The sequence below is a fragment of the Podarcis tiliguerta genome (genome assembly GCF_965153285.1).
Source record: "Podarcis tiliguerta genome assembly, chromosome: Z".
NCBI classification, from domain to species: domain Eukaryota; kingdom Metazoa; phylum Chordata; class Lepidosauria; order Squamata; family Lacertidae; genus Podarcis; species Podarcis tiliguerta.
Genome location: NC_139553.1, coordinates 47003580 through 47248503, shown reverse-complemented (window position 1 = coordinate 47248503; position 244924 = coordinate 47003580). Strand labels below are relative to the sequence as shown.

Below are 244924 nucleotides of genomic sequence, written 5' to 3'. Positions count from 1 at the left end.
CTTTGTACTGAAATTGATGGGGTGGAATATGAACAGCCTGCAGTATCAGGTCAATGGCCCGTCAAGCCTAGTAACCTGCTCTCAAGGTGGCCCACCAGATGCCTGTGGGAAACCAGGGTGCACAACATGAGCACAACAGCACTCTCCCCTTCTGTGGCTTCCAGCCAACCCAGTACTCGTAAGCATTACTTTCTGTGACTGTGGAGGTAGTGCATAGCTGTAACACGGATTTCTCTAATCCTCTTTTAAAGCCTCCCAATGTAATACATAATGTAACGACAACTACATAAATTGTGTAGGTTACCACTTTGCCACAGCAGACAGTGTGAGACAAATAATAGAGTTTTCAGTGGAAGACAGACTTCATGTGATGAATACAGGACGGAATGGATAATGATAATCAATGGATAATGATGTCTTCTTACATTCCTAGGAGTGCTCCAGCAACATCTGGTGTGCCACAGAAGTTCCCTACACCTGATCTATATTATACAAAGAAACATGTTTCTATAGAGATGTTTTGCGCTGTTTATTTGGTTGTTGCTCATTGAGAAACAGCACCAGATACCAAGGCACAGAAGACTGAACTTCTCAGAATCTCACACTGACCCTAAATCATCAACATACCTACAAGCCTTTGCAGGCACATGACATTTAGCAACTAGCTATTTTTTAAAAATCTGGAGGTTGTTTAGATACTTAAATTTGCCCTCCTACCAAGTTATGTGTTTTTAATGTGCACACTCAGAATCTATGCCACTCCAATACAACAAGAAGCTGCCATTCTGTTGTACTTGTGCTGGTAAAAGCTTTTTGTGAACAAAAGAAAAATATCCCTTTGTCTCCTTTGAGTAATAAGTTGTGGTGCTTTGCTGAATGATGTTACCTTGTCTGTTATACACAGCAGTCCACTTACATGCAACTTCTTTCCTTTAGGTAGCTTCTCTTAGTACACTGGGGCAAAATGGGGGATTGCTTCAAGCACCATAATGTTTTGATCAACTAACTACATCTTTTCAAGAGACCTGAACTCCATGTTCCTGCAAACCCGGCCTAGCCCAAGAAAATTGGTTGGGGAAACTCATTCAAAGCAGTACCTTTCACCAGAAATCTCCAGAGGGTGAGGTTTACCTACAGTATTGTGGGAGAAATGATTCTAAGCAAGTTAGCTACATGGAAAAAAATTAATGTACAGAGGAGCACCAAGCCATTGGTGCGAGTCATCAGCAAAAGTTTCAATGGAATCCCAAAATTTCATTGGACTTACAACAAGAACAATCCTCGGGTCTGGTTCTCTTGAAGGTCACAGAGGATGAGGATACGGTTTCCTTCCTGCACCAGATTTGTTACAGAAGGCACCTAGGGGTGGGAATTCCTTTTTCCATTTGCACTCCATAGGTAGACTATAGTTCACCGGTTGGGTGAAAGTACAATGGCTTCCATTCCAGCAACTCAAGTTTCCTTTTTAACACTTTTCTCCATATTTGATCTTGTGCATCTCCCTATGGACAAGGTGTAAGGTAGAAATGGAGAACCTTTTCCTATGAAGGGCTGCTGGGTTATAGAAAGTCAACTAGGCAGAGCCATGGACCAAAGTGAGTGAAGTCTGCAGGACTATGCAGTTCTCTCACTCTCTGCCATCTTGTCTGTCTCACTCTCTGTTCCACCACAGTTCTGGGGGATGCATGAATTACAGTCAACCTGCAAGTCCACCATCCCAGGTATGGTGCCAGCCTGAATTTTTGCTTCCTGGTGCAAGATCTATTTTGGAGAACAATGGGGAACAGGAAGAGCAAGCTAATTGTGCATTCTCTCTCCTTCCCCTTCCTCACACCTGATGAGACTTTTAAAAGCATTGCCTTCTAGGATGTTGGGAAAGGGCTAGAGAGAATGTTCAAACAAAATAGCACTTTGGAGGGAGCACTTTGGTCACTTCCCTTCCTACTTAAGAGGAGGCACATTTCTTTAGGAAATGTCATGCACCAAAACTGCAACACAAACATCCAGCCCTGTTGATAGGTTCTCACTGGCAGGCTTTTAAAAATCTTGCCCGGTTAGAGCATTTTATTCTGCTCCTCATAACAAAGGAACATAGGAAGAGCCCTGCTTCCTAGTCCAACATCCAGTTGCCCACGATGGCTTACCAGATGTCTATGGGAAGCCCACAAGGAAGAGACAAGCCCTCTCATACCATGGTTCCTAAGGAAGTGGGATTCAGAAGCCTGATATCTCTGATCCTGGAGATAAAATCCAGCCACCCTAACAAGTAGCCGTTGCAGAATGTGTCTAATCCAATCTAAATTGGTACACCGCGTGGTACAATTCTCCTTTTTATCTCTCCTGAATCTTCAATTGCATGGCCCCATTAGGTTCTAGTATTTTGAGAGGGGGGATGTGGGGGAAACCCTTTGTCCACTTTCTCAACACCATGCAATATCATATACACCACTAACATGCCACCTTTATTCAACTTCTTTTTCAAATTAAAAAGTTGCAAATATAATGTAGCTTTTATTCACAGGGGAGTTGTCCCAGGCCTTTGATCCCTATGGTTACTTTTTTCTGCACCATTTCCAGTTCTACAAAGATCCTTTAAAAAATAAAAGGAAGACGTGGAAACATGATTTCTTTAAAGGCATGGTGGTATTGACAGGTTTGTTTTGATCCCTTTTCTAATGATTCCTTAGCCTGGGATTAATCTTTTCCCACAGCTGTCATTCATCCAGGTAGTCATTTTCATCAACTCATCCACCACAACCAAGCACAACATGCATTTATCCAGGGTTTGCTATCAATGCTAGCACAAGAAACGTTGAACTATCCAAGCCCATATCCCTTTATTTGATTTGTGACTACTCATAATGGACCATTGAGGACTCAAAAAAATACCACCTGAGATTAATAGTCAGCACTTTTGTTCATGCAGCAAGGGGAGAAAAATCAACATTTCAGAAGCAAAATAACAAATGCCACTTTGGGTCTGGTACCCACTGTTCCTATAGAGGCTCTGCCTCCTCTGCTTTCAACAGTAAGTACAGATTCTGTTTTAGGAATGATGGAAAGCAATGAGTTACAAATGTGAAAGTTCAAATTTAAAAAAAGGAGAGACTGCTTTGTTCAGAATGCATTATTTACATCATTCTTTGATTAACACATACATTGTCTGTAGCTGAGCCACAACGAAATCCGGAGCATAGGTGTGTCCTTGAACAATCTTACACACTACTCGTTTTCTTGCCACTGCAGTTGTTTATTGAGAGCTCTGAGGTTCCTACGTGCATTTCCAAAGCATCCTCCGTCTCGTCCATCTCCATGCTGTTGAGTTCATTCCCATTGCGGTAACTGTTCAAATTGAGGTCTTTCCCGTATAAAGCTGTTGTCGAGACGTTTGGACACTGGTTGTGCCGCTGCGCTGACTTTTTGCCATTGTTGTAACGGCAGCGGATGTAGTTAGAGAAAGCCCTGCGGTAGATTTTGTTGAAGAGTGTGTATACCAGGGGGTTGACCCCAGAGCAGATGTAGCCCACCCAAACGAAGACGTCCAGGAGCTCCCCCAGCAGAGCCTCATCACAGGCTTCCTTGCAGAGGACAGACATGATGTTGGTGATGAAAAAGGGGCACCACATGATGAGGAACAGAAAGAAGACAATCCCCAGGACCTTGGATGCCCTCCGCTCATTGTTGATGGACTGCATGGTGCCTTTCCGGAACAGCACCCCTTCCTTGTTGACAGGAGAGTTCAAGTGGGATGCGGCCTCATGGTTCTGGAGCATGGAGAGGTTCTCCGTGTTGTTCTCCTTCTTCAGACAGCTCATGCTGCTCCTCCTCTGCTTGGGCGCCTCCCCGTACAGGAACACAGATGCTTGTTTCTGCAGCACTTGGATGGTCAGGCAGTAGGCAAACACCATGATGATGAGCGGGATGAAGAACGCCACAAAGGAACCAATGAGGACAAAGCTCTCATCATTGAGGACGCAGCTTCCATTCACAAACACCCGGGAATCGTCTTGCAGGCCGATGACTGGGATGGGCAGCGAGATCCCTGAAGAGATCCATTTGGAAAGGGAAGGCCAAAAACAACAGCAGGAGCAGCAAAATATGTTATTTCAGTTTAGATTTATAACCCATTTTATAACCCCACTTATATGCTTGGAATGGATAATGATAATTTCATTTAACAACAGGGATGAGCAACTCTCCCTGCGTCAGTTTCTCTCATTCCTAGCGGATATTAGACATCAGTTTGCATTTTAAAAGTTGCCAGCATTTTAGTGGACATTTCTCCCAATATACTAATATACTAATACTAAATTTCCCTTATTTATACACATTCTTGCAAGCACTGGCTAAACAGACAGAGCTCTGGGAGAAACAAGGTTATCCCACTTGCCCACCAGATGGCTCCACAAGTATAGGGAGAGGATGGCCAGCCATCTTGAACTGACTGCCCACCCAAAACATTCCATACCCACCAACTTAAATTGTTATTTTAATCAGCTACAAAAGAAACAGAGGAAAGGATCACATATCTCATCCACAACCTTCAAAAACTTGCTCCAGGCAACCCTCCCCTGAAAAGCTTTCCCACCACCCAAGATTGCATTAAGCAGTGGCTGAAGCTATTGCATCATCCGGCTTAATTCCTGGCTCCTTTGTGAGCAGAGTATATGGCATCAAATTATGGGTGGAGGTGGAGAAGGATGCTAACTTGGCAGGGCTAACCTTTGGATATCTGTGTTACATCTACACTGACTAAAACATCAGTGACACTTCCCTGGCTTTTAAAGAGCAAGGCTGGTATGGCACATACTAAGATTTTGCCCTAAAAAAAAATGGGGGGGGGGGAGCACAGCATAGACCACGTGACTCACCAGGGAGCACATCCAGGAAGAAGGACACCCCAGTTTTTGATCTGCAGAAGTTCGATAGTGTGACTTTCTAGGAAACAACTCATGCCTAATGTTCTACAAATGTCAGATACCCCTGCATCTCAGGTGACAAAATCACTTACCAGTCTTGGGTTCTACCCAATGTCAGTTCTACTCAAAGTAGACTAATTGAATTTACTGAGTTTGTCATGTCCTTTGGTTCCAGTGGTTCTACACTGAGTAGGACTAACATTAAAGACAACCCTTTGACTTGGGTGGGGGGCACACCATTTGCTGCTCTGTTTCAGCTAGTAAAATGTACTGGGCTCATCCTAGAAACCTGACCTGGGTTAGAGCTAGGGATGTCAGAGAATTCCACCAAAAACAGGAAAGGAAGCAAAAATTGCTGCCATTCATGTGTTTGTCTTTGGTAAGCAATGGAAAACCGGTCAAGTGAATATGATCACTATTTGTCCACATTGTTTTTAAGTCTGCAAACAATAAGCAGTTAATGTGTCACCACCACATTGCTTTGTCATTTCCTTTACATTGAATGTAAGCTTCATAAAGAGTTATGCAAGTTAGGTAACTCACATCACTTGCAATAAATAGCGGGCTGCAGGGTGAACAACTGAGTACTTGGTGGGAACCAAAGTGCAGTGGAATGGAAGCAGCACTGGTGGTGATGAATGCAGGTTGGAATGGATATTTCTGCTTTCTTAACATCCCTAGGAAGCCACCCACCAAGTGGGCCAAGACCTTCTCAACATCTACCGCTTTCCATGCTACTCTCTCACTTACAAAGTGTGCAGTGGTTTGGTGGGAGATGCAGGATGTGAAAGGCATGAAGGAGAAGCAACGTTTCCGTAGGCAGAATGCTGAGGAGGTTCAGTGGATGGCACTGCTTCAGGCTTCAGGGGGAACTGATTACTTAGAAATAAAACCCAGAGGGGTTGCTGGCATCTTAAAGCTAACACGTTTAAGTGTTTGTGCAGAGTATTACACACCTGCACATGCCCAACAACTCTTTGCTGCAGATGTATCTATGCTGTTCACACAACCATTGTCCAATAGGCTGGGTTTTGGCCAACTTCAGATATTGATTGGCTTGCCCATATGGGTATCATAATTGATATTGGAAGGTGAAGTATAATGCTTAATAAACCCTGCCAGCCAATTAAAAAGAAAGCTTTATTGTTCGCAGCAACAGTCCATTATCATCAGTCATTGCAACCCATATTAACTGAAATTTATGGAAGTTTTTTCAAAGTAAATAGAGGCTGGAAAAAGAAAACCATGCCAGTATTTACAAGGTTATAGCTGCAACAAGGGAGGGTGACTTACCTATAGAGATGGTCCAAACAGCAGCAATTTTCATTATTGCCTTGGTGCGAGAATTAAACCGGCTGTGCTCGATGGGGTTACGGATCGCAACATAGCGGTCAAGAGAGATGGCGCAGAGGTGCATGATAGAGGCAGTAGAAAAGAGGACATCTAAGGAAATCCAGATTGGACACAATTGTTTAGGTAAGGGCCAAGCATAATCTGAAACACAGAAAGAGAGAGAGGAAGAGAAGCAAGGGGGGAGAAGACAAATTAGTTGGGGGAGGGTTTCACACGAGTACTTAGCAACCTAGTTGAGGCTCAGAATTGCACTGGGTGGCACATGAGAACTGCAGGAGAAATTCATCCCTTTGCATCCGGATGAAAAATGGCCTAATTCACATTTCTTGAACCAATACGGGAACGAAAACACAATTAGCTGAAATTCACACTTCTCTGAATTTTGGTGCTGCAGCTCTCTAGCCAAACTATGGATACTAAAATGTGCGTAAGAATATCGGGGAGAGGGCTTTGCAAAATAAAAATGGCACGTTAGTCAAAACTGCATACAAAATACGTATATGAAGAGAAATTTGCTCTAAAATTGCTGGTGAATTTTCACAGGGATTTTAAAAAGAAACCGCAAATTATTGTGAAAAATTAAGATTGGAATAAAATGGGAAACTGGGAGAAACTTAAACTGGTGGATTCACTCACCCCTAGGAAGCCCCTAGGTTTGTAGTTCCCAAACCGGGTGCTACGAGAAATCTGCTGAAGTGCCAAGAGAAAGGAAATAAAGAAATCAAAGCTGCAGTGGGGGAGGAGTCCCCATGGCTGAGCAGGAGAGCACAGGCTCTGCATGCAGTAAGTCCCTGGTTCAATTCCCAGCTAGAACAATTTTAAAGTATCAGGTAGCAGGGAAGGGTAGGGACCTGAGACCCTTGACACCCACACAGAGACCTAGTCTGGTCTAGGTGGGCAAGGACTATAGCCTGGGGGCACCCAAACGTGGTTCCCAAGGATCAGTCAGCACAGAACCCACTGAGATCCACTTCCATGTAATCATGCATGCAACTATGCTATGAACACTCCTAGATGCCCATCCACATTTTAAATATTGAATATGCTGGCTGCCCTTCCTACTGCCTGCCTTTCCAAGGGGACAGGTCAGGCCATGCTGCTGCACCTCGTTATTGAATGTGTTTGGATCATTTTATTGGTCTTGGAGCACGCAAAGCCCTTGCTCTAAGACTGAGCTATGACCTTCTACTCAAATGGGAGTACAGGAAACTGCCTTAACCTGAGTCAGACCATTGGTCCATCTAGCTCAATACTGTCCACCAGGGCTGGGTGATACGGTATATCAATATATTGTCCAAATCTAGTTTGAAGTCCATACTGTGATATTGGTTTCATAATTTTTGACCTGGCAATATATCATGAATCATTCTGTGTGTGTGCGTGTGTGTGTGCGCACGTGCTGCACAAAAATCACAATGCGGGAAAAACCGTGAAGCCAGCCATTGCCTCCTCACAGCTCAATCCTTATTTCAGACATTGTGATATATTGGCATACCACAATGTTTAGCTGGTGATGCATCACAATGTTTAAAACCAGATACTGCCCAGCCCTATGTCCACCCTGACTGGTAGTGGGCTCTTCGGGGCTCCAGGCAGGACTCCGTTCCAGCTCTGTCTAGAGATGCCAGGGACTGAACCTGGAGGCTTCTATTTGCACAGCACCCCCCCCCCCCACTGTGCTATGACCCTTTCCCCAAGGAAAATCAGGCCAGCTACCAGGGGCTGTGCAAATCATGGAGTCTCTCCCTTTTAGATAAGCAGAGAGAAGTTGCTAATTAGTTTTAAGGAAGGCAGGGCACTCATCCAAGATGAGAAACAAGTCATCCTCAGAGCCACCTTTAAATAAATAAGACACGTGGGGCTTAATGAAAGTGAGCTCAATTCAACCTGTAACTTAATTTGCCATTTGAGAGGTGATGACCTTCTGAATGAGGCACAAGCAAACATTACATTTCTTTCCAGAATGTTATGCAGCTGTTTTGCTTCCCAGATAATTTGTATTCATTCAGCTAAAAAAATTAATCCGGGGCGACCCTAGTACATCATGAGATGAAGTTTTACTTGCATACTTGTCTGAGGCTGGTTCTTAGGGTGCATAAGATTATTTGTCCCATGGAGATCAGTTACCCACTTTGCACCCTTAAATTGCCTTGCTGGGCTCACAACCAGAATGGCTAAGAGATGGGCATGGGAGGGGCTCCCCACTGTCGTGGCCCTGATTGGGAGGCAAGAAGTGGTTACTACTTTTTACATGGGCAGATGAAAATGCTGGGAGGGAATTGAACTATCTGTTCCAGCTTCCCCAACCTGGGTCCTCTAGTTCCCACCAACCCCACCCAGCGCATGATCTCGGCAGTACTACCTGGGATGGATGGGAATGGAACTCCAAAATATCTAGAGGGCACCAGGTTGAGGAAGCTTGCAATATTCTGACTTGCACTGGCTGTCCAGGGTTTCAGGCAGAGAGGGGTGGGGTGGGTCTTTTGCAACTCTTCTGCTTGGTTGAACTTCCCACCCCCAAATGCTACTATGTCATTTATCTCATTTACTTAACTTACACTATTGACATAATCAATTACATTGTCATCTCCTTCCACCCAGCTCATTTCAATGCAAAGGAAACACAGTGCAAATGTGATGGCAGGGTGGGGTGGGGCAGGGCCATGATATAAATAATAAGGTATCCTTTGCAAACCAAAAGCAACAAAAACAGTGAGCACTGATTGCATTCCCTAAATTGATTTCCATTCCAGACTTGGGAAAAATAAGCAAACACCCACATCTTCTGCTTCTGTTTCTGTCAGAATTCTTTGACATCCCTACCTCCCACTTAGGTTTTTTATTTTTATATGATGATGATGATGCTAATCAACTAAGAACAAGATCTAATTTAGGGCTGCTGGGGATTGAACCCAAGGCTTTCCCACATACAGATTATGTGCTCTGCTGATGATGTGGGCTGCCTGTTGTCAAGGTGAGGTCCTTTCGTTTGTGGCTGTTCAAGAGCCTATTACTGTGGCAATGACTGTTTAGATTAGGGATGGGGAGCTTGCAGCCCTCCGGATGCTGCTGTTTTGATAATATTAGACCATTAGTCTTGGTGACCTGGATGGAGTCCACAACGTTGGCTCCCTATCTGTGACTTATGACCTACAGATCAGGGCATGCAAGACTCCACACACCCTCTGTTTCATTGAGCAAACTGGCAACCGTGACCCTGTTTGCCAAATTCCCTTACAATTTCCTTAGAGTGGCCATTTCTCTTAGGAGTTTAGGGGCTGGAAATGGAACTTGTGGCCCGTTCACATCAGAATGCACAGACCATGGTGATGTGATGGAAGCATTTTCATACTAATTCCATTTCCTTTCATCCGCTTCCCATATCCACACACACACACACACACACACACACACTTCAACAGCCACAGATTTTACAGAAACAGTGAGCAATTACATGGAGTTTAAACTTTTCTTGCACTTCATTACTCGTATATCCCCTGCCCGCCCACCCCCACATCAGAAGTGAAGACTTTCTCACACTGAAAAGCAGCGTATGGCAACAGAAGTAGAAGCGATGCTTTCTCGTCTCTGCTCCATTCCCAGACAAGTGACTCGCAAAATTACCCCATCTTGATGAGGTGCATTGCTAATGGCCCTCATCATGCCACCTTCCTTTCCCTGAGCCGAGAGAGATGGGACAATTAGTCTAATCAGGCAACTTTGTCACTGGTGATTTTTGAAAACAAGCAAATCCTTCCTGGTGGGTGCAGGAGGAAGAGTCAAGGGCATCACTGACTGTTGCTCTCCAGGCATTATTTAGGTCTCTGAAAACACGACTCCTCTTTAGCTTTCATGTGCTGACATCAATGTGCTCCGGGTGGCAATCACTCTAATATGCTTTCAAGAAATGTCTCTTGACCTTGTTCCAACAGAGGTGGTAAACCTGTCTGTTTGGACAGCTTCAGACTCCAGGTGGGGGCTCACATGGTTGACTCAAACTTCAGACCAGAAAAAATAACTTTTAAAAACCTTGGCACTTAGGGCTTACCTACACTTCTGTTTGCTTCACCTCTTCCACCCGGGGAAAACTCATGGTTTAGCACTGAATCAGAGCAAACAGCAACTGAGTTTTCAGCAGATTCCCATTTGTTCCGATTTATCACAAAAAAGCAGGTTTTCTGAGGAAAAGCGACAGGGCAAAGGGAAAACTGCTCAGACCCAAGTCTGAGGGTCTGCACAGGGCAAGCGGAAAACCTCTTGGACATTTCTGAGCGTGCATGCCCTCCAACATGACTCCAATGAATATAGGGACAACAACAGCAACAACATCAATAACTTTCTTATTTTACCCCATCCAACTGGGTAGCCCATCTAACTGGGTAGCCAGTTAGTGGGTGGTCTCTTATTTTTATTTATTTTTACATGGTTTTTTTTTTAAAAAATAATATTTCATGTCGTATGGTTGTTGTAAACCTCTTTGGGTTTTGTTTTTGAGAAATAATGCTATATTTTAAATAAATAAATTGGATTAAATGGGTGGGGACTACAGACTGCCATTTTGATGCCATTGATGTGATGATGTGGATGCTGCAAAAAAGAGGCACATTGTAAACATCCCACAGTTTCCCCCTCAAAGCTATGTTGCCTATTTCTTTAAAGGATTCTTCAAGATCTCAAATGCTGCTGAGTTCATTTACTGAGGCCACGTGAGGCCGCATAGCCTGATTTAGAGATGTTGAGACAAAGGGGGCAGACTGGAGAAATAGCTTAAGGAAAACTGGAAAGGAACAGAAAAGATGGAACAAACAAAGAAAAACTGAGCCCCAAACCCCTTTTCCTAAGGCGCAAGAATGACACTAAAAATTGTCAAATGATCTGGGGACGTGGGAGCTTCATCAGCTGGGTTCCACACAACAGTTCCCACTTTTAATTAAGAGGTCTCCACTCCTGCCCCCGCTTAATTAATTTAAAATATAATAATAACAGCAAATGTATCTACTTTATTTCCACAGCTTACAACCTGCTTCATTGTTGGCATGTCTTAAATGGGATCCTTCCCCATTTGTATATCTTAATGGAACTAGTTTTCTTGATAAGATTCAAAATGCAGCCCCAGTAACCTCAACCAGTTTACTTGGCTCATAAGATGGCGTCATGTGGGCAAGGCTGAGAATTCATTAGCCAAAGGAAAGCTTCTGCCGATGGCTAGAGGTAAGTGCTGAACTAGGGATTTATGACATGGATCTTCCACACATGGTGCACTCATGCACACACACGCACACACAGTCTCTATTCCCCAGGAGAAAGCTACAAAGGACCACGAGTGGTGAAATGATGGGATGTCGTTCCCCTTGCAGAATTATTATAATAAGCATTTGGTTGGTAGCTGTGAGAACAGCATGTTGGGTTAGATGGGTCTTTGACCCAATCCAGCAGCCATATACAGAATTATCAGCCACCTTTCAAAAGCCACTGTACTCAAGCCCCTTTCACAATTTTAATTCCCTGAGCTATGGATGCCCACCTGAACAATGGCAAAGACAAAAGAGACATAATCATTGACTGCTGGCAGCTCAAAATCATCAGTCAAAGCACCCAAGCAATGAAAATGTTTAAGTCAATAGAAAATTAAGTATCTCCTTAAGCCCTTCCCCTGCTGAAGACTGGCACAGCAAGTTTCCTCCAAGCTTTCCGACATTCAAAGTGCCCTCCACTGAACCCTTCAGAGGCTCTTACAGATGATGGATTAATTTTCTGCCTTTGTAAAGTTAATGGCATTTCACTTGCCTGCTGGGGTTAAAAAGCCAACAGGCTGCCTTTAGAAAAAGGTCAGGGAGATGGACTGATGGGTCCCCTGACAGCAGCAGAGAGTCACACTCCGAAGAGAGCAAGCCATGTCCTGTTCAAAATGAACCATGGCTCCTCTCCCTGACAGCTCAAGGAAATGATCTTCACCCCTCATTTGAATTTCTGCATGCAACAGGACAGAGTCAGGCAGAGATGGCAAGTTGCTCAGAGGAGTTGAAGCTTAAGACTTCAAGCCACACAACTTTGCCTCCAAGATGCTTCCAGCTTAGATAAGGAGAGGTAGAATTTGAGTAGTTATTGGCCTACTTTAGGCACATTAGGTCTACATTCTAACTCTTGTTGGAGCAATGTGTGAGCTCTCTTGGAGCTCTCCCAGATTCTGAAAATCCTACCTGCCTCCTTCATGCCTGCTATTAACAATAATCTCCATGCTGAACCTCACCTACCACCTCCATGGGCCTCTGGCAGCAGACAGAGGACAGCAATCTGGCTGCCGAATTCTGCACTAGCTGAAGTTTCTGAACCATCTTCAGAGGCAGCCCAATATATAATGTGCTGCAGGAATCAAACCTAGAGGTTACCAGAGCATAGACAATAGTAGTTAGGCTGTCCCTGTCCAGATAGAGACACAGGTCTATCCAAAGCTGATGGAAGGCACTCTGCACCACTGAGGTCACTAGGCAAGCATGATCAGAGTTCAAGGACAGATTGCTGTCAGGCAAACGCAACTGGGGTGGAAAGCAGAGACAGTGAGAAGTATGACTGGGCAGAGGGGTCCAGATACCGAGGACTGGAGGACCACATTTCCCCCCAGGCCTGATGTAGCTCACAATCACTTAGTCCTTGTTGTGGCTGAACAATGTTTTAAAATTGTCTTCTCCACCCCAACACTCTGCTCCCTGCACTACACTAAAGACAGACACAAATTTCTCCATCACTCTGGCTAACAGGACCCCCCTGACCCACCCAGTGTTCTTCATCCCAAGAAACAGGACAGTGGACACCACCTCCGTTATATCACCCTGGCATTTAATTACTGAGGAAGGTCATTACCAACTACATTTCTCTTATCGTGGGGAAATTCCTTTGAACTCCTATTTCAGCTCCCTGACTGTAGCTAAATTGAAAACACTGCTACTGCCTCCTTGGACTAGAGTCACTTCTTATTAAAAAGCAAAGTGGTCTTTTAAGAGAGGGGTGTTATTTCCAAAAGGGGTTTTGTTATCAATTAATTAATCAATTAAAACAAGGGTTTTAAACAGACATCTTTGGAAGTGGCGAGATCTTATCAGCAAGCTCTTTTGCAAGGTAACCTGATTCAGATTATCAGGGGCATGATCCAGCACTGTGGTTGGTAAGCATGGAGCCCAGCACCTGGCAGCACTAGAGCCAATGACAGGCAGAGCCAGCTGAGTCTAGCTTTGCCTCCTCCCTCCTCCCTGCTGAATGAGGGAGGCAACACTGAGACCAAGGAGGAGGATGCTGACAGGCAGGGCCCTCCTGTCTGGATGCAGTCTGGATGCAGGTGAGAAAGCAGACAGGTGGGGGCTGACTGAGAGCAGGCTGAGGTTGGTGAGGTACTGCCCCATTCATCCAAATGAGCCAGCTTCTACTGATCCATTGAAATGAGCTGTGCGCATTGCTATCCCAATGCTTGCTTACTGTGGAGAGGTTTTATTCATTTATTTCATAGAATTTATATCCTGCTTGATTGCTGCTGTTGTTTTACAAAAAAACTTTCCAAGTAGTTTGCAAAATGGATAAAACAATAAAATTATCAATAAAAGCTGTAAGCTGTTAAAAACAAGTATTTAAAATGTTTGAGAAAAATAAAAGTCAGTGATAAACTCAAATTGTTTTTTTAAAAAACAAACAAACAAACAAACACAACATTCTGCATATTTGGGTAGGCTTGCTGAAACAAAAAATTTTCTAGCAGGCACTAGAAAGAATACAGTTAAGTCACCTGCCTGATGTCACTAGGCAGGGAGTTCCAAAGTGCAGATGCTACCACACTACACGATTGATTGCTTACAAGCGCTGAATGGGTATCGTGCAGCACCTACAATGGAACCAGTTCTGCAGAACAAAGTGGTCATGGGGGCATATCTGGCCAAAGGTGATCTTGCACTTAAGCTGATCACAAGTTATATACTGGAAGTGTAAAAGAAATAAGAAAAAAAAAGGTAAAGGACCCCTGAATGGTTAAGTTCAGTCAAAGGTGACTATGGGGTTGTGGCACTCATCTCACTTTTCAGGCCGGGGGAGCCAGCATTTGTCCACGGACAGCTTTCCGGGTCATGTGGCCACCTGTTTTTCTTTTCATAAAAGAAAATACTGCATTGCTGTGAACCATGCAGCTAGCAGTGATCTTATTTGCTATTGATGTCGGCTTTCTTTGCAACCTGAAAAAGACATTGCAAATAGCTCGTTGGGAGGCCTTGTCTTCCTATTTTGACAGCTGGCACTTTTCCTTCTGCCTTGGCAAGGCAGAGAGCAGAAGCAAGGAGGAGGTTGTTGGTTGAATCAATCTCAGCGGCTGTGAGTGGCACATGAGTTTTCAAGATCTGTTTGCCAGGCAGAGACAGAGGATGTGAGCAAAGACAAGTGTGGCCAGCACAGCATAGCAGTTAAGAGTGTGGGGCTGAAATCAAGGGAAATGGGGCTCAAATCCCCACTCAACCATGAAGCTCGTAGGCAGCATCCGCTCAGCCATTATCTCTCAGCCTGACTGACCACACAGGGCTTTTGCGAGGATAATCAGATGGGTAGAGGAGGGTGTGTTCTACTCTGGCATGAACTCCGTGGCCCAAACATCCCTTAGAAGGGAAATGAAAATGCAATGAGGAAATAAAAGTTTTAAGTGTCTTTTGAAGTTCCACAAAAAGAGTTGCCATCTTTGGTTTGTGCCTGGGCTCCTGAGACTTTAACAAACTCACAACTGGCAAAGGAATTAGCTGGTCACATTTTCCCTGCCAGTGAGATATCTTTGTGGTCAGAAAAGCTTAAAGTCTCTGATATCGGAGGTAATAAGCCACCACAACTAGCCATCACTGATAGCCTTGTCCTGCGTGAATTTATCCTTTTGTCCCAACATTTAAATGCCTGTTGAAAACTGTTCTATTCCACCAGGCCTATGCAGGAAAGTATGAGTTTTTTTGTTTTGAACTTTTAAAGCTTTTACTGCACACTTTTATGCTCTTTATGCTTTTATAATTGCTGTAAACTGCTTTAATAATTTTAAGTGGCATAGTGGTATACAAATATTGTTATGAATAAACAAATAAAATGCAATCCGTCTAGTTCCCTTTTAAAAGCTGTGCAAATTGGTGGCCATTTATGGTAGCAAATTCCATAGTTTACCTCTGTGCTTCCTAAATATGTACTTTCTTTTACCTGCCCTGGATCTTCTAACGGTCAGCTTCCAGCTCAGGTTCCAAGGTTATGTGACAGGGAGAAAAGCTCCATATTCACCTTTTTTGACAACATGGATAATCTTGTACACCTCTACAGGTACCCTCTTACTGACTTCCCCCTCACCCCCCCCCACTAAATCACAGAGCCCCAAATATTTTAACCTTTCCTCCTGAGGGAGTTTTCAGGACACTTTGCAAACTCTACAATATCCTGTGTGCAAACAAATCCCTGCTCACCCTTGAAGCTCACTGGGTTGATTTAGACCAACCATCCCTTTGTCGGCCTGACCCTCCTCACGGAGTTGCTATGAAGATATAATGGGTGGGTGGATGAGAGCAAAATATGACACCCAGAGCCCCATGGAGAAGGGGCAAGATAAAAAATAAAGGGGGGGGGAATAAATACCACCCTCACCTTCTCATAGGAATATGCTGCTTTATATCAAGTCAGACCACTGGTCTATTTTACTCAGCATTGTATACACTGATTGGCAGCAAGTTTCCAGATGTGGGAGAGCAACAACCCTAAACGACCTTGGAGGTCCTCTCCAACACTATGAGATCATGATTCCGCATCAATCCCTCATGTGCTAATTTTCTAGGTGCCGGAAAGTGTGTCATTGTAGTGAAGCATTCCACCTGTGTTGTAACTGAAGCCAAGGGCAGCTCCACGTGAAAGTGACCATGTGGGCTGGAAGGCCTAAGCCTATCTGACCCCAGTTGCTCTGAGTTTGATGTATTGTTTGGGGAGGCCAGCACAGGGTGAAGGCCCCCTTTGTGGAAGGATGCCGATATCAAATATGTGTGTCGGGGGGTGGGAGGGAATCCTCTGCCTAGTCATCACTCCCACTCACGGGGCCTTCTCCAGTATCAACTATTTTGGACCCTATAATCACCAGATGAGGCCTTGCTGCTGCTGCCACCAGGGCTGCCTGACCGGTGCTGACACATGGCAGGCCCTTTTCAGTGGTGGCTCCCCCACTGTGGAATGCCCTCCCGAGTAAGATCCCTGCCATTAGTAACTTTCAGGCGGAATTTGAAAACATTCCTGTATAATCAGGCATTTGGTGGATGAAGGACACTGCTCCTGGAAATCTTGAGGTCATTGGATACAAGTATGTTTTTAACTGTGATAGCTTTTAGAATATTTTAAACAGAAACTGCTTTTAGACATTTTAATTCTGATTGTTTTTAGAATGCTTTAATTTGTTTTAGAATTAATTGGTTTTCTTTTTGTTCTTAAATTGTGTGTTTGCTTGCTACCTTGGGCTCCTTGGGGAGGAGGGGCAGGGGATAGAAATGCAATAAATAAATGAAAAAAATTTTTTAAGCTCTGTTCAAAAACAGGAGCTTGAAATTTTCAACTGCCTGTTAGTCCCTCATTATGGCAGATTGCCGAGCAAGGTTGGGATGCAGGAGTAAAAATAGCCCAGGAAGCACACACATTTTAATTAGCATTTTGACAAACATATGGCAGTTAACACAACACACACAATTCATTCTTTTTAACATACTGACTAAATACTTTGGAGATAATTATTTTCGTTTTGTGTTATTCAGAACATGAGCAATGCTGCTCTTTAAAAACCCAAATCCAAACAGAACTTGCTTTTCAAGCCAAAATCACAAGAGTGTGATTGTGCTTAAGAAGCAAGTGGCTCCACGGGGAGGCTGATGGGCAGAAGAGCAGCTCCCTGTGCTCAGAAGGAGGAATCAACTCATCAGGCAGACATGGCAGAGTTGTGATCTATCAGCCAGGGTCAGCAGTTGGCAGCCTGCCTGGGCATTGGGGATGGAGCAGATTTGTCAGTTTCAGTTTTTCTTCTTCTTTCTCATTCTTAAGCTCAGCTCTTAACATTTCATTCATTCATTCATTCATTCATTCCCTTCTTTTTCCTTCTATGGAGCTCAAATTGGCTTCCATAGTTCCTCTTCCTCTCCATTTTCTGGTCACAACAACCCTGTGAGGGAGGTTAGACTGAGAGGCAGTGAATGGCCCAAGATCACCTAAGCGAGTTTCATGGCTGAGTGTGGATTCGAACCCTGGTTCCCAGAACTTAGCCCAACACTCTAGCCAATACACACCACATTGTCTTCTAAAGGCTACATTACCCTGTACCATACCCTCCGAAAGTCCTCTGTTGAAAACAGGGACATTCTATTCCACATCACTATCACTGCTGGGGGGGAAGGGGCATTTTTTTTCTTTTTGCATGTTAAGATTTTTATTAAAGTTTTCCATTTTGCAAACAACCAGAGCCCAGCTAATTCCAGCACCCACCCTCAACCACCACAACATCCTTGCCCCCACCCCTCAAACTCCAGCCCCCCATAGGCTTGCCTGCACCCCACCAGCAACACCCATCTCCATTGCACCCCCCCCCCCCCTGAGCCTGCTCCTTCCTAGGGTCTCCTCCAGCTGCTGCCTTCTCTTCAGGCCTGACCTGGCTCACTTTCTCCTTCTCATTTTTATTCAGCATGGCCAGCTGGATGAGTGGCTGGGGGCCTGCCAGGCTGGAGCGCCATGACCTGCCATAGCAGGGATGGAGGCATGGGCATCCCTGTTGCCTTGCTCTCCCATCTTCTTCCTTTCCCTGCTGCTGCTGCTGCTCCACCACCAGCTGGACAGCCTGCCTGGCTCCCTCCCTATGAGGACCTGGTGCAAGACTGTTTCCTCTTTCCCCACCCCTCCTTCTCCAACTCCAAAGAGCGGTGACAAAGGAGGAGGAGGAAGACGAGGAAGAGGAGAAGAGGAGGTTAAGGGGGGATATGATAGCCATGTTCAAATATATAAAAGGATGTCACATAGAGGAGGGAGAAAGGTTGTTTTCTGCTGCTCCAGAGAAGCGGACACGGAGCAATGGATCCAAACTACAAGAAAGAAGATTCCACCTAAACATTAGGAAGAACTTCCTGACAGTAAGAGCTGTTCGACAGTGGAATTTGCTGCCAAGGAGTGTGGTGGAGTCTCCTTCTTTGGAGGTCTTTAAGCAGAGGCTTGACAACCATATGTCAGGAGTGCTCTGATGGTGTTTCCTGCTTGGCAGGGGGTTGGACTCGATGGCCCTTGTGGTCTCTTCCAACTCTATGATTCTATGATTCTATTCTATGATTCTAGGAGAAGGAGGAGAAGGCCGCCTCAGTCACCAACTCACTTTCCCCCCAATATGAAGCCATTTCCAGTTAGCGTACCTCAACAAAGATGGGAATTTGGGACTCTGTGTGACAAAATAAGATACCTTGGTGGCTTAAAGGTTTTCATGACAGTCCCAGCATTTTGGGGGCAGTTGGAGACTTTACAGTGGTACCTCGGTTTTTGAACAGTCAAACGTTTTGGTTTTTGAACGCCGTAAAGCCGGATGTAAATGCTTGTTTTTGAACACTGTTTGGAAGTTGAACATGCCACGCGGCTTCTGCTGAGTGCAAGATCCTGAATGCTAGCTGTCGGCTATTGAGGTTTCGGCTTTTGAAAGTTTCAGAACTCAAATGGTCTTCCGGAACAGATTATATTTGAAAACCGAGGTACCACTGAACCTGTAGTCCCAAGTGGCCTCCCAACCATGTACCCTTCAGGCTTGACCCTGCTTAGTTTCTGAGATCAGATGAAATCAGGGTCATGTGGCCATAAAATTTCTGCTTCAGTTGTGATATTTAGTTGTTGCTGTTAGAAAAAGGCCTCACAAAAACCGGCAGCCTTTTAGTATGCATTACTCCTGATAGGTACAGTTTGCACATGCAATTTTGCCTGATACAGTGGTACCTCAGTTGTCAAACATAATCCATTCTAGAAGACCATTCAACTTCTGAAACGTTCGACAACCGAGGAGCAATGGGTGGTCAGTAAAGTCAATGGAGAAAATGGGGGGGGGGGGCGGAGATGCAGTGGAAGCCATTCAACTTCCGAGGTATGTTTGAAAACGGAAGCATTTACTTCCAGGTTTTTGGTGTTTGAAAACCAAAATGTTTGGCTTCTGAGATGCTCAAAAACTGAGGTAGCACTGTATGAACATTTTTGCAAGATTTTTTACTGATACAAATTACTTTTGTACATTATTTTCAGCAATATGTGCATTTTTAATGGCGAATACTCCCAATATATGCATTTCTGTACGCTTTATTTTTTTAGCTAGAGAACTGCATTGCAAAATTTTGAGAGGTGCAAGTTTCGAAGGACAGCTGTGTTTCATACTTTGGGGAAACATGAGTTAGGCATACTCAAATTAACACGCTATTTTGCTTCCCAGTATTTTAAAACCCAACTGCTGCAAATCACAGCTGCATATCACTCATGCCCCTCACTCCTTCCATGGCTGCAATAAATCCAGCAGAAAGCATGAACTATTGGAAAGTCAAAATCCAAAGAGGCAAATGGGTATCACAGCTGAGGAAGCCACAAAAAGCAAGCAACAAGGAAAAAACACAAGCTGTGTGTCATGCTGATTGTCGGCAAAACACTTGGAAGTGGAAATCTGGAGCTTTGAAGCCTTGCATCTGTCACTGAAGAGAAAATGAGGGGTTGGAAGTGCCTTGATGGAGATGAAGTGCAACAGGGGCAAACACAGGCAAATGGCAAGTAAGTGTGAAAATGGACCATAGCTCTTCACCAACACTTCTAAGTCCTCTGGGTAGAGGCTGCAGCTCAGTGATAGAGCATCTGCTTTGCATGCAGAAGATCCCAGGTTCGATCCCTGGCATCTCCAGGTAACGATGGGAGTATCACCTGCCAGACACTCTGAAGAGCTACCATACCTTGCCCCTGAAGCAAAATCAGAAACCACTGCTTAGGGGAAGTGTTCCGTGGTAGAACATCTACTTTGCATGTGGAAGGTCCCAGATTTAATCCTTGATGGCATCCCCAGGTTGGACTGGGAAATACCGCTTGCCTGAAACCCTGGAGAGCCACTGCCACTGTGTATTGTTTCTCAAACTTGGGCCCCCAGCTGTTGTCCCCATCACCCATGACCAATTGTCTCATTAGCTATGGATAATGGGAGTTGTAGTCCAACAACAACTGGAGACCCAAGTTTGAGAAACACTGCTAGGCAATACTGAGCCAGATGGGCCAATGGTCTGAGTTAGTATGAGGCAGCTTCCTCTGTGCTTATGAGACCCATCTTTGAGTCTTTCTGCTGTAATGACCACACCACAAACCACCACAGGCCACTAGAGGGTGTGCTAAAATCCTTTTTTTTAACCAAAGTAGATGTTGTGGACTGGTTGGCCCAGAGAAATGGTGGGAGGCACCAGTTGGGGAACCACCAAGGGAAGAAAGGCTCAGAGCCTGGGGAGTGGTGGTGGGACAACAGTGAGAAGCCTGGGAGGAGGAGGTGTTGGAAGCTGAAGAGGCAACAGGGTTTAGTAAGCTGGGAGACTCTGTGGCAGAGGAAGAAGCTGAAGTAGGGTAGGAGGAAGGTCGAGAGGCAGAGATGAGTCAGGCTGGTGAAGAGACAATGGTGCCTCACCCTCCTGCTGCAACAAACTCCCCTCCCCCCTGGTTTTCCAGAACCAGAAGAGGCATGAAAAGGGCAGAGGAGAGGTTGGCTGCACACAGCCACTGTCTCTGATTGCTTGGGGAAAGCCCTGGAAAGGAGCGGACTTAGATGGCTGTGAGGAGGTGGGGACTTTCAGTCTCAGCAACTGATTTTGAAGGAGTAAGGCTACTGGGGATGAGCTGCTCTGTTCATTGGGCCTGCTACTCAACCAAATCTGTGGAGATCATGTTTTGCTAATAATTCGTTAACTCCAACTCTGAACTGTGTTATTACTGATTAGCACACTCCTGTGACAGCAGCCTTCCTCAACCTCCTGGCCTCTAGATGTTTGTTGGACTCTTACTCCTGTCAGCCCAAGCCAGTTTTAGTAGGGATGATGTTAGTTCAGAGTCCCCAGTTTGGAAAAGGATGCTCTAAGATAAAGCACTTGCTTTCCTACCAGCCAGTGCTTCACATCCAGCCAGCATGACCAAGGGTAAGGTATGATGCTTGCTGGTGTCTAAAGCATCTGGTGGGTATCAGGCTGGGGAAGGCTGGGTGTTAAATACATGGCCAATTGTACCACACTGATGTTTGACTTCAAGTCACTGAATAGTAAGCCATGGTTTGTTCAGTCTATAGTTTGCTTAACAAACCACGAATTGTCCCAACCCCCACGAGTTTTGCAAAGTTTGCTTTGTTTTCCAGATGCTCTTGCCTTGTGCCTTTGCATCTTTGTCAGCCACTGGGGTGGGGTGGCCTAATGGCTAAGGAAGGGCACTGTGCTCACAAGTACAGTGTTTCCTGCTTGGCAGGGGGTTGGACTCGATGGCCCTTGTGGTCTCTTCCAACTCTATGATTCTATGATTCTAATACCACCCCATAGTTAAAGCCACCCAAGGTTTGTAAGCCATGATCAAGCTAGGCTTCACATTGTGGTTTGTTGGCACTAAATAAGCCACAGTTAAGCAGCTGCGGAAGGTTTGGATGATCAAACAAATCACAGATTAATAAGCCGTGGCTCAGTGTACTTTGTGAACCAGACTGTTTTCCCTCTTGATTTATTTGCTCTCTCTCTCTCTCTCTCTCTCTCTCTCTCTCTCTCTCTCTCACACACACACACACACCAAGCTTTAACTCAGTTGTGTTTGACACTCACTGAGTCATTGATTTCAATTTCAAGAGGCCTGAGGGTAAACATTATTAACACGTTTGTACTGCGTTGTAATATCATAAAACTCGTCCTTAAGGGACAGTTAATATAGTTGCATTTCCTCCCTTTAAAAAATCAATTTAAGGCGAAGCAATCCCCCTTTTAACTTTTTTTTCTAATCAAGCAAAAGCAGCACCCAAAGAGGCATGATATGGTGTAGGACTACAATTCTCATCATCCCCAACGGTAGGCCATCTTGGCTAGAGCTGATGGGAGTTGCAGTCCAACAAAATCGGGGGCAGACACAGGTGTTCCTCATTCCTCAAATTACTGGATGCAGCCAAACCTGGGAAATTTCATAGAGAGCCGGTGGGGTGTAGTGGTTAGAGTGTCAAACTAAGGACTGGGAGACTAGGGTTCAAATCCCCACTCGGCCATGAAGCTCACTGGGTGACCCTGGGCCAATCACTGCCCTCAGCCTAGCCTACCTCGCAGGGCAGTTGCAGGGATTAATTGAAGAAGAGGAGAACCATGTGCGCCACCTTGAGCTCCTTTGAGAAAAAGGTGAGATAGAAATGCAAGAAACAAGTAATGGATAAAAATTTTTTTGCTGCCTGAGGCAATGGAAATGATGGTGTTTCCCCATTCAGTATACTGAAACCAACTGAACTGGCAGCTGAATTGTAATTTGACACTGATCATGGAAGGCTTGCTTGGAGGGTACAGGACACAGAGCTCTGTCCTCCAACAGAGGGGAACAACCAAAAGTCTCAGGAGGAACGGTGGGAAGGAGTTGAATCCATCTGTGCTCCCTTCCTTACCAATCAGCCCACTCTGCCTAACTGTACAACTAACTCTGGACACAGCTTTGTGTGGATATTGGTGGAACTGAAGACGAACACTATTCCATTCCAGGTAGGAAATACATGACACACCAAGAAGTGAATCAAGGTTGAAGCAGAGCTATAAAACCCACTTGGCTGCACCCACTTCTGTCAAATAAAAAACAAACAAACCTGGATGTCTGCACATTCCCCATGTGTTGAAAATGGGGAATCACCTACCAGCATGCAAATCCCATCACCCCTGACTACTGGTCATGATGGGTGGGGCTGTTGGGAGTTGGAGTCCAAGAACATCTGTGTGGAAAACAAAGGTCCTCTCACTCCTGCTTAAGTGCCTCTTTGCACCTAATATTTATCACTGCCCGCCTTAAGCTGCTTAAAATTGTATCAGCTGAATGTGCCAAACAGCTGAATGCTCCTCAGGGGAATGAGGATTGACTGATGGTTGGCAACCTGAGTTTGCCCTCTGCAACATGTGAAAATGGTGAAAGGCTGACTTTGGCAATGATGCCCAAGATACCCCTTCCTAACAAGAGTGCTGAATCCACAACCCGCTCAAGAGATTCCCTGTTCAGTTCTTGCCGTGGTTCAGTTCCTAATACAATTGTCAAACGTGACTCCAACCATGTAAGCCAACAGTTAGCTTTTATCTGCTGCTCTCTGTACCTCGCCATCTATTAATTAACATACTTATTTAATTAGTCCTTCAGGAATTGCGTGCTACAGAAAACATTAAAGGATGTCAAATGCAAGTTGTCCATTAGTGCAAGACATTACCCCCCCCCCAAAAAAAAGAAGAAGAAGAAGAAGAAGGAAAAAAGAAGAAGAAGAGAAGGTTAACTGATAAACGTTGCGGAGGGCAGTGACTTAATTGACTTGGGCCGCTGATGTAATGGGCTCATGGCACTGACTGACACAATTTATGTTAACATATTAGAAAAGGGGAGGGAGATGCTTTTGAGAAGAACAGGGTGTCCGAGCAAATGCTTGATGTGAAAAATGCTTAATTGACTTCATTAGACTCAACAGAAGAGAACTAGACTGCCTTGTGCAAAGTGGAGCATCACTAGCAGCAAAATACGTTCTCCAGGATAATGGTTTTCAAGTGGGGAAGCAAGCCCCCCACCCCCTTGCATAAAGGAATATGTTCAGAGATGCACGCTTTTAGGTCAGGGAGGGGGGAAACTCTCTCTCTCTCTCTCTCTCTCTCTCTCTCTCTCTCTCTCTCTTAAGCATTCTTGCTTATTAATAGTTTTGTAGCAAAGTAATTTTAGACCCTGGACCACAGAGGGTGTGGAATATGCATTACTTCATTTCTGAAGCACACAATTGGCATATCTCTCCTTTCATCCAGCCTGTCCCAACTTCTACATTCCAGGTACGTCACAGCAAAAGGATCAAGAAAAAAGAAAAGAAAAACAGCTTGCCAATCCAGATTTTTGTTTTTTAAAAGAAAGGTATGTGCACTTTTGCATTTTAATCTCATACAAATCAAAGCACCATCATGACTAAAGGAAGAAAACCAGGTTTGCTTCAGATGCTAAGCACATTTATTGGGGAATCCCATTGTAGAAAAGGCTAATAAGTTATTAAAGTAAGAATAACGAAACCAGCATCTGCAACCATGTATGTGCCCAGCCTCCGGCTACAATCTTTTTTAAAGGGAGGGAGGGAGGATGTTGTGCCAACCAGAGCTAGTCCAAGTGAGCATTGCCATGCCCAGGCCAGCTCTGGTGCTAAGGCTGGCTAGTTTGCCACTGCCACATCATCAGCTGCTCTCTAGTTGGTCACCTGAGACCTCCCGAGCCCAAGGGATCCTGGACTTCTCTCCAAAGTCCAGCAATCAGTGCACCACTTTTGCAATTAGGATCTCAAGCCATTCACAGCTATCCTAGGAGACACATCACTTTCATATAGTCAGCGCTAGCTGTTGCTTGTGTGATTGATCACTAAGCATACTGAGCATAGCTAATGTTCTTCAAGCTTAGGTCCTGAGACATTGTTGTTGTTGGATCCCAACTTCCATAATTCCTACCCAGGTTAGCTGATGATTGGGGCTGTCAAAGTGAAGGGACAGTGGTAGCTAGGGATGGGTGAATACATATGTTTATGTTACTTTTTGTTTTTTTCCAACTTTTCTTCTCCATATTTCTGCATCAGATTGCATTTTTTTTGTTTTTAACTCATCATGAATACCCAGTAGCATTTAGGGGCAAATTTCTGTCATACACATTTTTATATGCAATCTGCCTAATACAGTGGTACCTCAGGTTACAGACGCTTCAGGTTACAGACGCTTCAGGTTACGGACTCCGTTAACCCAGAAATAGTACCTCAGGTTAAGAACTTTGCTTCAGGATGAGAACGGAAATCACGCAGCGGTGGCACGTCAGGCCCCATTAGCTAAAGTGGTACATCAGGTTAAGAACAGTTTCAGGTTAAGAACGGACCTCCAGAATGAATTACGTTCTTAACCCGAGGTACCACTGTAAACACATTTTTCCAAAGCAATTTCCCCTAGTTATAATGCATCCTTGCATGCTATTTTTACTAACACATGCATTTATATGCCCACTTTGTTCTTGTATATGCATTTTTGTACACATTGTTTGACTGGAGAACTCAATGCAAAATTCAGAGAAGTGTGGCTTTCAAAGGATAGTTGTGTTTTGCTTTGCATTTGGAAAATGCAAATTTTCAAAGTTAGTCTTTAAATGTGAATTGAACTGAACTTTCTCCTCATTCCCTAGTGGTAGAGCACCTGCTTTGCATGCAGAAGGTTCCACGCTGGGAAATCCCTGGTTTTCCCAGATATAGCTGGAAAAGACATGGCTCTGGAACTCTGGAAGTCACTGCCAGTCGGTGTCAGTGAGCCTTCCTCAACATGCTGCCCTCCAGAGGTTCCTGACTACAAGTCCCATTTGGCAACAGCCAGCACAGGAAATGGTCAGGGAAGATGTGGGGACCAGAAACAAACTGGAGGCTGGCTTGGACCCTGACAGACACTGGAAGAATTTAATCTTAACAAAAGCTAAAACATGGAGTTGAAAGGAAGAGGCTGTTTTTAATATTCTTTTTCCTATTCTCTTTCAGATGGCTTTCTTGTAAAAGATGCTGCAGTCCTATAAGGTTTTAACTGCCTGTAATGTTTTTCAAATCTTAGGCAGTTTTATTGAACGATCTTTGCTGGTTCAATTTACTCTTTTATTATTCCAGCCAGTTATTTGGCTTTACATTTTTTTGGGTGCAGTATGATGATTTTGTAAGATGTTTACTTTTATTTGATGTGAGTTTTGTAGATTTATTTGCACTTAGATATTGTATAGAAGGCACTTTGAGAGGAATACACACACACACACACACACACACACACATACACACCAAACTCCCAAGTGGTGAGAGATTTCAGAGGTACCAGGCACTTACCAAGGATTTGATGATTTCCCAGAAATGCAGATTAATGGAGACTGTGGTGTCTTTAGGGCATATTATTTTATTTATACCTATCTACAAGCTAAGCTTAGGATGGAGTGTCTCATAGAACTAACATAGAACAGATCTTGTCTCCCTCATTAGGTTCCCAGGGATATCCCCAGGTCATAGCTTTTTGGGTCCAGCACAGAGAATGACAAGCCTCTATGTATCCAGATCCCAATAGCCAAAACCTACATGCACACAGACCCCTTTGGCCTGTGGCTCTCCATCTTAGGACAATGTGGCATCCAGCCAGGTGAGGTGTGAAAAGGCCCACTCATTTGTCCCTATGGCAGAAGAACAACATCTTTAAGATGCTGATGGTGGGTACTTAGCTGAGTGGCTAAGACCAAAGGAACTGGTTTGACTGGTTCAGCAGGATGCCTCTTCTGGATTCTAACTTCAGAGGTTTAGGGTCATGGGCAACTGTGAATGGTGCATACACAGCTGTCAGTTCATCCAGGCTCCAGCACAGTGTCATCTACACTGACTGGTAGTGGGCCCCAGGGTTTCAGGCTGGAATCTCTTAGCCTTTTCTTCTCCCAAAGATATCCCACAAGGCAGTGGATGTTTAGGACCAGAGTTTTCCTTCTTCCCAGGTGGAGCCTTTTCTTCTCCCAAAGATATCCCTCAAAGCAGTGGATGTTTAGGACCAGAGTTTTCCTTCTTCCCAGGTGGACGAGCCCCATCTGCCCCTCACCTCCCTGCTTTCTTAACTATTGGGACCACTATAGGTATCAGCCACTCAATCTGCTGGAGCCTGTTTTGCATGCAGGGGAAGTTCCTAGCTCACCAGGGTCTGAGACCCATCAGCTCCCCATACCTGGTTTACCCAGCCACTAAAAGCCATTTTCCAGGGTGTGGCCGCTGTCTTATGCTGACACCTTCTGGGAGCCCCAGCTGAGAGCTGGGGGGGGGGGACCAAAGGTGACAAACTCCCCCAGAAGGAGCATGATGTGTCCCCCACCAGAGGAACTACCCCTCTCCTAACACCCCATACACAACATGGCAGCATTTAAAATGTCACAACGCAGAGAGCTGAAATGTTATGGTCATTCTCCTTCATCAGCTGCAGCATTGCTGCTTGAGGGCTTGTGCTGGAGGAGGAGGAGAAGGGGGCAGTTTGGAGAAACGAGGCCACTGCAATCCCCACCCCATTCCTTTCAGCACCCTCCTGTTTCAAAGCCTAGCAGCATGACCCAAAAATTCCAGCAGGAGTCTTTCATTTTGTTTCAGCTCTGAACATTTCCTCCAGCTGTTCCCAACAGAAATACCATGGCCTTCACCTTCAAAAGCCTGCTCACAGGGCGTGAGGGGTTTCTATGTGAAATGATGTCTTCTGGTTTTTATATACTTTGATAGAGAGAGAAAAGTGCCGGAGGCGGGGGTGGTGGTGGTGAGGAGGACATGTGGGGAAACGGTGAAGAAAATATGTGTGCAGGGGGGCATTTGATAAAATGAAAAGCAGCTTTTGAAAGGTGAGATTCATCTCTGAAAGACAAGCTGCTTCCCAGGAAAAGTTTCAGGGGCCAAAATCCTTGTAATATGCAACTGTTGGACAAGGGTTCACCCTGACTGCTAAAGCTCTGTGGCAGAGCATCCATTTTGCAAGCAGAAGGTCCCAAGTTCAGTCTCTGGAGCCTGGGGAAACTTTTTGAGCCTGGTGGCCATGTTCCCTTCTCAGCAACCATCAGAGGCTGCAGGCCAGTGGTGTGCAGGGCCAGAGGCCAAAGGGGCTGGATGAATGAATGCAAATTTTACACTTCTACAATAGGCTAGCTTCTGCACAGACATCTTTCTATCCTCTGCCCAGGGGAGCAAGAGGCATGATCAAAGCTCAAAGACACATCCCAGTCAGGCAAAACCACTCAAGGAAGGTGCAAGGCTGGACAGAGTGTATGCAGCCTGCTTGAAAGAGCCACATTCACGAGTCTTTTGCACCCCAGTATTTATCCAGGTTCATAATCGTTCTCCAGGGCTTAAAGCAGAGAAAAGCCTTTCTAATCACCTGTGACTTGAGACCCTTTTAGCTAGAGAAGCAACTCAGAGACGCAATTTCCAATGTTCATTCTTCCACACAAACGGAGACGCGCCATCAGCCAGCCACACAAGCCCAGGTGCATGAATACTTCAAGGCACAATGGGCATGAAGGGGCCTCTTAATGCTTCCATCGGAATTAAGAGGCTGCTATTCAAAGTGGGAGGTCGGGTGGCAATTTCCTTTAGAGCAGATGTTGGACCAAATGCATTTTGGTTCAGAGAGAGTCTGATTTACAGGTATCAAAGGGCTGGCTTGGGATTTATTACTGCTGCTGTTGTTTTACAGGTCTCCACTTCTAATGGGTTTGTCCCTGGCCACCATACTGGACTGGGAAAGTTTATCCACCATAGTTCCTGTGCTGGTTCCTTTAAGACTGGATTACTGCAGTACCCTCTATGTGGGGCTTCCCTCATAGCTGCAGTTAGTGCAGAAAGCTGCAGCACGATAACTGACAGGAGGAAGGCCCTGTTAATACCTGTGCTCAGATATCTGCACTGGTTGCTGCTTTGCTACTGGGCCCCATTCCAGATGCTTCTATTAGCATATGCAGCCGTTAACACCTTGGGACCAGTTCACCTATGAGATCTCCTTATCCCTACATGTGCCCAATTGGCTGCTTCACTTAGTGGAATTGGCACCACTGCAGGTGTCACATAATATCCATTTCATATCTGTAAGAAATTGACCTCTTAGTGTGACAGCACCTATACTTTGGAACTCCCTGTCTATTAACATCAGGAAGAAACCTTCACTGTACTCTTTTTGGCACATTTTTGTTTAGACGAGCCTACATCTAGAATACTAATGTGTCTTTAGTTTATTCCTAGTTTTAATTTACTGAACATTTTAATTGCTTTTACTAATGATTTTTGTTGTTTTTGTAAAGCATTTTGAGATTGTTGGTTTTTTTTAATAAGTGGTATATAAATTTTATGAAATAAATAAACAATAGCCTGTCTCATTTTGAACACGCAAAATGAAAGTGACACTCTTGAGCATGTGCAAAGTGTTTTCCCTTGCTGCAGTGGATGTCCAGATAGCCACTAAGCATATGATTAGGAGGGGGCTTGCACTGAAAGCAGGACTGAACTCTCCACACAACAGCTGACGGATGAAAATTTCAGCCCTGCTTTCTGCAGGGATTAGCTGTGTGACATATGATGTCAGGTGGAGGGCAGGTGAGTACAGCCTGGGGGAAATGGCCTTGCGGGCCAAAGGAGGAGGCCTGTTAAGCCTGCATGGTGGAGGTGCCCCGCCCCTGCACCTAAGACAAAGCCTGTGACCTCCAATGAGACCCCTCCCTCCTTGGAGAATCTATGGTGCCATGTCACAATTCTGTATTTGAATGAGGAAATGGCACTGGGAATGAGGACAGTGAGCTTAGTAGGTGAATGGGGCAGCAAGGGAAAAGTTAATATTGAGGGAACAGCAGTTGGGTTTGTGAGCAGCATCAGCAATGGCACAGGCCCATATTCTTCCATTGCATATAACACCTATGCCTGCAGAACACTCCAAAGGTTCCAAAAGTTATTTTTTCTTTTAAGGGTGAATTATAGTTTTGCACCGGAACGCGGGTGGCACTGTGGGTAAAACCTCAGTGCCTAGGACTTGCTGATCGCATGGTCGGCAGTTCGAATCCCCGCGGTGGGGTGAGCTCCTGTCGTTCGGTCCCAGCTCCTGCCCACCTAGCAGTTCGAAAGCACCCTTAAGTGCAAGTAGATAAATAGGTACCGCTTTATAGCGGGAAGGTAAACGGCGTTTCCATGTGCTGCGCTGGTGCTGGTTCGCCGGAGCAGCGTCATCACGCTGGCCACGTGACCCGGAAGTGTCTCCGGACAGCGCTGGCCCCCGGCCTCTAGAGTGAGATGGGCGCACAACCCTAGAGTCGGACACGACTGGCCCATACGGGCAGGGGTGCCTTTACCTTTATAGTTTTGCCCTGGATAAAGATTGGGGGGGGGGCACATCTGTGTAATTTTCTGTATGTGGTTCATGCTTTGGAGCTGTGGGTTTTATAGTCCTCATGTGGGCAGGAGCGTTGGTCTTCCTTCTTGGGGTGGCATTCTTGGGAACAATAGGGATCATAAAGCAGTATCCAGGCTCCTTAAGCCTGCTGTGCTCTCCCTAGGGAGAAGCGTGGGTTGTTCCAGCAGCTGCTGGGATCCTAAGAGCCACAGTAGGCAAGTACATCTCCCACCCCTTGCAAAGCGGTAGCCTGGGGTTTTTGGGGTGGGGGGTGGAGGACTTATTTCATTGGAACAGTAAATGTCCAGACCATGTCAAAAGCTGACTTTTTAAACATCACCACCTCCCCAAATTTCAAAGCACAGCACCAGGGTGCATTGGTGGGTGGGTGGGGTGGGGTGCTTATAGAAATGCATGCTCAGTGTTCTGCAGGGTGGGTGGGAACCACGTTTGTGTGGTGCTTTGGATGCTGGCCAAAAGGGGTTGGGAGGCTGCATTCCACCAAGAGCTTGGCAATGTGCAGATCAGAGTGAGATCGCTCCATGTGGCACCCTGCCAAATGACGTTAGCTAAGGAGGGAAAGAATTTCACAATGAGTCCTGGAGTGCGAGAGTTCATGGCCAGAGCAAAACAGGCTCATTAATTGGACTGTGCTGGTGTTGTGACCCATGGTCCAGGAACTTTGCACTGCACAGCAGGGAGGTTCAGATGAGGTTCAGCTATTTCCTCAGAGAGATGACCACCATAATTGTACTCAAACCCTGGAGAACACAGCCCTACCACCATGCTCTGGCTCAGAAGATGTGTCAATCTTAGTAAAGAAGGCAAAAGCAATGAATCAAGGCCAGGGCCAGCCAACTCTTCCATCCAGCCTACCCAAGGCTTTGGTTGGCTACAATAGCAGGGCTCCTTGGCGCTGTCCAAGGTCCTGGGCACTTTCTCTGGGAGCTGTCCAAGTTGCATGCTCTCTCTGACTCAATATTGCCTGCCTTCCCTAGGAACCTCTAGCACCCACTTGACCCTAGGTTGTAGAGAGCTCCTAAACACAATGCCCTCAGTAGGAGGCCCTCCTCAGTGAGCCCATCTCCTCCCTGCTGGCACCCCATGGCCTGTTTCCTGAGATGAATCTGCAGAATTGGGCAGAAGGAGAGTGCAAAATAAGTGAAGGCTGCTGCTCTCTCCTCACCCATGTTCCTGCTTGCTTGCTTAGAAGAGGGCACGTGAACAGGCAGTGATGGCACAGCTAGGAGGCTTGGGGGGGGGTTGATGGTGGTCTCCTTGGACGACACTGTGGGCTTTGGCAAGTGCTCAGGGATGCCTATCTTGAATAGAACCCTCATCATCCTTTGTGAATGATGAGGTTTTTTTATTGAAGTCTTCATAATACAATAAAATAGCTGCTACAAAAAATGCAAGTAGGATACAGAGTCCTCTCTTAAAAATAATTCTTAGCCCTCCCCACCTACAGAAGATAGTAACTCCTCCCAGCTCTCACTTGGAGACCGACATTTCCATATCTCTTACTCAGGGTCCTTCATCAACCTTTTACCATCCCCATGAATATATACTCTGGACCTTGATAAAGCCCACAGACATGGACTTCAGAGAAAGAAAACAAACAAACAAACAAACAAACAAAAAAGAATGAAAGGGACAATGAGAAAAGAGAAGAGAAGAGAAAGAAAGAAAATAAAAAGACAAAAGAAACATTAGAGAAAGCTACCAAAAAGGCCTTCCAATTTTCCATTTGCTAGTTATATTAAACAAAAAAGGATTATGTAAGACATCCAGTCCATGCTAACACCCATCTTCTCCACTTTCTATTAAGCAATATTTCTTTTAAGTCAAGGTGTTTTAGAATCATTCATTTCTTTTTCCCATTAAAAGTCCAAGACGGGTTCCCAAATTGTTGTTATTATTAGTAAATGTCAACCATATTTTCCCTTTAATATTAATTTTACCTCCATTAATTCCCACCACTGTAACTCCACACTGAATGATAGTAAATTCTTCCCTCCATGTCCATCTCTCCGCTGTGATCACATACTGGGATAATATTCCATAATTATTTTCTTCTTATATATCCTTTAGTTCATGTCCAGTTCTGTATATTCACATTCCATTTCCTGTTGTATTTCCATGCCTATCTTGATGCCAACCCTGTGACCAGGGCCAACTGAACTACCCGAAGGCATCAATGCACAGATACAAAGCTTCCTTATATTTAACCAAACCCTTGGCCCATCTCCTCCAGTAACGTCCACTCTACTTGAGAACCTGTAGAGCTGTGCCCAGAAAAGGCGGGGAACTTTCTATGGTTCTGCTGTTGAAGAGCCTTTATGCTGGGAGTGCTGGGTGGGAATTGAATCAGGGACCAGACACACATAAAGCAGTGTATTCTGCCAGGAAGCTATTGCCGGCCCCCCTGAGGGACAGCACACCTTCCAGGATTCTAAGACCACAGCAGTGACATCAACAGTCTGCTGTAATTCTGAGGAATGCTAGAGGGCAGCACCAATCAGCAGAAATGCTAAAGAAAGCAAAGTGTGATTTATAGCAGAAATACTCCCCCTACCCACAAATCCTGACATAACTCAGTTAAAGACAGAATGTCTCAAGACATTCTATGTCTCTAGGGACATTCAAACCACTCTCCTCCCCACCCTGCTTCCTTGTGCACTTTCCATTTGGTTCATAGCAAGATGTCAAGGCCCTCCTATATTGGAGGCTGCTCCTTTAAGGCAAAGGGGGTACTGCCCCACCCATCTTAGCCTGCCCCACCTGCCTCTTTACTTACAGCTGGTCAGTGGGTGGCTCTTGCCTGTCATTTTGCTCTGGCTTCACTTGCAGTTGGTCTCATTGTCTTCCACCCTCCTAGCCCCAATAGTCGCCAGCCAATAGTCAGTCGGCCTCAGAGGTATTGGGCCAGGATGCTACCCAAGAGGTGTGGGCTGAGTTGACACATGCAGAGGAAAGGGGCATGCAGAGGAAAGTCCTGGAGTGGCAGAGTGCACTTCAGACTCTAGCTCTGATGGCTGTTTTACCCCGCTGCCAGAGGCATTATACTTGGAATCACAAGAGGGGAGAGTGCTGTTGCACTCAAGTCATGCTCATGGGCTTCTGGTTGGCCACTGTGAGAAAAGGATGCTGGACTAGATGGGGCATTGGCCTGATCCAGCAGTGATCACATTCAGGAATGTCACGTAGGTTAAGAAAACCAGCCCAAGCTACCTTTCCTTGCAAGTAAAATAACTAGTTAAAGGCTTTCTCTTTGATGGGCTGGCTTCCTAGCTACAGGGAGCTTCCACACTGAGGAGCAACTTTTACCTGCAGCCCAGCGTCACATGTAATTAACACCTCCTGCAGCCCACCTAGAGAAGAAATGAAGGAGTGACTCCCCCTTAACCCTTGAGATGCTGCTGTACTGCAACTCCCATTATCCCCAGCAAGAAGGACAATGGTCAAGGATGTACTCCAACATCACTTTAAGGGAACCACATTGGCTTGTTAGCATCCATTTGTCTCAAGAAACAATGGAGTGCACCTCCAGGGGTGAAGTCAAACTATTGTGTCAGCAGCACCAAAGTGACCTCCCCAGGGTGCAAGCCTGGACAGTGTGTGTGAAGATCCTGGGCTGCCCAGACGACAAGACCCCTCTCTCGCTCTCGCTGAGGTGGTCCAAAGAAAAGCAGAGCAATACCTTTGGCACCAGCTTGGCTGCAGGAGTTCCCAGAAGGAGGCGTACAAGGTGCCACCCAACCATCTTAGGGACTCCACTCTGGATTTGTGTAGGGTTTACTCTTGAGCCCTTGCTTCTCCTGAAGATATCCCACAAGCCAGTGGAAATTTAGGATCAGAGTTCTCCTTCTCCTAGATGAGGTACCTTTCCAGGTTGATGAGCCCCATCTGCCCCTCACTTCCCTCTACAGTACATGCAGAAACCGCTTTCTTGATTGTTGGACCCATTAGTGGTCTCATCCACTCAATCTTCCAGAGCCTGTCTTGGCATGCAAGGGAATTCCTTAACTCACAGAGGGTTTGAGACCCATTGGCTCCCCTCAACTGGTTTAGCAAGCAATCAAAGCCCTTCCTGGGGTGTAGCTGCTGTCACATGCTCATAGCTTCTGGGAGCCCCAGGTGAGAGCAGGGTGGGACAAAAGGTGGACAAACTAGCCCAGAAGGAGCACAATGGGTCCCCCACCAAAGGCACTACCCCTCCCCTAACACCTCACACTCCCAAATTGGCTACTCCTGTTCTAATTTATTAGGCTCAATGTGCTTCAGTTAAGAACTTCGTCAGGGCTTCTGTGAAGGAGGAATAACCATCGCTGCCTGCACAGAGCAGGTCTTTACCTGCAGAAATCAGATGAGTCAGAAAAGGCTTTAAAAACCCACCTGCTGTCCAGTTAAGGGCTATGTCCTCCCACTCCATCTGGCTTCAACTTGAACAAAGGCAGTGACTTACCGTAAAGAATGGTGATGAGGGAAACTGGCATGACAAGGATGCCCACCAACATGTCCGCCACTGCCAAGGACATCAGGAAGTAGTTGGTGGCATTTTGGAGCTTCTTCTCCAAGGAGACTGCCATGATGACCAGAATGTTCCCTCCAATAGTCAGTAGGATAATGATCAGGATGAGGAGGGCAGGCCAGTTCTTGTCCCCGATGGACTTCCGAGGGGCTGCTGCCCCCTCAGAGACATTCAGAGGATCGGACGTTGGTGAAGTCTGATTCAGAGTCAAATTGTGGCTCAGTGGCCCAGACATCAGGCCACTGTGTGGGCTAAAGTCTAGTGGGACTGACACTGTTGTAATGCCAACAAGAACCCCAGCCCCATTAGTGGCACTCATCATTCATGCCAGTAATTGCCCCCTCTCCTTAAGAGCCCCTCAGTGTTAATCCCTTTTTCATTGGAAATAAGGTCCAAGGCAATAACTGGATCTCATGGCACCAGGGCCTCCAAGGTACTTGGCCTTCCATAGTGGATGAAAGCTTGTAGAAGCCACAGCGGAGTTCTTCCGGGATACCGTGAAGGCAGGACTCCGTGGCTTGAGAGGACCAATGGGCAAGAGGCAACGGGATCTTTGAAAGAACATCCAACTCATACTCAAGGTCAGCATTCTGCAAAGGAAAGACAGAGGCACCCTCATTTTTGCAGCAATCAGAGCAGAGCCAGGGCTGGATCACACATGAGCATTCCATCCTACCAAGCCGGATGCAGCCCGCAAGCCACATCTCCCAGTTGATACTCAACGATCCCACCTCCTCCTTTTTGCAGTCCTAGGAAGGCAGTGATCAAAAGGTCTATCTTGCTTCTGATGGGTCTCCATCCTTGGCTGAGGAGCTATGATCAGCACACAACTTCTGCAGGTTAGCCGAGGAGCCATGCGTAATTTGAAGAGGACCTCTCTGGTTTTACTCATGTCAAGAGCTCTATCTGGCCCAGGAAACCTTCCACCAAAATGAACCCACTGGTCTTCCAAGACCTTCTGCTGTTTCTACAGCAGCAGACTGAACATGCCTGCCACCCCTCTGGAATTCTACCTATGGCAGGCAGATCTCCCAAGCCAATTTTGAAAAGGAAGGCCAAAAATAGGCCACTGACCTAAATGGAACTGTTCAGGGCCATTAAACACATCTTGGCATGAAGCAGGAGAACTATAAATAAAAGCAAGGGGTCCAGACACATGCTGTCCTGGGGACTGAATTTTGGCTAATATACTTCAACTGTAAGTCTAATTTGAGAGAGCTGTGTTGGAAGTCATGCAAAATAAGCAAACCAAGAAAAGAAAGAAAAACTAGACTGGGTGTATTGCATGTTATTTCCTTAAAAGAGACAACAACCATTACCCCCCTAAACTAAAAGGTTTTCCCCCTCTAAAGATGGGTCAGAGGGACACATGATTGGATTATATGCTATATAAATTATACATGGTATGGTGAAAGAGGGTATGGGGGGGGGGGATCTCCTTCTGTCATATGGCTCATCTAGCCAAGCAGCATGTTTTCAGAGTGGCCAACCAGATGCCTCAGGAAAGGCCCCAGACAGGACCAGAGCACTAGAGCATTCTCCTTTCCTGTGGTTTCCAGCAACTGGTATTCAGAAGCATTACTGCCTCCAGCTGTGGACATTGTAGCCAGAGAGGCTTTAGTTGCAGACACAGGTGACACAATTTAATTCATCCTGCTTTTGGCCATTGCTGTGTTCAAAAGGAAGAGTTCAGCTGTAGTGCTGTGTTTAAAAAAGAGCTCAGCCCTTCCAGAGATGGGCAAGGAAGTTGCTTTCAAAGCACTTGCTGCAACCTGTGTATGTGTAACTGGCCCAGGTAGCCCACAATGCTACACAAAAGATGCCCATTCAGTTCTCTCCCAATCCATCACCCTCTCTATGTCGTTTCACTTGTCCGTAGTCAGAAGCAAACACATAATTACACCCAGAGGGGTGGCCTGGCTGCAGAAAGCCAGAGCCCTAATCAATGGCAGCATCTGAGCAGCAACCATAAACAATTAACCCCACCCCCCTATTTCCAGGTATGCAGTGGAAGGAAAGAATAATAATTCTTCCCAAACCTGGCACAGCCAGACACTTACTAAGAAGGAGGAAGCCAGGTAGAGAAGTCATTATTAGCTCCAGCTGAAAGTTGCAGGACAATGCCGTCAGAGCAGAAGGGGATCTATTGAAGTAGTAAAAACTCCAAGGGAACTGAAATACATTGATGAGGGTTTATTAAGGCTCAATTACAGAGCTGCTGCTCAGACCTGCCAGATATATTCTTGTGAGGGCTGTGAAAGTGAAACAGCCACGTTTACTGGAGAAAGAGAGTAAAAAGACGGGAGGGGGAGCAGATAAATGAAAGAGCTTTTTGAAGACAAAACAGGAATGGAAACATTTCCCATTAACGGGGGGGGGGGGGGGGGGAGAAACCCACACAGCAGTGTTTCCCCTGTTCAAAATCCAGCACGCTAAATAGCTTTCAGAGCATTTTATGTGGGTGACAGCTCGCTCTCTTCACATACCAGGTACCGGGATGCTGAATGTTCGTGATCTCCCACACAGTTTGTTCCTGTCGCCTTCTGTATTGCTTGCAGTCCATGTGAAAGATGGAACGAGAATTAAGATTCAAGGTGGTGATTGCTGAGGGGTTTTTTTCTTTGTAAAAACAACAACAAAGCACTTCCCATCACCTATTCTGCACTAAGAAAATTCACAAAGAGTGCATTTTAAGAAATATAGAAAATGCATATATTCCGCACGTGTCGACTAAGTTCACATGCATAGTGCACAATCTACATTCGAACCTTATGAAATTCATCTTTCTGAACAGCAATTCTTCACCTTGTGGTATATTATTTATTATTTATTCATTCATTGTGTTTATATCCCAGCATTTTTCCCTTCCAAGGAGCTCAAGGTAGTGCACGTGGTTCTCCTGCTTCTGATTTAATCCCCACAACAACCCTGTGAGGTAGGTTAGGCAGAGAGGTCACCTAGTGAGCTTCATGTCTGTGTGGGGATTCAAACCCTGGTTTCCCAGGTTCTAGTCAGACACTCACCACTACACCACACTGAACAAAATTGTACATTGCTATCTGCCACACCAATCTCTGAGTAGTGTGAGATTCCAAGGGCCCATGCACCTATAAGGGGTTCATGTTTCCTTTGGAAATGAGGCACAGCAGAGATTGTGTCTTTATTATATACGATTTACCGATACATGTATAAACAACCAGAGCCTATGATGGCGGAGTTCACAACATTCACACCCCAAGAGGGTCTTGCTTCTCACATAAACACAGCAGCCAATGTATGCAAAAACACACTAGCCATGGCTCGGCCTCCCTTCAGCTTGCTGTGTTTTACAGACAGCAACTATTTTCTCTAGCTCACATTATCCCACAACTGCTATCCCAAATGCAACTCTGCTTGCAACTCACAACTCATAACAATATTTTTTGTACTCGGGGCCACCACCCCTGCTTGCTCTGCTCATCAATCATGTTTATCCCTTTGCCCTTCTCCCACACCTAACCAAACACCCTCCCTTTATCCCTCACTCCCCACCCACTCACAAGAGGAAGCCAGCAGTAAATCACACCTTGTAAGTTGGAGTTAACTCTTTATTAGCAAAACCACAATCAACACAGGAGGGTTGCATCTAATGAGCACAGCAATCATCACCAAGAGGTCTTGTCCCCATGAAGCAGTTGCTAAGGTCCCCTCCATCTCACAGCTGTCTCTAAGTCCTCTCCTCTCCAGGGCCTTTTTCAAGCAATCAGAGATCAAGCCTGCATGCCGCCAACCTCTCCTCCGCCCTTTTCATGCCTCTTCTGGTTTTGGGAGACAAGTGGGGAGGGGATCTTTTTGCAGCAGGAGGGGGAGATACCCATGACTCTGTACCAGCCTGACTCATCCCTGCCTTTGGACCTCCTGCTCTCCTGCTTCAGCTTCTGCCTCTGATTCTGGACTTCACTCTGCCCCAGACTCTCCCTGCTCACCAAACCCTGTTACCTCTTTGGCTTCTAACACCTCCTCCTCCCAGTCTTCTCCCTCTTCTCCTGTTGACCACTTACCAACACCCCGCTACAAATCCCTTGGTTCTGAGCCTTCTTCCCTTGGGGGTTTCTCAACTGGTGCCTCCCACAATTCCTCTGCATCCAACCAGTCCTTTGCACCCAGTCACTCACTCACTTACCTGTCTCTCAAAACCCCTCCTCTCCTTCCTCAACCCCCTTGTCTAATACCCCAACCACCCCATTTTGAAAGAGGGTGAAGAACTTCTAAGAGCAGTTTGCTAAACAGCTGTGGAAAGGGCCTCCCCCTTGCATTAAACTTCACTGAAGGTGTGCTTAATGGGAAGGGGAAGGTGCTTCACAGCGCTTCCCCTTCCCTTCATTAAACAATCTGCTTGGGCCATTTGGCTATTGCTCATGCTACAGTTGGCATGGCTGTCTATTGGGGGCCACACAAACTGCAGAGCATGATGACACCTTTTTATGCATATAGGAAGATAGGCTGAACACTGCCTGGATCAGACTTCCCAACCCACTCCCTAAACTCAGGACTTTCAATCTTTGCTATCATGTCAGCCTTGAAGCCCCCTTTGTCATTTGCAAGAGACAGATATCAGGGTGTGGCCATGGGGAAGCTAACTTCCCAGACTCAATATGCTCCAAAAAAACCACCCTCGGTACAATAGTGGAAGAGAAGTTTTAATGCCAGGGTATCAAATGCCAGCATCTCACTTGACCTTCAGTACAATGCCCTGTACTTAACTCAGTAGAACAGGCTGAACTCAGTAAATTAAAGGAACAAATATTAACGTCTCTTGTAATAAAAGCATGAATTATGCATACATTGCCTCTGCTAGCTGTGAATTCTTAGCTTCTGTTTCATCCTCCCTGGACCGTAAGCCTCCCCTTCCTTTCACTAATATCCAGCCTAATGACTTTTCAATTCATTTTGGGTGTAATATGTGGCAGAACTCTGGCAATTAGTTCAGAGCAAGCAGGGCCCCTGCAACAAAATGTTGTGATGTATCCCTGGTGTGTAGGTGTTACCTGAGGTTGCGGCTGAGAGTGAATCACAAAAGATAGCATCAGAGATGGGAGTTGCTGCTCTAACTTGGGTCTTCCCTTCTTTGCAAAACCTTATTTAAGTATTCTTGATTTTTGAACATTTAAAAGTGCAGCCAGGCTGCAGGCAGGTCAGTGGAGCACCAGGCTTTTGCTTGTAACTGTTTGGTCCCTGTTTTGTTCCACTAGTTCTATATTTTCTATGAAGGGGTCCAATGGGCTTTTCATTTGACATCCCTACCCCCACTTTTTCCAGGAAATCCCACTTTTTACAGTTGAATCAGAACAAATGTCAGTCCACAGTAAACTCAGTTGATGTTCGTTATGATTCCGAGGTAAACAGTGGACTCATGCCTAGAAAACATGGTACAAGCAGAAGTGTGGATGAGGCCCAAGTGCTGGATTTGGCTAGTGAGGAGTGATTTAAATGTTGCCAATACTGAGGCAGATGCACCAGTGGTATAAGTCAGCTCTCCTGTGCCCTGAGAAAGTGGGGGTCTACAAGTCCCTCCCTCGTACCTGCCATGCCATGCCCATAATACCTTTCTTTCATTCCACCCACACGAACTCCTCCAATATGCCATGATAGCTAAAAGGACCCTCCATGTTCAGTCAGAGTATACCTCTAAGTACAAGATTATGGAATCCATACTGGCAGAAAGTCTCTGTGTTGAATGTTAGACCGATATGGTTTGCAACCACCCCTGCAGTTCACTGTTATAGTTGCAAGCTGGCAGGCTATACTGAGAGAGAGAGAGAGAGAGAGAGAGAGAGAGAGAGAGAGAGAGAGCGCTTATAGGAACCCTGCTATATGGTCCACTGTGGGATGAGCTGGTTGGGATCCCTGGTCAAAAATTCCCCATATGTCTCAGGATTGCAGCAAATACCAGTCTACTAAACTTGCCACCCTCAGACCTCCTCCCAAATCAAATCAAGCACTCAAGCCCCTACAGGCTGCCTTGCTTTGGAAGAAAACTGAATCCCGAAGGACTGTTTTGAATAAACAGCCCAAACACTCCCATACAGGGGTGCCAACTTGAATAAAATATGGGGGGGGGGGCAGGTAAGCCCTGCTAATCAATCACATGGTGTGGTCTACACATCCCATTTGAATGGCAATGCCTATTCACTTTGGGGTCCCTGGCCTCTCAGATATTGTACGGGGGGGGGGGGGGGCAGAGTGACCACGGCTACTAGGAGTTGGCACCTATGTTCCCATATGGGCAGTTTGAGAATCTTTAGTTTGGGGTTTGTGTGTGTGGTGGGGGGACACTTATCCACAAAAGGCAAAGGTGATAAACTATTTAGGAAATGAGAGGAGCTCTTGCAAGCTGCAGGAATTGGCTGTTTTGTCACATGGCAAGGCAATTGTTCTGAGGGCGTTGATCACACTGACTGCAACAAGACACAAAGGCACGGCAGGTCAACATTCACCAAAGTGACACTCCATGAACCAGAATGGCAGAAAAAAATAAAACAAGCAAGGAGGTTTCTAGACTGTCCAAGCTGAGCATGCCTGTCCACTAGGCATTTCCCCCCCTACCATTTTTTTTTTTTTTGCCTAAAGTGACTCACATTTTGTCAGGGAGGTGGTGGTAATGCGGACAGCTGAAAGTTAGCAGACAGGATAAAAAAGAAAGGCGTGGATTCTTATTGCCAGACTTAAAGATATACTATGAAGTGTCCTGCCTGACCTGGCTAAGGGATTGGATGGAATTAGAAAATACAGATGTATTGGATTTAGAAGGTTGTGGCAACAGATTTGGGTGGCATGCATATCTACAGGATGACAAAGTTAAAGTTCATAGAGGTTTTTTGAACTACGCTATAAGAAAACCACTTTATGAGGTATGGACAAGATACAAAGATCTATTAGAGTGGAAAACACCACGTTGGATATCACCAGTAGAAGCAATATCACTTAAAAGATTAAACATAAAAGGTAATTGGCCTACATATGGGGAGTTGCTAACAGAAATGGATAATGAGTTAAAAATGAAGCCATATGATGAAACGAGTGATAAGTTAACAGGTTGGTTGCAATATCATCAAATAAATGATATATTTAAAAAAGATAAAAGTAAGAATGGCTCTGAGACTTTAGATTGAAGCTAAAAACCGATCTGTTGGAAGGTAAAACAAAAATATTATCAAAAATGTATGATTTACTTTTGGAATGGTATACAAAAGAGGAAGAGGTTAAGGAAGTAATGATAAAATAGGCAAAAGATATTGGGCACAGTATTCAATTTGAAAACTGGTCAAAATTATGGAATGTCGGAATGAAATTCAGCGCATGTATGGCATTGAAAGAAAATATAATGAAAATGATGTATAGATGGTACTTGACACCAACTAAATTAGCAAAAATGAGAAATAAGAATTGTTGGAAATGTAATGTTAAAGAAGGAGATTTTTATCACATGTGGTGGACCTGTGATAAAGTTAAAGTATTTTGGGAAAGTATTTACAATGAATTAAAAAAAATGTTTAGGTACACCTTCCCCCCAAAAAACAGAAGCTTTCTTGCTGGGAATGATAGGAGTGGAAATATCAAAAGTAGATCAAAAACTGTTTGTATATGCCACAATGGCAGCTAGAACCTTAACAGGCCAAAAATGAAAACAGCAGGAGTTACCAACGGTTGAAGAATGGCAGATGAAGATGATGGACTATGCGGAACTGGCAAAGCTGACCGGGAAAATTCAAAACCAGAGCGACCAAGCGTTCCAGAGACAGTGGGGTAAATTTATACAACACATTGATAATCATTGTACACTTATAGAGACACTAGCAGGACTGAGATAAAAGCCATAACGTTTAAAAGAAGAAAGATTCTATTTGTGATTAAGGTTGGTTAATAAGTTAAGATATATATAGAACTGAGATGTTATAAATGTGTGGAGATAATAATGTGTTATAAGAAAACCAGAAGATGGGTGGAGGGAAGTTGAGAGCTCGGCAGAGCAAAAGATTTTATAAAAAGTGTTATGATGTTATAAAATTGTTAAAAATGGAAAATCAATAAAAATATTGGGGTTTTTTTAAAAAAGCGAAAGTTAGTAGACAGTGCATTGTCATTTTGATGGTGAAGAAACACAGTGTGGGGTTATTGTTTGTGAAGCAAATGAGAATTATTTCTGCAGCAGGAGAGGGGAAAATATTTCAGCACAAGCCAGAGATGCATCCCATGTATGACTCAATAATGAAACACACACACACACACACACACACACACATATCCCAGGCAGAGACAGGAATGGGGAAGAGTTAGCCTAGTGAGTGAAATGCCTAGTATGCTCAATGGTGTGGTAGAAATTGAGATTGTGAAGTCCATATGCTTATCAAGACAATGCCAGCTTCTTCTGTTAAGCAAGAAGTCCAGAAACAGTTAGAATATTGCTGTGAGTTTGGAAGGTTAGCTTGCATGATGCCTGAGTCCCTTGTAATTCCTGTGTTCCTGAATCCAGCAAAGGTTAAAAATCTAACTGAGGATTCATTTGTTGAATTAGTCAGACAACGGTCATTGTTACCACTTAAGCATGGTCATTAGTCTGACAAAGGAAGCTGCTCTGTACCAGAAGACACTTGGGTGTGGGTGGGCGGGCTCCCTCCCCTCACCTGGATGGCAGTGAGAAAGACAATAGCCAGAGCTGTGTGTGAGAGAGAGCAGGAAGTTAAAAGCAGGCAGAAGCCAGAGAGGGAGAGCCATGCTTGATTCCTGCTTATGCCTATGGGAAAAGCAAGACCTTCTGGGCTGCTATCCACCATAAACTCAGATTATATATAGGGGTATATAAGCAATTGGGACATGGGTGGCGCTGTGGGTTAAACCACAGAGCCTAGGACTTGCCAATCAGAAGGTCGGCGGTTCGAATCCCTGTGACGGGGTGAGCTCCCGTTGTTCAGTCCCTGCTCCTGCCAACCTAGCAGTTCAAAAGCATGTCAAAGTGCAAGTAGATAAACGGGTACCGCTCCGGCAGGAAGGTAAACGGTGTTTCCGTGCGCTGCTCTGGTGTGCCAGAAGCGGCTTAGTCATGCTGGCCACATGACCCGGAAGCTGTATGCCGGCTCCCTCGGCCAATAAAGCGAGATGAGCGCCGCAACCCCAGAGTCGGTCAGGGGGTTGGACTTGATGGCCCTTGTGGTCTCTTCCAGCTCTATGATTCTATGACCTAATGGTCAGGGGTCCCTTTACCTTTTTATATAAGCAATATATCCTAAAGGCACTACAGTCTCTGCTGAGCCTCATTCACAAAGGAAACACAAACCTGTGTAAGCACCCAGAACACCTGGAATCTTGCACTGCTGGAGATTGGTGTGGCATGCAACAATACTATTTACCCTACTCTGCCCAAGGGCAACATTCCCTTATAGGCAACTTTCTGAGAGTCCCATGACAGTGGTGGGCATAGCCATAGGCAGACATGGGCACAGCAATGTGTGTAATTTTTACAATTATGTACTGGGCTGCTTTATACACACACTCACATGCCCTTCTCTATTCTTATATACAGGCAAGCAAGAGAAATGATCAGTGTTCAAGGGTACATTCCAGCCATGAAAAAAAAAAACAAAAACAAATGGGGGCAGGGAGGGGCATGGCCTTGAGACAGTTCCCAGGGCCAAAGGGAGAAATGTTGAGGGCCACATCCACCCCTTAGAATACATCATCTGGGTGTAAGTGCACTATGGTTTGCAATGCTAGTGCTACTTGAAGTAGACCTGTTGGAATGAATGAACCCAAGTTACCCACCTGTGTTAACTATAGTAGGTCTCTTCAGAGCAGGACTAACATTGGAAAGAACACTGAAAGTTTATAAGCAAAGCTGAACCACTCGCAGTAACCCTCTGAAAAATTACCAGAATCCGTGCAGGGGTGCAATGAAGTTAGAAAATGTCTTAGCTCCAGATTTTCCTCCTTTCTCTTACAAGCTATGTTCATAAATTGAACTGTGCATCAAAATAAGATAGAAAAATGTATTTTATTATTATTTTGCTTTTGGCAGGGCAAAGAAATGAGGCATTTATCTGCAGATTGGCTAGGTCTTTTTAAGCTTTTCCCTAGGCTGGTCTGTGCTTTGGCTCTTGCCAGCTCTTTGGAGTGCAGTTAATCAGCTGAAATTAAAAATAATTACCCTTGGAGATGTGTATCTCCCTTATTTTACCTGAAATTCTAAGCTGCTTTAGAAGACATTGCCATTTAGGGAATGCTCCAAGGCTCTTTCAGCACAACTTGTTTGCAAGCTACCCTTGCTTTCCTGATCTCAGCCAAGGAGAATTCCCAGTTGCTGCACCAGACACCTAACCACCCCGTCCACCAAGGACTCATTTGCCAGGCTGGTTCCTAAGTACAGAGCCTGGTTGCAACCCAGTTGTTCGTCCCTTCCACCAGGAACGTCTGCTATGTCACTGAAATAAATAAATAAATAAACAGGCTTTGCTAGAAGATAAGACACTGTCCTACTCCAAAGCCCAGCTTCATACCGTTACTTTGAAGCACTATGATACCACTTTAAACAGCCAAAGAATTCTGGGAGCTCTAGTTTGCTAAGGGTGTGGTGAGTTGTTAGGAGACCCTGTTACCCTCCCAGTGCTACAGTTTCTAGATAAGTTTAACAATCAATCCCTTTCCCCAGGGCACTGTGTGAATGAACCCTGGGAAGGGGACAAGGGAGAATAGCCACCTAACAACTCTAAGCAAACGACAGCTCCTTAATTATTTTGGGGGGAGCCACAGCTTTTTGAAGTGGTATTACATTGGTTTAAATGCACAGAGTGGATGTGACCTTAGTCACTGTCCAAAGGAAACACATATACAAAGGTGTAGTTGCTTTTATAATGAAAAGAAGAACAGCAAGTGTAAATCAGTGAATTCTGCTCCTGATTTCATTTCTGCCAGAACACCTGCATCATCCAGTATCCCCGGCCTGACACCAACGCTCCCTCTTCTCCCACCAAATGAAGCCCGCTTCCCAATGAAGCTCCTGCCAGGTGCAGTTTGAGAAAGTGCTGGATGCCTCCTAGATTTGGAGACTGCTTGTCTCTCCTTCCGTGCCATCAGTGGAAGCTGTGGGTGCCCAGCATGAGACTACTGGCTGCCAAACGTCATCTCTTCTTCTCTTCTTTTCTATTTTCCCCAGCAGAAGAGGTGGTTGTCCCAGTTACGGGATGAATCAGCCCTCCAAGTTAACAATGACTCAGGAGCGGGAGGTTTATTTTATTTCATTCTCTCTCCCCCCCCCCCCGTGGTTCCAGCAGGCATTGTCTCAACAGGGCGCTGCCGATGAAATCACAGTGATTCCCCCCAAAACGCCTCTCCTTAATGCCAAAAGTACAGCCCTTTATCCAGTCCCCAGCAATGAAGCTAACGATGGGGAGAAGAAACAGCCGCGATCAGAAAACCTCAGCCAGCTTGTGATGCTTTGTGAATCCTCAATGAAGTTGCAGGCTCCATAGGGGTGCTCCCCCCCCCATGCATTCTGTGCTTGAACAATGCCCCTCCTCCCACATGGCCTCTCCAGAGGAATGACAGCCTGATAACATTCATATTTCCCTCAGGGCTCTTGTACAGAAAAACCTTTTTACCTGCTGCTCTGTGGAAGGACCCTGGGGGCAGGCTGGGGGCCTCCCTTTGTCCAATCCATAGCCCATCCTAGATAGCTGCCAGAAGTGCAGAAGTCCTAAGAATGCAAGAAGAGCCATGCAAGCAGATCAGACCAAAGGTGCTCCTTTGTCAGTAAAATTCCTGACATGTCCTGGTCTTCAGGTGTAAAAATGATGTAGGGGGGAATTTGGCTGAATCAGCAAAATGTCAGGGAAAACCCAGATGTATGGCAATGTGATGGAAAAAGTAGTGGAAACAGCTGCAGAAGCTTAAAATCACTATTTTGGAGGGAGGCTTTCCTCCCCAAAACTCAACAATTTTGGGGTCTTCCTAAAAAAAAAAAAAGTGCAACAACTTTGCAGGTGCCAGGAATTTGAAATATGGCAACCCTAGGGCCTGATCTAGCAAGGCTCTTTTTGTGCAACACTAGCATTCTGTTGAAGGTCTGAGGAGTGCTCTGGAGACAGAACAGGGCTATGAATGGATACTAGTCACCATGGGTGCCATCTTGAATAAAATATTGGGGGGGGGGGATTTCCAAGTAAGCCCTGCCCTGCATAATCGATCACATGATGTGGTGCACGGACGCCATTTGAATGGCAATGCCCATCAAGTCTAGGGTGGTGCCCACATCAAATATTTTATATCAAAGACCTCTTGACCCCTAGGAATTGGCTCCTATGCTAGTCACAATAGCTGTAAATGGCCTCCATTGTTAAAGGCAGTGTGCTCTCTGAATGCTGGTTGCTAGGAACTGCAAGTGAGGAGAGCGGTTGTTGCGCCTGGATCCTGCATTTGGGCTTCCCTTAATAGGCATCTGGTTGACCCCTGAGAGAACAGGATGCTGGATTAGGTGTTCTCTCAGGGGCCAACCAGATGCTCATTACGGGAAGCCTGAATGCAGGACCTGAGCACAACAACAGCTCTCCCCACTTGAAATTCCCAGCAAAGAGAGTGCACACTGCCTTCAACAACGGAGGCAAGATACACCTCTGCCCATAGCCTAACTAGTCCAGCATCCTTTTCTCTCTGTGGCCAACCAGATGCCCATCATAGGAAGCCCCCCCCCCCAGCAGGATCTGAATGCAACAGCACTCTCTCCACCTGTGATTCCCAGCAACTGACCTCCTGAATCCAACATTAACTTCAACAGGTTCCAAATGCAGCAGCCTGGTTACTGGTCTGGCTTGCGCTTAGTTCTCCATTTTAAAACAGCTGCATTGCTTGCCAAGGCCCAACTGAAGATGCTCACATTTGTGCTTAAAGCCTTACATGGCTTTGGCCCCAAAGACCACCTCCTTCCCTAAAGACCTCCTTGGATGTGAAGATCAGACAATGGTAGTTCTATTGATAGTTCTGCTGCCTCCAGAATTGTGGAGATCCTCCCCTAGAGAGGTGTGCTTGGCACTTTCTCTATACAATATTCATCAAGTTTTAAATGTGGTATTTTAAGTTGTTGTGACTTGCCCTGGGACGTCAGGGCAGGCAAACAGCAGCAGCAGCAGCAGCAGCAGCAGCAGCAACAACAACAACAACAACACACAGCCATTTGGGCTAGTAGTTATTGACAGCCTTGTCCTCTGAATGGTAGTAATTCTCCAAGCTCTCAGGATGATGCTGTATAATGTAATCGGCTGGTAAGCAAATTAGGTGTGCTAAATTGGCAGTACAGGACCCACCTCCCCCAAAGCAATTCATGCAAATATGCCTTTATAGAATCCAAATGGAGGCCTATGCAAATACCCAGAGACTTTGGGGTATGAAACCCTTGAATTTCGCTTCACTCCAACAGTTTTAATCACTCGCCAAAGTCATTTGTTGTCCTCCCTGTATATGCTGCTGCTTAAAACATATTTACAGTAAATGTATCCACTTTGACCTGACAATGTTGTTGAAGCCCTGCAGGGTGCTAATTCTGCATACCTGGATTGTCCACATTTTGTTAGATTCATCCAGGAATTAAGAAAACCTTTATTACTGCCATCATAATGTAACGAGGAGGGAGGCCAGAAACCAAAGTGCCAACTCTTCATTTCTTAAGCATCCTCAAATTCTAGAGGATCGAACTCATGACCTTGGCATCATCAGCACCACGCTCTAGCCAACTGTGCTAACTGCCAAACCCTTTGCCAACCTGATGCCCTCCAGATGTTTCAGACTACAACCCCCATTAATTCCATCTCTGCTGAGGCTGATGGGAGTTGTCATCGAAAGGATGTGGAGGGCACAAGGTTGGCAAAGGCTACAGCAGCTACTGTTCCTCCTACTGTAAAGTCTGGGATGAAAAATACATAGGAATCAAATTTTCTCTCTCAAAGCAAGTTATCTTGGAGCCAGGTTACTTTGTTTCAAAAGTCCTTTTATTTATTTATAACCAATCTTTCCTCCAAAGAACTAAACACAGTGCACAAGGTTTTATCCTCGCAGCAACCTTGCGGGGTCAGTTAGGCTGAGAGTTGGTGACTGGCCCAAGGTCACCCTGCGAGCTTCCTGGCCAAGTGGGGATTTGAATCTGGTCGCTTCAATCAAAGTATCCCTATATATAAGTGGAGTCTGGTGGAACCTAGATTTGGTGTGATGCGTAGGAGGCCACGTGGGTAGTGCCCAGGTCCCGATCCTCCCTTTTGATTTAATCTTGTTGCAATAATTAGTCAACCACTCTGTGGCTTTCCCCCTGTCCATTTAAGGGGGAGCTCAATGCAGCTTACTCTTCTGCAAGTGGACAGAGAACTGCAGGCCACATACATCATTCACCAAAGTAAAACCATAGCAATTTTTCCACTGACATATAGTGAGCTTCATGGCTGAGTGAAGTTTGGTTTTGAACCCAGGTCTCCCAAGGCCCTTTGTTGTTGACATCTGTCTGTCCCGAGAAACAATGGAGTATGAAGTCAAATCTCTGTGCCTGGGCAGTGTGCATGAAGCTCCTGGTCTGCCCAGACAACAAGACCCCCTCCCTCTCAGGCTTGCTGATGAGGTCCAAAGTAAAGCAGAGCATACATTTGGTACCAGCTTGGCTGCAGAGGTTGTTGGAAGGATGTGTACAAGTCACCATCCAACCATCTCAGGGATTTATGTAGGATTCACTCTATGGCCTTTTCTTCTCCTGAATATATCTTGCAAGGCAACAGAGGTTTAGGATCAGAGTTTACCTTCTCCTAGATGGGCTTCCTTCCCAGGTGGACGAGCCCCACCTGCCCCTCACTTCCCTCTCCAGCATGTGCAGAAACCGCCTTCTTAACCGTTGGACCCACTATTGGTCTCATCCACTCCATCTGCTGGAGCCTGTCACTGCATGCTGGGGAAGTCCTTAACTCAACAAGGGTTTGAGACCCATTGGCTTCCCTCACCTGGTTTAGCCAGCCAGTCAAAGCTGTTTCCTGGGCTGTGGCTGCAGTCGCCTGCTGACACCTTCTAGGAGCCCCAGGTTGTTGCAGAAATGCCTCAAGGTGAGAGCTGAGTGCAGGTGGACAAATCACCCCAGAAGGAGCACCATGTGCACCACACCAGAGGTACAACCCCTCCCCTAACACCCCATACACCCTCCCAGGTCCTATCCAGCAGTCTTTAGCTGCAATTCCTGCACAGCAGGGGATTAGCGCAGGGCACTGCGCAGTCCACAATACAAAAAACAGCCGAGAAATAGCAACAAAACAAATCTTAACTGAACAAAGCTGTAGTAAATAAAAATGGAAATCAACAGCAATTTTAAAGGTCAAAATGCAGCAATAAAATAAAATAAAATTGACAAATTCTTTTCATAAAATGCCGACTGAAATTTTATAGATTTATTCTGATATTTATCAAAGGAACCTTCAGAATTTTGTGGGAGGGATTCAAGCGAATACAATAGGCATTTAGATTTGTGCAATTAAAATAAATTAAAATGCTCTATTGCCTGAGCACATCAAATCCACTTTAAAAAAGGAAACAGGCTTTTTGCAGTTCAGCTATTGACAGGAAAATCCATTTAAAAGTGTGAAATGAATAGATGATTAATGGGAAGATGCATGTGTAAACACTCTGAAAACAAACAAGAATGAAGGCCCAATAAAGACGGGACACAATCTAACATCTATGCCAACTCCTTGCAAGCGTATCAGGATGAATGCTCAATAAACAAAAACCTGCCTTAAGCTAAATTTATATTCATGTCTTAACCTAAATTTTCTCTTTTATGAGGTGCCTTGGGAGGGCTTGGGTTCAAAAGGTGTGTGTGTGGGGGGGGGGGAAAATAACTTAACAATATACTAACCACCCAGAGTGGTTGGGGAGGCCTGGCCAGATGGGTGGGGTATAAGTAATAAATAATAATTACTACTACTACTACTACTACTACTACTACTATGTATTTTGGGAAACTGTCTGTTTGGAGACCTCTTAAGATATCCTAACTAAACTGTTCATGATGGTTCCTGAGCTCAAGGAATAGGTTTTCATGTCGAACCAAGATGGCGGACTGAATCTTTCTAAACTGCTTTTTTGGTTTCTGAGACTTCATGTCCACCTTTGGTACGAGACCTGTTGCAATAAATTAGATGGAAAGTCCTTCATTTTGCAGGGTAGTGAAATGCCAATGAGGATGGGGCTACATTGAGTTGCTGAACCACCTGAATAGTTTCATCCTTCTGGCAATGGGGAGGAAAAGTATTCTGATAGTCAACAGTTGTTGGGAGGTTTTTTACCCCCAGTGAGTAACAAACCTATTGCTGAAACTTCTAAAACACCCATCAGATCAGCTTGTCACAATCATTTGTGTTTGCTGAGTTCTCTGCACAGCAATTCTTGCATAGTTCTCTGTCTTCAGCAGATGTGAATGACATCTTCTCAATCCTGTGCCTTTCATTACATATGTGATTGGCATTCCTCTGGGGGATGGTGCAGCTAAACGAACATAGTTATTGTTCACTTTTAATTATGACCTGCCCCCCAAGATGGATATGCTTTGCTGCGGTTCCCAGGCACCCTCCACCTGTGAGGCTGTTCAGTCCAAGCCCATTTTAAAGATTAAAGACCCCCAAGGAAGGTGCCTCAAAGCTGAGTGCCAACTGCCTTCCCCATTATGGATAAATATATTGCATTTCCATCTCAATTGCAGTAATCATTTCTAAATTTGCCTGCAGACACACAAGAGCTGCAGTTCAGCAGTGGAGCACCTGCTTTGCATGCAGAAGGTCCCAGGTTCAATGCCCAGCATCTCCAGGAAGGGCTGGGAATTGTCTCCTGTTTCCAAGCCTTCAGATCCCTGCTGCCTTTCAGTGTAGACAAAGCTGAGCTGCATGGGATAGCTTAGGACATTACGTACTTGTGAAAGAGGCACCCCCTCCCCCCGTGTGTCCACTCAACCATTTTGAACTGTGGAAATGATGCTGTTATAAATGCCACGATTAGCACTTGAAAGAAATTGTTTTCAGTGTGGCAGCACCCACACTTTGGAACTCCCTGCCTGTTGACATAAGTTGCTGGCAATTTTAATAAATCGATAAAAATAAATAAACATTTTAATCTCTTTTTACTGGCAATTTAAATTTTTTAAAAATGTTTTGAACAGTTTTTAAAACTGATAATTTTAATATTTCCTGCAAACTGCTTGGAGGATTTTCTACAATCATGAGGTGCATACATTTTGTTAAACAAACAAACAAACAAACAAACAAGATGAACCAATGGAGTGAGTCGGTACAAGGCAGCATTCTATGTTCCTATAAATCTGCATATTGAAATTTTATGTAAATCTGCAGACTTTTTGGGGGTGGGGGGGTGATGCATTTCTTCTTTTTGGTCATGTGCAGATGGGGCCAGCTGCCTCTCCTGCCCTCCCACTCCCAGGCCAGCAATCCTGTCCCTCCTGCGGGAAGGGAGACGGGGGCCACTGTCAAGGGCATTGTCACCGAGAGGCAGGCCAGAAATAAGTTCTGTGGGCCCATTCGGTGAGCTGGGACTCCTGACTTTGTTCCTTGACTTTCTATCACCACAGGAAACATGACCACATCACTCTCCTTTCCACATGTCCACACCTCTCCTCCTACTAAAGATTTGCTCCTGAGAGACTGCAGCAGAAGCCAGACACCAAATCATCTCCTTCACTTCATTCCACACACACTGCAAAGTCCCTGGGATCTCAGCGGTTCTGGCATCAGATCAGCCCATAAGAAGGGCTTCTCACTGACAAGCTAAAACTCACTTGAAGGTTCACAGCTGGCATCTTGGCATGTTTCAGGAGATGTCCTTGCTAGATTAGGGAAAATAAAAAAGTGCCAGGATGGCTGATCTTCAAGGAGACCCCCATGTGTGACTGACTTTGAAGCCATACAAGTTTTGATGAAGGTTTTAACGATAATCCAACAAGGACTCCCAATGTGTGCCAGAAACGCTCCCAGATGCAATGAACTTCCTTCCAACAAAACCTTTTTGATACCTTCAGTCGTGTCTGGGATGTTGATAAAGCCACTGGTTGCATCCACATAGAGTGTGGAGGACAGGAAGCATAACTGGAGAGTCTGTTTGCATGACCTTCCACCCTCCCTGCTGCACATGAGACCAAGGGGTGAAACATGCACAACCATATCAAACAAGGCAGTGGTTCAAAATCTCCCCTGCCCCCACCCTTGTGAACCACTTGAAAATTGCTGGGGGTTTTGGAGGACGACTTAATGCTTTTTCCTGGTCTGTTCTAGCCATCATGATGCACTGTGCTAGATGCTGTAAGGTTTTTAAATGAATCAAGATAATACCTTAATTCTAGCTTACCAGTAACTTTGCTGCTAACTCTCTCCACTCCTTTCAGGTGCCTCCTCTCCCTGACCATCACTTCTGGTCCATCCTGCTCACCTTCTGGTTGGACCACCAGGTTCTAAAAATAATAGAGCAGCTGCTGCACCCACCATTCACAGTTGATGCTTCTGCTGTTCTTCACAGATATGCCACAGACCATCTAAATAGGCTGTAACAAATTAAGCATCACTCACTCATCAACTTGCCCCAGAAACAAACCCTATCCAATTAACTTCTATAACCTGTTCTTAGCTCACTCCATGCTTGCTCTCAGCTCACTCTATCCATTAGTTAGAGAAGGGGTGGGAAACCCTCCCAGATATTGTAAGACTACAGTTTCCAGTAACTCTGACCACTGGCCATGCTGGCTGAGGATGATGGGAATTGGAGTCCAACAACACCCAGAGGGCTATAGGTGTTACTGCCCCTGGACATGACTATCATGATCTGGTTCCATTCATGTACTCAACCAAGGAGAACAAGCAGAATCAATCAATCCTACTAGTCATAGAGAAGGTCCAAAACAACAACAAGAACAACAATTAAATCACTGACTCACAGCCTAACATCTTGATTTCTTAATCAAGACCGGAAATAATGAACATCCTTTCAGATGAAAGGCAGGGGCCTAATGCGGCTGATGTTTTCTGGTGTGTAACAAGGGGTGGGGAACCATTCTTAGCCTGATGACCTCATTCCCTTCTAGCAACCTTCTGAGGACCACATGCCAGTGGTGGGTAGTGCCAGAGGCACCAGTGGGTAGAGCGATGAATGTAAAAATGTTCCTTTGTACAGTAGGCTATTTTCTACACACAATTCCCCCACCCCTCTCCATCCTCCACCCAGGGAAGTTAGAGGCATTATTGGAGTTTGAGGTCACATTCCAGCAAGGCAAAATTTGATGCAAAACCAGTGAAGGGTGTTGCCTAGACAGCATCTCAAGGGCCAAACAGAGAGGATGGTGTGTGTGTGTGTGTGTGTGTGTGTCCAACCTCTGGATATGAGGTACCCTACTCTTGCCACAGAGTGACAATGAACAACTGAGCACCTCAGTATTAAAATGGGCTGAATCCAATCCTGGTGCTTTGGGTGCAATAGCTTGGAGGCAATTTTGAGGGCACCTGAATCCATGGCCATGCTTGTTTCAAGGATTTGCTATGTAATTCTGCAAAGCTCAACCACGTCTTTTTGCAGCTGCCACATTGTTCAGTGTGCCAGTCTGAAAGCTGGCCACTTGGTTTAATTTTATGAAAAATCTGTCCCATGCACCTATTGTCTCTCCCTTGTTTAGAATGTATGGGATGCTTCTGAAAAATCATTTCCAAGCTTGGAATGACTGGGTACATTCTGAATAGACCCATTATGTCTCATTGTAGTGCCACTGAAACTTACAAGTTTTGAATGTTTCAGCAGAAGCAAATAGGACAGGTATGGCACTACACAGTTGCTTAGGAAATGCTCAATATAAATATCTGCCCTTATCATGGCCTGACCTTATTCAAGATGACCTTGAGAATGGAATAGGCAGCACAGCTAAGAAATTTCAGCACAAAGCAGGTGGACAGCGTTGGCCTTCCAAGTAAGAAAATCCATTGCTGCAGAAATGTCTGGTGGATAATGATGTGAACCAGGGCTGGCTCAAGACATTTTGCCTACCTGAGGCAAATAAGAAAACGGTGCTGCTCCCCCTGGGAATCATAGTTGGTTAAGGGTGCTTCAGTGAGCGGTGGCAGGAGCAGCATTAGTGGCAGCTTGCAGCTCTCGGTGGGGACAAGGCTGGGAACTGGCATGGCTTGAGGGTGGCAGGCCCATGCACCCCACTTCTGCTCCCACCTCCTCTTCCTCTGCCATTGCCCCATGGCGCTGTCTGGGGAAAAGCTGCAGCTCGAGGTGACGGGTTGGCAGTGGCAAGGTCCTCATGGCACTCCATCCACAGTCGAAGGGAGTGCATGAGGATGCTCCTCTCCATCCTGACTTGCTGTCCCTTTCAGCTGTCTGCAGCCCGTTGTTGGAGGGAACTGCCTCAGTGAGGTTAGTGAGTAGGCTGGCCCTTCTGTGAAACTTCCCTCTCATGTTCTACATCTATGTTTGTGTTAGAGATAGGTGGCAGCCACCGGAGTCAGTGGGCTGTGTTCAAACCGATGTGCTGCCTATTGCACAGGTCCTTTTGTAGCTTGTCCTGGTGCGGCTCATTCCCCTCCGCCCGTAAGCAGGGCACCCTGAGCACCTATTTCTTCCATTATTGCATCCTGCCTGCCCTCTGAATTAGCTCTCATTTGCCACTCCAAACAGTTGCCCTGCGGCAAGTCTGATCCCCGGGATCAGCCTCATTCTGCTCCTCCTCTCTCTATTCAGCAAGCAGGAATCTGTTCAACGGGACTCATTCTGCCTCCCCCTCACTTTCCCCACCACACCGACCAACCACTGATGGAAACAAGCAAATCAGGTTTGTTTAGAACAATATGCCCAATTACAAAAACAAATCCCCCTCTTCATTAAATCATTAGGCAAGTTAAGTCGGTGACTAATTCCCCGAAATTCTAATATGCTCAAGAAATGACATATTATTAGCAAGGGAAACACAAGCTGGCAAGAAAATGCATTTATGTAGATGTAACCCTTTTAATTTAAACAAAGTGTCATTATTATTATTATTATTTTAAAAAATAGCAGATTGTATGATTGGGGAGGGGGGCACCCTGACAGGGGAAATTAAATTCAAACACTCGAACCTCCTCCTGACGATGGTGGCACATTTGTGCCATTTAATATTTTTTGCAGATGACCAACAACGCAGATGCTGGTTCGAAATTGGCAAGATAAGCCAATATTGGAGATAATATATGCTGCCTCAGAGAAAAGCAGAGGGGCTGGCGGTGATCCAATGCACAGCTATGCACACTTAAGCGCCACTGAAATCAATGAGATTTAAACAAGCATAATGGCACCATGGGATGGCTGGAGTTCAACGCTCTGTCATAAAATCCCTGCCTACTCTCTTACCCCATTAGGTTCTCCAAGATGAATCGAACAGCTTGAAATAGGCGCAGGGGACAAAAAGGTTTCTCTCCAAATGGGTTTATGGCATCCACCCATCATTTCAGGCCATATGGGAAGGAAAGGGGCCATCTGCTTCAAAGTCACAGGTTCGATCCTGGGCCCCTCTCCAGAATGAGCCAAGTGTGGTGTAGAGGTTAGAGTGTTGTTTTCAGACCTGGGAGGCCAGGGTTCAAATCCTCCTCTCAGCCATGAAGCTCACTGGGTGATGTTGGACCAGTTGCAGAGCCTCTTAGCCTAACTCACCTCACAGGTCTGTGGTGAGAATAAAATTGGGGAGGGGGAGCCACTTTAAGCTCTCTGGAGGAAAGTGGGTTAGAAATGAAATAAGTAAATAAATAAATAAAAACCTCCAGTTAAATTTCTAGGTGACAGGTACTGGAAAGGGCCATTTCCTGCCAGGAGCTCTAGAGAGTAGCTACCAGTCAGGGTGGAATTTGTGGCTGGTCTATTAGGGTGATTGGGGCAGTCTCAGCCAGCCCCCACCTGCCTGCCTTTTTACTTACAACCTCTAGGGGTCTCAGTAGTTCACATGCTTAACATGAGTCAACAGTGTGATGCAGCTGCAAAAAAGGCTAATGTTATTCTAGGCTGCATCAATAGACATCTAGTGTCCGGATCAAGGGAAATAATAGTACCACTCTATTTTGTCTTGGTCAGGCCACACCTTGAATACTGTGTCCAATTCTGGGTGCCACAATTTCAGAAGGATGATGACAAACTGGAATGTGTGCAGAGGAGGGCAACCAAGATGATCAGGGGTCTGGAAACTAAGCCGGTTGGAGGAGCTGGGTATGTTTAGCCTGAAAGAGAGGAGACTGAGAGGAGATATTATGTCCATCTTCAAATATCTCAAGGGCTGTCACACGGAAGTGGGAGCAAACGTGTTTTCTCCTGCTCTGGAGGATAGGACTTGAACCAATGGCTTCAAGGTACAAGAAAGGAGATTCCAACTAAACATTTGGAAAAACCTTCTGACAGCAAGAGTTGTTTGGCAGTGGAACACATTCTCTCAAGAGGTGATGGACTCTCCTTCCTTGGAGGTTTATAAAGAGAGGTTGGGTGGCTATCTGTCATGGTTGCTTTAGCTGATATTACTGCATTGCAGGGGGCTGGACTAGATGACCCTTGGGTCCCTTCCAACTCTACAATTCTATGATTCCTATGTGAAACCCACAAGCAGAACCCAAGCACAAAAGCCTTCTCCCTCCTTGTGGTTTCCAGGAACTGCTACTCAAAAGCATTTAGTGCCTCCCATGGAGGCAGAGCATAGCTATTGATAGCCCTCTTCTCCTCCATGAATCTCTCTAACGCTCTTTGAAAGCCATCTATGTTGGTGGCCATCATGGCCTCCTTGTGGAAGTGAGACCCGTAGCTTGACTATCCATTTCCTGGAGAAATACTTCATTTATACTTCTGATTCCTGCAGCATTCAGCTTCATTGGCTAGCCATGAGTTCTAGAGCAATGAGAGAGGGCGAAAAACCTTTATATCTATCTACTTTCTCTCTGCCATGCATCTTTCTCTAAACTTCCGTCAGGTCACCTCTTACTGGCATTCTCTCTAAACTAAAAAGTCCCAAACACTGCAACCTCTCTTCATCCTCTTGATCATTTTGCTTGCCCTTTTCTGAACCTTTTCCAACTCTACAATACCCTTACAAGGTCCATTCATCTTCAAAGCAGTCATGAGCTGCCCACCTTCAAACGGAGGACTGCAAAGCAGGCCACATGGAATTGTTCCGGCCAAACTCCCTCGACAATGGCATGACATTCTTAACATCATTAGTATTGCTCTCTTGCATGCCTCAGTTGTTCCTGCAAATGTCCAAGTCTAACACAACATGTCACCCCTCTTTGCCAGAGACCAGAAGCTGAATTGCCACAACAGCTTTATCTATACCCACAGGTAAGGAAGCTGGCCAGCATCTTGGCTTAAAAACCAACTCCTGCACCCAGTAGCTGTGATTCCTGCATTGCAGCAGCAGGTTGGACTAGATGGTCCTTTGGGTCCCTTCCAACTCTACAGTTCAATGATTCTGTGATTCTACAGGGCTTTGGCTGAGCTGGCTTGAGAAAGTGATGCTTTGCAGAGAAGATCAGGTGGTGAATAAAGCACTTGTCATTTGAGCTGGCTCAAAATCCCTCAATACATCTAAAAAAATGATTCCTGGAAAAGCAGAGATAAGCAGAATGGAGATTTAAGCTCTGCTGAACCAGTTGCTGTGGATGGACTTGGAGGCAGAATTATTTGACAAAATGCTGGCAGGGCAGCCTCTAATATATAGAGGCCCATGTGCACCCAGGAGGCCATGGCTATAGCCAGATGACAGACAAATCTGAGAATACAGTTGGTCTGGATGACATAAAATAGCGGGAACAATAAATGCATAGTTTGGGGGTAACTCACTGTGATGCCCTGCAAGTGGAGCTGGAAATCAATCCCCATCATCCCTGACCATTAACTATGCTGCCCAGGGATATAGTCAAACAACATAATGAGAGCACCCCATTGGCTAACGCTTCCATGGTTCAATGCACTTCAGCTTTCTGCAGTGGACAGTAGTACTGCTCCTCACTCCAACATCTGGCTAAGGAAAACAAATTGAACTAAGGTCACATACACACCATATATTTAAAGCACTCTTATACCCCTTTAACAGTCAAAGGGAATCCTGGGAGCTGCAGTTTGTTGAGAATGCTGGGAAAAGTAGTCCTGTGGGGTCAGCAGCTTTAGCAAACTACAACTCGCAGGATGCATTGGCTTATAAACCAAGGCTAATAAAGTGGTAGGAGAGTGCCTTAAATGTATGTTGTGGATGTGACCTAAATATACAATGTGTTTATAGTATAGGAGATATCATACTGCTTACTATATCCTTGAGGTCTCATCACAGGTCTAATTCTTTTGGAAATGTTGACTTCCAAAACATATATATTCCCTGCATGAACACACCAGCAGAGCCAACCCAGTGCTCTTGTTAGTGCAACTGTTCAGTTTCAACCCTGCCACTGGCCTGCCCCATCCATGTGAGCTACTGTGACACTGGTGACAGGAGGGTGGCTCAGCCCCATCACAATGGCTGCAAGTGCTACAACTCCCGTCAGCACTGCCATGCTGGCTGGGCTGATGGGAGTTGTTCTTCAAAACATCAGGTTGGTGAAGGCTCTAGTGGACATGTGTCTGTGTTTACATGTAGTGCACAGATGGGCAACAGCAAACCTTGGACTTATATCCATTCCTCCTATCCTCTTCTGGAATAGCCACGAGGAGGAGTTTGGGAGCTCCAACCTTTTAAAATTAACCACAGTTTGTTGTGACATCCAATCTGAACCAGATGGACAAGTCTTAACTATGATTAACTTCAAACTTCAACCTTTAATGTGGACCGACATTCAGATAGTGTCAGGTGGCAGAGGAACCAACCCCCACAGCAGGTTGCCAGGAACGGATAAGACAAGGAAAAGTCCTTACCAACTGCTTTTTATTCAATATTTACAGAGAGGAGCTTGGGAATACAGCCTCTTGGAATAATGGCCTTGTCCTGAGTAAATCTCCACCTCTCTTCTCACCCACTTCCTCATTCGTCAGTAGCACCACCTTTTCTATGGCTGTCACTTAGGGCCAACTGTCTTCAAGCTCTTTGCTTTCCTACTTTTAAGGCTCACTGGGTTCTGGGAGATGGTGGGCCTGGGATGCTTTCTAGTGATAATGTGTCAGCCAGCTGCTTCTGTTCTGCCTCCTTCTCCTCTCCCATTATTTCCCAACTTCTCCCCTCATCTTCCTCTGAGCTGTAATCTCCCTCAAACCCCCGTTGTAATTCTGAACTGTCGTCTTCTTCTCTGGAAGGGTCAGGCTGGGGAGGCGGTCTCCACCATTCCTCCTCTGCCCAGTCCCTGACAGATAGCAGCTGAAGGCAGACAGAAAACATGGCCTGTTTTCACAAACCATAGTTGAAATCAACCACAGTTTAGGGGTTGGATGGCACACTAAACCGTGGTTAATCTACAATGGAAGAAGCTTCTGATCTCTTCCTTATAGGCATGCTGGTGGAGGGGAGGGGAGGGAGCAGCATCTGACCCCAGGCTTGCTGTGGCTTCTCTTCATCCTTTATTTTGGTTACTGAGGAATCCAAGTCGTTCCTGCAACACAGTTGTGAAAGCCACAGCTCAGCATTGAAAAAGGATGTGAGCAATCCAAGCAACCCATAGAGCTGGGTTGTAGAGAGCAGAAATTTTGCATGAGCCACACACTGAATGTAAACAAGTCTTGCAGTGGATATCTTCTGATAAACATGCCAGTGGAACTAGTGCCAAGGTGGCTTCCACCCAAATCTCATTTCTAGGCATTCACCTCCTCCCCAAATAAACTGAAATTAAATTTCAAGAAAATGCACCATAAAATTAGATTTCAGTAAGCTTTCCATCTTTGCTCCCAAGATGCCCATTTCTCTGACTGCACAACTGTGTGTGTGTGTGTGTGTGTGTGTGTGTACCTGTCTCATTTGAGGTCGAGGGTGCGGTATGGAGGCTGTCCGTCAAAGCTGTAGGGGGGCCAAGCAGGGAGTCAGGTGAGGTCAGAAACTCTGGCAGAAGAGCAGGACAGGGTGCAGGCAGGAACAGGCTAGCAACAACATTGCTCCCGCACCCTGGGACTGGGGCTGACTGGCTTTTATCTGCCCCGAGGCATAGGGCGGCCCTGGTCTCACCTCTCCTGGCCTGGAGGCGAGCACTCACCTCTCCTGGCCTGGAGGCGAGCACTCCTCCTGCAGGAACTTAGTTCCCTCTGCCTCTCTGCCCTAAGCCTCTGCAGCTCAGGAGAGGCTGGAGAGTTACCGGACCCAGAGGCAACCTCCTCTTCCCTTGACGGGGCTGAGAGTGGAGCACCTGCAGGCAATGGGTCCTCCATCACCTCAGGGGCCAGAGCAGACTCAGCTGGTGCCTGCACCTGAGGATCCAGCACAAGTGAGGACCCTTCAGGCTCAGGCCCCAGCCCCAGCTCAGCTGGTTCTGGAGGTGGGGACTGCTGTGCAGGCTGGGATTCCTCAGGTTCAGCCTCTTAGTCCGAATCCCAGGCCATCACAATTACATTCATTTTTGACCTTTTTTCCAAACAAGCATTGTGAAGCAGAAAGCCCACAAGAGAAGACGATGTATTTTTTGCAGAGCAATGGTGATGCTAATAACAATAATACCAAAAATTCACAGGGACATAGCACAAGCCAACTATAAATCATTAGAGTCAGGAAGACAAGGAGGTTAATTAAAAGTTGCAAGGAGTCAAAAGCAATAAAGGCCAACGAAGTATTTAATTGGGTTAAGATTGCAGCAAACGCTACTTAGCAGAAATCCTATTTGAGGAAATTGGCTGAAAAAGATACTAGAAAATGTGGAGGACTCATCCTTCCTAACACAGGCCAAGAGAGACTCACTGCAGTAAGTAGATCCATTTTTGTTGTAGGAGAAAGTGCATATTTATCTGGTTCAGATTATGAATTTCTCCACTTCATGGTGCTTGAATTCAACACCATTCCCCCAGTGTTATCTGGATCAGGGAGTCAGCTGAGCTTCTGCATATGCAGATGTCAGCACTGAGCCCTGAGAAATGCAGTTTTCTTGAACACCTGAGTACTCAAGTGGGGGGGGGGTAGGTGCAATGGGAACTTCAGACCCCCAGGACCTCTTGGACTTGGAGTGCTGTCTTGAGCCTGATCACCACTGCTGCAAGTGTAATGACCCCTGGGACATGGAGATACCAGGGCAATTGACATCCCTACTGAGCACACAAGGGTTCTGGTAAACTGCATTTCCCAAAACTGGAATGCTCCAGTTCAATTCCCTCATCCAGACTACTCTATTCCATCCCTCTCCCACCTGTTTCCATATTTCTCCCCCCCCCCAATGGGCAATTAGCATTCTGTGGCCACTAAGCATGCCTGGTCCACACTGGTCTGCTTTTGGAAATTTCCCCTTCAATAGAGATTTTCCCCAAAGATTTTTCTGCTTCTGCAAACTCTCCTAATCCTAATGACACCTTCCCCTGAGGTGTGAGTGATTCTGTTTGGTGACATACTGTAAGCAGTGGACCTCATGCCCAAGCACCAATGATAAAGCACAGCTGCTTGGGGAGCTTTGACTACCAGGTTACACCTTTTTTCACTAGGAACTAAAGACCCACGAGTCATGATCCCAGCAGGCTTGCAATGCTTCTTGGAAGTCCAGTTGCAAGAAACTCTTCCATGCACCTGCCTTGCATATTACAATTCTCCTACGGAGATATCTATGCTTGGTTATTTATTGGTTCTGAATGGTTATTGAACTGAATTATATTATGAACTGTTGGGATGCTGTTAGTCTGGTTTTATGTATCACTCTATTGTAGCTGATTTAGCTTTTGTTGAAATGTGTTTGTTGAATGAATGATTATTGTATTGAACAGTAGTTATGAAATAAAAGATTGCTGAATTGGTTGGAAACACAAGTGCTGTATCCATTATAGGTGGCTGCCTGATAGTTGCTACTGTTTAGCCTGCAGTAAACTACCTCGAGCAACTACCTCATGGCCACTGGTCCCATCACCTCCTGGCAAATAAAAGGGGAAGAAATGGAGGCAGTGAGAGATTTTACTTTCTTGGGCTCCATGATCATTGCAGATGGTGACAGCAGCCACGAAATTAAAAGATGCCTGTTTCTTGGGAGAAAAGCAATGACAAACCTAGACAGCATCTTAAAAAGCAGAGACATCACCTTGCCAACAAAGGTCCATATAGTTAAAGCTATGGTTTTCCCAGTAGTGATGTATGGAAGTGAGAGCTGGACCATAAAGAAGGCTGATCGCCAAAGAATTGATGCTTTTGAATTATGGTGCTGGAGACTCTTGAGAGTCCTATGGACTGCAAGAAGATCAAACCTATCCATTCTTAAGGAAATCAGCCCTGAGTGCTCACTGGAAGGACAGATTGTGAAGCTGAGACTCCAATACTTTGGCCACCTTATGAGAAGAGAAGACTCCCTGGAAAAGACCCTGATGTTGGGAAAGATAGAGGGCACAAGGAGAAGGGGACGACAGAGGACAAGATGGTTGGACAGTGTGCTTGAAGCTACCAGCATGAGTCTGACCAAACTGCGGGAGGCAGTGGAAGACAGGAGTGCCTGGTGTGCTCTGGTCCAGGGGGTCACAAGGAGTCGGACACGACTAAATGACTAAACAACAACAACAAACTACCTCGAGCACAATGTTATTGTGGAAAGATGGTGCATGAACGAATTGACAGATTGATCTTGCATGACTCTAGTAACAGTTTAGGAACTAGAACAAATCAAGAGGTTGGGTGATGATGATGATGATGCGTTTCATATACATTATCCCAGTAATCCTTAGCAACTACCCTGTAAAATAGGCCAGTATTGTTATTTACATATTGAAGGGAGGAAACTTGAGATACAGCTTACCTAAGCTTGGAATGGAAAATCTGGTGTCCCCCATCTCCTAAGTCCTGTCAGCCCCAGCTAGCAAGACCAGTGATCAAGGGCAATGGAGTTCAAGAAAGGTTTCCCATCCAATGAAGCTGAGTGTTGGAAGATTCAGGACAGACAAAATTAAGCACTTCTTCATGGAGCACATAGTAAAACTTTGCTCCCACAGGGGACAGTGATGGCCACCAGCTTGGATGGCTTTGAAAGGGGACTTGACAGATTCACAGAAAAGTCATCTATTAATGACTACTAGCTATGATGGCTTTAAGAAGTGGAGGCAGTAACACTTCTGAATACCAGTTGCTGGAAACCACAGGGAGGGGAGAGCGCTTGTGTGCCTGGGGTGCTTGACAGATGTCTAAGGGCTTGATCATGGAACAGATCATCCCTTCCCCTGCAGGGAGACAAATCCCATCCACCTAGAGTTGCCAACACTGCACACAACCCAAAGCTTTCTTCCTCCAGGGGCGTAACTCTCACGCTAATTCCTGATTGGTCTCTTAATTGCACTCAACAGGAAAAGCGATAAGGCTGGCAATATTGGCCTCCTCAAACTAATCCATTTTTGAAAAGCTTAAGCAAACACCATAAATATTTAAATTAAATATAAGCTGCATCTGTGCTGTGATCATAATTAAGAATTAAGATGACATTCTAAAAGAAAAAAATGTGTGGACATTCCAAGCACACTTGATATCAAGGGTAATGCTGCAGTGTCTAAGATGAGGAGCCATTGATTGCAATAAGGATTTTAATCTACTGTCTTGGGCAGAGTTAAGCCTTCTGTTTGATCTTTGAGTCTCAAGAGAACTTTCATGCATAGATATATAATCAAGATGTAGAGTTTGGTGGGTGAAGAAAGAGCTGTGAAAACAGAAAACTTGGGTTGGGCTTTGGCACTGGGAGAGAATTCCAATTCAGTTCATATTTACAGATTACTTCTTCGTCACTTTTGGAAACAATACATAAACCAAAACTCAGCCATCCTTCAAAATTCTGCAATGCAGATATCCAGCCAAGTAATGTGTACAAAAATTCCCATGCCAGGTAGGTAACATCTACATAACAATGCACATATTAGTGACAATAACATACAAATATGCATTATATAAGGGGAAATTGCTTGCAAAGAAGTGTATATTAGGCTAAAGAGCATACAGTCATGTGCATATTGGGAGGAAATTGCACCATAATGCTGAAGAATTTCAACTGAGGACTTTAAAAAAGAATTTGCAAGCTGATGTGGAATTATCAGGAAATGAACTTGAGCTTGTTAAAATACATACATCCACCCCTTCTTCAAAGGTTTACTGTTGCAACTTCTTACCCATTTTGTTTAGATTCCCACCCAACCCCAACCCCAAAAAATCTTGCATTAATGAATTTGCCATTTGCTTGAGAGATTTGCAAAAAGTGCCAGACACTGTTTTTTGGGGGGAAGGGGGAGAGAACCTGTGGGTGGGAACCAAACCACTGCATACCCACTGGTGGTCAGCTAGTGAGGTATAGATGCTGGAGTGTCTGATGTGGTGTGGGGAGACCTCAGTTCAAATTTTACTCAGTCCTGAAGCTCACTGACTTCAGGCCAGGTATGTTATGGAGACACAAACACGGAGTCTGCATTTTATGCCTCTTTTGGAAACACTCCAGCAGATTTCCCCAACCTGGTGCCTCCAAATATTTTGGACTGGAATTCCCATCAGTCAAAGGCTATGCTGATTGGGGCTGCTGGGTGTTGTAGTCTGAATCATCTGGAAGACACCAGAGGGGGGGGGGGAGATTGCACTACAGATTTTGCCCCCTAAAATCACCATGAAAGAGATTCTATGGAATAGATTTAAGTTTAATGGTGCTGCAAGCAGGAAAACATTAGATAATGACAAATTGGATACCCTCTAGCCCAAGAGAGGGAACTGGAACAATATACATGCCTTAATTAGTGCAACTTCTGTTAGGGCAGATTGCAGCTCTTTGATGCAAGGCTTAATAGGCTAATGTTATTAATGGCTGTATATTAGGAAGGATAATATAGAATAGATAAAGATCTCACAAAAAGGCTAAACTAGGGGAGAAATGGTTCAGTGATGGCCCTGGAAATAAAGCAGTGCTGCAAATAATCACATCTTGTTCCACATGAATTAAAAAGGCATCACTTGCTACATTGGTCCCAGGAAATGAAGGGGGGGGGGTGCTACTCTAATCTGCTCAAAGAAGATCTCGCAGGGTGCTATTATTCCAGGCAGAAAACTGGCTTTGCATTTGAGAAGTCCCAGGTTCAATCCCAAGGAGTGCTAGGTTAATCTGGGAGACACCCCAGAGAGTTATTGCCATCCATGTAGGTAATACTGAGCTGGTAATACTGAACTCGGTACCATCTTCCTCTGGCTACCAGGGAGAAGAGAGGAAGTTGTCTCATATCATGGTTTCTATAGCTCAATACTGTCCGTTCTGATTGGCAGCAGCTGCCCAGAATCTCAGGCAGAGAAGGGTCTTTCCCCCATCACCTCCTCCCTGATCATTGTTCCCATGCACCTATGCCTTTCATTGGAAAGGATAGATTTTGTATGACATCAAATCCCCGTTTTCTCGCATGGCATCACGTGCATTGCCAGGTGCAAGCTTCAATCCAATGCATCTTTGCAGGTTGTTTTCAGCAATGCATGCATTTTTTATGTACACTTCCCTCTAATATATGCATTCTTGTACACTCTCTCCACCCCAATTTGGTTGGAGGACTGCATCACAAGATTTGTTTGTTTGCTTGCTTGCTTGCTTTTACTTTTTAAATTAGTTTTCAAATAATTGTGGAACTACAAACAAAAGTAAACAATAACAAAATTCAATAATATATCAAACTAAAGGCAGGGCATACAAAATCTAAACATATACGGTAATAACACCCAGTCTGAAGTCATAATAACCACATTTCTCCATGGGGAGAAATTCCAGAAAATCGGGCACTAAGCTGTATGAAATAAAATCTCACCATACTAAATAGAAATTAACAAGATCTTCCTGTCCCTTAGAGACTATATTCCAGATATTTTTGTACCTTGAAAACACAGTCAGTTTTCTTAGCAATTTCCACTGTTGTGCTGGAAGAGTGAGAAGTGTGAATTCTGAAGGAATTCACTCTTTGGTTCAAGGAGTGAGAATGAGGTAGATCCTCATTAAAATGCAATTAACACCCCCCATCTCTAATTTGGTGGCACTAGTCCCCAGACTTTCTGTTTCATGGAGCAAAACTAAAACAGTAGAATATTGTTACAGAGGTTGAGCACCACCCCCAACCTCTAATGAGAGGTAACAAAATCCCAGGGTTTCCAGACGCTCACTCAGGCATATGCTTCCACTGGGAAAAATCAAAGCACAGTGGAGGCTAGTGAGATATGCTTTATTGTGCACTTATGGAGGGGCTCATCAGCAGCACCCCAGAATGCACCAGTTTATTTTATTGCAGCATCACCAATATCCTTTTTGCTGGTGTGCATACATGTCTAGTTGTCCTTCTCCCGGCCTCCCTGATTGCATCCCTCCACCCCTAACTCCATAGCTTCTCCTCCAGCCCAAGTTCTGGTCTCAAGGGGAAGGTCCCTCCTTTGACGTGCTAAATGGCTCTTTACCTCAAAAGGGGATTAGCTTTCCACACCTATTAACACTTATCCATTTAGCTGCTTTGAGCTTCAAATGGTCTATCCCTCTCAGTTGGACACCTCACAAGGAAGCCTGCTTGACTTCATTAAAGCTTGAGCCCATGCTGACCTGGCTAGGATTACAATGTTCAGTCCATAACCCAGGAAGTATACCTACTAGGTAAAAAGATAAAGGTAAAGGACCCCGGGTGGTTAAGTTCAAAGGTGACTATGGGGTTGTGGCACTCATCTCCTGTTTCAGGTAGAGGAAGCTGGTGTTTGTCCACAGACAGCTTTCCAGGTCATGTGGCCAGCAGGACTAAACTGCTTCTGGTGCAACGGACTGTGACGGAAACCAGAGTGCATGGAAATGCTGTTTACTTCCTGCCAGACCTTCCCACCTTTTTATCTACTTGCACTGGTATGCTTTCAAACTGCTAGGTTGGCAAAAGCTGGGACAGAGCAATGGGAGCTTACCACCATCACATAGTTTCAAACTGCTGACCTTCTGATTGGCAAGCCCAAGAGGCTCAATGGTTTAGACCACAGCGCCACCTGCGTCCCTTGTGGTGTTGTGCCTACTTAACTAATTTTGCATGTGTTAATTGCAGAGGCTGACCAGTGAGTGCACCATATCTCTAATACACATTGGGAATGGCCATTTCCTAGTTGTAACATACCTGTTTTAATTAAATCCTAATATTTACCAAGAGGGATGCGGGTGGCGCTGTGGGTTAAACCACAGAGCCTAGGACTTGCCGATTGGAAGGTCGGAGGTTTGAATCCCCGCGACGGGGTGAGCTCCCGTTGCTCGGTCCCTGCTCCTGCCAACCTAGCAGTTCAAAAGCACATCAAAGTGCAAGTAGATAAATAGGTACCGCTCTGGCGGGAAGGTAAACGGCGTTTCGGTGTGCTGCTCTGGTTCGCCAGAAGCGGCTTCGTCATGCTGGCCACATGACCCGGACGCTGTACGCCGGCTCCCTCGGCCAATAAAGCGAGATGAATGCCGCAACCCCAGAGTCGGCCATGACTGGACCTAATGGTCAGGGGTCCCTTTACCTTTAATATTTACCAAACCTTAGCAAGTACTACAGATCTATTACAATATTGTAATTGGGTTTTTTTTGGGGGGGGGGTCTGGAGGAGGGGTGTGTTCAGTCTTTATGATACGCATGTGTCCCTTCCAAACCTCTGATCCTGTGTATGTAAGGTTACAAGTGGAAGTATGGTGAATTTGTCAAAACAGTTCCTTTGTTAAGGTAATGGTCTTAGCTCCCCAGTTTTGCCATTTACATGTCTAAAGAGGTTGCCCTCTTGCTATAGAGACAAATGGGTGGGCCTTTTTCCCACCTCACCTGGCTGGATGCCACCTCATCCTAGGAGGAAAAACAGTAAGCCAAGAGAATTTCTATTGCTGTATGAGTTTTTGGCTGATGCTAGAAGCTGGAGACACAGAGGCATGTCTTGCTCTGCGCTGGACCCAAGGCTGTGAACTTGGGGATCCCCTAGAAACCTAATGGGGAGGCAAGATCTGCTGGAGTCTTAATGCTGTGTGTCCCTTCCATTCTATGCTCAGTTTCTATATAGGTGTAAATAAAAGCATGCATCCAAAAAACACCACAGTCTCCTCTGAACTTCATTCCAAGGAAAATGAACCTTGGATAAGTGCAGACATGCCTGGAGCCTCTCACTGCTCAGAGAGTGGGGTGCATGCAACAATATAACATATTTCCATGCTAAGCTTGATATTCATATTCTGTCTAAAGCAACACTTCCTGAGTGGGAGCTAATTTTGTGTGTTTTCTCCCACATAGCCCAGCCTTCCCAGCTGACCCTGAAGTTGTTACTTGCCTTCCCAAATCAGTGCTCTGCTTCCTCCCTTCTGCCTTCTGGGACGCTTAGACCTTTCCTCTGCAGAGCAAACAGGGCGGTTGAAAAGCAGTCCCTGCACCTCGGGGGAGGCATCTCCCTCTGACACTCACTTTGCTCTAATTAGCATTCTGGTCCACATCACCCCCAGTAATTTTTAGCACTGCCATCCACTTCTCACTCTAATGAGAGGGAAGGTTAATGAAGGATTCTTTTGCTTTAACTCTGCAATGCCCAAACATGATGCAAGGCATGGGTTTGTGAAACGTGGGGTTAGACACGAGTGGGACCAGAAGGGCACTGAAGGGTATCATTAGGAACAGCCACCACACAGAGCCTGGATGGATCAGACCAATGACCCACCCAGCCCAGCATCCTGTTTTCACAGTGGCCAACCAGGTGCCCCAATAGGAAGCTTGCAAGCAGGACCTGAGGGCAACATCATTCTCCCCATTTGAGATTCCCAACAACTGGTATTCAGAGCAACACAATGTGTGGGCCAACCATAGAGGAACAGCATGGACCCCATTACCAGTAGCCACTGATAGCCCTCTCTTCCATGAATTCATCATATCCTTTTTAGAAACCATCTGTGTTGGTGGCCATCACCTCATCCTGCAGAAGTGAATCCCAGAGTTTAACTACGCACTATGTGAATAAGTTCTTTCTTCCTTTTCTGTTCTGAATCTTCCAGTGTTCTGCTCCATTGGATGACCCTCTTTGGGTTCTTGTATTGTGAGAGAGGGAGAAAAACATATCATGACCCACTTGCTTCAAAGTTTGTATGGTCTTCTATACCTCTATCATTTCCCAAACCTCCACAAGGGGAAATACAGCGGTACCTCAGGTTAAGTACTTAATTCATCCCAGAGGTCCGTTCTTAACCTGAAACTGTTCTTAACCTGAGGAACCACTTTAGCTAATGAGGCCTCCTGCTGCCACCGCGCCACCAGAGCATGATTTCTGTTCTCATCCTGAAGCAAAGTTCTTAACCCGAGGTAATATTTCTGGGTTAGCGGAGTCTGTAACCTGAAACATATGTAACCTGAAACGTATGTAACCCGAGGTACCACTGTATGTAGCAGGGTTGTATCAGCGTCTTCTCAGGAGTTAGTCCTACCAGACTAGAGAGCCTGTGCAAGTCCCACCAAGGTGAATGAAAGCTGTATAACAGCATTATTATTATACTGACTCCCATTCATTCTAAAGGAACAGGCCCAGCCAGAATTCCCAGCTGACCGTGCGGATCTCCATCTCATTATAAACAAAACGAGAAATCTACATGGGATGGTGGGAGAGGTGCAAAAATCTTCTGAGGAACTTTACTGCTTATAGGATCACTCTTTTAAGTCCCCCCCATATGCCAGCCCAAGTGAGTTAATCTTAAACTGATATTGCACACACGCGTGCACACACACACACACGCATATATATATATATATATATATATATATATATATATATATATAAAATTTTCCATGGAGGTTTCCATAGAAAGGCACCTAACAATTAAATAACAAAGCAATGTAAATTTGGTCTAATGGGATCAAGCTGCCTTGCCCCCCACAGGGATATTGGTGGCTCAGTTTTGTATCAACAGACATTTCCAGACCAATTTTATAGAGAGCCCTACACAGACAGCATCACAGTAAGATAGTTGATGCAGAGGAGGCAGCGGAGTCCAGAGCCATTATTGCCCAGCCACACACCCAAACATCTTGATATGTAGAGAGGCCAGTCCACTTACTGTGCTCTGGCCCTTTCCCAAATTGTAATGGTACTCCATAGCTCAGAGTAAGACCCAAAAGAGAGAACTGGTTTATTTTTATTTCCCTTAGAAAGGTGGCCTAAATTTCCATGTGTACATATAAATTAGTATGTATCTGCAAATATTATGCACATTTGTGCCAAGTACCTAGGACCCAAGTCTTCCCTCCCACTTTGAAAGTTGGCCAAAATGTGCATCTACACTGAAAGTTAGCATATGCAACCATTCTGCAAATATGTGCTATGACAAGCTTCTGTTCCAGGTCTTTTAAGTCCCTAGAAATGCCCCCCTTTTCACCCCTATCACAGGGAAAATGACAATGTGCAATTGTCAAACGCTAAGGAACTGAACAGTTAGAAGTAGGGAACTACCGTCAAGTTTGATGCAGAGCCTTTCCTCAATGCTGTCAATTAGTTAATGTTTATAATGTGGAAACTGAAAAGCACAAATACACGCACACCAACTTCTAGGCATATTTCTTGTTTTCATAATGTCCCTAGCCCTCTGTGCTCTCTCTCTCTCCCTCTGAATTGAGAATTATTCTTGGAAAGTCAAAATTTGCCTCCTAACATGACAAACTGTGATGTCCCACAATAACTCCCCATTCTTTGCCTGCTGGATTCTTTGCACAGATCAAAGCTGAGCTGAGAAATGTTCCTGCTGTAGAGGGTGTGTGTGTGTGTGTGTGTGTGTGTGTGTGTGAGAGAGAGAGAGAGAGAGAGAGAGAGAGAGAGAGAGAGAGAGAGAAATCAAGCCTCCAATGGGCTCAAAGATGGCATTAGTTTGGCTCAGAATAACTCAGATGTTCAGCAGGGGGAAAATGCTTGCTGAAATATGCACACACAAACAGCACTGACCTCAGGGGGTATACAGACTGAAACAAACCCTTCCCAACCTGCACACAGCAAAGCATTGAAAAGGAGTCATACTCTCCCCATCTTCAACCAGGGAAGCCCTTTTGTATGAATGTCCCCACAAAAGATGGGAAATTTTCCTGCCTCAGTGGGAGGGCTGTCCCCTGTTCTAAGGGAGTACTGGCCTCTTGTCTTCCAATAGCTGCACAACAGGGAGCCCCCCTCACGCAGGAGCAGGGAGCCCTTTCTTCAGTCTATGGGCTGAATTTACTTTGGGACATCCTGCCTGGAGCTGCCAACCACAGACAGAAGATCAGTGGGCAGAGCAACAAATGATTTAACTTTTCTGCACGCATGTTTCTATGTACACCCAGAACACCCCCTCTCTATCCTTAATCCAGCCAAGCAGGAAGCATTATCGGTTTCCACATCAGTTTACATATAAAAAAAAAATCATTGTGAAAATTCATCAGCATTTAAATGCGATTTTCTCCTAATTTTACATGTCTTTTTTTTTTTTTGCAAAGCATATTGTTCCTAACATTTATATACCCCCTAACACAATTCATTGTGTGTGTGATATATTCACTAATATATGCATTAGTATGCACATTTTATCTTCTTAGTATGTGCAATTTTGGTGCACGATACTCGGCTGGAGATTTTGGCATGGCAAAATTCATAGAAGTGTAAATAAAAGCGGCAGACTCAGGCACCCACTTGGCTATATGAAGGAACCCAGGCCAGAGAGCAAATTCCACCAGTTTCTGGAGGAACCTTTTATTGCCTGAGGTAAAGGTTGGGGCAGCTCCTCGGCCATGTTCTGGGGTCAGGGGTACTTTAGAAGGACCTGTGTGCCCCAAAAGAAGGCAGAAATGAGGAAGGCCAGGCCAGGGAGCTTGCTCATGACATTCGCTCCTGAAATTGACCTGAGAATATTCTGTTGCATTGGCTGTGAGAGGGTGTGCCCCCATCTCTCAGCCTGGACACTGAGGTCCTCCTCCAAGGGTCTTCTGCTGATTTCTGTTCTCATCCTGAAGCAAAGTTCTTAACCTGAAGCACTATTTCTGGGTTAGCGGAGTCTGTAACCTGAAGCGTATGTAACCCGAGGTACCACTGTATAACATAGGGCAGTGACCTCAAAATGAATATTTTTCTGCTGTCATCCCTGTTTCAAGGAACGCCCTTCCTTTTGCCAGAGTCAAAGCAGACACCATCAGTTACTTCCACTATCTTGCAAAGACGTATCACTTTGCCTGCTCTCCCTGACCCTTAGGATTGTGCCCTGTTTTATGTGTTGAATCTTCAGAATCTGCTTAAATTATTTTTAGATGCTTTCATACAGTTTTGTTTATTTCAGACTGTATTTTTAATGGATGTTGTTTTCATATTGCAGATAGTGTACAACGCCTAGAGATTTAAAAATATTACCCTAAGTAGTTTAGAAATGCTTCTAAGTCAAACAAAATAAGGTGATGGTGATGACTAAGGCAGAAGGTGATGGTTGTTTTAACCCCCTGGTTTGTTAACATCTCTCATTTCCCACAGGTCAGTCCTGAATCCAAGCTGATTCATCATGTCAGCACTCATGCCTTTAACTTAAACCATCTATTAATCGATTTGGACATTGTTGGGTGCCATATCTGTAGTGCTGCATCACGTTGGAGAAATGCCCAGCATCTGTTGGCGTGATGAGTAGCCTGAACACAGCAACACAAAAATTACTTTTAAAAGAACAATGTGCTGCATTAACAATTATCCCAGGGCTCTTTAGTACTGGGTTGTGTGGTGGATTTTGTGTGGTTTTTTTGGTATTGTCTGAGATCTGTATGCTGTTTGATTGTCTCCCATTTGCTATAACCCGCTCCATTGTTTTAAGATAGAAATGCGGGGGTAGGAATAAAACAATAATAGTAATAATAATCCCTTCAACATCTCAGAGAGGAAAACAATCCACCCTCCCCATTTAAATAACATTTAAGAGGGCTTACTTGGAAGGTTTAAACTCAGCTAAAATAAACAAATACACAGCATGGATGCCACCTGTATAAGCACATGCAATTTAGAATTGGGGAGGTATATTTGGATGAACACTGACCCCCCTCTCTTCTAAATAAAAGGACAGTTATTTTTCTGTTGATTGCCATTGGGAGAAATGATGATGATGATGATGATGATGATGATGCAAAATAACCCCTGAAGATATCTACCCCAAAATCCTGTAGATTTTAAGGAAACTGCATTGCAGGGATATTGGACTAGATGACCCTTAGGGATCCCTTCCAACTCTATGTTTCTTTTATTCTATGATACTATGGTTCTACATGTCTGGACAGGCTTGCCTAAACAAAAGTGTTTTAAGCTGCTGCCAAAAGAACACAGCAAAACACTTGCCTGATTCCAGGGAGTTACAACGTCTAGGAGCTGCCACACTAAAATATCATTTTCTCACAAGTGCAGAACAAGTGCCCGTTCCACAGACCCAAGCAGCCAAGTGGGCAGGTAAACTGGTCCCAAGCTGTTAAGGGCTTTATATAGAGGAACACCTTGAAGGCCCTATGAAAACCTTGCTTTGCTTCCTTTCTAGGGGCTTGAAAGCTCTGCTCATGGAAGGTAAGCTCTGTTTATCAGAATCCGCCTTCACGCATTTTAGCATGTGTCCATGTGGAGTATTGAAGAAGCAGGATCTGCCCCCAGCTGCCATATATTTATTAGAACACCCGTAGAGAAGAAAAAGGAATGAATTCCTATGCACACTGCACACACTGTATTTGCTGGCACCAATCAAAGCCACCCCCCTTCCTCTCGGCTCTAGGCAGGGTGGGGGGAAGTCAGGAGGAGGGAGGGGGAGACGCCGCCGTGTGAGGGAGAGGGAAAGAATTGCGCACTGGTGCAGCCCGAATGATCAGATCCATGCCAATTCCTGGACCATCCGCGGGCTGGATTTAGAAGGCTATTGGGCCAGATCTGGCCCCCGGGCCTTAGTTTGCTGACTCATGGTGCAGGCAATATTGAGTTAGATATACCAAAGTTCTTACTCAGTATAAGGCAGCACTCTACGTTCCTATGCTGAGGATTCATCCTAATTTGTTTGTGTACAATTGGCACGGAGGCTGGTCAATTTCAGCTATTTATTGAAAATTCATCCTAATATGTTAGAATCAGGCTATAGGATATTGCCTCAAGCATTAAGCCCAGAGCGTTCCCCCATCACTATCCTCATTGCAAGAAGTCCAATCTTTTTTAGAGTATGGGGAGGGGGAGGAGCTTGTTTTTCTCATTTTCTCAAACCTATTGGAATTTAGACAGGATTCCAGGAAGGTTCAGTACAATAAAATCACTGAGCAAAATCTGCATCCAGCAATTAAAATCATGTTATGTAACATTCATGAATCCTCAAAGGGTGTGGCAGAAACCTGACCACTATCTCCATCTTATCCCCATCCTGAAAATGGGGGCGGGGGGACTGGTTTGCTGAGGAAGAACGGCAGATCATCTTTAATTTCATAATCTGAGTTTGAATCCCACCCAAAATTACCTAGAGTCCGGAAGCTTCCACAGTTAATTCACATTGCAAGAATGGTGCATTTGCCTAGCAATATTTGTAACCTCCAAATTAACTCAAAGTGGAAAGCTAAGCATGCGCTAATGGCAAGCAGCAGGAGCTGCACGGTGGCAAAGGAGTTTAGTACTCTGCAAGGAACATTCTGGAAGTAACTGAAGTGGAGAGAAGGAGGAGTTCCACCCACTCAGAATCATCACTGTGCAGAGTTCATTCACTCATTTCAAATGGGGCTTGCATAGAATTCCCAATGTATTTCTACAATTTATCTCCAAGACGGCAGCCTGATTGATCACACACACTTCCCTTTGACAGCTCTTAAAGAATTGCCAATATAGGCTCTCTGCACAGTATATAACACTCCCTCAAGTTTTCAGTGCAATATTGCTTTTGCAACCCTCCCTTTTGATAATTAATCTCCATTTATGTCCCCTGCCATGCGCACTCAGGGTTGTGGTCTGCATGCTAATTCTCCCAAGGCAGCGAGGTCTGAACCCCCTTGGGGGAATGCAATGGCTGGTGGAAAATGTAAAGCTTGATCTCCTTAATTCACAAAGGTCTCATTTGAGTTCCGTCTTGTGAAATTCACTGCTGTCTGACTGGTGCTCCTTGCCTCGTTGTTCTAGACCGTCCTCACTGCAAAGTCAGGGTTTTTTTTGGGGGGGAAGGATTGCTTTAATTGCTAATCCCACCATGGCGTGCCTTTGTGAGAGAGAAAAAGATACTTCTTGATGCATCATTATTTGAAAAACCAGGTACTTAAGTCTTAAACGACACCAGGGACGTGGATAGCTGTAGGGATGAGCAAGTCAATCTGTTTCTGATCCTCTGCACTTTTTCACAGCCTATAAACCCATTCTGTCCTGATTCTGCATTAGTCTGGTGTTTCCTTTTTTTTTTTTTAAATCATCATATGAAAATGTGTATTTAAATGCACATATTGGGAGACAGGGTTTGGCCTGGGGCAGAAGCACTGAGCAAGGTAGAAACTCAACAGCACAAGAGTCTTACAAGTGGATCAGGCAGTGGCCAACCTAGTCCAGCATCCTGTTATCACAGCAGCCACCAGATGCCCACTACGGGAACCTCACAATCAGGGCCTGAGGACAACAGTGGCAGCAGCAACCCCCATTTGTGATTCCCAGTAGCTGCTATTCAGAGAGCATATTGGCATCAATGACAGAGGTAGAATGTAGTCATCATGGCTAGTATCCTCCATAGCCTTAACCTCCTGTCTCCTGAGCGTTCCTCGGACCCTTGGCAGAGTCCTAATATTTAAGAACACAAGAAAAGCTTTGCTGGATCAGACCAATGGAGTTCAGCATCCTGATCTCACAGGGACCAACCGGATGCCCATTATGGGAAGCCCACAAGCAGGAGTGCAACAACCCTGTCTTCATATGTGATCCCCAGCAACTGATACTTAGAGGTGTGCTGTCTTCAACAGCACAAGAAAAACACAGCCACTGTGGCCTAATAACCATATAGGTAAGGAACAAGGGAAGGTGGGGTAGAGGGGATTATAGTACATTTGGAGTTGAGTGCCTTTCTCTGCGTGTCCGATGAGGGGTAATGGAGTTGATGAATTGCAGGAGTGCCTACAAATTCCCTCCCTGTGCTCTACTCATTATTTGTAAGCACCCCCAATCTGATGGGGGGAAAGCAACTCTATTTGGCTAAAGAAAGCCAGACCTGGATAGTACTGCTCTTGAGAATTTTTTCACTGCTTGGGGAAATGACAAAAATACAGCTCCTGCCAGCCTCCAAAGCAGGAAATTTTCTTTTGTGCAGAATAAATCTCTGGGCAAAGTGGCTGCCCCAAACCTCTCTCAGCAGAAGTCTTCCAATCCTTGTACTGGACTGGGACTGGGGAGCCTATGCCCCTCCCCAGGTGCTCCTGGACTACAACTTCCATCATACTGCTGTACTAAAATTCTCAGCATGCAGCTGGACTACAACTGACCATTGCCCACGCTGGCTGGGACTCATTGGAGTTGACTCCAATCACACATGGAGGGCCACAGGCCCCAACTTCACCCTTTGCAGACCCACAGGCTTGTGGAACACCTGGAGACACTATTGGGGTTTGCAGTCTAAAGATTCACCTTCGTATAAAAGCACTTAGGTACCAGTATTTTTCTTCCTGTTACAGGTGAAACACAGAGCTAGGTAAGGAATCATCAAATCTATCCAACCACTCAAAGAAATAATACCCCTCTGCCTTTCTGGCTTGTGTACACAAGTGGTGACCTGCTGAGCTAATTCTAAGGAGTAGTTAAGCTGGAGGACACTTTCTTCACATCTCTATTCCTACTATGATGTGCAGGCGTTTGCCTGAGAAAGGAGCCTTCTCTTCTCAAAGGCAGGGCCAGCCCTCCCATTAGGCAGAGTGAGGTAGCTGCCTCAGGTGGCAGATGCAGCAAGAATGTGTTGGGAGGACAGAGCTGTCTGTGCAGTGCAGCTCTAGGAGGGTGGAGGGGGTGGTCCTGACACCAGTGCTGGAGCAAGATCCAGCTGCCTGGCCAGCTGCCTTCTGTATGTGAAATGTGTGGGGGGGGGAGGGGTGCCATCTTGCCCCTTTGCAGCAGCCTGTTTTGGGCTGCCATAGTCAAAGGAGGTCCAGCCAGTTTGGGGCAGCAGAACCAAGATACCATGCTAATTTTGTTTCCCTCACTGCAAGCTAACATTTTGAGTCATTATTCCTCTGAAGCCAGGCTAAAAAGATTCTCCAGCTGTGTTTCCTCCCAAGATTAGAGTCTAGACTTCCAGAGTTTATTCCTTCAAAAGGCGATTAAGATAAGGGAAGGGTAAGTGTTTGGGGCCAGGGATGGTTATTTTGCATTGGACTGGCATCTCAAGCAAATAATTTGCACACAAAAGGACGTTTGGCAATTACTTTGAAATCAGTTGTTCCTGGAAGTGAATGAATGAATTTATTAATTTCAGTCACAGACTAGTTCCAGCTCACATACAATATCATAAAACACGATAGGGATACATTTGAATTTGCAATTGGGTATAAAACCTCAGCGCCTAGGGCTTGCCGATCGCATGGTCGGCAGTTCGAATCCCCGCAGCGGGGTGAGCTCCTGTCTTCGGTCCCAGCTTCTGCCCACCTAGCAGTTCGAAAGCACCCCTAAGTGCAAGTAGATAAATAGGTACCGCTTTATAGCGGGAAGGTAAACGGCGTTTCCGTGTGCTGCGCTGGTGCAGGCTCGCCAGAGCAGCTTCGTCACACTGGCCACGTGACCCGGAAGTGTCTCCGGACAGCGCTGGCCCCCGGCCTCTTAAGTGAGATGGGCGCACAACCCTAGAGTCGGACACGACTGGCCCGTACGGGCGGGGGTACCTTTACCTTTATAACAGGGACAATACAGATATAAAAGGTAAAGGTAAAGGGATCCCTGACCATTAGGTCCAGTTGCGGACAACTCTGGGGTTGTGGTGCTCATTTTGCTTTACTGGCTGAGGGAGCCGACATACAGCTTCCGGGTCTTGTGGCCAGCATGACTAAGCCACTTCTGGTGAACCAGAGCAGCGCACGGAAACGCTGTTTACCTTCCCACCGGAGCAGTACCTATTTATCTACTTGCACTTTGATGTGCTTTCGAACTGCTAGGTTGGCAGGAGCAGGGACCGAGCAACGGGAGCTCACCCCATCGTGGGGATTCGAACTGTCAACCTTCCGATCAGCAAGCCCGAGGCTCAGTGGTTTAATCCACAGCGCCACCTGCTACCTAATACAGATCTAGCAGCAGTTAAAAATATATGTTAAATCTTCATCACTAAAATATAACCTAAAATTGTCATTTAAGGCCTTAGTCATTATGGTAGCACAGCTTGTTCCCTAAATTTTATGGCAGTTGCACAGAATTTGGCCACCCTGAGCGTGACCTCTGGATCCTTGTCCTCTACCAGGGACCTAAGACATTGACATTTGGACCCATTTGGAGATTTTTGTATAGAAGGATGATAAATGCCGAGTGTATATCCCCGTAGAAACGACAGCATAACAAGGCATGAGAGACAGTTTCTACCTCCATCAAGCCCTTTCCTGGAAGTAGCGCTGCTGTGCTCCACAAAGCTCTCGCCTTCTCCACATGGCCTGCACTGTGCAGACAGAGTGAGGATTTGCAAAGGGCTCTGCGGGGGGCAGGGAAAGAAAATGGCACAATAAAGGCCTCTTTCCACCATCAGGAAAACCAGCAACACACTGTAACTGCACTGGCTCTTTGTTCAAGTCTAATTTCAGGAGGACAAGGGTTGGAGGTGGCGGGGAACAGCCTGTGGGCACAAGGGAAGGCCTTTCTGGGTACATGCATGCCATGTGGATGACCCGTGTCCTTGGGAGATGCTCCAAACTGTAGCCCTCTAGCAGTCATGCACAGAGTCAAGGGGCTCCTGGAGCACTTTTCTTAAATCCTAACCAGGAATGGGAGTTTTCCAGTCCAATGCTATCTGTTCCAAGGTGAGCTGCTGGAAGATAAGTATGGACTTATGGAAGATAAGTAAGCTCAGTGCTTATAATATCTGTTTTATCTGCCCAGAGCCCCAAATTCAATCCCTGGCATCTCCAGGTAAAGTTGGGAGATGCTGCCACCTGAAATCCCTGAGAGCCACTACCAGTCATTGTAGACTAGTGTAGAGCTAGATCTGCCTCAGGATGAAGCCGCTTCGTGTGCTCTCATGGACCCTAGAGCTTAGGAGTTCCTGCTTGGTCAATATTTATGCCAGGCGTAGTTTCAGAAACTTCATTTTGCCCTGCTTTCACAGGGACCAATGTCACAAAATCCCTGCTTCCTAAGTGCCCCAGGTATCAGACAGCAAACTAGTGTTAGTTCCTAGTCTGCAGTCACAAAGCAGGAATGCTCTATAAGTGTACATGCTCCTCCATGCCCAAAGAGTAAACTCAGACCCTCCAAATGTTCCTATTTTTCAGGGACATTCCCAGATTTATAGAAGCCGTCCGACCTTCTGATTTGATCCCTTAATGTCCTGCTTTTCCTTAGGACATCCCTATTTTCTCTGAAGAAATGTTGGAGGGTATGGAGTTATCTGACCCGCCGAGCCAAGGAGATAAGCTTTATAAGACACCTGAAGGTAGCCCTGCATAGGGAAGTTTTCTAATGTTTAATGTTTTGTTATGTTTTGATATATGTTGGAAGCTGGCCAGAGTAGCTGGCTCAACCCTGTCAGATAAATATGATTATGATTATGATTACTGAATAGGACACCCCTATTTTCAATAGAGAAATGTTGGAGGGTATGTAAACTCCCAAATGGTTATTATAACACAGAGGTGGGGGGATTTTTAATTCTTTAGGGCCACATTCTCCCATGGGGGGAATGGCAGGTGTTAATAGTGGGTGGAGCCAGAGGGGAAAGTGGGTGGGGCAGCACATGTGACTTGTCCCTCCTTACAGGAGGTTACATTCCAGCCACATAAACATGGGAATTTTCTGCAGCCACATCCTCCAGACAGACTTCACTGAGGCATACAGTTCAAGGACACAGTACATCCTAGTATAAAAGCATTCAAGGATGACACAGATCAGGGTGTGGTCGGGGGGGGGGGAGAGAAAAAGGCTGGGCTGAAAGTTTAACACCACCAACCCTGGCAATATTGGCTACAGCTATTAGAAGGGATTCGATCTGCCGCCTAGAAATTTATTGCAACTTCCTCAAATAAACTGGTCCTTTGGCAGATCTCTCCTGCTCAGTTTGAATCAAGCCCACCTCATTTAATTTTGGAAACGGCACTAGAATAACTCAGTCAACCTTTGCAGTGTGAAAGTGAATCACAAACAGAAAAATTTAACAACTGTTACTAAATATATACGTGCAGCAGAACTCCCTCACCGCCCTCCTTCCCCAAGCCAGAAATCTCTTTGCCTCCAATATCACATGGTCACAATCAGCCTTTGCTGATTGTTCTTTGAAACAGGCCTTCACCAGTGTTGGTTTTTGTCACCAGATTCTCCTGTGCATGTGATCCCTCAGCTAGCATACCCTCCAACATTTCTCTATTGAAAACAGAGATGTTCCATTCAATAATAATAATAATAATAATAATAATATTCATACCCTGTCTTTGGGTGCCTTCCAACACACATTTAACATTAACAATGTAACAATACTTTCCTATACAGGGCTGCCTTCAGATGTCTTCTAAGGGTTGTAAAGTCACTTATCTCCCTGGCTCGGGGGGGGGGGGGGAGGTCACATAACTGAGCCATGCTCTCCTACATTTCTCTGATGAAAATAGAGATGCCCTAAGGAAAAGTGGAACATTCTGGGATCAAATAAGAAACTAGGACAGCTTCTGTAAATCCAGGACTGTCCCTGGAAAATAGGGACAGCTGGAGGGTCTGAGCTTGGGACGTGGGGGAAATTCAGTTCAGGTTGAATTTTAAGACGAATCTACCTAATCTACTTCCTAAAACATTACTTGAAGCAAAACACAACCATCCTTAGAAATTCATGCATCCCAAATTTTACACTGCCATTCTGCAGCCAAGTAATGTGTGTATCAAGAATGCATATACATATATTCTGCAATACATATAGAAATGTATATATCAAGGTGAAGCGTCTGTAAAAATGCATCTATTAGTGAAAATAACACCAAAAAAGGCATCAGGGAAAATTGCATATCAAAACGTGCCTATTAGGAGAATTTTGCACTAAGATCCTGATGAATTTTCACGGGGACTTAAAGAAAGAACTGATATGGAAATGGTGAGAACCAAATGTAAGAATGGAAAACATGAGAATCTGAAATTGATATATTCATCCATCTCTACCCACTTCCCCCCACCATCAGCAAAAGCGACAAGAAAGTGACAGAAATATGTACTGGGAAATATGGGATTGCAATAGCTTGATGCAACATCATCTCAGCTCCCCACAAACAAATCAGAATAAATAGCTGACCTTGTCTAACCTCCCCACATACTTTGTGTAAACAAATCAGAATGAACAGTTGATGTGCAGGTCACTGGAAGCAACCTTAGAAACAAATCTGAAGGCTGGATGGAGAACAATATACTTCTAAGTATTCCATTCTCTCTGTCTCTCTACAATGGTCAGAATTTTAGGCTGGTACCTCTATTCCTTATAATAGGGGGAAAGGAAAAAGAGCAGCTCTGCTTCCCCAGAGGATGTCCTATGCCTTCTTCTCTTCATACGATCTTGTAAGTTGGAAAACGTTGAGAAAAGGGCAACCGAAATTACCAAGGAGATGACGCGACTCCCCTAAGAGGAAAGGTTGCAACATGTGGGGCGCTTTAGTTTAGATAACAGGTCAGTAAGGGGTGACATGATAGCAGTATCTAAAACTACATGAGTTGCTGGAAACCACGGGGGGGGGGGAGTGCTCCTGTGCTTTGGTCCTGCTTGCAGGCTTCTCATTGGGGCATCTGGCTGACCACAGCTGGAACAGGATGCTGAACTAGGTGGACCATTGCCCTGATCCAGCAGGCTCTTCTTACATTCCCTGAATTTGCAAACCCAGAAGAATTTATGGCTCCCTTCAGTGAGTCTGCCGGCCTGGCTCTCTCCGTCTGCTCACTTTCTTAATAAATTGCAACCACGATGGCATCCTGCTGCTAAAAATTAACTTCTCTGGTCTCAAGTGTGTTTCTATGTGGGTGTAGAAAGGGAGGGGGGATTTGTGGGGGAGGGGACTAGACATCTTCTGCTTCTAATCATTAATCATGAATTAAAAAGATCCTCAAGTACTGGAATCATGAAGGAATAAGCAGGTTGAGGTGGAGGAGGGGGGAAATCATGCTGACTCAGCTCCTGAAGCTGCTTTCTATAAAGCCAGACTCCTGTATAGAATCATAGAATTGTAGAGCTGGAAGGGACCCTGAGGATCATCTAGTCCAGAGCTTTCCAAACTTTTCAAGCTGATGACACCCTTTTTAGACATGCATCCTTTTGTGACACAGTAATTAATTTTGCCAGCAAAACAGAGGTTAAACTAACCCCTTTCCAGCCCCGAGAGGAGCATGGGGAATGTTTGCATGACACACCTACACACTAACATGTTGCAACATCCTGTTTGGAAAGCTCTGATCTAGTCCAACCCCCTTGCAATGCAGGAATATGCAGCTGTCCCATGTGGGGATTGAACCAGCAAGCTTGGCTGTATCAGCACCACACTCTAACCAACTGAGCTAAGGCTGACATGGCTACTAGCCATTATGCTGGAGGCAGAAAGCCTTTGAATACTGCTCGGGAAAGGTCTGTTGTTCTCTCAGCTTGCTTGTGTGCTTCCCAGAGGCACCTGGCTTTTAAAATGTTAAAAGTAGTTTAAAACAAATTGCAGTCACAAGAAGAGGGCAAGTCCTGAAACATACACCTCCGATATCAAAGGCCAAGGTAAACAGGTGTGTCTTCAGCACACATTGAACCCAGAATAGCCTACCTTAGAAGGCACTGGCTACTTCATCGTCTAAAGCAGCACCTCCTACTCAGCTCTGCTGCTGGAGAACCTGCCAGGAACTGGCCCCACGGCATCCTGCATGCAAAGTGTGTGCTCAAAGCATTCCTAGCTTACCCCACAGCTCCAGATGGCTCTCCCACTTCCCAGCCTGGAGCACTTCCACGAGGCTGCCACTCGACTGCGAAGTGAAATCAAGAGGAACACCTTGGTGCAAGGTGTGTGAACTACCTGTTAGCTCTGTTGATAAAAGTGTTTGAAAGAATTCAGCAAACCATGTCAAGGTCCCCTTGACACTCAATGAATACACAGGAGGCTGCCAGTGACCCATCTACTAGTGTGGCTCAGAAAAAGAATCTCCGTGGAGACTGAGGAGGAAAGCCTGATATTGAGAGCTGACATGATAAGATGTCCCATAGTGTGGCTCCCTTAGAGTCTGGTGCACATGCAAGGGGCTGTAGCTCAGTGGTAGAACACCTGCGTTGCACGCAGAAGGTCCCAGCTTCGATCCCCGATTGCATTTCCAGATGGGGCTGTGAGGGACTCCTGCCAGAAACCCTAGAGGGCCACTGCCACTCGATCAGTGTACAGTATTAAGTGATATGGACCCAAGGCCTGGCCCAGCCTAAGGCGGCTTCATATGTCCTTATGCTCCTATAAGATCACTTTCCTATGGCTGTTCCTTCAGTGAAGAGCAGGTGGGGGATGCAGAGAGCATCACAATTCCTTACATGATGATTGTAACTTTGTGCATCGTAAGATTCAAACTAAATGTTCTTCATTGGAAGCAATACACCACTTGATATAACCATTTCTATTAAGACTGTCTTTTTCTTTTATTTATCTTCTTATTTTGCTTTCCTGTGATCTGTAATTCTTGTTTTCTTTCTATTAATTCTATCCATATATATGCTTTGCCTTTTGAAGTTCCCTATCTTGGATTACTGAAGATACACACAGGAAGGTGATGGACAGAGGATGAGGGGCAGGGGAGAGAGGATCTGCCAGGGTGGGAGGCTGGGGGGAAGAGGGCGAAGTTCCCAGGTGAGAAGCCCCTGGGACGGTTCACTCTCCTGCGTGTGAAATAAGGCTTAAGATATAATTACAACACAGCATCTGATGCTCTTCTTCTTCTTCTTCTTCTTCTTCTTCTTCCCTATTTATTTTCTTTAGATTGGTTTGGCTTTTATTGTATTTCATGTTGAAAGCTCTTAATAAAAATTGTTTTTTATATATCTATAAATTGTGATAGATGATAGATAGATGATAGATATCCTTTTAAGCTGCCAGAATATCTCTTTAAAGGGGTGGGGTGTGCTTTTTCAGTCTGAGGCCCATATCTTTTAATAAGAATAATTTGTTTTTTGTACCCCACCCATCTGACTGGGTTGCCCCAGCCACTCCGGGGGGCTTCCTACAGAATATACAAAAGCACAACAAAAGGAAACCTAGGCCACATACCTGGTTGGTGTGGCGAAAGTGGGTGGTTTCAGGAAAAGGTATTATCAGAGTTCAATATCACTGGAGGAGGGGAGGAGGGGTGTGGTCTATGTCATGTGACAAAGACACAGCAAAGACAAAACAGGCTGGGAGGTGCTGGGACTGCGCAATCATTTGGGGCTGCTAAAGTTATTCAGGCCTGACTGCTAACTGTGGAGTCACTCTGGCATGTGACTTAGCAACCAGTTTCTCTCTGTGTTCTCTGTAAGTTTTCAGTCAGAGTCAGTCTGCCTCAGCTGTGAGCAGCGTCAGTATGGAATCTCAGTCAAACTGTTTGGAACCATGTTGTTTATGAATAAGTTTATTTTAACTCAGTAAAGCTCTTATTCTTTCACTTAAAAACTCTGCATTATTAATTTACGCTGCGCATCAGTCTACACAGGTCCCAAGAGCATAGCTGTCAAGGTTTCCCCTTTTTTAAGGGAAATTCCCTTATTCCGAATAGGACTCCTTGCAAGAAAAGGGAAAAGTTGATAGCTATGCAAGTGGCAGAAAGAGTGGTCTAGATGCCCACAGGCTGCTCTCTACATAGCTTGGTGACTAAAAAGCTGTGTGCAAGACACAGGCAGGCAGTGGAAGCAAGCATTTTGAGGGCAGTGGAAGCTGAGGGTCCTGCTCCATTTGCTTTTTATCTGTTTGGCTGCTGCAAATTAGAGAACAGACATCTGAAAGCAAGAAGCAAAATATTCTCCGGATCAATATCTTCGTCTTAAATGTGTCAACAACTCTGGGTAGAAAAGTGTCAAGTTTTCACTTGCAGTTGTAGTGTACTGCGGACTTTGATCTAGCCTCCGGGAGTGTGGAGGGGCATTTTAAATATACCCAGCAGATAATGCTAACTCTTGCATGAGACAGACCTTAGCAGGAACACTCAGGATGGAACAAAATCTGTCAAGTTGACCACATGTGTTACACACACATCTTAAGCAAAAAAGAGGAGGAAACATAAACTGGAGGTTGCCAATTTAACTGGAAAGAGGCAGGGTGGTCTAGTGGTTGTAGTGCAGGTCCTGGTCATCGGGCTTGCCTAGTGCTGTGCACAGAATGCTGAAGAATGCCTGATTGCTGATTGCTAGAGCTTCTGTGCACAGCACTATGCAAAAGCAGTCACCTGACACCAGGGAGTTGCCGCATGATTGACAGGTGGGCCCACCTGTCATACCTGTCTCAATGGGGAATAATAGAATCATAGTTGGAAGGGACCACGAGGGAGATAAGGATCCAGCCCAAGTTTGATCCAGCCCCCCCCCCCCCAGAACAGGGTGCAAATTCCAGCCATTAAGTTAAATTATAGAACTTGGACGGCTTTAATAGAGGACTGAACAAATTCACAGTGGCCTTGCCTCCATAGTCAGAAGCAGCAATGCTTCTGAATACCAGCTGCAGGAAACCACAGGACAGGAGAGTTTTTGAGTTCGGATTCTGATTGCTGGCGTCCCAGAGGTGTCTGGGTAGCAACTGCCGTTACAAGATGCTGGACTAGATGTCTATGGGCCTGATCTATCAGGCCTCGTATGCTCTTATGGGTGTCTCTTTCAACCTTACCTAATTCACAGAATTGTTGTTAAGATGAAATGCAGGAGCAGGAGAAGCATTCATGCCACTTTTGAGTTTCATGGAGGAAAGATAGGATAGAAATGTAACAAATGAAATAAAGACAGGACAAGGGCCAGCCAAAGGGCAACATACATGTCCGCTTGGTTGGGGATGTGAAGTAGGTATAGAAGCAGACTGGGCCAACCTTCCTTCGCTTCCTGCTGCATGGGTTCTCACCCCCCCTCCAGACTCCAGCACAGGTGAAAACCACAATGAATTATTCAGATCAAAGAGACAAGCTGGTGGGGCAGACCATGTGCCACAAAGCTGGTACAGTAGATGAATTTCTTGCCTGTAAGTCATCAACGGCATCATGGTATCTTCTGCCATTTCTACAACAGGACGCAGAAACTTCTTTCCCTATCGTGCATGTGCTTTCTCTCTCACACTCTCAACAGAAAATGAGGGACGAAGTGGGAGAATGCAAAGCAATGTCAATACCCAGATGGCTATGGGATGCGTCAGCGCTGTCATGAGGTTGACAAACAAGCCAGAGATGACAGTTTGCTAGAAGGCAGAGGCTGCATACGAATGCTCCATCCATGATGCCAGAACACAGTGAAGGAAAAAGAGACTCCTGGTATCAGAACTGCTGTGCAGGAATCCCACCAAGGGGACAGAATCGAGCTGAGGCTGTCTTGGTCTGTTGACTCAACTGTTAAAACTATAATGGAACTTGGTTAGCAATGCTTGCTGCTCAGGGAACAGCTAACACAATAACATTAGAAGAGGCTGCTGGAACCAGGCCAGTGACCCATCTAGTCCAGCATCCTGTTCTCACAATGGCCAACCAGATGCTCCCCTGGGAAACCTGCAAGCAGGACTCAAGTGCAATAGCCCTCTCCCTTCCTGTGGTTTCTAGCAACTGTATTCAGAAGCATTACTGCCTCCGAGCGTGGAAGTAGAGCAAAGCGATTGTGGCTGGTAGCCACTGATAGCCCTCTCCTTCATGAGTTGGTCAAATATTTTTTTCAAAGCCATCTAGGCTAGTGGCCACCACTGCCTCCTGTGGGAGCAATTTCTGGACTGCCCAAACCAAGTGTCACATGAGTGACAGAAGAAAATAAAAACCAAAAATCATGTTGTGGCACTTACAGATTGAACAGAATTTATTAGGGCACAAACTTTCATGGGCTATACCTCTCCTTCATCCGATGGAAGGAAATAAGAATATCCTTGCTAGATGAGACCAAGGACAAGAGCATTCTGTTCCAAACACAGAACAGATAGATGACTCTCTGGAAGCCCATAAGCATGACAGCATAAGAAGAGCCCTGCAACTGGATGAGGCCAAAGGCCCATCTAGTCCAGCATCCCATTCTGAAAGTGGGCAGCCCACAACAAGCAGGACCTGAGTGCAACAGCACTCTCCCCACTTGCCATTCCCAACAACTGGGGTTCAGGGGCATAGTTCCTCTTAAAACAAATGAAAGCTGGGAATCTAGGAATTATGGTTCATCCAGATGGAGGGGGCAACTTCCCCCTTTGCCTGTTCTCCCAGTGGATGCCTACGCAACCTGATGATTAAGCCTCTTTAAGCCCCAGTTTTAGTGCAGTACTTGGGTTAGACCCTTGGGCAACCCCGGAGAGCACTATTCCCATTTTACATATTGCAAGCTGAGTCTGAGAGACAGTGACATGTTGTTGTTGTTGTTGTTTAGTCGTTCAGTCGTGTTCGACTCTTGGTGACCCCCTGGACCAGAGCACGCCAGGCACTCCTGTCTTCCACTGCCACCCGCAGTTTGGTCAGACTCATGTTTGTAGCTTCGAGAACACTGTCTAACCATCTCGTCCTCTGTCTTCCCCTTCTCCTTGTGCCCTCCATCTTTCCCAGCATCAGGGACAGTGACATGATTATGGACATTCTACATAGAAACACATCCATGGAGTTTAAGGCAAGGATTTTGCAGGGGAGGCCTGGAACGGTTGCTCTGCAGGGCTGCAGTTGGGGGTGGTAATCTTTGTGAGCCAAGATTTATTTTCTTTAATCAACCACATAGACAGGGATCTCCTCTGGACAGCTATCTCATTTCCCTATGAAAAATGGTGCTTATGGCTAAAAACATGCACATTTCTCTGATATCCTTCCAATGAAATTGTATTCATCCTGCACTGCAAAAGTCAATTTATCTGATGATGCAGCAGCAGCAGCAAATAATGGGTGGAGCTGACAAACAGGTAGGCTTGGAAAATTAATTTTTCTCTGCTCTCCAAATAAGCATATTACTTTGATGCCAAGTTGCATCAATATTGCAGTCTTTTCCTTTTTTTTTTTTTTGCTTCTTTCACATATCACCGGTTCCTTTGGTTTCTGCAGTTACAGCTTGATGGGCAACAGATGAATCAACCGACCTGTTTTCAGCACTAATTGATCATGGTTTGCCATTCCACTTGCTCCTTCCACTCCATTTGCCTGTTTAATACCCACTTCAGGCATGAGAAATATTCCCCTAGTCGCTGAGGCTTGCTGACAAAAGGACCATCAGCTATACATGGCTGAGGCTTTTCAACTTTCCCATTAAACCTCTGTGCAGAACCAAAAAGGTTGCAGACCTGCAAAAGGCTAGAGCACTCAGAGGGATGACGAGAGGCAGAAACAAAAACCCCGCTCCTCTTTTTTCTGGGAATGTCCCCCCACACACACACATTGGCTCAATGTAAGTTCTTAGGAATTAAGGGGGTGGAGAGAGGAGGTTGGCAACGAGTGGGCGCCCGCTTTGGTGCATATGGCATGCTCTGGGACCGGTAGATCATTCTTGCGTTGATGGCAAAGCCTATTTTTACTGGGGGGTTTTGCCTTCTGTGCTCAAATCAAGCAGCCTCCCACACCAGGAGGACTGACTGCAGCACAAGCTTCTGGAAAAGAACAGTCACCAAGGTGCACTCTCTCTCTTTAGCCTTCTTGGTGGGGAAGGATGTCACAGCATTCAAAGGGGGAGCTCAGCCTCCACCATGGCAAGACTAATGGAAAGAGTTTGTTTACCCAATCTGTCATGACCCTGGAGTAGAGTGAAGACTCCTTAGAAAGGGAAGAGCATGCAAGGTCGGCCCCAGAAGCACTCTGAGATGAACCTGAGAGGCCAGTGTGCACTCCTTCTGGCCCAAGGATGTTGGACTGCCATCCTCTAATACAAAGGTCTGCACTACAGAAGACCTAAGTGCCTCCCTTCTCCATCTCAGTATGAGATTACCGGAGAAGGCTGAGCTCCTTTAAGCAGAGCAGTCTTGCAAGCATGGGTGGGCTTAGCAATTAGGTTGCAGCTGCTGCTGAGGCTGGTCTCAACTTCAGCTTGTTCCCTGCTGTGATACCCCACTGGACAGGCTCAAGCCCCCTTCCCATGGGACAGCTGCAAGCTCCTGTCCTCTTTGATTTGGCTTGGCAGTAGGTGATGTAGAAATACTCCTGCTGGCCCTTTTGGTTAGCTTGCTAATGTCCAGAGAAGCTAGCAACTGTTGGATCTCAAATAAGGAGACAGCAGTCCCCCTGTAAACTCTGTATGAACATGTGGCTAAGAAGTTGCCCTTATCACTTGCTGGGTCCAGAGTTTTGAAGCCCCCCCCCAAAAAAAAAACCCCTCATAACAATAGAATCATGAAATTGTAGAGTTGGAAGGGATCCCCATGACAAACGGCCATCCAACCTCTGCTTACAAACCTCCAATGAAGGTGAGTCCACAATCTCCCACAGTGGACTGCTCCACTGTTGAACAGCTCTTACTGTCAGAAGGTTCTTCCTGATGTTTGGTCAGTATCTCCTTTCTTGTAACTTGAAGCCATTGGTTCAAGTCCTACCCTCCACAGCAGCAGCAAACAAGCTTCTCCATCTTCTATGTGACAACCCTTCAGTTATTTGGAGATGGCTATCGTATCTCCTCTCTGTCTCCTTTTTTCTAGGCTAAACATACGCAACTCCTGCAACCGTTCTTCATAAGGCTTGGTTCCCGGATCATCTTTTGCACACACTCCAGCTTGTCAACATCCTCCTTAAAATGTGCCCAGAACTGGACACAAGACTCCAGGTGTGATCTGGCCAAGGCAGAATAAAGCAGTACTATTACTTCCCTTGGCCAGGACACTATACTTCTGTGGATGCAGGCAGAATAACACTGGGGAGGGGGAGGGGCGGTGTTTGCTGCTGCATCACATTGTTACCTCATGTTAATTTTGCGGTCTACTAAGAACCCTAGATCCTTTTCACATGTATTGCTGTCAAGCCAGGTTCTCCCCATCCAGCTTAGGGTAAGCAAATAAGTGTGAGCTGTAGAGAGAGGATTCTGATTGGGTGTGAGGGAAGGGCAATTAGGCAGGGTTGTTAGTCCCTAGTACATACATCTATAAATACATGCACACACATATAACCTCCCTGCACACCAGGGTGGTCCAACCTCTCAGACCAAGTGGGCTGAACACTGAATTAAGTTTCCATATCATAAATCAAGATAGTTAATATTATTTAATATACACTACTAATAAATTAATATTAAATCCTACAGAAGCAGAAAAGGCAACTCACCCTTCCTTCCTTCCTCCCCTTGTTCTTTCCCCGTGTTGAATCTGGGGTCAGAACTACAAATCGTAACATCAGATTGGAATTCCAGATGGTGTGTTCAGGACTTGGAGCAAGTCTCAGTTCATCAATTCCATGTGCTGAGTACGGTATCTGTTCTGACTGCAGCCCTGACTCCATTCCCAACACAGCATTAATGCAGAACAAATTGAGACATATCCTCTCAATAATTAATTCCAAGATTGCCCAAGATTTGTGGGCGAAGAGGGGCCAGGGCCCCAACACCAGTCAACAATATAGGAGCAAAACCATCAGCAGTGTATGAAGCTAGGAAGGAACTCAGAACAAGAGAGAGCCATATATTTATAAGTGGAATGAGGAGGGGGGCAGGATACATAGCACAGCACAACATTTGCACCCCTACTTAAGCAGGAGCCTCATTTAAGTCTATGGGGCTTGCTTCTGAGTAAATACACAAAACAAGCTCAGGTCTTAAGCACTGTCACCACTTCAGCTAAGAGTCTCCCACCCCACCTGACTTCCAAACACACACATAGCCTTTGAGTTCAACTGTAAAGGGGATTCTCCTCAGCCAACTGCCTCCCAGAAAAGTCAGGAAGATCCTAATAATTCTGGCATCACAGGACACCCCCCAAGCCCACCTCAAAAAGGGACAGCCCTGTTTAACCCTCCCTCAAATTCCGCGAGGGGACTCTATTTACCACAGGCAATCCTCCCCCCATAAAGTCACTCTGCCCTTCTAGGTCCCCCCCAGTGACACCCTGCATTTCCTCCTCGCTCACCCCATCCCATATCTGCCACCTGCTCGACTTTGGTCTCCTCAGTGGCTGGCTTCTTTTTGTGTGTGGGCAGCAGCAGCAGCAACCGCATTCCCTCAAGGCCACAGCCACGCTCCTTGGTCACCATGCTGCATGAGGCAGGAGTCTGACCTGGCCAGCAAACTCCTCCCAGCAGTCAGCAGAGGGACACGGCAGAGCTAAAGGTGGCAGTCGCCATAAGACATGTGCAAGTCCCTGCCTGGGCGCCGGCAGCCGCTAGGAAAGTGTGCCTTCTCTTTAGCAAGGGAAGAAGAGACGGCAGACGGGAGCTGCAGCTAGCTTTTACCTATCATGCATTGTTGCCGAGGGCTGCCAAAAAAAGGTGACCCTTGAGCCACATGTTGGACCACCCTGCTTCTCACAATAAAGTAATACATTAGCACGACCACCAAGCTAGAATCCTTCTTCTTAACATGCCGTGTTTTCTATATACAGGGAGCATTTTACATGGAGGAGCATTCAGGGCTTATCCACACTTATCTTTTGTCTACATTTTCTAGGCATGTTCTGTGCTTTAAAGCTTCACGTCGAAGCATCCCTTTTTTGCTCCAGGGCTTCCTCCATGAAAACTCACTCTTTACTGCTAAATTGGAGCAAACAGCAATCCATGGAAAACCTGTGCAATTGGTTGAACTTTAGCTTTAAAGACCAGGCTTTTGCAGGGAAAGCTCTTGGTTTCCAAAAAGAAAAAGAAAAAAAGAGCCCTCTGTCACAGAGCTTTCAAGCTAGCAGACCTTTGCCTGGAAAGCGCTACATGTGGCTAAGCCCACAGACAAGCAAACCCATTTCCTTCCCCAGTGATTCAGCCCAATAGGAGTTGAGTCACATGATTCCCTTAGTTCCTTCCATACAGAACAACCAGTTCTATCAGAACTCCAGTCCTGTGGATCATATTCACCATGAGTGCATTGCAGAGAGCACTCCCATGCAATCCCCCCCCCCCCCCCGTTTAATTAAAAGCAGCCGCAGAGGCATGAATAAAGCAATCCCATTAACAAATTCCAAAGCGGGGGCTGTGCAAATAAGGAGACTCTGCGAAGTTAAAATGTAAGCAACATAAGAAAAATGTCAGGAAAAAACCAACAATTTTTCATTTCTGCAGCCGGGTCATTTATTGGAAATGTTAAGTATGGCTTGCAGATGATAACTAAGTTGACTGCCCTTTGCGGCATTTCCTCCTTTGCCCCTTAGTGCCCAGAATTTGCATTTTAGTATAGTTTAAGAAAATCACTTGAACATGACTCTCATTTGACTTCGGAAGAAGAAACGCGAATAGGCACGGCCTCATTTGCTGAAGCCTCCATTGCAATAAAGCTGCGAAGAGGGGCCGTTCTGGAAGGATCATGTGGAGCTGAAGATCAAAGGTGCCAGAGAGGTTGAGTGGCGCCTTTATGACAAAGTTTTAAGACTGTCAACAGGCAACTCTGCCAGATCACTGCCCCACTGCCCTCTACTTTAGCACAAGCAACCCCTCCAAACCTCCACTGTTAATATTAGGAAAATATGAGCTCAGCTAATACAACACTGCCTTCAACGGAGTCAGGCTACTGGGTCCATCTTGCCAAGATGGGCTACTCCAGCCTTCACCAACCTGGAGCCTGCAAGTGTGGTGTCATCATTAGAGTGCTGGACCAGAACCTAGAAGACCCGGGTTCCAAGTCTTCACTCAGCCCACAAAGCTCACTGGGTGACCTTGGGGATAAAATGTAGACAAGAAGAAGTTTCATGCGACCTTGAGCTCCTTGTGGGAAAGGTGCAATATAAATGCAATAAGTTATAATAAATAAACAGTTTTTGGATTACAGCTTCCACCACCCTCACTGGCCGTTGTGCTGACTAGAGCTGGTGGGAACTGCAGTCCAAAGCACCTGGTGAGCACCAGGTTGGGGAAGGCTGCTCTTAATACAATAACAGCCCCTGACAGTTTGGCGACACAGAAACTATTTTACAGTCTTTTGCAAATACCTTTGATTCTCTGCGGCAGAACATCCAGCCACAATAGAAGCCAGCCGAGTGCAGAGAGGCAAGCCTAGTAGAAGGAAAAGCTACGTAGGAAAAAAAGGCCTTCTGATGTTATTATTTCTATGATTATCATATATATTGGTATTTGTGTCACAGAGTAGCATAAGAAAGAAGCAGGTTGCTGCCCCGATGAATGTACAACCTAAATTTAGAACATGTTTGTGTGCATCTACAATCAAAAAGGGAGAGAAGGGAGAACCAAGGGTAAGAAGAGATGAATTAATGAAAGTCGATGCAGTTTCATGTATTTAAAAGAACACAAATCATTTTTCTTTTCCAGTTGTAGATTAGGACTAAGGGAGTCTTCGCCAGCCTGGTGCCTTCTAGACATTGTATACTTTTTTATTTGTCCATTTCTATCCCACTTTTCCTCCAAGGAGCTCAAGATGGTGTACGTGGTACTCCCCCCTCCCCGTTTTATTTGCCCTACAGCCCTGCAAGGCAGGCTGGGCTGAAGACAGTGAGCTTTCTATAAGCACCGCATCACACAGGATCTCAGTGCTGGCTATGGCAGAAGGGAGCTGTAGTCCAAACCCCCAGAAGGCACCTGGTTGGCGAGGGCTCAACTAAGGGATGAAGCTAAAATCCATGGAAGGATGTGGGATTTGAGGAAGGATGTGAAGAAGAGGAAATATCTGGCCCTTAGAGTTGGTCTTGGAAGGATTTCCAAACAGAAGGATCTAGGAGGGCTATTGCGTGGAAGAGACACCCACTCCCATACCCTCTAACACGCCACCAAGTGAAATCAGGACGTGTGTCTTCTGGGGCCACGGTCCTGCATGAGTCACGGGACTCATGCAAGAAGAGCATAGACCCCCCCATATGTATCTCTATGGGCCATGCTCTCATGGGAGCCAAGTGACTCATGCTAGAGCATGATCCCCTAAAATGGGCATCTTTGGAGTCCATGCTCGCATGCAAGCCAAACAAGACATCCCAGGAGCTAATCAGAAGCCAACATGGCTCCTGTCAATCTGGATGTCCTACTTAAAGCAGTATGCAGTCCCATGGCTTTCACCCTGGTAAGCATGCCAAGACCCTTGGCTCATCTAAATCCCAGTTGGGCCTGCTTCAAACATCTGGGCTTGAGGATTACCTTGCCTTGATCTAGGTCCCACGAAGGTCACTCACACCCCAGTCTGTTGAATGCAGAGGTGCCTGCCAAAAAGGCAAACTAGGCACTAGCATCTGGCTCCAGGATGAGATGAAAGTTCCACCTGCAGGAAGGAAAGAGGAAGACCTCTCAGTAAGTTCAGAAAACTCTTTGTAGGGCACAAAGTTTGGGGAAAGAAAGGGAGAGATTTGCCCTCCATGCTGCCCCCTGTTCATTTTTTGACTGGATTCTCATGCATGCCCCACACATTTCAGAACCACCATAAATTCTCTCCCCATTATCTGGCAAAAAAGCCACATGAAAGCCACAAAATAAAGACCAGTTGCAGTCACCACTTATCTATTTTGCTTCTTAACCAAGCCAGGTAAATGAAATGCTCACTTTTCAAAGATGGTGTTGTGCACAAAGGGAGAGGGGCTTTAGCTCACTTCCCTCTGCAGCACATGCAGAAACTGCAGAACCCACTATTAGTCTTGAGAGCTCAATCTGTCAGAGCCTGTCTTTGCATGCAGGGGAAGTCCATAACTCAGCCCATGGGTTGAGACCCACTGGCTCCCCTCACCTGGTTTAGCTGACCGGTGGAAGCCATTCTAAGGGTGTGACCACTGTCACATGCTGACAGCTTCTAGGAGTCCCAAGTGAGAGCTGAGTGGAGGCTGGGGACCAAAAGTGGGCAAACCACCCCAGAAGGAGCACCACGTGTCCTCCACCAGAGGAACTACACTTTCTCTAACACTTCTTAAACCCCAAATAATAACACTAATAATCAATTATTTTCTAAAACAAATATTCTGGCCTTTGAGCCTGCCCGTTCATTGTACTCTTTAATCTGGATGTCATCATGCCGCCTTAAGGGACCAGTTTGCACATTTTAGTGATTTTAGGAAGTTTGTTCAAGGTGGTGTCTAATAAGAAAATAAAGTATGAATAAATCATCCAACCTCATTAACAATGTATGAATTAACATGAAAGAATGCTACAGCACAAAGATCTATCCACCCAAAGGCGAATGTGTAAATACTGAGTTTAAAGTACGCATTCCAGAAAGAAAGGAAGATGTGGAACACTTGTTTGCAAAGAAAACCTTTAACTTGTGCCTGGAATCTTACATGGTAAGGCTCTTCCAGCATGCCCCCATGCTGGATGCAGCCGCCGGAGCTGGGAGATCCTGTGTGTTCAGATAACATAATTATAAGAGCCTCTTCAGGATTTCTGATACCACGTACTATAATCACACAAGGGAGGGGGCTGTCGAGACAAGAGCATAAGCTGTGTCTACACACACATACACACACACACACAAGTGTAGAGTGGGTTGCCAATGCTGCTGCTGAAGCGCCCCCCCCCCCGCCCCACTGAAGCTAAGCAGGGCCATGCTGTGCCACCTGCTCCAGGGCCCAGAGACCATCAGCAGCTGGCAGGGAGGGAAGGACAGGGAGCCAGGGATGAGGCCTGCCAGGATGTGCCCTCTCTCCAGTGTCCTAGAACCACTCAATCAGCATGAAAAGGGAGCTTTTTCAGCCACTGAGAAGAGGTCTTCTCACCCTGTATGCTGATGGGAGCCAATCAAGGTGGAAGGAGGTGAGTCAGTCACTAAGGATGGGCTTCCAGGGTCACTCTGGAGAAGGTGCACAGAAAGACCACTGTTCTCTGTGCTCCAAAGCTGAGCATTTAGGTACACTGAAAACATAAGGTTCTTTCAGTTTCAAGAGAGTGGTGTGCAAGTTATGTTATGTACAAAGAGCTTCAAGGAAAACACAACTTGGCTTACCACTCTGAAAGATATTAGAGCACTCAAAATCATTTTCCCATGTACATGCACAGAAAATAGATCTAGCTGAAAGGCAACACATGGAGATCTGCACTGATCATTGCAATGCATCTATTATTATTATTATTATTATTATTATTATTATTATTATTATACTGCATAATCTTAGACGGTTGTATATCTTAGAAGGAGCATGCCTGCCAATAATCACACAGGTCAAAGATGGAGTTAACTCTTTACTAGCAAAAAACATGAACTCTACAGTCTTGGTTAAGTGTCAGGCCTAATGAGCAGAGGAGCTCATTCCCAGTGGTCTTCCTCCATGTAAATCACTTGCCAACACTGAAAGTCCCTGCCTCCTTACCACGGCTTTCCTCAAGCAACTGGAGACTCCACCTGCAAGCAACTAACCTCTCTTCTGCCCTTTTCATGCCTCTTCTGGTTCTGGGAGACAAGGGGGCAGGGGAGCTCATCACAGCAGGAGGGGGAGACACTTGTGACCACCAGCCAGACTCATCTCTGACTCTTGGCCTCCCTCCTCCCACTCTCCTGCTTCAGCTTCTGCCTCCGATTCTGGACTTCTCTCTGCCACAGACTCTCCCAGTTCTCTAAGCCCTGTTACCACTTCAGCTTCTGGCACCTCCCCTTCCCAGTCTTCCCTCTCATCTCCCTCTGACCACTCAGCATTGTGCAGCTACCACTCCCCAGGCTCAGAGCCTTCTCCCCTTGAGGGTTCCCCAAATGGTTCTTCCTACCATTCTTCTGCATCCAACTAGTTCGTGACAGGGACATGGCTGTGAGGGGGAGTGGGTGGAGTATCATGAAGAGATCCTGCACTTCTGAATTTGCCAGTACACCAATGTCCCACACCTGAAGGTGAACCCTCCCTTTTTTTGCACCCAATTTACAAAATAGCCACACAGATGTGTAAAATTCTGCATGCTCCTTTAAAACCCACAGAAGCAGAAACTGGGAAAGGACTGTGCCCTTTCCATGCCACACATTTCATCTGTGCTTGCTCTTTCAACCTGATAGCATTCATGTGCGGGGTTTTTTATGTTCAGGAAGACAGAAACATAAAGAAGGAGAGCCTTCGCCCTTCACCCGAGGGCACAGATTGATATTTGCTTGCAAGGGAGTGAATCTCTGAACTGGTAAAAGCAAAGGTTTAATTAATTAATGAGAAAAGCTGGCAGAGATATTTAAGAAGAGGCAATTATAAGAGTGGGAGCAATATTGTGGGAGAAAGTATACAGAAGAGAATTTGCACAAAACTTCTCTCTCTCTGTCTTTATAAGCATCATCTTGGAAATGAGCCCACTGAATGATAACTCCTTTGTGGGCACTTTCACGGGAAGCAGAGCCGTTTCATGGGGTATTGATACCTCTGGGCTTGGAAGCACCTTACATATGCATTTTTTAAAAAGAAAAAATCAGTGATGGCCTGGATGTTTGCTTTACTCCAACCATGCACCCCCCATCCATTTTCTAGACAAGTCATAATAAGGCTGGTATTTCAAGAAGCCATACTACAGTGGTACCTCCGGTTAAGTACTTAATTCGTTCCGGAGGTCCGTACTTAACCTGAAACTGTTCTTAACCTGAAGCGCCACTTTAGCTAATGGGGCCTCCTGCTGCTGCTGCGCCGTCGGAGCACGATTTCTGTTCTCATCCTGAAGCAAAGTTCTTAACCTGAAGCACTATTTCTGGGTTAGCGGAGTCTGTAACCTGAAGCGTATGTAACCTGAAGCATATGTAACCTGAGGTACTAGGCATTTAAGATGAGCACCATCAGCCAGCTAGGACAGAATAGCAAAGAGAATGCATTTCATGACCAGAAAGGGGGTGGATTGGACGACCCTTGTGACCCCTCCCAACTCTACAATTCTATGGTTCTATGATTTGCAGCGTGACATAGAATCGGCCCCAGACATATTTTTAACTTGGATTCCGAACTTCACCTACAGAGTGGCAGTGTAGGCATCTTGACCCAAGCTCTTGGCACAGCAGCCATGTTTCAATGCCTTCCCCTCAGTTTCCCCCAAAAATCTAGCAGACAGAGCTCAGTGTTTAGAGGGAAACACCTAGGCTATTCCATCAGCTGACCCTCAAGGGCCACCCAGATGCCCCTGGCCCCTCCAAAGCAGCGGCTGCCCTCTTTGCTGCTGCTGCTGCTGCTGCTGCTGCTGCTGCTGCTCAGGTGATTCCTGTTCAGCTGAAATGGGGAGGGGAAGATGAGAGGGAGGGCAATCTTAGTCCTGAAGGAGCCAGCCAAAGAACCATCAAATCCAGGGCCAACAAGATGCCTATGGGAACCCTGCAAGCAGTACCTAAGCACAAGAGCCTTCTCCCCACTTGTGATCCCCAGCAGCTGGCATTCAGAAGGCACAATGCAGTCAGCAATAACCTTATCCTCCAGGAATTTGTCTTTTAAAACCACCCAAGCCGGCAACCCCCATTACCTGTTGTGGGAGTGAGTTCCACATGTGATATGCAAAGAAGTACTTTCTTTTCTCTGTCCTCCTGAATCTTCTCACCTCCTGCTTCACTGGATGGCCCCAAGTTCTAGTGCTATGAGGGAGGGAGGAAAACTTTTCTCTATCCACTTTCTCCACACAGTGCCTAATTTTTTTTTTACACCTCTATCATTTCCCCTCTTACTTGTCTTTTCTCTAAACGAAAAAAAGCCCCAAATCTTATAACCTTTCCTCTGAGGGAAGCTTTGAAGCTGTACAATATCCTTTTTTTGCACTGAGGTGACTAGAGCTGTACACAGTACTTTCAAGTGCTGTCACACCACAGACTTGTATAACAGCATTATGATATTATAACATTCCCCTGGGTGATCTTCTCCCCCTCCACCAGCAGATCAGGAATCATTTGAGCAGCACAGAATAGGGAGCTCTCTCTCTCTCTCTCTCTCTCTCTCTCTCTCTCTCTCTCTCTCTCATTGCAGGGGGGGAAACCCTCAAATCGATTGTGAAAAAATTGTGAAGATGGTGGGTGGGTGAGCAACCTCACACACCTTGGGGTATGCTGCTTCTGACCACTTTCCCCCAAAGGGAATGCAGAACTTGAGAAGAGTGGGAAGGATTCCCAATCTGGCATATAGGAGGACATTGTTACAGGTCTTTGGTCTCCACAGTAGAAACTATTGCAAATGGAGTTCTCCACCCATCCAATAATTCATCTCTACCTGCTTGGTCCCCAGTAAGTAATGTTGTGCATGCCCCAATCACTGAGCAGCGAGAGGCTTCAGGGGTGCCCACACTTTACTCAGGAATTGGTTTCCTTGAACTGAAGGCAAATTGAGACTGTGGTGCCTTTAGAATATATGGTTTTATTTGAGCATAAGATGGAAGGGCTCACAGCACTAACACCCCAAGAAATCTTGCCTCCCTAGTAGATTTCCAAAGAAGTTCCAAGCTCAGCTTTGGGTCCAGCACAAAGCCAGACACGCCTCTGCATTCAGCTTCCCACACAAGCCAAAACCTCATGATCACACAAAAAATTCCCTTGACCTATTGCTTTCCATCCTAGGATGATGTGGCATCCAGCCAAGTGAGGTGGAAAAAGGCCATGCCCATTTGTCTCTATGGCAACTTCTTTGGCCATGTAAATACCGGTAGTAGCATTTAACTGGATAACCAAGGCTGGTTCAGCAGCCTCTTCTACTGGATTCTAAACTATATTAGATACAGGATCACAAGCCTGGAAGGAACCCACAGATATCATCCACACTGACCCTCAAACCTATAACAATGATATGAAGAGAGACAGTGAGCAACATCCCATATTATAGTCTGCTATAGTATCTTTGAACACCAGAGCTGATTAGGGTTCAGAGTCCCTCCCATCCCTATATCACACCAATTTCCTTTTGTTTCAAAACCCTTGCTGGTCTCAGAAATGGTGCTTGGAGTTGAAAGTCACTTTCCCATAGCCAAACCTACCACACAAAGTTATCATGGTGAAGAAGCTCTACATTCCACAACTACCACCCTGAGGTATTTTGCAGGAAGGCTGGGGAGGCACACAAATCTTTAAATACAACATCTATGCCTGGGGTAACCAAATGAATAGCTCCACAAAGAGTGCTAATATTCAGGTCAGGGCAATACAAAATTGAAGAAAACTAATCACAATGGATTTAATCCAGATTATATCAGTTGAACTCAGATGCCATTGAAATCAGTTAGACAAGTTGGTCATCATCATGACTTAACTCTCTTTGATGGAGACACAGTTTGGCTGATTTAGTCTGGATTCAACCTACTGTATTCTGAAGCCTCTCTCTAAAAGCAAAGCCCATCATTTTATGTTTCTCCCCCCCCCCCTAAAAAAAATCAGGACAAAGCAAAGGGATGATGGGTGGCACAATATGTAGGAAAATGCAATGTGTTTACAAGAGAATAAGTCAACTTTTAGATGAATACAGATGAACTCCCATGATGGATGGGAGAAATATTACGTCAGGAGAGCTTTTACATGGAAAGAGTAACAGATAGGTTTATCAGGTCCTCTAGCTGATTTAGCAGAATATTTTAATACCTAAAACTGAGTAATATTTCATTCTTTCTTCTAATATGAACACAGTCCTTTGACTCCAAAGTAGCCCTGCTAAGCAAAACAGACATGCTCTGTAGTTAAGTGGGTATATTTGATTGTAGCTTTTCTTTCTATCCAAGAGCCTATGATTTAGGTCCATGTTGCCTGCTAGCATCATTCAGAGCACAGTGCCAACAAAACAAAGCTATAAACTTCAAATATTGTCAGCAGCATTGGGGTTGATCTGAAAGGGAGGAATCCCCCAACCCCAAGACTTTAAACAGCTGGAATTATTTTTTGGGGAGTGTATAAAAGCATTCGCCCATTCAGAGTGAGGAGAGATAAGTTGCTGTCACTCTGAACTGGTTTTCATGACCAAATATGAATTCAATCTGTAGCATTATCTTAGCATTGCTCCAGAATCACTTCCAAGGAAGAAGCACTCCCAGTTACTGATCAGGCTGTGAATGTAGCGCAGTGCAGACAGCAGTAATGTTGATGGTGGGCGAGTGGGAAAACATGTTTCCCTCTCACAAAAAGCCTTATTTGCCCAGCCAGGGCAGAAGGATTGTTGCAAGAAAGACACAGCAGGATGGAATTGCTTAACCCCTTTCCCACTAGGGGTGGGCAAATTTCAGTTCAGTGCAAATTTGGCCCCATAAACACACTTTTGTGAAACCATTTCCCTTTACTGTATATTGTACAGTTCTGCATTTTATATGGACACTTTCCCTTAATATATATATATATTTCCACAGACTTCACTAGGCTGGAGGGCTGCATTGCAAAATTCAGAAGCACTTCAGTTCACATCTTGTTTTGGGATGTGTGAATTAGGTAAATGCAACCTGAATCAAATCTATCCTGTGCCCATATCTCCCTCCAACCCATTGGTTCTCCACTACAGATTCCTCCAAACACATATACCAGGCAATTTTAATCATGTTGCCCCACCTCAACCAGACTCAAAAACTGGAAATAAACACAACTTCAGCAGGGAGTGGGGTTAACTGCCTCAGCAGAGGACGTTTGCAATGGAGAAAGGTGCAATAGGGATGATGCTAATTTAGCCTTCTCCCCGCTTCCACCCCAGATACGTTCATCTCACAGCAGACTGCAGCACATTTCAAGAGAGAGAAGCAAAAGAGGATGGGAGAAATCTTAAGATATTGCAGTCCATGCCAGACTTTGCAACTGCAAAAGTGGTGGGTAGCCTGCTTCCTCCCACCAAAGGAGTCAAATAATTTGTATACTTAGGGTTGGTGTACAAGCCTACAGTTTCTTGTTTTTTATTTAAAACATCAAGAACATTATGCACAGCCACCTGCCCTTCACACCAAGCCCATTTTTCGAGAGAAGGATTTGCACCTCGCAGGCGTTATATTTGGCAGTAATCAAAATGCAAGCCACGGACAGCCAGCCACAGGCAAAGAAAGAATAGAAAATATGCCAGATGTATTAGAGACAGGGAAAACGTAACTGACAAGGCAGAGGGATATGGGTGGTGGTGGTGGGAAAGAACTGACAGCATGGATGAAGGAAATGCCAATGAGACTGGAGGATGGTTGTCAATCAGCCAAAAAGTCCTACTTAAGCCAGCCTCAGTTCACACAAATGTCAGCCTTTAAATAAAGTTAGTCTTCCACTCTCACTTCACAAACTAGGAAGAGCATAGTTACTGCTGACCTTTAAAGCCCTAAACGGCCTTGACCCTGAAGGAGCATATCCATTTTCATTGTTCAGCCCGGACACTGAGGTCCAGCTCTAAGGGCCTTCTGGCCGTTCCCCATTGTGAGGTTATAGGGAACCAGCCAGAAGGCCTTTGCAGTAGTGGCGCCCACCCTGTGGAATGACCTCCCATCAGTTGTCAAGGTGATAACAACCATATGACTTTCTGAAGACATCCCTGTATAGGGAAGTTTTTAATGTTTGCTGTGTCTTTATATTATGCTGGAAGCCACCTAGAATGGCTGGGGCAACCCAGTCAGATGGACAGGCTGCCATTATTATTATTATTATTATTATTATTATTATTATTATTATTCCAGTTCTGTCGAGTGCTAGGAGCCTGGATTTTAGCTGAGCAAAAATGGAGATGTTTAACCTGCACATCTGGTGGAGCTTGTTAGATTTGATGGAGCTCAGTTGATGTCTTATGCCTCAATACCTTGTGCTCCCTACACACATCTACTCAGACCCAACATTCATCACCTGAGGCCCTTCTTCATGTGCCCTTTTGGGGAAAGTGAAGAGGATGGTTACTGAGTTCAATAGCATCCATATTTATATAAAGCAATTAAGCCTGCAACTGAGGGGGTATTCCTAGCCAGAAGAAGAAAGGGCATGATTCTTACTCTGGGTGTAGGGAAATTGCACTAAAGGGTCGCCAATGACTGCTAAGGCAATGAACAGTGAAAAACATGGTTCCTTGGGATTGTTTGAGAAATTTTGCACATGGAGAGAGAAAGCCACCAACATTTGGGAATGGAAAAGTTCTGAAAGAACTTTAGCCTTAGCTCAATTTTAAAACAGGCCTTGATAGCAAATTGTGGGAGACTATAAAAGTGCAACAAGCTGACAGTTATTTAGCCTATTATTATATTTTGACAACCATGGAAAGGATTGTATGGATTTATTTGGATTTATTAATGTACATATTTCCTCGAACAATGGGTTTTGTTCTTAAGGAGAGCCTCCTATGCATTTGTTCACAGCAAATCAGGGTACATAATGTAAAGTGAGAATTGGTCCTTGCTTGCCAAGCAAAACAATAAATTCTAGATCTTTAGTGTCGGCCCAAGACATTTCTGATAGCTGAGGGACATTCAACAAAACTCTGAAGCTGTGGGGCATCCTTGGCTAAATTTTTATCTATTGCCCAAAGAACCACAAATCAGCAGATTAGACTCGTTTGGATTTCATAATAAATAATAACTGTTTGTGCTCATAAATAGATTCTGGGAGATGAACGTATATGAACAATCCTGCCCTCTGTGCTTAGTATCAAATTCTGCCTCTGGAATGTGCATCCAGTAACTACTAGGACAAGACGAGGACCTCTGCATGACAGTCACGTACCCCACAGGCAGCAGACATTCTGATAATTGCAAAATTCTGGTTGTAAGCTTCCTTTGAGGTCCTGTTGCAGTTTTAGCTCCTTGTCCAAAGAAGAGGCCGAGGAGCAACCCTATACAAATCCAGAGTGGAGCCTCTGAGTCATTTAGGACTATGCTAACTTGTTGTTCATGAGTTGGGTGTGTGTGGAAATATTGTGGAGAAAACATGGTCACCTGACAGTAATTGTGTTGAAAGGGTGCTCCTAGCAAAACAGAAAGCACACAAAATTGCCCAAAGGTGCCAAAAGCCTGCAGTGAACATGGCAATATTTTCCTAAGAACAAGGATAGCTGTCAGAACCATAAAACGGATAGGATCTCTTAAGGCATCTCTAGAGAATTACGGATTTCAAAACGAACACTAAAGAAAATCACAGGGTATACTATTAAAATTATGAATGCAGTCAAGGTGATAAACTGGGGCAGTAAGTACAGAGATGGCTAATGGAATTCACAGGAGTGAGAGGAATAATGTTGAATTATTACACCCATTTTCACTCTTTCTGGTTTCCTGCTCTGGACAAGCCAGAGCTCTGAGGAAAGCATAAACAACAACCTTGACATGCAAGGTAATCAGACTTAAAGTATTTTAGTGACACCTAATGAACTGTAAACATGGATGCACCAAATTAGGGATGGATAGTTTGACCTGACCGTGGCACAATTTAACAATCAGCAAATGCTGAATTTCTCCTGTTGTGGCAAAATCCTCAGTCCCCAACATGTCATCAGGCTGCAACTTTGAATCCTCAAAGGTTTTGTTAAATGAATTCTCCAGCCCTTATTTATGACTGAAAGGCCCATTGGCGCCATTGATGTCTGGGCATGTAGCACATATTACACAGGGGATGCAAAACCTCAAGCCCAGGGGTCAACTGTGGCCCTCCAGGTCTCTCTGTCTAGCCCTCAGAATGCTCACCAGGCCACACCCCTCACGGGTGCTGCTTCACACCAAAGTGTTGGTTGGAATTTATTCTTAATTCTGATAATGCCTCGTCTCAGGATGGGGGATAAAGAGTGGTGTGTGTGTGTGTGTGTGTGTGTGTGTGTGTGGAAACTAGCCTATGGCACAATGATTAAAACTGCATTTGTTGTTCCACCAACTTTTCCTTCTGGCCCCAAGCACCACTGCCAAGCAGAAAAAGTTCTCCCCACTGTTGTGTTACACTTTGCTGACCACAAGTCTCAGAAAGATAGAGCACATGCTTCATGTGCAGAAAGATACATGTTCCAATCCATGGCATCTCCAGGGATGGGGAGCAGATCTTAGGCATCAGGTCTGGAAGAAGACATTCTACCTCTGCCTCTGTGTTCAGGACCTTGGAGAGCAGCTCCAACCTGTCTTGATATGGCTGATATGGTGTGATTTCACATAAGGTATATTCTTGCATTTGGGGAAGAAGTATAGCTCAGGAACAGTGCCTGTTTGGCATGTAGGAGAACCTGGAGTTCAATCCCTGGTTTCTCCAGTTTAAAAGGCATTTCAGGGAAGTTGTGGGGCGGAGCGGCGGCAAGGAACATTCACCACAATACATTTTAAAAGGTGCTCCCAAGAGACGACCAGAGTGAGATCATGGAAGCATAAAGAACCATTCCAAGACATCTGTGAAGTAATTAATGACGCCTGTTAGTGGGTGTTTAGCAATTGCCTCTGTGCCCACCAGGAGCAAAGAGTTTATCTTACCCTTCCAAAACAGCCTTTTATATTTTTTTAAAAAAAATACAGTACTGTAAAGGCATTCATTGCTACCAATTCACTGTATAAATTTAAAATGATAAAAAGAGAATGGACGGTATATTTCCATTTCCTATAGATACAGCGCTTCCTATCAGATCAAATACTCTCAATAAAGTACTGAAATCTTTGGCATTCAGCTGGGATTTGGCACCGAGCGTCTATTAATTAACCAGAGAGATGATAACAAGGTTTACATAATGGGTTCTCTCAGTCTTGGAGGCTGGCAGGGAGGCCCCCACAAAAGCTGAGCAGATTTCAGCCCCCAGGTGTTTGGCAAGCGAGATTCTCAGCTTCACTCTTCACAGATTCACAGGCACTTACTGTGTCTGGCTTAGTAACAGACCCTCTAAATCTTCCAAGGTTGACATACTGATAACAAATTCCCGTAATCGCATCAAAAATGTTCTGAGCTGTTTTTACAAAGAGGAAATTCTAGTCACACACACACGCACACACACACACTTAGCTTTCAGGTAACTATGGCTATGTCAAGTCATCTTCCATTCCCTTACTAATTCCTGTCAGTAGCTGCCATTTGCTCAGCTGCGTGGTGGAATCCCAGGGTATGGTAACCATGGAAATTGGACTTCAGGAAAACCAAGCGGGATTGGCCAGCCTCACTCCTTACAACTCCATCACCAATGGACACTTTCTGGGATTCTCAAAGACACTGAACATATCTCTGCTTTCACCTATGTGCCCACAGCCAATTTTCCACACCCCTAAAAGTAGCTCTAGTCATGTGTCACAAGGGCAAAGCACATCTGATTCAAGGAAGAGGGCTGTCGCTCAGTGGCAGAGTACCTGCCTTGCATGCAGGTTCATTCTCCACCATCTCCAGGTCAGCCTGGGAGAGACCCCTGAGTGAAAACTTGGAGAGCCAGCAACAGTCAGTGTAAATGAAGATGGACCAATGTTCTGATTGAGTGTAAGCCTGCTTCCTATATTCTCAGAACGTCCCCTTAAAGAACCTCTAATTACAAGGCTAGGAAAAAGCTTGGCCTGAGACCATGAAGAGTTGCTGGCAGCCAGAATGTTGAGGGAGATGGAGCAAGGGTGCAACTCACTGGAAGGCAGCTTATGCTATACATAAATATCCAAGAAGGACCCAGAGCTCAGTGGCAGAGCAGATGTTTTGCATGCAGCTGTGCTAATCTTCTGTCCCTTTCATCTAGGGCTGGTGGAAAGATAATTCTTTATCAGAGACAGGACTGGCTAACCATTTGTTCTCCAGTTGTTGCTGGACTAAAATTCCCAATTTCCCTAGCCACTGTCTGCAATGGCTAGGATTGATGGGAGTTGGAGTCCAACAACATCTGGAGTACCACAAGTTCCATAACTTAAAGTTCCAGCCTTAGACCTTGGAAAGTAAACACTTATTAGTGCCTGAAGAGGTGGTTCATGAAAACATCAGGCTAATCACTAAGTATAATGGCCAACCAGGTGGGAAGCTCACAAGCAGGACCTAAGCCCTATAAAAACATAGGAAGCTATGTTATGCAAAGTCAGATAATGAGAAGACGCTTACAATAAAGCAGACAAAATATCATTACAATCGCAAAGTGTACATTTCAGCAAGGCTTACAAAGAACCATAAAGCATAAAAATAGTTTTTATTGTATTGAAGGATACTAGAAGCAGCTGACAATAGGCAGGCTTCCAGATAAGGTCCTGTTTTGAATATCTTCCTCAGGTGATAACACATCAAAAGCCCTAACTGCGTTCATCTCTCCCAATAAGTTCATTGATTCCATGAGGATAACACCAGTGGAAGGGTTCAAAATTATAGGCTGGTGTCAGTATTAACTAATTTGACTGTCAGTGGCTCTCCAGAATTCAGCCCTACCTGCAGGTGCTGGAGATGTTCTGCATGCAAAGAAGATGGTCTGCCACTGAGTCATGACTCTTCCTCAAGTGGCATAATCCAATCAACCCAACAAAGTAGCAGGCACTTTCAGGCACTGAAGCTCAGGGGAAGGTGTATAACAATGGCAAGTAGTCACATGCAAATAATCTGACGCCAGGTGAAATAAAGTTGTCTGTTGCTATCCCAGGACTGAAACCCAAGCTCTTGAAGCCAGGCCTGCAAGAATGTTCTGCCTTAACCGTCAAAGATAGCATGCCTGTGATTACCAGTTCCTAGGGATCACACACAGGGAGCACTAGGGCATTTGTTTGGAAACTATAAACAGAGTGCTGGGTTATATGTGCCTTTGGCCTGATCCAGCAGCCAGGCTCTTATCATGTTCTTAGAACCTGGAGGATGCAGGGGCCTTCATCCAATTCAACTGAATGGCAGAAGATGTTTGAAGTCATGCCCCTTCCAGAATGGTTTTTTAGCCTGTCCTTTGGCTTCTGGGTTGCCCCTTGAAGGCTATGGGTTCACAGTGTCCAGTCACAGCCACAAACAGGGAAAGCAAGAACTGGCTCAAGACTTTCTCTAACTATTGTAATGAGAGGGAGTTTGGAATGCCAGTGTGCTAAAAAGTCTGTCCCAGAGAGATTGGAAATCCGTTTGCTAGTTCAAAGTGGTTGGTGCTCCACACAACCTTTTATACCTTGCCAAACAGAAAGTGTTCCTTGTCTGCCCTGCTTGCATTGGGATGGTTTGCCTGCCCTGAAAGCAGGACTTAAAAGAAGCTTGCTACATAGATCTTCTTCATGCAAGATGCTACATGCAAGATGCTGATGTTGCAACTCCCCATGACAGGAGAATCAAGGTAATCTGCAGATGAGCCTTGACATTTTCAGGACCACATTAGCAACATGGCCCGTATTTTAATGGGTCATGGTCAGTTTTCTCTCTCTTCTGAGCTTTCTTTTATACCAGCAGTGGGAGAACCTCAGGCCTGGGTGCCAAATGTGACCCTCTAGTCCTTTCTATTTGGCAACCAGAACCCGGCTTCTGGGCCTGCCCACCAGAGGCATTCCCACGTGGGAATGAAACTCCACCCAGATATAATTATACCAGTAGGCGCTTTGCAGTTTTTCTAGTTTCTGTTTTTCTGTTTTGTTTCAGTACCAAATTCTTGCCATGTGTTCTTGAAAATTTGCATGATGAGGCGAAGAACACTTGCAAATGAATTAAGGCAAGAGTGACAGCCCTAAATAGTAAATGAGCATCATAACAGTCATGGTGGCCCAGAACAGAGGTCCATCTAATGCTAGTATCCACTGTCCCCACAAGCAAGACTAGCCATGATGGCTATGTCTCCATGGTCAGAGGCAGAAAGGCTTCTGAATACCATTTGCTGGAAACCGCAGGAGAGAAGTGCTCTTGTGCTCAGGTCCTGCTTTCAGACTTTCCACTGAGGAATCTGAGCAGCCACTAGGAGAACAGGATTCTGGGCTAGATGGACCAATGGGGGCTCTTCTTATGTTCAAAAGATGTGAAGGCAATAGCTTTCCCCATTCCTTAGCTCCAGAGCCTGCAATATAGGAAGAGTCCAAGTGGTCCGCTTCCACTGCGTGTCAGTTTCACTTGTGTTTACTCAAAAGCCTTTCTGCATTAATCTGCTATTATTATTCTTTTAAAAATCCACCCTTTTTAAGAACAAGCAATCAGAAGTACACAAAAATGACTCCAAAACTGGCCTCACCATGGTTTTGCATTAACAGCATCCTATATGTTGGCTTACAGGTCCCATGAGGTATGAAGTCATTACACGGCCGCAGCAGCAGACTGTGAGGAAACATATATTTTGAGCGTCATTCACAAGCCAATCTGCACCAGGAACCAATAACTGAATTAGTAGCTGCCCTTTCCCCACCAAAGCAGCCACCTCAGCACATCAAGGCTAGGTCAGCTATCCCAAGTCATCACAGGCTGCCTAACTCCTACTTGCAAGGAGTGGGGGTGGGATCTAAAGTTAGATGATGAAATTAATGGGCAAGAATAACTTAGACCCATTAATTTCAACAGGTCTACACTGTATACAACCTTTAATATCCCACATACCAGGGTGTTTGCTAAGGTTAACTGACAAGACTAAATGCGAATATGAAATACAAAACCTCTGCTGCTAAAATCCAGAGTAAGAACTAGCATTCATTCACATAGTTTGCCACCTGCTCACTAAAGCAATTGATTGGTCCCCTCTGGGAAGATGCTCAGTGAAGAGTCTTTAAAGATTAAGCAGGAAACTGTCTCATAAGATGATATGTATTCTTTTAAGCCCTTGAATTTTCTTAAACAAAACAAAACAAAACAAAACAAAACAAAACAAAAAACTACAGTAAAAGAACACACGAAAGCCCTTTTTGACCTCTGAGTGATCATACAGACAGCAACTAGCTTTAAAGAGAACTGTAGCAATCCTGCATGCTCAGATCTTTGAAACTAAAACAGCAAAATTCTTGAAGTGCATTACGTTCTTGCTATCATTGAGACTTTAGGCTCCTTTAGTTTATGCTTTACATAGCAAGGAATTGTCTGTATGTTTTAATCTTGAGGGAAATCTATTCCAGATAGAGAAGTTGGATATACATTTTGAAAATAAATAAATAACCCTGGAGCTGTGCTGCATTGAATTACTTAGTGGGATAGCTGAAAGATGGGGGGGGGGGGGGAGTTCCACAGGAGCAACCAATCGAATGCAATCATTCTGTGAATTGCCTTTCTAACAAGACTAATTCCTTTGCTCCAGTTTGATGGATTTCAACCATTACGAGATCCGTTGAAGACCAGAGGAGCATGCGGAAGCAGGAGAGGAGGTGGGGAGAGCTTGATAACACCATTCACTGCTTGCCATTCTGAGAGAGTCTTTGCTTCTTCGTGTTAAGCAGATTATTGCAGAAAGAAAGCCTAATGGCTCTGGTGCCTCGTCTTAACTCATCATGCCACAGTGGATTTAGCTTTCCCAGTGCCTGGGAAGTGTGAAATGAAAGCATTAGGCAGTGAGTTTATTTATATTGCTTTGTCTTGAGTCAAGACAGCTAGGCCTCCAGCAGCCCACCTGAAGGCTATTGTAATATTACAAGCAGAGCAAAAAAAGTTGCAAAACTATCTTGAGCAGAAATACATCTTTAATATATGCCAGTGGAAATTTCTCCCCAGCTCCAATATCACTTCCAAAGCCCAGAGCTTCTTCAAAATGGAACTCCTTAAAGTTGACAAATGAGCTGGATGGAACTTGTCATACTGGAAATCATGCACAATGCACTAGGATAAGCAAGATTTTGCATACAGTGGTACCTCGGGTTACATACGCTTCAGGTTACGTATGCTTCAGGTTACACACTCCGCTAACCTAGAAACAGTGCTTCAGGTTAAGAACTTTGCTTCAGGATGAGAACAGAAATCGTGCTCTGGCGGCACAGCGGCAGCAGGAGGCCCCATTGGCTAAAGTGGTGCTTCAGGTTAAGAACAGTTTCAGGTTAAGAATGGACCTCCGGAACAAATTAAGTACTTAACCCAAGGTGCCACTGTACTTGCAAATCACCTATGAACTTCTGAAAGTTCTGAATAAAAAGTGAGGGGTGGCAGTAGAACATTTCTATTCAGCAGAATTTGAAGAAGTTCTGGCATTCATATGCCACAAATAAAATATAGATGAAAAAGCAAAGGAAGGAGAAGGCTGCCAAGGCAACTTGCTCTACAAAATGGGAGAGTGCAAAATGTAGCTAAGGGAGGTGAAATGTGGATTCAATTGGGTGATGAAAAAAATACATATAAGAATGCAGTATCAGGGGCATGAGTAATAGTTCTAGAATGGGTTGGGTCTTAAACCAGGCTCCCAGACATCAAACTCTAGATGCCTTATCTCCTGAGCCACCAATGTTCTGTACCTCCAGGGCACCACCTAGGCTGAAGTACCTGTCTGTCAGAACATTCCATCAGCTGACATACACACTCAGGGCCAATCCCTTTCTCCCAGGCTCTGAGCTTGCTCCTCCAACTTATTTTTGATATGAGGAATCTTGACCTCTGCGTGGTATTGACTATGTACCTGCCTTTGGCCCCTTGATCCACATTTGTTGCCTGAAATGCCTGGACCATACTTCTTCCTGTACTCTGCTTGGTCAATAGCTAGCTTCTCTGGGTCATGGAGCCTAACACCCTGAAACCTGACCTTTGCCAAAGTCTGGTTGTCCCTTGAGTCTGTACAAGGGTGTTTCTTGTTCCTCTATCTTCTTCCTATACCTGGGAGCAGAATGGCTTGTGGGCTTCCTATTGGAACATCTGGTTGGCCACTGTGAGAACAGAATATTCTCCCACCAGGGCATTATATGAAGTGGTCACCATGGCTGTCAGTCACCCTACCTCACACCAATGGCTGATGAGGAGACACACAGTACAGTAAGGACATAAGAGCCCTGGTTGATCATGCCAGTGGCCCATCTAGTCTACCATCCTTCTCTCACAGTGGCCAACCAGATGCTTATGGGAAGTCCGCAACCAGGATCACGATTCCCAGTATCATTTAACAACCAACCCCTCTTCACAGGGAACTCTGGGTATCATGGCTCTGAGATGGGACTAGGGGTTTCCAAACAACTTTCAGGACCTTTAACGAACTACTTGCTTCCAGAATTATTTGGGGGAAGCCATGATTGTTTGATGTGTGCCAGATGTACCTCTGTGGGGGAGAAAATCCACAGGAAATCTACAGCTTAGGGGTTGCCACTGATAAGGTCCATGGAACTACCAGCATGGCATTTAAAGGGAAATCACACTGGGTTTAGCATCTTCAACCTGACTCCTGCTGTGCAATATCCACAACAGATGTAAATACTAGCATGGTGGATAACAGGTAACTGTTCCATTTTACCTCAGGACCACTCATCAGTTCTTGCTTTTTTAATGATCAGCATCACTATTGACATGTACATTCTATTCATTGATACCTTCTCTCTTTTTTTAATAGTAAGTGTAACGTTAATTGTTACAAAACTGGGTTCAGGAGAAAGTGGTGAGCACTATACCTCAGAAGCAGAGCCTCCCCCAGTCTAAGTGCACCTTCCAAATGTTGCGAGCTACAACTCCCATCATCCCCAACCAGCATAGCCAATGGTTAGGGATGGTGGGACTCAAAGGTGAAAATATCTGGCTACTCTTATATCTAATCAACCAGTGGATCCTTCTGCCAGCTAGGAGCGATAGCACTCCATTTGCCTCATGTGTACAATGAGAAGGGGACCTGGTTTCCAACCTTCCCTGTGCATTCTCACTATAAAGCTATTTTAAAAGTATTTAGTTGGCTATTTATGTCCTGTTTGGCAGTTCTACCGCTAGAAGCAGCCAACACCAATGAAAAGGAAAGTACATCGACTAGAACTCTATAAAAACATCAGCCATTAAACCAACACCACATTAAGAAGTCTCTAAAACCGACATGTACCAGGTAAATTGCAGCACTCAATAATCGTCTATAATCAGAACCTCATCTAAAGGTTATTCTGGGATTCCTACCAGACCTTCAAGAGATATTCAAGACTCATAGTTGTACCCCAGCTTTCCTTCAAGCAGCCCAGAGTGACATTTTATCATCCCACTGCAAACGTCCCAGGTTGTCATAGGCCAGGAGTCAGCTTCACTTGCTGAGCAGCAGCCTGAAGTAGCAGAAGATGAAGTGACTACCTGCTGCTGATCAGCCTTCTTGCTACTGATGAGAACCAGCTGGCTCCAGCATTCTTAAGCATGGTTTTCAGCCTCAGTCAATTGCTGGAAACAACATTAGTTGTTCCTGGCTGGACCTGCTACTTCTTGCTTCTTGTGACCTTGGACCCTAGCCTTTCTTGACCCCCAGATCATCTATGTGAACTGCTGTTGCCCTGCTTCTGCGCTTCCCACTGGAGGCTCCTGTTGACCATGCTGTACTAGAGGGACCTTTGGCCTAAGCCTTGCATACACCAGCACAGATAACATCCCACACATTTCCCAGGACATTCTGCTGGCCATGCTCTCCTCACAAAAGATCACTTTTGAACAACTGTTGCTGAGAAAACTGATCAATGCAAGATAGACATCGCAGAGAGAAGAAGCTAAAATAGGAATAAGGCAGGAGATGCCTGATGGGAAAGCCTGCTACTTGTTCTTAACTCTCTGCTTCCCTTCCAACCCAGGCTCCCAAGTCTGCAGGCTGTTATTTGAAGATAACTACACTGCTTACCAGGGACTCTCCAGTTGGCACAACTATTAAGTATGTTCCAGCTTTGAAAACTGAGCACGTGCCAACCACCTCCTCAATTCAAAGTCAGCCTCTCAACACTCACTGTCTCATTCCTGGCCCACCAATAACTGGGAACAACCCAGAAAAGCCATTAATTTAAATTAAGTTTTGAAGGTTTTTTTTTACCCTTTGAGGGTGTGTGTTTTTCAATCATTTCTGACTTTTTGATTTGCAATTGAGAGGCAAAATGTTAAACTGGAACATGCTAGAAAATTGTTCTCGTGAAAACTCTTAAAAAACAAACAAACCTGTAATACTAACAGTGAAACCCTGTATATACACCCATACGTATCAGACAAGTGCCATCTCTATTGTCTATTAAAGACCTTTTTTCAAAAAGCCTTTAAAGGAGAAATTTTGTTTTTTATCCTAGTTGGTATCTACACTGAATTTGGAACTGGATTATATAGCTGATTTTTTTAAAGATCATTAATCACTTTGACATGTTGCCTTGGGAAGCAATTCATTTTTTAAAAAAATGCCTACACAGAAGTAAGCACAACTGAGCTAAATTGGACTTACTCCCAGGTAAGTTTGTATAGTAGGGATGGAGAACCTCAGGTCCTCCAGACATTGCTGAATCCCAGCCAGGCCAAAGGTCAGGATTAGGGATGCCAGATAATTCTGTGAAAAATAGAAAAGAAGCATAAATTGTTACAGTTCTTGTTTTTGTCTGTGATTAGGAATGGAAATCAGTCAAGTGATGTATTCTTTCACATCACTGTGTTGTTGTTGTTGTTTTTTAAGTTTGCAAGCATTACATAGCTACAGTAATTACTTTTCCTTTCTCTGAAATGAATGTTAGGTCAAATAAATAGTTACATAGCTTACATAACGTACATTAAGTACAGTGGTGCCTCGCAAGACGAAAAGAATCCGTTCCGTGAGTCTCTTCGTATAGCGGTTTTTTCGTCTTGCGAAGCAAGCCCATTAGCGGATTAGCGCTATTAGCGGTTTAGCGGCTATTAGCGGCTATTAAAGGCTTAAGGGATTAGCGGATTAGCTGCTAAAAGGCTATTAGCAGCTTAGTGCCTTAGAAAAAGGGGGTGGGGAGCGGAAAAAAACCCCCAGGAATCGCAAGACATTTTCGTCTTGCGAAGAAAGCCCATAGCAAATTCGTCCTGCGAAGCACCTCCAAAACGGAAAACCCTTTCGTCTAGCGGGTTTTCCGTCTTGCGAGGCATTCATCTTGCGGGGCACCACTGTAGAAGACAGTTGGGTAACTATTGTAGCATTTGGTGGAAGCTGAACTGCAGAGGAACAGAAACAGCATTGATCGTGAGCAATACATGTTGGAATGGAAATTGCTGACTTCATACATCCCTAATCAGAGGTGAAGGGAGCTGTAGTCCATCAACTTTGGGAGGCCAACAGATGCCTCACCTGTGCTGTGTAGGGTTAGGGAGCATGTGAATATGTTGGGGGAGGGGGGAGATAAAAAGGGAACTACATACTATTATTGTCTCTTCACATTCCAGAGCTGGGTTTCATAATAACACATTTGCTGATGTAAGTCTAGCTGCCCTTTTAATCAGTGATAAAATATGCCAGGAATTCTCCATGAATTTATGGTCTTCTGTTACCTTTGCCTTTTTCATAGTTACAGGCTTCTCACAGGAAAAAAAGAGGAACCTTTTTAAAAAAGAAGAATTTCAAACGCATGCCAGTTTTAAGTTTCTTTTCACTTGCTGCACGGCAGAATTTGGCCGCTTGATGGCCAAAACTGAACAGCCAAAGAAAAATCTACCTTTGAAGATAATTAAAGAAATTCAACTGTGAAATGAAGCTACCAGCGTGGTATCTTTTGACTGGAGCCAATAAAGCTGTCTCTCCCTCCCTGCTGAATTTCAGCCTCAGATAGAAAAGCTCCAGACAAATATGACTGTCAGAAGGTTCTTTAAAAATCCCATGTAGATTTGGAATATTTGGGGATTTGCATAATTTCTAAGTTTGGTAAAAACAGCATTACTTATAAAAGCCAATTAAGGAAATGTTTCTGTTTCTTTAAAAATTGTGAAGTGCCTTTCAGTGATTATGTTCACCTCTGCAAACAGCAACCCAGTGCTGTTGTCCTCGTTTTACATATAGGCAAAGATGACGGAGACTAATGAGTCCAGGGTGAAGTAGAGGATTGAACCCTAGTGTCACAGATGCAACTATCCATCCTAGCTTTGCTCAGTTTTGCAGTCAGTCAGCTTCCCGACACGCTGCCTTGCTTAGTATTACCCTGCATGTCGACTACAGGAGATGCCTGGCTATGCCCGAAGGGGTTAACTTGGGTCAGCAAGATGCTGGACTAGACGAGCTTTTTGTATACAAACATGTTAAACTGGGAGAAATTCACACTGAGATGCTGAAGAACAGTCATGGGGAAGCTTTTTTTTAAAAAAAAGGAAACTGATGTGGAAATGTGGAAAACAGGAAAGTGGAAAAATGAAAAGCCATGGGTGTCTGAGATTTCTTTTGATATTGAAAGATGGGGACCTCTAAACCTCTCCCTTTGGGGAAAGGTTAATGTCCTAAAATGAATGTTGTTCCAAAGCTTTTATACATTCTTAGAGGATTACCAATATATATCCCCAAATTATACTTCCAAAATATAAATCAACCATTTAGATAGTGCCCGTGGGGTATAAAGCCACCAAAAATATCACTACATAAAATGCAACTTCAAACTAAGGAAGGTGGCCTTGGGCTCCCAAATCACCAGGCTTACCTGCTGAGTAAGACTAATTGTTGGAGAGCAAACAGGGCTACTCTTGAACATAGTTTCTTTGAACCTCTTGTAGGACTATACTACACAGCTCCAATTTTATGAAATATTCTATTATCCTTGAGACTATTAAAGCACCTATAAAAATTTGGATGAATATAAACAAAATAATAAGGATCACCCCTATCAGCATGAGAAATTAACAATATGGGCCAACCCAAAATTAAAAACTGGAAATCAAGTAATAATTTGGCAAAATTGGATAAAAAAGTTATTTTGACAGTGAATCAATTAATTGATGAAAATTACAAATTTGTGGAATATAAGACTTTGCATGTAAAGTATGGATTAACCAGTGAAACACAATGGCAATATATCCAATTGAAACATATGTTGGAAAGGCAGTTTGGCCCAGACGCTATAGCAGCATCGGAAACACCCATGCTGCTACAAGGTTTAATCTCTGCAACAAAAAACTCTACACTTGCACTATATAAAACCCTACTCAACAGGACGAAATAGGATTTAGAATATGATAGGAAAAAATGGAGTGAAGAGTTAGGGGTATAGATAACAAATGATATATGGGAGTCAAGTATAAAATCAACAGAAATAGCCTCTATGGATCTAAGACTAAGACTTATTCAACAGAAAATAATATTCAGAGTCCACTGGACTCCAGCAAAACTATACCAGAAGATGATAATAATAATAATAATAATAATAATAATAATAATAATAATAATAATAATTTATTTATACCCCGCCTTCCCCAGCCAAGGTCGGGCTAAGGGCGGCTAACAACAACAATAAAAACAAGTTGAATGAATATAACTTAAAAACAAGATTAAAATACAATTAAAATATTGAAACATTAAAACATTAAGATGCAGCCTCTTCACAGGAGGAGAAAGGAAAAAAGAAAGAGGGGGAGGGAATCAAGTTGATTCCAGGCAAGGCGGAACAACTCTGTCTTACAGGCCCTGCGGAAAGAAATCAGATCCTGCCGAGCGTTCCACCAGGCCGGAGCCAGAGTTGAAAAGGCCCTGGCTCTGGTTGAAGCCAATCTAACTTCCTTAGGGCCTGGGACCTCTAGGGTATTGCTATTTATGGACCTTGAGGCTTTCCATGGGACATACTGGGAGACGCAGTCCCGTAGGTATTAGGGTCCTAGGCCATGAAGGGCTTTAAAGGTCAAAAGCAGCACCTTAAATCTGACCCTGTACTCCACCGGGAGCCAGTGCAGCTTGAAAAGCACTGGGTGAATATGCTCCCGTGGCAGAGACCCCGTGAGGAGCCTCGCTGCAGCATTCTGTACCCGCTGGAGTTTCTGGGACAACTTCAAGGGCAGCCCCGCGTAGAGCGAATTACAGTAGTCAAGCCTGGAGATGACCGTCGCATGGATCACTGTGGCCAGATCGGGGCGGGAAAGGTAAGGGACCAACTGCTTGATGCGGCAAAGGTGGAAAAATGTCGCCTTGGCTGTTGTTGTAACCTGCGCCTCCATGGAAAGGGAGGCGTCAAGGATTACACCCAAACTCTTAACGGAAGGCAATGGCACTAATTGGGCCCCCGCAAGAGAAGGGAGTTGGTCCCTCATCCCCATGCCATCCCGACCCAGCCAGAGGACCTCTGTCTTCGAAGGATTTAGTTTCAATCGGCTCCCACAAAACCATCCAGCCACAGCTTCCAAGCATCTGGTCAGTGTGTCCGGGGCCGAGTCGGTGTGGCCATCCATCAGCAGATAGAGCTGAAAATAACAAGTGCAGACAACGGCTGGAGATGTGGGAGTAAAAATGAGAACTTAGTACATATGTTGATTAACCGCCCAATGATAAGATTGTTTTGGTGTGAGGTGAGGATATTTATAGCAAGAGTAATAAAAAGAAATTGTTATTTAGGGGAATTGAATTTAATTCTAAATTATATTCCAAAAATGTGGGAGATTTCAAGCGGTCAAAAAAATGGATGTACCGTGCTGTACTAGAAGCAAAAAAAACCCCCTTGTTTTGATGAATTGGAAGAGACGCAAAAAGATTCCATTGATCACATGGATTAACAATATGGACAGATTAGCTACATACAAACGAATTGCATGTTGATGCAAAATAAGAATGTATAAATACAGTGGTACCTCGGGTTACAGACGCTTCAGGTTACAGACTCCGCTAACCCAGAAATAGTACCTCGGGTTAAGAACTTTGCTTCAGGATGAGAACAGAAATTGCACAGCGGTGGCAGCGGGAGGCCCTATTAGCTAAAGTAGTGCATCAGGTTAAGAACAATTTCAGGTTAAGAACGGACCTTCAGAACGAATTAAGTTCTTAACCCGAGGCACCACTGTACAAAGAAATTTGGAACAAATATTTAAGCGATAGTTGTGGGAAGTAGGGGGAGGAGAGAGAGGTGGGAAAATGTTGTTTAAAAAGGTGTAGTCATAGGTATATCAGTGTATTCAAATCTGAATTGTCAAATTGTGTTATTATTGTTATTATGGTTTTTGTTGTATGTATCTTTTGTGGTTGTTGTTTGTATCGAAAAAATGATTAAATATTTTTTTTTAAAAAAAAGCCATGGGAAGTTGAAATTGACAGATTTGTTTGTCCTTAGGGTCACACACTTCTCCTGCTTCACAGTGGACATGGTGTTGTGGGGATTCAACTGTGTGTATCACACACTGACGCAACTGGGAACACTTGAGAGCCAATTGTGGAACTCCTCTCATGTCTGGGGAACCCGAACTGTTAACTTTCAAAACTTCTGTTCTACACATGTCAGTTAACAGAGACAATCTTAAAAACCTGCAAGGTGACAGCTGCCTTCGAAACAAAGAGAATCTTTTCATGAGCAATTCATATTTTACCCTCCTCTAAACCTACAAGGAGAGAGAGAGACTAATACACTATTTCACCAAATGCAGGCTTGGGAACTCTTAAAAGTGTGAGAAACAATTAAAAGCTCTTTTTATTGCTTACTATAAAATAATCTGAGTGCTTCGTCTCCTTGGTTACCTCAGCACAAAAATAAGGATGGAGAGATTTGGATGTTAGCAAGACTGAATCTAAGTTGCTCCTGCAAAGATGAGTGTTTTGAAGACACTAGGGGGCTGGGAGAATTAAAGATTTAGTTTCCTGCTCAATTTATAGATGGGCAAGCTGCCTGTGATTCAGACTCTGGTCTTTAAAAAAACCAAAAAACTTCAATGCTGGGGTTATTCACATTCTCCAACAAGAAATGCTGGAATCTGCAACTTGAATACATTTAGAACATCAAGCTAATTTGCATACATTTGGTCATTTTGCATAATCCAAGTCTGATGCTGAGAAGGAGGGGATTTCTAGAAAAACAGCACTGGCCAAAACATTGGGCAAACCACAGAGGGTTGCCCTCCCCAACCAAGCAAGAAGGGGTGAATGAAGATCTACATCAGGAACAAGGGTGGGAAGAGATGTGCTGCACCTTCTATTCGCCAAACGGCCTTCCTTGGAAGCCAGATCTGCTGCCCCTGTGTATTCTCCTCTCCTTGCCTCATGAGTAGGCTGGCCATGATGGCAAAAGTCATAGTTAGGCATAGGAGAAAAATCTGCTGAAGTTCACATTTGGAGGTAAATTCTCAAAACTCTGAAGCAATATGCAAACCAAAACTTGGTCAGCCTTCTAAAGTTAAACTTCTCTGAATTTTGCAGCCAAGCAATGGGCAGGGGGGGGGGGGGGATATTTCATGCTAGGTAAAGTGTGCATAAGGGTGCATATATTTGTGAAAATAACATGCAGATATGCATTATTTTGTGAAAAATGGGTTGCAAATATGTGTGGTGAAGAATGAACATTTTCAAAAAAGAATTCACAAACTGTTTTGGAAAGGGCAATTCAGTAGGTGAGCTCCCCATTAAATGGGGAACACAATCAGACTCCCCCCCCCCATCTCTAGTCTGGATGGCTACAGGTTTCCCACCCCCAAAATACAGCCATCATGACTAACACCCATTGAAAGTTTTTTTAATTATTGATAATGATGATGATAGATATTATTTACATTTATATCCCACCTTTCCCCCCCAAGGAGCTCAAATATCTTTATATATTTTTATCCTGCCTTTTGCCCAAGGAGCTGAAGGCAGCATACTGTTCATAATTTCCCCCACCCTCTCCATTTTATCCTCACATCAATCCTGTGAGGTAGGTTAGTCTGAGAGATATGACCGGCCTAAGGTCATCCAGTGAACTTCATGGTCAAGTAGGCATTTGAACCCAGATCTCCCCTGGCCTTAGTCCAATACATCACTGTTAACACTAGACACCAGCCCACTGCTTACAAACAAACAAAAAATAGTTTGCCTTAGGAAGAGACACAGGAAGCTGCATTATACTGAGTTCAACCACTGGACTATCTAGCGAGTATTGTCTACACTGACTTGAAGTGGCTCTTTTCAAACTCTGCCTGGAGATTCCAGAGACTGAACCTGAGACTCTTGGCTTGCAAGGCAGGTGCTCTACCAGTGATCTTTTGTGAGGAGAGCATGGCCAGCAGAATGTCCATTGAGTTCCAGCTCTCCCCTCTATAAAGACTTTGTAAGCTCACAGCCCCTTCATAGCAGTCACCCTTTCTGCATTTTTCTGGTTCCAGCAAGGACAGCAACTAGTTTTATCCAATTTTCCTCATGCAGATAGTTACGTTAACGGCCTTGGAGCAAAACCAAAACACACATGGGCTGACTTCACCTGCAGGCAATGGCTCATCAGGACGTGAGCTTGGGCCAGTCAGAAGGTGGCAACAGACCAGGCAATTAATGACAAACACTTAAGCAGACTTTCTGATAATGAACAGCATTTCTTGCATTAATGCTTCCAAGTTGCTTCTGCTCCAAGCAGTGGGCCTCTTTAATTATACTCAGCATATCACCGACTGAGCCAGATTATCTCTCCATGGTGGAAGTGACCCAGCCCTGGAAGCAGGATGTGGATGGGAAGGAGTCCCACTGTACTGCCGAGCTCCACTTTCTCCACTAAACAAATTTACCAGGCCAGGCTCAGCACTAAGTCTTGGCTCTTGTTCAAGGAATGACTCTGCCTTCACGTCTGTCATGTTGAATCCAGACGAAATGCATAGCACTTAAGAACTTTATAGGATCCTGTTGGATCAGGCCAAAGCCCTGTCTAGCCCAGCATCCTGTCCTCACAGTGCCCAACCAGATGTCTCTTCTGGGAAGCCCAAAAGCAGGACCAGCGCTCTCCCCACCTGTAACTCCCAGCGCCAGGTATTCAGAGGCAATCCTTAACTAGATGAACAGATGGTCTGACTCAGGTTAATCTTGTTCCCTATGTCTTAAACCAGCCTTCTGCATGGGGGTATAGCAGCCCATAAGACAATCCCTGGTGGGTCAGGCAGCCCAACATCCTGTTCTCACAGTGGCCAATCAGATGCCTGTGGGAAACCTACAAGCAGGACCTGAGTGCAACAGCAATTCCGCCAGCTTGCAATTCACAGCTACTGGTTTTCAGAGGCACACAGCCCCCAACAGTGGAGGAAGAACAAAGCTGCATCCCTTCTCTTACTGCCATTGTATTCCAAAGCCAGTGCATCAGAAGAGCCTGCTGGACCAGGCCAATGGCCCATTTAGACCACCATCCTGCTCTCACAGTTCTCATGACTAGTAGCTATTTATAGCCTTTTCCTCCATCAATTTGTTTAATATTCTTTTAAAGCCATGCAAGTTGGGGTCCGCCACGGCTTCTCATGAGAGAGAATTCTATAGTTTAACTAGGTGCTGTGTGTGTAACACTTGAGAACTCCAGCTCCAATCTAGATTAGGACTCAGAATTAACCCAGTGGTTTTTGAACTCCAGCGCCCCAAGGACTGCTTATGGCAAACACCATCCTTAGGACCAAATAGCAGCTAAGTAAGATGGTGGGGGGAGAGGGCAATCTTTAGCAGAAAACCCACAAAGGACCCCAGTCGACATTCCAGGTCAGTGGGTGTGTCCATGGCTGCTTTCTCTCCAATGAAAGCAGTCAGGTTCAGCTGGCTTGTTTGAAACATGACAGGTGTTACATGTCATTTGACCTCTGAGACCCAGAGCCAACAGAGAGAAATCTGAAGACATGCCAAAACAGCATGTCTAGTTCTGAGGCACAGAGTGGTGGCACTTTATCTGATGAAAAATACAAATAATTCTCAAATGACATGCATTCAACTCGCGTGATTTCAGCTTTACGCACTTGGCAACCAGCCAGCTGAAATCACACAGACTAATTGCATGGAAGGCAGAGAGTTTAAAAACTCTTTTGTGCATTATTTTCCTGGCATGGAAAGAGCTTTTAAGTTCTCAGACCCGCTTAAAAGACTTTGGGAAGCTCTTGTGACAAAGACTTTGGGAAGCTCTTGTCCCAAAACTCCATTGAAAGGTCCTTACAAACCTCTTTAAAGGTCTCTGCCTTGCATAGGGGACGGGGGCAAGACCTGCTTGGCATGCCAACTACAGGCTTCAGAAAGGTAGGGATAGTTTCAGCAGGGTAGTTCCAGGGTTGTTCTCCAGGTTGACTTGGGCTTTACATGCAATCCTCAGAATGTAACCCCCATGCAAGTTGCAAGTTACCTGTGAAGACTTGGTGCAAAATTCCAGCAAACTAGAGTGAATCACACACAGAGTATTGGCTCCTGTCAATCCCTTTCATTTCAGCACTCGTCAATGGAAGCATTTTTATCTCCCCAGCCAAGGCTTTGCACCACCACCCCCGGCTGCCCCCCCCATCCAGCTTGACTCAGGATGCATGAAAGATTCAAAACGCTCCTTTATAAATATCATCTCATAATCCAGCAAAGGAAATCTTCACAGAGCTACCAAGAGCAGTTGCTTCCAGGGACAAGTACGGATATCACTCTCCAAGTGGGACATGATGCAGTGAGACAAGACCTCCCCTGTGTAGGCAGGGTGTCTGTGATTCAGCACTCAGAAAAGGAGGGGGGGACAGACAGAGAGACAGGAAGGATCTTTGCCAATCTGGCATGAATTCTGCTCCCAAGCAAACTGTTTCACGGTGCCAACCCATCACCCAAAGCTTTGTGGGGGTTTTTTAGTGGAAAACTGATGCCCTAAAGAGAGGTGCTGGTTACCTTGTTCTCAACAACTTTTGCCTCTTGCCATCCAAGTTCTAGAACATCCTCTCTGCCATGGAAGTCAAAACAAACTGAGAAACTTCCCTAAACAAGCAGAGCCCAGAACTCTGCCCATTGGAATTATGGGGACAGTAGGGGTGGTCTATACTGGAACTGTCTGACACCACCAGGGGAAGTAAAGCAGTCTACAGGCAGATCTCTAGATCATATAATCATAGAACTGTAGAGTTGGAAGGGTGTAAATAATAAAATATTTGTTGTTGTTATTGAATAGGATAGCCCTATTCTCACCGGAGAAATGTTGGAGAGTATGGGGTAACCTTTCTGCAACAGAAATCAACTGGAAGAAGATTCAAGACTGTCAGAAGAAAAGACTTCTTCACAAAATGCATGGTTAAAACTGTGGAACTCACCGCCATAGGACAAGGTGCTGGCCATGAACTCAGGTGGCTCTATCTTTCTCTGTCCCTGTTCCCCCCCCCCCAACTGCATGACATCTAGCATGATACAGAATGTATATGAACTGTGAAAAAGACTCTACGAATAAAAAATGGAGATGCTATATAAATGTACTTTCCCCGGTTTATTTGTTTGCTTTATAACACACACAAAAACTTTAACAAAAACTATTTTTTTTTAAAGAAGAGTAGAACTTCAGCCTTGGAGGAGGAGGAGAGATGTGAGCAGCTATTAGTCACAAAAAATTAAATTAAGCCTCATTCAGTTTGCGTCTGAAGATCAGGTGATGGGAACTAGCAGTGGGGAAGGTGTTGTTGCTTTCATCGCTCTGCTTATGGGCTTTCCAATGATGCATCTTCAGAAGCACAATGACAAGCTGGCAGTAATACTTTGGAATGCCAATTGCTGGAGACGATAGAAAGAGAGAGTGTTCTTGTGCTTGGATCCTGCTTGTGGGTTTCCCAGAAACACATGGTTGGCCACGGTGAAAACAGGACTAGATGGGCCATTGGCCTGATCCAGCAGCATCGTCTTAAGTTTCAGTGCTAGCAAGCATGATCCTTGATCTGATCCAATAGTTTGGGGGGGGGGGTTGTTTTCCTAAGCCCTTCCTTCTGAGCAAACTCCTCCAGAAATAGCTCTTCCATCAAACCCCTCCAAATTTGCTCTTCTGCCAAGAAGATTTCAGCTTGCCTTGCATTTCTTACAGATTCAAAGGATATGCCCTTGTGTGCTATATTGACGTGCCATCTGCTCAGAAGCTGCTCCTGCAGCCCACACTGTGTAGGAGATTTACAGTACTCCGAGCTCCCCCCCAACCCCCCCACACACTCAACTTCTTCACAAAGTCAACAAGCCATGCCCATAGACCAAAGGTGAAGGCAGCAAGAAGTTCAGAAGTACATGCCAGAAACGCCCATATCAATTATGGTCAACCATATGCCACTCGCAGCTGCCAATCACAAGAAAGGAGGCCACATCAACAGAGAATCTTTTGCCTTCTTGAGACGGTAAAGATCCCTGCATGGTCTCTCTGGTACTGTGTGGCTCCTGTGTGGCCCCACAAGGTGAAAGACATATCCCGAGGTTTGTTCTGGGCATTCAATTCCACCACTCCTAGGAACATGAAGGTCATGACACCTGGTGCCCATTGGGGCTGGTAAAGCAGAAGACAGGGTGACCAACAGCAGATGGAATTGCAGCCATAGAGGCATAGTCAATGATACACACTCATTCTGCTTTTGTCCCATAAGAACCTGAGAAGAGCCTTGCTCATTTAGGCCAGTACCTTGTTTCTCACACTGGCCAGCCAGATGTCCGTGGAAACCCAGAAGCAGGACCCAAGCACAGGAGTGAAATTTGTGCTGTAGGTTGTTGTTGCTGCTTCTTCATAAGGGTATGTATTTAAAGAAGATGAATAAATGAGTAAATTAAGATAATTTGGATATGAAGAAGATATTAAAAGTAAATTTAAGGAACCACAGAAAGAGGGGGAAGGAAGTCAAGCTATGAAATGCCAAAATGATTGTAAAATTAGTAAGATGTATAAACTTGAAAAGCATAAATAATATTTATCATTTGCCCGACAATAAATGCTGGAAATGTAAAGAAACGGAAGGTACCTTTTTTCACCTTTGGTGGACGTGCCCAAGGATTAAGACCTTCTGGGAAATGATATATAATGAAATGAAAAAGGTATTTAAATATACCTTTCTGAAGAAACCAGAGGCCTTTCTCCTGGGCATGGTCGGCCAATTGGTGTTAAAGAAAGATAGAACCTTTTTTATGTACGCTACAACAGCAGCAAGGATACTCATAGCAAAGTATTGGAAGACACAAGAGCTACCCACCCGGGAAGAATGGCAGATGAAGCTGATGGACTATATGGAAATGGCGGAAATGACTGGCAGAATCTGAGACCAGGGAGAAGAGTTGATGGACGAAGATTGGAAAAAATTTAAAGTATATTTACAGAAATACAGTGGTGCCCCGCAAGACAAATGCCTCGCAAGACGGAAAACCCGCTAGACGAAAGGGTTTTCCATTTTGGAGATGCTTCGCAGGACGAATTTCTCTATGGGCTTGCTTCGCAAGACGAAAATGTATTGCGATTCCTGGGGGTTTTTTTCCGCTCCCCACCCCCTTTTTCTAAGGCACTAAGATGCTAATAGCCTTTTAGCAGCTAATCCGCTAATCCCTTAAGCCTTTAACAGCCGCTAATAGCCGCTAAACCGCTAATAGCGCTAATCCGCTAATGGGCTTGCTTCGCAAGACGACAAAACCGCTAGACGAAGAGACTCACGGAACGGATTCTTTTCGTCTTGCGAGGCACCACTGTATTGCAAAATTAATGAATGTTAGAAGAATATTGGAATGAAGTTACATGGTTTTAGCAGAAGGGTTATGAAGAACTATATGAATATTAATTGTTAATATGTTAAAGTGGGAAATTTAAAGCTAAACTGTGTTAGGATAAATTATAGAACAAAAATTGAAGAAGAGGGAAAGGATTTGTTGAATTAGTAAATTTGAACTAGAATACAAAAAAGGGAGGTGTGAGGAAGTCGAGGAAATAAGTAAATGAAAGATATAGATATGAAATTTGGATGTGTGTTTAAATGTTTTTGTTTTGTTTTTGTTGTATTCCTGTATTGTATCTTTTTATTGCCAATATATTGTTTGTTGAATTTATGTATTGTTTTTCTTTATTGTCTTTTTTCCTATAACTATAAAATATTTAATAAATATCATTTTTAAAAAATGAAAAGCATAAATAATAAAAAGAGTGAATTTTATGATGCAATTTTCCAACCAAGCATGCTTTCATGGGGCATGGGGTGGAATATTCATAAAAATGAATGCATTGGTGAAAACAACATACAAAAATGCATTGCATTAGGAATAAATTGCTTGGAAAATGTATGTATCTTATATGAAACAGCAGGCAAAAATTCTCACGGAAAAGGATGAAGAATTGAGAATTAAAACAGAAAGATAGAAAGCATACGTTGCTGAAGAAACTTGAATTTAAGATTGGAAATATGTGAAACAGAGAGAACCGAAACTGACAGCACCTTCCAACCCTGGCTGTAACCCACCCAGCTTCACCTCAGCATGGGAGGCAGTTTGGAGTGGCAGAGGATGTTGCAGGGTGTGGTGAGGGGGGGGTAGAGAATTGGCACAGCAACACCCCAGGCTTGGTACAAGGCAACCCCTGTGCACCACAACCCAATCTGCACCATCTGTTCACATTTTTCCAACCTGCTTGGGGAAATGCGGCAAAGACATTCAGCCAGGGGAGGAATATTTAAGTTGTTTGCGTTCCAGCACTTTTGAGTACAGGCTCCCGCTGTCAGGAACAATTTGTGCATACAGTGAAGTTCCCCTAGGCACAGGGAAGGGGGGGGTGCCATCCTTTCACTCATGTTCCTCCCCAACTCTCTTGCACATATGTTTAATAAATATAAAGTAGATAAAGAAATAAAGAGGGTGGTTTTCTCCCTCTATGTACACAATGAAAGCAGAACAGCCTGCTGTGTGTCAGAGAAGTCTCTCTCTCTCTCTCTCTCTCTCTCTCTCTCTCACACACACACACACACACACACACACATCCCTCCACAAAGCAGCTTCTTCCCTAGCAATAACTTTCTTAGAAACAAACACCAAATAACCAAGAACTTAGCTTGGCGGCTTCTCCATTGGCCAGAAATAGGAAACACTCCCCCCCTCCCAAGTTTGCACAGTTTTCATCACATGCACCTGTGTGGTTGCCATTAATTTGATTCTGAATTGATTTTAGAATGAATTGATTTTAGAATGCTGTGTTGCTTTTATTGTTGTCAGCCGCTCTGAGCCCGGCTTCGGCTGGGGAGGGCAGGATATAAATAAATTATTATTATTATTATTATTATTATTATTATTATTATTATTATTGATAGATGCATTTTTAGAAAGAGAGAAAATACTCTGTTTAAACTGATATTTCTATATATACATCTGTACCTATATATTTGCAGGAAAGGAAAATAGAGAGAAAATTAAATTAAAGAAGAGGGAAAGTATGGAATGGGTGGGAGAATAATAGTGTTCAAATAATACTAGCAGAAGACACATGATGAGGATGATTACCTACCCTTCACTAGGAGGCTCTCAGGGCAAATTACAATGCTTTACAATTCAGAATCAAATAAAGCTAAAACAGATCACAGGAAGCCACAGGAATAGGATGGGCTCTAGAAACACACATCCCAGGTGTCAAAGAGCAGGATAAGGAGCTTCTTCAGCAGTTCAAATTGTGGCTTCGGTGAACATCAGCACACACATCTTAAAATTAAATGCATAAATTAATCTGAGCCTTCCAGATGTGAATTTCTCTAATTTAACTAGAAATCCCATCCATCTCATCACACCGGGGGCCACAGTGTGTGTGTGTGTGTGTGTGTGTGTGTGTGTGTGTGTGTGTGTGTGTGACCAAGCTGCTTATGCGCCTGCTCTGTTTCTTGCCCAGGTGCTAAGTTTCAATAGGCAGCTCTAAGGCTCTCCCTGCTCATATGGTTCTTTATCTTTGAAAGAAGACTTGTGCAAAAAAAAAATTAAAAATGGTGTATCAAAGGGAAAGGAGCACAGCAATTGGGGAGAACCCACAAGTATTTGGCACACTTCTTCCCCAGCCCAGCTGCTCTTGTTCCAAGAGACTAGGGAGTGTGGGGCAAATGTATCTTCCCCTCAAGGCTTTCCTATACCTCTTGAATTCAGTACAGTGGTACCTTGGTTTATGAACTTAATCCGTTCCGAAAGTCTGTTCTTAAACTGAAACTGTTCTTAAACCGAGGCACACTTTCCCTAATGAGGCCTCCTGCTGCCAGTGCCCTTCCACCATTCGGCTTCCGTTCTTAGACCGAGGTAAAGTTCACAAACCGGGACACTACTTTGTGTGTCAGGGCTGTTCTTAAACTGAGGTACCACTGTATTGCCTATTGCAGCCTTTTTGCAACCAGCGCCCTTCAGATGTTTTGGACTACAGCTTGCACCAGCCCATGAGGCTTCTCTAGACCTGCCTCAGAAGCCACATTGGAAGCTTCCTGGCACAGAATTTGAAGTTTCTACAAAAACAAAAAAGCCACCCTAGCAATTGCATGGAAGGCACACCCAATTTTCAATTCCTGGCTCAAACGTTGAAAGCATTTCCCGAGAGTCACCTCCTGGCTAGCTGACAGGGAGATGGCAACTGGCCACTGGGGAGGACTGATAACGTTCATAGGCCTTCCAACCATGACAAACACACAACTCTGGATCCAGGCCAGGCAGCTGCACAGGAAGCCCAGTGGTTTCCTGCTCTCCAATATTCACACCATTAGCCTGCTACTTGTAAAACCCCTCTGCCTTTCAGGCAGGCAGATATGTAAGAAGAGCTTTACTCATTGATACATCTCCACAAGAATGAAAAGAAGCAATTGGTGAACATTTCTCTGCTGGGCAGCTGTTAAAAGAACAGAAGACCTACCCTGGGTGAATGGATATTACTATTACCACTGCTACATTTTTATCCCACCCCTTCCTCAGCAACTTAAAGACTAATGAGAACTGTAAGACTTGGGCCAAACTGGTGTTCTCCACCACTCTCAAATTGGAGTCCCAGATCCACAAGATCATAAGAACATCAGAAGGGCCCTGCAGCTGGATCACGCCAGTGGCACATCTGTAATAATAACAAAATAGTAATTTATATGCCACTCATCTGAGTGGGTTGCACCAGCCACTCTGGGCAGCTCCCAACAACAAAAAAAGCAAAATTACAATACCACACATTTAAAACTCCCCTGAAAAATTCCTGGGAGTTTAAATTCCTGGGAGTTTACCTTAGTGAAGACCTCACTTGGAAAGTCAATACAACCCAGATGGTTAGGAAGGCCCAACCGAGACTCCATTTCCTCAGGGTGTTGCAAAAGAACAATGTCAAACAAAAATTGATGATCTCCTTCTACCAGTCCACAACAGAAAGTGTCCTTTCATACTGTATTACAGTGTGGTACGGTGGTTTGACAGCCACGGACAGGAAGTCCCTACAGAGGGTGGCGAATACAGCACATGACATCATGGGCTGTCTTCTGAGTTCGCTAGATGACATCACATGAGACCGCTGCCTCAGGAGAGCAAGGAAAATTCATAGGGATGACTCACATCCTGGCCGGCACCTCTTCAATCTCCTACCTTCAGGCAGGAGATACAGAAGTATAGTTAGTTGCACCAATAGGTTAAAGAACAGTTTTTATCCGTGGGCTTTTGGGCTGCTGAATGGAAAAAAAATAGTGGTGCAATTGACTCCTGACAAGCACACAGAGCGCGAACAAGACTGAGTGTATTGGGAGGGGGGGGGCTTGTTTAATTTCACTGCACACAGGTGGTGTAGTGACAATAAAGGTTTATTATTTATTAATTATTATTATCCTGTTCTTATAGAGACCAACCAGATGCTGGTGGAAACCTCATAATCAGCATCCAAGCACAGGAGCACTCTCCCTTCCTGTAGCATCTAGCAAAGGGTATTCAGAAGCATGCAGCCTCCAGCTGTGCAGAGAGCACAGAAGCTCAAGGGTGTGTATACCAAGATCAACAAAGGTGCCACTGGCACCAAAAAGATGCCAGGGTCAAATTAGAGGCTATCAGTGTTGTTCTATCTAGAAAGGTGAGAAACTGAACATGGGGTCTTTTGCATTCACACACCAAGCTGTACCACTGAGCTGAGGCAGCACTGCAAACTCTTTCTAGAGCAAGCCTTCACAGGGAAAATCAGGGAAAGGAAGAAGAAGAAGAAGAATTGAATTTCCAAGCAAAATTTGGAGAGGGAATTGATGCATCACATATGGAGGATGTTGCCAGGTCAGCCTATTCTTATTGCATTCCTTGCACAAAGCGCTCTCTCGCTCTCGCTCTCTCTCTTCTTGGGACTAAATTCTTGGATCATTGCAGCCATCAACCACCCCTTGTCAAGCAACGCATTGCAACAGAATATCTGAGAGGCACAATTGCAGGGATGTAAGCCTCAACTTAATAGTTGTTCATCTGAGATATAACAAGCCAGACTGAACACCAGAAATTAAAACCCTTTGGCTAAGGCCCCATCTGCACTACACATTTTAAACAGTATAAAAAACACTTTAAACAGTCATGGCTTCCCTGAAAAGAATTCTGGGAACTATAGTTTGTTAAGAGTGCTGAGACGCCTACTGCTTTCATAGATCTACAATTTCCAGATGATATAAAAGCCAATCCCTCTTCCCAAGGAGCTCTGAGAACTGTAGCTTTGGTAGGGAATAGGTGCCTCCTAACCACTTAAACCACAGAGCCTAGGACTTGCCGATCAGAAGGTCAGCACTTCAAATCCCCACGACGGGGTGAGCTCCCATTGCTCAGTCCCTGCTCCTGCCCACCTAGCAGTTTGAAAGCACATCAAAGTGCAAGTAGATAAATAGGTAAATCCAGCGGGAAGGTAAAAGGCGTTTCCGTACACTGCTCTGGTTTGCCAGAAGCGGCTTAGTCATGCTGGCCACATGACCCGGAAGCTGTACGCCGGCTCCCTCGGCCAATAAAGCGAGATGAGCGCCGCAACCCCAGAATTGTTCGCGACTGGACTTAACAGTCAGGGGTCCCTTTACCTTTTAAACCACTTCATAACAGACTACATTTCCCAGGAATCTATGAGGGAAGCCATGGCTGTTAAAAGTGGTATAAAGCCAGTATCTTAAATAATGCAGATGAGGCAGATGGAGGAAGGGAAGCTGTGATAACCAAAAAAGAGGGTGATATATACCTTCCAATTAACACATTGAGTGACTAGGATATTCAATTTGGTAAGTGAGCAATTTGTATATAGCCCAGTATTTGTTAACTTTCCATTGTTGCTATCATTCCCAGAGCACCTTTTAATTGTAAAGAAACTTTGTGACCTAGCTAAAGCAAGGGGTTTGTCCTGTGCCCCCTGTTACTTAATGGGTGCTGTAGAAAACAGGAATCCAAAACTGAACATTTTCCCAATTGAAATGCAAAACATGATACCCTCCAGATATTTTGGGCTACAACTCTCATCAGCCCCATCTAATAGTCACTTTGCATTCTTTCAGGACTTAAGGACATAGGAAGAGCCTGCTGAATTCGACCAATGGCCCATCTAACCAAGCATCCTGTTCTTGCAGATGCCTTCCCCTCCAGTTGCTTCCAACAACTGGTATTCAGAAGCATTACTTGCCTCTACATGTGGAGGCAGAGCATAGCCTTCAATAGCTCTCTCCTCCATGAATTTGTCTGATCCCCTTTCAAAGACATCCGAGTTGGTGCCCATTACTGTCTCCCATGGTAGAGAGTGTGCCTGTATTCAGTTTTAACTCTCTTACATAAACTAGCAAAGATTAACTTCTGGATGCAAAAAAAGACGACTCCAAATTGGACTTTCTCCTACCTCCAGATCTGAAGAGAAATGACAGATCACCATTTTTTAAAAGAAGTGTTTGATACCACCTTCATCGAACTGGGAAGATCATTGCTGGGAACCCAATCTGTTGCAGAATAAAATCCATAAACAGCACACTTGGGTTAGCTGAGCACTCTCCCCATTAAGCCCAAAGTCTCACCAGGCTCAGCATAGCCATCAAGCCTCACTGGTTGTCACAGATAAGCAAGAGTCTGCCTCCTCCTTTTTGTGATGCATTTGCCCCCTCCACAGTGCCACACAGGCAAGGCTATGCAAAAGGATGTCAGGTCAGCAGAGCTACTACCAAAGACAGCTGGCGGGTAAATGAGTTTGCATTTCCTCCTCAAGTCCTGGTCTGAACAGATGGGTCTCTGAAAGGCTCTAAAGAAAGCCAGTTGTTGATTGATGACATTCCTATCCTGCCTTTCCTCCAAGGGATTAAAATGTGGTATACCTGGCTTTTCTCCTTACCTTATTTATCCCTCACGACAATCCTGTGAGGTAGGTATATATTGTAATACTTGCCACCACACAGTGACATGGTAGAGTTTCATGAGTGCATATTTCATTTATACATTGGTCTTCCATCAGAAAAAATTGCAGAACATTTCATACAATGCAAACCATTAAATGCAACAATTCCAAAACCATGTAAACAGATACATCAAAACACAAAATCAATGCGATGTGAACCTCCTGTTTTAATTGCTGTATTGCTTTATCGTGCATTTTAATTATGAATGTTTGGTGTTTTAATGGGAGTGCTTTATTGTGCATTTTAACTATGAATATTTACATTTTAATTTCTGGGTAACTGGTTTTTATATTTTGTAAACCGTGTAAAAGCCTATTATGGCATTAAGTGAAGAAGAAGAAGAAGAAGAAACACAAAAACAGCTACGATTAAATTGCATTCAATACTTACTCTACAACAGCAGCCCAACTAAACGGGCTGCTCAACAATCCTCAAGTGGCCCCAAATGTGGGGAAACATGCAGTCAAAAATGACAATTATGTTTGCTAAGAAAAAGGCACATGAAGGGGTTAAGGCTCACAGAAGACAGGTCTGTGTGATGTCATATCCCCTACTTTCTGTGGCAGGAAACAGGACACAGGATCTTAATCTATTTTCCTTCCTCCTTCCCTTAGTCTCTCTTTTTCTTTCAAGCCAGTGATGTGAGCAGATGTACTTGTCTGTAAAAGAAAACAGCAGCAATAAGCCCCCTACCCAAGTGGGATTAAACACCCTTCTTGGTGAAATAGACTACACCACAATTGTTCGTGTGTGCAAAGGGGTTTCCAAGTTTCAGAATTATTGACTGAAAAAGTTATAAAAGTTATATGTCTATAATGTCATCCTAGTCCTGAGTGCCATTCACAGCTTTCATTTTTTTATTGCAGTTTTGAAAATTACAGAGAGAAAAAACAAATTAAAAATTACACCCAAATACACAAAAAGAAAAGAAAAAAAGAGAAAAATAAAATACAAAAAAGAATTTTTTTAAAAAGATACAATTGTTCAAAGGATACAAGCCATAATTTGCATATTCTATACAAAAGGCTCCCAGAAAGAAATTACATTAATATTTCTTCTTTTCTTTCTTTCCTTACAATCACTTTCTTTCTGTTCCACTAAACTTGTTTGAATCCTTGATATGTTAATTGACTTCCCTCTATCTCTTTGTGGCTTCAACACTTCTCATTAGTTACCAATAATCTGTATTCCTTTATTTAAATCAATTTTTCCCCATTATATCTGTGAAATTAATCTAAGCACAACCAAGTATTATTTTTGGAACCATATTTAGTCATATAGTTTTTGAAGAAAACCCACTCCTTTTTTACCTTGTTTCAGTGGTTTCTTATTAGTTCTGCCATTTTGGCTAAGATACTCTCACAACTACAATTGCAACTCATCTTTTGTTGGTATTAGCTCACATTCCCAGTATTTTGCTATTAATATTCTAGCCGTTGTTGTCGTGTAAAGAAACACTTTTATATTCATTTGGGATGCTTATCATTAAAATGCCTAATAGGAAAACTTCAGGTTTCTTTAAAAATGTATGTTTTAGCATTTTCTTTAGTTCTTCATAAATCATGTCCCAATTTTTTTTTATTTGGGGACATGACCACCACATGTGGAATAAGGTTCCTTCATTTTGTTTACATCTCCAGCACTTATTACTGTTATTTTTATTTAATTTGGCTAATTTGCTTGAGGACAGGTACCATCTGTAGGTCATTTTTATAAAGTTTTCTTTATCAGATAGCACACAGGGTATTTTAAATCTGTTTTCCATAGTTTCCCCCCATTTTTCGATCTGAATTGGATAACCAAAATTGTGTGCCCATTTCACCATCACTTCCTTCACCTCCTTGTCATTAAGATTCCAAACCAATAGTAATCTATATGTTTCTAGTAATATCCTTTTATTAGTTAATAAAAGTTCTTTTTCTAAATCTGATATCTTTATGTCAAATCCATTTTTTTTGTCTGACTTGAAAATTTCATTTAACTGGTGATGTTGTAGCCAGTTCACACCTACCTGCTTGAGTTCCTCATATTTTTTAATTTTCAATTGATTATTTTCTTCTTCTAATATTTCCTTATAAGTTGGCCAATTAACGCCCATGTTTTAATTTTTCACTGCTATTGCTTCTACCAGTGACAACCATCAAGGGGTTTTGGGTTCCAGTAATTTTTTATTTCTTTCCCATACAGTGGTACATCATGTTGCGGACATGATCTGTTCCAGGGTGCCGAGTGCACCCCGAAAAGTCTACAACTAGAGCGATATTTCTGTGCATGTGTGATGTGCGAAGAACGCTTCTGTGCATGCACAAAGCGTGCAGAACGCTTCTGCGCACATGGGGAAACCTGGACATATACACTTCCAGGTTTGCCGTGTTCGTAAGCTGAAAAGACGCAACATGAACCTAACGCAACAGGTAACGCACGAGCTATGACTGTACTGTGAATAAAGATTTCCTAATTATGTGATTGAGGAATCCTCTATGGACTTTAACTTTATTATATCCCAGATAACTGTGCCAGCCAAAACTGTTGTCCCAGCCTTTGATGTCTAATATATTTGCGTTTTTTAAAATCACCCACTCCTTAATCCATACTAGGCATGCTGCCTCGTAATATAATTTGAGGTCTGGTAGTGCAAACCCTCCTCTGTCCTTTATTTCCATTAGAAGTTTGTACTTTACCCTTGGTTTTTTGCCCTGCCATTCGCCCTGCCATTTGCCCTGCCATTTCATAGGCTTAATGAGCTTTTCCATTAACACTGCTGTCCATACTTTTCACTTGCACAGGGAAAGTTGCAGATTTTCTAAGGATTTATTTATTTATTTAGAACAGAGATTCATCCATTTTTCTCAAATCATTCTACACACTACACATTTCTTTACGGTGGGTGTCATCAGCATTTTTCAGCCAATGGGCGTTTCTGGAATTTTGATCAAGTGCCGTGGGCACCAGTCACAAAATGGCTGTCATGGGGCCATGCAGGAGAGGCTACAGCAGTGCAGACAGCAAGCTGTCCCTCATGCATTGTGTATATTTACTGAAACTTTTCACAGGCATCAGCTGAGATACTGGTGCTCGCAGGCACTGTGTTGGTGACCCCTGATATAGGGCATGTTTTAATACTGATTGCTGCTTATTATTATTACAATTTAATTGCCATTTTCCCAAAGAAAACAGGTGTTGGCAAAGTGCACAGCCTGAATCAGGAGCTGCGAGGGCAGCTGACAGGGCTGCTCCCTCCTAGCAGCTGTCTAGAGCTGCACTACGATGTCACAATGAGCTTGCTACAGTGGTTCGCATGAAAGCTCTTGATTTTAATTCATGCTCTGGGATCCCACCTGCACACAGCTCTAATTGATATTCCTCCCAAATCAGGCAACAGAACATCGTTCAAATTAAAACCAGACCGGCTGGGAATTTCATCCGTTCAGTCATTCAAGGATTTTATTTTACAAGGCAGTGTCCCACCTCCCTTCTTCCTCTCTGTAAATCCAAGAGAAAAATAATTTGGTGCCTCGGGCTTGCTCCAAGATTTTCAGTCATCTTGTTTGTTTTTCGTTATGAATTGAGGAAAGGCCTCTGCCTAGCTACCCTGTCCATCAAATTAGGGGGTTAGCAGCACTGTTTTAACCTACTGAAAGAGGAGACCTGCACTCCTCTCTTGAACTCCACCAAAATCGTTGGAAGGGAAACGTTTCTGAATAGAGCAGTACATCAGAAATGAATCCCATTTCCCCATGCCTTTGGATAAAGCTTTCAATCCCCTGACATATTGGTTCAAATCCTGAGCAGCTGTGCTATCATTTGAGCAGGAGAATTATTCAGCTGGGGGTGGGGGATATTCCAGAATCACTTCTGTCTTCAGATCGAGCCCTGGAATGGAAAAGCTTCTGATAGCATGTTCTAGACAAGCAGGAACAGCATTTGTTTTCTCCATTTGCATTACAACAATCAGCACAGAATGGGGATCGGCCACCCACCCCTCCAAAACAGCACTCCACATTGGAGGATTGTTACCTAGGTGCCCAATCTGGCTGGCACCCTGAGCATACCTTTCAGCTCATTGGTTAGCTACAGGTGACTGTGTGCAAACCACACAATGTTTGCAGGTTCAGCAGAGAAGCAAAAACATCACTGGGCTTGTTTGCATGATATGGCAGGCCAAACTTACTGTAAGGTTTGTTCTGGCTACAGTTTGTGGTCGATGAGGAGAGAGCTTAACTGTGAGTAATGAATTGGATGGCACACTAAGCCAAGCCTTGATGTAGCTCAGTTGGGCACTGGAGTGAAGTCAAAGTGGCTGTGAGCAACTGCCCATGAACCTGCGTATCCGCCTGGTCTTGCTAAGCTATTGTTTGGTTCACCGACATGAGAATGAGGCTGCTTTGCAGAACTGCTATAGACCAGCAGCTAAGAGACGGACGCTGTGTACACACACACAAATACATTTAAAGCACAGTTACAATACATGGCTTCCTCAAAGAATCCTGGGAACTGCAGTTTGCCTTTCAGGGAGCCACAATTCCCAGCACCCTTAACAAGCTAAATGATTTATATCCCGCCCATCAGGCTGGGTTTCCTCAGTCACTCTGGGCAGCTTACAACATACATAAAACACAACAAAACATCAAGCATTAAAAAACAGAATATCCTGTACAACAAACAAACCAATAAATCAATAGAAACCAATAACAACAATAACAATAAAAAGCTACCGTTCCCATGATTATTTGGGAGAGGTCAACGGCTTGAATGGGATATGAATCCTCACAGTCATGCTCATTTCTGAAGTCAGTGACCAAATCATCTCTAGAAAATAAGAAGGATTGTGCCTGGTAAATGGGGACATGGCTGAAGTTTATGCAACAACACTCACTTGCTGCTTATTGTATCCTATTTGTATATTTATATGTAAATGAATTAGCCTCCCCCTGCCACCGCCAAATGCTTTGTATCTTGCTAAGTGCTTGTTCGTAACGATTATGGAGGTGATGAAGCAGTATATAAATGGTTGAAACAAAATATATAAACACACACATTATTTTGCATGCAATTTTCTCTAATATCGATCTCTATCTATCTGGTACTTCTTCTTCTTGTTGTTGTGAAGCTGCATTGCAAAATTCAAAGATGTCAGAATTCCAGAGGATAGCCATGTTTCAATTTACATATCATTTCAAAGAGTGGATTTGGCACATTTCCATTAACATGTGAGGGGATTTCTCCCGCATCAAGAGGAGAAAAACCATTCTTTAAGGAAACCAGATTATTTATTTATTTTTTCCGTCCCCAGCACTATTGACGGTAAAGGGGCTCCATTAACATGGCACTCAGCCAGAGAACTAATTCCTGGCATGTATGAATGTATTTGAACCTACCCATTGAAACAGCAGGAGTTTCTTTCTGCAGTCAATTCTGCCCCCCCCCCCCCCGTACTTTCCAGGCTCTGCCTGCACAGTGGGGAGCAAACAATTCACTGCTCATTTCGGTGCACCTGCAGTTACCAGGCATGAAGAACTTCAATGACTTTTAGAAGATTGGGGGGGGGGGGGGAGCTGTAACAGGTCAGTGAAATTGCCATGAAATGCAACATCCTTGGGGCAAAATTCAGTGCAAGTGGGACCTAGTTCCAGCAACTAGAGAGAAACAAGGCTCATCTTTTTCTCTCTTTCTAATATCCATTCCTCATCATGTTATTGAATCCAACACCTTGTAGCCCATTAGAGAATCACACTCTATTCTGAACAGAAAGCGGGGGGGGGGGGATGGGAGGGGGAGAAAAATCAATCGTCCCTGTAGGAGGATTCAGCTCAGCATACCGTTTTGGCATTAAAAGACTCAGAGAGGAGAAAAATTGTCCGCATGGAGGCAAATCTTTCAGTGTTCCTGCGTGGACTGTCTTTTGGCACTCAATGGGGAAAGCACCAGGGCTCCCTTCTTACCTATAAAGGGGGCTATAAGCTGAAAGATACAGAGCATGCTGTACTGTACATCTGATCCAGTTTTGGGGGTCTGCATCCTCCAGCTCATTTCTAACACTGCTGTCCCAGGCTCACCGCAATCCGCATGTTATGGAGAAAGGAGGAAGCAGGGAATTCTCCAACATCTCTAATCTAGGTTTCCTGCACTGCCACATGTCAAACAATCTTCATGGGAGGGGGTAATTAGATTCAGCTCCCATTTAAAAGTGAACCTGCCTATTTTGCACTTTCCAAAGCACTGCAGGAACTGAAACACAGCTATTCTTCAGAATTCATGCTCCCCTGCATTTTTCAGTGTAGTTCTCCAGTTCAAGTTATGTTCATTCAGTTGCAGGAAATTGCTTTGTAAAAATGTGTATAATAGACAAAGCTGAGTTCAAACTTTCATATATCAGGGGAAATTCACAGTGAAGTGCTGATGGGTTTTCATCAGGCTCCGTATTCCTTTTTCTTTCAAGTGCAAGTTGATGTGGAAATGTGGACAACTGAACTTGGAAAAATTAGAAACTGAGAGAAGCCAAAGTTAACAGATTTGTCCTTCCCAACTTCAGACCTCCCCATCCCAACAAATAATATGTGAGTGGGGGATGGGCAGAATCAGCTGACCGGTAAAAGTGCCCCCCTCTCTTCTCACAGTTCATGTGAGCCAAGAACGTCTGCCTTGGGCTACTGAGTTGTGTCATCTTATTCCTCACTTATCTCCCCAACATTAACATGCAGAGACCCAACATGTTACAAATAGGCAGCAGAGAGCAAAATAAAATGTGCCCCTCAGTTGCAGAGCTTGTAGCTTTTCGGTTGCACCATCTGTAGTGACACCAGAAAAGTGAAAGCAGCAAAGCTCTTTCCATAGAACACCAATCAGAACCCACCTCTCAAAACTACCCATCAGAACCAAAGTCACTTTCTGAGACCCGCTTAAAACCATCCCTGCCATTGCATAGCTTAAGGAAGGACTGGCTAGATGTGGAAGAAAGTGAATGGAACTCTTGAGGTGATTTTCTTTGCCTAAAAGCAGCAGCCAGGTTTCCTAACCTTGGGTCTCCAGCTGTTTTTAACTCCCATCATCCCTAGCTAGTAGGACCAGTGATCAAGGATTATGGAAATTGTAGTCCAAAAACCATTACAGACCCAAGTTTGGGAAACTCTGCCTAGGTGAAGGGGAGCTGGGGGCAATTTTGATCTGAAAAAGAGCACAGGAAATACTGTGGAACATCCCCTCCCCCTGCTCCATCCACTTCACACATATGCAATCAGTCTGGCTGATTCCAAGGAAATGGTTTTTAAGAATGTTGATCACAGGGTCCACATATTCCAAGGGAGCCATTCTCTTTTATTTACTATTCTTCTTACGCCCTCTTCCTTGGAGAGATGCAAAGGTGGGGCCATGCCCCACAATGGCCCAAGCAAGACCTGCTTAGTTTTAAACAAGGGAGCAACATAGTGGTTCCCCTCCAAGCCATTCCTGACTCCCACATCTTGTCTCCGGTGGATTGTGTCCTCCATCCTGTCCACATTGCATGCGCTGTGTACACAAAACAAATACACACAGCATGTACAATGAGGGCAGGATGAAGCCATGCAGACTGTTGGTGGATCTGCCACGGAGGGCTTCTTCTGTCATTTGCAACTGAAAGCAAAGATTACAGAACACTGTGTTGCAGATGCACGAATTCAGCTTTTCTTTCTTTTTTTTTGTAAAGTCATCTTCACAAACCAGTTGCACTCAAGATCTTTTGGAATACATCTCTCAGCAGCCCTGGGTCTCATGAGTGTTGTAGTCTGGAAACATCTGGAGAGCAACAGGTTGTCAAAGGCTGATGTAAAACATAAAAACAGACAGCGACATAGCAAACCATGCTTAATTCAATATTCCAGAAATCCAGTAGAGAATCTGCAAATGGCCATTTTAAGCAGAGATGCATGGTCAATACAAATTTGATTTCTTATCATTTAATCAACACTTAAAAAATAATAATCAAAAGCTGCTTTGCAAGAAGGTTAAAAATAATACAAAAGATTTCTTCAGCTATCTTTAAAGCAAGAGGGAGAACAAGCAAGCTGCAAAACACCTCTGCATGGAGAAAATGGAAATGTGCTATTGGGTGGACTTCTGAAAAGATGCGTCAGTTCAGAAAACAAGCTTTGGAGCTCCAGAGGACTCTAATTGACTTTAATTGCTGCTCAGAGAAGTGCTTTTCCTTTCTCCACTTTTAAACTTACCAATTCACTGAGAAGTTATCAGCACTTTCTTATCTATGTTATACGAAACACTCTGGGCAAGCACTATGAGAAGCATCCTGGGCAGGCCCTTAGCTGCTAGCTGTTAATTGCCAGCTCCCCTTGTTTTTTGACTTCCTGGCAGTCATTACACAGAGAAGCTCTTCAACAGAATAAACTGCACACTTTCTTCCTTTCCTTTCCTGCTAAGGAATCCTCTCCTTGTTTACTCCTCACCGCATTATTATGCCTGCTTGTAAACGCTACAGGGATACAGAAGAGGCAGTCCTTTCACCAGCTCCCAAACAATCAAAAATGGAGGACTTCTTTAACAAATCTGTTTTTACAGTTTCAACAAAAAGCCAGTTTTCCCCTCTTGAAGTTGATTGTGAATGTGAGGAGAATGCTCGGAGTGGGGGTGCAGAACTAGATTCAGCGATGGGGCAAGCTAACTCTATTCAAATAGAGGAAGAAATAACAAGTAGGGAGAGCACCCAATTAACTTTAATTGCAAGAACAGTTGAACACATCTTCCAACAAATTTGAGGTATCGCCTCCCAAATAGCTCAATTATCCAAAGAGGTCCATAGATTATCTGTTAATAATAAGCAGGTACCACTAGACCACCAAAGCACCAAAGTGAAATGGCGTCAACAAGAGCAGAACCCTAAGCTCAACACAGAATGTGTAGAGGTCCCATATTTTTCTCTCTATAGGAACACACTTTTCCCCCTCCAAAAATGAAGGGGAAATGTGTGTGCATCCTATGGAGCGAATGCAGGCTTTCGCTGAAGCCTGGAGAGCGAGAGGGATCGGTGCGCACCGAGCCTTCTTGCTCTCCACGCTTCGGGCAGCTATCCGCAAGCCTTCGGAGCCCGATGGGAGTTTCCGCCGGCCTCAGAAGGCTTGCGAATAGCAGCAAGCTCCGGGAGCGAAGGCGAGGTTGCGTGCAACCTCGCCGCTGCTCCTGGACCCATTCTGGGGTCTGGGGTTGTGGGAAGCTTGGGCTTCCCCGCCCCAGCCCCGCAGCTAAAAACGAAGCCAAGACAGTGAGCAGGATCCATCCCATTAGCTGTCTTGGCTTCTGCCAAAGCTGCATGCAGCCTCTCCCGGTTGGAGAGGTTGTGCGTGGCGAAAGATGGATCCCGCTGGCTGTCTTGGCTTCTTTGCTCTTTGGGGCTGGGGGGGGGAATAATTTTTTTTCTTAATTACCCCCCCTAAAAACTCGGTGCGCCCTATGGAGCAAAAAATACGGTACTTAAAATCAACTCTTCTCATCTAATCTTTCAACCAAAAAAGATCTGCATGACAATCTGTGGAAGTTCAGATCAAACTCCTAACTGGAAAGGCGCCCAGCGTGCCAAACGACATCTATCAGACTTACTTGGAATTGGACTTACAGAGATCGATCTAGTTGGGACTGAATCCCTGAATATCACAAACCAATTCCAAAAAATCATGTTAACTTTTTCCTCTACCAGACTGCCTTTACTGATCCACAAGTTGAAACCCAGATTGTCAAGCAGAGGAGTTTTTCCAGCCCGGGTATTTCACAATTCTATTGTCGTGCCCTTATGCAAGATGAGGACTAGGGCTACAGAGCGACCCACAAAACCAAAGCCTGGATCTCCAATGGTAGTAATGACATCGCAAACAAACTTGATAAGCCGGGAGGAAACAGACATGCCCAAGTTGAATCCACAGAATCATGCTCAGCATCAGTATTATCCCTTGGAAAATGATTTCCTCAGCTCCTTTAGGAACCTCTCTCAGGAAAAGCAACAAACAGTTATCAAGAGGCTTGACCTTATGAGCCAGACATTGAAAGAGAACAAAGAATCGGAGGTAGAGACTGACAACAGACCCAGTGTCCATAACTGCTTGATATCTACGGAACCACCGGAGTTCTGGACAAAGATGAGACATTTAGATGAGGAGGAATTAGGAACTACGCTTAAGGAATCTCCGCTGGTGAGTAATTTGCAAAGTAAAGGTCCAGTGAACACAAATGTGAGCACTTTATGCCCAACAACTGAAATTATTGAACATCTGGATAACACTACTAGTATATATGATACCCTGTTGCCTCAAAAATTGGCAAACTCTAAAAGCACAATGACCAGCAATTTACTAAGAGGAAATCACTATAAAACAATCAAACTTCTATCAAGGAATGTAACAGGGTGGCTGAACAAGATTCAAGACAGCAATTTCTGTTCCTATTTACAAACACATGATATCATTTTCCTGGAAGAAACCTGGGCAAAAGAAGGTACTATGGTTGAATTACAGGGTTTTACAAGTTAAACCCAACCAGCACTTAAAACTGCAAAGTACGGAAGGCCTAGCGGGGGTCTGGGGGGGGGGCTGGTGTCAACATCTCTTAATGTAACAATTCAACTGTACCCCTCACTGACCACCCCTAATTTTTTAGCATTGTCCCTCTCCAATTGTCTTCTGAGAAATACTTAATGTATTTGCGTGTATATTCCACCAGTAAAGTCCTGTGGGGAACTGAGTTCATATTGGGAAAGACTTGACCAACTACTCGAAAGCATAGACTCGTTGTCACCCAACCCTCGGTTTGTCTCGGGGGGCGACTTCAATGCCCGGATTGGCCTTGTCTCCCCACAAAATATAATATTATTTGGACTAAACTTGGAGGACGAACCCAAAATCTGCCAGAGGGCAGCAATGGACACCACCTCTAACCGCGCTGGGAAATAACTCTGTGAACTTATAATTAAGCACAATCTTTTGTTATGTAATGGGCACAGACAAGGGGATCAGGAGGAGTATTTTACTTTTATTTCCCCCAGTGGATTTACTAGCACCATACATTATATCCTAACATCTGATAATGTGCCAGTTATTCGAGACACCCCTAGGATAATCCCCAGAGCTGAAAGTGACCACTTTCCACTTGAGTTATCTCTTGCGCCATTTGTTTCTCCCTCTTTCCCTAAAATATTGGATGAAACGGAATATCTGATACTTGGAGATAGAAGGTTAAAATGGAATGCACAGTTCCAGGAAAAAATGATCCAGATCCTGGATTCTCATGAGTTTGCTTTATTAAAGGGGGAAATGTTGTTAGAAACAGGAAATGTAATCTGACTCTGTGAGAATATAATTAACCGAATGCGCCCACTGATGACCACAACCAGTGTGATCAAAAATAAAAAGTTCAAAAGACAGACATGGTTCGATAAGGTAAGTCAGAATAGTAAAAAAGTCTGTCTAGGGAACTTAGAAAATCAAAGTTAAAACATGATAAGCACAATCTTGCTCTGCAAGCTGAGGTAGCTCAATTACGATACAATTATAAACTATTTCTTAAAAGCAAGAAACAAATACCGTATATTATGAGCAACAGTGGAAAGCACTGGGAGATGCAGCACTTCAAAAAGACTCACAGAAATTTTGGCATCTGGTTGCCCAAGGTACAAATGTGCTGGGCTACTCGTTAGAAGCATCTGTCCAAGAAAAGGATTAGGTGACAAGAATATCTGGCCCTCATTCTGACTCACCCTCACAAGTCTACTATACTCAGTTATTAGAACTGCCAGAATGGCCAGACGTCATGCCCAATCAGATTAAGAGGCTAATCGTAAGCCAACTAGCCAATAAAGCTCCAGGAGAAGACATGATCCCAATGGAGATCTAAAAGATAAGACCGGATTTCTGGTCACCCATCTTACATACATAAACAGCTCAGGCCGCATATCGGAAGGGTGGAAGCTGAGTATAATTGCCCTGCGTATCGGAAGGGTGGAAGCTGAGTATAATTGCCCCAATATATAAAAAGGGTGACAAGAAAAATCCTGCCAATTATAGACCCATTAGTTTGTTAGATGTAGCTTCTAAACTATATGCCAGGCTCCTTCTTGGGAGACTGGAAGAATGGGCAGATACAAATAAGGTGATATCTGAAGTCCAGTCAGGTTTCCAAAGAGGGAGATCCACATTGGACCAGTGCTTTGTGATGGACTTTTTGTTATGTAAATACATCCATAATTTGAAGCTTTTATCGATCTAAAGTCAGCTTTCGATACGGTCCCTAGACATGCATTGTGGCAGAAATTGGAAAAGACGAATATAGATTGTCGCTTATTATTTCTCATCAAAACATTATATACTGATACATCGATACAAGTAAAAGTGGACCTGGCCATCTCACTACTAGAATAAAGACTATTACCGGAGTTAAACAAGGATGCATTTTGGCGCCCTTTCTGCTTAACTTTTATATTAATGGCATAGTTAAAGAACTGGTTGGCCTACAGTTTGCCCCTGTTACAATTCTTGACCAAAAACTTTCAGTCTTAAAGTATGTGGATGACCTAGTACTTGTATCTAGAACCCCAGTGGGCCTGAGATGGCTGCTTGTGAAATTAGGTTCATATTAGACAGGTAATGCTTTATCTATAAACTATGAAAAGACGCAGGTCATCATATCTGGGAAGCGTCCTAAAAAAGCATGTTTGGCGCCTGGTGAACACATCATAAACCAAGTAAATACGTTTAAATATTTGGGACTGGTCTACTCAGAAATGGCCTCTTGGAATATACAGCTATCTAACATTAAATTGCAAGCCTTCAAATCAGCAGAAGCTATTGGCCGCTTGTAAAGGTGGAAATCTGGTTAACCCAGCTCTATCTGTTTATAAAGCAAAATCAATTGCCCAGATTTTATATGGTGCAGAGGTTTGGGGAACCCCTCAAAGGTTTCTGGTCTAGAACCCCCACAGAATTATTTTTAAAGAGCCCTTTTAGGCCTACCCAAAGATGCACAATCCGCCATGGTCAGGTTGGAAACTCGCATGTTGAGCATAGAGAACCAAACAGATAAAAGAATCCTCTGCTACTGGTTCAGAGTTCAACAGATGGACAACACTAGGCTACCAAAAAAATGCCTGATTGAGCTCTCGAATGGATTACCCTTTAAAAACTGGGTACATCATGCTGCCCAAATGATGGGCAAATATGACCTCTCAGTGACCGAGCTCAAAGAACTTTCCCTACATTCTCAGAAAAATATTTTTAAATGGACCATAAGGGCAGTGGCTACTAAAAATGACTTAAACTCCATGTACCTATCCACATGCACCCCATTAAAACTTATAGAGGCCCATGAACATACGTTTTGAATTGACTTTTGTACAACTCCAGAAAGCTTTTGCAGAATTAAGATTAAATACAATAAACTCTGCTTATAGAGATGGGAGACATAGAGGCATACCAGTAAATGAACGTCTTTGTATCAGGGGATGCCCTGAATTAGAGGACTTTATGCATTATATCTTGCGCTGCCCTTTATATAATGAAGCAAGAGAATGGTTTTTGACACCTATAATGGCAAGGTCCCCTGGCCTGAATCCTTCTGACATGATTCTTTATCTCCTCGCAGACATAGATAAGTATGTGACCTTGCACGTAGCACTTTTTGCAACTGCCGCCAGGAAACTTAGAAAAAATTATACAGTGGTACCTCGGGTTACATACGCTTCAGGTTACACACTCCGCTAACCCAGAAATATTACTTCAGGTTAAGAACTTTGCTTCAGGCTGAGAACAGAAATTGTGCTCCAGCGGCGCAGCAGCGGCAGGAGGCCCCATTAGCTAAAGTGGTGCTTCAGGTTAAGAACAGCTTCAGGTTAAGTACGGACCTCCAGAACGAATTAAGTACTTAACCCGAGGTACCACTGTATAGCCGAGATAGCTATCAACTGTAAAGGAGATGAATCTATTTGACCCCATCTACACCAAGCTGTATCTTTCTCACTAAACTTTGTACATAATTGTCTATTGTATTATTTAATATTACTTTTAATATATTAGTGGCCCCGCAGTGATTTTAGCTTATAAATTTTATTGTCTAATGTTGCAATTTGTATATTAAGGAGTTTATATAGCTTTGTGCAGATTAGGTCATGTTTTGACAATGTAAATGTTTTAAGTTTTTGTATCAAACTAGTATATATTTTATTGAATGACATTGTAGACATTGCAGCAGCCTTTGGCTATAAGCAATAAACTTGACTGACTGACTATTGGGTGACAGCGAAAAGGCGGAACTACTTGACACCTACTTTGCCTCTGTCTTCATCCAGAAGGAAAGAGATGCCCTGCCTGATAACAGAATCAATGATGCAAGGAGGGAGCAGCAGCCCAAGATAGGCAAAGAGGTAGTAAGGGAACACTCGGCTACTTTAGATGAATTCAAATCTCCAGGGCCTGAAGAGCTGCATCCAAGGGTGCTAAAGGAGCTTGCGGATCTCATCTCAAAGCGTTTGTTTATGATCTTTTAGCTAATTTGGGCAAGGGGAGAAGATTCAAGACATGTAATGATAGTAATTATATCAATAAATGAGAAAATGATAAACAATTATAAATCAATAGCACTAGCAGCAAGTTGGGTGGTGTGGATTTTTCTTATGTAAAGTTGAAACAAAAATAAAGACTGCTCAGCCACCATATATGTACAGTAAAACAGTTTAAGGGTAGCTCCCTTCTTGTCCCCCCCCCCCCCTTTTTTTGCATTGCACCCACTCAAAAATACAGAAAATAGCTCCTCAGTTCATAAATGGTACTGCAAAATTGGTGTGGTCAAACATTTTGACCCAATGTTCATCAGGATAAAAGAACAGAAAAAAGGTGAAATACATAGCTGCCTACTATCTTACTATCACATGTTAGTTGGTATTTATTTTATTCTTTTACTCTTTCTGACCAGTGTTGGGGGGGAGCAGCCCAACAAAATTACTCCTAGACCACTGCTAGCATCTGAAGATATATTTGGGTGTGATATCCAGTATGACAGTTTTTAGTATTTCTTTGTTTGCTTGCTTGCTTATTACATGTATATCCCACCTTTTCTCTTAGGAGCTCAATATGCAGTACACACCCCTCCCCTTCCTGCATTTTATCCTCACAACAACCCTGTGAAGTCGGTTTCAGTTGCTCCCATTAGAACCAGCAGCAACCTGATGTTCTTTCTATCACAGACTTATTTAGAGGAGAGGAAGGTGCAGACCTGGGGCTTGTGGGATGTCCTTTGTTTTCTTGGGAGAACCCCATGTTCCACCAGTTGCAAAACAGTGGGCACACATAGCTAAACATGAAGGAAGACGTGTGTGGCGCTGTGGGTTAAACCACAGAGCTTAGGGCTTGCTGATCAGAAGGTTGGCGGTTCTAATCCTCGCGACGGGGTGAGCTCCCGTTGCTCGGTCCCTGCTCCTGCCCACCTAGCAGTTCAAAAGCACACCAAAGTGCAAGTAGATAAATAGGTAACACTCCGGCGGGAAGGTAAATGGCATTTCCGTGTGCTGCTCTGGTTTGCCAGAAGCGGCTTTGTCATGCTGGCCACATGACCCGGAAGCTGTACACCAGCTCCCTCGGCCAGTAAAGCGAGATGAGTGCTGCAACCCCAGAGTCGTTCGTGACTGGACCAAATGGTCCGGGGTCCCTTTACCTTTAGCTTTTACCAGAACTAAACCCACATTACCTACCACACAAAAATCCACTCCTGCCCACTCCTGCATCCTGTTGCATGCACCGTCTCCATTCTGCTGCTGTTTGCCTTCTACCAAAAAACTACGTTATTCATCTCACTGTCTTCTGTGGTAAAATTATGCTAGTTATGTTACGAATTGTGCAAACTGCATAGATTATATCGTAATTACATTATTGTACCGCAATCATTTCAGTGCAAAGGTAATGTAATGAAAAATCCATCACATATCATTAGCCAGCTGAAAGCAACAAGAAAAAATGCCAATTGCATTTGCTGGGTTGAAGTCTGTTCTGGACAAGGGGTTGAATCAACTAACATTGGCAATTTCTGCTCCTATTTTTAGTTTTGCTAGAATTCTTTGACATTCCCAGTTCAAATCTACCTTATACTTACCCATTCCTGCTTTCCTGGGAGCAAAGCAGCTAGATAAATGCAGTCCAAACTTCCCCACTGCCCAAAAGCAACAACAAGCAAACAAAGCAAAACAAAAATATCCCCATCATTTCAGCCCTTAAAATAACTCTTCCATAGGAATGCAGATTTCTCCTAACCTTTGGAGCTGGAAAACATACCTATCCCTAAAGGAAATACATTAATTACCCACAAACAGATTCTACATTAATATGATAATAAGCCCCATTCAGTATCTACTGGTACACTTGAATGAACAACCGGCGATTAAGAACGTCAGCACTAAAATGCCAGAAAGCGTATTGAGAATATTTATAACTCCCTCAAAACATTTCACAAATTTAAACTGCTTCCAGTTTTTGCAACACTGAATTGAGTGTGTGTGTGTGTGTTTCGCTTTCCGAAACAAGGTGAGAACTGAAACACAGCTATCCTTCAAAAATTATACTTCACTGAACTTTATGGTGTAGTTCCCCAGTCAAGGAAGGCGTACAAAAATGCATATACTAAGGCAACATGTGTGTAAGCATATATTCATGAAAATAACATAAAGTGCACTATATTGGGGAACACTTGTTTTTCCATAATGCCTACATTAGTATACAATTTTGCCTATACTAGGAGAAATCTCCACTACAATGCTGGTGAATTTTCATGAATTATTATTATTGCATACTGGTGTGAAAATTATGGATAACTGAACATAAGTTTGGAAAAAGGAGAAAACAAGAGAAAGCAAAATTGACAGATTCACCCATCCCAGTTCCCAGGTAAGTGTGTATAAGATTGCAGCTTCTTTGTATAGAAACAGTCCACCAATTCATGTTAATGGTTTTATTTTATTTATTTCATCAGCTTTATATCCCACTCTTTCTCTTAAAGGAGCACCAGACATTTAACATAAAAGAACATAAACACAACAGTAAAGCAATGATTTTTTTTTAATGGCACCCACAATTTGAACTCATATAATCTGCAAAGCCAGTGATAATGCTCAATACATTCCAAAAGCTTGAGAAAATCGACAAAATAAAGTCTCAGTTTCTAGCTGAGTGCAGCTAGTGTGAAGGGCAGGCAGATTTCACTAACAAGGGAATTCTAAAAATGGAGTGCCACTAGCAAGAAGCTCCATCACTGCCTTGCAAGGCATCTCCAGACTGCAACACTTGGGCTGGATGATTTTTGGTGAGCCTCAGGTTAAATTTTGAATAGAAATGTCCACATGGCATCAGGTGTTTTAACCCACAATATCAGAAAATGTGGAAAGTCACTCCCCACCCCTTTTTTTAAGCCAAGGAGTCTGAGATCCGTATTAATCTGCATGAAGGGTAGGATCAATATTGTCAGATGCTGATGGTGTCTAATCAGCACCAAATTAAGAAACAGAATTCTGCAGCCGTGAGCGCTGTGGATGCTAACAGCTACTAATTAGTGCCAATTAAGTAGAACAATATGAAAGTTCAGGAACTGTAACCAACCTCACAACAAAACGAAGCCACTAACTGATCTAACTTCTGCACAATACTCCACACATTTCATACATTTCATGAGTCCACACAACTACTAACCAAGAGGAAACTGATCAAAGTGTACATACACTTAGAATCATAGAGTTGGAAGAGACCACAAGGGCCATCGAGTCCAACCCCCTGCCAAGCAGGAAACACCATCAGAGCACTCCTGACATATGGTTGTCAAGCCTCTGCTTAAAGACCTCCAAAGAAGGAGACTCCACCACACTCCTTGGCAGCAAATTCCACTGTTGAACAGCTCTTACTGTCAGGAACTTCTTCCTAATGTTTAGGTGGAATCTTCTTTCTTGTAGTTTGGATCCATTGCTCCGTGCCCGCTTCTCTGGAGCAGCAGAAAACAACCTTTCTCCCTCCTCTATGTGACATCTTTTTATATATTTGAACATGGCTATCATATCACCCCCTTAACCTCCTCTTCTCCAGGCTAAACATGCCCAGCTCCCTTAGCCGTTCCTCATAAGGCATCATTTCCAGGCCTTTGACCATTTTGGTTGCCCTCCTCTGGACACGTTCCAGTTTGTCAGTGTCCTTCTTGAACTGTGGTGTCCAGAACTGGACACAGTACTCCAGGTGAAGTCTGACCAGAGCAGAATACAGTGGCACTATTACTTCCCTTGATCTAGATGCTATACTCCTATTGATGCAGCCCAGAATTGCATTGGCTTTTTTAGCTGCCACGTCACACTGTTGGCTCATGTCAAGTTTGTGGTCAACCAAGACTCCTAGATCCTTTTCACATGTACTGCTCTCAAGCCAGGTGTCACCCATCTTGTATTTGTGCCTCTCATTTTTTTTGCCCAAGTGCAATACTTTACATTTCCCCCTGTTAAAATTCATCTTGTTTGTTTTGGCCCAGTTCTCTAATCTGTCAAGGTCGTTTTGAAGTGTGATCCTGCCCTCTGGGGTGTTAGCCACCCCTCCCAGTTTGGTGTCATCTGCAAATTTGATCAGGATGCCCTTGAGTCCATCATCCAAGTCGTTGATAAAGATGTTGAATAAGACCGGGCCCAAGACAGAACCCTGTGGCACCCCACTAGTCACTCTTCTCCAGGATGAAGAGGAATCATTGACGAGCAACCTGTGGGTTCGGTCAGTCAGCCAGTTACAAATCCACTGAGTGGTAGCATAGTCAAGACCATATTTTACCAGCTTCTTTACAAGAATATCATGGGGCACCTTGTCGAATGCCTTGCTGAAATCAAGGTAGGCTACATCCACTGCGTTCCCTTCATCTATCAGGCTTGTAATTCTGACAAAAAACGAGATCAGGTTAGTCTGACATGACTTATTTTTCGGAAATCCATGCTGACTATTGGTGATCACAGCATTCCTTTCTAGGTGCTCACAGACTGTTTGCTTAATGATCTGCTCCAGAATCTTCCCTGGTATTGATGTCAGACTGACTGGGCAGTAATTATTTGGGTCTTCTCTTTTCCCCTTTTTGAAAATAGGGACAACATTTGCCCTCCTCCAGTCTGCCGGGACTTCACCTGTTCTCCAGGAATTCTCAAAGATGATTGCCAGTGGTTCTGAGATCACATCTGCCAGTTCTTTTAATACTCTTGGATGCAGTTCATCTGGCCCTGGAGACTTGAATACATCTAAACTAGCCAAGTATTCTTGTACTATCTCCTTAGTTATTCTGGGCTGTGTTTCCTCTGCTGATTCATTTGCTCCAAATTCTTCAGGTCGGGCATTGTTTTCTTTATCGGAGAAGACTGAGGCAAAGAAGGCATTGAGGAGTTCAGCCCTTTCTGTGCCCCCTGTTTGCATTTCACCATCTTCTCCTCTGAGTGACCCCACTGTTTCTTTGCTCTTCCTTTTGCTACGAACATACCCATAAAAGCCTTTTTTGTTGCTTTTAACCTCTCTAGCAAGCCTGAGTTCATTCTGTGCTTTAGCTTTTCTGACTTTGTGTCTACACGTGCTGGCTATTTGTTTGAATTCCTCTTTGCTGGTTTCCCCCCTTTTCCATTTTTTGTACACATCCTTTTTTAATCTTAACTCAGTTAAAAGTTCTTTAGGTAGCCACCCTGGCTTCTTTAGGCACCTTCCATGTTTCCGTCTCATTGGTATTGCCTGAAGTTGTGCTTTTACTATCTCCCTCTTAACAAACTCCCAGCCATCATGAACTCCCTTTCCTTTTAGTATTACTGTCCATGGGATCTCACCCAGCACTTCCCTAAGTTTTATGAAGTCGGCTTATGAGTGTACATAAAAACACACTGAGCCTGTTGAACACCCACACACTTTAAACATCAGGGCATTTTGCCCACAGGCAACCTCCAGAGGTAGAAAGGCCACAGGTGGCTTGACATATCTGTTCTTAAAACCCTTTTGGAAGGGAATGCAAAGTAGAATGAATGCGTTCTGGAGATGGGCAATGGCAATGCAATAATTGTTTGTGTACCTGCCAAACAGAGGTTATCAGAAGGGCAGAAAAGATAGTTCTACCCGGAAGACACACAACTAATATTGTAGCACTGGAAATCCTTAGTCGCACCAGATTGGAGGAGGACTTTTTACATTTAAGAACTTTGTGGGAGCCTGGCTGCTGGATCAGGCCAGTGACCCATCTAATCCAGCATCCTCTTCTCACAGTGACCAGCCATATGACCTAATGGGAAGCCCACAAGCAGCAGCACTTGCCCCTCCTGTGGCAACTGCTATTCAGAAACATACTGCTTCTGACAGTGGACTTCTGGCTCACAAGAAAATCCTCTTTGGTAAACTGCATTATGAAACAAACTTCCTAGAGAATTAGAACTTCTTAGAGCTCCTCACTGCATAAACTCCAAAGCCATGAGAAAGGTGCTCATTTTATATTGTTTTTAATCCTATCTCTGGTATCTTTTTGAACTGTTATAAAACTATTTGTTGCAATTTTTTGTTTTGTTTTGTTTTTTGTTTTGAAATCACTTTGACACACATGTAAAAGGAAATTCTTAAGAATGTGGGAGTCACAGTGTGGCAGAGCAACTTTTCCAGATCAGCTTTCTTCCACCCAAAACTAGCATAATGTTTCAAAACTTTGTCGGCACACACTCAAGAACTAGATGTATGGACAAATGGCTGAACAAAATAAGTTAAAATATTACTGCAAAAAGGATTAAGGGATCAGCAGCATGGGGAAGACTAAGAGGAGGGGGGAGATACTGAATTATATGAAAAATCTAACAAACTTCTATAAAAAAGAAAGAAAAGAAACAGTCAGTGGCCATTACTTCATCTAATGCCAATGAATTTATCCCTACTTCGCTCCAGGATAATGCAAAATAAGTGCCTATACACTCCTCAAGGTAAATTACTACTTGACAAATTGTTAGTTTTCTTCACTCATTCTCTCTTTATCAGGGGGCATTTAAAATTATATACAACAGGAAACACGCTAGTGTATTATTTCTTTTAATTCCTATAAATTCACAAGCACTGCAAGCCAAACATTTAAACATACATTAGCATCCATATGTTATGTTACATTACATTATGTTACATTACATACATCAGCATCCATAAGGATGGCCAAATCCATCAGTCTCTGTTTCTCTCAGTTTCTCATTTTTCCAGTCTGAAATTCAGTTCTCCACAGTTCCATATCAGTTTGTGACTTTCTCCAAATACATTATTTTTTTGCAAAAGCAATTTCCTTTTATATATTGCAAATGTTATTTTCACTAACCTGTGCACCGTTATGAATATTTTCCCCTATGACATGTTTTCAGATACTTTAATGTCACTTGCAGGCACTTGGACTGCAAAATTCATAGAACTGTGAATTTCAAAGGGCAGCTGTGCTTTAGTTTGTGTATAATTTTGGAAACTGCAAATTAGGCAGCTTTATATGAAAATGCAAATTTAAGTGAACAACCTTTCCCAACCTGTTGGGACTTCAGGCTTGACGTGGCCAACACACACACACACACACACACACACACACACACATACACACTCCCCTATACACACCTCAAAACAGCAACTTCAATTAGATTTTGCAATTAACACACATATTAAATGTGGCTGACCAATCCATTGACCTATGCAAGCCACAACTAGAAATTCAAATAAGCCAATTCTGCAAATCCTTTCATGACACTGCAGCAAAGTTTTGAAAATCTCATTGCATTGTTTCTGGATCAGAGTGTCTTCATTACCAGTGCAGTCTCTCCACCAACACATCCAATCCTGTTTTAAAGCCATCCAAGGCAGCTGGTTGCCTGATTGGCACATAGAATAATAGAATTGTAGACTTGGGAAGGGACCCCCCCAAGGGTCATCCAGTCCAACCCCCTGCAATGCAGGAACCTGAGCTAAAGCATCCATGACAGAAGGCCATCCAACCTCTACTTTAAAATCTCCAAGGAAGAAGAGGCCACAGCCTCCAGAGGGAGAACATTCCACTGTCAAACAGCTCTTGCTGTCAGAAAATTCTTCCTGATGTTTAGTCAGAGAAGTGAAAATTCCGCAGAGCAAATATGCACCAAGTAACAAAATTATTTCATTTGTCTGTCCTGAATATATGGCCAGCTGGCATAGACCTAGGACCCTCGTACCCACGGAACCGCCTCTCCCGGTATGCCCCGCGGAGAGCCTCAAGGTCCATAAATAGCAACACCCTAGAGGTCCCGGGCCCTAAGGAAGACAGATTAGCCTCAACCAGAGCCAGGGCCTTTTCAACACTGGCTCCGGCCTGTTGGAACGCTCTGTCTCCTGAGACCAGGGCCCTGCAGGATCTGATTTCTTTCCGCAGGGCCTGTAAGACAAGAGTTGTTCCGCCTGGCCTTTGGCTTGGAATCAGCCTGATCCACTCCCCCTCTTTCCTTTTCCTTCTGTGATGGAACCCCTATTTGGGACTTCCCTGGCTTTTTTCTGGCCCATGTAGGACCAGTCTGGATAGTTGGCCTTGGTGAAGATTTGACGTTTTCTCCCCCCAAAACTTTTTGATCTGGGCTTCCACTGAAATGAGGCTGCATTTTAAGTTGTATTTTAATCCTGATTTTAAGTTGTATTTTAATCAGTTGTTTTTATACTTGATGTTAATCGCCCTGAGCCTGGTCTTGGCTGGGGAGGGCGGGGTAAATAAATAAATAAATAACAAAAACGGTCACCTTCACATCTCACAAAGGGTATTCTTGAGCTGCAGCAAGTGGCAGGGCCAGCCCACCCATTAGCCTTACTGAGGCAGTTGCCTCAAGCAACAGGATGTGGAGACCTGGGTGGGGCAGCAGATCTGGAAATGAGAGAGAGGCGTGTCCTTGCATACTTTTGCTGCTCTTCCTTTGGCTGCAGATGCAGAACTGCCCTGATCTTGCCACTGCCTGCCTGAGGAGGGCTCCTGGGCCAGCAGTTCCCCAAGCCACTTCCAGTTGCCTCAGGCCATGGCTTCTCCATGGAGGCCACCTTAGGGTAATGCCAGAGGAGGTGGCAGTAGCATCAGGGTTTTTGGGACCCAGCAGCTGCCCCTCCTGCTGCCCTCAGCCAACGTCATCCCCACCCAGAGCCAGGATGGGGCCTGTCTGCTGCTGCCCCTGCTGCATCATTGAAGCACCCTTAAGGAACTACAATGGGGGCATTATTACTATTATTATTTGCCTTGGGTGGCAAAATGTCTTGGGCTGGCCCAAGAAGGGGAGGGGCCAGGTGCAGGGAGATCAGCGCAGTGCAGGTGTGGCAGCAGCGGCAGCAGGTTGTTGCTGCAGTGCCTGCAGTGCAGGGAGATTCCTGCGCTATCAGCAGCTACACTCACCACCCTGCCTGCAACACCTTGCTGACCACTGCCATGCTTGAAGAGACCCTTGAAAGCAAAAATAATAAGTAATAAAATAATAAAAGCCTTCTGAATGATTCACAAAATAACTTTGAATATTTCAGCAATTAATCACCAGAACGCAGTAGTTAAATGAAATCTTGACAGCCGCGGCAACAGGGCCAAGAGTGACAGATGAACATGAGGCAGGTTGATGAAGGAGGGAGTGCAAATTAATAATTTACAGCCACTCTCTGGAATCATTTGCTGAGGGGCTCTTCCTATCTATCAAAACGTCCCTTTTGAACCCAAACTATTTCGGCTATTAAACAGATGGCTACACACCAAGTACATCTTAGCAAAAGCAAATGATGCCATTTGAGAGCAAAGGCTTGGAATGCTAATGAGAGTCAGGATAAGGAAAGAGGTGCGGCACCCTGTGTGTGTGGCTTCAAGGCTACAAGCTGTGCAATTCCTCCGTATTTGCTAATTTCCCTCCAGTGTTTTCCAAAGTGGGTTGCACTGCCCCCTGGGGGCTGCTAGAACAATCCAGGGGAGGGCAGTAGTAGCTCCGGGTGCAACTGGGGAGCGCTGAATAAAAAAAAGGAGGCAGTGGCAGCATAAAGAAATAAGAAAAGAGAATTTTATTTTGAAAGACATACATGTTTTATCTGTTGTGTAACACAGAACTTAAGAAGAGCCAGATGGATCCGGTGAATGGCCCGTCTAGTCCAGCATCCTGTTCTCACAGCAGGTGATCGGGTGCCTGGCAGGAGTCTGGGTGCAACAACACTCTCCCTGCTTGCAATTCCCAGCAACTGGTATCCAGAGGCAATGGAGGTAGAACAAAGCTATCCTGGCTACTCACTGTCATGAGCCCCATAGAGATGACATGGGGGGGCAGATCCTGAAGAGGTGGGGGAAGAGATCACGGAGCTAGATGCTCCAGGGGAGGGCTCGAGCAAGACGAGGGAGGCAAAATCAAGGCCTCAAATAAATGCCTGAGAATGAGGAGGGGGCAGTGATCAAGAGGACCAGGAGCTGGATCCTGGGGAAGCTGGTTGTCAAACACTTCCAGTCAAGTACATCCTAGAGACCTGCTACTTCTGGACTCCTCTTGTCACTCCTGCCAATCATGAGTCTCCTCATGGGAAGTTAAGTTGGATATTGAACTGGCATCTCTGCAATTAAGGACCTGGAGAAGCCAGGACCAAGACAAACACTCATAGAAGTTCCTATTTGCTTGGCCAGGACAGAAATGCATGTTGTTTGCCCACCCTGCTCTTCAAAAGGGAGAGGCAGGAGGCTTGGAGCTTGTTGGATCAACATCTGAGCTCATGCTTAGCCATGCAATTCACCCACAACAGCTTTAATCCTTGCCTTGCCAGGATTCTGGCGGAAACAGAACCTTCTTCTGGCAGTTCTTCATCTGGCAGCCAGGGCCAGGAGAGCCATCGCTCTCACCATGCATTTGTCAATTCCTCTTTTCAAGCCAACCAAGCTGCTGGCCATCACCAAAAGTCACAAACTGTCGTAAAAGTCATTTTAATTCACACCTTCCCTCCTTTTTGTACTTTTAACACTTCTGATGGTTTTCAAACAGGTCACTCCCCAGACTGAGCTCTAGGGAGGCACAAGGCAGAAATGGAAATCAAAACTTCCAAGGGAAAGGTAGAAGGCACGCAAACTTGGAAGCTGCTATGAGCCAGCTTTTCATCCCCAGAGGTCCTCAGTTCCTTCCGCTCGCTCAGGGGATGGCCTTCTGTGCCAGGTACTGATCCCAAGAAAAATTGAAAAATTGTCGGTTCAAAAGCTTCCCCATGTGCTTCATCTCAGCTAGTGCGTATTATGCATCATTTGGATGGTATTTGCCCACGGCAAAATTGCATTTTAATGCAGCTGTGGCATCATGTCCAACATAATTGAAATGAACCCCATCATCGTATCTACATGGGCTCTCATGAGTATGCAAAAGGTCTGTATTTACACATGAGATTGGGAATAACTTTTGATGGCTGATGCTTCACATTCTTTTGCAAACAGAAGGCAAGATCCTCTCATGGGTGTGTTTGGAATGTCACTGTGTCTGAGGCCAACAGATCACACACCATACATGAGAAACTTTACCCTGGCACCATGGGCAGATGCGAGCTTTCTCTCTAGATCCCCTCTCTTCAAAGAAGGTGCATTCAGGGAACACAGGCATTGACCATTGATCTGACTAGCTCAGTGTTGTCAGTCTACACTGACTGGTAGTAACATAGGAACATAGGAATCTGCCTTATACGCAGTCAGACTATTGGTCCATGTAGCTCAGTACTGTCTGGACCATGGGTAGGCAAACTAAGGCCCAGGGGCCGGATCTGGCCCAATCGCCTTCTAAATCCAGCCTACAGATGGTCCAAGAATCAGCTTGTTTTTACACGCACTAGCTCTCGCCCTGCACAATTATTTAGTGTAATTAGGTCTTTAATGTCCCTGGAGGGACAGCCAAATTTAAATAACAATTTGACACACAGCTGTGAAGCATTTGCGAACTTTTTTGCGGAGAAGGTCCTGTTGCTCCATCATGACCTCCCTGCCAATTTGGATACAATAAAGGAACTGGAGGCCCCTCAACTGTCCTTGGGTCCAGTATTGGACCACTTTGACCGGATATCCCCAGCCAATGTGAACAGACTCCTCCGAGCTGGAAAGCCCACCACCTGTCCTCTTGACCCGTGCCCGTCTTGGCTGATTAGAGCATGTCCAGACGAGGTGCGGGTCCCCGTAGGGGATATCATCAATTTGTCCCTTGGCACCGGGACATTCCCAGGGGAAGTGAAGGAGGCAGTAGTGCGCCCGCTCTTAAAGAAAACATCATTAGATCCTTTAGATCTATTCAATTACTGCCCGGTTTCAAATCTTCTGTTCCTGGGTAAGGTGATTGAGAGAGCGGTTGCTGAACAGCTTGGTAGGTTTCTGGATGAAACATCGGCTCTGGATCCATTCCAATCTGGCTTCTGCACTGGTCATGGGACCGAGACGGCTCTGGTTGCCCTAACAGATGATCTCCGCAGGCAGCTGGATCGAAGCGGGTCGGGGCTGCTGATTCTTCTAGACCTGTCAGCAGCCTTCGACATGGTCGATCATGAACTCCTGGACCACCGCCTTGCCAACGTGGGGATCCAGGGCACAGTCCTTCAATGGCTGCGCTCGTTTCTCTCTGGTCGGGGACAGAGGATGACGCTTGGGGGGGGGGGACTGTCATTGTGCCACTGCTTGGTGTCTGGAGTGCCTCAGGGTGCGATACTCTCCCCGATGCTTTTCAACATCTTTATGCGCTCCCTCGACCAGCTAGTCCGGAGTTTTGGGTTGCTGATGACACCCAACTCTATCTGTTAATGGATGGCCATCCTGACTCGGCCCCAGACACACTGATCAGCAGTTTGGAAGCTGTGGCTGAATGGTTACGTGGGAGCCAGTTGAAGATAAATCCTTCAAAGACAGAGGGCCTTTGGCTGGGTCAAGACGATATGAGATTGGGGGGGCAACTCCCATGTCTTGCGGGGGCGCAATTAGTGCCAGCACCGTCCGTTAAGAGTTTGGGTATAATCTTTGACACCTCCCTTTCCACGGAAGCACAGATTGCAGCTATAACAAAGGCAGCATTTTTTCATCTCCGCCAAGCTAAGCAGTTGGCCCCTTATCTCTCTTGCCCTGACCTAGCCACTGTGATCCACGCGATGGTCACCTCCAGACTGAATTATTGTAACTCACTCTACGTGGGGCTGCCCTTGAGACTGACCCAGAAACTCCATCGGGTGCAGAATGCCACAGCGAGACTCCTTACAGGGTCCTCACCACAGGATCACATTCACCGGTGCTATACCAGCTGCACTGGCTCCCGGTGGGGTACAGGATCAGGTTTAAGGTGCTGGTTTTAACCTTTAAAGCACTATATGGCCTAGGACCCTCTTACCTACAGGACCGCCTCTCCTGGTATGCCCCACAAAGGAACTTATGGTCTTCAAACAAAAACATCTTGGAGGTCCCAGGCCACAGGGAGGTTAGGCTGGCCTCAACCAGAGCCAGGGCTTTTTTGGCCATGGCCCCGATCTGGTGGAACACTCTGTCACAAGAGACTAGGGCCCTGCGGGACTTGACATCTTTCCGCAGGGCCTTCAAGACAGAGCTGTTCCACCAGGCCTTTGGCCAGGGCACAGCCTGACCCCCTCCTCTGGCAATATTCACAGAACTCTAGCCCAATGGTTGCCATTAATTTGATTTGAATTAATTTTATAATGAAATGATTTTAGAATGTTGTATTATTTTATTGTTGTCAGCCACCATGAGCCCGGCCTCAGCTGGGGAGGGCGGGATATAAATAAAAAATTATTATTAGTAGTAGTAGTAGTAGAATGTGTCCTTTTATTTAAAATGCATCTCTGGGTTATTTGTGGGGCATAGGAATTCCTTCATTCCCCCCCCCCCCGAAATATAGTCTGGCCCCCCACAAGGTCTGAGGGACAGTGGACCGGCCCCCTGCTGAAAAAGTTTGCTAACCCCTGTTAACACTGACTGGAAGTGGCTCTCCAGGGTTTCAGGAAGGGAATGACTCCCAGCCCTACCTGGAGATGCCAGGGATTGAACCTGGGGAACTTCTGCTTGCAAAGCAGTTGCTCTACCACTTCTTTGCAAGCAGTGGTATATCCTTCAGTGTACCTGAAGGAGTGTCTACACCCCCATTGCCTAGCCTGGACCCTGAGGTTATCCTCCGAGGGTCTTCTGCTGGTTCCCTCACTGCGAGAAGTGAAGTTACAGGGAACCAGGCAGAAGACCTTCTCGGTAATGGCACCCACCCTGTGGAACACCCTCCCACCAGATGTCAAGGAGATAAAGAACTACATAACTTTCAGAAGACACCTGAAGTCAGCCATGTATTAGGAAGTTTTTAATGCTTAATAATAATAATAATAATAATAATAATAAATTTTATTTATACCCCGCCCTCCCCAGCCAAAGCTGGGCTCAGGGCGGCTAACAACAGTCAAAATAATTCAACATTCTAAAAACCTTTCATTATAAAAATTAATTAAAATCAAATAGATGGCAACCATTAAGCAAGATTCTGTGCAGATTGCCAGAGGAGGGGGTCAGGCTACGCCCTGACCAAAGGCCTGGTGGAACAGCTCTGTCTTACAGGCCCTGCGGAAAGATGTCAGGTCCTGCAGGGCCCTAGTCTCTTGATATTTTTATAATGTTTTCAGACATGTTGTAAGCCACCCAGAGTGGGTGGGGTATAAATAATAAAATCATCATCATCACCACCACCACCACTGAACCACTTCCCCATTCACACCCAGATTTGGAACATAAGATGCTGCCTTCATACCGAGTGAGACCATTGGTCCATCCAGCTCAGCACTGTCTGCACTGACTGGCAGCAGCTCTCTGGAGTTCCAGACAGGGGTCTTTCCCAGCCCAACCTGGAGATGCTGGGGATTGAGGAAGGGACTTTCTGCATGCAAGGCATGCAAGATTCTCCAACTAACACTAAGCTACGGCTCCTTCCAAACCTGTTAGACTATAGGAATGTAAGAAGAGACTTAAAAAGTCTGTAAGTCCAGCCTCTTTCCTCCTTCAGGGGCCAGTCAGTCACTGGGGTAATGTACACTTCCACTGAGCCATCACCCTCCTTCTTCATTGCAAAGTTAACTTATCTCCAGGCAACTTCAATACCTAAAGAAATGACAACTGAGGTTTAGGTGTGGACAGGCAGGAAATCTTACAATGTTACATTTACAAAGAAATCCTTGTATGGCCAATTCAGCAATGTATGGATCACTGCCATTCACATCATATCAATGTGGCCACAGTTCTGCCAAAATTGAACAGAAGTTATGGGTGGCAAGTTACCTTTTCCAAATGGAGTCACATTCCCTCTGAAGGAGCAAGTGCGTAGCTTGGGAGTAATCAAGCATGAACTTCATATGGAGCTGTCCAGGGTGCTATTGCCTTGCCTTTTTCAGAACCTAGCCTTTGCTTTATATTGCCTGTAACTGGTAAGCCTCAAATCCTCAGTGATTTAGGTACTTCCCCTGCATGCGAAGACAGGCTCTGGCAGATTGAGTGAAAGAGAGCAATGGTGGGTCCAATGGTCAAGAACCTGGGCTTTGATCTGCATCACTTGACTCTGCTTTGCCAGAACCTGAACTCTAGCTATGAACCTCCCACATAGATCAGAACCGCCTCCAGTTGCTATTGCCAGGCTTTGGAATGGAACAGGATCCAGCTGCATCCAGCTGTAGAGGCTTTCTGACCTAGGGTCCTGTTGAGCATTACAAGAACGGAAGCTTCAGCAGAAAGGCAGTCCCTTGTTGACAAGGCAAGGGTAGATTGACAGAGTCCCAAGATTTATACTGCTTGCCTGCCAATCAAAGGGTCTGAAGTTCCACATCTCTGTTTGTTCATATTCCTGAGGACTGAGCACCCACTGCCTCTTAGGGATGGGAAAATATATCAGTTTCAGTTTCTCTCGAGTTCTAATTCTTCATACTAAAATTCAGTTCACCACATTTCTGTATCACTTCCTTTTTAAGAAAAAAGAAAATGCCTGCAAAAGTTCATCAGCACTGCAGGGCTTATTTCTCATACTAAACACATTTTTACCAAAATTCTAGTTGAATAATGTTTTCTGTTCCATTTTTTGTTTTGTGGAAGGGAGGCATCTCAGATTTGCTTGGATTCTCAAAGTCTCTCTTCACAAGCAACTCCAACCCTTCACAGATTCATCTGGGTGTAACGCAGCTTGGGCAAGTTTGATCTGCTCCACTCTATAAAAATAGGAGGAGAGAATGAGCATTGTCTCTGATTTACGGTTGGGAAAATTGCCAAGGGGAACCCAAGCTGTTGATGCGGATGAAGATACTGGGTTGCCACTAAAATACAGATATTTCTCTGTAAGGTACATTGCTGAGGCTCAGCTAGTGGCACCAAAGCATATATTTTTCTGTTGATCTTGCAGCACAGCTTGAATACCAAGCTGAAGTGAATCCACAATGGTGCAGCACCAGCCAGGTGATTTATAGCTCACTGCTGCTGCATTGGCAGCAGAAATCAGCTCCATTCCAAGGCATTAGTCCTTATTAGTTGTGTGGGCTTTCAATCAAACTGAACCAGGGCTCCCTGTGCTGCAGAAACTATCCCAATGCAGCTATTATAAAAAGCATTGGGAGTGGAAATCTGAGAAGGCAGTGTTTTTCATTCCAAACTGTACCCATCATATTCAGCACTGTTTCCATTTCTCTTCAGTTCAGCTGTGACTAAATGGGAAGCACTGAACCCAACTGTGATTCCTAGAAACTGCTGCTCAGAGGAATACTGCCTCTGACAGATGAGGTCAAGCATTTCCATTGTGGCTAGTAGCCATTGACCTCCTTCTCCTCCAATAACATCTCTTATGAAGCCACCCAAGTTGGTTGACATTGCCGTATAATGTGGGTGGAAATAGTGTAACTGAGTGCTACATGAAAAAGTCCCTCTGTTTGTCCTCCCTGAATTTTCCAACATTCCACATCATTGGATGATACCAGAATAGAACACTTGCACCCCCAAGAACACGCCACTGCCCAGGGACAATCAAGAAATGGGGCAGGCCTGCACAGAGCAGAAGGTTCTTGTGGATTTACATAAGAACAAAAGAAAAGCTTGCCAGATCATGGCAATGGACCATCTAGTCCAGTATTCCATTCTCACAGTGGCCAACCAGGTGCCAGAGGGAAACCTGCAAGCAAAACCTGAACGCAAGAGCACTTTCCAGCAACTGGTGTTGAGAAGCATTGCTGCCTTCATCCATGGATGCATTAGCCATTGTATCCAGCAGCAATTGATAGCCTTCTCCTCCATGAATCTGTCTTAACCCTCTTAAAAGTCATCCAAGTTGGTGGCCATTGCTGCCTCCTGTGGGAAGAAGTTCCATGTCTTAACTATACTGCACATGAAGAATAACTTATTTTATCTGACCTAAATCTTTCAATGTTCAGCTTCAAGTTCTGGTGAGGTGACCAGAGGTGTACATAGTATTCAAAATGTGCTCACAGCGTATATTTGTATAGTGGCATTATGATATTGGCAGTCCCCGTCCCTGTCCCCCCCCCCCCCCCCAGTTTCTCTCCTAACAATTCCAAGTATGGAATCTGCCTTTTTCATAGCTGCCACACACTAGGTCTGCATCTTCATGGAGCTGTCTACTATGACTTCAAGGTCTCATTCCTGGCCCATCACCACCAGTTCTGGCAGGCAGGGAATTATTACTGTTATTTATTTATACTCTGCCCTTTTCTCCAAGGAGCTCAAGTTGGTTTGCATGGTTTTCCCTCACTTCAAGAACCCTGTAAGGTAGGTTGGGTTGAGAAACAGGGACTGGCCCAAGGATTTGAACCCTGGCCTCTCCCAATTCCTAGTCTGACACACCAACCACTACAGCACTTCTGGCTTTCACTTCCCCATAAGAGGGCACCCAAGAACACCCGGCAAGACGCAGCAGATTCCGAGGTACCAAATCAGCCAAAATATCTGTCTCTCCTGGTCACATCATTGCCTTGCATGGTTCAAGAGGCAAGGCTTGTGCCTTTGTGAGCTGAGAGGTTCCAGAATCCTCTACAGTGCACAGAGATTCAGAGCACAGGGGGTGGGGGTGGCATATTAATATGAAAGAGACTCCCTGCAAGAGCTCTTGAAAGAGCTACCATATTTTTTGCTCTATAAGACTCACTTCCTCTTTGAAATCTTTCCATTCCATTGCAAGTCTCTGAGATGCCCCCCCTTTTGTGTCATGCATTTTTAAGTTGCTTAAAGAGTGGTTACTTAAAGAGTGTAATCCCGAGGACAGGGACTAACATATCACTGACATTTGCAAGCAATTCTGTGAACCTTTTCCTCTCTTTTTTAGCTGTAGGGTAGGATTTTTTTTTTAATGCTTTAAATAAAGAAAGAAAAATGCTGGAGCATCAGACTGGATTGATTCTGCAATTAGAACACCCAGAGATGCAGACGAGCATGTGAGCTTTCCAAGAGATGTGTTTGCAAACTCACATCTTCATATCAGCGCCATCTGGATTAATGGCCTGTTTGAGTATTTTGGCAGTTCTGTCATGCTGGCGAGCTTTGCCGTACTGCTGGATGAAACACCCTCGTCAAGGTGCAGAGCACCACTTTAACATCACCCTGTCAAGCCAGGTTCTTTGAAGCAGATTATATTTTCCACTACAGCCCCCCCACCGACAGTTTCATGCTATTAAATTAATATTTTGTTTTGGTGCTTGGAACTCTGGAGTTCCAAGTCACTTTAAAAATATGGGAAGGTTTTCATTTCTCCCTCCCTCCTTCTCTCCCTCCCTCCTTCTCTCTCTCTCTCTCTCTCTCTCTCTCTCTCTCTCTTATGCACACAGAGAGAGGCAGAATGACTACAAAGGGTGATGAAGATGTGTCAAATTCATAAAGCAATAAAGGAAAAAGAAAAGAGCAGGCTTAGTTTTGCAAAGTCTCTCCAATTATATTGTAAATTGTGGAGCAGACACAAAGAGGGTTATCATAATATATTTCACCATCTACTCCATGAGTAGGTAGAAAGGAGATTGTGATCCACTGAAAAAGCTCTTGAAGGTTTCCAGTCAATCACCCTTCTGCAACCTGGTGCTCTGGCTGGATGTTTTATAAAACTCAACCCATGTTGGCTTTTTTTTTTAAAAAAAAAATATTAGCTTTGGTGATCAAAAACAAAATATAGCATCCTAAACATATAAGTAGCATATAGCTAAGAACAGTGCTTGAATCTCCGTTGCACTTCTTTACTTACGACCAGAATTTTCCTTTTTCGTTGTTCACTGTGTCATCTTATACAATTAATCTACTGACGGCTGTGTGTGGCCAGTGGTTGCCAGAAATGTTCATTTCATGGCACATATTTGATAAAGAGATACTGTGCCACTTGAAACACTTATTTTCTTCTTCTTTTTAAGGGGTTCTTGTCTCTCACCTTTTCCATCGCTTTCCCCATCAATGCAGCTGTCCAGTTTTGCTGGTGCCACTCAGATAGCAAGTCAGTCTCCCAAATCTTTCCACCTTCCAGCAATTGTCAAGTGCGCTGCTGATAGTAAGAATTTCGGGAAGTCCTCATTTGTAACATTTGAACCCCCCCCCCCCCATGGAGAATGACATCATCCTGAAATCTACATTAGACCTATTTCATTAAAATATCTTTTCTGAAGTATTCTGGAGTTGGGTGCGTTGGAGGGGAAAGTTAATGAGACACGATGTGCAATCCTTTATTAGTTACCCTAATAAACAAAATCAGCTTCAGGAAGAAGGAGGGGAGAATGGAGAAGCAGTACAGAGGCCAGGAGCTTCTCCATCTCCCAGGCAAGAATATAACAAGAACCTGCTGGATGAGGCTAGTAGCCCATTCAGTCCAGTGGCCACCCAGAAGATTATGGGAAGCCCAAAAGCAGGACCTGAGCACGACAATACTCTCTGCTCCTGTGGCTTCCAGCAAAGCCATCCAAGTTGGTGGCCATCACTGTCTCTTGGGGAAGCAAATTCCACAGTGTAATTATGCGCTGCATGAAGAAGTACTCCCCCACCCCCACCCTGGATCTTCCACAATGTAACCTCATTAGATCTCCATGAGCTTTCGTGTTAGAGAGGGAGAAAAACCCTTCTCAGTCCACTATCTCCATTCCATGCATAAATGCATGAACTACTATTATTATGCCTCTCACTTGCCTTTTTTCAGTTGTTGATGTTCAGTGGGAGCTAGAGAACACTTTGCCTACCTGTGGGGCTCCGTATCTTCTCCTTCCAAATCCAGCAAGAGGGGTGCTTTTGTGTGCAGGACGTCCTACACCCCCATCATAACTTCAAGAAATATGAAGCTAATGTTGCGCTATAGTGTACTTGGCACAATTAACAATCCAGTCCTTACAATGAGAATGAAGATGGTCCTGCAGATCACATGCACACTCCCCCCATTTTAAAAAAAAGAGCAAATAGTTGAGTTTCACGTGTTGCTTCCTGCTTCCACTTGCTGAAGCATGTGAAATGGGATACAGCATTCTGAAGCCATGGAGATCTATAAAAAGCTTTGGATAATCCAGCCTTTCATTCAGAGACTGAACGCTACAAAGCCAGTTATCCAGACAGTTTGCTTCAGCCAGGCTGTCCCCGGAACATCCAAGCAAAGAAAATCCAAAACTAGAATGTGTGCAAAAAGACTGAAAAACCCCATCCCATCACCGCTAGTTGAAAATCACCCAGCAAACCAAATGCTTCTGTTAAAAAAGGCACTGTGGACTGTGGGGGCAGTGAGGAGTCCCTGGACCCAGCAACAGATTTAGGAGACCAGGGGAGGGACACCAAGGGCCAAATGAGACACTAAATGCACACAAAAAGCGCAGAGATGCTAGTTGTTGTTTTTCAATGCAAACAGCAGCTGTTGCTGGAAGGCATGATGATGATCAAGACTGCAGCAGAAGCCCTCCCAGACACTACAGATGCTTGCATTGGAAGGAAACAGGGCCAGCCCTCCCACCGGGCAGAGTGAGGTGGCAGATGCTGGGAGTGGCAGCAAGGTGTTGGGAGTGCAGAACCATGTGTGCCATGCAACCTGCACTGTGCCCCCCCTCACCCAATTAGTTTTCCATTCCTACAGTAATCCCAGTTATCAACATCCTCCTCCTTCCCCTGTGCTTAATATTTGCAGGAGGGACTTTACTGCAAAGCACATTTAATAATCATTTACCGTAAGTGCTAGGGGCTGCCACTCCTGCTTTCTCAGTTTGCCAACCCCACCTACATTACCAAACCCCCTCCTTTTATGCCACGTCCCCCATACCCTCAGTTATCCCCTCACAGCTTGCCCAAACCGTTTCTCTCAAAGCTCACCCCAAGCCCTTACCCTCTCACTTCACGCTTCAATGTGCAGTTTCACATTTAAAACTCTCTTAGAGAACCTAGTGCCACCACGATGCCAGGGATAAAATGCAGCTTGGTTCTGTTGCCCTGGTGCTAAACACCTTTACCTGGGAATGATAAGCACTGTTTTGCTGCCTTCTGTAGAAAAACTATACAATTATCACACAAGACTGTCTTCTACTGTATCAGTCCATGTGGGTTTCCCTAAGCCAGTATTCCCTACTTTCAAGAAGCAGTGGTTCTTGCAAGGTCTCAAGTCTTTCCCATTGATCCTTTTAAAACTGGGGGCTCCAGGGATTGGACCCCCTCCTAAAGGCGCATGCCATAAGCAACTTTGTTTCAGAGAGTGAGGCAGCTCCCATCAGGGGCTGAAACCCCATTCTTGGGAAACCCCATTCTATAGCCTCTTCCAGCTATAGAAACTGAGAGCAGAAGCTCCATCATTGTCCGTCTCTCTTTCTCCCTTTTCTCCATTGGAGCTGCAGAGAAAAGAAGCATCTGTAGTGTCTGGGAAAGCATCCAGAATCATTCCTCAAGAAAAACGTGACATCTTGGTGCTGGCATCACAGAACAAGGGTCATGGCATGCTCATGGTTCGCTAATGACTTGCAATATGTTCTGTACGCACCGGTTAGTTGGCAGGAGAGAGAGACTCCAGATTGCAATGGGAAGGTTTGAGGGAGGGTACGTAGGGATGTTTTTTCTTGCATATAATGGAGGCAAGAAAAATGATATTGTGATGCAGTTCTGCTTTGCTAGAGCAGAAGGAGGTGGTTCAGTACCCAGCACAACGTGACATGGGAGGAATCTTGTTGGAAGGGAAGGGATTATGTCCTCTATTACAAAGCCTCATGTGGGGGTCAGTTTGAGACCCCAGTCAAGTTATGGGGCACAGACTTTAAAAAGAAGAAGTAAAAAAGTGACAATTGACCTAGAATTTCTCCTGGAATGACTTCTGTTTTCTTTCATTATTTCTTCAATTCATCAACCACCCTTCATCAGTGAAGCTAGTCAGGCAGTTCATATATCATTATGAAAACAGGAAAATATGATTAATATCAATACCATCACTAAAACATGAAAACAAGTTGAGATTTTAAGATATCAGTTCCTAATAACACAACAGAACAATGGCAGATGAGTCCAAAATGGCTATCCCACTCCAGCCTTACATCAAGCAGAACCCAAGGCCAGTGTGTAAGAGTGTGTGAGACAGTATGAAGGAGTGGTTAGATTGCAGGACTAGGACCTGGGAGACCAGGGTTCAAATCCACACTCAGCCATAAACCCACAGGATATCTTTGTGCCAGTCACTATCTCTCAGCCTGACCTACCTCACTGGGTTCTTGTGAGGATAAAATGGAGACATGGAGAAGTGTGTACACAATCTTCAGCTATTTGGGGGGTGACAAAACAAAACAAAGGCTGAGTGAATAAGTGCAACTTAATTTGATGATGAAAAGTCTGCAGTGAAGATAACTGATTCCAGGAGAAGGAAATTCCACATCTGGAGTGCTACCACACAGAAGGCACTGCAAGAAGTGCTTGCCCTGCAAATCTTAAAGTTTGGGTGGACAGGCAGACCTTCCTGTGCATAAACAGAAGATCTGAGTAGGGACACTCTCAGCCTCTCTATCTGGCCCCATCCCTCCTGCTTTACACCCCAAGTATTTCTGCCTGGGTAGAATGTGTCCTTGGATTCTGATAATGCCACTTGCTTGTCTAGATACAAAAAAGAGAAGTGAGGTTTGTGTGTGTGCCAACTAGCCAACTGCACAAAGGTAGCTTTTACATTTGTTTCTCTGCCCACTCCTTGCCTCTGGCCCCACTCACCACTGGCACGTGGCCCTTGAAAAGTTGCCCAGAAAGGAATGTGGACCTCAGGTTATGATTCCCCGTCCCTGTCCAAAATCTTAAATGTAGCTAAGAATGAGGAGGGTGAGAAATAACCTTGCAAATCTTTTTTTCTTTTCTTTTTTTAAGAAGTGGGAGGCAGAAAGAATACACTGAAAAGTTTCTTCACCCCCAACATAAAATAATTGACTTAATATATGGTACAAAATGGGTCCATCTATTCTACCTGTTACCAGGCAAATGTCACCAGAATACCCACAGGAGTATTCAGGATGGAGCAATGGAAAAGGTACCATTTTTTGTTTGTTGAATAGATTTTCTTAAAGTGTGAAGAAAAATACAAAGGCTAGTATCAAACACCAAATATCTTTTTATCAAAGATAAAAAAACCTAATCTGAATAAAAACACAAAGCAAAAGGATGAAAAAAGAAAAAGAAGGAAAGAGAGGGAAGAAGAAAAAGAGAAGAAGAACTTCTGATTCTTCATCTGTTAGCTATATACAGAGAATTGTTCAAAACATCCACTCCAAGAACCACTTTCTAGAAACCAATATTTTATTAAGTCTTCAAACCAGATATCATAAGTTCATTTATTTTTCATGCAAAAAGTCCATAAGGAGTTTCCAATCTTTAGCAAATATCAACCATGATTTTTCTCTTATTAAACACATCAACTTTGCCATCTCAGCTAAGTCCAATAATTTTAACAGCCATTCTTCCATGGTAGGGAATGATGAATCTTTCCACCTTTGTGCATAGTAAAGTCTCGCCACTGTGATCTTCTATTGAAATAATAATATATTGGGGAGGGAGGGAATAAAAAAATAAAGATGCAAAGGGTTCCCTAAGGCGCAAGTCAGAGCACTGGTCAACCCAGCTCAGCAATTCTGATCCTGACTTCAAGTAGCTCTCCAAGGTCCTTCCCAGCTGCTACTGCTAGAGATCCTCTAACTCAGGGGTCAGCAAACTTTTTCAGCAGGGGGCCGGTCCACTGTCTCTCAGACCTTGTGGGGGGCTGGACTATTTTTTTTGGGGGGGGAGAACAAATTCCTAGGCCCCACAAATAACTCAGTGATGAATTTTAAATAAAAGCACACATTCTACTCATGTCAAAACAGGCTGATTCCTGGACCATCTATGGGCCGGATCCGGCCCCCGGTCTTAGTTTGCCTACCCATGCTCTAACTTAAGGGTAGCCAATAGGGTTTCCTCCAGAGGTCTCTGAACCACAACTCCCATCAGCCCCAGTCAGTTCAGCCAGTGGTGTGGGATGATGCGAGTAATAGTGCAGGAACTTCTGGGATGCACAGGATTGGCTACCTCTGTTTCAATTGGACAAACTGGGGATTGAAGATTCTGCATGCAACACCAGTGCTCTACCATTGAACCACCCACATTTCTAGAGGGGTAGAGTCCAGGTGAGGAAGGACAAGATGATGGGAAAGGGCGGTGGCTCAGCGGTAGATTCAGTTCCCAATGGTATCTCCAGCTAGGTCTGGGCATGACCTATGACCTATGACCAATGGCCTGCCTTGGTATAAGGGCAGCTTCCTATCTGCAATTCAAACCAGCTGTTCTGAAGCACAGTGTAACAACAACAGCAACAACAATAACAACAATTTTATATGTACCCCACCCATCTGACTGGGTTTCCCCAGTCACTCTGGGTAGCTTAGAGCTAAAAGTTGTATAGTTCTTTATCTCCTTGGCATCTGAAGGGAGGGTGTTCCGCAGGGAGGGTGCCACTACTGAGAAGGCCCTCTGCCTGGTTCCCTGTAACTCTTGCAGCGAGGGAACCGCCAGAAGGCCCTCAGTGCTGGATCTCAGTGTCTGGGCAGAACAATGGGGGTGGAAACACTCCTTCAGGTATACTGGACTGTGGCCGTTTAGGCCTTTAAAGGTCAGCATCAACACTTTGGATAACACTTAATAAATACGAAGCCACAACTTCCTACAGCATCCATGCACACAGCAATTATTTCACATTTCTATAACAATCCAAAAATCTACCCATAATAATCATTTACAGAGAAGAATCTGCAAAATGCCAGTCCTAATTCTCTCCCTGGGGACGCGGGTGGCACTGTGGGTTAAAGCCTCAGCGCCTAGGGCTTGCCGATCGAAATGTCGGCGGTTCGAATCCCCGTGGCGGGGTGCGCTCCCGTTGTTCGGTCCCAGCTCCTGCCAACCTAGCAGTTCAAAAGCACTCTCGGGTGCAAGTAGATAAATAGGGACCGCTTACTAGCGGGAAGGTAAACGGCGTTCCGTGTGCTGCGCTGGCTCGCCAGAGCAGCGATGTCACGCTGGCCACGTGACCCGGAAGTGTCTCCGGACAGCGCTGGCCCCCGGCCTCTTTGAGTGAGATGGGCGCACAACCCTAGAGTCTGTCAAGACTGGCCTGTACGGGCAGGGGTACCTTTACCTTTACCTTTAATTCTCTCCCTACAAGTGCATTTAGCCTTGAGCAGCGTTTTAGAGGCCAGAAATCCCATCCAAATCAGCTTCCTTACTGCAGGTTTTCGCCTTCTGGTCTGTCTTCAAGGTTTTGCATATAAACAGCTTATTTTAAATGCAATTTGGAGAAGACCCATTATCAGAAAAGGCATTGTGTCGGGGCTGGAAATGCTTATGCACTCAGTGAGTTGCCTGGGATCTGTTGAGGTTGCAAATGAAGGCAGGAGAAAGTCATCCAAGAGCCCCTTGCTGGGGAGGCAGCACTCCAGAGGTATTATGCTATAATAAATATGACTAGCAGAGCACCCAGAAAGCAGAGGCAGACTTGGTCCTTCAAATTTCAACAGAACCCCGTGAAAGGCCAAAGTTTGGTGTCCCCACCTTCCATTCTGCTCAGTTCACTGCATCATAGCTATGGTGCCCTGTGGTGCCTCCTGGGCGCAGCACCCTGTGTGGCAGATCCAGTCACACTGCCCTAAATCTGCCTCTGCAGAAGAGCAGGAGATGATCGGCCATAAATCTAAATTATTAAGAATGATAACAGCGCTGGGAGATATGAAATTCAATAAAGGTAGCTGGGTTAGTCTAGATTAGCAATCTAGCAAATATAAGCCAGTCAAGGATGGGGGAGATATTTAGCACTTTCTAAAACAATCAGTGAACTGAAACACAGCTATCCTTCAAAATTCAATCCTTTCTGAATTTTATGAGACAGCTCTTCAGCCAAATAGTTTGCACAAAATTGAATGTGTAAAAATGTTGGTGACGATGACACATATTGCATTGTGTTAGGGGAAATTGCTTGCAAAAAATGTGTATACCAGCCAAGATTTCACACACATAAAATGTGCATGTTAGGAGCAATTTGCTGATGAATTTTCATGAGGACTTAAAAGAAAAAAGAAAAATCTTGGAACAAATGAGAACTGACTTTAAGGCACAAAAAATCATAAATTGAGAGAATTCAAAATCAACAGTAATCCATCCCCAGCTGACATATTAGCCTTGTCATTTAACATATGAAGTTCCCTTACAGGATCAAACCATCCATCTACATACTTGTTTTTGTGAGATGAGTTAAGTATGTTTATCCTGGAAAAGAGCTAGTTAAGAGGCAATGTTCCAATATTTGAACAACTGTCATATGTAGAATATGGAACAAGTTTTCTTGGGCCGGTGGTGGTTAAAAGCTGAATCAGTGGATTCAAATAACAAAAAAAAATAAATGATTTAGATAAAACATTAGGAAGATCTTCCCAAGGTATGAGCTGACAGACCATGGAACTGCATTACAAAATTGGGACAACGGTGAACTTTGATGTATAGCTATGCTGGAGTTCGCATATTGTTTCATAATGTGTGGACAAGGTAGCTTTGCATTTAAATGTAAACAGAATCAAATTGCTTCCCCATCCCTAATTCCAAGAAGGAATTTATGATTCATGGACTGATTATCCTGGATTTTTTTGCAGCCACTCTAAATGGCAGAATGCAGGCAAAAGCAGTTAGCATGGGTGTTTAAGAGGTTACTGATATTTAATGATAAGCATGAGTGCAAAAAGTACCAGGTAGGAAGGAAGTGAGATTTTGGCTGCATAGTCCAAAGTGCTAAATTCAGCAAATAAAGCACAGGGAAGGATAGATGGAGCATGGTGGGTTTTTTGTTCTTTGTTTTTAATTAAAAACGTATAATGCTGCCCTGCCTCCAGTCCCAGCATATAGGGACAGGCAAGGGGTACTCAAGGGTCTGAGAACCGGCACCTCTTTTTGTTGTTGTTAAAAAGTGTGACACTTAAGGTAACAACTTCATAGTGCATACTGCCACCTCTTTTTCTAGAAAAAAATCACTGGGGACAGGTACAGTTTTCACTGCATTGGCATCACAGATACAGACTGAAAGGCTGGCAAAGCATTCCTGTCTCCAGTCTGCAAGGAAACAGAGGGTGACTGATCATTTCAAGACATCAGAGTGTTGAATAAGTACAGTGAACTTGCTGCTTAACCCCATGTTCGCCTCCTTGCCATTTTAATGAGCTACAAGCATCCAACACAAAGGAAGGAATTACTCTGTTCCAAACTCAGAGAGACACATCACCCTTGTTAAATGCTTCTACTTCTTTTTAACTCTAATAAAGTAGCCCTTTCCTAAAGTCACAGCCTAAGGAGATGACCTGCCATAAATAAATAAATCATGCAACTCTTGTGACTGTTAAAATGACCGACACATTTGGATGAAAAGAAAGCCTTTTGAGATTTTCCTGTTGACAGAATTTTGATTGGGAATCCCATAAGAGACAAGGCTCAAGGGGAGCTGGAAGGCGCTCTCTTTCCTCTCCAGGAACAGCCTACACCCCTCATTGCAAAAGGAATAGAGGCAGACACTGGATATCTGGATGGCCAAAGAGCTAGCACTCTGCTTGTGCTCCAATACACCCTTTTCCTCAGCCATCCTGAAAGTGCAAGTTACTTGGGGCAAGTCAGTTTTCAGGGTCTGTTCTGTGTAAAAACAAATTTTTGTGGGCCTTCAACATTATCTAGGTATCTTACATTGTGTGGGATAACCTGCCCCATACAGGCAACACACATACGTCTAATTAATGCATGGAAGAGTTAATACCATAGAGTAAGCTGTCCTGCCAGGATTAACAATGTACTTCCTTTTCCTTGGGAGGAAATGGGTCATCAGGCCTATTGTCCCCTTCACCCCATCTACGTGTGAAGCTCAGCATGTGAAGAGGTTTGAGCTGGTTGCTGCACTTCAACTTCATGGCTCTCACAGACCACTTTTGAGTTCCTATACCAATAATTTAAGAACTTTCACCACTTTGTAACTAAGTTTCACTGCCTGTGAAAAAAATTCTGAAGCACATAAATTTGGCCTTTGGAGAGTTTGTTGTAAGTAAACCATTTACTTAGCTCACAAAATGTGTGGTCATTTTCTTTGCCTCTTTTTTTCATTTATTTTCAATGCAAAATCATAACAAAAATTACAAACATTGAATCCAAAATAATACTATACAAACAAACAAAACGGAACATACAAAAAAAAAAAGCAGAAAAAAGGGAACAAAACAAAACTAAACTAAACAAAAATGAAAAAGCACACATTTGCAGGGGGAAAAAACCATATCATTACGTACATTTACACATATTGACTTCCTTCCTTTGTTCTAAGACCTCAAAAAATTTACTCTTACTATATTGTTGTGTCTGGTTAGATTACTTCCATCTTTGTCCTTTTTTTTTTACACTATTTTTTTTTCTCCTTTAACCCTGTAAAGCATCATTCATTACATACCAATATACTTACTCCAGAACAATGTGTGGTCATTTTCTTATGCTGGGGGAAGAGGGAAACTTTGGAAAGTAAACTTTTTAAGGGGACATTTTGGAACTCCAAAGCTAAGCATTTAGGAACACTGGAAACACAAGGCACTTTTGTTTCAAGAAAATGGTGTGCACGTTCTGTTATGTACAATGGAACTTCACAGAAACTAAACTTGAGTCACTCCGAAGGAAGATATTGGTGCACTCCAAATCATTTCCCCATTGTTGTGCACAGAAAGGCGCAGAAAATAGTAGAACTAGCTAAAAGGCAACATATGGAGATCTGCATTGATTGTTGCAATGCATCCCTAATTATTTCTATTGTATAATAATAAGATTATTGTATAAGCCAAGAATGTGTGTGGCTGTGACTAAATAGAAGAAATTGATGGCTCACCTACATGGTTGCTGCAAGCACTACAATTCAAAAACAGCAACACAAGAACACTGAGTGGTGGGTTAAGAGAAATAGTTACTTGACTGTTTCTGGACCTTAGTTGCATCTGACATGTTTGGCTCCCACCAGCAAAGTCAGAAGGGTCCCCCCCCCCCAAAAAAAAAAAATTATGCGCACGCGCGCGCACACACACACACACTGTTTCCTCCCACCCTGAAAAAATGTGAAATGCCAGAAATTCCCAGGAGATTGCTTGATTACATTTAAGGACAGAGAAATGAGAAACATGATTTTACAGAAGAACAGAGAAAAAAGATTTAACATTGATGGGAATTATATAATTATCTTTAAAGATGTTCCGATAAGGCTGTTGAAACGAAGAGACCCATATAAACCACTGGTGCAGATCTTGAAGAAGAATAAGATAGAATTCAGGTGGGAGTTTCCGGAGGGGATCTCATTTTTCTACAAAAGTAAAAAATACAAACATACAAGCCCAGAGGAAGCTAGCAAGTTTCTGAGGAGATATAAAGAATTAAGACCAGAGGAAGAACCAAGAGGGGCAGCAATGGGAGCAGGAGCCGTGGGGGAAGGTGGATTGGGAGACGGAGAAGAAGAGGACGGAAGAAATACAGAAGAAGAAGAAGAAGAAGAAGAAGAAGAAGAAGAAGAAGAAGAAGAAGAAGAAAGATTATAAAATTTAAATAAAATTTATTTAATTAGGATGTCAAAATGGCGCTGAAATTATGGAATTGGAACATTAATGGGATGAATGATAAGAAAAAATAAAATAAAATTGGACAATATTTTAAAAAGGGAAATTTGGACATTATATGTTTACAAGAAACGCATGTGGCAAGAAGACATAAAAGAGTTTTGATCAATAAAAGATTAGGAAATGAATTTATATCGTCAGATAAAAACAAAAAGAGAGGGGTTGTATTGTACATAAGAAACAAAATTGAAACTCAGCAAATCTTTAAAGATGAAGAAGGAAGAATAATTGCAGTCCAGATCAAGTGGCAAGGCGAAAAAATAATAATTGTCGGGATCTATGCACCAAATGGAAATAAGACTGATTTTTACAAAAATTTGGAAGAAAAACTGTTTGATTATATGGACCAAAAAATTATAATAATGGGAGATATGAACGGAGTAGTGTCAATGGATATGGACAGATTGAGAGCATCAGGGTTGAGTAAAGAGGGGAAACTACCAAAAACCTTTTTCTCAGTGATAAAGAACTGTAATTTAATAGATATATGGAGACTAAGACATCCACTTGACAAACAGTTTACGTTCTATTCGGAATCAAATCAGTCAATGTCAAGAATCGATCAGATATGGGTATCTAACGAATTGACTCCAAGAATCATAAAAGCTGAAATTCAACCAAGAGTAATTTCAGATCTCAATCCAATCAAATGTGAAATAAGAGGTTATGAAGAAAAAACTTTCAGGTGGCGAATTAACAATTACCTTCTAGATGATCAAAAAATTTTAGAGGAAGTACGAAAGAAGTTGGTGGAGTACTTTTCGAACAATTGTAATAAGGGTACAAAAATGAATGTAGTGTGGGACGCCAGCAAGGCGGTGATGAGAGGATTTTTTATACAACAGAACTCAATTAAAAATAAAAGCAGAGAAAAAGGCAAGAGGGAAATCTTAAAACAAATAATGGACAATGAACAAAAATTAATCAAGAAACCAGATAATTTAAAAATAAAACAGGCCATAAAAGCTCTGCAAACACAATTTGCGATGATAATAAACAAAGAGGTGGAATGGAATATAAAAAAGCTGCGACAAAGAAACTTTGAGTTTGCAAACAAATCAGGAAAATGGCTGGCGTGGCAAATTAAGAAAAGAAAGGAGCAGAATACAATAAATAAAATCATCATGGAAGGTGAAGAGATAGTCAATCCAAAGGGTATTAGGAAAGGATTCTTGGACTTTTACAGTCATTTATACAATAACAAAGAGAAAAATAATATGAGGAAAATAGAAAGATTCTTAAAAGAAAAAAAGGTGCAGAAGATCCCGACAGAAAAGAAAGAAAGGCTGAACGCCCCTATAGAAATGGAAGAGGTTAAAGAAGTCATAAAAGAGTTGAAAAAAGGGAAAGCTCCAGGACCAGATGGATTTACAGCAAGTTATTATAAGGAAATGAGACACATCCTGTCTACACCATTGAGAGAAGTTATGAATAATATTCTTAAGGACAGAGAAATGCCGGAGACGTGGAAAGAAGCCTTTATTACACTTATTCCAAAACAAGACTTGGATTTGACTCAAGTTAAAAATTATAGGCCTATTTCATTGTTAAATACGGACTATAAAATCTTTGCAAGTATCTTAGCAAAGAGGTTGAAAAAGGTGTTAGAAGAAGTTATACATAAAGATCAAGCGGGTTTCCTTCCTGGCAGACAGATGAAGGCTAATATAAGGAATATAGTCAATCTGTTAGAATATCTGACAGCCAGGAATGAGAAACAAGCAGTGTTAATATTTGTGGATGCAGAAAAGGCCTTTGATAATATATCTTGGGACTTTATGTTAAAAAATTTAGAACACATGGAGGTGGGGAATGAATTTTTTAATGGAATAAAAGCGATATACACTGAACAAAGAGCTAAGCTGATTGTAAACAATATGACCACAGAAGAATTAAAAATATCAAAAGGTACAAGACAAGCATGTCCTCTTTCACCATTGTTATTCATAATGGTTCTGGAGATTTTCCTAAATTCAATAAGGAGAAATGAAGCAATAAAAGGTGTGTCAGTAGGCCATAATGAATATAAAGTAAAAGCCTTTGCTGATGATCTGGTAATAACAGTGGAAGAACCGCCAGAAAGTTCAAAAGTTATTTTGGAGGAAGTTGAACAATTTGGTCAAGTGGCAGGGTTTATATTGAATAAGAAAAAAACTAAAATGATAGCAAAAAATATGGATCAAGGTATGATAGAAACAATGCAACAACAAACAGGGATAGAAGTGGTGAAAAAAGTTAAATACCTGGGAATCTGGTTAACCCTCCAAGAGTATTGATTTGTTTCAGAATAATTATGTGCCAGTGTGGAAGGGAATAAAGAAAGATCTAGAGGTGTGGGGCCGAATGAAGTTATCCTTTTGGGGGAGAATTTCAACGATTAAAATGAGTGTGCTGCCAAAGATGTTATTCTTATTTCAGACAATTCCAATAATTAAGGGGACAGTGATATTTAAAGAGTGGCAAAGAGCAATTTCAAGATACATCTGGCAGGGTAAGAAGCCAAGAATTATGTATAAGTTATTAACGGATGCGAAAGAAAGAGGCGGCTTCGCCCTGCCAGACTTGAAATTATATTATGAAGCTTCATGTCCCTGCTGGTTGAAAGAATGGATAAAGTTAAAAAAATACTGAGTTATTGGACTGAGTTATTAAAATACTGAGTTATTGGACTTAGAAGATTTGGCTGGCATGCATATCTATGGTGTGAGAAAAGAAAGATTCATAAAGGTTTCGAAAACCACATCTTTAGAAGATCTATCATAGAAATATGGGAGAGATATAGAAGTTTATTAGAATCAAGAACTCCCCACTGGCTATCTCCATTAGAAGTTATGAGTCTTAAGAAAGTCAAAATGAGGGGGAACTGGATTACATATAAAGAATTGATTATAAAGGAAGGAGGAAAATGGAAAATGAAATCCTATGAAGAAGTGAAAGGGTATGTGTATGATCGGTTGCATTATTATCAGGTTAACGAAATGTTTAAAAAGGACTTAAAAGAAAGAGGTTATGAGGTAAAAGAATCAAAATTTCAAATAGAAATAATAAACAATGAAAATAAAATTTTGCCCAAGATGTATAAAATCTTGCTAGAATGGTATACAAAAGATGAGGAAGTTAAATTGGTTATGATACCCTGGGCCAGAGATTTGGGTTATAATATACAGTTTAATGATTGGATAAAACTGTGGAATGAAAATATAAAATTTACGGCATGTACTGCGTTAAAGGAAAATGTTATGAAAATGATTTATAGATGGTACATCACACCTGTGAAACTGGCAAAAATGTATAAAACATGTATTAAGTGTTGGAAATGTAAAGAAAAAGAAGGAACATTTTATCATATGTGGTGGGATTGTAAGAAGGTGAAGGGCTTCTGGGAAATGATATATAATGAGATGAAAAAAGATGTTGAAATATACGTTTGTTAAGAAACCAGAGGCTTTTCTTCTAGGAATAGTAGGAAATGAAATAAATAGAATGGACTGTAAACTTTTCCAATATGCAGTAACAGCAGCGAGAATATTATTGGCCCAAAAATGGAAACAGGAACAACTGCCGACGCTCAAAGAATGGAGAATGAAACTGTAATGGATCTAGGGATTGCTTGTTCGTAAGTTGCCTTTACTCATGGCTAGGTTGCATGGTTGAACCCTTTCTGACAGGACAGCCTCTATTCCGTGGCTGCCTCAGTCGCTGGCAGAATCCGTCAGTGGGCGTTTCTTAAACCGCTTCCAACATAAAAGTTGCTTAACGCCCAGTCTCCTCCCCCTTTGCCTGCGCAAAAGCTTTCTGCGCAAGGTGGGTGTGGGCAAAGGAGCACTTGTCCCCTCTCCGCTGGTCTCCTGCGAAGAGTCCTGGAGCCACCTCTCCGCTTCCTCTATCTCCTCCCCTTCTCCATTGGTGTTGCGCTGATTTCCTTCCCCAGCGGATGGGCTATCCCTCCTCCTACTAGGGCCCTCTCCACCATCATCCGGGAGCCCTCTCACCGCCTCCCGCTCCGATGGCAGTTCCCTGACAGAAACTGATGGAGTATGCTGAACTGGACAAACTAACAGGGATCAGATATATACGAGATCAAAAGTTCATTGAAAACTGGGGAAATTTTTCAGACTATCTGAAATGTGTATGTGATGAGCAAATAACGCTAGTGGGATTTCAAGAAGTTCTGTAAATGATAGAGGACTATTGTATTGATGAAAACTAAGTGTGTGAAGGTTTATAAAATGCAATATAAAATTAGGAAATGCATATTTAAAAAAATTGAATAATGGATGATTGTCAGAGAGGTTGAAGGAAGTCTAAGAGAGAAGATATGTGATAAATTTACATTGGATACTATAAATGTATGTTGGAAAATTTAAAAAAAAATTAAAAAAAGAAAAAATGTGAAATGCCTCAAGTAGACTGTAATATGAATTGGCATGTTTGACTTACATTTAGTCAAAGTTGTTTGTGTTTTTGTATTTTTAAAAAACACAAAAATGATGCCACATTAATTTTACATGCTGTGTCTCGAATATTTCTTCCATCGGCCCCAAGTATTTGAAGTGAAATATTAGATTGGGATATTAGATTGCTTTCCCACATTCACCCACATTCTAAACAAAAATGTGGTTTAAATGCTGGGTGTGTTGTTGTTTTTTAAAAAAGCTTTTCTTCAAAATTATTTGCATGGAAATACTTGTAAATATTTAAAAGCATGACAACTTGACAGCACACATCTTGCTACATTGTTTAAATGTTAAGTGGGGAAATTGAAAGTACTGAAAACTGTTAAACTAATTTTACAATACCAGAAGAAAGCATAATGCAGATTTGTGTGTCTGTGTGTCTATGCCCAGCCTGGAGCTGATGTCGCGTGCTTTCCTTCAAAGTCAAAGGAGAGGGGAACTTTAAAAGAAAACGGCACAGGAAAAGAAAAAGGGGAAACGCTGCTCACCCTTTTCACCCTGTTGGTAAGAGCCCCTGAAAAGGCATCTTGTTCTCCCTCCCATCAGCTCTTTCGGACTCCTCTGCTTGATAACCTCATCCATTTTGGCATCCTGAGCACAAACCAGCGCCGAGGGCTAAGAAAATATTGTGAAGCTCTGTCTTTCCATGTGAGGTTTTCTCTCTTTCTAAACACATATTGGTTCTATAACATTAATTAAGGAGATTACAAACGTGGTACACTGCCAGTCAAGCTGGGCAGTTTCAAATCTGTGTTAACTGTTTTTTTCAAGTGATCGTCCCTAAGAAACATGCTAATGTTGAAGCAGTACACAAATGCCTTAAATAAACAATAAAGTACACATGTACAGCATGCGAGTTGTGTAACACGTTGGCACTCGCTGCCTATGGAGATTAGGCAGGCATGTTTGCTGTACTCGTTTTGATGCCTGCTATGTAGAAATGTAAGAAACTGTTAGCTGTTAGCTGTTTTAACCTCATTCTTAGTTTATTGTTGATTTTTAAAAATATGTTTAAAATAGTTGTTTTTAAATGTTCTCCTGATCACTTCATTGGTTTGTTCTTTCTGTAAACCACTTTGAGTGTTTGAGTGTGTGCGTGTGCGTGCATGCATGCAGAAAACTAGCTTAATGAACAAAGGTGAAATTTACCTTCATTGTTCCACCCACATGCTCAATTTAATGTAGATTTTAATTATTCCCATTTTAAACTTTGCATTTTAACCTCTCCACCCTCAGACCCAAAGAAACTAATACCCCCTGGAATGCCCTCCCATGAACCATCGGATTCAGCCCTAGAAATCTTCCGGCTGAAGAAAGAAGTCAGAATGATTTAGAAGGCCACTTTTTAGGGTGACTCCTTAAAGCCCACTGGGATAAGAGGGTGAGGTTAGGAACAGAGGTGGAGACCAGAGGCAGAGAAAGGGTGGCCCAACCTCAGTATTTGCTCGTCGAAGCCCCTGCTTCATGGTAAATTAGAGAGATGCAAGGAAATTGTCTTCATTTTATTATGCAACTCGTTTCTATTGTTAAAGACCTCGTTCATTTCATGTTTGATTTGTAAAAGTCAAATCACCAGTCATTTGCCTGAAGGTAAATGTATTTTGACACACACATTTTCTTTATTCCATTTCCTGTTCACTTAGATATTTTCATCTTATTTATTTTATTGCCACTCCCTGCGGTGGTGACAAAGCACCAGGCATTTGATTGCCCCATAATTCCCTTCAACAGGTACAGTGGAGCTGGTGGCTGACTAAGGCAAAATTCACCCCAAAGATTTAAACCACTATGATACCACATTATATAGCCATGACTTCCCCCAAAGACTTCTGGGAGATTGCTAGGGAACACACCCCACACCCTGCATAGTCACCTCTCAGAGCTGCCATTTCCAGAATAGTTTAACAATCAATCCCTTTTCACAGGGAAATAAGGGAACTGCAGCTCTGGTAGGAAAACAGGGGTCTCTTAACAAATCTCAGCACCCTTAAAAAACTGCCCTTAACTCTGCATAGATCTTGTGGCCAATAGCCATTGATAAATGTCCCACCATGAATTTATCTAATAACATTTTAAAGCCTTTGACACAGTATACCATCTCTCGATAGAAGCACAGAACTGTAGAGTTGGGAGAGAACACAAGGGTCATCTGTGTTCATGATCTCCTGCAATGTGTGAATCGTTTGGGCAATGTGGGGCTCAAGCTCTACCAGCTGAGCTATCCCTGCTGATCTTCAATCCAAGCAAATTCTCAAAGTCAACCCCCCTCTGGAAAACGGTATTGTATTCAGCTAAGCTCTACTCAGAATAGAACTAGCACTGAAAGTAATGAAACTAAGTTATCCATGTCCCTTAGCTTCAGTGGGTCTACTCTGAGTAGGACTAACACTGACTGCCACCCATAGATCACATTTTATCAGCACAGGCAGTTGTCCTAAGTGAGGGCACAGGGCATTGGTGGCCAAAGTTGGCTACCAATCAAGATCCTTCACCTCCACAACCAAGACTTCAACACTTCATATCCAAGTTTAATTGTGCTTTATTGAGAAGAAAGAACAAAGGGGGGGTACTTGCATAATTACAAAGCATGAAGAGTTCGGGTGGCAGTAAAATGCAAAAAGCATTGCTGACAGTTTTCCCTAAACATAAACATATTGCCACCAGTAAAATAAATTCAGTTGACACTCATACGTGAAACATCACACAACCAAGCAGGAAGCCACTTACACAAAGTCACACCACTGGTCCACCTGTCTCAGTATGGTCTCTACAAGGATGGCTGGCAGCTCTCCAGGGTTTTTGGCAGGCCTACTGCCAGGCCTACCTGGAGATGCTGAAAATTGAATCCAAGACCTTCTACATGCAAAGCAGGTGCTCTAATCACTGAACTATGGCTCTAAGTCTATAATCTAGGGGGCTGAGAACATCTGTTTGTCATGCAGATTGTCCCAAATTCAACCCCTGAATCAACTGAATTCAACTTGGTTGAATACAGGAACATAGGAAACTCCTTATGCAGAGTCCGACCATCTAGCTCAGTATTGTTTGCACTGACTGGCAGCATCTCCCCAGGATTTCAGGCAAGGCATTTCTCCCAGCCTTACCAGGAGATGCCACTGTGGATTGAGCCTAGGACCTTCTGCATGCAAAGCAGAAGCTCTGTTACTGAGCTATGCCCCTCACCGGAAGGAACAGTATTACCCCTTTTTGTGTAATCCAAACCTGTTTTCCGTTTGTTCGTTTGTTTTGACATCCCTGGAAGCAAAGCATAGGCTGCAGAAATTCTCCAGTTTTTACAGCTGCAAACCAAGCCAGATTAGGGACTGAGACACGAAGCTAAATTCACATCCCTTTCCATGCCTACTTCGTTTCCACAGAAAAGAGGGAAGGGTGTGTAACAGGTTCCCCCCCTTCTTCTAAGAGCATGCAGGAGAGGCTAACTTCCATTTTAATCAAGATGCCTGGCTAGGAATTCAGCTTGGGTTTGCAAAGAGTCATGTCTGAGGCATTTATTGATTTTTTTATTAAAGTGTTCCACCAGTGCCCTTAAGAACAAACTCTTTCATTATGTCTTACAATGAAGACACAGAAACACAACAAAAATACTAATGGCAAAAATATTTAAAGATCAGCAGTAAACAAAAACATCACTCCCCCCCCCCCCAAACCACCAAAATAGGACCAACCCCAACTCTGATTGGAGACCAACAATAAAGCCCATTCCAAGGGAAGGACAGTGGAAAGACATAGTGATGGGTGGACAGAGACATTCTGCTTCAGTTGCACTTTAGTAGGAACCTCTTCAATTCATACATTCCAAAAGAATATGTGAATATGCAAAACACAACCATTCTTCAAAATTTGCATTTCCTTGAATTTTGTGGTGCAGCTCTCCAACCACATAGCATGCACAAAAATATTCATATTCAGGGAAAGTGTTCATAAAGAAACATATATTAGTTAAAATTATATACAGAGTTGCATTGTTTTAGGGGGAGTTGCTTGCAAAATGAGTACATTAGGAGAAACAGCATACCCAAATGTGTATGACAGGAGGAATTCATACTAAAACGCAGACAAATTTTCATGAGGACTTAAATAACAACAACAACAACAACAACAACAACAACAACAACAAACTAACTGATGCAGAAATATGAGGAACTGAACTTATCAGGAGAACCAAGAAACTGAGAGAAACTGACAAGCTCATCTATCTGCAGAAAGAGATAAGCTCTTTTCAAAAGGCCTGCGGTGTTGTGATCTTGAGAAGTCCAAGGAGCAATGGAGTCCAAAGCTGCAGAGTTGCCATAGGGCTGCTCCTGAACTGCAACTCACATCATTCCCAACAGAACTGTGGTCAAACAACGTTGAAGAACACTGATTTACAGAGGAATAGCAGCAGACAACAGTGGTGTGAGGAGGGGTCCTGGCTTCCCGTTTGTTGGGGATTGGGGCTTGCAGTTAAGGGTAAGATACAAATTACGAGTTTGAAAGTACATAATTTCCACTTCTCAAACCAATATGCAAACCGGAACACAGCTTCTCTCTTTGAAATATGCACTTCTCTGAATTTTGCAATGCAGCTCCCCAACCAATGTGTACAGAAATGCAAATATTGGTGGAAAGTGTGCATTAAGGTGCATGCATCCATGAAAATAATGTACAGAAATGAATTATATTAGGGGGAAATTGCTTTCAACTCTGCAGGGTAGGTAAGGCTATTAAAGAGCAATTTGGCCTATGCATCCCAAGCAGGGATCCAAGGCACTACACCAACCGGCTAAGCTGCATCTGGAATGCTCCCTTCAGGAAGAGGTCTTTACCTCCACGTCTACAATTCAGAACCACAGAGAGGATAAGCTCTGAAGGTGGATCTTTTTAAGTATACAACAGATGTGAAAACAGACAAGTGCAAAATAATCTTTCCTCAAACAAACACAGAATGACAGGTGTTGGGCACCTATCCCACAAGTGTGGGATTTGTAATGTCTCACTGTTTTGGTTTAATTCACACCTCCAGCCTGTTAATATTTCCTTGCAAACAACACTTGGGAAACGGAGGATTGGAATGACGCCATTCTTACCTGGAAGGAAGGAAAGGCAATGGATACAGAAGCAGAGCAGTTAAGATCAGCACGCAAAACAAGGTGCTAATTCTGTTCTGGGCTCAGCAGCTCTTCCCTGCTGAACTCACTTGAGGAGGGGAAAAACGGATTTCTAAAAGAGAGGAAACTCAGAGCACTGGCAACCTGTTAAACTGACAAGTGTGAAAGACTGGTTTCCAATTTTCCTGGCACTAGGAGGCAATTCCCCCTACGCCTACAATGCACGTAATATATGCACCTCTGCCTTCCCATACTTGGACCCCTGTGGTTGCTTGAAGGAAAAAACACTTGTTGTATGAAAAAAAGCTAAACCCAATGTTGCAGTTCTAATCATGCTTACTTAAGTAACCTCCATCCAGACTGATGGGACTTGCTTCAGAGAAACTTGTTCAGAAGCTGAAAGGGGTCACAACAGACTCTGCCACCCACCAGGGGCCCTGGAGGCTGCAACCCCTACTTCCCAAGGAAGACCATATCAGCAAGGGGGAGGCCAGCCTGGCCCTCATTTGTGTGGCCATTTTTGCATCACCCCAAGACGAAAAGAGGGCACAGATTTGCATCACCCCATGAACTTCTCCCCCTGTTGCCCCCCAACATTTCATGCCTTTTCAGATTTTAGCCTGCCATTTTTTGGTAATATGGAAATAATTACTGTCACACTGCAATCAGAGTAGGCTTTAGCGTAGCATGGCCAGTTCCCCTTCACTGGGCACTGAGCAGAAAAGGAACCTGATAAGCACTTGCCTGGCTATGGGAAAGAGGCATAAAGGCTTAGACAGGGTCCTAGAGTCCTTCATCCTCCTTCCCAAAGTCTAGTTATTGCTTGCCCAGCTATGGGAAGGAGGTGGGAGGGCTCTAGGATCCTGCCCTTCCCAAAGCCCAGGATGACATGAGGGCTGGGTGAGGTGTGAAATTTTGGCCAATCTCAGAGTGCCATAGTAGCACAGTATGCCCCTGCTATAATCCACCTACAATCCTTTTAATTGAGGAGCCCTCCCAAGGCTACCATTTTCAGAGCAGCTTAACAACCAATCCCTCTTCTCAGGGAACTCTGGGAATTGTATTTCTGAGAGGGAAATAAGATATCTCCCCTAACAACCACCAGCACTGTTAACAAACTACAATCCCAGAATTCTTGGGGGAAAGCCAGGACTGTTTAAATTGGTAACATGGCACTTTAAATGTTTGGTGTGTCTCTGGCCCTAGTTTTCTCTTGCATCCTCCTTCTCTCTGAGTTTTACAAAGGAAACTTTGTACTGAAGAGGACAAGGAAGCCAACAGCCAGTACCATCTCCTAGACCTGTTGCAAAGCAGTAGGCAGGGGAGGGGGCATGCTGGCTGACTGCAGACTGAACTTGGTGGGACAAAGCCCCCTTTGCCCAAATCATGGACCTGACTGGAAAAAAGAGAAACCAAAACTAACAGATTTGCTTGCCCTGAATTGCAATATTTTTTTAAAAATCCTGCTTCTGTACTGCTCTGGGTGCCACTTTGAGAGCACAGAGTATCTATGTGGGACCAAAAAAAAAAAAAAAACCCCACAAATGATTTAAGGTGATTGTTCAATTATGGAAACAAGCAGAGTACTGCAATAAAATAAAAATAAATCCCAAACCACAAAATGGAATATTTCCTCCAACAAATATCACTCAGAATGTGATGGAGTCAATGCTTAGTCATCTGTTCGTCACCATAGCTGGTGTGAAATTATCCTGGGTTAAGAGTGATATGGGAAAGGGCAGAGGCAGCTGTGCAGCCTCATCTTAGTTCCTTCCTTCTCCTTTGAGTTGTGCAACATTAATGAGCCTTGAAGGGCTGCACCCACAGCCCTGCCTCTGCACTTATTGATGATGCTAATTTGTAGCATCAGCTCCCATCTACAATGCTCAGAACTCCTATATGAAGTGAATGGAGTTCTGGAATCACAAAGCAGGCCCCAAATAGACTTGGCAGAATGTTGGAGTATAGCCAAGCACCTCTCTTGGTTTATCAAAGAGATTATTCATCAGCTACAAACCTGGAGAGCTCTGCATCTTGATTTCCACCCCAAAACATGGACATCCGGGGGGGGGGGGAATCGAAGCATGGAAGATTAAACACCCACTTCCCCACCCACCCAAAAATAACACATCCAGGCAAAAAACTGTCTGCACTATTACATGAGAATCAGCATCACCAACCCCATCAAAAATAGATCAGCTTACCTTGTCTAATATTTTACCAGGGGGTATCCTAAAGCAGAACCTTCCTGCTGAATTGCTAATTCCAGGAATATAAGAAGCAGACTATACCAGGTCAGAAAAAGTGTCCACATAGTCTAGTACTGTTCTCTCTCATGCAGAGACATGCATTTCCCAGCAAACTTTCCAAACTGAACCTGGGACGTTCTGCATGCAAAGCAATGCACCTTTCCCCTCCTGAACCTCTTGGGAAATTAGGCAGGTGGAAACCTCCAGGAACATGTCCAAGACTAAGGAGAGATGGAAGACTCATACTTCCTTCCTTCTGTCTCAGACTCCAGGGCTGTGGGCATGAGTTGGTCTCTCCTAGCTTGCCAGCAAGACAGACCAATAGAAGTTTCTCAAGGCAGGAAGACCTCTGTCTTCCTTGCTAAAATGTTTTTCGTCTTCTCAGAAGTAATTTGATGCAGGCAGTGAGTCATGACAATGGCTTGTCATTGCCAGCAACTGCAGCACTTTCACTGTAGAGCAAACTACTCCTACCTGTGGACAATTTTAACAGAAGCAACTGCATCAATCGTGACATGTTGCACTTAAAAGCCACACGCTGGCAGAGCACTTCCACAAAGCATGTCAAAAACCTGCCTAGACAATGAATGGAGTATGGATGATTGGGGAGAGAAATTTGTTTCAGTTCACCTTTAAAGGCAAAAACTACCTAGGGCTTATCCATACTTACCTCCCCCCCCCCCTTTCCAGGCACAGGTGTGCACTTAAAAGCTCTGTGTCTGAGCATTTTTTCCCTTTGCCTGCAGCTTTCTCCGTGAAAATCTGCTCCTTAACACTCAGTTGGAGCAAACATCAATTTGGGTTTTCTATGGATTGGCATTTGCTCTGATTGAGCTTTAAAGAGCAGGTTTTCACAGGATAAAAAGAAGGGCACTCGGACACAGTGCTTTAAAGCACAGATCATGTCTGGAAAGAGCAGAGGAAAGTTAAGTGTGGTTAAGCCCCTAATTTGCAAGTTTGGAAACAGTGCATGAACCAAAACATAGCCATCCTTTGAACCTTTCATTTCTCCAAACTTTGCAGTCCTTAATGCCATGTATTACATGTTTTAAAGACATGTAATACAAAAACAAAGTGTGTAAAGTGTGTCTAAAAATACATGCATTAGTGAAAATAATGGACAAACAATGCATTATATCAGAGAAAATTGCTCTGCAGAAATGTGTATATTAGGAGAAATATGGGTGGGTGAGAACATTTTAAAAGGGGAGATTTGCAAACTGATGTGGAAATGTGGAGAGGCAAGGTTAAGATTGGAAAAATGGGAAGCTGGGAGAAACCAGAAATGGCAGATTCTCCTACCCCTAGAGTGCAAAGGAGGCAGTTTTCTTTCCTCTTCCATCCCTGAGCTGTGGTGTCAGCAACTGACTGGACACTGAGGAGTGGTAGTTGGATACTGATGAGTGGACACCAGGAGAAGTGGGGTTGTGGACTAACTTGGAAGAAGGAATTAGTGAAAAGAACAGGTGCAGGAGGAAGGAGGGACAGAGGTCAGGCTGGTGTAGAGTCAAGGGCTTCCACACCTGCTCCACCTCTCCTGCTCCCCTGTCTTCCAGGATCAAGAGAAAATTGAAGCAGGAGGAGCAGAAACAGGTTACAGACAGACAGACAGACAAGAGCCTTTGCCTGCTTGTGTGCAGCTCAGGTTGAGGAGATACATAAACTGAGGTTGGCGGGTGGGCCCCCTCTGCTGCAACTGCTTCATTGGGTGCTCACCTAGGAGTAGCTGAGAGATGTGGGATTGATGGACATGCCTTTCCCTAAGCTGCAAGTGTACTTTTGACAACAAAGAGTTGATTCCTCACTGCGGTCATTCCTTGCCTGAAAGGCCGTGACATGTGGATAGGCAGGTAGACAGCAGCCAGACAGCCATTGCCACTGTGTTGCTGTGGACTGCTCTCATCCTCACAACTGTTGTTTTGCTACAATAAGAGGTGCAGGAGCATCTTGTGGGTGCCAAGGCTAGTACGCATTCCCCTTGTTTTCCTAGACTAGCACAAAAGCCACCTGATGAAAAAGGCCAGATGGCTTCCCACTTTTTCCAAATACAACTGAAAAGGATGGTTTGCTCCACTGACTTCCAGCCAACACTGTCTGCTGCAGTCAGTTGGAGAAGATTACACTTTACATTTACAAGCTGTGAGCCATGTGATGGCTGTTAGACGGTGCCTGATCATGATGAAGCCTTATTGCAATCCTGCCACTTCAATTTCTGACAGCCAGGATTTCCAGCAGAGCAGTTTGCTAACATTGCCATATCTGCCAGTGTCAAGCACCCGTTAACCAACAGTGCTGATGGCACTGCGTGCTGCATCTCGCAGGTGGTGGAATCTGTTTGAGAGCTTGGACCAATTTAGTGCGCCATGTAAAAAATATTTTATGGGGGAAAGAAAACAAAATGCAGCCCATGTTTGTGGTGATTGAGTCTGAAGAACTACTTGCCACAAACATGAAAAAAAAATGCTCTTTTTGTGGGTTTGGGCAGGTGATTGATTCAAGCTGTTAGATAATTACTTATGGGGCATTACCCAAAAGTTCCTCAAGATGGACTAGAAGGAGAACCCCCCAAGGAGTGAGCTGCATAAATTGGATTGGCAGTACATTTCTACTTAAACAAGAAACCAAGATTAAATTTAATGTTCTATGCAGGTAAGTGTTGCGTGTCTGAGAATTGTATGGGAATCAGCTTTTCTGCAGTCAACCCATTTGGCGAACAGGTATTCCTATATTTCCTTAAAAACCAAGTTCTTTTTCTTTACTTGCAAATTTCACACAGTTTCATTACATCATGGGTTATATGTGGTCCTTTGTATTTGTATAGTGTTCATGCAAACAGTATAAAATCCATAATGCAGTACAACCATGAGTGAAGTATTCATGTAGGAAAACTTTCAGGGCCTTGGCAATTGCAAGGTCAGTAAAGATGGTAAAAGAAACCTGAAAAAGAATAATAGCAGACCATGGGGGAAGAGGAATTCGTCTTTGACAATTTCCTCCTGGTGAATTTGCATGGCATCCCTTCCCTATGAAATACCATTAGTTTAAGATGTTTCCATTCTATGAAAGAAAAGTCAATTATTTTTGTTACTTTTGTTCAAAAGCTGTTGGTTCTCATTCTAGTCCATCTTGAGCACCTCTCTCCTCCAAAGCTCCTTGGAAAAATTCAACATCTCAAGAGTCTTACACCCCCCCCCCATACTTCCTAAGTCAGATTTGATTTTTGCATCATTAAATTCTGTTCACAGCCTATCTAAATAATTTCTGTATCAGATGCCAAGATAACAATGACAGTTAGCTTGTTCATCGGATACAGAACGGATTGTATAGCAATGCTAACGCAGTTATTTCCTCATAAGTGTGGGTCAAATTTCAATGATGCATTCAAAAATTGGTGGGGATAAAAAAAAAACCCTTGCAGATTTAGAAATAGTTTATGAGATGGCTGAAAAGTGCATTGCATCATCTTGCACCAATAAGAAGAGATACTGAATTGGAAATGGAGACTGCAGCATTTTCTTAGTATCTGGCAATAGACAGTCATTGGTTGAGGAAGAGCTGTAGATCAGTGGCACAGCACTAGTTTTCCATGCAAAAAGTCCCAGGCTTAATTTCTTGAATCTCTAAGTATGGCTGGGAGAGACTGCTTACTGAAACCCTTGGCGGCTGCTGCCAGCCAGAGTAGACAATGCTGAGCTAGACAGACCAGCAGCTTCCTGCATTCCTATCCTTAAAGCTTTCCCCTGGGTTTTACTGAATTCTCTCTAGCTGGCAGAAGACAGAGCATTCTTACTATTTTGATGGCAACAGAAACTACTGAGCAGATTCTGTAAACAGATGCCTGAAATTTGGCACCAAGTTTTCTACTCATTTCTGATGGAAATTAAGCTTTGGAAATTTACATGCAGAGCATATGTTGCAACAAAACACCACAATTGCAAATCAAATGGCTATTTCATTGTGTGTGTTTTTAAAATTGGCTGATTAAATGCAACCAATAGCACATCCACACTATTTAAAGCACTATGATATTATTATTATTATTAGTAGTAGTAGTAGTAGTAATAATAGTAGTAGTAGTTGTTGTTGTTGTTGTATTTAACAGTCATGGATTCCCCCAGATAATTCTGGGAGCTGCAGTTTGTTACAGGTGCTGAGAGATGCTAGGAAACCCCTATTCCTCCCTCCAAGCTGCAATTTTCAGAGTGGTGTAACCATCAATCTCTCTTCCCAGGGAACTCTGGGAATCATAGTTCTTCTGAGGTATGTGTCTCCTAACAAGTCTCAGCACCCTTAACAAACTACAGCTCCCAGCATCCTTTGGGGGAATGTTTTTTTTTTAAATAATATTTATTGAAATTTTCCAATAGCATAACACCTGAACAAAACATATCCACAAAAAACAAAAAAGAGAAGAAAACATTGAAGAGCAAAAAGAAATAAAATAAAGGGGGGGGGAAACCAGAAAAAAGACCCTCTTCCCCACCCCCCAACACAAAAATCCCAAAAAACAAAACACAAAAATACCCAACACAAAGTCTCACATTCCCTTTTTTTTTTAACTTGTTTCCTTGACTTCCTCCCACCTCCCTCTTTGTATACCAGATTTTTAATCTAATCGGCAAATTCCATCCAACTTTTATTACTTTTTCACTTATTTACCTTTACCCCTTTTAAAAAGAACAATAATAACAGAAAAAGAAAATTTACCTTAAAACTTCTAATCTTAAACCCTATGATTATATACCCTTATATCCTAATATTTCATCTTCCTTATCTTAATCCCTGGAACCAATTAAATTCCTTCCGTCATCCCCCCAAAATGCTTATTAAAACCATATTTTGTCAAATTTTACTTAAAAATCTCCAAATTATCCCACCATCTCTTCCCCCCGGTTTCGGGTACTGCCAGTCCTTTTTACAAATTTTTTTAAGTCTTTCCAATCCATAAATTCGATCCATCAGCCAGGTTGTCTTATGTCCAAGGCCTTTAAATCATCTTTCTGACCTGTCTGCAGAGTCTTTTTCGAGCCTAAAATTATGTCCCAGGCCACATTCCCCTCAACATCTCCTTTGACCTTTTTGAACAAGCTTGCCCAAACTCTGTAGTTCCTCTTGTGGGCCAAGGAATTGTCCAAAGCTTGCTCCACATTCTCTTTAAAATTACTAGATTTCACTTCTTCAAACTTTCTCAGAGTGCCAGTTTCCAAAATATATCTTATCAAACCTGTATCTCTCAGTCCATACGTGGCACTCCTTTTCCAGATCTGTCCTTTGGACTCTTTACTCTCATAGTCCACTTTTTGTCCATCGACTTGAGGCTCTATTACTGTATTTTCCACAGAAGGTTCCTCTTGCAAAGACAAAGCCTGTTCTGTTTGATCCATATTCTTCTCAGGTATCCTTCCTTGTTGGTTTGATTCCAGTCCTTGAGCCGAGTTTACTAATTTTTTTCCTTCTTGAGCCAGGCTGTGTACATTTTCCTTCAAATCAGAAATGCCAAATTCCAGAATAGACAGTTTTTTTTGAAATTGTTCAAACAGAGCTGTTATTTTTTCTGCCATATTCCCAAGTCTGTTCTTTCAATGTTATCTTACTGTCAAGGTCAGATGCTTGTATTTAGTCTGTAAAGTTGCAGCCTGTGTGAAAGTTTTCTATCCAAAAGTGTAACAAATGTAACAATCCAATATGTGTTTCTGTAACTTTCCACCACAGCCTGATTACAGTTTCCTTTAGTTATTTTTCATCCACCTTTCAGTAACAGTTATCGTTTAACTCCTTTTTTCCTTTCCAACAAACAATAAGCAAAAGATTCAGTTCTCCCTTAATCCGTTTCTTCTTAATAATTATTTCTTGTTATAAAGATTCTTTTTCTCCTTTTGGCAGCCCGGTCCCGGGCTCAAGATGGTAGAAAATAAGTTCAAAGTACACTGCTCTGCAGGACTATAAACTGTTGAAACAATCTCCCCCTCTTCCCTGCTTCCGAGGGGGGTTTAAAAGGCTTAGGTGACAGATTTGTTTCCTTGCAAAGTACTTTTTAGAGGCTCCAGTTCTCACACTTTTGCCTTGATCTTTCTACAAAGTGGAAGGTGGGCTTCCTATTTTAACCTTCCATCTAATGCCGAATTTCAGTAATTTGTAATCCAATTTCCATTTACTTACGAGGGTTTCTTTGATCCAAATGTCCACAGGAAAAGTTAGCGCTTCCTGACAGCAGCTGTGCGGCTTCACTCCCCGAAAACAGCAATCGATCCAAAGTGCCGCGCCACTCACCCCACGTCGCTCCGGAGCCCGTAACCGGGTCTCCCCGCGAGTAAGGGAGGCGCTACTGGCACAAGCTGGATCCCAGGTCCACGGTCTTCCTCCGACCGTGGTTTTTTGCGGGTCTCCGCCTCACCGTAGGCGGTCAGACCCTTCTTTTCGGAGAGCGTCTCCTCCGAGACGGAGGAAATCCGCCATTGCCAGGCGCGCCAACCCGGAAGCCCTTTGGGGGAATGTTTGACTGTTTAAAGTAGTAGTTGTTTAAATGTATGGTTTTAGTATGGCCCAAGTCCACTATTCCTACTAACTCTGTCAGTTGAACTTCATTCTCACAGCCATCATGACTGCTTAAGTCAATGAGTGTCTGCTAGAGATGACTGGGTGACAGGTCTTCAATTGGTCACCACACCTCGAAAGGGACGTTCTAGAGCTGGAAAAGGTGGAGAAATAGACAACCAAATGCATCAAGGGGCTGGAGCAACTCCTCTGTGAGGAAAATTTCATGTCTGTGGCTTTTTCATTTACACAAAATGGTGTGTGAATCAGAAGAAAACTAAGCTTGCTGTAATGAAGGTGGCCAGAAAGAAGTTTCTCATGCCTCTCTCATCATGCTAGAGCCCATAGGAGCCATTTCCAGGGGGCCATGGGTACTTGGGAACCCACAATAATATAATTGTGGGGGCCAGGCACCCACAAAGTCAATGGGAAAAGCTGGCAGGTGGCAGTAGTGTTGCCTCCAAGAGAGAAGCAGTTCAGCTCTACCCTCTGCAGCCAGCAAGGGAGGAACCCTTTCCGGGGGGGGGGGCTCAGAGAAGGGTAGGTGGTGGCATCTGGACTAGATTGGCCACTAGTTTGATCCAGTAGGAATCTTCTTATGTTCTTGTAAGATTCAAGAAAGACAAAAGGAAGGACTGAAAACATAGTTAAACTGTGGAATTCCTTGCCACAAGATATAGTGATGGTTGTTCACATGGATGTTTTTCAAAGGAGAACAGATTTTTTTAAAAAATGGGTTATTTGATAACCCAAACCATATCCACTTTTTTCTGTATTATTAGAAAAAGCCAATTTATTTGACTTTTGCACCCCCACTGATGTCAGCAGCATTTACAAAAGTTGTGGGACAACCAGCCTCATATAACCAACATGAATGAGTCTGTCTAACACATGAAGGAGTAATACCATAGAATAAGCTGTCCTGCCAGGCTTAGCTAAGTCCACCTTGGGAGGAAATGTGTATCCAAACATTTGTTCGCCCTTTAATCTACCTGAGAAACTCAGTGTGTGAAGAGGCTTAGCTGGTTGCTCCACATTCTGGTTGTTCCAGCTGTATGGCTCTCACCAGTCACTCTTGAGTTCCTATACCAATAATTTAGGAACTTTCATCATTTTGTAACTAAGACAAGTTTTACTGCCTGTGCAACTTTTCTGAATCTTATATGGATTCACATGAATGTGGCCTTTGGAGAGTTTGTAAGTAAACCATTTTTATTTACCAAATGTGTGGTAATGCCAAGGGAAAAGGGAAAATTTGGAACTCACAAGGGCATATTTTAAGGGTCTAAAACCTTCTACACTTTCCTGGTAAGTTTCACAGTGCTCCTCTTGAAAAAAGAAAAAAGAAACCCTTTTAAAATAAAATAAAAAACATTATTTGTTCTTAAGCTGGCTTTTCCCCACTATTACTTTTTCCAATCACCTTTAGTTTCAGCTGATCTTATTTTCACTTAAGGACAAGGATGAGCAATTCCTAGTTATAATTTGCTTTTAAAGGTAAAGGTACCCCTGCCCGTACGGGCCAGTCTTGACAGACTCTAGGGTTGTGCGCCCATCTCACTCAAAGAGGCCAGGGGCCAGCGCTGTCCGAAGACACTTCCGGGTCACGTGGCCAGCGTGACAACGCTGCTCTGGCGAGCCAGAGCCGCACACGGAAACGCCGTTTACCTTCCCGCTAGTAAGCGGTCCCTATTTATCTACTTGCACCCGGGAGTGCTTTCGAACTGCTAGGTTGGCAGGCGCTGGGACCGAACAACGGGAGCGCACCCCGCAGCGGGGATTCGAACCGCCGACCTTTTGATCGGCAAGCCCTAGGCGCTGAGGCTTTAACCCACAGCGCCACCCGCGTCCCCTAAATTTGCTTTTAAAAAGCAGCAAATGTTGTGATGCAAGATTTATATTAAATGGAGGTGGATGCATTCGGCACATTCCCACAAGCTAATTACAATCAACCAAATCCTTTGATTCTTACCTCACCCCACTAGCCTCAGAAATTAAGCATTTATTAAAGTCTGTAAATGGGAAGCTACTTCCACCCAGACTAACTCACGGCAGGTTGTCTGAAGTTATGAAATCACACTCTGTGGGAAATGCTTTGCAAGACAATGTTCAGAGCAATCTATATACTAACTCTCTGTAAAGAAACCAATTTGCCAGGTTGCTTCGGATCACAGAACCCCTTGCTTGGATGTCACAATTGTATTGATTTTTGTTGTTGTTGCAGTCTGTACCATCAGCAGAACATGCCTGAGAAACAATTAAATGGGTATTTACCAAAGTGTGCCTAGTGGAGTGCTATTAAGGGATCAGTGTACAGTTGACCACGGGGACAGAGGGAGAGGGAGATGCAGCAGTGAATTACAGAAGAGGAAGAGTTTTCAGGTTAAATAAATGGTATGTGTGTGTGGTTTTTGTGTGTGTGTGTTGTGTGAACATTTTTCATCATACAGTGAAATAAAAACAAACTAATCTTAAGAAAAAGAAACAGGACAAAGAAAATACAAAGTCCTCTCTCAAAGGTACACCTCAATCCTTGTCTCACACATAAGAGGGTGGACCCTCTTCTCAATTGTGAGTTTTCTTTTCTTCTCCCAGCCTCCTACCCTGGGAGATCTTTCCTTCTCTGCCTCCCACACAGGGTCCTTCACCAACCAGCTATCACTGCCAATCCCCTCAATGATCCAGAATTGAGGACATCCAAAAAAACCAAACCAACAAAAGCAAAGCAAGGAAAAGAAAGAGAAGAAGAAATATAAAACAATAAAATAATGAGAAAAGGGAAGAAAGAGAAAAGAGAAATAAATAAAAAGGGTTTCTGGTTCTCTGTCAGTTAAATATAAAAAGATTATTCAAAATATTCAAATTATTCACTCCAGGATGACATCCAGCTGTTCCTTCTTCTGCTAGGAAATATTTACCGAATCTTCAGACCCAAATGTCTCAAGTTCGTTAGTTTTCCCTTTCACACAAAAAGTCTAAAAGGGGTTCTCCAATTATTATTGTGGATAAGGTAAAGGTAAAGGTACCCCTGCCCGTACGGGCCAGTCTTGACAGACTCTAGGGTTGTGCGCTCATCTCACTCTAGAGGCCGGGAGCCAGCGCTGTCCGCAGACACTTCCGTGTCACGTGGCCAGCGTGATGAAGCTGCTCTAGTGAACCAGCACCAGCGCAGCACACGGAACGCCGTTTACCTTCCCGCTATAAAGCGGTCCCTATTTATCTACTTGCACTTTAGGGGTGCTTTCGAACTGCTAGGTGGGCAGGAGCTGGGACCGAACGATGGGAGCTCACCCCACCGCAGGGATTCGAACCACCGAGCATGCGATTGGCAAGTCCTAGGCGCTGAGGTTTTACCCATAGCGCCATCTGCATGGATAGGTGTCAACAGTAACCTTCCTCCAGTCCAGCATAACAACTTTACAAGTGAAATAAATGTTGAGATGGAAACATTGACATCTGGGCCATTCTCCCCACCAAGCTCCATCTGCCCTCGGCCAACCCCCACCTGACTACCTCCTTACTTACAATCAGTCCAGGGGGTAGCATTGGTTGTCAGCATCCTCTTTAGTTTCAGGGTTGGTTTTGGTAGAACCCAGCAGGAAGAAGATGAAGCAGGAGGAGGGCAAAAACCAGAATTGTCTTGAGCTCCTCATCATTAGCTTTGTTCAGTTAAGCTATGGAACTCATTCCCACAGGAGGCAGTGGTGGCCACCAACTTGGATAGCTTTGAAAGAGGATTAGACAAATTCATGAAAGATGAGGCTATCAGTGGCTACTAACCATGATGACCATGCCCTGCCTCCATAGTTGGAGGCAGTAATATTTCTGAAAGCAATTGCTGGAAACCACAGCATGGGAGAGGGCTCACGTGTTTAGGCCCTGCTTGCAGGCTTACCATGGGCACCCGGCTGGCCATTGTGAGAACAGATGCCGGACTAGTTGATCTCAATTTTAGTTAGGTTTTATACATTTATCTGCTGCATGTTCATTTTATATCATTCATAGTATCGTGTAGCTTTATTTCTTTCTAAGCTGCCTTGAAAGCATTTTATGCTTCAAGCTGGAATTTAAATACATTAACAAAAATCAATTCTACCAGTTTATGTACATTCATTGCTCATGACCCAGATGTTTCCCTAAAAGGAATCGCTTTTCTTTTGATGGGCACTGTGTCTTCCAGACACCCAGCACACAATGCATTGCTCCTTGGAAAATGGCATATTTCCTCACCCCAAAGCTAGTAGGAACACTGACAACTGGAACAGGAAGTGGAAAATGTCTGTGTCATCATGGAGGTTGGGGAACCCATGTCTCTTCGCTGAGGCCCCCAACACCAGGAAGCAAACTGAGATGGGGAATGTGATGGACAGCTGGAACTCACTAGGGTTCGGTCCTGTGCAGAGTCTTAGTTACAAAATAATGAAAGTTCCTAAATTATTGGTATAGGAACTCAAGAGTGACTGGTGAGATCCATTCAGCTAAGCTGAAGCAACCAGAATGTGGATCAACCAGCTTAGCCTCTCATGATGAGATGCTTGCTCCCCAACATGCAAGCTGTCTGAATTACTGGCTACCTCTTGTCATATTCATCATATTCAAATGATCTGCAGAAAAATGCATGTTGGGGAGCAAGCATCTCATCATCAGAGGCAGCTTTCAAAGCCAGGGCAATGTGTAGACTCTGAACCATAGCGGCCAAGTGTCCCTTATTTGAAGGGACAGTCCCTTAGCGCCATGTCCCGCTGCTGTCACTTATTGATGGATGTCCCTTAAATGTCCCTTAAATTATGTTCCTTAAATTTCAAAGGAAGCAGCTCCTCTCCCTCCCTCCCTCCCTGCCGGCCGGCCAGGGAGGAGGGAGGCTCCAACTGTGTTGCTTGGCTGTGTTGCTCACCCAATAAGAAGTCTAAGAATGAGTGGGGGGTGGAGCTTGCATGCCATCTGTGTGGCTAGTTAATGCAAGCTGAGGGGGTTTTGAATGCTGGGCGCTATTTTGTTGCACGTGCTGCTGCAAACTTTGCAGTGCAAAGCCAGGCCGGGGAGCCATCTTAAGTTGAGGCTGCATAGGCCTTGTGGTGCATGTGATTCAGATTCTATTCAGTTGAACCTCTGGTTACAAAGTTGGTTGGACAGTGTTCTCGAAGCTACCCAGCATGAGTTTGACCAGACTGCAGGAGGACAGGAAGAGTGGAGTGCCTGGAACAGGTGAGGCCGCAGGTCCCTTATTTTGGCTGTTGGTCCCTTATTTTCAAGGCTGCTGGTCCCTTATTTTCAAATCTGTAAGTTTACAGCTATGCTCTGAACTCCTGGCTCGAACTGAAAGCTGGCTTAATATGCCACCTTAATGCCAGCCAACAGGAACTCTCTCAATACCTGGCACCTTATAACCCACCTCAATCTAAAATGTCACCTTCTATGGTCAGAGAAGCAGGACTCACTTCACAGGGCATCTGACTGGTTGGAACTTATTCCAAACCCACTTGGCTTTCTTTTATGCACCAACCTGTTCACAGTTAATCTGTCTCAGTTACACAGAAAGCTGCCTTATACTGAATCAGACCTTTGGTCTAGCTAGTATTCTCTACACTAACTTGCAGGGATTTCAGTCAAGGGTTTGCTCTGAGCTCAACCTGGCGAAAGTGAAGAGAGAAAAATGTTTTCTCTCTCTCTCTCATAAGACTGGAACCCATGGCCATTTGGTGAGTCAGCATGAATAGCTCAGTTGGTTAGAATGTGGTGCTGATAGCACCAAGGTTGCAGGTTTGATCCCTGTATGGGACAGCTGCATATCCCTGCCTTGCAGAGGGTTGGACTAGATGGTCCCCAGGGTCCCTTCCAATTCTGTGTTTCTATGAATGAAGTTCAATGTTGAAAGATTACAGACAGATAAAAGAACTCCTTCAAACACTGTGTAGTTAAACAATGACAATCTCTCCCACAGGAGGCAATGATAGCCACCAGCTGAGTTGGCTTTAAAAGAGGATTAGGCAAATTCATGGAGGAGGAAGAGGAGGCTGTGTGCAGGCAGCAATGATTATGAATAACAATTGTTAGAAACCACAGGAGGGAAGAGAGGCCTCTTGTGCCCTGGTCTTATCTGTGGGTTTCCCACCGGCATCTAGGTGGCCACTGTGGGAAAAGGATGCTGGACTAGATGATGATGATGATGATGATGATGATTTATTGAATTTATATACCACCTTATACCCAGAGGTCCCAGGACGGTTTCTTTTTTATGCACATGTTCCCACAATATATGCATTTTTGTCAGCATTGTTTTGCCTGGCTTTTAGAAGACATCTGAAGACAGCCCTGTATTGAGAGGTTTTAATGTTTATTATTATTATTATTATTATTATTATTATTATTATTATTATTATTTGTGGGGATGATTATGGAGGCAGGAGAGGGTATATTATTTAATGATATCCTTCCTAACTTGCGCTAGCAAGTTTCATATTCTAACAGAGTTCCGAACATCCCCCTTTTTAAATTACGCAGTGATCAGCTTGTTGCTGACTCATCTGAGTCTTACAATTAAAGATTCCTTCCTGGTAAAATCCTTTCTAATCCCTCTTAAAAACAATATACACTAGAATCTGATTCACATTAATATAAATGTAGTTTACTCACAGATTCATTCAGGTTCACAGAGCTATCCCTGAAGGCAGGCTTGGGTTACATAACAACTAGAACTATTCCATAAAGAAGTCAGTCCCAAGTGTCACTTCTCCAAACACACAGCAACTTACAAAATGCAGAACACACACTGATCCGAACATGGAGGCTGTGTGCTCCTCCATGCTAGTACAACAGATCACACCCTCTTCAAGTCTGTCCCAGCTCAGGAGGAAACAGGAAGTCTTCTCCTGAGTGGTACAAAACATCTCCTAACATGTCCACGGTAGGAATGTTGTACTTGACTGCAGTTTTACATCCCACATTATTATTATTATTATTATTATTATTATTATTATTATTGCACAAATGCAATAAATAAATTGCATTTGATAAATGCAAATTCTGAAGGATAGCTGTATTTGGATTCACATATTATTTCTGAATTTGTTTCTGCACTGGATAGATTCAGCTTCAGATGATACCTTTATCAAATATCTCCTCCACCCCATCCTGAGAGCATCTACAGTTTTGCATCCACACTCTTCATTTGTGTGCCAGGACATTGGACAGAGGTTATCAAGCTGGGTCTGCCTAAGTAGCTTTTCAACTCACTAATGTTGCACCCCAGCTGCTGATTAGAGGCTCAGGTCTGCTCTTCTTGCTTCCAACCAAAACAAAGCAAAAATAAATCCCAAACTGATTTGCAACCAGAATGGGAATGAACTGATTTGAGCTCCAGATGTCACTGGGTGCTTCCCTGCATAGCTCTGCTGAGAGCAGCCAGGTCTATTTTAAGTAAATATCTAGAAAGCTTTAATCTGATTGCATTGGCTGCGCTCACTTGTCTGTGTCTCACAGGTTACAAATCCACCCAGTGCCACACTACACTGCCACAGATGAATGAGGCATTCATAGTGCATTTTGAAAACACAGACCAATTATCTCAGTCCCCCATTTTCACTGTGGAACTAAATTGGCAGAAAGCTACAGCTGATGCTAGGGATTCTTTTTTTAAAAACAACAACAACAACAAATGCAGCTCAGATACTCCTGCCTTCTGTGAGCTTGCTCCAACATATTAAAGAACCACTCAGAACAAAACATTCCAATCACACATTTCACAAAGAAAACTGTACTATGCCCCAATCAATCTCTTATCCCAAAAATACTCCATCATTGGGTCTTTCAACAATTATTTTTAAAAAAATCAGGAGCTTGTAAACATTTATCTGGGAGCTTCAAGCCAAAACTCCCAATTATAAAAAGGTGTGGTACTGCCTATATAGTCAAGGCAGATATGTCAAACAACACTCCACCATGTTCAAAGCTAAATATTCTTAGTAAAATGACAGCTATTTGCCCAAACCTTATTAAATTTGTGAACATTTTTGCATTTACCCTCTCTGGCAGGCATCCCCAAACTTGGCACTACAGCTGTTTTGGGACTACATTTCCCATCATCCCTGACCACTGGTCCTGTTAGCTAGGCATGATGGGAGTTGTAGTCCAAAAACATCTGGAGGGCCAAGTTCGGGGATGCCTGCTCTATGGCATCCGTCTTCTCTGCCCTTTGTCCCTTACAATGCACTCTAGAATCCAAGGAGATTTCAGAGGCCTTGCCAGGGCCAGCCCAAGACTTTTTACTGTCTGAGGCAAACCGGAAAATGGTTCCACCCCCTTGATTGAAAAGATAGGAAAGTTGTGGTTAAACCCTGGCATGGCAATAAATTCCAGATACTGTGTGTGCAGATTCTCTGCTGACGTATTTGTAGCAAGCCATGTAATTTCTTTTTAAGGGCATTTCACTTAACTGTATTTACCTTGTAAGTACTTGATGTTTCTAAGATGTTATCTTCTGGTTTGCCTTTTAACACAACACGCACACAGTTCTTAAGGAATGGAGCAGGCTGACGCAAATTGGCTCCACCTGTCATTGGCTCTGGATGTTGGCCTCCCTTGCCTTCTGCCCCAGCGCTCCTATGAGCACCAGCCACCATGGCCAGAGCCTTTTGGAGGGAAATTGTGTTCTCCAGAAAAGGGGGGGAGGAGTTTTTATCCACAGTATGAGAGGTTGTCAGTTTTCAGGTTGTACTGGTTGGCCTTAAAGCCAGCAAGACAACTGGGTCTTAATGCCCAAATCCTCACCCTATTTTACTCAAGAAGAAATGGTTCTGCATGGGATTCATTTCCAGATAAGCATACTTAAGGAGTTGCAGCCTAGAGTTGCTTTTCAATCAGCTGGATCCTTCACCATTTTTACGCAGAAACAGGGGAGCCCAGAGTTCAAGTACTCCTGCTTGAAATTGTGCAGAGGATGGCAGGTCAAATCCTGTACATATTACTCCAAAGGAAACCCAACTACATTCATTGTGGGTCTTACTTACAAGGTGTGGGCAAAGGGATTGCAGCCCCCTTCTGTGCATGCTTCCTCTGAAGCAAAGCCACCCACCTGCCTTCCCCCCATTCATTCTCACCTGATGGGGTTCAGCCTTGTGCCCTTCTTGCTGTCCAATGCAGCTAGCATGCAGATCAGTCTCGTCTCTTAAACTCTCTGCCCCCAGACTGATGATTGCCCCACAGAACTCCTTATGATCAGGAGAGCCCTGAGAGATATCTCCACAGCTTGAAACCCCAGGGCCTAGAATAAGTCAGTTACTGCAGAAGAAAACACCAGCTCTTTAGTTGGCCAGATGCAGCATTCAGGGGGTGTGACCTTCAGTCATTAGATGAATGAATGCCGAGCTCAGGCTTCAAATGTTGCTCCAGGACACCATCTAAACAACTGGTGTGTTCTGCCTCAGCTACAGGAACGCTAACCTGAAATGCATGCCTCAGTCCCTATCTAAGATGATCGCTCTGCCTTTTCTTTGTGTTTGCCTGGAGCCCCGAGGCTCCAGGCATCCCCCTTCTTTCATCCATCTCCAATCCATGGTGGTGGTCATTCCCATAGATCAGGCTTTCACCCATTCTCTCCTTTAAAAAGGCTGAGCAACTCAACCAAAGCAGTTCACTGACAGACTTGCTTTTGACAACACCTCTGACTTACTATTAAGCACTGCATTCATCTCTCCTTTCTGTCTCATTACAACTTCACACACACACACACGCTTCATCCTCTGTGGCTGTAGATAGGAGGCTGCTCCAATCTTGCCCATAAGGACCACGCTGACATTTATTTTCATCAGTCCAGTTTTTATAGGAGACATCCCATATCAGTGATGCAGTCCTAGCTGCCAAGAATTTGGAAGAGCAACACAAAATGGAAGCATCTTGTCTGTATTACAATCAATAGCCAGAAAAGGCTTGAACGAGGCCTTCCAGTCCAATAATGTAACCCAAACAAATACGTATGCAAATACCTGGGTCCAACCATAAAAACCTGTATTAACCAATGTTAACCTTTTTACCTCTCTAAAGGTAAGAGGAATCTAAAAACCCTGTCTTGCAGGCTAAAACAATATGTAAGATTGAAAAACAGTGGCCTGGCACAATTCTTGCAATCACAAGATTTTGATTTCCTTCTCACCACTCATTTGAAATTAGAATCCAGGTCATTATGAGAATTGTCTGTTCTCAGGGACATCTGGCAGCCATTAACAACCGAGCTTTTAATTTATGCATCAACCTCCTTCAGATCTAATTCAATTGCTTTGGTAATGTTTTGCTTCTTCCTTCTAAAAGGATATTCTATTAACCTTTGTTGGCATTACTCTTCCAATGAGGGTGTCACACAAAGTACGCAATAACAAGCTTCTATAAATCCCACTAAAACAATGCTAGTGCCTGGACTAGGTACGGAGGGCTTGTTGCACCCTAGACCCCTGTGAGATGTCTCCTCAGCTACAGAAAACTAGTAGTAAACCTGCTTTGCTGTCAGATATAATGTGTGCAAAGGAGCCATGGCCGGGTGATCTTCAGTTCTTAATGCATATGCAGGCATTTTCATGGGTAGCACCAGTGTTATAAAATGCACTTCCTGCTGAAATACAAGAGGCCCCATCTATATTGGCATGGCATTGACTTTCCAAGGTGCCCCTGTTTGCACAGGTGCTCCTTTGATCACTCAGCCTGAGTATCCCATTCAGATTACTGTGTTGTTCAATGAGATTGCTTTATTGCATGTTTTTGATGTGGAATTTTATATTTCCATGTTTGTGTAACTGGTTTTTATACTTTGTAAACTGCTTAGAAGCATATTTTGGTATCAAGTGGGATATATGGTTTCATTTTTATTTATTTTTTAAGAAAGAAAGAACCAGAGCTAATATTTTGATTTTGTTTTCACTTGTCTTCACAATCCAAAGTTCTGGTTTTGACTTTTAAATCCACTAGTTGTTTGAGACCTTGCCATCTGAATGATTGTTTCTTCTTGTGTTTTCTAGCTAGGATTAACCTTATAGCCTAGAAATTGTCAGTATATGGAAACATCACAGCTGCAGACAGCCAGATTGTTGACATCACATGATGCACCTATCTGTGGGAAAGAAGAATTTCCCAGGAAGTTCACAGGCTGGAAAAGTCTCTGTGAAGAGTGTAATTTGAAACCTTCCATTTGCGCATGCTCGGGAAGTTTGTCAGACATGCTGGAAGAACTGAACTAAAAGGACGTGTTTTTCCTTTAGTGCTGTAATGTCAGAAATAAAAGAATGTAAATAGATTTCTGACTACTTTTCTTTCCCCTGCAGAAGCAGGAGGAGGGGGTGTGCATTTACCCACGCTTGGGAAATTGTCGCCTATCAATATCTCCCTGGTCTGTCCAGGAAGTCAGCCAGAGGAGGTTACCGGTAAGCAAGCTCCGAGAACTATGAGAGGGGCCAGCCTCGGGGGGGGGGGGCTTGCAAACCAACAGAAATGCCCTCCTGGCTGAAATATGAGATGCTCCATCAGTATTGGCTTTCAGCCAGCTCTTGAAGATGCAATTGTTTAGGTAAGCATTCCCCGAAACTGAACTTCCAGATTTATTGTTCTGCTCTTTTAATTGTGAGGATTTTTAATTGTTTGCTTTATTCTGCATTTTAATTAAGAATGTTTTAATTCCCCAGTGGATTTGTTCTTGCTCTTGTGGATTTTAATTTATGGATTGTTTCATAGCTATAAACTGCTTAGAAGCCATTTTGGGATACAAGCAGTATATAAATGGATAAATAATCATATACTGAGGCCTTTTTTCCATGTGTCCCTGCCTAATAAGGTATGGTGGATGGTTCTGGGGGAAAGAACTTTTAAAGCTATTGGCCCTCAGTGGTGAAATGCCCTCCTCATTTGGCACATACTTCAATATATTTGTAGTGCCAGGGAAATACCTTTCATATTTCCCCCTTCTTTGGTGTTCCAGTTTTCCAGGAAATATCTACAAGGCTAGAGACTGGATGATAAGGCACCATGGACATGAGACCACAGACCAGTGGTTCTTCCCTGGGTTAAGGAGTGGGGGATAAATTATATCAATCAGTAATTTCAGACCCTCCCACATTCTTCAAGTACATCACAAGTGGGGAGAGTGCTGATGCAGTTGAGTCCTGCTTGTGAGCTTCCCATAGGTATCTAGTTGGCCCCTATGAAAACATGATTCCAGACTACATGGGCCTTTGACCTGATCCTGCAGGGTTATTACATTAGCAAGAAACTTGCTTTGAAAATGACTAAGATCTAACAAAAACATCTGTATCTGAATGAAATATATATACTGCCCAATAGTAGTCTCAAGTAGTCTATGCCTTGCCAAGAAGCAGTTGGCCATCTTCTCAATGCCATGCTAACCTAACTGCCTCTGTCTGTGCCATTATGCAGCTCAGGCACAAATTGAGAGATTGGTAACTACATGTTACATCACAAAGCTGTCATCGTTTAATGTAAAGTAATGTTCAAAATCAAAGGGTGGTTTGGATCAGAGGCAGTGGAGGTTGGACTCTTATTAAATAATAACAACCACCACCACCACCACAACAACAACAGCAATAAATGAAAATGATTCCAGTTAGCAAAAAAGATTGTTTTTGATTGTTCAGAGCTTCTGAACTAGTTCATGCACTTCTGAAGTGAAACTACATTTAGCCTGTAGATGTCTGAGATTATTCCACTTGCCCTAACCAGGCTGACAAAGCCTTTCTCCCAAACAGGGCTGGGGAACCTGTGGCACTCCAGATGTTGATGAACTACAACGCCCACCATCCCTGGCCATTGGGCCATCCCTCCTATGATTGGATTTGTAGCTCAGCAACTTCTGGAGGGCCAAAAGTTTCCACACCTGAGCTAAGCGAAGGACCACTGCTCAATGCTGGAGTGCAAGCTTTGAGTGACAGGTCCGATCACAATCATCACCAGTTTTTTAAAAAATAATCAAGTAACAGGTGATAGGAAATATTGGAGTGTCGTTGTCTCCTAGAGGAGGCCAGCTTTCCTATTTGCTACTCTTTAAATGTTGTTGGACTCCACCTCCCAACATCCTTGACTATTGGCCATGGGGAGTTGTTGTCTCTAAAACATCTAGAGGGCACTAGTTTGGGCGAGACTGGAGTAGATGGACAAGTAGTCTGGTTTTTGGCAGCTTACAATTATCCACTCACTGTAGCACTGAAGGGCCCTTCTGCACTATACATTTAAAGCAGTATCATATCACTTGAAACAGCCGTGCCTTCCCCCAAAGAACTCTGGGGACTGTGCTCTGCTAAAGATGCTGAGAGTTATTAGGAGACCCCTACTCCCCTTCCAGAGCTACAGTTCCCAGAGCAGATGAACAATGAGACTGACTTCCCAGCAAACTCTGAGAACTGTCACTTTATGAAGCAAATAGGTGTCTGCTAACATTTCCCAGCACCTTAAACAAATCAGAGCCACCAACATTCCTTGGAGGAAGCCATGACTGCTTCAAATGGTATGATACTGGTTTAAATGTATGGTGTATACAGATGGGGCATAAATTTGGAGTTGTGTCTGCATGAAGTAGTCACGCCTTATGATTCCCAGAATAGGATATGTAGAAACTTGAATCAGATTCAGCTATGATACTTCAGAAACAAAATTCTCCTAGCAACATGGATGAATTTGTCTGCGCTGGACTGCCCCGCAGAGCAGATTTAAAGATTAAACTGATCTCTTCAGGGATTAAATTTTGTTATCCAACGTAGTTATTGTGAAACTGTTGGTTCAGGAAGTGGGGGAAGAGAGAACGGAAGCAAAGGCAGCAAACAATTGGTTATGGGAAAATGAAGAGGTGATAAATGGTCACTGGGAAAATAAACCCAAACCAGAATTTCTCAACAGCTGCAATCCTTCCATAATTCCTTCCCACCAGTTGTGGCCCATCATTGTTTTTTTAAAGTACATAACAATGAATGCCGATGGCTGATTCTCACAGATATTGATAGCTGGCTTTAAGGAAGAGGCAGCCAGTCAATAATAAACCTTGTAAGAGAGACCCTTCTTAAAGGCTCCTTTTGTGTTGCTCTGCCGGGCTCATAAAAGAGCTTTCACCAGAGCAGACAGCCCTGATTGATCACCAAGACGGTTATGTTTTCTGTATTCCAGTGAGCATCCGCCTCACACTGTACTCTTATTTTCATTCTGTAATGGATGATACCTCAGGGTTAGCTGCCTGGGTGACAACTTAATGTTGTGCTTGCTTCAACATGCAACAGTCTCAGGCTTGTTTCAACATGGCACACCCCGTCCCTGCTCCACCCACCCACCTCCCACCAAAATCAGATCCCCCCTTCAGGAATAAAGCCCTTTAATTAAATATTGAGTATCCCCACAATTATATACACATAGAAGCTTTCATTTAAAGAAAGCAGAGGTTGCATAGTGTTCGAGGAACTAATACATTGACGCCCTACTAAAAAAAATGTTGCAGGAGATGTGGTTCTAGAAATGCCTCATTGAGGTACATGATGTGGACCCGTTCAGTAATATCTCCTTCATGGTCTGAAGTTGCTATCTGTACTAATCTTTTATTGATGAACTCCTTGATATTTGGGCTCTTTGTGAACTTTCAAATTATATCCCTGCAGTATGAAGATTAATAGCAGGTCAACGAAATGGATTTTATGGGTGCTGAGAAATCTCTTTAATACACACACACACACACACACACACACACTTTATTATGAGAGGTTCCTGCTGGATCAGGCGAAAGGTCCATCTATTCCAGCATCCTCTTCTCACAGTGGACAACCAGGTGCCTCTTTTGGGAAACCCACAACCAAGATCAGATCACAAGAGCCCTCTCCCCTGCTGTGGTTTCCAACATTCAGGGGGTGTTGCTGCCTCCAATTATGGAGGCAGAGAAAGCCAATAATAGCCTAAACCTCCATTAATTTGTCCAATCCGCTGCACATCAAGCTTGGCTTAATCAAGCATTTCACCAAGGCTCTGGACAAGGATGGTGACTGCTTCATTTACTTGTGCCAGGCTTTTCCAGGATTGACCATGGAGAAGTTGAAAGCTGGCATCTTTGACAGTCCTCAGATCCGTCAGCTCATCAGAGATCCAGAGTTCGGAAACTCAATGAACGAAGTGGAACTGGAAGTGTGGAAGGCATTTGTTCTGGTAGTGAAGAACTTTCTTGACAACAATAAGGCCAGAAACTATGCAGAACGTACTACGCAGAACTTGTCAACAACATGCTGACTGCTTTCAGAAACCTGGGCTGCAACATGAACGTCAAGATGCACTACCTATTTTCACATATGGACCGGTTTCCTGAGAACCTGGGTTCAATGAGTGACGAGCAGGGGGAGAGATTCCATCAGGACATGAAAGAGATGGAGACCAGGTATCAGGGTCACTGGGACGCAGTCATGATGGCTGACTACTGTTGGACTCTGAAGAGAGACCTCCGTGCTGCTGAGCATTCCAGGAGTTCCAAGAAACAGAAGTTCAAGCCCTGAAGTTTGAAAAATGGTGAAGCAACATGCAATTTATGTGTACTTACCTTTATCAATGCCCACCATTCAGTTTACAGAAAACCTGACCTGATGGAGAGAAACGGATGCCATTTCCTGATTCAGCAGTGCAAAAATACCCTAAATCAGTTGTGGAAATCTAGACAACATTCAAAAAGTAAAAAAAAATTGCCCAGTGTTATATATGTGTTTCCTTTGAAACTCCAGTTTCCCAGTCTTGCTTTGGGGGCTTCTAGCAATAGCATTAAACACACCTATACTTCATGTCTCTCTCTGAACTTCTCAGGCATGTCCACCCCACTCTACATCCCTTTGGCCAGCTCTCATTTCCTACTGTTCATTTTACTGTCAATTTTATTTAAGTGGTATTTTATTTTCTAAATCTTTTTTCCCCTCAAGGAGTTGTTTACTTGGCTATAAAAATTCATTTGGAGCAGTGCCTTGCTTTAATAAAAAACAAACAAAAAAGCAGCCCTGGAAGCCCTCAGGGTTATTTAAATTTTGCACAAACAGGTGTAAGAAGCAACTGTGGCTTTCCTAAAAGTCAGTGGAATGTTTTCTAAACACTGGGAGCAGCCCCCAAATCGCTTCTTCTCAGATTTAATTTGTGCAGGTTCTTAGTTCTCCTGATTGTGCCCCGAGAAGTGGTGGAATTAGTTCTGGCTGTGATGCAGGAACAATCATTGGAAATAGGCCTGGGTTTTTCAGAATGCCTAAACTGCATAATATTAGCATGACAATAAGGGATTGGCAGAATGTGGGTCAGGGTAGTGGAGCCACACGTTAAGGTTCCTGAATGTACATGAACCTAACCAGTGGATTACAGTGCCTTGTGAATTATTGCAGTCACAATAGCAACAGTAACAAGAGTACACAGAGAAGGAAGCCAAGTACCGGTACTTCTAAGGTGGATCAAGTGTTGGGTGTGCAATAGCAGGGATCATACAGTTTGTAATTTAAGGGTTGATCCTGTTCGTATTAAAGTCAACTAGCCAAGAAGAGATGGGCGGAGGTGTTGCTTAGCAACCAGGCAGAGTGGCATGATGTTTTCTGAGGTGCCCTGATTGGTTGTGTAGTTCTGAGGGAGTTTCTCTTCTCTGTGTTTTATTCACTGTCACACTGCTATGTACATGGCCTGACCTAAGGAAGACAAAACCTCCCTGTTCCTTTCTCTTCAAATTATATGCTGTTTATGACGAAACATGTCAACCTGCTCATTGGTGACATTCTGCACCTATTTCCTGTTCATTGAACACCATCAGAAGAACAGACTAATCTCTGGGCATACTGAAGGTGTCAATTACCTCTGCCTTCATGAGTCACTGGAAGCCAGTAAAATACCCACTTTTTGTAAAACAAAAACAAAAACTGGCTTCCACATGAGGCTTAACAGAGAAGAAGAGATTTATTTCTCTCTGAGGGCCACACTGCTAGCAACTGGAAATAATCTAAAACCAAGCCAACTCACAACACATCTCACCTCCCCAGCGATGGCCAAGAAGAAAACCAGCAGATGGAAGCACACCTGAGCAACTGCACCTGTGTGGGGGGTGAGGGTGGCAGAGAGAGGAAACTGGATTGCAAGGACATGTTGCTGCAGAGTCAGCAGAAAAGGATGTTGATGCAGCTTCTCTGGGGAGAATGGATGCCAGTAGGCTGGAGTGGGTAAGGTATGAGAAGCTGAGGAAGAGTTAGCTTTGTAGCACACGTGTCTCCACCCAAAATCCAAGACCATTATTCCAAAATCCAAGACCATGACCCATCAGTGACTGTCATATTATGCTCCAGAAAAAGTTGTGTGTAGGAGTGGGGTGGTTTTCATTGAGAAAAGTTTCCCTGCAGCTCATCACCCATACAAAATTAGCTGGGAGGTACTGCTGGTTTAGCTCTAGAGCAAACTATGATCTGTGGGGTTTAAATAAGGGTTTAGATAAATTCATGGAGTAGAATGCTATCAATGGCCACTAGCCACTAGCACTATGCTCTGCAGAGGCAGTGACACTTCTGAATGCAAGTTACTAGAAATCTAAGGAGCAGAGAGTGCTCTTATTGTTGGGTCCAGCTTGAGTGTTTCCCATGAGAGCCTGTGGGTAGTCTCATAGTGACCACAGGATGGTGGAATATGGGCCATTGGTCTAATCCAGCAGGCACATCTTATGTTCTTTTGTCCATAGTAGGCCTGCATTAAATATTCAAATTGATTTTTAATTTAATTTTATTGCTTCTTTAAACTTTTATACTGTATTCCATTACATTGCAGAGTGAATCTGATGGAATGCAAACCAAAATACAATAAAATACAATATAAGAAATAAAAGGAGCCATAACAATGCAATTAACAACCTTGCAGCCTCTAGCATAGCTCATTGCAGTTGCTACAAAAGGCATGGAAAATCATCAAGCGGTCCACCAAGGCTATCAGCAGTTTTCAAGTGGTCCATTGTGGCAGGTAAATTTGAGACCCCCTACTTTAAAGTACACCTGGGCTGACTGCAAGATGCCTGCCCAAAGTACAGAATAAGCATGTTCTCTCAGGGATCCACAGTTCCACTCATCGTGCTTTCCATGGCATGATCTCCTGCTCAGCACACATGGTGAGTTTCAGGCTCTCTTCCAGCCTCATAATGGGGGATATGGTGACTTTATCATTCCCATTATGCAATGTGCTTTGGAGAGGGGCTTGGAGCTATTCAGAAGTTCAGCTGACTGTGTCCTTAACATCCTCTGTTTTGGAGCCACAGTGACAGAGAGAGAGGTGGGGTACTAGCAAACGCAAACTTTTGATTATCTGTCAAGCTTTCCTGGCCAACAAACACACAAAACGTAACCAGCTGTGCATTCACATAAACAATTCTCTTCTGAACACATAAAGTGCAACAATGTAAACAGAAGTCCCAATAGATCAGTTCATTCATAGAGTCCAAATATCTGCTAGTTTCTGTTCCACGTATGTTTTTGTATGTTCATAAAATCCAAATGGGAGCTACTACAGTTCCACAGAATCTCAACAAGGATTTCCGGAATAATCCCTTGTTTCCCCCTCCTGGGCTTCAACAGTTGTACATGTTCTAAATAATATAAATGAATATAATATCGTAATTCAACATATTTTAACAAGTAAGAATAATATATACAATAGGTACAATTGCACCATATGGTACAATTACCATATGTAATATATCGAGATAATGGAACTTATGACATGGTGATTTCTGCAGTGAACAACAACTGTTACAATGTAAAGTTATATAGATATATATGATTTTAGTTACAGGTGACAGCAATCTACACTTGCAAGGTTGCCTTCTTAAAGTGACCCCCTTTCACACAACAAAACCCCTGCCCCTGCAATCTGTGGGAATTTTGCCAAAATTTTCTCTCATTTCCAAGACATTTCTGTTCTCACAAATTGATAGAGAAAGGTTAAAGGGGGGGAGAGAGAGAGAGAAATGATTGGCACAGAATATTTTCAATGCCATCACACAATGCCACCGGGAACAGTGTGGGGTTTTGCATCACTCTGTAGTCCTTGCATCAGAAGCTATTAGGAGTGGACCAACACAGGCTGAAAGAAAGAAGGGTTTCCTAAAATCCATCTCCTTTCAAGTGACCATCCCCCTCACACAATGGAAGCATCTATAAAGTGATTGATAGCTCCATGCTCCAATTTGTACTGACACAGCAGCAGTGTTGTGTTGACCTTTGGAAATGCCCCAAACTCATCCCCGCCACCAAATTAATGGAATTTGTTGACACAGAACAGAGTGCTGACCACCAGTTTAATTGACTTAAACAGCCGGAGTTAGACAAATTCATAGAAGAGTCTAGCAGTAATTACTAGTCACAGTGGCTGTATGCAGAGCCTCCATGTTTCAGTGCAGTCTGCATCTGGGTACCAGAACCTGGGAACAAGCCACAGGGACTGGGGAACTGCCCTCATGTCCTGCTTGTGGGTTTCTTAGAGGCAACTGACCAACCACTGTAGGTAACAGAATGGTGAAAATATGGACCTTTTGGTCTGATCAAGCAAAGCACTTCTGATGCAATTTGCAGGTGCTTGATTTGATCAGTATATTTGCTGCCAAAGAGCAACCTCTGGACACAGCATTCTGCAGAAAAGAACTGGGACCTCATCTGAATTGCAGGGCTGGTGCAATTCTTCACAAAAGATCCTGGGCTTTCAAAGTGAGCAGTTTTCATTTTCCAGCCCAGTAATGTAAGGAACGGCAATTCATCAGGGCAAAAGGTTGGCGTTTGTTCCAGAGAGCCAAGTGTATGCAGTAATCAAAAATATCCAGAAGGCAGGAGAAAAGGGTGCATTTGCCTAAACATACAGAAAGCCATGAAAATAAACCTGCTGATAAACTGGTGAATACACTGGGCTTGCAAGCCTCATTTATCAATTTCTCCCTTTGGGTTCCCAGACAACCCCATCAAAAAGGTTTACAAAACATTACACACAGTTAGAAGGGGGAGAGGCAGTTATAAACCAAACAGTATGAGCCCATCTGCAGGGGCAGAGATTCAGGGATAGATTTTCCTCTCCACATAACTAACCTCCACCCCCAGAAAAGGACCCCTATGTTCAGCTCCTGGGAATAGGATGCTTTTATAGCCAGAAGAAGGTGGAAAGGGAACCTCAGACCCAAATTTTGCTGTGATGGAGCAGTAAGATGACCAAGGGGAAAAGAGAATGCATCAGTGCCAACAAATGGGGGGATTTGAATCCATGGCTCCTAGGACATAGTCCAACCCCAATTGGCATGCACGCATAAAAGGCACTAGAAGTAAGCTGCAAAAAGTTGAAACCCACAGCTTTTGATGGGCATGGAGATAGGCAGTGGGAGGATGCTGGTGGAGCACAGCACACTCTTCAGCCATCTTAATTTCCCATTTACAATCTGGCCAAAATTCCACAGCCTACAGCAGAGCCACTACATACCGGAGTCTCATCATCTACAGAATTACACAGCATCCCTTTGCTACAAACACTTTATACAGTTTCTGCAGCACCATCACAAAACCAGCAAGTAAGTCCAGTGATACACACACCACTCAACATCCTTCCCCCAACAACGAGTGGAGCCCCTGCAGTTCGTGCTGCTGCTGCATGGAGTATCTTCTGCCTCCAGGCTGCCATCGATTGCTTATCCACTGTGTGATAACACCTGGCTGTTCTCAATCAATTTAGACAATAAACTTTGGAAGTTATTTTTCTCCCACAGTGCTTGCTGCATTCAAACACACCATCTGTTTGATTCTTACTCGATGTGTCCCTTGCTTGATCCTGTTCCTCTAGAGTTGTGTGCTGAAAAGTTTAATTTAATACAAGTTTATTGTTCCAGCCAAAGGCCATGACAAACCCACAGCAACAGTACCAATAAAGCAATGCAAATCATACATCCATAATATTAGCCACCACCCATGATGTAAAAAAGAGCTTAGCAGAGACACCAACAAACACAAATCCAGCTTGATTTCAGATTAAACCTCCAAATCACCACAACAATTTATAGCGGTTTTATCTAACTTCTTTTTCCTGATTTTTTTCCAGCCAGTACACAGGGTGCCACTCTGTGTATTACAAAGCTATTACTGACACTCAAAAGAAACCAGACTATTTTTACCAGGGTGTACCTGCTTGCTTGTGTGAACAAAGATTTCAGAAAGCGATATCTTGGATCTCTATATGAGGCGCAGGCTTACAGATGTCTCCCACCTGAGGTTGACCACAAATACAAAGCCTGTCTAAGTACAGGACCTTGCTGTAGCAGCCATCCAAGACTGCAGTGGGCACCACTTGGAAACAGAGCTTAATACAGACATTTCTTAAGAAAGCTGGTGATGAAAAGTTTGGACTCTCTTGTTTGTGCTAACCTGCTAGAAGAGCACACTGTTTGCTCACTGCAAGCACCGAGAATTCCAGGAATGCTGTGCATGTCCAGGTGCTCATTTCCTTTGGAAAGAGCTCACTAAAGGCTCACAGCATTTAGGTGATAGATGGTTTCTTTTGACATATATACACAATCTGAGCATTGGGAAAGGGCCACAGCTCAATGGCATCTGCTTTCCACGGGGAAGGTCCCAGGTTCAATCCCTGGTAAGGCTGGGGATGTCCCCTTCTTGAACCCCTGAAGAGCCACTGCCGGTCAGTATAGGAAGTATACTGAAGCACTATTTCTGGGTTAGCGGAGTCTGTAACCTGAAGCGTATGTAACCCGAGGTACCACTGTACAAGGCAGCTTCCTATGTTTCTATAAGTGGAAGCTCTACAGACTTAGCATTCCAATGGATCATCCACCTATTTATTGCATTTCTAGAGGAATTCCCAAGACCACAGCATTGAATTCTCATAGGCTTCTGTGTCTCCTTTAGCCCCAGAACTGACCGTCTATTATTCTCACACATACACAAAAAACCTTTGATAACATCACCTCTCACCAGGGAAAGGGGAGAAAGATAGATACCCTCGCTCCTAGAAGCCTCTTTGACTATTAGCTCCTAGAGCAGCAAATCACACGTACTTGACCATCTCTTTAGTTATGCAAAGGCCTATCCTCCCAACAAAAATGAATACTGCATCTTGATGGGGGTGGATTGTTCTTGTTTTTATTATGTATTTTATGTTTCTATCGTGTATATTTATGATGTGAACTGCCCTGAGATCTATGGCTAATGGGCAGTATACAAATTTAATAAATAATAAAAATTAATAAAACTAATCTGGCTGGCTATGTTTGTCCATCCAGTTTGACTTTTTAAGTTGTCACTTTTTACAACCATTTCCAGAAGGGTAGCTGTCGTGGCACTTTGAAGGGCTTAAAAATCTAGTGCAAGTACCTCACACTTTACTTCCCACAGAGAGAGAGAGAGAGATGAACCTGTAAGTCAAGTCACTACACTGGAGACTGGTCCATTTGGGTGAATGGAACACTGCCCCACCAACCCTTGTTCTGGTTAGAACCACAGGACCCATGGCAATTTGTTGGGTCTTTCTGCCATTGGCTCTGGCAGTACCTGTCTGTGGCCACCATGCCTTCTAGTCTGTCCATCCCAATAGCACCAGCTGCTGCTGCCTGTTTATGTTTGGATGATGATGATTTAAAGTGTTCATTGGATTGAATCCAGGAGAGAATTCCAGATCAGCCCCAGCATCTTCATACATCTCGCCTGTCTCCTCCCGGACTCACACAGAGAACAGCAACTTTTACCGACCTACTCTAGTTGAGAAGGCTTCACTTCGCCTGGCAAGCTCCTTCCCAATGCCTGAAAGAGGAAGTTAGGCAGCAGACCCAGGAAGCAAAATTTAAGTGTGAAGCACATTATTCCAAACTTATGGTACAAGCATCTGATGGGACTGATTCATAAGCAACAAACAGGCTTGCAGAACAGTTAATATTCATCCCCAGCAAGGTTATATGATGCTCATTACTAAGAGTTCCCACAACAGAAGAGCAACTAATGAACAGCAAGGAAGTGTCAGAAAGGAACATTTGTGCCTCATTCAATCATTTCATTTCCATATTTTAGAGGCTGGTTGTTGTTTTTTTAAGAACCTGATTCTTGTTGGAAGGAAGAACATTCGGACCCAAGTAAAGTCAAGCAACCAGTTTTAAGTGCATAGCTGTAAACAGAAAGTTAAGGTGGCTCCCAGGCAGGTGTTTAATTTATTGTGCAGTCACTGCTGCTCATACATGGAAGTTTTTTTGCAGCATTCACATAATCAAAAGCCAACCCATGGTTGTTGCTTTTCTGCATTTGCCTTTCTGGAGAAAATTCAATAAGCTTTTCTTAATAATAATAATCAAAAAAAGTTACCAGCAAGCAACTTGCATCCTCCCCCCACCCCCCACCCCTGGTCTGGAAGTACCCTTACTCTGCAACTGACTTGTATCTGCATGTAGAATGGGACAGGTGGCATTTATTTATTCAGTTCTGCAATGTGGCCCAGTGTTATTGCACCCATGGACGTAACTGGACAGTCAGTAAGGGCCGCCATATACAAAGGATATATGCCATATACCAGTGGGTGAAGCCTAGGCCTTACCGGATACTGGTCATGATTTACTCCTTGTTGCTGGTCTTTAATTGTTCTATACTGCATTTTTAAAATTGCCTTCATTATAAGACATTGCATCAAGTGTTATCCCACAATCTCCAGTGCATTTTCCCATCACTTTCCTTCTTGCAAAAAGTCTTACCTATTGAGGAGGTGGGGTTATTGTGCAAGACCCCCAATCAACATGAATCTGCCAGTATGTGATTAAATCCCACCCAAAAATAGCAACAGTCCGGATGTTTCCTAAGTGAGTTCATATCTAAGAGGAGGTTTGAATCGTGCACCTCACAGCCCTAGCCACCGTGTTCCACAAAGCAATACTGAATGAACTGGGGGGGGGGGTGGCTAGGAGTGGAATCAGCACTACAATATCCTTCCAAACAATGCAAGGCTACTCACAGTTGTTAGAAAACCACACACTTACGATAGAAAAAGAGACATTTCTTCTTGACTGCAAAATTGTTCTGTGGAACTCTCTGCCACCAGAACTGAGATCATACAGGGCTATGAATGCTTTCAGAGACAGGATAGTGGGTCACATAAAATATCCATTTGTCTAGCTCCTTTATCAAATCCTGTAAAATTACTTAGGCTTCCCACATTTATTTTTGTGGGTGGGAGGAATAATAGGAGACACGGGGAGGCAATTTTGAAGCATTTTAATTTATGCACTAAGCTTTTTAGCCCACTCCTGCCCGCCCCCCAAAAATCTACAAGCTGGAAGAAAAGGACACACTGACAATGTCAATCCCTATTTATGTGATGGGATAAAAGCTAATGATCCCAGACAGCTATGCAATAGGATAATAAATCCTTCATATCTCCATCTCCATCTCTCTCTTTTCTAAAATAAAACCCAGTACAGAGCAGCTTTGCTTTGCTGGCTATCATTATCTGAGCAGGAGCAAAACAGCAAGGGCCCCACTGGCTTGTAAAATCCCCTCTCCCCCCCCCCAAAAAAAAGCCAAGATGAGACACCCCCTTGGGTTAATTGAAGGATGCTTTCTGCAGGGCTTTCTGCAGGGCTTATATAGGAATGTGTTGCTGTGCTTTGCGGAACCCTCTTTCCTCCCCTTTGTGTATGGTTGTGAGGGACATAAGGGGACTTGAACCCGAGAAGTCTGCAGAGAAGTCTGGGAACTTGCTGTGCCAGAGTCATCACCAGCTGTGCTGAAAAGGTTTGAAAAAGGGCAACCAGAATTATCAAGGGGGTGGAATGATTCCCCTGTGAGGAAATGTAACAGAGTTTGGGACCTTTAGTTTAGAGAAAATGCAGGTGACATGATAGAAGTTTACAAAATTATGCCTGACATGGAGAAAGTGGATACAGAAAAGTTTTTCTTCCTCTCTCATAACACCAGGACCTGTAGACATCTGATGAAGCTGGATGTTGGACAATACAGGACAGATGAAAGAAACGGCTTCTTCGTGTAGTGCATGGTTAAGCTATGGAACTCACTCACCCACAGGAGGCAGTGATGGCCCCAACCTAGATAGCTTCCAAAGGGGATTAGACAAATCCATGGAGGAGAAGGCTATCAATGGCTGCTGGATACAATGGCTAATGCATCCATGGATGGAGGCAGCAATGCTTCTCAACACCAGTTGCTGGAAAGTGCTCTTGCGTGCAGGTTTTGCTTGCAGGTTTCCCAATGGCACCTGGTTGGCCACTGTGAGAACAGAATGCTTGAGTTGATGCCTATTGGCCTGACCCTGCAACCAGACTTTTCTTATGTTCTTATATGCAACTGGGACTAATAGAACGTATGCACTGTGGAATCGGCGATATACCGTATTTTTTGCTCTATAAGACTCACTTTTTCCCTCCTAAAAAGTATGGGGAAATGTTTGTGTGTCTTATGGAGGCTGTGCAGCTATCCCAGAAGCCAGAACAGCAAGAGGGATTGCTGCTTTCACTGCGCAGTGATCCCTCTTGCTGTTCTGGCTTCTGAGATTCAGAATATTTTTTTTTTCTTGTTTACCTCCTCCAAAAACTAGGTGCGTCTTGTGGTCTGGTGCGTCTTATAGAGCAAAAAATACGGTACTTTCAAAGCATTATTATTATGCTACTTTAGTCATGCCCTTCAGCAAAGAGTCTAGGGAACTGTAGATGGGTGCTGGGAGTTGTCAAGAGGTTCCTTTTCCCTTCCAAGAGCTACAATTCCCAGAGTGGTTTAGCAATCAATATCTGTTCCTGAAGAAAGATGGAATTGTAGGTTTTGGGAATAGGGGTTTCCTAACAACTCTCAGCACCCTTAACAAACTACAGTGGCACCTCTGGATGTGAACGGGATCTGTTCCAGAGCCCCGTTCACATCCAGAACAGAACACAACCCACATTTGCGCGTGCGCAGGGCGCGATTCGCCACTTCTGCACATGCGCGAGCAGCAAAACCCGGAAGTAACGCATTCCGTTACTACAACTACGACGACTATTTCAGGTGCTTCTGCATTCCAGCTCCCAACAACCACAACCACATAAGCCATTGGTCAGGGATGATGAGAGCTGCAGTCCAGCAGCTACTGGGGAGAGCTGGTTGGAGGAAGCTGACCTGGAACATCCTTGCAAGTTTGTGTCCTCACTTTACCGCAATCCCTGGCTCTGCCTTGCATCTCATTAAACTGCAGGATGCTGTAGCAGAAGTCCTTAATCTACAGACAAAGATATCAAGGGTGACACAGGCATTTGGCTTCTCCTTTCTGAATCAAAGTCAGAAGCTGCTTCAGCGGGGACTGTGGCATCTTTGTAACTGAGTGATGGACCAGCTGGGGATGTCTGACATTGGCTGAACAGCCAAGAGGGAAATCAAGCTTATTGTGTTGTAAACCAAAGCTGGGTGCAGGTAGGCACAACTCTGGAGGTTTCTAAAAAGGGGGAAATAAGGGTGAGGAATTTGATTTGTAAGCCACGGACAAGATCCCTAGAAGTGTTGAGGGGGGTATCTCCTTCCTTAGTGGGCTTTGAGGTAAGGCTGAGTAAGGCATCGCCACAAGACTGCGCTTTTCACAGCAGGGTGTGTTAGAAGAAGAGGTCCTAAATCAAACTGCTTCCAACCTCATTCAGTTCTAGACAGCCAGTGTGGTGCAGAGGTTAGAGTCCTGGACTAGGAACTAGGAGACCAGAGTTCAAATCCCCACTCAGCCATGAAGGTCATTGGGTGACCCTAGGCCAGTCACAGTTTCCCAGCCTAAATTAGCTCCCAGAGTTGTTGTGAGGATAAAATGGAGAGGAAGAAAAGCATGTATGTCACTTGGAGAAAAAGAAGAGATGGAAATTGAATAAATCAATTAATCCAGTGCTTTAAAATGTAGCAAAGGCCATGTCCTAAGGAACATACAGTATACATTTAAAAAGCAGGGAGGGGGGAGGGAAGGAAAGTAGCATGTGAGCAAATGCAGTTGCATGTGCAGAGATTTTGCTTCTACTTGTGAAAGAGACTGAGGAAAAGAACCAGGGAAAAGAAAAGTGTTTTAAAAGATGAAATTGATGGATGTTTCTCTCTCTATTTCACTCACTCACTCTCTCTCACTGTGTGTGAAATAGAGGGTGGGGCCTCATCCAGACTTCCTTTGCAGCACACTTTACAGGCACAGGTCTGTGTGCTAAAGCTCTCTGCCCAAGTACTTTTGCTTTGTCCAGGCACTTTCCACAGGAAAATCGACATTTCACCATTGAATTGGAGCAAGCATAAATCCATGGAAAACCCAAATGCCATTTGCTCTGATTCAGTGGTGAAATGAGAGAGAGGGAGAGAGGGAGAGAGGAAGGAAGGAAGGAAGGAAGGAAGGAAGGAAGGAAGGAAGGAAGGAGGTGTTGTGTGTGGAACTTCTGGGTGTTTTCAACAATGGCAACAAGAAAAAAGAAAACTGAAAGTTTGATGGACTTTCAGGCATAAAGCATCTGTAGAAAAATGGGTATGCAATATGTTGTGGCACCTGGCATAAAAAGAAGAGAAACAGGCAGAAAGATTTCCCTCCAAAAACAACTAAGTATTGGGGTCATCATCTGGTTCACCATATTCACAGGCTTAAAGAGTGGACTCTTTCCAGCAGGGATGAGGCTTCAGCCCTCCAGCTACTCCTGGACTGCAGCTCCTATCAAAACATCCCTGCCTTATCAAAGGCCCTTTTAGTCCAGAATTCTGTTTTCAGTGTCCAACCAGATGCTTCAGGGAAGCCCCCAAAGCTGGGCATGTAATGAGAACTGCAGCCCAACAACAGCAGGAAGGCCAAAGATTCCCTACCCTGTTCCAGCAATATCTTGAAAATGGGCAGCATTCACACTAAACAGGACGTTTGTCTGCCATTGTTGGCTCGTGAGCTTCCTGGAAGCATCTGGTTGAGAAGCAGGAAGTTGGTCAAAATCAGGGGTGGAGAACCTGCAGTCCTCCAGATACTTCTGGAATACAATTCCCATCATTCCCGACAACTGACCATGCTGGCTGGGGCTGATGGGAATTTGAGTCCATCAGAGAGTCACAAGCTCCTTATCTCTGGTCTAGATGGATCTACTTTAGCCTGTTCAGCAGAACTCTTCTTACATTCATTACAAGGAAAAGTTAATAAATTGGATTGTGTCTATCCTGCACTTAACTATGCACACCCAGGCAACTGAAATTCTGCTCCCCAGGAAGCAGCCTGTAAATTATGCAGCATGATTAAGCAGATTTGCATATGCTTCCTTATATTGCCCAATTGATTCTGCCTATGTTAGTAGTCCTCAGGAGATGGGATATAGTTGCTTGCTTTGCATACCGGAGCTACCGGTAGTTGGGGCTGGGAATGTTCCCTAGTCTGAAATCCTAGTGAGCTGCTCCTAGTCAATGTAGTCAACAGTGAGTTAGATGAACCAGTGGCTTGACTCAGTGGGAGGCAACTTCTTGTTTCCTAAGGTCACTGAAAGGTCAATCGCAGGAAGCCTTGCTCAGTCTCCACCCCCTTTACACACACACACACACACTTCTTCAAATACAGTGGTACCTTGGGTTAAGTACTTAATTCGTTCCAGAGGTCCGTACTTAACCTGAAACTGTTCTTAACCTGAAGCACCACTTTAGCTAATGGGGCCTCCTGCTGCCGCCGGAGCACGATTTCTGTTCTCATGATGAAGCAAAGTTCTTAACCTGAAGCACTATTTCTGGATTAGCAGAGTCTGTAACCTGAAGCGTATGTAACCCGAGGTACCACTGTACATGAAAGGTTGCTGTATACAAATTGGCAAAGACTTCTTTTCCATTGCTTCAGAGGGCAGGATGAGGTGAAGCAGACTCACAATATAAAGGGCATACTTCAGCTGAACACTAGGGAAAAGTAGCAGTTGGTCTCGTGGATTTTAGACAGGGATTCTTTCCCAGCTCTACCTGGAGATGCTGGGGATCAAACCTGGAACATTCTGCATGCAAAGCAGGTGCTCTACCACTGAGCTGCAGCCATTCCCCAAAGAACCAATGAATTAGACTGAAACTGATGGAACCAACAGCCCAGAGGAGTGATGGACTCTCCCTGGTCTTCAAGCAGAGGCTATGTTTGACAGCAGTGTTCTGGGGATGCTCTTACTGTCTGGATTTCCTGCATCAAGTAGGGGGTTGGTTTAGACAAGTTTTCTTCCAACTCTTATCTTTCTATGATTCATTAAGCATTGCCCACACACTTGTAAGATTATTGTTATAAGCTTGGGAGTTTGACAGGAGAGAATTAATGTGACCAGAACAACTACAGAAACAAATGGTAGACTGCAGGTGCCTTAGACAAACTATGTGCACCCATAATCTTACATTCAGACATTACCACACCCAAGTGGCCTGTTTACTGAAGATTAATTCTGATTTGTTTGCAAAAAGGTTGCAGGGAGGTTATAAACTGTCCACTGTTTGTAGAGCATTCTGATTTGTTTGTGGGGAAGCTTTACACACCATCACATCAAGGAATAGTAATCCCACACATTCCTCTGCGTTTCTGCACCTTTTTCCTTACTGGAGAAAGTCCAATTACTAAACTCAAATATTACAAAAAGCATTTGTAATATTCATGAAGGACAAGGCTATCAGTGGCTGCTTGCCATGATGGCTACGCTCTGCCTCCAAAGGCAGAGGCAGTAATGCTTCTGAATTCCAGTTGATGGAAACCACAACAGGGGAGACAGCTGTTGTGCTCGTCCTGTTTGCAGGGTTCCCATTGCAGCATCTGGCTAGTCACTGTGAGAACAGGATGCTTAGCCATAGGAGCTATTGGCCTGATCCAGCAGGACCTTATGTTTTTAAGGCTCCAGTGACCTTCCAAAGAAAATCAAGCCTGGGTAAGTACTGCACCGCATGAAATTCCCTGGCAGGACAAACAGGGTAAGCATAACATGACGTTAGAGTCTTAAGGGTTACTAAGGAGCTTAAGTGGAGAAATTGTGGTATCATTATATGATCTGCAGCCTACAGCTCTGAAATGATGCAGTGATTGGGATGCGACAATTTCAGAGTCTACATATCAACTCTAATTATTTTGGAATTGCTCATAAAAGCCACAGAAACCAACAGACAGCAAGTACCAAACTCTGCATTTCCAGTGATGTGGGGGCTATAATTAGATTTGAGGGACCTAATTTGAAGCTGTCCAGCCGGTCAACAAGAAGCCATCTAGCCATCCACAATGCATCAGCTGGCTTTGAAATCTGTCCATGAAAATAATAGAATCCTGAAAATAAATCTGTAATTTTGTATAATTTCCTCAGGATGCGTGCTGACGACCGCAACAGAATTTATGGCACTGTGAGTCATACCCATCTCCTTCAGAGATGTGTATGGGATGCTAATATCCTTAAGCTATTTTAAAAAATGATCCAGGAGCCCTTATGCAACAAACTCATAAGAGAAAAAAACCCTGCCTCAAAGATCAAAGCTAACTTGCGTAAAAGAAGTCCACTGAACTTCAGGACTGTAAGGACAGCTAAATATATTCTGATGCTATTGTCAGAGAAGCTATCAATGGCAAAAAAATAAAATGAATAAACAACTGTACCACTCATTTGGGGCATCAAGCAGGGATCTATGCTGATGTCTTCTTCATTCAATCCTTAAAAACTGCATAGAATGAAGGAATTGCAGAGTTACAAGGGACCCTAAGGGAGCTCCCTGATAGAGGGCCATCCAACCTCTGTTTGAAAACCTCCAATGAAGTCCACCAACTTATGAGTTAGTCTGTTCCGCTGTCAAAAAGTACTTCCTGATGTTTAGTCAGAATCAGGTCCCACCCTCTGGAGCAGCAGAAAACAAGCTTGCTCCAACTTCCATGGGACAGCCCTTCAAACATTTGGAGCTGGCTATCATATCACCTCTTCAGATGCTGCCAATACGGCCAATGATTGTCCAGTCTCAAATCTTCCATTCTTGGGCAAGGTGGTTGAGCGGGTGGTTGCTGAACAACTCCAGGCATGCCTTGAAGAAGCAGACCATTTGGATCCCTTCCAGTCAGGATTCAGGCCTCATCATGGGACTGAAACTGCCTTGGTCGCACTGGTCAATGATCTCCAGCAGGCTAGGGACAAAAGTGAGAGCTGTTTCCTAGTTCTGCTGGATCTCTCAGCGGCTTTTGACACCATCGACCAGAACATCCTTCTGGACCCTCTAGAGGGGCTGGGAGCTGGGGGCACTGTTATACGGTGGTTCCACTCCTTCCTCCTGGGCCGTGTTCAGAAAGTGGTGGTAGGGGATGAATGTTCAGACCCCTCGGCTCTCACCTGTGGGGTGCCTCAGGGTTCTGTCCCCCATGCTTTTCAACATCTACATGCATCCCCTGGGAGATCATCAGGGGGTTTGGGCTGGGTGTTCATCAGTATGCAGATGATACCCAGCTCTACCTCTCTTTCAAATCAGAACCAGTGAAGACGGTGAAGGTCCTGTGTGAGTGTCTGGAGGCGGTTGGAGGATGGATGGCAGCTAACAGATTGAGGCTGAATCCTGACAAGACAGAAGAACTGTTTTGGGGGGACAGGAAGCAGGCGGGTGTGGAGGACTCCCTGGTCCGGAATGGGGTAACGGTGTCCCTGAAGGACCAGGTGTGCAGCCTGTGCGTCATTCTGAACTCACAGCTGTCCATGGAGGCGCAGGTCAATACTGTGTCCAGGGCAGCTTTCTACCAGCTCCACCTGGTACGCAGGCTGAGACCCTACCTGCCTGCAGACTGTCTTGCCAGAGTGGTGCATGCTCTAGTTATCTCTCGTTTGGACAACTGCAATGCGCTCTATGTGGAGCTACCTTTGAAAGTGACCCAGAAACTACAACTAATCCAGAATGCAGCAGCTAGATTGGTGACTGTGAGCAGCCGCGGAGACCATATAACAGTACTCCTGAAAGACCTACACTGGCTCCCAGTATGTTTCCGAGCACAATTCAAAGTGTTGGTGCTGACCTTTAAAGTCCTAAACAGCCTCTGTTCAGTATACATGAAGGAGCGTCTCCACCCCCATCGTTCTGCCCAGACACTGAGGTCCAGCACCGAGGGCCTTCTGGCGGTTCCCTCACTGCAAGAAGCCAAGTTACAGGGAACCAGACAGAGGGCCTTCTTGGTAGTGGCACCCGCCCTGTGGAGTGTGCTCCCACCAGATGTCAAAGAGAAAAACAACTACCAGACTTTTAGAAGACATCTGAAGGCAGCCCTGCTTAGGGAAGCTTTTAATGTTTAATAAGTTATTGTATTTTAATATTCTGTTGGAAGCTGCCCAGAGTGGCTGGGGAAACCCAGCCAGATGGGCGGGGAATAATTATTTATTTGTTTGTTTGTTTGTTTGTTTTTAATTATTATTATTATTATTATTATTATTATTATTATTACTATTATTATTATTATTATTATTATTATTATTCCAAGTCAAACCATACTAACTTAGCACTGTTCACACTGTCTGGCAGTGATTCTTAGAGATGGGAATCAACCCTGGGATCTTTTGCATGCAAAGTACATCCTCTGCCACTGAGCTACTGACCTTCCCCATGTTCTTGGATGTTGCTGGCCTAGACTGGCTCTCTCACCTAGTTGCCATCTCCACCCATCACAGACAGCACATTTGGGGAAATCCCCTGCAACCAGGGCATGGCTGGGCACTCCAGCAGGAACTGATGTGCATGCATTGGCTTTGCTCTGCTTACACAATGAATTTTGCCTTTATTTATTTGTCCAGGCACTGTGCAAGTGCTGAGCAAAGAAGGACCAGAGGATTAGGCACAGCACACAGCCCAGCCTCCCTCCCTCTAATAGAATGGTCAGTGGAGAATGCATTCCTATCACTGCCATTCAACTGCCTCTCCAGCAAACTTCTGCCCCTGGAATAGGGTGTGTGACATTTCTATTTTTATTTCGCTTAGAACATTCCTTACCCACTCTTCGTTAATTTAAGCAAATCCAGATACACCATCTCAGTCCAAGTCAGAAGGCAGATGATCGCAACCTGTCAACTAAAGTAAACATGAACACTCTCACTCAAATCTACACAAAGCCTTGACAAATATCCAGGTCTTTCGCTGGTGCTTGTGAATGCATAAATGCACCGGCAACCATGCAGTGCCAGTTTCATCCACTGCATATAGAGAATGCCCTTCACACAAGTGCCAGCCTCATGCTAGGTAGGTGATCAGAGCAAGAAGTATATTTCCGAAACCCCAGAACATGCTGGTTAGGATCCAAAAAAATAGTGTGATGCTATATGCCTACTCATTCCATGCCCAGGGGCACACGGATGAGGCAGAGCTCACAGGCAGCCACTGCTGTCAGGGTTCCTGTGACTACCAGCAGGCTGCAAAGGCAAAATGTGCTACCCTGAAAATCAGGGTGCAACAACACTAGGGGCTTGGTCTTTTGGCCAAACCTTGGAGAAGGGTGATACCTCGGTGGCATATAGAAGGACCCAGGTTCGGTTCTCTGTATCTCCAAGGAGGGTGGGACCTCCTACAGGAAAATGTATTGGGACAACTCTAGTTGCAGGAGCCTGTGAGTGGGGATTAAGAGGATCTGCTATGCAAGCAGACTCTCTAAAGTGCTGGCAGGTTAGCCATATGTGGTAACATTGGGGAAGCACTGCAGAACAAACTAAAGCATCAGTCCATCTGTTGACACTGTAGCCTCAGCTCTCCAGTCTGCCACACCAGAGTCTTTTTCAGTCCTGCCTGCAGGTGCCAGGGACTGACTCCTTTGCATGCAAAGCATGTGCCCTGCTCCCTTCCCCGATGCATTCTCTATGCAAGGTATAATTACTTTCTTTTTGTCTGTCCTGATCTATTACTGATTGATTCCATTGGGCAACTCAGAGTTTTAGTATTGCTATAGAGGGAGGGAAACCTCTCTCTCCACTCCACGTATAGCTTTATAAAAGCTCAGTCTCATCCTCCACCCACTGAACTGATTCTTCTCCTATAGCAGACATAGGCAAACTCAGCCCTCCGGATGTTTTGGGACTACAACTCCCATCATCCCTGACCACTGGTCCTGTTAGCTAGGGATCATGGGAGTTGTAGTCCCCAAACAGCTGGAGGGCCGAGTTTGCATATGCCTGTCCTATAGCAATATTGCTACTGTCTCAGTATAAGGCAGCCTCCAATGTTCCTATTTAAAACCAAATTGTTCTTTAAAATCAAGAGGACTAGAATCCTGCTTTCCTTTCTTTAATGGAAATGGACTACAGCTCGGTAGGAGAGCGCCAGCTTTGCAAGTAGGAGATCCCCAGGTTCAATCCTGGCACCCACAGGTAGGGCTAGGGAAGACCGCTGTTTGAAACCCTGGAAGGCAGCTGCCAGTCAGTGTGGAAAATACTGAACTAATGGACTGAGAGTCTGACTCAGTAATGAGGCAGCTTCTATGTTCCTTCTTCCAGCAGATCTGCAATGGTGCTCTTCCTGAAGGCAGTGTTCTCTGCAGCGTGCTCTGTCAGGCACTGGCAGACGAAGAGGGGGGCGGGGGGAGCGCACTGTCCCCAGCACCACGATCCCATTGGGGTGCCATCGCAGCTGCCCCCCCCCCCACCGCGCCACCCCCTGGGACACACACCAGTCCACCCCCGCCTGCTCTCTAACGCCCTCCCCCCGTGCAGTAGCATGGAGCTCCACCACTGCTGTCAGGGTGCAGAAGGGAGAGAGACCAGGGCAGAGGGAAGATTTCTCCTGGAGGAACTGTTTAACAGGTGAGGAGACAGAAAAGAAAACAGCCCTCTTGATCCAGCCCCTTGGGAAAGTTGCCACACACACACACAGCTGGGGGGTGGGGGTGGAATCCGGGCTCCACATCCCCTCCAGAAGCAAAAGCAAAACCATACCAAGCCATCCAACGTTGCACAACCTGCCTTCATGAGCACTGCAGGGTGATGCTGCTTCCTTGGCCGCTGCAACTCAGCCATGTTCTACCTGCAGGCAGGCTGTGCTTTGCTAGCCCTGCACCTGCTTTGGGAGGGAGGAAGCTAAAGTGCAAGAAAGAAAGATTGCAGGCGAACCCTGCCAAGACTCTGCCAAGCGAAGCAAGGCAGCCCTTCCTCCTTCCAAAGTCAGGCCGAAGAAAGATACAGCCAGAGAGGGAAGCATTCTTAGTGCTGCAGCATGAAGCAAGGGGTATGGCTCCAGTTAACGGTCTCCACTGGATGGAACCCAGCAGGGCCACCCTGTCCATGAGTGCAAACACAAACCTCTTCCCTGACTATGGCTAAGTACCCCCACCACCCAAAATCTACAGAGCCCAAAGTGAAGAGTAACAAAATATCGAAACCACAATCAAGGCTCACCTGCTCCTGCTGGTGCTTTAACTATTCCATGTTGTGCTAAACCAAGGTTTAAGTAAGTGATCAGCTGCCAGGCATGTCAGCTTCAATTATAGTTAACATTTACAGTGGTACCTTGGGTTACAGATGCTTCAGGTTACAGACTCTGCTAACCCAGAAATAGTGCTTCAGGTTAAGAACTTTGCTTCAGGATGAGAACAGAAATCGTGCAGCCGTGGCAGGAAGCCCCATTAGCTAAAGTGGTGCTTCAGGTTAAAAACAGTTTCAGGTTAAGAATGGACCGCCAGAACAAATTAAGTTGTTAACCCGAGGTACCACTTGGTACCCAAGGTACCAATTTCATAGGTGGCATCGGATGCATTGTGCATTCAGCTAGTGGTAGGCTGGCAACAGTGTGGAACATGTGACACACAACACCTGCCTGCTGCATCTCAGCAAAGGGGTCCCTGCATTGCACACACACACACACACACACACACACACACACACCCGAACTCCAGAATCTCAATGCAAATCCCCAATTAGACTTTGCAAGCAGGGCAGGGAAGAAGAAGCCCATTCACTTCAGAAAGACCAAAGCAGTTAGACCCAGGTGATTACAGTGGTACCTCAGGTTACAGACGCTTCAGGTTACAGACATTTCAGGTTACAGACTCCGCTAACCCAGAAATAGTACCTCGGGTTAAGAACTTTGCCTCAGGATGAGAACAGAAATCGTGTGGCAGTGGCATGGCAGCAGCAGCAGGAGGCCCCATTAGCTAAAGTGGTGCTTCAGGTTAAGAACAGACCTCCAGAACGAATTAAGTTCTTAACCCGAGGTACACTCTATAGGCTTCTTAGGCAGTCATTGATCCCAGATAAAGCTGACTGAGTGGCTGATAAGGGGCAATGGAAAAGGCACGCAGTGTAACTGATTTGGTCAACAGCTCACATATCCCACACAAAGAAAAGGATTTTTGTGTTAAGGCTGGACTCCTGCTTGGTGCCAACTGCAATCCTCTGCACATCCACTTGGGACTTACTCCCAAGTAAGCATGCTTAGAATCAGTCTCCAATTTCTCGGCTGTCATGGAAATGACAGGGCCCACATTTCTTGCATTTCCTTGAATGGAAAAATTATTCCACCTTGAATTCTTGCCCCTGGTGCTCCAATTTCTTTCCCTTCTTCTGTTGTCTTCTTTATCCCTTTTTCTAGATTGTATTTGAAGTTTTTGTACAACTCAGCTTGCAGATGAGGGTTTAATGCAGGAAAGAGTAAGCAACATCCAGATTCCCAGACTATCCCTGTATCTTTGACCCCTTAGCTTGCCTCCCTATCTCTTTGATGTTTAGACAGATATGTCTTGGGTTGCATCCTGTCTACAACTTCCTCCTCCTCACATTTCTCTCCTGTGCTTCAAAATGAGAGATCATCTTAAATTTATCCTCTGAGAACATAGAAGCAGGCATGTCTGCGTATGTCTTCTCTAGATTAGTTAGTTAGCTTAGAACCAAAAACCTTTTATATCTAATATACATTTTCTGCAAAAAACTCCTGTATTATTTTCTTACTCTACAAGCATCTGTTTTTCTGTGATTTCAACAAGTTAATGTAAGTTATTCTCTAATGTAATCAAAATTCACAAGCCAGACACTGCTTACTCTGCATACCAAAGAGCTCCAACAGGTAATTCAGTCCAGTAGGAAGACCCTTGGGGAAATCAGCTGTCCTGTCATGCATGGGTTCTTCCAAGCCCTGCTCCCAGTTATCCTTAGAAATGCTGTGGGCCAAAACAGGGACCTTCTGCATGCAAGGCAACGCCTGTCAAGCTATGGCTCTTCTCTCAGGCATGCAACAAAAGGAATTCCTCAGCCATTCTTGCATAAACAGGAGTCATAGCACAGGCTCCCAAATGGAATGCACCTTTCCAAGCCATGCCACAAAAAGCACTGCTGGGCACTTGTGTTCATGTGCCATCCAAACTCTGCAGTGTATAAGCCACAGCCTTCCAGGCATGCCAATGACCAAAATGCTGGGGCAGGGATTTGTGAGCCCTTCATTAACAGCCAAATAAGCCACTTGCCATCTTAGGAAAACAGACAGTAGCAGCTGCCATTATATCAGGGAGGTTAACTGAACACCCTACACTGCCAATTTTGCCCCTTCACTGCATCAGTCCAAGCTCACGCATGCACAGTCTCAATCTGCTCTGAATAGGCTTTTCTCTCTCTCTATTTTTTTTCCAGCTGATTAAATCTTGGCCACTCCATTTTGACTCCAATTGCCTTAATGATGAATCATTATCAGGCTCTGGCCCTGTAGGAAAGCAATTTCAGTGACTACTTTCTTCCCATTTGCAACTACATGTGTTTCACCAGTGCTGTCCTTTAAATTCACCTTTCAAGTCAGACTCCATTCTTGTGAGTAACAAGAGAACATTCCCTCAATTACCTTCCACTGGTAAGCAAAACAAGGAAAGGGCTCCTGCTCCAGTGTAAACAAAGTAAAGTATTTCTCCAGAAAAGGGCTTGCTGTAGTCACCTGTGCTGTGAACATGTGTTTTGTTTATTCATTTATTTACAGTCTCTGCTAAGCCTATTCCAGCTGCCCCTTTTAACACCAATGCAGACACGCGTCCCAAAAGATGGCTACAGGCTCCGGATTCATAGAAAGCATTTAGCTGCCTTCCTCTGATACTTGCCTCATCCCCAAGACAGACACACATGCAAAATTCTGCTGGAAGTTAATTGGTGAGCAATTTCATTTCCTATGTTGTGTGCACCAGCTCCGGGGGACAAATGTGAGCAGATTCCCATTGCTCACAAGGATGGGCTTTTTTTATAAGATATAAAGATACCCATAAACGATATATCTGTATCATCTTACCGGCTGCAGATCACCCGTGAGGCATTCAACAGGAGAATATGAGGTTACAATCTGCTGTTGTAACCACTGCCAGATAGGCGGTCAGGACTCTTTATTCCCCAGATCGTGCTTCAAGAACCCAGGACCTCTCTTGCCTCTCCTACATACCAAACTTTGATTGCTGCCTGCATTCACCTAAAGACCCACACTTTCCCATTGCTAGAGAAACCCCATGTGAATGAAGGACTGAAGCTGTGAACACTTTGCCATCTTAAAATGCAGTGCGGTCATTGTTCTTCCTCCCTCCCTCCCCCTCTCCACCCAACACACACACTGTGATTCCAAGTCTCTGTAGGCTGAGAGGGGGCATAGATGCCTTTGGAAATTGCTTAGTCTGTAGAGAGCATGAGATGCTTAGTCTCAGGGTCATGGGTTGTGCCCCATGTTGGGCAAAAGATTCCTTCATTGCAGGGCTTGGACTAGATGACCCTTGTTTTTCCTTCCAACTTTATGATTCTACATGGCTTACATTTTCAATTCAGATCGAACATGGTTTGGGAGGAAACCACATCAAAACACAGTATTTCTCAAGAAGCTGCAGGATAAATATGGGTTGTGGCTAGTGGTGTGTGTGCAAACCAGTGGTGGGAATGCAGTGGCTGCAGGAGTGCATACAAAGCCTAGGTCAGCCTTCTGTAACCCAACATCCTCCACTAGCAGGTCCCTAGGTGGGCTGCAGCAATTTAAAACTCAGTATTAAAAACTGTTGCAACTAATTACATTCACAGGAATAGTGTGGGCCATGAAAACACACATTCAGGTGTTGAGGTTCATTAGAGCAACATTCCCTTTGCCTCATCATTTGCAAGGGACCTTGCCCCTCCCTCTCTCTATCCTCATTTTCTTCCTTTCCTTTTTCCTTGTCTTAGAACAAGCCAGGCTTCCTTAACCTGGTGCCCTCCAGGCATTTTGGACAGCAACACACACCTTCAGCCCCAGGGTCACGTGAGAGAGGGATATTACAGCTCCAGCTTCTCACAGTTCTGTCTCGGGACAGAATAATCTGTTGGTTTTAGTTCTCTCAGTTTCTCATTTTTCCAATCTTAAATTCAGTTCCACACATTTCTGCAGCAATCTGCATTTTAAAAAACTAATGAATTGGAGTGTGAATTTCTCCTAATAAAACCCATTTTTGTATGCAGTTTGACTAATATAGACATTTTTGTCAGCCATCTCCCCCAGTATAATGAATTCACCAATATCAGCATGCTATGCACACTTTCCCTAATCTATGCATTTTTGTAAACGTTTAGACAGAGAACTGTTTCCAGAATTTAGATAACTGTGGATTTCAAAGGATGGCTATGTATTGGTTAAGTGATCATTTCATAAGATTCAGCTTCAAATACAGGCTGAATCAGATTTCTTCCGTAGTCCTAATAGAGACACATCAATTGGGGAAAGCAGGACATCAAGCTGATTGGCAGTAGGTTGAGAACAGTGAGTGAGGAAACACTCATTCTCAGTGCATGTCCTTAACTTGTGGAACTCACTGAAACAAAGTCTAGTGATGGGTAGAAGCTTAGGCTGATTTCTTTAGATCGGCATATCAGTTAGCCATGATAACTAAACAGAGCTTTCACATTCAGAGCCGGTATACTTTCATTTACCACGTCCCAGAGCTGTGTCCAAACAAGAGAGCTGGAAGAAACTCTTCTTGGAAGAAAGGAGAGGGGTGGCAAAACCAGTGGATCCTTTCTGCTTGTTGATGAAGTTCCTGATGGGCAATGATTATATATAGCCGCCCAGAGTGGCTGGGGAAACTCATAAATTATTATTATTATTATAGCAGGGTTTGGGGACCCCGCAGTCCTCCAACTGTTGCACTACAACTCCCATCGCCCTTTCACTAGCTAAGGCTAAGGCAGGTTGGAGACCAACATCTAGAGGACCACAGGTTTCCTATCCCTGATATAAGGGATATTCCCTGATATAAGAGATATTCCCAGTGCTCTTCCTCCAGCATTCAGAGCCTTTTGTCAACATTATCTGAATAATCCCTCCAACCCAGTTTATAAAACAGAAGTATCAGTTGCACAGGTAGGACAACAGGGAACGGAGTCCAACAGTAGGTGGCGCTAGAACAAATGGCAGCCAGAGACACCCACTGGACTAGTTCTAAGAAAGAAGGCGAGCAGGTGGAGACTGGCTGAGGGCAGTCCCCCTTTGCCCTAATAGACCAGCCTCCATTGCTGTCACACAGAACAGAATAATTTTCCCTATACTGGAGACTGAGGCTGGAAGAAGTGCTTAAGGGCTTGCTTAAGGGCACCCAATGAGCTCTTGGCTAGAGTGCAATTTGAATTCAAAGCTCATCGTAAGGAACTATGATGCTTGGAAGGTCCCCCACATGAGTGCCTGAAGATGGGCAAGTGGTCTGACTCAGTGCACAAGCAAACTGTGTCCATTTTCTGGTGGATTCAATCACATGCTGCAAGTTTCGTGTTGTGCAATGCTTAGAAGGTCTTGCACAGCAAACCCGCTTCCCCAGAAGACTCAACTTTTTGCAGTAAGGAAAGTGATGGGGAACTGCACTAGAAAGTGTGGGTTAACATTTGCTTTGACACAATGTCATCTGATGTATCCCACAAACAAATCAGAAGGAAAGCTCATTAAATATTCTAATCTCCCCGCGAATGTATTGGGATGAATGTTCAACAAATGGGTTGTCTGAGAGCTGCATGCTAAGGCAGATTCTTATGCTCTCTCCCAGATAGTAAGCTTTGTTACTGAAAGGTGAGAAATTGTGTGTCTTGTTCTGTGTACACACCAAACATTTAAAGCACATTTCTCCACCTTACAAAGAATCCTGGGAAGTGCAGTTTGTTAAAGGTGCTGGGAGTTGCAGCGCAGTGAGAGCTAAACTACAATTCTCAGGATTGGGGGGGGGTTGCTTTAAATGCATGGAGTGTGCGCAGCCATCAGAAGCCAAGCACATGTATACTCACACCCTTTACACATCCCTGTTACAATTATTTCTTCCACATCACCAGTGTGTCAGATACTGCCTGCCTGAAGCACCCACCCTGTTTCAGTACAATTTGAGAAAACATGCTTATTCCACCCCTCAACATATGCCCTTCGCTGAAAACAATTCTGCAGCTGGCACTTATCCCTTGAAGAGACATACACAGAGAGAGAGAGAGAGAGATAAAGGGTGGCAAATGACAAAAAGCTCTCTCCATTTCTGCCTGGGAGGAAGAGTTCCATTGTGGCGACCCTCCCGGCAGTTAGAAAAATCATTCTACGCCTGTGGTCACTCAGCAACAACTAAACTGGATTCTAAACGTTCAGCTATTCTAAACGTTCAGCTCCCCTCCGAGAGAAGGGGAAAAGCACCAGCCACACAGAAACTGAATCCGTTCCAGCACCGATTCAAGTAGTAACGTGCCAGCAGAGGCTCGCACATTCCGACACCACTTCTAACTCCCAACCCAATTAAAGAAAATCAGTCCCTTGCATCGCTTAGTAACCGAGATCAACACAGGGTCAACGTTCTATTGGAAAATCAGAGATGTTGCTGTTCCGTGGTCCTCGCTGCTGCTGCTGCTCCATACCTGCGAGTCAACCGGGGAGAAAAGCTAGTCCTAATCTACTTCTAGGCGCTCTTGGTGTTCTTCACTGGTGCCAAACTGCGCACGGCCCTCTGGGTTAAGCTCCGCAGTTGGCACCTCCGAGGAAGTACCAGGAATGCTGCTGCGCTCCATAGGTGCATGGCAGCAGGGCAGAATGTGCCCTGGCTGATTCCCAGGCTGTTGTTCTTAGGTGCTCACAGCACAAGGAAGGCGCTTCCAAGAGAAAAGGCAGGTTTTGTGGGGGAGGGAAGAGAACAGGGGTCGGAACAGATTGTTGCTCTGTAGCAGAGCAACTTCTGTGGATGCATGAAGTCCTCGATGCAACTCTCCCCCTGCCCTCGCGGGCAGCATTGCCCGGGGGAGGATATTGGGCAGCTGGGGAAAAAACCCGCCCCACTCTGCCTAAAACCTTGCAGAGCTGTTGCCTGCCCTGGATTAACAAACCGATCAGCCTGACTCCATAAAGCAGCTTCTTTTGTGTGCATGCTGCTGGGCACCTGGGCACCTGCCCCACGGAAGCCTTTCCGAACATTGCGCTCTGTCTCAGCACCGCCAACACCGGCGAAAGGCCATCCGTCTCTGTGAAAACGCCCCTCGAGGCTGGCCAAGGGTCAGAGGCTCGCTGAGGGCTGCTGGGGTGAATTTTTCTATGTTATTGCTTCGGCGTCAAAGATGTTTTTACTGTTGTTGCGCTCAAGGCTCGTTTGCAGGTCCCGGGAGGAGGTCGAAAAGTGGGTTTAAAAGAAAAAGCCTTTAATTAAATAGCAGTTTTGGCCTGCAGTGCTTTTGCCTTGAACACATACACACGAACACAGGCAGCACTCAGGTACACGCTTGCTGGAGAAAGGTAGGGCCTTAAGCGTTTAAAAAGTTGCAAATACTCAAAACCACAAAGCGATCTTAGCTCCGCCAGGCGGCCGAGGCAAAGACACAAGATTTCATTGACAATCCAGCTAACTCCCGGGTCTACTGCCCCACGCCTGTATATGCTGTTCTCATCGCTCCCCATTTAATCCCAGCAACAACCCTGTGAGTTAGGTTACATTAGTCCTACGGTGCGGCACCAGGAGGTTGTCAAGCACTCTCCCTGCTCCCTCTCTTTTAATGGGGTGCCTGGGAAACCTAGGCAAGGCTTCTTGGAGAGGAAAGGATTTACTTTCCGAGGAATCAGCTGACGCGGTAACTCTTTAGTAGGTCTGGGCGGTGGGATTCCTTTGGATGTCAACAACAGGAGAAGAGCCACAGGTCTGCAGAGACGGTGGGCGCCTAACCCTCCTGCGGAAGCCCCAGCGCTCTCCTCCGCACGCCCCCGCACTCTTGCGCATCAGCCCCCGTTCACTGCGACGGGTCTAGCGCAGGTGGGCTTCTCCGGGTGGATCGTAGCCCACAGGGTCAGCAGGCGATGCGCTGCAAGGAACAGCTCCTGTGGCCGCCCCTCGCGCCGCGCACCCCATGGCCCACCCCAGCACCCACAGGTGACGTGACCTTGTCCAATTTTCCCGGAGAGAAGAATGCTACCCAGGATAATGTGCAGAGCTACAGACTCGTTTGTAAAGGGGCCAGGAAGGACGACAGCCTCTGAGCGATACCCTCCGGAGGCAATGAAGCGTAACTTCACAAGGCGAGGAGAGCGTTACAAAGGCACATTACCACCGAAAACCCAACCTGGTTCGCAGCGCTATCCTACGAGGGTTTTCTAGTCTGATGTCCCGTCGGCTCCTCTATCCTAGCGCATCCCCAGCACGGGAAGGGAGGGGAATCGCTGCCTTTCATCCAGCGCGCAAATCCCGCGCACGCTTCCTCGCCAAGTAAAAAGCGTGCACGGGATCGTGGCCAAAAAAATATCTTCGCAGCGGGTCCCTGCCTCCCCCAAGGGTAACTGCCTCTGGGGTGAAAAGGCCCACGAGATATAAAACATAAGCCACGTCCTGGCTGAGCTGTCCCGAGAGAAATTTGCCCTCTCGCTCCCCCTTCCCCGCGTCCGGAGAGGCAGACTAAAAGCAGCAGGGATAGCAAGGGGCAAGCCTTTCGGAGACGCAGACTGTGAGAGGCGCGCGCTTCGCTAGGGGCAGCCTACCTGGCAGGCGCGGTGTCCGGCCGCGAGCGAGCGCCGCCCGAAGCTGCTGCTGCTGCTGCTATTCCTCCTCGTCCGGATCCCCGCTCCCCTTCGCGCGGGTCTGCATGCCATTGCTGTGCGGCGACGCCCGGGCTCAGGCTGCAAGCCTCCTTCCAGTTAGTGGCCGCCGCCGCCGCCGGTCCCGGCGCTCGCTCGCTCGCTCAATCAACCCTGGCGGCGTCGAGGGCGCCTCCGCTGCAGGGGCATCTCCAGAGGCGCGGTGCGGCTTCGCGGCGGCAGGAGCAGCGCCTCCGCCGGCCGCTGCAAGGCTGGGCTGTTGGTCAAGGCTACTGTTACACCCCAGCGCCGCTTCCCAAGAGAAGGAGCCGGCGTAGCAAGAGCAGCCACCGCAACTCCGCCAGCCGCCAGCACCGCCTACCGTCCGCCATCCCGCCGCCGCCGCCGCCTGGCCTCCCCGCTAATCGGATCCGCTGCCGCTGCACGCCTCTGTGGGTGACGGGGAGGGAGGGGAGAGGAAAACGAAAGACCCCGACGTCTTAGTGCTGCTGCTGCTGCTGCTCTTAAAGGAGCCTGGGCCACCAAAGCGCCTGCCCCAAGAAGCCTGCGAACGGTGCCACCTCTCTCCAAAGACAGGGCGAGAAAGCGGCCTTCAGGGCCCCAGAGAAGCCCCCTCCTTAAGGAAGGCAGTCATTGTACCGTTGTGGTCCCGCTATTGTGCCGCATAAAGGTGCAACAGGTGAAGTGACAGGAGAGAAAGGGGCCACCTGTTGATGTGCAGAGGACAGCGTCTCCCAGGGGCGCGCCTGCCCTCTGTAGGTGCGGTTGCCAACTGACCAGAAGTCACACCCCACGCTGTTCCTTTCCCTTTAAGAACAGCTGGGTGGATAGAGGTCCGCAGCTGAAGCTGTACACCACATGGCCATTAAAAGCACAGCTGCAGGGCCCACTTTTTAAATCTGCCAACACTGTGGACAAGAAGATAGAAGGCTACTCTTCCCTTTCTAGCTATGCTTTTCATTGGTAAGTTTTCAAGGCTGGCAGAATATCACAATGTGCAGCTTCCCCATCATCACAGCATTTCTAGGCACTTCTGTCTGTCAGGCACTGGTTAAAATCACACACACTGTACAAGCCCAGCTGACTTCTACCAAGTCAGAGCACTGCACCATCATCTAGCTTTGTACTGTTTACACTGACTGGCAGCTGCTCCCCAAGTTTTCAGGCAAGGATTTTCCCACTCCAACCCCTACCCAGAGATGAGAGGTGTGGGCCTTCTGTGTGCAAAACAGATGCTCTACCACCGAGCTGCAGCCAACAGACAAACAACTGTGCATGATCAGAGGAACCAGGTGCCCCCCACCCGCACAGGCAGCAACTCCAGGGGGCCCTGGGTGCTTCGACATCCACAAATTTTTCACTGGGGGTGCCCGGCCTCCACTGCTACCACCCACTACCTTACCTCCAACTCTCCTACAACAGAGGCCCCACGGCAGAGGTCGAGGCCCCAGCCCAGTCACTGCAGTGGCACTGGAAAGCAGTGGTGGGGGTGGATATCAAGCAGCATGTGCTCGCAACGTGATGTCATGTCATGTCCAATGTGATGTCACCATGTCATGTCACATGCACCATTGGGCACCCACAGCCTGGGGCCCAAGTTGGCACCTCTGCTTGCCTGTTCTTTTAACAGTACCCCATTCCAAGTTGTTAGGGGCTGCAAGTAAGAAGAGTTGCTGGTGTGCTCAGCTCCTGCTTGCCGGCTTCCCAAGAGGGCATCTGGCTGGCCATTGTGAGAACTGAATGCTGGACTAGATGGGCCTTGGCCTGACCCAGAAACCAGGCTCTTCTTATGTCCTTAGGAATGGGCCCCAGTCTCTGCGTTTTCTCAAACTGCTCCTTCCTTGTGGCAGCCTCAGTAACCATTTCTGCTCCACTCTCAGTTTTTTTTAAATTATTTACTGACACTTGATTAAATTATTTAAGGGCCTGTAATAACTTAATATCTTTATTGGTAAATAATTTACAGTTGAGAAGAGCTTGTTTGCTCCCTTTATGGTCTAATAAATTATCCCCATCTTTCTTGTGAAAAGCTAATACTTCCTGGCAGTGGTGGAGCTTCAATGTAACTGGTGTGAGATTGATATTGTGTGCTATCCTTGGTGATCTCTTTATGTTTCTGTAGCTCAGTGGCAGAGGATATGCTTTGCTCATAAAAGGTCCATCCACAGTAACTCAGAGCAGGGCTTTCAGTGTGGCTGCTCCTGTTCTGTAGAATAGCATTCCTGTTGAGAAGTGACAAGTGCCACTATCTGCACTTTCTGGAAATCATAGAATTGTAGAGTTGGAAGGGGCCACTAGGGTAATAATTAAAGGCATTTCATTTTTGTTCCAATGACCTTTCCCAGCTCGGTAAATGGGTCTCTGCCATGGGGATCTACTTTGCATTGTTTGGCATCTCCTGCACTACAAAGGCAGATCAGCAAATGGTGAAGAAGTGTCGATATATTCAGCCTCAAAATATGTGTGGTTGTTTTGTTTTGTTTTATTGCTACACGTTCAGGAAAAGAAAATGGTGCATCAACTCTACAAGAAACAGATTCAAAAGACTGGAAGAACATTGGAGCAATTATCTCTTCATATGAGAGGATTACTGACCATGTAGAAAACTATCAGACCTGGAGAGAACTTGAGTTGTGTTTATCTAAAGGAAAAGAAATTGATAATATTTATTAACAGAAAATTGAGAGAACAATACTGGTGACAAATCTTGGACTTCAATTGTCTTATCAGAGTTCTTGGCATGCAAAACTTGGCATTCTGTGGCATAATTTGCCCTTATAGAAGGGAAATTTCATTTGTAAAAATGGGTATTTTAGGCAAAATTGCATAATTTCACTTTAAAATGTCAGTGAACTTTCACAAGGATTTGTTTTAAAAAAATCACAAACTGATGTGGAATCTTAAGGGGAGGAAATGATAAATTTGCAGACTCACCCATCGCTGACTCCGTATGCTGGAGTAAGAGTTGCAAGACTCTCATTTTCATTGCTTTCCTGGGCTTCTTAAGAGAAGCCTGACCTGCAGGCATTTCATAAATAAAGCTTTCCCCAATATATTATACTGGGGGGAGGGAGATGTGTTTAGCTAGAGCTAGGGACCTGAAACAATCTAGGCATGGCTGTAGCATAAAAAAACCCATTCCTGTCTCTAATGTGCATACAGACTGACTAGGCCCAAAGGCAAAATCCAGTTCTCTGTATGGGCCATTGCAAATATAAACAAGCAAAATTTCAACCTTGCATATACTTGTCCACATATACACAGTGAGTCTGACATCTGAGCAAACATGCATAGGATCAGGCAACAGGTCATTTTTGTGCCTAGAGGTAAGACCTGTCATTAGCTTTGATGGGCATAATTGATCTCAGATACATTCAGAGTCTGCAGGCTTTTGGGGAAATGTCACACAAGCTGCCTCTGGCACATGTAATGATCCAATGAGACCTGGAAACTCACCAAGAGTGAAAACCATTTGCAGGTGTTTTAAGAACTGGAGTGTTTTTGTTTTCTCTTACTGGATTAAAAAAGAGTATTGTACCTACCCTGGTATTGGTGCAGGTTGAACGGTAGTTTATACATTTTATGAATAAAAGAAATGAAACAAAATGGCTTATGCAAACTGCCCAAGTGACTGATTGGCTGCTTTGCAGTTTTCTCATGTGTAAACTCAGGGCTGCACTTTTGTTTTAATTGATAATTTGAAAAGCCAGGAAGAAAGTGAAGCAAAGTCTTTTTTAGAGACCCTCCCACTTGGTCACAAGGAAATACAGATTTTTTTAAAAGGAGGATTCCCTGGGTGCCAAGATCCAAGTTTGGGGCAAGTACCATTTGGTGAGCGAACACCAACAGAGATTTATGTAGCAAAGTATAGTAAGGAAATATAGGCTGATAGACCTTTAAAATATACCCTTCTTTCCAAAGTCCCCCTCTGCTGCCATCATAGAAAAATACCACACATTTGGTAAGTGCCAAACAGGAAAGTGGGGTGGAAACAAATCCTAGCCGGGCACACCCTGCTGCCTTTAACAGCAGCCTAATGTGCAACCATCAGCTGCTGAGGCATTTCAGGGCATAGAGATAAATATTGACACCAGCTAATGCTTGCACAGTGAGCTCTGATAAAGCTAGTTAAAACCAAGGTGTCTAGCCAGAAGAAGAAACCAGCCAATCCAAAATGGCAATTCCCTGATAACACA

The 244924-nt window shown here is 44.4% G+C and overlaps 1 protein-coding gene across 13 annotated transcripts; it reads right to left on the bottom strand.

The window, feature by feature from the left end:
- Window positions 1-2624: 2624 nt before the first annotated feature.
- HTR2C (5-hydroxytryptamine receptor 2C) lies at window positions 2625-241592 on the bottom strand. 13 transcript variants are annotated; one of them, XM_083422644.1, is made up of 8 exons: window positions 240672-241590; window positions 95623-95743; window positions 94470-94549; window positions 37463-37640; window positions 37037-37254; window positions 34911-35566; window positions 6213-6413; window positions 2625-4042 (listed from the first exon to the last, which is right to left on the bottom strand). In XM_083422644.1, exons 6-8 carry the CDS (start codon window positions 35296-35298, stop codon window positions 3216-3218), a joined length of 1416 nt encoding a protein of 471 aa, XP_083278770.1. In that variant the 5' UTR covers window positions 35299-35566; window positions 37037-37254; window positions 37463-37640; window positions 94470-94549; window positions 95623-95743; window positions 240672-241590; the 3' UTR covers window positions 2625-3215. The 13 variants fall into 13 exon arrangements, with proteins under 13 accessions (XP_083278770.1, XP_083278772.1, XP_083278774.1 ...); XM_083422646.1 differs by having other exon boundaries at window positions 37037-37148; XM_083422648.1 differs by having other exon boundaries at window positions 37037-37148; window positions 37463-37527.
- Window positions 241593-244924: the final 3332 nt, after the last annotated feature.

What these genes read in the sequence shown, in the direction of transcription:
- HTR2C (XM_083422642.1), bottom strand. Translation starts at nt 35,298, where the DNA reads ATGATGAGTGCCACTAATGGGGCTGGGGTTCTTGTTGGCATTACAACA. An exon ending in CCTCATCACCATTCTTTACG is followed by an intron (nt 6,414 to 34,910) that starts GTAAGTCACTGC and finishes TCTGTGTTTCAG; the next exon opens with ATTATGCTTGGCCCTTACCT. An exon ending in TGTTTGGACCATCTCTATAG is followed by an intron (nt 4,043 to 6,212) that starts GTAAGTCACCCT and finishes GGATCTCTTCAG; the next exon opens with GGATCTCGCTGCCCATCCCA.